General features: G+C 44.2%; 7 protein-coding genes across 11 annotated transcripts; 1 reads left to right on the top strand and 6 right to left on the bottom strand.

Annotated features, from left to right (window-relative positions):
* Positions 1-40,604: 40,604 nt before the first annotated feature.
* CDH17 (cadherin 17) lies at positions 40,605-92,915 on the bottom strand. The gene is made up of 17 exons (XM_072151433.1): positions 92,686-92,915; positions 81,625-81,705; positions 78,618-78,755; positions 76,143-76,281; positions 73,703-73,861; positions 70,550-70,737; positions 65,947-66,078; positions 61,424-61,574; positions 59,527-59,751; positions 58,811-58,887; positions 57,483-57,674; positions 57,155-57,399; positions 55,379-55,509; positions 54,243-54,485; positions 52,842-52,958; positions 43,157-43,273; positions 40,605-42,058 (listed from the first exon to the last, which is right to left on the bottom strand). The coding sequence occupies exons 1-17, from the start codon at positions 92,743-92,745 to the stop codon at positions 41,952-41,954; spliced, it is 2,502 nt and encodes an 833-aa protein (XP_072007534.1). The 5' UTR covers positions 92,746-92,915; the 3' UTR covers positions 40,605-41,951.
* A 5,533-nt stretch (positions 92,916-98,448) lies between these two features.
* GEM (GTP binding protein overexpressed in skeletal muscle) lies at positions 98,449-109,932 on the bottom strand. The gene is made up of 5 exons (XM_072151432.1): positions 109,709-109,932; positions 106,994-107,330; positions 102,245-102,321; positions 101,490-101,694; positions 98,449-100,766 (listed from the first exon to the last, which is right to left on the bottom strand). Exons 2-5 carry the CDS (start codon positions 107,319-107,321, stop codon positions 100,489-100,491), a joined length of 888 nt encoding a protein of 295 aa, XP_072007533.1. The 5' UTR covers positions 107,322-107,330; positions 109,709-109,932; the 3' UTR covers positions 98,449-100,488.
* Positions 109,933-162,888: 52,956 nt separating this feature from the next.
* Positions 162,889-197,713, bottom strand: RAD54B (RAD54 homolog B). 3 transcript variants are annotated; one of them, XM_072151427.1, is made up of 15 exons: positions 197,569-197,713; positions 193,829-193,968; positions 191,377-191,503; positions 177,702-177,908; positions 176,667-176,939; positions 175,002-175,164; positions 174,084-174,309; positions 173,685-173,892; positions 172,542-172,681; positions 171,252-171,542; positions 169,526-169,692; positions 169,183-169,444; positions 165,663-165,729; positions 164,966-165,166; positions 162,889-163,200 (listed from the first exon to the last, which is right to left on the bottom strand). In XM_072151427.1, exons 2-15 carry the CDS (start codon positions 193,955-193,957, stop codon positions 163,013-163,015), a joined length of 2,649 nt encoding a protein of 882 aa, XP_072007528.1. In that variant the 5' UTR covers positions 193,958-193,968; positions 197,569-197,713; the 3' UTR covers positions 162,889-163,012. The 3 variants fall into 3 exon arrangements, with proteins under 3 accessions (XP_072007528.1, XP_072007527.1, XP_072007529.1); XM_072151426.1 differs by having other exon boundaries at positions 197,599-197,712; XM_072151428.1 differs by having other exon boundaries at positions 197,443-197,580.
* On the bottom strand, positions 178,737-186,679 carry FSBP (fibrinogen silencer binding protein). Its single transcript, XM_072151429.1, has 2 exons — positions 185,788-186,679; positions 178,737-182,968 (listed from the first exon to the last, which is right to left on the bottom strand). Exons 1-2 carry the CDS (start codon positions 186,135-186,137, stop codon positions 182,446-182,448), a joined length of 873 nt encoding a protein of 290 aa, XP_072007530.1. The 5' UTR covers positions 186,138-186,679; the 3' UTR covers positions 178,737-182,445.
* LOC140132532 (RING finger protein 151-like) lies at positions 184,313-224,591 on the top strand. Of its 2 annotated transcripts, none has more exons than XM_072151430.1 (7): positions 184,313-184,391; positions 200,099-200,185; positions 201,322-201,529; positions 218,938-219,077; positions 219,499-219,661; positions 220,673-220,793; positions 222,934-224,591. In XM_072151430.1, the coding sequence occupies exons 3-7, from the start codon at positions 201,324-201,326 to the stop codon at positions 223,168-223,170; spliced, it is 867 nt and encodes a 288-aa protein (XP_072007531.1). In that variant the 5' UTR covers positions 184,313-184,391; positions 200,099-200,185; positions 201,322-201,323; the 3' UTR covers positions 223,171-224,591. The 2 variants fall into 2 exon arrangements, with proteins under 2 accessions (XP_072007531.1, XP_072007532.1); XM_072151431.1 differs by lacking the exon at positions 184,313-184,391 and adding an exon at positions 199,202-199,306.
* A 45-nt stretch (positions 224,592-224,636) lies between these two features.
* On the bottom strand, positions 224,637-251,188 carry VIRMA (vir like m6A methyltransferase associated). Of its 2 annotated transcripts, none has more exons than XM_072151424.1 (24): positions 251,054-251,188; positions 248,445-248,560; positions 247,513-247,599; positions 246,234-246,282; positions 244,708-244,882; positions 243,693-243,824; positions 243,055-243,336; positions 241,132-242,287; positions 239,555-240,046; positions 237,037-237,191; positions 236,193-236,275; positions 235,689-235,782; positions 235,040-235,584; positions 234,722-234,957; positions 233,552-233,801; positions 233,246-233,463; positions 229,880-230,009; positions 228,882-229,031; positions 228,633-228,793; positions 227,896-227,992; positions 227,636-227,799; positions 226,913-227,244; positions 226,675-226,815; positions 224,637-225,058 (listed from the first exon to the last, which is right to left on the bottom strand). In XM_072151424.1, the coding sequence occupies exons 1-24, from the start codon at positions 251,114-251,116 to the stop codon at positions 224,901-224,903; spliced, it is 5,466 nt and encodes a 1,821-aa protein (XP_072007525.1). In that variant the 5' UTR covers positions 251,117-251,188; the 3' UTR covers positions 224,637-224,900. The 2 variants fall into 2 exon arrangements, with proteins under 2 accessions (XP_072007525.1, XP_072007526.1); XM_072151425.1 differs by having other exon boundaries at positions 241,132-242,284.
* A 5,559-nt stretch (positions 251,189-256,747) lies between these two features.
* On the bottom strand, positions 256,748-277,416 carry YWHAZ (tyrosine 3-monooxygenase/tryptophan 5-monooxygenase activation protein zeta). Its single transcript, XM_072151422.1, has 6 exons — positions 277,240-277,416; positions 267,927-268,231; positions 262,125-262,248; positions 259,335-259,498; positions 259,159-259,254; positions 256,748-257,908 (listed from the first exon to the last, which is right to left on the bottom strand). The coding sequence occupies exons 2-6, from the start codon at positions 268,218-268,220 to the stop codon at positions 257,846-257,848; spliced, it is 741 nt and encodes a 246-aa protein (XP_072007523.1). The 5' UTR covers positions 268,221-268,231; positions 277,240-277,416; the 3' UTR covers positions 256,748-257,845.
* Between the last annotated feature and the right edge of the window lie 10,942 nt (positions 277,417-288,358).

Raw genomic sequence — 288,358 nt, 5'->3', positions numbered from 1 at the left:
CCGCGCCCCCCCTTCACGCCCCTTCACGCCCCACTGGCGTGAAGGTGGCGGATTGGGGAAAATAATCGCAAAAGCTAGCAATAAGCTAGCATTTGCGATTATTTCAGGGCCTCTGCGCCAGTGGCGGTGCGCAGAGGTCCTGATAAATATGCCCCTATGTCTTTTTTTGGAGCTCCGCTGTCCATCAGATTTATTAAAGTGGCTTTGGCCCTTTAATAAATGTTCTTATGGTTTATTTTCTGCCTGGGATTTTTTTTTATAAAAAGTCCCAAAAAAGTCTCAAAATGCATAAAAAGTCTCAGCACATAGACCAGCAAGGGACTGGAGTAAGTTTGAGACTTTTTATGAGACTTTTGCAAGTCATGAATCAGATTTTGCACGGTGTTGCACAAGCAGTAGTTCTATGTTTACACCAGATTAATGAAAAGGTGTATATAGTCCTGTGAGACTTTCTAGCAGTGAAAAGTCTCAAAAAACCTCAATTTGACTACTTTGAGACTTTTTTTAGGCCAAATAATCCCAGGAAACCAATGATAAATAACATAGAGCCATCTGAAAATTCTTGGGTATTCCAGCTCTGAGGTCTGCCACATAGTGAGTGCTGCTTTGTTCTGCAGCACATTCTGTAAAACTGAAATAAAAGGCAATGTAAAAGGAAATCTACCACCAGGATCAAGGATTGTAAACCAAGCACACTTACATGCTGGTGTTTGCACCCTCTGGCAGTGTCCAGTCTTTGTTAATCTTCCTAAGCTATTGTATTTAAGAAAAAAAAATTGTACACAGGAGCCTGAGGGGCTCCATTACAAACGATGGAGCCCCTTAGGCTCATTTGCATAATTTTCAAAAGCCTGTTTTGTAAAAACCAGGGTATAAGAAGCTAAAAGAAGAACGGATCCTACCAGAGGGGGCACACACCAATATGTCAGTGTGCTTGGTTTACAATCCTTCATCCTGGTGGTAGATGTGCTTTAAGTGGCTTGTAGAGGTACTACGTTTGTATAATGGATGGTAATATGTGTGTGTATGATAGCGATTTGAAATCAGCCTCAGCATAAATTTTAGCAAAGTAAAAATAAGCAAAATATTAGTAAAAAAAAGGGAATAAAATTGCAACACTGTAATCGTCGTGATCTTCATGAAGCATCAGGTGTGACTTATTTCATTGCAATCCAGAGGAGAAATATTTATATTAGTGATAAACAACATTCCTTGCAGAGTCTTACAAGACTGTGGAGTAATGTAGAAGAAATATCATTCCCTGGGCTAAATATAATAAATCAATCTAAATATCTAAGCACATACAAGAGCTCCATCTAAATAAATGAGGTTGCATTGGGGATGGTGGAGGCGACCGCTGCACTGCTCTGCACTGTTTGGCCACTCTTACATAATTTGCCCATGTGTCCTGTTAAAAATCCTGAATGTTCATCAAGTGATTCAGCAGTCCTGCTACTTACTTTTGTACTTTGTGCAGACCATCTATCCTTTCTTGTGTCTCTGAGCTCTGCTGAATAGGTTGAGCTGCAGCAGCAGAGTCATGATTTATCCTGCTCCCTCTCTTTCCAGTCTCTGTCAGTGTGGACAGATTGAGAGGCATCACATGGACATCCTATAGCAGTGAGAAAGACTGCAGCTGCGTGTGTATGCAGAGGGCAGCATGCTGAGAACAGGGAAAGACTGCAGCTTTTAAAGGAAGCACAGACACAGAGAAATGTGTAAAGAAAAAGGTTTATTGAAAAGTGGCCAATACCTTTAAATAGGATGCAGCCCTAAAATAGATTGTTGCCACTTTAATTTGGGGATCATAAGGTGATGGCATATAATAATATTATGCTTTCAATTCACAAGATGGAAATAACTAGAGATGAGCGAACACTAAAATGCTCGGGTACTCGTTATTCGAGACGAACTTTTCCCGATGCTCGAGTGCTCGTCTCGAATAACGAACCCCATTGAAGTCAATGGGAGACTCGAGCATTTTTCAAGGGGACCAAGGCTCTGCACAGGGAAGCTTGGCCAAACACCTGGGAACCTCAGAAAAGGATGGAAACACCACGGAAATGGACAGGAAACAGCAGGGGCAGCATGCATGGATGCCTCTGAGGCTGCCTAATCGCACCATTATGCCAAAATTATGGGCAACAGCATGGCCATGACAGAGTGACAGAATGAAGCTAGATAGCATCTAAAACATCCAATAATTGACCCTGACACTATAGGGGACGGCATGCAGAGGCAGCGGCAGCAGCGGCAGGCTAGAGAGTGTCATGGCGACATACCCTAAATGGACTCAGGCTTCAAACCAATGGGTGGCAGAGAGGAACCAAAGGAGGTGAGCAAGAAGCGCTCAAATAATATCGGTACATGATAAAAGTTTGCCAGTATATTTTGTGGATTACACAGCAGGGTGGCGACAAAGTTAACATGGAAGCCATGAAAACAACCCAAAATTCTGCCTGACACAGCTCGTTTGATAAGGGGACCATGTATGGAGGCAGTGAACTAGTAGTAGATTAAAGGTGCTGCAGTTAAAACTATGTTAGTTGGATCTTGGCATGGAGCTGGCGCTCCGCTGCCAGGCGAGCTTTCGCCAATCCAAGCCCCTGTCTATAGGCTACTCCCCAAACAGCACTTCTAAGAACCTTTTGTATAAGATCAAGTGTAGTAGCGTTCTTATAAGTTTAGGATATGGCGGGTGAGGGGAATGTAAACAGATGCGCAAGAAGCGCTGAAATAATATCCCTAAATGGTAAAAGTTTGCAAGTATATTTTGTGGATTACACAGCAGGGTGGCGACAAAGTTAACAACTTTGATGTGGAATGCCCTGTAATAGCTCTTGGGCGGTGTGCCTTTTATCGCCTAGGCTCAGCAGTTTCAGCACCGCCTGCTGTCGCTTAGCGACGGCACTGCTGCTGTGCCTAGAGCTACCGACTGATGGCGCCATGCCCACGGATGGTAATTCGGAGGAGGAGGAGGTGGAGGAGGGGTGGGAGGAGGTATAGTAGGCCTTTGAGACCTGGACCGAGGTAGGCCCCGCAATTCTCTGCGTCGGCAGTATATGACCAGCCCCAGGGTCAGACTCGGTCCCAGCCTGCACCAAGTTAAGTGTAGTAGCGTTCTTATAAGTTTGGGATATGGCGGGTGAGGGGAATGTAAACAGATGCGCAAGAAGCGCATGATGCGCATGGAGCTGGCGTTCCGCTGCCAGGCGAGCTTTCGCCAATCCAAGCCCCTGTCTCTAGGCTACTCCCCAAACAGCACTTCTAAGAACCTTTTGTATAAGATCAAGTGTAGTAGCGTTCTTATAAGTTTGGAATATGGCGGTGAGGGGAATGTAAACAGATGCGCAAGGAGCGCTGAAATAATATCCCTAAATGGTAAAAGTTTGCCAGTGTATTTTGTGGATAACACAGCAGGGTGGCGACAAAGTTAACAACTTTGATGTGGAATCCATGAAAACAACCCAAATTTCTGCCTGACACACCTCGTTTGATAAAGGGACGATGTATGGAGGCAGCTATATGGACGACTTTTGGAGGTAGCAATGGAGACAACGTGTGGAGGCTGCTATGGAGACAATTTAATTTGGATAGTGCCTGTATGTGGCAGTCCCAAACATTTTTCAAACCAGAGGAGCAGGTAGGTGGCCCTCCAGTAAAATGGGATAGATTGAGTGCCTGTATGTGGCAGTCCCAAAAATGTTTCAAACCAGAGGAGCAGGTAGGTGGCCCTCCAGTAAAATGGAATAGATTGAGTGCCTGTATGTGGCAGTCCCAAAAATTCTTCAAACCAGAGGAGCAGGTAGGTGGCCCTCCAGTAAAATGGAATAGATTGAGTGCCTGTATGTGGCAGTCCCAAAAATTGTTCAAACCAGAGGAGCAGGTAGGTGGCCCTGCAGTAAAATGGAATAGATTGAGTGCCTGTATGTGGCAGTCCCAAAAATTGTTCAAACCAGAGGAGCAGGTAGGTGGCCCTGCAGTAAAATGGAATAGATTGAGTGCCTGTATGTGGCAGTCCCAAAAATGTTTCAAACCAGAGGAGCAGGTAGGTGGCCCTCCAGTAAAATGGAATAGATTGAGTGCCTGTATGTGGCAGTCCCAAAAATTGTTCAAACCAGAGGAGCAGGTAGGTGGCCCTGCAGTAAAATGGAATAGATTGAGTGCCTGTATGTGGCAGTCCCAAAAATGTTTCAAACCAGAGGAGCAGGTAGGTGGCCCTCCAGTAAAATGGAATAGATTGAGTGCCTGTATGTGGCAGTCCCAAAAATTGTTCAAACCAGAGGAGCAGGTAGGTGGCCCTGCAGTAAAATGGAATAGATTGAGTGCCTGTATGTGGCAGTCCCAAAAATGTTTCAAACCAGAGGAGCAGGTAGGTGGCCCTCCAGTAAAATGGAATAGATTGAGTGCCTGTATGTGGCAGTCCCAAAAATTTTTTAAAACAGAGGACCGGGTAGGTGGCCCTCCAGAAAAATGGAATAGATTGAGTGCCTGTATGTGGCACTCACAAAAATTGTTTCAAACAGAGGACCGGGTAGGTGGCCCTCCAGAAAAATTAAATGCATGAAGTACTATAGCAAGAGCCAGTGGGCCCTGTCAAAAAATAGCCATTTTCCTCTGCTTTACTGTACAAAGAGGAGGAGAAGGAGGAAAATGAGGAGGAGGAGGAGGAGTGGATCAATTATTCAGGTTGAGCTTCCTTCACCTGGTGGAGATTGGAAATTCTGAGAAATCCAGCCTTTATTCATTTTAATAAGCGTCAGCCTGTCAGCGCTGTCAGTCGACAGGCGTGTACGCTTATCGGTGATGATGCCACCAGCTGCACTGAAAACCCGCTCGGACAAGACGCTAGCGGCAGGGCAGGCAAGAACCTCCAAGGCGTACAGCGCCAGTTCGTGCCACATGTCCAGCTTTGAAACCCAGTAGTTGTAGGGAGCTGTGTGATCATTTAGGACGATGGTATGGTCAGCTACGTACTCCCTCACCATCTTTCTGTAAAGATCAGCCCTACTCTGCCGAGACTGGGGACAGGTGACAGTGTCTTGCTGGGGTGACATAAAGCTGGCAAAAGCCTTGTAAAGCGTACCCTTGCCAGTGCTGGACAAGCTGCCTGCTCGCCTACTCTCCCTCGCTACTTGTCCCGCAGAACTACGCACTCTGCCGCTAGCGCTGTCAGAAGGGAAATACTGTTTCAGCTTGTGCACCAGGGCCTGCTGGTATTCATGCATTCTCACACTCCTTTCCTCTCCAGGGATGAGAGTGGGAAGATTTTGCTTGTACCGTGGGTCCAGGAGAGTGAACACCCAGTAATCGGTGCTGGAATAAATTCTTTGAACGCGAGGGTCACGGGATAGGCAGCCTAGCATGAAATCTGCCATATGCGCCAGAGTACCAACGCGTAAGAATTCACTCCCCTCACTGGCCTGACTGTCCATTTCCTCCTCCTCCAACTCCTCCAACTCCTCTTCTTCTGCCCATACACGCTGAACAGTGAAGGACTCAACAATGGTCCCCTCTTGTGTCTCGCCAACATTCTCCTCCTCTTCCTCCTCATCCTCCTCCACCTCCACCTCCTCCGATATGCGCTGAGAAACAGACCTCAGGGTGCTTTGGCTATCAACAAGGGAATATTCTTCCCCCGTCTCTTGTGACGAGCGCAAAGCTTCCGACTTCATGCTGACCAGAGAGTTTTTCAACAGGCCAAGCAGCGGGATGGTGAGGCTGATGATGGCGGCATCGCCACTGACCATCTGTGTTGACTCCTCAAAGTTACTCAGCACCTGACAGATATCAGACATCCACGTCCACTCCTCATTGTAGACTTGAGGAAGCTGACTGACCTGACTACCAGTTCTGGTGGAAGTTGACATCTGGCAGTCTACAATCGCTCTGCGCTGCTGGTAAACTCTGGATAACATGGTCAGTGTTGAATTCCACCTCGTGGGCACGTCGCACAACAGTCGGTGAGCGGGCAGTTGGAGGCGGCGCTGCGCTGCCCTGAGAGTGGCAGCATCTGGGCTGGACTTCCTGAAATGCGCACAGATGCGGCGCACCTTCGTGAGCAAATCAGACAGATTGGGGTATGTCTTGAGGAAACGCTGCACTATCAGATTTAACACATGGGCCAGGCATGGCACATGTGTCAGTCTGCCGAGTTGCAGTGCCAGCCACAGATCAGTCTGCGCCGTGATGCCCTGTAATAGCTCTTGGGCGGTGTGCCTTTTGTCGCCTAGGCTCAGCAGTTTGAGCACCGCCTGCTGTCGCTTAGCGACGGCACTGCTGCTGTGCCTAGAGCTACCGACTGATGGCGCCGTGCCCACGGATGGTAGTTCGGAGGAGGAGGTGGAGGAGGGGTGGGAGGAGGAGGAGGCATAGTAGGCCTGAAACACCTGGACCGAGGTAGGCCCCGCAATCCTCGGCGTCGGCAGTATATGAGCAGCCCCAGGGTCAGACTCGGTCCCAGCCTCCACCAAGTTAACCCAATGTGCCGTCAGCGATATATAGTGGCCCTGCCCGGCAGCACTCGTCCACGTGTCCGTGGTCAGGTGGACCTTGTCAGAAACGGCGTTGGTCAGGGCACGGATGATGTTGTCTGACACGTGCTGGTGCAGGGCTGGGACGGCACATCGGGAAAAGTAGTGGCGGCTGGGGACCGAATACCGAGGGGCGGCCGCCGCCATGAGGTTGCGAAAGGCCTCGGTCTCTACTAGCCTATAGGGCAGCATCTCCAGGCTAAGCAATCTGGAGATGTGCACATTAAGGGCTTGGGCGTGCGGGTGGGTTGCACTATATTTGCGTTTCCGCTCCAGCGTCTGGGGTATGGAGAGCTGAACGCTGGTGGATGCTGTGGAGGATCGTGGAGGCGACGATGGGGTTTTTGTGCCAGGGTCCTGGGCAGGGGGCTGACTAGCAGCTGACACAGGGGAAGGAGCAGTGGTGTGCACGGCCGGAGGTGAACGGGCTTGTTGCCACTGAGTGGGGTGCTTAGCATTCATATGCCTGCGCATACTGGTGGTAGTTAAGCTAGTAGTGGTGGAACCCCTGCTGAGCCTGGTTTGGCAAATGTTGCACACCACAGTCCGTCGGTCATCCGGTGTTTCCTTAAAGAACCTCCACACTTCTGAAGATCTAGCCCTCGCCGCAAGAGCCCTCACCACGGGAGCTTCACTAGTTGACAGTGGCGCTGATGCACCAGCTCTGGCCCTGCCTCTCCGTCTGGCCCCACCACTGCCTCTTCCAACCTGTTCAGGTCGAGGACTCTCCTCCGTCTCAGAAGCACTGTGTTCACCCGGCCTCTCAACCCAGCTTGGGTCTGTCACCTCATCATCCTCCGATCCCTCAGTCTGCTCCCCCCTCGGACTTCCTGCCCTGACAACAACTTCCCCACTGTCTGACAACCGTGTCTCCTCATCGTCGGACACCTCTTTACACACTTCCACTACGTCAAGAAGGTCATCATCACCCACAGACTGTGACTGGTGGAAAACCTGGGCATCGGAAAATTGCTCATCAGCAACCGGACAAGTGGTTTGTGACTGTGGGAAGGGTCCAGAAAACAGTTCCTCAGAGTATGCCGGTTCAAATGCCAAATTTTCCTGGGAGGGGGCAGACTGGGGGGGAGGAGGCTGAGGTGCAGGAGCTGGAGGAGTGGGGATTTCGGTGACATGGGTGGACTGCGTGGAAGACTGACTGGTGGTGGACAAATTGCTCGAAGCATTGTCAGCAATCCACGACATCACCTGTTCGCACTGTTCTGGCCTCAACAGTGCTCTACCACGAGTCCCAGTAACTTCAGACATGAACCTAGGGAGTGTAGCTCTGCGGCGTTCCCCTGCTCCCTCATCAGCAGGTGGTGTCTCACCCCGCCCAGGACCACGGCCTCTGACCCCTGCAGTAGTTGGACGCCCACGTCCCCGCCCTCGTCCTCTACCCCTAGCCCTCGGGTTAAACATTTTTAAAATGAGAGTTATAACTTTTTTTTTTTTTTTACTTCTTTTTGTTTTTTTTTGTGTTTTTTTGTGGTTTTTTTTTTTTTTTGTGTTTTTTGTTTTTTTTTGAGTTTTTAAAACCAAACAATCCTATCCTATTGCTATGGCTATTTTCTAGCCAAGTATCAAAGGAAGCACACTACTATGCCAGATGAGATGACACTGAGTTAGTGCCTAATAGAAATCCAACCCCTACTGAATTTTGCCACTTCGGCCTTTGCTATGGATATGTGCGCCACTAAGCGCAGAACACAGCGGTCGCAAGTCTCACTACAAATTGCTCAGAATTGGCAAGTACATGCACTGCAGAAACTACAGCCACCAGCAGATCAACCAGAAATCAAATATATAGAACGCTACTGTAGGCTTCAAGAAGCTGTTTGTATTCTCCTATGGCTATTTTCTAGCCAAGTATCAAAGGAAGCACACTACTATGCCAGATGAGATGACACTGAGTTATTGCCTAATAGAAATCCAACCCCTACTGAATTTTGCCACTTCGGCCTTTGCTATGGATATGTGCGCCACTAAGCGCAGAACACAGCGGTCGCAAGTCTCACTACAAATTGCTCAGAATTGGCAAGTACATGCACTGCAGAAACTACAGCCACCAGCAGATCAACCAGAAATCAAATATATAGAACGCTACTGTAGGCTTCAAGAAGCTGTTTGTATTCTCCTATGGCTATTTTCTAGCCAAGTATCAAAGGAAGCACACTACTATGCCGGATGAGATGACACTGAGTTATTGCCTAATAGAAATCCAACCCCTACTGAATTTTGCCACTTCGGCCTTTGCTATGGATATGTGCGCCACTAAGCGCAGAACACAGCGGTCGCAAGTCTCACTACAAATTGCTCAGAATTGGCAAGTACATGCACTGCAGAAACTACAGCCACCAGCAGATCAACCAGAAATCAAATATATAGAACGCTACTGTAGGCTTCAAGAAGCTGTTTGTATTCTCCTATGGCTATTTTCTAGCCAAGTATCAAAGGAAGCACACTACTATGCCAGATGAGATGACACTGAGTTATTGCCTAATAGAAATCCAACCCCTACTGAATTTTCCCACTTCGGTCTTTGCTATGGATATGTGTGCCACTAAGCGCTAAACACAACGGTAGCAAGTCCCCCTGCTAATTCCTCACAAAATGGTAAAAGATGCAAATTAAAATAAAAAAAGTAGAACGTTATTGTAGCCCTAAGAAGGGCTGTTGGGTTCTTTGAGAATCACTCCTGCCTAACAGTAAGCTAATAGAACACCCTAACGCTTTCCCTGACCAGCAGCAGCTCTCTCCCTAGCGGCATCCAGAGACAGAATGATCCGAGCAGCGCGGCCAGCGGCTAGTCTATCCCAGGGTCACCTGATCTGGCCAGCCAACCACTGCTATCGACGTGTAAGGGTACCACGTCATGCTGGGTGGAGTGCAGAGTCTCCTGGCTTGTGATTGGCTCTGTTTCTGGCCGCCAAAAAGCAAAACGGCGGGAGCTGCCATTTTCTCGAGCGGGCGAAGTATTCGTCCGAGTAACGAGCAGTTTCGAGTACCCTAATGCTCGACCGAGCATCAAGCTCGGACGAGCATGTTCGCTCATCTCTAGAAATAACCCTTGGTAAGTAAATATGTTGTTCAGACCAGTGGAAGAAATATAATATTTCCAACCTAAGCAGTTGCACAGAGGCCAAGTACATTATGGAGTCTACTTTTACCTTAAAAGTAGTTTGCCACTGTCTTGATTGCATTAGAAGGAACAAACAATGGAATTTCATAGTCTGGGGATTGTAAAATGAGCTTTAAAGAGGTATTCCCATGAAGACAAGTTTCTTAAATATACTCAGGATAACAAACTAACACATTCTCTAATTTACTGTTATTAACAAAAATACAGCATTTCACAGATATATTTCCAACCTGTCTCTGTCAGTCCTGCTGTACACAATTTCAGTTGCCCCTGGATCCAACCGTTAATCTTCTGTCTTTAGGGTCGGGAAGACATATTGGGGCTCATTTACTAAGCGGACCACACTTTCGTCGGACATCCCGACGATTTCCGTTTTGGGCCAATGGGTTTTTGGCGCACGGGAGCGGATTTTGGTGCAACCGCCGAGTTTCATGTGACACAAATCAGGGGCGGACCATCGGACGATCCGCGGATTTGGACAAACCGCAGGATTTAACTTAAAAATTGTGCCGCAAGCCAAGAACTTACATGGACCAGGAAGAAGAAGGTGAACTCCGGTGGACCTGATCGGGGAAGTGACACATGCAGGATATCGGGAGCACAATCTTCATGAATTGCGGCAGAGTTCATCCAAGTCGGACAGTGCGGATCGAGGATAGCCCAGGGACCGTGTTTGTAAATGTGCCCCATTGTTCTCCTATCTGAAGCTGCACTGCACTCATAATGTCACACCAGCCCCAACCCTTGCATTCCCAGACAAGCTCACACACACAGAGACTTCCTGCTGGCAAGCAATAGTGTGAGGAGAGTAATGCTACAAGCTAAAGACAGATAAGGTCTTTATCCAGGGGAGGGGGCTGGCAGGCACAACAGATCTAAAAGTGTATGTTGTGGCTGAGAGGTAACAGCTGAGAATGTAATTGTGTGTAATTTTCTATGTGTCAGATACTAGTAAATGTTCAGAAGCTAAATGAAAATGTATATAAACCTTGTACACTGATAATCTAAGCACATTGCCAGCACACAGTATCTCACAGCACAGAGGGATTATGAAGTGACTGCTGAGTGATAGGACCATCACTGAGTGATAGGAGCTAAAAGAGCAATAACACTGAGTAAAATTGTAAAGTAAGAATTATATTTATTATGTAAACATCACTAGGGGATTGAAGTTTGAGAATTTTCGTGGCCAAACCCCTTTAATGGCCAATAACTTTTCAATTAATTGATATACAGTAAATCAACGGTACAAGTAAATTCTAGAAACGTTGTAAAATATCTTCTTTCTCTGCTTACTTTGGCTCTTATCATTCTACCTTCTTCCCTTCTTATCTGGTTTTCATTATGAAATCTGTCAATTCCATCTTGCTAGCAATTCGGACAGAAGATCACGGAGGTGTCAAATGACAAATAGGCAATGTCTGGAGCCCACCAGCGAAATTGATTCTATGAGCCCACCCTAAATATTATGTATACATTGGCCGCTGGAAGGCTACCACTAGAGATGATGGGTCCCCTGACTGTCACATTTTCACAGGGGAGGGGAACGGTGAGTCACAGCAGGTAGGTCTCCAGAAATACAGATAAGTCTGCTTATTTCCAGACAGAGACTGCAGTGGTGGCAGCTTCTTCTGGAAAGAGAAGACTACAAGTCACATAATGGCCAGAAACAATATTATTCATTCTGAACACACATTGGACAACTGACTTCTCCAACATCTGCTGAAAGGTGAGGCTTCCTTCAAGGATGTGCTCTTTGCCAAGCATTTCAAGAGCAAGGATCATAGTATCATAGTTTATTCGGTTGAAAAAAGACACTTGTCCATCAAGTTTAACCAAGGAAGGGAAGGGATTGGATGAGGAAGGGATTTAGGGGAAACAATTCTATATAACATAACCGTCAATGTTATTTAGGTGCAAAAAGGCATCTAGACCCTTCTTGAAGCTCTCTGCTGTCCCTGCTGTGACCAGCGCCTGAGGCAGGCTATTCCACAGATTGATTGTTCTCATATTAAAGAAGCCGGGTAGCATCTAGTGATTAAACCTTGTTTTCTCCAGACGGAGACAGTGCCCCCCCTCTTTTGATTTGATTTCATCTGAAACAACTTACCACCATATTTTTTGTATGGACCATTCATATATTTATATAAATTAATCATGTCCCCTCGTAGTCGTCTCTTTTCCAGACTAAATAAATCTAGTTGTTTTAATCTTTCTTCATAACTGAGACCCTCCATACCCCTTATCATTTTTGTGGCTCTACGTTGAATCCTCTCCAGCTCCAGGGCATCCTTTTTATGGTCCGGTGCCCAGAACTGGACAGCATATTCCAGGTGAGGCCGAACCAATGCCTTGTACAGTGGGAATATCTCAGTTTACATCCAACGGTGTCTGCGGTTTTCCAGACCCAATGGGAAAGCTCTTTGGTCATACATAGACAAGACCCATAAGCCACCATTATAAGGCACAAGTCAATAGAGTGGTCATTTGGCCACCATCAGGCGTTATACTGTATTTCCATACATAGGGGTCCAGTAGTGTAGGGCATTGCAGTCGTGTCACATCCCAAACTTATGCTTCCCAGGATTTCTTCTGGAAATTCTCCTGCCAAAGACCTACACAACACGGAAATAATGGAAGACACTGGTGAATGTAGCATCACACATCCTGACAGTAGAAGATGATGTAAGGGTTTCTATAAAATGGGGGTTTTTTTCCCTTCTAGAAATGGGTTCAAGTCTTCAAAAGGCGCAAACCTGTGAATGTGTTTGTAACCACAGAATGAAGAATAATGACTAGAGACAGAGCCGGGGCATCCCGATGTAATGGCAGAGTGCGGGAATATCCTCTCGACTCAGACGATGAGCAGATAGGATCTGTCTTTTGTATGGTCTGTATAATATATACTTTTCTGCCACTCTTGGGTTCTTTCCAGAATTGAATAAGCGGTTTCCAATGTTGTTCTCTTTTCGGTGCAGGTGATGAGAGCAGAGAGCCATAAGTGGGACATGGTTATAGGCTTAATGTACAGCACTGTGCAGATTACCGTCCATTAGTCACATCACCATGGTCATACACAGGGACACACATTACCGCTCCCGTTCCTATCATTTATTTGTATCCAGACGTCTCTGGGACAACAGGGCCGGTAAGTCGTCATTCATACTGTCATTAACTAATGCAGCATTATCACAAGTGCTCTGCCCGAGTGTGACGCCATCCCATTAGTCCTATAGAAAGACATGCATTACCTACTAAGGAGATGACGTCCATTGGGGGAGACTGGAAGACATAGGTTAGCTCCATTTATTGCATTTTACAATGAAATGTTCACGCAAATAGTTTGCTATTAGTGCTCTACTTAGATTGTATTTTCAGTTCTTGCTGCTCTTTGTGCAACTTGAGTCAAAATTATTGTCAACCATTTGGGATATACAGGCAGCAGGGGTGGGAATAAAATTTTTAACAACAGGTTCTGTTTATTAGTGAGAAGTCTGTCCCATCGCGCGACATAAGAACAAAATGGGGCTCATTTACTAAGGGCTCCGCGGCTGCATTTTTGTTGGGTTTCCCGACTTTTCCCGTTTTGGGACGAATTCCGACGATTTTGGCGCACGCGATCGGATTTCGGCGCAATCGTGCTGGCTTTCACGGGACAGAAAACAGGGGGCGTGGCCGTCAGAAAACCTGACGGATTAGGAATTTAAAAAACGAAGTGTGTCGCAAAATCAAGCACTCACATGCACCGGGGAGAAGATGGTGAACACTGGCGGACCTCAGCGCATCAGTGACACTTGCAGAAAGTTGGACGCACAAGCTTCCTGAATCCCCGGAAGACCGGAATCCTCGTCGGAGAACGCGCCGCTGGATCACAACAGGACCGGGTAAGTAAATGAGCCCCATTATACCAATTCTAATCAACAATACCAATAGTTAAAATTTACTTTACATTAAAACATTATTTAATTCAACCTTTTTGGAACTAAAAATGATTTAATTAACATATTGGGGATCATTTACTAAGGGTCTGAACACCGCATTTTCGACGGGTTTCCCGCCGATTTCCATTTTGCACCAAAATGCCCCGGATTTTGGCGCACGCGATCGGACTTTGCCGCATCGTCGCCGTCGTTGGACAACGCACCGTGGGATCGCAGCAGGACCGGGTAAGTAAATCTGCCCCATTAACTCATATATAGACATATGCACAGTCCCTTTACTAATGCATGAATACAAAAATGTTGTAGAAACGCCATAGATCTAGAAGATCAACACCAGAACTATGTTAAATACATAAATACAGCATCAGAGCCAAGGTCATACCATAAGTATAGCCCAGAAGTAAGTTCTATACATAAATATAGTACTAGAACCAGGCCCAGTACTTACAGTAAATGCAGCACTAAAACCATGTTCCTACATATTAACAGCACCAAAACCAAGTTCAGAAAATAAAAATAGCACCAGAACTGAAATTACAAGAGGAAATATAACACCAGAACCAAGTTCTGATCAGAGAAGAATTTTTCATCTTCTTCGCCATTTCAGCTTCTTCCAGCCACAACTCGTTTTTGCAGATTTAGTAACATAAAAATTTAAATTCTCAACAAATCTTCACAAACTTAATAGGGTTATATTTTTCCCATGGAGATCATTATTATGTAACCAATATAGTAACCAATATAGTAACATTGCCCCCACAGTCGCCGATAAATAGTTCAGACAGAGACAGGGGGGTGTAGTAAAGGTTCTAGTTGTATCTAGAGGGTAAGAAATTAAACTAGGGGATTGGCTCTTGCTTGTTGGAAGATCAAATAATCTGCTGGTGGTCAGTATTGAGATGCCGGAGCGTGATCACCCTGTGTGCATGTCCTTACACAAACCACTGTTGCATCAGCCTTAAAGGGGTTGGACACTTTTCAATAAATATGTTCCATTAGACCTGTCTCTGCATCTATATGTATCTGTGCCTTTGCCTACTTTTAAAGCTTCAGCCTTTCCCTATTCTGACCTTCTCCCCTTTTGATATACACAACTTCCTGTTTCTCACTCCTTCAGTCCGTTCTAATGGCGTCACTCACTGTGCCTCTGTCTCACTGACAGACACAGGAAGAGGGGAGGGGGAGGGAGAAGGACAAGATCTCCAGCTGCAGCCTCCCCTATTCATCAGAGCTCAGGCATGTAAACAAAGATCCATAGAGAATCTACAGAGAACATAAAAGTAAGTAGCAGGTATGCTGAATCACTTGATGAACAATCATGGATTATTTTTAAAGAAGTAAAGGCACATGGGCAACTCATGAGTGATTAACCCCTTTAATGGAAAGCAATATGACTATCCTGGTTCTCTAGGTCCAATCAGTCTGGGGATTTTGGCGCACGCAATCAGATTTTGGCGCAGGTGTGCCGGCTTTCATGCAAAATCGGAGGGTGAGCCGTCGGACAATCCTACGGATTCAGACTGAGCGCGGGATTTAACTTTAAAATTGTGTTGCAAGACAATCCACTTACATACCCCGGGAAGAAGAAGGTGAACTCTGGCGGACCTGAGCGGGGAAGCGACAGATGCAGGATATCAGGCGCATGATCTTAGTGAATCGCGGCAGAGTGCATTCCAGTCTGACATTCCGGATCGGGGGACCGCGCCTGGGACTGGTAAGTAAATGTGTCCCAATATCTTTGAGTGTGTTGGAGAGGCATGTCTAGCAACAATCTCTCACCAGGAGATACTGAGCAGAGCCCAGGCCATTCCTGCTTTGGCCATGGTTGTTAGAGAGATTTTCCTATTTGTTCTGTTGTCAACAAGAGTAAGTCACTGGGATAACTACTGTGACCCCAATAATTACAAAAATGGAGCCACCAGTCGCCTAAATTACCCCATAGAGCAATTATGTGCATACTTAAAACCCATTGGCTGCTATTTTGGTGTAGGAGACACTTGAGCATCCCATATAAATGAATGAAGTCAAGCAATCCATTCCATATAGGTCACCTCAAAGAGTTTGTGGGCCATTGTATGTTTTGTGGGACCCAGCAGTCAGACCCCAAGTGATCAGATACTTCTACTTCTCAGATGTAGGAATTCACATCCATCACTCACGTTCCCTGGTTGTAACTAAGTCCCTTTCAAGGGAATGAGGTTGAGCTGTAATACCAAGTAGCGCCACAATAAAATGTATGGCACTGTGTTTAGTCAGTAGCAAAATAGACTGATAAGTAGAGGTTCTAGGTATTGGGCCCTTACAGATCTTATATTGATGACTTATTCTAAGAATAGGATCAATATCTATGTCCTGGAAAATCCCTTTAAATGTGAAATAAAACTTGATTTTTGTTAAACAAACGCCAGATAATATAAGACAGCACTTACTGAGATGAACTCATAGTGAGTACAAATGCCAAATAAATGTCATGGTAGTAATCCCGGCCTCTTTACAGTCAGTTATATATCACCTCCAGATCCTAGGAATTGCTGACACCGAGTCAGCTCGGAATAATTCACCATGAGCGGGGGAGGAGTTGAATGGTTCCAGTCTCTTTTATAAAAAGAACCTAATTTCTAAACATTTTACCTAAGATGTAGTCAAGAAACTAACCAGGTTCTGCGCTCCCCATCCATCCGGTGTACAACTACGTGCATTGCGCTGTGTAAATGGCCTTGTACGGGATACATCAGAGTCTTATATTCAAGAGAGCTCATTTGTTTCATGAAAACGGGTTGACATGTACATTATCTCCTGTCAGCAGTTTTGGTGGGAATGATCTCAAGGCATTACAGTGCATCTCTGGTATGGAGAGGAAAATATGTTATATACTTGCAGAACGGCATTGGTTCGGCCTCACCTGGAATATGCTGTCCAGTTCTGGGCACCAGTCCATAAAAAGGATGCCCTGGAGCTGGAGAGGGTTCAACGTAGAGCCACAAAAATGATAAGGGGTATGGAGGGTCTCAGTTATTAGGAAAGATTAAAACAACTAGATTTATTTAGTCTGGAAAAGAGACGACTACGAGGGGACATGATTAATTTATGTAAATATATGAATGGTCCATACAAAAAATATAATGGAAAGTTGTTTCAGATTAAATCAAATCAAAAGATGAGGGGGCACTGTGTCTGTCTGGAGAAAACAAGGTTTAATCCCCAGAGGCGACAGGGCTTTTTTACTATGAGAACTGTAAATCTGTGGAATAGCTGAGCTCAGGCGCTGGTCACAGCAGGGACAGCAGAGAGCTTCAAGAAGGGCCTAGATGCTTTTTTTCATCTAAATAACATTGACTTGTTATGTTATATAGAATTTTTCCCTTAAATCCCTTCCTCATCCAATCCTTTCCCTTCCTTGGTTGAACTTGATGGAGGTATGTTTTTTAACCGTACAAACTATGTAACCTACAGAAACATCAGCTGTTACATAGATACTTTTCTACAGCTTTGTTATCCGCTTCTCCTCTCTCGCCTGCACTCAGCGTTATACCCGCTTATACTTACAATATCCCACGTTCCTCCTGAAATCCGTGACTGAAGAAGATCCGTTGTTGGATCAAAACGTTACACACTTAAAATATTGGATTAATTACATATCTCAAATAAAAGATTTTGTTCTACAGTGTATAAACAGAGTGCAGAATTCTCCTACAATTCTCCTCCTATCCAACGCACTAGAGCTACTGTGGGAGTGACGTGTATTTTTCTTCTACAAAGATACTTTATAACATAAAATTTTGCTGCTAGATTGAGCCTGTCATGGACTGTATGACAATTGTGGGGAAGATTAGGGATGGTCCCTGCTAGTGCTGTAGTTTAAAGGAAATCTACCACCAGGATAAAAGACTGTAAACCAAGCCCACTGACATACTGGTGTGTGCCCCCTCTGGTAGGCTCCACTCTGCTATTAGCTCTTCATGCCCTTGTTTTTACAAAAAATGCTTTAAAAATTATGTAAATGAGCCTACGGGGCTCCGCCTCCATAGCTGTTAATTGAGCCTGGAGCCTCTCAGGATCATTTTCATCATTTGTGAAGCCCTTTTTTGTAAATACAAGAGCATAACGAGCTAAAATAAGAGCAGATCCTCACAGAGGGAGCACACACCAACATGGAAATGTGCTTGGTTTATAATCTTTGATCCTGGTGGTAGATTTCCTTTAAGAACCTTTTTATGGGCTTCAAAGGTCCTGCAAAGGCTCTTGAACATGTTAAGAACAGGCATACAAATCTGAGAATTTTTAGGTCTGTAGAGCAGTATCAAAGTGGATTACTAATTTGAGTCGCCATGGCCCCCCTAGAAGCCTTGGACCCCTGATACCTACCATAATATAATCGGCTAGTCTCCATACAGCACAGAAAAAAAAATATATATGAAAACATCAGGATTCTGCTGTTGATAAATTTTCCTTATCTGCTGTAAATGCTTCAAGTTTGGTTCTGGTGTTGTGTTTTTGTATGAAGCCGGTTGTAAAAAGACAGGTGTCCAACAAGTTCAACCAAGTTCAAGGTTCTGGTCCTTTATCTCTGTACTAAGCTTGGCTCCAGTTCTGTTTACATAATTATATAAAATTAATAAATATAATATAAATATAAAGAGATTGGTTCTGGTGCTGTATCCAGGATAAAGATTATGAGGGCAGCATGGTGGCTTAGTGGTTAGCATTACAGCCTTGCAGGTTCATGTCCCAGGGTGAACATCTGCAGAGAGTTTGTATGTTTTCTCCGTGTTTGCGTGGGTTTCCTCCGGGTCCTACGGTTTCCTCCCAAACTCCAAAACATACTGGTAGGTTGATTAGATTGTGAGCCCCTTTGGGGACAGGGACTGATTTGGCAAGCTCTGTGTGCGCTATATAAATAAAGGAATTATTATTATATTATAAATGGGGGTCTGTACACATTTTGATAAAGTACATGATATTCTATAATAAATGTAAGTAAAGCACTGTATATAATGGCTCAGGGGAATATTATAATCCATCTGGAAGCAATTGTTTGGGCTGTTTTAGGGGCGACTCCAGCCCTGTCCGCCTGCGCTGCATTCCCTATAATATAGCTCTGCCTATAGAACCTTTTTAGGAGTCTTCTCCAGGAGCCTTTGTTCACTGTACACCCGGCAGCCTTCATTAATATTGTCCCTTTTCCTAGGACAACCATTGTTTAGCCGTTCCGTATAACAGTAGCAGGTGAATGGAAACTTTAGGTGCTTATACATCTGCTGCGGGAGCTGCGGCTGCTACTTTACTGCAGTCACTTCCAGTAACCAGTGGTGGTTACATATACTATTATACATCACTCAGCGTTTTTGTCACCTTAGTTTATACAGCTTCTTAATCTAATTGCTTTCTGTGGTCTACACTCTCTGACCACTTCTATAAACACACATATATCCCCATGTAATACATACAGCAGCGCACATCTTACAGGTAGTGCTACACAACACAGGGAAGGTTACCCTTATTATAGATTGGGGTTGTCTGGTCACAATAACTTGTTGATCTGTAGCTGTCCTAGAGGTGGTACCGCCAAATATCACAAGAATGAGTATCCATTGCACCTCCAAATGACTAGAACTGGTTTCATATCTACCGTGCAGCTCTGAATCTATGGCCCTAATGGGGTTAGTCCAGTGCAGTATTCAGCTACTTCTGTCATAGTGAGATTTATTCACTCAATGTATTTGGGGTACAATGGACCCCTGTTCTCATGATCCATTTTTGTCCCCTTCTGGGACCCCCACCAGTTGTCTCTCCTGTGACCCCGCCTGGGTTATGAAGAAGGCGCTGTAAGGTAAGTATGTTTTTTTTCTATTGGCTACTAGGGCAGCACTGTGACTACTGGGGAAAGCACTGTGATTACTTAGGCATGGGAGCAGCACTGCCTACTGGGGGCATTACTCTGACTTTCAGGGCATGGGGAAAGCACTGGCTACTGGGTGCATCACTCTGACTATTGGGCCATGGGACAACAATGGCTACTAGGGGCAGTACTCTGACTATTGGGGCATGTGGGCAGCACTGTGACTACTGGGAGCAGCACTGTGATTACTTGGACATGGGAGCAGAACTGGCTACTGGGGCATTACTCTGACTATTGGGGCATGGGGGAAGCACTGGCTACTGGGGACAGCACTGTGACTATTGGGGCAGGGGGGAGGCACTGTGGCTACTGGGGGCAGCACTGTGACTATTGGGGCCTGGGAGCAGCACTGTGACTATTGGGGCAGGGGGGAGGCACTGTGGCTACTGGGGGCAGCACTGTGACTATTGGGGCCTGGGAGCAGCACTGTGACTATTGGGGCATTGGGGAAGCACTGTGACTACTGGGGGCAGCACTCTGACTTTTGGGACGAGGGGAATCACTGGCTACTGGGGGAATCACTGTGACTATTGGAGCATGGGAGCAGCACTGGCTACTGGGGGCTGCACTCTGACTATTGAGACATGGGGCAGCACTGTTACATGTGGGAAGACCGGATGATGTTGCAGAGACTCAATAATGAAGAGGGTAGCGCACGGCTCCCTGCACCACTGTCTTTCTGCATTTCCTAATGTTACGGCAGTGGTTGTGCCTGTGAAATAGTGTTACCCTATAGTGTACACACACCCGACTACTGATCCTTATAAGGTTTGTAAAACATTTAGGCACCCATTATTGATAGGGCTTTAATATAATGATTTTAGAAACCCCCATTTGGTAAAACACCTAATATAAGCAAAGCTCATTGTCACAGGGATAAATACACTATATATACTGTATATACTACGCTCCACTTCTCATAGAATGAGATGCAGTTTTCCGGGCAGGCACCCACTTACCTCTGGTGACATAGGATGAGATGTAATATTTCCATTATTATCACTGTCGCTACCGTATGTTTATACAGTATGGAGCCTTCGCTGAGAGCCAGGAGCAGGGAAACTAAGTGTTTACAAAGATGATGAATGGCAGAAGATAAAAAAAACTGAGATTCACACTTTATAATTCAGGCAAAATCTTCAAAATATCACTCAGTCTTTTTGGCAGGGACTGAGGGAATCATAGGGGAAATTATTGAAGCCACTTTGCCCAAACTTTGTGGCAAAAAATGCCCTCCAAGGCTTTTAGACCATTTCTTTTCACTTTTCTGACTCATCTGACAAAGGGGCGTGGCCTCGTGAAAGGGGCGTGGCCTCGTGAAAGGGGCGTATACATGAGCCATATACATCAAGAGGCTTCTGCGTGGTCCTGTGCATGCGGGGGACAGGAAAGCCTCATGCCACTGGTCCCCACCCTCAGTCACCCTTTCCCGGACCTCCATGCCCCCCTGGCATGATGGTGGGGGATAGGAGAAAATAATTGTTAGTGCTTGCTATAAGCTATAAGCCAGCATTTGCAATTATTTAAGGGCTTCTATGCCAGTGATGTGGTGCAGAAGCCCTGGTAAATACCCCCCAAGTTTCCCTATTCTATGCTCTATGACTATGTACACGGATGTAGCTTCTTACACTCAAATTTGTCAATGGGAAGGTATGAGAAATAGAAGAAAAAGTTATTTGTGTCCCTATACCACCAGTTTATGACACTTTTCCATCGCCACCTATCATATAAATTTGCAGTTAGGTCCCACTGGCTCTGGAGGAAGATGGGCACATCCGCTACCTCTCCATTCTTCGGGGGGGCTGGTCTCACCCATTGTATGTATTCAATTTGAGGAATGGGAGAAAATCTTTACTTTTGTTTGGAAAATTAACAATGCAGTTTTACTATTTGTGCATTTGCATAAATTAAGCTTCACCCTCCATCCTGCCATGTAGCACCTGGGTATTCCAATTTTCCTTGGCATTTTAACCCATTCTGCTCTCTGCTTCTCCACCACTTTAGTCTCAGAATCTCATTTTAAACATTTTCTTTTTCCAAACTAAAAAGAAAGTCCCCAACTCCCCGCACAGCACATTGTCTGCTATTAATATACTGCAAATCCCATTCCAAGATATGACACATATTCTAAATAAATGTTTTCACTCCATCCCTATTCTATGACTGTATATCTACATACAAGAAAAAGCAGCACTCAAGTAAAAAGAGTGGTCCTTCTATTCCATAGTGTGCAGCAGCCACGTTTCTGCTCCAACTGAACCTTTCTCAAGCAATGTGAACAGTGCTATAGGTGGACATTTATACATACAGAACACAGTCACCTGACTACATAGGTCCTTCCCCTCAATTGAATACAATTTAGGGTGATGAAACACGTTCAGTTTTTCAGATGCCGTTTTTGATGCCCAAACCAGGAGCGGAGTAGAAGTAGGAGGAGGAGCAGCACCTTTCAATTATTTGTCACCCATTATGATCCACACCTGCTTTTGGCTTCAAAGACTATGTTATTAAGCACTTTATATATGTATATAACTTTTCATTTTATTTTCACAGGGTGAGTCTATGTAGTCAGGTGTTATGTAGAGGTCTGTAATGAAGCTTTATTGTTAATCCTGGTTCTTATAACAATCCAACATTTTTAAAAATCCAATTGTCCCAGAGACCAAAAAAAAATTTGTCTGGAGCTACAATTATAAAATATACAATTCGGATTTACATACAAATTCAACTTCAGAACAAACCTACAGAACCTATCCCGTATGTAGCCCGGGGACTGCCGTATATGTATTGTATATCAGCAGTGGAAGGACGCTAGTTACCATATCCCATAATAGTAAATCTGCTGTAAACACCCCCACCCCTACTATACTAATACATACATACCAATGTCACATATTTCTCTGATTACATAGACGTATCTAATCACAAGACCAGAAGATGTGACTTTATCTACGTTCTAAGTCCTGCTTCAAAAATAACCGAAATTGATGTCATAGGAAAATACGAAAGTGACTCTGGATCTTCTATATGATATAAAAAATGAAGGTTTTTTTTTTCTTCTGTTTTCTTCTTGCAATTTTCCCTTTTTCCATTAGCATTTCCTGCCAAGAGACACATAACTCTGGCTTTGGGTAATATGACTTAATTGTCACTGACCCTTCGGAATGGAAAATCTGAGTCTCCAGCAGCTGAGAGCCGTCTCTCCCCTGGATCCAGCCCGGCTCAATGATTGCAGAAAATACTCCACAACAATTGGGCTCCGGAAAAATTAAAGCAGAAAGATCCATCCATCCGCCTGGTAGGGAGCAGCGCTGTGCATCGGGGACTTTACATGAGCTGCCGTCACATTTTCCAACCGATGTTTTTTTATGTGTTATTAGCAAATCTATGGCCTGACCTCGAAGTCACAATGACATTTCCCATTTATGCCACAGGGACGAGTAACCGCGGTCACAAGGCAAAATGTTCCTGTTATTAATAAAAGAATAATTTTCCAACTTGAAGCAGTCATATGAAAGTAAATGTGGCTTCACAGCAAGGGGCGTATACAGCGATTCTAACTGGGGCCCATGTGCATGTATCCGGTGCTGATCCCCTTTTGCCGAGATACTTGTCAATGACATCTCATATTTGGCTAGGATGTGTTATTGGATTATGTAGGGGCATAAACTAGCAACTAAAGACACCTAGGCATTGCTCCTAGTGCTGCCATGGGTCCTAAAGCAGCCCTTGGCACTACTGAAAAATAATTCCTCCTGGACCCCTTGAAGGATTATCCCTGCAACTTCCGAACCTACAACTTCATTGCACACGTAGCCAATAAATTGCAACAACACAACCATGATGGAAAGGGGAAGACGTTGTCGTGGTAGTAATGGGGAAGGAGAATGAATATACTACTTAATGGGGTCCTATCACCTGGTGATAAACAAGTTGAGGGATTGTGATTTAGAATGAGGGGCACTTTGAATTTTCTTTCTAGCCCTGATGGTTGCTGAGATATCAGTCCTGGTAACAGATCATCATACTCCTCTCCAGTGTCAGAGAGGAGGTGCTGGAGCTGAGGAGGCATTGTGTGTCATCTCCAACACTGTTCAATTTACAGCATTGACAGTGTCAGAGAAGCTGCTGTGTATGTGTACATTGTGATCTTGCTATGTAAATCAATCACACCGCCTGCTGCTATACTTAATGGTGGACCCTCATTGGGCATTCTGGGCGGCTGCCTGAGGTACGATGAACTTGGGGGGCCCAAAGACATCCAGCCCGCTCACCTAATTAGAGGGATCGTCTGACGGCCGCATGGAAGCCAGTAAAGTAAAATTGGGACCACGCACTCCAATGGGTTTTAACATGCGTTTAATATCTTCAAAGTGATAGATTACAGCAGTAATACTTGTGCGACGTTTCGGCCACAAGGGCCTTTCTCAAACACAAAAGCTGTCTACCAAAGAGTATCTGGGTGCTGGCGCTTAGTATTGTGCTTGCTGCACACAGGAGGCCGCATGGAAGCCAGCGCAGCTGAGCCACAAAAGGGGTCCCAGCGCACACACTTATGAAATACCTGTGCAAGCCGTTTTAGCCCCGAAAAAGGTGCAACCCTTAGTAAATGTGCCCCATTGTGTAAGGAGCACACACACCTGAGATGATTCTCTGATCCCCCCTGCAGTCACTGTAATAGACCTGGGTCCCGCCGTCTGTCAGGACAGGGCAACTGTGAGGCACAGGTCTAGTGTTCCCAGCTGTCTGGGTGCAAGTCTGCAATAAATTTAGTACGGTTAAGATCTCTGGCTTCACTAATTGTCTTTACTAACAGAGTTAATATGGCCACCGCTTGCGTCTCTTCTCCAGGAAAGTCGCCCCCCCCCCTCCCCCCCAGATGCTGATGCTGTCCGGTAATAAAGTCAGAGCAGCAAGCAGACAGCATCAGAATCCAAAGGCAGGGCAACTTATCTTAACTAGAAGCAGAGTTTAGCACTGAAGTCAAGCTCTCCCCACCCTAAAATCCCCCATTCATTTTGATAGATGTTCCTGGATCATCATATCCAGCTCTCCAGAAGTCTGGAACAATGTCAATCTCAGCACAGGGGCTGTTCTGAAGCAGGGAGAGCTTGACTTCCGTGGGAGATCTCTGCCTATAGCTCTATATCTGTATCTTAAGAATCAATGAATTCTACCAAGGTCCAGAATCTTACCCATAATGACTGCTGACTGCATGGTAAGTGTAAGAAATCCTTGCGTTCTTTACTGTTACATCAATCTCATAATTTGTTATGGCTTCTGGATCTCGATATTTAATAATAGTCTATTTTTGTGGAGACCAGAAAATCTTATGGAAAGGAAAACAAAGCAAAAATAATGTTTTATGAAAACAGAATAGTAAATTACATTACGTGGCTCAAGGCAGTGATCCTAGTGGAAGTTGGATTAGAAATTCTGCAATATGCTGTAGTAAAGGGAGGGGAAGAACATGCGGCCACTTTATGTAATGAAAAGTCTTTTAACGGAAAATAAAATATAATAATGGTACAATACACAAAGGACAAACACATCCTGATACAAGCAATGTACACTACCATACCAGAAATACATCAAATTGCTGAGTACAGAAATGTTATACATCAATAGACTACCCCTATCATTTTCCTAAACCAATAATTATTCCGAAAGCTCAGCTAATTTTCAGGATTTCCAGGATTTCTTCCAACATCTCAGTGAAGTTCACTGAGATATCAAATTACAGCTCTCCATAAAAGTCTATGGAGAGGGGATGTGAGGTTCAATAAAAGAGAAGGAAACATACAACGATACAGATTTAAAGGGGTTGGGCACTTTTCATAAATCTCTTTCATTAGACAAGACATGTAATAGCTTCAGCCTTTCCGTGTTCTCCCCATGCTGCACTCTGAATCTGTCCGTCCTAATGGCAGCCTCCATTTTTCTCTCTGTCCCTCTCACTGACAGACACAGGGAGAGGGGAGGTGGAGCAGCAGGATGAGTTATAATCTCCTGCTGTAGGTCCCTCGATTTTTATCTGTGTAGGACCTATGTTTACATGTCTATGCAGAGTGCGCGGAGAGTCTGCACACAGCAATAAAGGAAGCACCAGGGATGATGAATCAATTGGTGAGCATTCAGGGACTATTATTAAAGCAGTGAAAAGCACAAAGGCAATTTGTGTAAAAGAGTGGCCAACCCCTTTAGGCCGCAGCTTAACTGTGTTTTGGATCGCCCATTAAAACCGGTGTGTCACTTGGAATGTATTGATCCTGGTTCCAAATTAGATAAAAATTCATAAAACATGCATATGAAGATACACTCGGTACCCAGGTGAGATTGTCTACTTTAATGTTAAAGTACATAACTTTTATCTATCTTAAGGAGGGAGTAGCCTCATTATTTCCCTTTCACTCCTGCCCCCTCCCTCATCTTTTTCCTGTATTTGCTGACCACAGCAAGCGAAATTCACGGACCATCTTCATTGCTTTCTGCGCATGCACACGGCTGGTTGCTAGGCATATGCGCAGTTAGCAGCACAGACAGTCCGCCCACCTCCACTCTATCTGTGCTGTGCAGAAGGTGCTGACCGCACAAGCATGAGTCTCTGATGACAGGTTCCCTTTCATTTAGTCATATTTCCGCAGCTGTGCAGTGGCAAGATAGTGAGCAGATAACATAGCACGAAAACCACAGGATCAGGTGTTACATCACAGTGCAGTGATCAGGACATGTATAGACATGTACACACATCCCATAACGTCCAAATCAAGTGATGAGCGGACGACCAGATACACCCAACACATCTATCATCTAGAAAACACATTTTAGGTGTATAAAATTTTGACAATCCCTTCTCAGATCCAGATTAACTTTAGCCGCAATACCAGACTCATCCAATGGACAAGAGAGGCGCTATCACTCTGTAATATCATACATCAAACGTAGCACCACGGAGCTGGCCATGCAGCAAATACTATGAAGAATTTATCCTAAGTAGAAGATGCTGCTAAGTGTTTGGCTTTGTGAGATGAGCAGTGATGAGCGCGGATGATGTATCCCGGAGTTCATTGGGTTTGTTGACACAAGACGTTCTCTGATCTCACTTGCCAAAGCAAGACGGCATAAACAGGGCTCGCAGACAAAAAGAAAGTATCTCCCACTGCTCAAAACAACCTTCACTTATTAATCTCTTGTGATAGGTTTTCTTAAAGGGGTTGTCTGAATCTTAGTAAAATGATGCCTTGTGTATTCCTTAGGATAAGTGATTGATTTCTAAAACCATTGATCGGTGGGTATCAAATGGGGTACATGGGGCATTATTGTCACCGTTATTCAATCATCTGCACATTCGTGAGTTTGCCTCTCTTTTGATAAATCTGGCGCACTGAACAAGATGGTGCGACAGACCTCACGGACCCAAGATGTTGGTTGGATTCATAATGTACGTAACCCATGAGTCCTTTAAAGGCTATGGCCCTTTTTTATTATTGCATTTATTCTATTATTTCCTAAAATCATTGATATAATCACTAAAATGTTTCTCAGTTTGTCTCCTGTGGACACTTCCTGTGGCTGGTGTTTTCCCTTGTACAGAGAAATCCGTCAGAGGAGCAGCCGGCGTTTCACCTTGGGGCACATTTACTTACTCGTCCCCTTGACGCCGCCCATCCGGAATGTCCGATGAGGATTCGGGTCTGCCGCGATTCACTAAGATCGTGTGTCCAATTTCCTGCATGTGTCGCTTCCCCGCTGAGGTCCTCCGGAGTTCTCCTTCTTCTTCCTGGTGCATGTAAGTGCTGATCTTGTGACACAATTTGCCTTTTAAATTCTACGGTTTGCCCAAATCACTCGCAGTGTCCGACGTCCACGCCTCCCGATTTGTGTCGCATGCAAGCCGGCGCCGATGCACCACAATCCAAAAACCCAGGGCAATTCAGGGCAAAACGGTAAAAAGATGGGAAACCCGACAAAAATGCGGTGTTTGGACCCTTACTAAATGTGCCCCATTGTGTATCTTATCTTTATGTGGTTACACACTTTGCTGCCGAATTCTTATCAGAGCGACAGCAGTACAGCATTTCGTACTAAATAGATTCAACATTTCTGGATCAATTTTTTGGAAGAATATATAATAGAAAGCCAAAACCCAAAGGAGGAGAAATCCTGGGGGTAGTAAGTAATAAGAGTAATAATAAGTAAAAATAACTAAAAGACAAGGCTGCATAAAGCTTACATAGTACAATGCAGGACCCTGCAGATGTGGGCTAGCACTGGCACCTGGGCCACTTTAGTACAATTCCGGGGCCTTCTTTTGGATTAAAAACATATCCAGCGGGGCGAGTCACTGGGAAATACTTTAAAAATCGTACTAATCTTCCCAAATTGCTGAAATGAATGTGTCATACTCATCGTTGTGCTGGAGTCGCAGTGGCATGAAGGGCACATTCTTCCATGTAAGGTGGGACCGTCCCCCTATTAACACCTTCTGGGTGTCAAGATCTAGGCTATCAGTGATGACACGGGGACTCACAGCCTTGCACAGGCGCCCCCATGATTCGACCAGGTATACTTTTATATACTTTTAAAACTGAATGGAACTAAGAACGTTCATTACAAAACATGATCAGTAGGAACCTGTCATTAAGCCAAAATGGGAAATCCTGATGACAGATTCCCTTTACAGATGTGCAACACCCTCGCCGATGCAATGGCGAGGAGTGCTTGCGAATAAGCCCCACAGCATGTCATCACATAACACAGGGGACATTGCAGTGGTTAATCCTGCCTGGCAAGGCAGAAGTTAATTGTTCTGTGTGATGTAAGAGTCTAGTAACCAATCACATGTATTGCATCCTGTCTCTGTAAGCTGAGAGGTAATTGGAGGAGCAGCCACCACCTGACCAAGGGGAGATGATAAAACCCCTGGCCCAGAATGTTCTGGAGACTTAGGACTTAGGGATGTGAGGAGTTAGTAGCTAGCTGAGCTGTAGCTCAGGGGGAGACTGGAGTCTCTCCAGTACAGGCTCTTAGGAGTCTGTACCCTTAGCACACCAGACCAGAGCAGGAAGAGCCTAGCCCCTGCCTCTGAAGAGTGGAACTAGGAGTTAGTGTAGTGAGGAAAGGGGTATCATCCTACCTTTAAGGGTGATACCTGAAGCCCCTGAGAACAAGCTGAAGCATCCTACTAGGACACAGCTACCGCCCAGCCTGCCATCTGCTTCCAGGCTGGTGCTCTACTCCTGTGGCTCCCTCCAAGTACCTCTCCAGCACTCCACCACTTGGTTCACGACATGTTGCTGAAGTTCCTGCGGTTCCAATAAAGAACTGTAAGTTGTTTTGTTCAACCTCTGCCTCCGTCTGGTCCCTGCTACTACAACTACCATCATCACCGGCACCCTGTCCACCACACAGAGACTTACACTCTAGACACCAAAGGGTTGCCCCAGGGAGATCCGCTATAGCAGCCTCTCCCTCATCATTTCTTGCCAACACCACCCTGCTGGAGACCTGCCAGGCTGTAGGACAGCCCTCCGGTTCCCCGTACCAAGCACCGTGACAATAGCGTGCTTAGGCCGCAACCGCCAGCCACTCAGGTACTGCGGGCCCAGGCTGTCTCCAGGCCCCAAGAAAAGGCTAGGCCCCGGTGGGGGATGTTGCAAGTGGCGTCACGAACAGGATTGATACTTCTGTGCCTTATTACGGCATTAAAGACTTTCCTTTATTAAAGACTGTGCTGCCTAACCCTGCTGCCATTCGGGTTTAGGCCCAAGTGATTGTGTGTTACTGGATTGGACTGTGTTAATGCTGCCACGTGCTGTCGAGCGCCGCTCCAGCACTCAAGAGGTTAATCCCTGCACGAACTGTACCAGCTCTGCTACATCCGGCGCTGCCGCGCCTAAAGATTTTACCTCAGAAACTGTGGCGCAGCAAGTAATTCCAGCCCGCCAAAACCTTCACTGGCGGGAAACCCAGACGACACACCAAGCTCCACCCACGCGCGAAGGGCGCGAACCCCGCCTCCTGTGGCGCAGGAAAAATTAGAGCCCGCCACAGCTCTTGGCGGGAAGGACTTGGACTCCTCCCTCTGGCGCGACGCGGACTTCCTGCCCCGCCTCAACAAAACGCCAGAACTCATGCGGATCTTGGACTGTGAGGTCAGCACCATGTGGGGTCCTCCGCCATTCCCTCCTGTGGAGCGTCCAGAGTTTTATGAAGTATTAGAGACCATGGTGGTGGTCTCTGCGCAGCCGGTCCGGAGGCCCTTTGCTGGGCACCGGTTGCATCGAGGACTGACCCGAGCCTTCGTCACCCGGAGGTATGTCCAGACAGTGACGGAGTACCAACTACATCCCGGGCGGTTCCTCGTGCCTCTCCCGGTTACCATGCCGGTACCGCGGGCCCACGTGGAGGCGCCACGTGGGGAGGCCCCGACTCCTGTCGAGCCAGCGCCTGGGCCTACTGCTGCTGTGCCACCTGCTACGAGGCCTGCTGTCCCTGCTGTTCGGCCTGCTAGCCCTGCTGAGACGGTTCCTGATCCTCCGGCTGCTCCTGCTCCTGTTCCGGCACCTGCCCGACCCACACGGAGATCCGAGCCTGCACCGGAACCACGAGCCCCAGCACCAGCACCTCCGAAGCCCCGAGGTGAGGCCGTCCGCCAGCGACTCCGAGACGCGGTCTCAGAACAGCGATGCCGCGAGAAGGAGGCCCAGCGTTACATGGCCGGCCGGTCTGCAGCTGGAGCCTGGGTGGAAAAGAACCGCACCACCGGCATGGTCCGGTACTTTGACAAACAGCGCGGCTATGGCTTCGCCACCCAAGACTACACCGGACGGGAGGTATTTATTCCCCGCCGGTCGGTTAAGAGGCCTGACTTGCCGGAGAGCCTGCACAACCTAAAGCCGGGGGAGTGTATTGAGTTCTCCCTGCAGGAGGGCCCCCGAGGACCCTGGGCGGCTGGTGTGATCCAGATCCCCGACTCCGATGAGGACCGCTACCCACCGTATGAGGAGCTATATGAGGACGACGAGTGGCCGGAATCCCCGAACACCTCCTCTTCCTCGGCTGCGAGTCCCCAGGCGGTGACCCACGTGAACGCTCCGTCCACGGTAATCGTGAGTACGGGTCCCATTGCCATCCATGGGCCGGGCATGATCCAGGGCGCCACCCCCGCTGTCTCCCCTGCCGGGAGCCTTGCCAGGTCCCGTAGTTCTTCTGTGGGAGAAGACATCCAGGCTACCGAACCTTGTCCGGAGGTTCCGACGAGGCCTACTTCCCCACTTGCCGGTTACCAATGGGGTGATGACCCGGCCCCAGAAGAACCGGAGCTCGAGGGAGCCACGGCGCTGCCGCAGGCCCCTATTTATGTACTGCTGGACCCCTCTGTGGTCCCTGGCTCAGTTGAGCCCCCGGCTGGAACAGCCGACATCCCGGGCGACAGCGCTCCTCCCCCTGAAAGTCAGGAGGATGTTGCTGCACCTGCAGTACCCGCTACTGCCACCGGGTGTCCCCAGCCGGAACCCATTCCCGCTGAGGATGTACAGGATTCCCTGCTGGAGCCGGATCCTGTCTTTGCTGAACTCAGCGATGCCGAGTAACCCCTGATGGGCTGAAAGCCCTCTTCAGGTACTTTGTCCAGTGTACATATTGTATATTTGCTTTTTCCTACCCTATAGAGCCAGAGACTTTCCTGAGACTCTTACCCTTATTTATCTCAGTCAAGAGATTTTCCACTATTATGTGCTATGATAGCACCCCTTCCTCTGCCACAGCAGAGATTCCTACAAAGGACTCTGTCCCTCTACACATAGAGGAGACCCTTTGCAACTTTATTGCACTTTTCCCCACATCAAGGGCTGTGCCCAGAAGATGGACTTTCCTATTGGAGACCTTCTGAGAGACTGTTGCCAATTTTGAGGAAAAGTTGCCATGTAATTTATTACTATTTTGCACTTAATGCCTTCCCTCTTAGGTACGGACATTATGCTTGCACCTTTTTTTATGCCTTTCCTTTGCAGGAAAAGAGACATTTGATCCTGCTACCCTGAGTAGCCTAACTTCCTATGTAACGTTTGCAACGTTTAAGATGTGTACCCATTGAGCTCCTAAGCCAATGTGAGCTTACAATATGCTTGCACCCTGTCTATATGCCAGTAGTTTGCATTAACCCTGTCTTAGGCTTTCCAGGTTGTAGTGTGGCTGTGTCGGACCGTCTTTTTATGTGAAACACTGACTGTTACCTTATCCCCAAACCGAGGTTTGCACATGGGGGTAGTCCGTAAACTGCGGGTCCTTCGGGGACCGGGGGTGTTACAGAGATAACACCTGGATGCCACTCATACTATGGGTAAGGACGTCAGGAGGTACTCGTGTCGCATATGCTAATGCAATGCAGATATACACATTATATAATTGTCGCCAGGGAAGAAGTGTTTACATAACAAATATACAGGCCTTGGTGCAAGGAGTGGATTACAGGACATGACACCACACCTTTCCTACTGTACAGTTCGGTTTAATGGCGTTAGCGACCAACTGTCTTACTTCGCATCTACATATATGTGTCTTAGTCCGACACCAACCCAGGTGCCTGTATCCAGGACCATGGGCGGTTTGTCCCTACACCTTCACATAGCCTGCACTTCCCCGAAGTGCCCGTATCCACCTATGCGCCCCAACCATCTATAGTCGAGCCGAGGGCGGCTCTTTCAATTGCCCCCGGGGTATGCAACACCCTCGCCGATGCAATGGCGAGGAGTGCTTGCGAATAAGCCCCACAGCATGTCATCACATAACACAGGGGACATTGCAGTGGTTAATCCTGCCTGGCAAGGCAGAAGTTAATTGTTCTGTGTGATGTAAGAGTCTAGTAACCAATCACATGTATTGCATCCTGTCTCTGTAAGCTGAGAGGTAATTGGAGGAGCAGCCACCACCTGACCAAGGGGAGATGATAAAACCCCTGGCCCAGAATGTTCTGGAGACTTAGGACTTAGGGATGTGAGGAGTTAGTAGCTAGCTGAGCTGTAGCTCAGGGGGAGACTGGAGTCTCTCCAGTACAGGCTCTTAGGAGTCTGTACCCTTAGCACACCAGACCAGAGCAGGAAGAGCCTAGCCCCTGCCTCTGAAGAGTGGAACTAGGAGTTAGTGTAGTGAGGAAAGGGGTATCATCCTACCTTTAAGGGTGATACCTGAAGCCCCTGAGAACAAGCTGAAGCATCCTACTAGGACACAGCTACCGCCCAGCCTGCCATCTGCTTCCAGGCTGGTGCTCTACTCCTGTGGCTCCCTCCAAGTACCTCTCCAGCACTCCACCACTTGGTTCACGACATGTTGCTGAAGTTCCTGCGGTTCCAATAAAGAACTGTAAGTTGTTTTGTTCAACCTCTGCCTCCGTCTGGTCCCTGCTACTACAACTACCATCATCACCGGCACCCTGTCCACCACACAGAGACTTACACTCTAGACACCAAAGGGTTGCCCCAGGGAGATCCGCTATAGCAGCCTCTCCCTCATCATTTCTTGCCAACACCACCCTGCTGGAGACCTGCCAGGCTGTAGGACAGCCCTCCGGTTCCCCGTACCAAGCACCGTGACAATAGCGTGCTTAGGCCGCAACCACCAGCCACTCAGGTACTGCGGGCCCAGGCTGTCTCCAGGCCCCAAGAAAAGGCTAGGCCCCGGTGGGGGATGTTGCAGATGCAATATCCAATCTCCTCCTTATGTCACAGGGCTCTTTGAGGGATCTTAGAAACCAAGTCCTTTGTAATGAGAAATAAGTCATCTGTAAACTATTCTGTATTGTAAGACATATTTTCTCAGAATACATTGAAGGCGAACCATAACCCATTAATCATAAAGCGAACAAGGCACGATAAAGCTAGAAGTCCATGCGTAATAATTAAACCCACACTCATAAAAATAGTAAAAACTGTTTCACAAAGTGTTCTCGGAGTTATGTCGCTATAACTTACCCCCAGTGTTAGTCCCAGGCTCATAAAAGGGTTCTGCCCCTTCCTATGTAGCTACACATCGTGTACAGAACACATCTGTACCTAATGAACAATGTCAGATTTGTTGTTATTGTGCGCATTTTATTAATGTGAGACATTATAAAACCTTATTGTATTGGGGTCACTGTATATTTTGGCACCTAATGGCAGCACTATACAGGTACTGTATGGAAATACTTTATTGTACTGTTTTTTGATTAGTATATGAACCTTCTTTATATACCATAGGAGACTTTATACAGGCAGTCCCCGGGTACAAGATGGGGTCCGGAGGTTTGTTCTTAAGTTGAATTTGTATGTAAGTCAAAACTGTATATTTTATAGTTGAAGTTCTAGATACATTTTTTTTTTGTCCAAGAACCAATTGGAGTTGCAAAATCTTTGCTGTAATGGGACCAAGGATTATCAATAAAGCTTCATTACAGACACCTTACAGCTGATCAGCGCAGTCTGGGACTAAAGTAGGTCACTGTGGACAGAGGGGTCCGTCTGTAACAAGGGGTTGTCTGTAAGTCAGGTGTCCTTAAGTAGGGGACCGCCTGTACATTGCACTCACAACCGGTTAACATGAAAAAAAAAACAGTCATCTATTTCAGGAAGGTAACATACAACATGTACATGACATATGTAATTTTTTTTTATAATGTCCTGGATGTAACAATAAGAAGAGACCCTGGGGATGTAAGTGTTACCTACTCACTACCCTGAGACACAATGGATTCCTTAATATCTTAAACTATAGCCAAAACCTTTGCATCTTTTTTTGTTATTTCAGAAAGCAATAGAGCAAGTGATGACAGCAACCTTTGTTATATCTTTTATTAAGTAAAACAGATCCTCTTTGCCATTTTTCTGCTTCTTTCTCCTGTGGCGAGCAGTGTATCTGAAGATCTATACACAGCATAGAGATAAGGTGCGCCAGCGTTACTGTCCCCACGCCGGCCCACTCCCAGATGGCCGCCCCCCTCATGTCCCTTCACGCCCCACTCGCGTAAAGGTGGCAGAGAGGGCAAAATAATCACAAGTGCTAGCAATAAGCTATAATTTGCGATTATTACAGGGCCTCTGTGCCACTGGCATGGTGAAGAGGTCCTGATAAATATGCCCCAAGTAGAGAATGCTAAATATAAATCTTTGTACTCCTGCATAGTGTGCCAGATTCATGAAGACCAGAGCACCAGCCGCCATATTTATGTTAGAAGTCCGGCATAAATGTGGTGCACGCCCCAGGGAAAACTATTGCACTCAGTTCAAGCATTTTGGACACCCACAGGGTGCGCCAGATTCATGACAACGGTGCTCTGGTCTTCATGAATCTGGCGCACCCTGTGGGTGTCCAAAATGCTTCAACTGAGTGCAATCGTTTTTCCTGGGGCGTGCACCACATTTATGGCGGCTGGTGCGAATGGACACCAGAACGTCCCCTTTCTCTGCACAGTATTGTGTTGTGGCGTGTACAGTGCTGGTTTGCACGTGTATTTATGTTTAGTTTACGCCAGAATTTTGGCGCAGATTGTTTCATAAATGTGGCCCATTATCTTCTCGTTACAAATGTTGAGGGAACACTGATGAAGATTTCCCACATAATGGCCGTGTGTAAGAAATGTTCTCACAATTGTTACAAAATGTGTTTCCAACTAAAAAAAAATATGAAATTCCTCTCGAGAACATACAGAGGACGACGGAAAATCCACTGAACCCGCAGTGTTTTACATTAATGACCTCATGATGTTGCTTTCTACTGAATTGATGGAGGATTCTATAATTGTGTAGATGGCTGCTAATCACCAGGGATGGCTAATTATAGTCTTGGATGAGGTTTTCTATTATGGTCCCGATCCAGATGTTGTGCGCTGTATCCTGTACATATGGTACAGCAAGTCCTAGCATTGGAATGTGAGGAGGGTTTATTAAACTGTTGTATCCAGTAAATCATAGCGTCATTGTGGCCTGTGGCTGACATAGCAGTATTACACTAATAATGAGCTAGCGAATCAAAATTATTTCCAAAACCCTCCTGGGGGTGAACAATGGTTTCTAACTAGGACATATCTTTAAAGGAAACCTACCATGAGGAATGTACCATCAAAGGTAGATCTGATGGTAGATTCCTCCTGCTGCCTCTGCCCCCAATCTACAATTTAATAATCCCGGAACATAACCTAACTTGTTAAAAACTTTATTTTAGTAATATGTATGTAATATGTATGTAATATGTAAATTAGCTGCTGAGGCTACACTGGGCGTGTACTAGCCTGGCCGGGCACTGGGAGCTAAGGTGACTCCAAACCCCAGTAGCCTCTGCAGGTAATTTATATATTACTCCTGGCATATATTATTCCTACCATATGTTATGTGGGAGGCCCTTGATGGTAGTGGCAGGCAAGGGACACACAGGGTGGAGCAGACTCTTAACAACTCATAGTTCCTTTTATTGGTAGCAAATCAGCAAGCTGGTGATCACTACTTACTTTTGAGGCTAGGAGAGCTGTAGATGGGTTGGCAGTGGCGATAATGAGCACCAGTTCTTACCTGGGAAGATCACTTATGGAGACAGGTCAGCTCTGCTGCACCAGCAGCATGTCAACAATACAGAGACAAATCACAATGTCCTAAGAGTAAGACCCAAAAGTCCAGACAGAAGGCAAATTTATAATCTCCCTGTTCTGGAACGTTACAGGATGTCAGCCAATCACAAGCCTGATAACTCACAGGAAGATACATAAATATTATATAAAGAGTTCACATAATTACTTCCCTAGTGACTTGGTGGTTGTGTGGTAGTGATAAGCAGCTTAACCAGGGGATAAACATAGGGTGAATAAAGGATCCGGATTGTTAATGAGGCCCCTAATAACTACCTTTACCTTGAGTTGGAGCCTAATAGGGTGATCAGTCCCGCTAGTCCAATTGGGGTAACACTATCACCAGTTAATTTAGTAATGGACCAACATCAGGACATTACATTTATGGCGGATATAATCTTGTCTTCTCACTGCTCATGAACCCTTGAGCATTGTGAACTGTGTACAGTATGACTTCACAAAAATGAAGAAAACAGGAACTTTATAAGATTTAAGTATTTCTTAAAGGAAATGGAAAATATTTCAGTAAAGTCCAGTTTAAACATCCCAAGGTTATCCAAAGGGCTGGATCATTTCCAGAACTATTCTGCGTTTTTCCATCTGTAAGAGGGAAGCACGTTTATTTGACAGGATTGTTCTTTTGGGAATAACACTGTGATCATTGTCCATTTCCTGAGCTTTTTGTATAAATGATCATAATGTGGTTGGTTACAGGGGGGGGGGGTCATAAAACACTTTCAGGTTAAATCCCTTCAAGGAATATTCAGTTCTGAACCACTGGTTCCATTGTTATATACTTGATTGTATATAAGTGCAGATCAAATAGTAATTGTTATAGTTCCTGCTCTCACAACAGTTTGTTCTCCAGAACTGTATCGGGTACAAAATGGTGCCCTAATAATCTGTGAAGAACCTTGTTAAGAGATACTTAGAGAAAGAATCATATTTGAGCAACATTATTTATAGAATCCTTCTGCAACTTTGTTAAGAATCTGGATCCTTTGTAGGCCCAGTTCTTTGGTACCATTTGGTTGTCTGACCTTGATTAGTGTTAAGAGAAACCACAATGGGAAGATCATGTGTTGCCAGCCTGGTCATGGTCTGGCTGGTGGGTAGCGAGGTCAAAACCACACAAAACAATGGGAAACAAACAGATAGACACCAGTCAAACCAAAAATACTGGAGCGGACAAACAAATACAAGCTTTCCATGGTCATTGAGTACAGTAGGTGCCAATCCAGTTGAGAAGCAGAGGGGTCACAAATAATGTAGTCATACAGGATTGGTCAAACACAAGTAAAATCGACAACAAAGTGTGTCACCACCTTGGTGCTTGAAGGGTTGCCCCCCATCTTATGTTTTTGGTTGGCTCTACTGGTTGCAGGTTCCTTCTCAGTGGTTTTGATGATGGAATGGGGTTTGTCCCATTCCATATGTCCTAGTGGAGATGGTGAATGTGCTTTTTAATTGTGTTTGACCCTTTGGACTTGCAGGTCTCACGGTGGCCTCATCATCCTCCTTGGGTGAACCATTTATGTATGTACTGACTGGGGCTTATTTACTAATGGTCCCGCGTCCACATTTTCGTCAGGTTTTACGACTTTTCGGGGATCGCACCAGGGATTGTTTCGCACGCGATCGGATTTTGGCACATCGGCACCGGCTTTCATGCGACAGAAATCAGGGGGCGGGCCGTCGGACGATCCGACAGATTCCGACAAACTGCAGGGTTTAACTTTGAATTTGTGCCGCAAGATCAAGCACTTACATGCACCGGGAAGAAGGTGAACTCCGGCGGACCTGAGCGGGGAAGAGACACATGCAGGATCTTAGTGTATCGCGGCAGCTGTGCATTGGAGTCGGGGGAACGCACCTCGGGGATTGCGCAGGGACGGGTAAGTAAATCTGCCCCACTGTCCTTTAGACTTTAGCGTATTCAGTGTTATTCACCAAACGTTATAATTCCGTCTACTTTTTACACCTACTTTTTATATGTATTTAAGAAGTGTCCGCGCCACATTTTTGCCATTGAAATGGGTGTTCCAATGGACAGCCGGACGCCACATTTAAATGCAAAGTCCAACCTAAGTGTGTCACCCCCCAAAAAAAATTCGGGTGCCAGATTAATGAAGAACGTGCGCCAGAAATCCTGAGTCTGGCGCCCCCTGCACACTACACAGGCAGCTGCACATAGCACAGACTGCACTGTTCTTAGTAAATGTGCCCCCATAAGTTTTAAAAAATTGAGCTGAACACAACCATAAGCAACATAAAACTACTACAACGATTAATGAATAATCTATAAAATTCTTCCTTATTTCTGTCTTTTTACAAGGATTTAGTAAAAGGAAACTGAATTTCACAATGTAAGAGAGGTCGCCTCAGTCATCTTCATACTTTCCATAGGCCTCATAACTCCAGCGGTTTGGCAGCGTCTTTCTTGGCCAGCGTCCTCCAAGCAATAATTTCTGCCGCTAAAGAAAACTATCAGAGGTGTTTGAAAAGATAGAGTTTCTTATCCAGCTAATGAGCTGTGGCTCTGGTGGGAACATTTTCCACTACACTGAGATAGTGTTGGTTTACTCTTGTAGCCTTAGATAATGGATTATACTGTATATACAATGTGCTTAAAGGAAATCTACAATCAAAATCCATCACGATAGACCAGAGAAACTTACTCATAGATCCAGGCACTGTGACTGGGGTAATCTTCTTATATTTGTTATCCACGGCCTCCTTCCTTCTAAAATCAACTTTTAAATTTATGCTAATAAGCCAGAAAGGCTCTGTGTTGTGTTACAGAAGCCTAAGCTGTATACTCCAGCCCAAGACCACCCATTTGGCAGTAGGGATCCTTAATGGCAGAATTGGTGATACTATGCTATTTAGCCTCTGTATTGTCAAATGAGGGTCCTGGACTGGGGCAAACTATTTGCCCCACCGATCTGCTCCACTCAGGATCAGTTTGGGATGGAGGTAAGATTTCAACTATACAAGAAACGGCAATGCCATACCTATTAAAGGATGCAAAGAGGTCGGTGGTAAAATGTGTTTTTTTTAAGGTTTTTCATGACTGATTCCAGTAAAGTTGGAATATTTTCTATATTCTGCCCTGTTCGAGAGCGATCAGTGCTGTTAGTACCAGAATCAAGGTGGTCTTAAGGACCTCTGCTGCCAGATGAGTGGTCCTGAGCCGAAGCTCACATCCCCCTACCTGACTATAGGGAACCTGTTGGATGCCAAAAGGGGCAAGAGAAAAAAATTCAACTGCCTAGAAATCAGTAGTGAAGCACAAATTTAAGACCGGAAAAGAGTTAGAATTGGAGGAGAAAGATCCTCCGTTGAGTCCTTGGTTTTAGTTTGTCCCTAAATCAAGGATACTAATATTTTACCTGGTCATATGGACGTATTTCAACTGCCCCACTGATATTTTTCTTACAACATGGCCACTAAAAAAGGCTGTAAAAAATATACAGTCGACTAATGGACCCTGAACTTCTCACAAATTCGGTCCCTGCCTACTTGCCGACCCTGCACTAAACAGCAGGCAACAACTAGCGGCAGTCCCTTTCTTTGGAACGTGCAGAAACAGTATTTGACTAAGCGGGAGACCAGTAAAAAAGACAGGAGCTTTAAAGAGAGTATTAATATTTTTTTATTTTCAGAGCCTTACGGGAGGTACAAATCTTTTGTATCTTTATAAGGAGAAAAGTTTTATGTGTTTTTAAATTTACAAGAGAAAACCTGTTTACTGGACTGGTTTAGTTCTGCCGTTCCACTTCCAAATTGCAGAACATTTCAGATTTTTGGGTGCAACATAAAATTCCTCTTTTGATCAAATCCGTTTTTTACGTTTTTTCGTAACATAAACCGACTGTACTGTTATGTAGAGACCTGGCATGTAATTACTTATGTTTTATGACCATTTTTGAAATAGAATCTTTTGGAAAAGATCATGATTATTCCGTTTTTTTTTTTCCTTTTTTCCTTTTGTGACTTTTTATGTTCTTTTTATTTATTATCTATTTAAATCTTTTACTTTTTTTATTACGATCCTGTCTCTATAGTGCAGTGCAATAACAATAGCAAACAGCAATAAATATCTTCATGCTCCTTGTACTTTGTCTTGGTTAAACAATATCATTCTGTCCTTGCATCTAAGATTTCACAGCGTATTTTTCTATCACTTAGGCCTTAAAAGGATTTTCTAAAACAATGATATACTTTATCTGTTGTGTGTGGCATTGCAGCTTAGAAACATTGGGGTCATCATTATGAAGCCCCTCTTGGATATACCAATAGACTCCGGGGTTCCTGCATGAATTCTATGCCAGCCCTTCCCGTTTCATGTCAGACTATGTCACGCCCACTTGTCCTGAGGGTGGGGTTGAATGGGGAGGGGGCGGGATAAAGTAACAATTCCTTTCCATGTGCCAGGAATTGTGACTTTTTCATGCCTTGTAAGCCACAAAATTGGACTACAAGGCAAGAAAACTGTTCCCAATATCATATTCCACCAGCAGAAAGGTACGGCACTGATTGTGGAAGTAAATACAGGCGGTCCCCTACTTATGGACACCCGACTTACAGACGACCCATAGTTAAAGTCGGACTGCTCTGCACACTGTGATTTTTGGTGAAGCATTAGTATAGTCCCAGACTACAATGATGACCTGTAAGGTGTCTGTAATAAACATTTATTGATAATCCTTGGTCCAATTACAGCAAAAATTGTCACTGGGGCAAAATAAAATTTTGTCTGGATCTTCAATTATAAAGTATACAGTTTCGACTTACATAGAAATTCAACTTAAGAACAAACCTATGGACCCTATCTTGTACGTAACCCGGGGATTTCCTGTAGTCATTTCATTTTTATTATGGATCGTAGACTGTAAGCTCTTGCGACCATTGCCCTCACTCCTGTTGTTCCATATGAATATGTTTCTACTCTCTAATGTCTTATTTTATTTGTATAGGTCCCCATGATTTGTCCCCCATGGTGTTGCTATATAAATTAACCACTTTAAAAGGAATCAGCAGAACTGCAGACAACCTTAGGAAGCGGCACCATGAGAGACGTTTTATCATATTTTTCTCTATTTTTCTTGTTAGTAGCAGTAGGGCTGTGAAAATGGACTTGTATTCCAGGATTGTATCTGGACTTGGTTCACTGCTGGCAGGTGAAGCACACATCTGGTTGGATACTATAGAAGTCACTCGGAGCAGACTAAAAGTACAGTGTAACAGCTCAACACAGAACGCTACCCTGGCAGACCAAGTCCAGCTACAATCCTGGAATATAAATGCATTTTTTTTTTCACAGTCCTGCTGCTACTAATATCAAACACAAAGGTATGATTACACTGATCTCCAGGATGAATACCTTACTCGTATGGTCACACCAGCACACTCCCTATGTGGGCTTGCTATCCCAAGAACTTTCTCCGCTCCATATATAGAGCTACACAATACCCCTTAGTCCCATCCTTAATATTCATCTTCCATCATGAAACAAATTATCACTATTTTTGGACATGACATAAAAGCCATTGTTGTACAAGTGGAAAGTAACAGATGTGGATGGGCCCCTTACAGTGGTTCTGTACAGACCCGATGTGCTACACAAAAAACACTTCAACTGTAAAGTAGGGGAAAGAATACAAAGTTTTTTCCTTATTTTCCAAAAAAAAAAGTTCCATTTATTTTCAACAATTCTCTAACAAGTAAAAATATTCATAGTCACACAACAGTAGCATTCAGCAATGGGGGCAACACTTTGGGGATCAGAATGGAACTTTGGGGCCACAGACTTTATATCTTCAAAAAGTTTCTACTCCGTTTCTCAGGCCCTCAGGGTTGCGGTCTCGGAAGCGTTATTCGCAGGACCAGCTCTTGCCGCCTTCTTCTTATTTTTGTTCATTGATATGAAAACAGCTGCAAGTATTATACCTGGAAAGTAGAAAGAAAGAGAAGGAGTTAAATGCTCTCCTGGACAAGGGGCTTCATACTGTATAAGTAATAAGTGCGCAGCCCTTTTATAACACCGTCCCCATTCTATCCCTATAATGTGTGATCAATTAATATAACAATATACAGGCAGTCCCCAGGTAAGGTACAAGATAGGTTCCTTGGGTTTGTACTTGAATTTGTATGTAAGTCGAAACTGTATATTTTATAATTGTAGTTCCAGACAAAAATTTCTTTTTGCCCCAGTGACAATTGGATTTTCTAAATTTTGTGCTGTCATGGGACCCAGGATTATCAATAAAACTTCCTTACAGACACCTTACAGCTGGACATTGCAGCCTGAGACTATAGTAACATCCAGAGAGGTCACCAGAGGTCACAGTGGGAAGAGGGGTACGTCTTTAACTAAGGATCGTCTGTAAGCCGGGTGTCCTTAAATAGGGGACCGCATGTATAATATTTTGTATCAAATATTATGTAGTTATCTGTTTCTGTGCTTTAATCTCAACTATTTAATCCCTTAGATGTTGCGGTCAGTGCAGACCTTGGCATAGATGTGGTTAAACAAAGGGAGTGGCCTTCACCTGTCACCATACTGACATTTGCAGGGCACCTATAGATCGCCAGGGAACTCAGGGGCTCAACAAATGACCTGTGAGTGTTATGTGTAAGTGACTATTAGGCCCTACATACTGCAGGACCTAATGCATTACAATAAACTGTATGAACAATTTACATCTACTTCATCTAGAATATATATACAGACAGTCCCGGACTTAAGGACACTCAACTTACAGACGACCCCTAGTTACAGACAGACCCCTCTGCCCCTTGTGACCTCTGGTGAAGTCTCTGGATGTTACTTTAGTCCCAGGCTGCAATGATCAGCTGTAAAGTGTCTGTAATGAAGCTTTATTGATAATCCTTGGTCCAATTACAGAAATTTTTTAAATTCCAATAGTCACTGGGGCAAAAAAAATCTTTGTCTGGATCTAAAGAACCAATCCTGTATGTAACCCGGGACTGCCTGTATATGATATGTATATATATATATATTTGATAATATAGACATAGACCAACCTATGACTGCTAGGGTTCCAAATAGAATTCCCAGAGCCATTCCGACCGTTGTCAGCCCCGGAGTCTTTAGTGGTGTTTTCTCACACCTGTTGTCAGAGTCACAAGTGCATAAACGAACTGCAAAAGAAACGCCATCAATATCAAATCTTTATCTACAGAGAATACAATGGGGCAGATCTATCAGTTTTCTGGGGTACATGACTTGAAATAATTGCAATGCCTGACACACAGCCAGGAATTCACATTATTTTCCAAGGAGGCATGGAGGAGCAAGAAGGGGATGGTAACGGATGGTAATGGATGGCGAGCATTGGGTGTTCCTAGCTATAGCCCCCACCCGTTTTTGACGCCTTAATAGACTGGCATTGCAGACGTCCAGAGGATTTATCAGGAGGCCAAAGCACAGCGGGGGAGGGGGTCTTACATAATGGGGCACATTTACTAAGGGTCCGAACGCCGCACTTTCGTCGGGTTTCACAATTATTTCCGTTTTGCGCCAAATTGTCCCGGGTTTTTGGCGCACGCGATCGGATTGTGGCGCATCGGCGCAGGCTTGCATGCGACAGAAATCGGGGGCGTGGCCGTCGGACAACCCGACGGATTCGGACAAAATTAAAAAAGGAAATGTGTCGCAAGATCAAGCACTCACATGCACCAGGTAGAAGAAGGTGAACTCCGGCGGACCTCGGTGCAGAAGCGACACATGTAGAAACTCGGACGCACGATCTTAGTGAATAGCGGCAGACCCGAATCCTCGTCGCACAACGCACCGCAGGATCGCGACAGGACCGGGCACGTAAATCTGCCCCAATGCATTGCCACACGATGCACCCGTGTCTAACCCTGAATCAGACCTTCACTAGGATTTCATAAGACACTTTCAGGTGACCACAACTGACCTCTAACTTCGAGCTTTTTCTTCTCGCACCTAGAATAAAGAATGTTATTTCCCACAATTGTGTGCCTTCTCCTCTGCAGGACCTGGCAGGTCCATGATTTACCTGGACAATCTATCTATTATAATAGAAACATTTTAATACTTCATCTTTCCTGTGGTGGCGCTGTAGGGACATTTGCACCTCCCAGTCCCATCAGAACGCAACTAGTTGGGGTTCCCCAAAATAAAAGGTTGCAAGTAGAGATGAGCGAACACTAAAATGCTCGGGTACTCGTTATTCGAGACGAACTTTTCCCGATGCTCGAGTGCTCGTCTCGAATAACGAACCCCATTGAAGTCAATGGGAGACTCGAGCATTTTTCAAGGGGACCAAGGCTCTGCACAGGGAAGCTTGGCCAAACACCTGGGAACCTCAGAAAAGGATGGAAACACCACGGAAATGGACAGGAAACAGCAGGGGCAGCATGCATGGATGCCTCTGAGGCTGCCTAATCGCACCATTATGCCAAAATTATGGGCAACAGCATGGCCATGACAGAGTGACAGAATGAAGCTAGATAGCATCTAAAACATCCAATAATTGACCCTGACACTATAGGGGACGGCATGCAGAGGCAGCGGCAGCAGGCTAGAGAGTGTCATGGCGACATACCCTAAATGGACTCAGGCTTCAAACCAATGGGTGGCAGAGAGGAACCAAAGGAGGTGAGCAAGAAGCGCTCAAATAATATCGGTACATGATAAAAGTTTGCCAGTATATTTTGTGGATTACACAGCAGGGTGGCGACAAAGTTAACATGGAAGCCATGAAAACAACCCAAAATTCTGCCTGACACAGCTCGTTTGATAAGGGGACCATGTATGGAGGCAGTGAACTAGTAGTAGATTAAAGGTGCTGCAGTTAAAACTATGTTAGTTGGATCTTGGCATGGAGCTGGCGCTCCGCTGCCAGGCGAGCTTTCGCCAATCCAAGCCCCTGTCTATAGGCTACTCCCCAAACAGCACTTCTAAGAACCTTTTGTATAAGATCAAGTGTAGTAGCGTTCTTATAAGTTTAGGATATGGCGGGTGAGGGGAATGTAAACAGATGCGCAAGAAGCGCTGAAATAATATCCCTAAATGGTAAAAGTTTGCAAGTATATTTTGTGGATTACACAGCAGGGTGGCGACAAAGTTAACAACTTTGATGTGGAATGCCCTGTAATAGCTCTTGGGCGGTGTGCCTTTTATCGCCTAGGCTCAGCAGTTTCAGCACCGCCTGCTGTCGCTTAGCGACGGCACTGCTGCTGTGCCTAGAGCTACCGACTGATGGCGCCATGCCCACGGATGGTAATTCGGAGGAGGAGGAGGTGGAGGAGGGGTGGGAGGAGGTATAGTAGGCCTTTGAGACCTGGACCGAGGTAGGCCCCGCAATTCTCTGCGTCGGCAGTATATGACCAGCCCCAGGGTCAGACTCGGTCCCAGCCTGCACCAAGTTAAGTGTAGTAGCGTTCTTATAAGTTTGGGATATGGCGGGTGAGGGGAATGTAAACAGATGCGCAAGAAGCGCATGATGCGCATGGAGCTGGCGTTCCGCTGCCAGGCGAGCTTTCGCCAATCCAAGCCCCTGTCTCTAGGCTACTCCCCAAACAGCACTTCTAAGAACCTTTTGTATAAGATCAAGTGTAGTAGCGTTCTTATAAGTTTAGGATATGCCGGGTGAGGGGAATGTAAACAGATGCGCAAGAAGCGCTGAAATAATATCCCTAAATGGTAAAAGTTTGCCAGTATATTTTGTGGATAACACAGCAGGGTGGCGACAAAGTTAACAACTTTGATGTGGAATCCATGAAAACAACCCAAATTTCTGCCTGACACACCTCGTTTGATAAAGGGACGATGTATGGAGGCAGCTATATGGACGACTTTTGGAGGTAGCAATGGAGACAACGTGTGGAGGCTGCTATGGAGACAATTTAATTTGGATAGTGCCTGTATGTGGCAGTCCCAAACATTTTTCAAACCAGAGGAGCAGGTAGGTGGCCCTCCAGTAAAATGGAATAGATTGAGTGCCTGTATGTGGCAGTCCCAAAAATTCTTCAAACCAGAGGAGCAGGTAGGTGGCCCTCCAGTAAAATGGAATAGATTGAGTGCCTGTATGTGGCAGTCCCAAAAATTGTTCAAACCAGAGGAGCAGGTAGGTGGCCCTCCAGTAAAATGGAATAGATTGAGTGCCTGTATGTGGCAGTCCCAAAAATTCTTCAAACCAGAGGAGCAGGTAGGTGGCCCTCCAGTAAAATGGAATAGATTGAGTGCCTGTATGTGGCAGTCCCAAAAATTCTTCAAACCAGAGGAGCAGGTAGGTGGCCCTCCAGTAAAATGGAATAGATTGAGTGCCTGTATGTGGCAGTCCCAAAAATTGTTCAAACCAGAGGACCGGGTAGGTGGCCCTCCAGAAAAATGGAATAGATTGAGTGCCTGTATGTGGCACTCACAAAAATTGTTTCAAACAGAGGACCGGGTAGGTGGCCCTCCAGAAAAATTAAATGCATGAAGTATAGCAAGAGCCAGTGGGCCCTGTCAAAAAATAGCCATTTTCCTCTGCTTTACTGTACAAAGAGGAGGAGAAGGAGGAAAATGAGGAGGAGGAGGAGGAGTGGATCAATTATTCAGGTTGAGCTTCCTTCACCTGGTGGAGATTGGAAATTCTGAGAAATCCAGCCTTTATTCATTTTAATAAGCGTCAGCCTGTCAGCGCTGTCAGTCGACAGGCGTGTACGCTTATCGGTGATGATGCCACCAGCTGCACTGAAAACCCGCTCGGACAAGACGCTAGCGGCAGGGCAGGCAAGAACCTCCAAGGCGTACAGCGCCAGTTCGTGCCACATGTCCAGCTTTGAAACCCAGTAGTTGTAGGGAGCTGTGTGATCATTTAGGACGATGGTATGGTCAGCTACGTACTCCCTCACCATCTTTCTGTAAAGATCAGCCCTACTCTGCCGAGACTGGGGACAGGTGACAGTGTCTTGCTGGGGTGACATAAAGCTGGCAAAAGCCTTGTAAAGCGTACCCTTGCCAGTGCTGGACAAGCTGCCTGCTCGCCTACTCTCCCTCGCTACTTGTCCCGCAGAACTACGCACTCTGCCGCTAGCGCTGTCAGAAGGGAAATACTGTTTCAGCTTGTGCACCAGGGCCTGCTGGTATTCATGCATTCTCACACTCCTTTCCTCTCCAGGGATGAGAGTGGGAAGATTTTGCTTGTACCGTGGGTCCAGGAGAGTGAACACCCAGTAATCGGTGCTGGAATAAATTCTTTGAACGCGAGGGTCACGGGATAGGCAGCCTAGCATGAAATCTGCCATATGCGCCAGAGTACCAACGCGTAAGAATTCACTCCCCTCACTGGCCTGACTGTCCATTTCCTCCTCCTCCAACTCCTCCAACTCCTCTTCTTCTGCCCATACACGCTGAACAGTGAAGGACTCAACAATGGTCCCCTCTTGTGTCTCGCCAACATTCTCCTCCTCTTCCTCCTCATCCTCCTCCACCTCCACCTCCTCCGATATGCGCTGAGAAACAGACCTCAGGGTGCTTTGGCTATCAACAAGGGAATATTCTTCCCCCGTCTCTTGTGACGAGCGCAAAGCTTCCGACTTCATGCTGACCAGAGAGTTTTTCAACAGGCCAAGCAGCGGGATGGTGAGGCTGATGATGGCGGCATCGCCACTGACCATCTGTGTTGACTCCTCAAAGTTACTCAGCACCTGACAGATATCAGACATCCACGTCCACTCCTCATTGTAGACTTGAGGAAGCTGACTGACCTGACTACCAGTTCTGGTGGAAGTTGACATCTGGCAGTCTACAATCGCTCTGCGCTGCTGGTAAACTCTGGATAACATGGTCAGTGTTGAATTCCACCTCGTGGGCACGTCGCACAACAGTCGGTGAGCGGGCAGTTGGAGGCGGCGCTGCGCTGCCCTGAGAGTGGCAGCATCTGTGCTGGACTTCCTGAAATGCGCACAGATGCGGCGCACCTTCGTGAGCAAATCAGACAGATTGGGGTATGTCTTGAGGAAACGCTGCACTATCAGATTTAACACATGGGCCAGGCATGGCACATGTGTCAGTCTGCCGAGTTGCAGAGCCGCCACCAGGTTACGGCCGTTGTCACACACAACCATTCCCGGCTTGAGGTTCAGCGGTGCCAGCCACAGATCAGTCTGCGCCGTGATGCCCTGTAATAGCTCTTGGGCGGTGTGCCTTTTGTCGCCTAGGCTCAGCAGTTTGAGCACCGCCTGCTGTCGCTTAGCGACGGCACTGCTGCTGTGCCTAGAGCTACCGACTGATGGCGCCGTGCCCACGGATGGTAGTTCGGAGGAGGAGGTGGAGGAGGGGTGGGAGGAGGAGGAGGCATAGTAGGCCTGAAACACCTGGACCGAGGTAGGCCCCGCAATCCTCGGCGTCGGCAGTATATGAGCAGCCCCAGGGTCAGACTCGGTCCCAGCCTCCACCAAGTTAACCCAATGTGCCGTCAGCGATATATAGTGGCCCTGCCCGGCAGCACTCGTCCACGTGTCCGTGGTCAGGTGGACCTTGTCAGAAACGGCGTTGGTCAGGGCACGGATGATGTTGTCTGACACGTGCTGGTGCAGGGCTGGGACGGCACATCGGGAAAAGTAGTGGCGGCTGGGGACCGAATACCGAGGGGCGGCCGCCGCCATGAGGTTGCGAAAGGCCTCGGTCTCTACTAGCCTATAGGGCAGCATCTCCAGGCTAAGCAATCTGGAGATGTGCACATTAAGGGCTTGGGCGTGCGGGTGGGTTGCACTATATTTGCGTTTCCGCTCCAGCGTCTGGGGTATGGAGAGCTGAACGCTGGTGGATGCTGTGGAGGATCGTGGAGGCGACGATGGGGTTTTTGTGCCAGGGTCCTGGGCAGGGGGCTGACTAGCAGCTGACACAGGGGAAGGAGCAGTGGTGTGCACGGCCGGAGGTGAACGGGCTTGTTGCCACTGAGTGGGGTGCTTAGCATTCATATGCCTGCGCATACTGGTGGTAGTTAAGCTAGTAGTGGTGGAACCCCTGCTGAGCCTGGTTTGGCAAATGTTGCACACCACAGTCCGTCGGTCATCCGGTGTTTCCTTAAAGAACCTCCACACTTCTGAAGATCTAGCCCTCGCCGCAAGAGCCCTCACCACGGGAGCTTCACTAGTTGACAGTGGCGCTGATGCACCAGCTCTGGCCCTGCCTCTCCGTCTGGCCCCACCACTGCCTCTTCCAACCTGTTCAGGTCGAGGACTCTCCTCCGTCTCAGAAGCACTGTGTTCACCCGGCCTCTCAACCCAGCTTGGGTCTGTCACCTCATCATCCTCCGATCCCTCAGTCTGCTCCCCCCTCGGACTTCCTGCCCTGACAACAACTTCCCCACTGTCTGACAACCGTGTCTCCTCATCGTCGGACACCTCTTTACACACTTCCACTACGTCAAGAAGGTCATCATCACCCACAGACTGTGACTGGTGGAAAACCTGGGCATCGGAAAATTGCTCAGCAGCAACCGGACAAGTGGTTTGTGACTGTGGGAAGGGTCCAGAAAACAGTTCCTCAGAGTATGCCGGTTCAAATGCCAAATTTTCCTGGGAGGGGGCAGACTGGGGGGGAGGAGGCTGAGGTGCAGGAGCTGGAGGAGTGGGGATTTCGGTGACATGGGTGGACTGCGTGGAAGACTGACTGGTGGTGGACAAATTGCTCGAAGCATTGTCAGCAATCCACGACATCACCTGTTCGCACTGTTCTGGCCTCAACAGTGCTCTACCACGAGTCCCAGTAACTTCAGACATGAACCTAGGGAGTGTAGCTCTGCGGCGTTCCCCTGCTCCCTCATCAGCAGGTGGTGTCTCACCCCGCCCAGGACCACGGCCTCTGACCCCTGCAGTAGTTGGACGCCCACGTCCCCGCCCTCGTCCTCTACCCCTAGCCCTCGGGTTAAACATTTTTAAAATGAGAGTTATAACTTTTTTTTTTTTTTTACTTCTTTTTGTTTTTTTTTGTGTTTTTTTGTGTTTTTTTTTTTTTTTGTGTTTTTTGGTTTTTTTTGAGTTTTTAAAACCAAACAATCCTATCCTATTGCTATGGCTATTTTCTAGCCAAGTATCAAAGGAAGCACACTACTATGCCAGATGAGATGACACTGAGTTAGTGCCTAATAGAAATCCAACCCCTACTGAATTTTGCCACTTCGGCCTTTGCTATGGATATGTGCGCCACTAAGCGCAGAACACAGCGGTCGCAAGTCTCACTACAAATTGCTCAGAATTGGCAAGTACATGCACTGCAGAAACTACAGCCACCAGCAGATCAACCAGAAATCAAATATATAGAACGCTACTGTAGGCTTCAAGAAGCTGTTTGTATTCTCCTATGGCTATTTTCTAGCCAAGTATCAAAGGAAGCACACTACTATGCCAGATGAGATGACACTGAGTTATTGCCTAATAGAAATCCAACCCCTACTGAATTTTGCCACTTCGGCCTTTGCTATGGATATGTGCGCCACTAAGCGCAGAACACAGCGGTCGCAAGTCTCACTACAAATTGCTCAGAATTGGCAAGTACATGCACTGCAGAAACTACAGCCACCAGCAGATCAACCAGAAATCAAATATATAGAACGCTACTGTAGGCTTCAAGAAGCTGTTTGTATTCTCCTATGGCTATTTTCTAGCCAAGTATCAAAGGAAGCACACTACTATGCCAGATGAGATGACACTGAGTTATTGCCTAATAGAAATCCAACCCCTACTGAATTTTGCCACTTCGGCCTTTGCTATGGATATGTGCGCCACTAAGCGCAGAACACAGCGGTCGCAAGTCTCACTACAAATTGCTCAGAATTGGCAAGTACATGCACTGCAGAAACTACAGCCACCAGCAGATCAACCAGAAATCAAATATATAGAACGCTACTGTAGGCTTCAAGAAGCTGTTTGTATTCTCCTATGGCTATTTTCTAGCCAAGTATCAAAGGAAGCACACTACTATGCCAGATGAGATGACACTGAGTTATTGCCTAATAGAAATCCAACCCCTACTGAATTTTCCCACTTCGGCCTTTGCTATGGATATGTGCGCCACTAAGCGCAGAACACAGCGGTCGCAAGTCTCACTACAAATTGCTCAGAATTGGCAAGTACATGCACTGCAGAAACTACAGCCACCAGCAGATCAACCAGAAATCAAATATATAGAACGCTACTGTAGGCTTCAAGAAGCTGTTTGTATTCTCCTATGGCTATTTTCTAGCCAAGTATCAAAGGAAGCACACTACTATGCCAGATGAGATGACACTGAGTTATTGCCTAATAGAAATCCAACCCCTACTGAATTTTCCCACTTCGGCCTTTGCTATGGATATGTGCGCCACTAAGCGCAGAACACAGCGGTCGCAAGTCTCACTACAAATTGCTCAGAATTGGCAAGTACATGCACTGCAGAAACTACAGCCACCAGCAGATCAACCAGAAATCAAATATATAGAACGCTACTGTAGGCTTCAAGAAGCTGTTTGTATTCTCCTATGGCTATTTTCTAGCCAAGTATCAAAGGAAGCACACTACTATGCCAGATGAGATGACACTGAGTTATTGCCTAATAGAAATCCAACCCCTACTGAATTTTGCCACTTCGGCCTTTGCTATGGATATGTGCGCCACTAAGCGCAGAACACAGCGGTCGCAAGTCTCACTACAAATTGCTCAGAATTGGCAAGTACATGCACTGCAGAAACTACAGCCACCAGCAGATCAACCAGAAATCAAATATATAGAACGCTACTGTAGGCTTCAAGAAGCTGTTTGTATTCTCCTATGGCTATTTTCTAGCCAAGTATCAAAGGAAGCACACTACTATGCCAGATGAGATGACACTGAGTTATTGCCTAATAGAAATCCAACCCCTACTGAATTTTCCCACTTCGGTCTTTGCTATGGATATGTGTGCCACTAAGAGCTAAACACAACGGTAGCAAGTCCCCCTGCTAATTCCTCACAAAATGGTAAAAGATGCAAATTAAAATAAAAAAAGTAGAACGTTATTGTAGCCCTAAGAAGGGCTGTTGGGTTCTTTGAGAATCACTCCTGCCTAACAGTAAGCTAATAGAACACCCTAACGCTTTCCCTGACCAGCAGCAGCTCTCTCCCTAGCGGCATCCAGAGACAGAATGATCCGAGCAGCGCGGCCAGCGGCTAGTCTATCCCAGGGTCACCTGATCTGGCCAGCCAACCACTGCTATCGACGTGTAAGGGTACCACGTCATGCTGGGTGGAGTGCAGAGTCTCCTGGCTTGTGATTGGCTCTGTTTCTGGCCGCCAAAAAGCAAAACGGCGGGAGCTGCCATTTTCTCAAGCGGGCGAAGTATTCGTCCGAGTAACGAGCAGTTTCGAGTACCCTAATGCTCGACCGAGCATCAAGCTCGGACGAGCATGTTCGCTCATCTCTAGTTGCAAGTAATATAATCTAGCCAAGGAACTTCCATAATTTGTTATGGCCCAACCTTTGGCATCTGAAACATGGTAGGAATTTGTAAGAAATAAGGTTGACTACCCAAAAAAGTCTGCTGTCCAACACCCACATATTCACAGATTCATTAATATCACTTAACTCTAACAATTTAATGTAGTTTTATGGGCAACAATAGTAAAAATACGGTAATATTAATATAAAAAAGTGATATTTAGAATGGTATTGTGAAAGGCTTGGGAGCCAATCCATTAAACATTATGTAATTTCTTGTTACATTCATCTTACCTGGTACAGAAACAGAAGATTCCAAAGCTGGACGGCCATTATCCCTAATAATTATTGGAACGTTGATAACTCCCTTTGGAAAATCTGCATGTAGCATAGTCAGGCGAGCAGAGGTAGCTGTCAATGTATAAAAGAACATTTAGTCTGGAAAATATATTGCCCCACAATTTATTGAATGCAGTGGTTTTTTATACCTATCATACAATAATAATTGGTGGTTGAAGGTTCTAGGTCAACCCCCTACCCCCTACAAGTTATGATTTTCCTTCTTGAAGGTCTTAAAACTATTTTGCTTATTGACGTGGATTTAAGTTTAAGCATTTGTGTAAACCAATGGGTATTTACTAGTTCCTAGATTAGACTGATAATTAAAGGGGTTTGGCCACTGTACCTCATGTGTTTTGGAATGTGTATAAGTATTTGGTAATTTATCAATATTGATCTATTAAAGGTTCTGCACCAGTGAAGCCTCCTGTCTTTTACTTCATCAGCCGGACGTTACTGTCCATAAAATGGCCACCATCCCCCTGTCTTGACTATAAGATCAAGGTCCTGGCAGGGCGATTGTTCGTGGACAGTCAAAGATCACATGACCCTCCATCTTCGGCCATTTTATGGTCAGGAATCTCTGGCTGATGAGGTAAAAGACAGGAGGCTTCACTTTACATATCAGGAAAGCAGAGCAGAACTATTAATAGATGTAAATATAGGTAAATTACATATTCTCTAGTACAAGCCGACCTAAGTATAAGCCAAGGCCCCTAATTTTTCCACAAAAACCTGGGAAAACCTATTGACTCAAGTATAAGCTGAGGGTGGGAAATGCATTGGTCACAGCCTCCCCAGTATATAGCCTGCCGGACCCTGCCCCATAGTATATAGCCAGCACCTGCCCCCCAGTATATAGCTTGCCACCCCATATCCCCCAATATATAGCCAGCCCCCTGCCCCCAGTATATAGCCAGCCCCCTGCCCCCAGTATATAGCCAGCCCCCAGTATAGAGCCATCCCCCTGCCCCAGTATATAGCCAGCCCCCTGCCCCAGTATATAACCAACAGCGAGGGAAGCTGGAAAGGTGAGTTTTGATATATTTCTTTACTCGAGTATAAGTCGAGTTTGGGTTTTCAGCACATTTTTTGTGCTAAAAAACTAGGCTTATAATCAAGTATATATGGTACCTAATATCCTGCCCCCCACAAGTAAACACAAATTACAAAAGTATGAGGTAAAGTGGCCAAGCTCTTCAATCCTTTATTTTGAATGATATGACCCAATCTGATTATATGACCTATTCTAAAGTGGACATGTGTAGATAAAATAATCCTCTAGTGATGGAGCTGAGGTACCTCAGCCCTTTGTTTGGCTGTAACCTGCTAGTAATAGGGTTTTGTGACACTTACCATTTACATATTGAATGTTCCAGTCCCTCAATGTACTCTCATTACCACCGAGGCGGAATCTCAGGGATGTGCCCCAGCTTGGACGATCCGCATCTACACCACTGAATACAACTGATTCCGGTTTTCTCAATGGATGACAGAAAAAGAAATCACTATAATAGTCCTTGGCCAATTCGGGAAAATTGTCATTGACATCATCCAGGTACAAATGTAAAGATACGTTTGAACTCAATTTGGAATTTTCTGGAAAAAACGTAAATGAAGGAAGTGTTACCATAAAATTATTTGAAAGACTGGATTTGAAAGACTTTTCATATTATAGGGTATAAAGGATAGGTGAGAGTCTCTAATCTATTGGTTCTTGGGACCTTTAACTCAAGGAGCTATATTCAATGAACAGAAGAAACAATAGAACAGGAAGTTTTGGTGAATCCAGTGATCAAGTGATTTCTGGTGGCCCCCCAGTATGGCATAGCCATCGGGTCTCAGCAGACCCACATAATCCATGTCTCTAAACTGGGGCCGCTGGGACATCTATAACTTGAGGTTCTCCAAGAAGAACACATTATGCCTCAAAAATGTCAACAATCAGTTTAAAAAACTTAACAAATAAAAGAATAAGAATTTACCAGCCATTTTAATGCAAATAGTCCTTATAGTCACCGTTTTCACCGTAGACGACACATGTCAAGGCTCATTCATGAAACATTCATTCCCCATGGACAATGACTACGGTGGAAGTGAAGCTTGAGGCAACCCATTAAAGCCTCTTCATGGCCATAGCCTGGCTTTGGCTTCCTGTAGCCGCTCCAATTGCTGCCTAACTTTAGGACTATCCAACAAATTTGGTCTTTGGTCTTCCAGCTAGTACCTCAGAGACCCTACTTTTCTTTATTTTTTGCCCATCACCTTCTGTTGTCTCCATCTTAGCTCTTTGTACTCTAGTGTTCACTTGGCAGGAACGTCTTCTATAAAAAGGTCCTGCAAGATGGAACGAAGGGCTAAATGCCCCCCCACCCATCAAATCCACTACATGCACATCTGACTGTCTTTTCTCTCCAAAATCTTCAGGGGCTGCATGGACTACATACTGTATTTGTGGTCAGTCACATACTGAGGACTTATGTGGTGCTTACTTGACTCTGTAGCAATTACTTCCACTACGTAATGGGATTCCCGTTCCCGGTCAAGCGGGGCATTGGTGAAGATTTCTCCAGTTTCTTCATTGATTCTTAACCAATTAAATTTATTTCCACTCAAAGAAAACCTGAGGGGAAAAAAATGAAAGCGAACAAAAGTCCAAAGTGTGGTGAGTGTGCAACGAGCATCAATGAAGTCGGCAGAGTATAAGTACGGTAAGTAATATAAAATGCTAAGAAAGCTCTACATGCCAATGATTACCCTCCCAACACCAGAATATTTTAGGCATTCAATTTTACAAATTCGTAGCTTCAACATTTTTTACTGGAAGATAGCTGGAAGATAACATGGCTTGTTTTTTGTAGGAGGAGTTGTTTTTTTTCAATGGCCCTATTTTGGGTAACATAAAGTATATTCATTACATTAAATCAGGTCTTTCTTTCTCCATCGTTTTTGTGTTATAAATTTGTTCTATTCACCACGTAGCATAAATAAAGTGGCAAATATATTCTGTGGGTCTGTATGATAACATTGATACCCAGGGATGTAACTTGAAGCTCCAAGGCCCAGCGCAAAATCTGTACCAGGCCCCCCAACTATAAAGTACAGGCAGTCCCCGAGTTACATACAAGATAAGGTCCATGGGTTTGTTCTTAAGTTGAATTTGTATGTAAGTCGAAACTGTATATTTTATAATGGTAGATCCAGACAAAGATTTTTTTTGCCCCAGTGACTATTGGAATTTTAAAAAATTTCTGTAATTGGACCAAGGATTATCAATAAAGCTTCATTACAGACATCTTACAGCTGATCATTGCAGTCTGGGACTATAGTAACATCCAGAGAGCTTCACCAGAGGTCACAGTGGTCAGAGAGGTTCATCTTTAACTAGGGGTCGTCTGTAAGTCGGGTGTCCTTAAGTAGAGGACCCCCTGTATTATTTATTACACTAGTCTCCTAATAAAGAGAAAATACACTTTATGGATAACCTTAGGCACATATGTCCAGATGCAACTCTACCTTCCCTCAAGTTACGTACTTGGCGATACCAAATATATGAAAGCTTTTCCATTCTTTACCACTTTAGCACAGTAGGGAAGCTCAGAAAAGATTAAGGGTGTTGGTGGATGGTGTGAGCCTGAAATTGCTGCAAACACCTAAGTGCATAACTTGTAGCTGTTGGCACCCAATTCAAAATCTGCCCCAAATGTAAGGTATCTTTTATAATTCTGGTAATTTCATATCGGCATAAGACACTGTATGGGACTGTATGGGTCCCATAAGCAGGTCCTACAACACCAGACACTTCCAGTTCGGCCGAGGTACCATAAGTACTGGAAGTATCGGAGCGACAGGTGAACAAGTAGCTGAAACATGTTAAGTACTTGACCCACTGGGGTTTTCAGTATTCCTGGAAAACCTCTTTAAATATAATCAAGTCCCCTTCCTTGGTTAGACAATCTCAGTAGCTGTGTACCCTTATCTATACAGGTTGTCCCGTACTTAAGGACACCTGACTTACAGACAACCCCTACCAACAGACGGACCATAGTGCCCACTGTGACCTCTGGTGAAGTCTCTGGATGTTACATTAGTCCCAGACTGCAATAATCAGCTGTAAGGTGTCTGTAATGAAGCTTTATTGATAATACTTGGTCCCATTACAGCAAAAAATTTTGAAAATCCAATTGTCACTGGGACAAAAAAAAATCTTGTCTGTAGCTAGACAGAAACCTAACACACACATATAGGGCGTTTAGCGCTCTACTCACAGTATTTTATCACCTTCAGGATCGAATGCACTTATATTTTTCAAAAAAGTTCCAGTGGTAATGTTTTCCAGGACCTGCACTTGGTGTATTGGATTATCAAAAACTGGCTTCTCATCCACGTCGATGATTATGACCTTTAAGTGGGTGACAGAGCTGGAATTATAAGAAATCCCTGTGACCAGGGGCTCTGGGTTTCTAGCGGCTATCACCAGGTTATGTTCTTGATATTTTTCATAGTCTAGAGACTGCAGGAGAGAGAAGGAAGTTTAGGGTCAGTTTGAGACTAGAAGATCCGACAGCAGATAGGACTGAATGTACTGCTACTTACAGCAGCCACTCGGACGTATCCACGATTATTCTCTGGATTGGTTTGGATTGTGAACATTTTATCTGGATCCCCTTCCAATATTAGGTATTCAATAGCAGAGCTTCCTGTGTTCGGCTCGTCGTCATCTGTGGCCTGGATTTCCTTTACTAGGGTTTGTGAAGGAGTGTCTTCCCGTAAGGTTACATTTCCATACTAGAAATCAAAAAATTCATGAGTTATGAAGCTCCTGATGTCAAATCTATACCTAGACAGATAGACGATATATTGTTATAGTTTACTATTATACAGTGTGAAAAGTCCCAGGACACCCCTTTATTTTAGAAACAACATCTGGGTGAGGGGGCCTAACTCTTAGGTTATGTCTAGGACATTGCTGCCATTGGAAAGTGGCCATATTGGATCAAGGGCAAGTTTTTTTATTGGGAGGGCGTGTCACGGGTGGTCCCGCGACCTATATCGTGGATCGTGGGCTCACCCGTGCTCCTCTGCGTCCGCCAGCGCGTCACCTGTCCCGGCTCCTGGCTCGCTCCCATCCGCTGTGCATGCGTGTCTCCGACTCCTAGGGCATGTGTCGGCTTCTCCAAATTTAAAGGGCCAGCGGGCCATTAATTGGCGCTCGTCATTTTCTCTAAATTCTATATAAGCCTGCCTCTTCCTGCAAGCCCTGCCAGATCTTTGTGCTTCAAGCCTTAGAAAAAGCTCCCTAGCGATATTCCTGCATTCCTGTGTATTCCTGCGTTCCTGTGTATTCCTGCGTTCCTGTGTATTCCTGCGTTCCTGTGTATTCCTGCGTTCCTGTGTGTTCTTGCTACTGGGTTCTGTGTTGCTGTGTTACCCAAACCCCTCTGTGTTGCTGTGTTACCCAAACCCCTCGGTGTTGCTGTGTTACCCAAGTCCCTCCGTGTTGCTGTGTCCCGTGTGCCTGTGTTCCCGTTCCCATCTACTCGGACCTCCGGTTGCTGACCCAGGATTTGGACTGGACCCTGCATCTCTGCCGCCTGCCCTGAGCCTGAGCCTGCACCTGACCACGAGACTGTCTTCTGCTAAGGTACCTCGACCTCTGCTACCACCGCGGCCTAGTCGCACCTAGGATTGACCTGGTGGTACCCTGCCGCAGCAAGTCCATCCCACTTTGCGGCGGGCTCTGGTGGAAACCAGGTGCCATTTAGACTCCGGTCCTAGGTGTCGGCAAGTACCACCTCCCGCAGTGGTCCAGAGGATCAACTGATCCTGACAGTGTGGTCATGTAACATATAAAAAAAAAACACAATAAAATTTTCAATATCTTTTTGAGGTGCAAAAGTTACCACTCACACAAAAATACTTACATCAAAACTTTCAAAAATAGGAATGTGGTCATTGATATCGATTACATTTATTGCCACCCAGCACATCGTGCTCAGAGCTGTTAAGACAAAAGAAAGATATCATGCAAAAATATCTAAAAAACATTTGACTAAAATATTTCACATTTCCTGCAGCTCTACAGATTATGATGGTCCATTTCCAGTTAAAGCAGTGGTCTACCTTCTCAGGGCAGCCCCCACTATAGCCTGATTGGCTGTAGTGATGACCTACCCATAAAGAAACATCACAAGACAGGAAGAAAACTGAAGGCGCTGCAACGTAAACTAAGTGGCCAGCGCAGGAACAGTTAGATAAGTTTTTAAAAAATATTTTAAAACAAAGCTAAACTTTTCAAACTATTAAATAAAATTCTTTCATTATTTTCCATTCAAAAGCTTTATTGAATATTCAAGACATAAAGACAATATGAAGGTCATAGGATAACAGACTTTCATTATTTTATTTTATTAAGTTCATTGATATTACCGTAATTATTAACAAAACCAGACCAATCACAGTTCACCTTTCATTTTGTGAACTGCTAGTGAAAAAAAAATGTTTCATTCTGATTGGTTAGTATAGGAAGCAAGGCCCAAATTTTTATCTTGACAAAATAAAATTATTTTTGATGTAAAAAAATGAAAACAACACATGGTAAACCACAGTATTTTTTCATCTTTTTCTCACGGATACTTACAAGGGTTTCCTTCATCGGATACGTCTACTTTCAGTCTATATTGATTGTCTCTCTGGATATTTAGGCCGGCGTTAATCAGCTGAATATCTCCGTTGTATAGAGTTATGCGGAAGAGTTTTCCCGGTGATGTGTCGGGCCATTGTTCAACAAGTGTATAACTTAGCACTGAATTTGGTGAATCATGCTGATCCATGTCCATGGCTTTAAGCACACCTATGACGCTTCCTGCAGGACAAAATATACGTGGGACAAACATTGTCACTAAAATATTCAAGATACAACTGAAAAGCTAAAGTCTCAAGATTTCCAACCTAAATAGATCCTAAAATAATCCTATGGATACTATACATCCTCTACGGATTTATCCTGACAGTCTTCGATTATCGCCGCCCTACACCTGGTGGTCCATTAGTGCCGACCCAACACAGTCACGGACTGTAACAGTGACCTTGGAGAGTGAGAGTCTCCAGCCAAGATGATTCCAGAGGAGGAGCAGGTTGTGTTAAGGATCAGTGAGGTGAGGGTGGATATTTTTTTATTTTTACGGTCAATGGCATGAAGCAGAATCCTAGGTGGTCTTGCAAATCACATTGGATCAAAGTACAGGAAGAAAATAAGGTATGGACCGCCCAAGTCTCTAAATGAGATGTAGCACTCTTACTCTTAAGGCAATATTCACATCTACATTGGGGTTTCCATTGTTCTGTGATGTTATTCACCAGAATTGTAAAAAAAAAAACAGACACCCCTGATGAAGAGTCACTATTAATTAGAATGGTTTCCAATGGGGGTATGGTTTTTTTTTAGAAGCCAGCTATGCAAATGTGAACTCTAAGGGAGTCATTTATCTTTTCTCTGTGTTGTGTTGCTAGTTTTTGCTTCTCTTTTTCACCTCTGAGCACCTTCTCATTTATTATTGTGTCTCTAAGCCTGTGTTAAATTTGTCTATTCAGTTAAGTTTTTTTGTGACTTTTTATAACATGTCTCAAAAATGTCACACAAATGTCTCAAGTCAATTCTTTCCGTTTTTCAGCCCAAAATTATGGGTTCAGCCGGAATTTTCGCCTCCAAAAATGTAGCAAATTTTAGATAAATGTGATTTGCAACAAATGCATCTTACTGACGACAAACTAATGCCCGGCACACTACGGTGCACATTTTGAAAAGTCCAAAAAAAGACGCAATTCCCATTGCGACGAAAAATGTAAAAAAAAAAGGAAGATAAATAAAGATAAATGACCGCCAAAGTGTCGATTTGGATATTAGACAACCATTAGGCAATTGCTACCCTGTGTGCATCAGAGGTTGTAGCAAATAATAAAGGGATTGTGAAATAATTATTTTGGTTGTTATACCCTAGGATAAAAATTTAATCTGTGGGGTCAGACTGCCTGGACACCCACCGATCTCAATAACAATGTCCTGTTCTCTCTCATCGATGCTCCATTCAATACTAAGAAGGTGTCAGAATTTGGTAAGCACAGCTCTCCCCGATCTATGGCATTTAAGTTTCACCCATAAAAGTGAATGGAGTGTGTCCTGCCTCTCCATTGATTGGTGAGAATGAGACTCCCGTTTTTGTGACCGGTGGGGGTCTCACAGTCAGAATCAGATTGCTATCCCGTTACCTGTGGATAGCAGATATCATTCAAATTTGGTACAACATTTATGTTTAATTAGGGTCAGGGTGATGGAATATTCTGGCCTGAAAATTCTCAACCACAATGTAAAATGTGTTACAAATTATTATATATTAAAGGGGCTTTTGGGCCCCATAGGCACCAGAGCCTCACTGTGACCACTACTTCTGCATCTCCATTAGATGCGCAATAGTATTTTACCACCAACCAACCCAAGTATAGAATGAATGTGTAACATTATACATCCCCCATCATACCAATAGCTTCATTTTCCTGGACTTCGAATATTGTCAATTCAGCCGGACACACCGGGGGATTATCATTGATGTCCTCAACATTTACTTCAATTTCCAGGGGTTTCGCAACAGCAACACCATTATAATTTTTTGCCAAAGCGTAGAAAATATACTGAAAAATAAATAGTAGGACCAATTTGACATGCTTTGTGCAGCGCTGCGTAATCTGTGTGCGCTATATAAATAAAGAATTATTATTATTAATAGTGGTATATGGTGGAAGATAATATTTATATAAAACATGGGTCAATGATTAACAATATATTCTGATCCACTTTAAGAAAGTAAAATAAGAGGGTTTTCTAGCTGCTTTATATTGATATTGGTTACTTGTCCATTGAGTAGCTCAACAATAGTGCAAATGAACCTCATAGACTGTAAGCTATTAAGTCACCCCCTCATCCTCATAGACTGTAAGCTCTTGTGTCACCCCTCATCCTCATAGACTGTAAGTTCTTGTGTCACCCCCTCATCCTCATAGACTGTAAGTTCTTATGTCACCCCCTCATCCTCATAGATTGTAAGCTCTTGTGTCACCCCCTCATCCTCATAAACCTTAAGCTCTTGTGTCACCTCCTCATCCTCATAGACTGTAAGCTCTTGTGTCACCCCATCTTCCTCATAGACTGTAAGCTCTTGTGTCACCCCTCATCCTCATAGACTGTAAGCTCTTGCGTCACCCCCTCATCCTCATAGACTGTAAGCTCTTGTGTCACCCCTCATCCTAATAGACTGTAAGCTCTTGTGTCACCCCCTCATCCTCATAGACTGTAAGTTCTTATGTCACCCCCTCATCCTCATAGATTGTAAGCTCTTGTGTCGCCCCCTCATCCTCATAAACCTTAAGCTGTTGTGTCACCTCTTCATCCTCATAGACTGTAAGCTCTTGTGTCACCCCATCTTCCTCATAGACTGTAAGCTCTTGTGTCACCCCTCATCCTCATAGACTGTAAGTTCTTGTGTCACCCCCTCATCCTCATAGACTGTAAGCTCTTGTGTCACCCCTCATCCTAATAGACTGTAAGCTCTTGTGTCACCCCTCATCCTCATAGACTGTAAGCTCTTGTGTCACCCCCTCATCCTCATAGACTGTAAGCTCTTGTGTCACTCCTCATCCTAATAGACTGTAAGCTCTTGTGTCATCTGCTCATCCTCATAGACTGTAAGCTCTTGTGTCATCCCTCATCCTCATAGACTGTAAGCTCTTGTGTCATCTGCTCATCCTCATAGACTGTAAGCTCTTGTGTGTCCCCCTCATCCTCATAGACTATATGCTTTTGGGTCACTCCCTCATCCTCATAGACTGTAAGCTCTTGTGTCACCCCCTCATCCTCATAGACTATAAGCTTTTGGGTCACTCCCTCATCCTCATAGACTGTAAGCTCTTGTGTCCCCTCCTCATCCTCATAGACTGTAAGCTCTTTTGTCACCCCCTCATCCTCATAGACTGTAAGCTCTTGTGTCACCCCTCAACCTCATAGACTGTAAGCTCTTGTGTCACCCCTTCATCCTCATAGACTGTAAGCTCTTGTGTCACCCCCTCATCCTCATAGACTGTAAGCTCTTGTGTCACCCCTCATCCTCATAGACTGTAAGCTCTTGTGTCACCCCCTCATCCTCATAGACTGTAAGCTCTTGTGTCACCCCTCATCCTCATAGAATGTAAGCTCTTGTGTCACCCCCTCACCCTCATAGACTGTAAGCTCTTGTGTCACCGTCTCATCCTCATAGACTTTAAGCTCTTGTGTCTCAGTCTCATCCTCATAGACTGTAAGCTTTTGTGTCACCCCCTCATCCTCATAGACTGTAAGCTCTTGTGTCCCCCCTCTCATCCTCATAGACTGTAAGCTCTTATGTCACCTCCTCATCCTCATAGACTGTAAGCTCTTGTGTCACCCCCTCATCCTCATAGATTGTAAGCTCTTGTGTCATCTGCTCATCCTCATAGACTGTAAGCTCTGGTGTCACCCCCTCATCCTCATTAACTATAAGCTCCTGTGTTTCCCCCTCATCCTCATAGACTGTAAGCTCTTGTGTCACCCCCTCATCCTCATAGACTGTAAGCTCTTGTGTCACCTCCTCATCTTCATAGACTGTAAGCTCTTGTGTCACCCCTCATCCTCATAGACTGTAAGCTCTTGTGTCCCCCCCTCATCCTCATAGACTGTAAGATATTGTGTCACTCCCTCATCCTCATAGACTGTAAGCTCTTGTGTCACCCCCTCATCCTCATAGACTATAAGCTTTTGGGTCACTCCCTCATCCTCATAGACTGTAAGCTCTTGTGTCCCCTCCTCATCCTCATAGACTGTAAGCTCTTTTGTCACCCCCTCGTCCTCATAGACTGTAAGCTCTTGTGTCACCCCTCAACCTCATAGACTGTAAGCTCCTGTGTCACCCCTTCATCCTCATAGACTGTAAGCTCTTGTGTCACCCCCTCATCCTCATAGACTGTAAGCTCTTGTGTCACCCCTCATCCTCATAGACTGTAAGCTCTTGTGTCACCCCCTCACCCTCATAGACTGTAAGCTCTTGTGTCACCCCCTCATCCTCATAGACTGTAAGCTCTTGTGTCACCCCTCATCCTCATAGACTGTAAGCTCTTGTGTCACCCCCTCATCCTCATAGACTGTAAGCTCTTGTGTCACCCCTCATCCTCATAGAATGTAAGCTCTTGTGTCACCCCCTCATCCTCATAGACTGTAAGATCTTGTGTCACCCCTCATCCTCATAGACTGTAAGCTCTTGTGTCACCCCCTCATCCTCATAGACTTTAAGCTCTTGTGTCTCAGTCTCATCCTCATAGACTGTAAGCTCTTGTGTCCCCCCTCATCCTCATAGACTGTAAGCTCTTATGTCACCTCCTCATCCTCATAGACTGTAAGCTCTTGTGTCACCCCCTCATCCTCATAGACTGTAAGCTCTTGTGTCACCCCCTCATCCTCATAGACTGTAAGCTCTTGTGTCACCCCCTCATCCTCATATATTGTAAGCTCTTGTGTCACCCCTCATCCTCATAGACTGTAAGCTCTTGTGCCCCCCCCCTCATCCTCATAGATTGTAAGCTCTTGTGTCATCTGCTCATCCTTATAGACTGTAAGCTCTGGTGTCACCCCCTCATCCTCATTAACTATAAGCTCCTGTGTTTCCCCCTCATCCTCATAGACTGTAAGCTCTTGTGTCACCCCCTCATCCTCATAGACTGTAAGCTCTTGTGTCACCCCTCATCCTCATAGATTGTTAGCTCTTGTGTCACCCCCTCATCCTCATAGATTGTAAGCTCTTGTGTCATCTGCTCATCCTCATAGACTGTAAGCTCTGGTGTCACCCCCTCATCCTCATTAACTATAAGCTCCTGTGTTTCCCCCTCATCCTCATAGACTGTAAGCTCTTGTGTCACCCCCTCATCCTCATAGACTGTAAGCTCTTGTGTCACCTCCTCATCTTCATAGACTGTAAGCTCTTGTGTCACCCCTCATCCTCATAGACTGTAAGCTCTTGTGTCACCCCCTCATCCTCATAGACTGTAAGATCTTGTGTCACCCCCTCATCCTCATACTGTAAGATCTTGTGTCACCCCTCATCCTCATAGACTGTAAGCTCTTGTGTCACCCCTCATCCTCATAGACTGTAAGCTCTTCTGTCCCCTCCTCATCCTCATAGACTGTAAGCTCTTGTGTCATCCGCTCATCCTCATAGACTGTAAGCTCTTGTGTCACCTCCTCATCCTCATAGACTGTAAGCTCTTGTGTCACCTCCTCATCCTCATAGACTGTAAGCTCTTGTGTCACCTCCTCATCCTCATAGACTGTAAGCTCTTGTGTCACCCCCTCATCCTCATAGACTGTAAGCTCTTGTGTCATTTCCTCATCCTCATAGACTGTAAACTCTTTTGTCACACGGGGGGCGGGCTGTTGGACGATCCGACGGATTCGGACAACGCACGGGATTTAACAAAGCAATTTGTGTTGCAAGCCATGCACTTACAAGCACCGGGAAGAAGGTGAACTCCGGTGCACCTCAGCGGGGGAGCAACACATGTAGGAACTCAGGTGCATGAGCTACGTGAATCACGCCGGACTTCATCTTCGTCAGACCGTCCGGATCGGGGATCACGACAGGACCGGGTAAGTAAATTTGCCCCAATATGTTATTGGAGCCTCCAATAGAACAGGTGCACAAATAGACAAGCAAGGACGCCCCCTAGTGCGATACATTATAAAAAATACAATGCCGGACCCTCGAGGCTCCACTCCTTATTCGACCAGGGTCTGTATGGAGCGTAGAAACGCAGGTAAGTTTAGCTTCAAGATCGAGATGATTCTTGTGAAGAGGTCGGTGTTCATAGGGACCAACCACTTTCCTTCAAAGATTTTGAAGCAAAATGATTAGTCCCTATGAGTCCCTATGTCCGCCAAAAGATTCATCTCGATCTTGAAGCTGAACTTACCGGCATTACGATACGTTGACATCTAATGAATTACCTGATCCCGTTCCTCCCGGTCCAGTGGTTCTGTGACATTAATATTTCCATTTTGATCAATTATAAATGGAAACCTGGGAAATTTCTCTCTTTGATGCAGTTCATAGATGACGCTCTGATCGTTCCATGTGACCTAATGAACAAGAAAGACAATTACATTCAGTATAATGGTGAACTTACCGACATTTATTCGTTGTCCCTTTCACAACATCTATATAAAGCTTTTACCAACTTTATCCTGAATAAGGTTTTCCAAATAATATATAGGAAAGGCGATCAGGATCGGGGAGGTAGGGCCTGACACCTGACTACACCACCGATCACTGATCATCCGAAGAAGGGCTCCGTTCAGGTGTTGTGTCTTCTTCACTCCTTATTAATCTATGCCCTATATGTTGTACGGTGGTGATTCCTGGTATTGCAGTCTAGCTCTGATCACATGATTGGGACTGACCAGTAAATGGGCTGATATGATGTCATAGGATTGGAAAGTGACGGCTGCTTTGAACAGCTGAGTATTGGATTCCCAATAGGGAAGTCCAATCACGTTCTGACATCAGTTCTAGGCCCAAGACTAGGGCCGGCATCATCACTGGGCATACTTGGGCAAGTGCCATGGGCCAGAGTTCCTGGGGGGGGGGGGCACATAAGGTTGTACATAAGGAATCCATGGCTTTATATAAAATGAAAGTATGAAGGGACTGTTTGCGATGATAGACTAAAGAATTTTGTGATAATGTGAGTTCACTGTAAAGGGACCCACTGAGGCTCTGTCACCCAGGGGCCTTCTGAAACCTAGAGCCGACGCTGCCCAAGACCCAGGGACCCAGAGCAATCTCAGTTTCTCCTAAATATAGCTCAGTAAGTAAAACGTATGAGACTTATTTACTAAGGCTGGCAAGGACGGGACAAGGCATTTTGGTGCCATAGAGACTTTTCGTTATTTCACGTGTTAATATTGTTTAGCAAATGTTCTATGAATGAATGTAGAACGACAATGGCTGGATGTCTCCTCTCCAAGCAAGAAGGGGTTAAAATGCTGTTCTTTTCACAAAGCATTAATAGAATCAGTCTTGGGCCGCCTTGGCTCGTGAAGCGCACAGCGTCTGGTTAGATTTTCCATTGCGTGGATTATTTTACAAACTCTGCTCAGAAATACCATAACATTGCTCTCCCTCCCTGCGTTACCCTTGTGTGTTACACGTGTCCTCAGCTCCTTCTCCAGGATCCCATCACTGCATTATTGAATTATTAGTGTGGAACTTTGCAAGATATGTTTTAGTTTTGGTTTCTGCAGAATAGTTTTATGATATGTGATGTCGAAGTCGTCTCCTGGGGCCTCAACTAATCTGAAGACATCAGAAGTTATCAGAGAACTTAGCAAATGATGAGACTCAATGTGAAATATAGAATCTGTATTATGTCCGCCACCGACCATGTGTCGTGTATATTATAGGTGGTTTGTTGTGAGACATAAAAGCTTCTGTGCTGCCGTGGGTCTACAGCCCATAATTGGGGTCGGTCTGTGAAACCCAGATTGTGCACTGAGAGGACTTCATGGACCAACCAAGGTGCAGAAGATGGCATCATAGTGATGTATGTAATCATGATTAATGATTGATAATGTTTTGTGAGATAGAAGGGACTCCAGGTGTCTGAGATTCCTTAAAGTCCTTTCCCCAGCTCTGTGTGTTCATGGCCTTAGGCCAAGGCCTGTGTTTAGCCGATCCTTTTTTTCACCTGGGACAAACTTCCAGTTCATGGCCATAAGCCTATCTCTAAACGGCCAACTCTAACAGGTTCAGGAGCCCCACCGAAACACGACACACAGAAAACTGGCGTGCTCAAATTGTAGAGTACCCAATTTTTTTTGGGTGCTATGCAGACTTTTCCTGTGGTGGAATTGACATAAGAGCATAGCCTAAGGTCCATTTATGTGGATAGGGTCTTGCTTAGAATACATGATAGCAAAGGGATTTTCAGGCTTTTGAACCCTCTGTGACTAGGAGATCAGATTATCATTTTTGGTTGCATGTTTCTTTAGGAACACATATGTATTGTATACGAATGGGCAAGGGGCACAGAGTTTCTTTTTCCACATTCTTTACATTTTGACACATCATAGTAATATGCCAAATTACTGTATACATTGGTTTACAAGGATCTGCAAAGCTTTAGCTGTTTTGATGGTATGCACCAGTCTCTACCGAGCTGGTCTGCCACCGGTATCAACAAAGCTAGTCTCCACCAATCTCCACCAAGCTGGTCTCTCTCTTCTAGTCTCCACCAAGCTGGTCTCCACCACGTTGGTTTCTCTTTACCAGTCTCCACCAAGCTGGTCTCTCTCTAACAGTCCACACCAAGCAGGTCTCTCTTCACTAGTCTCCACCAAGCTGGTCTCTCTCTACCAGTCTCCACCAAGCTGGTCTCTCTCTACCAGTCTCCACCAAGCTGGTCTCTCTCTACCAGTCTCCACCAAGCTGGTCTCTCTCTACTAGTCTCCACCAAGCTGGTCTCTCTCTACCAGTCTCCATCAAGCTGGTCTCTCTCTACCAGTCTCCACCAAGCTGGTCTCTCTCTACCAGTCTCCACCAAGCTGGTCTCTCTCTACCAGTCTCCACCAAGCTGGTCTCTCTCTACCAGTCTCCACCAAGCTGGTCTCTCTCTACTAGTCTCCACCAAGCTGGTCTCTCTCTACTAGTCTCCACCAAGCTGGTCTCTCTCTACTAGTCTCCAACAAGCTGGTCTCTCTCAACCAGTCTCCACCAAGCTGGTCTCTATCTACCAGTCTCCACCAAGCTGGTCTCTCTCTACTAGTCTCCACCAAGCTGGTCTCTCTCCACTAGTCTCCACCAAGCTGGTCTCTCTTTTCTAGTCTCCACCAAGCTGGTCTCTCTTTTCTAGTCTCCACCAAGCTGGTCTCCACCACGTTGGTTTCTCTTTACCAGTCTCCACCAAGCTGGTCTCTCTCTACCAGTCTCCACCAAGCTGGTCTCTCTCTACCAGTCTCCACCAAGCTGGTCTCTCTCTACCAGTCTCCACCAAGCTGGTCTCTCTCTACCAGTCTCCACCAAGCTGGTCTCTCTCTACTAGTCTCCAACAAGCTGGTCTCTCTCTACTTGTCTCCAACAAGCTGGTCTCTCTCTACCAGTCTCCATCAAGCTGGTCTCTCTCTGCCAGTCTCCACCAAGCTGGTCTCTCTCTACCAGTCTCCACCAAGCTGGTCTCTCTCTACCAGTCTCCACCAAGCTGGTCTCTCTCTACCAGTCTCCACCAAGCTGGTCTCTCTCTACCAGTCTCCACCAAGCTGGTCTCTCTCTACTAGTCTCCACCAAGCGGGTCTCTCTCTACTAGTCTCCAACAAGCTGGTCTCTCTCAACCAGTCTCCACCAAGCTGGTGTCTCTCTACCAGTCTCCACCAAGCTGGTCTCTCTCTACTAGTCTCCACCAAGCTGGTCTCTCTCCACTAGTCTCCACCAAGCTGGTCTCCACCACGTTGGTTTCTCTTTACCAGTCTCCACCAAGCTGGTCTCTCTTTTCTAGTCTCCACCAAGCTGGTCTCTCTCTACTAGTCTCCACCAAGCTGGTCTCTCTCTACTAGTCTCCACCAAGCTGGCCTCTCTCTACCAGTCTCCACCAAGCTGGTCTCTCTCTACCAGTCTCCACCAAGCTGGTATCTCTCTACTAGTCTCCACCAAGCTGGTCTCTCTCCACTAGTCTCCACCAAGCTGGTCTCTCTCTAACAGTCTCCACCAAGCTGGTATCTCTCTAACAGTCTCCACCAAGCTGGTATCTCTCTAACAGTCTCCACCAAGCTGGTCTCTCTCTACTAGTCTCCACCAAGCTAGTCTCTCTCTAACAGTCTCCACCAAGCTGGTCTCTCTCTACTAGTCTCCACCAAGCTGGTCTCTCTCTAACAGTTTCCACCAAGCTGGTCTCTCTCTACTAGTCTCCACCAAGCTGGTCTCTCTCTAACAGTCTCCACCAAGCTGATCTCTCTCTAACAGTCTCCAACAAGCTGATCTCTCTCTAACAGTCTCCACCAAGCTGGTCTCTCTCTAACAGTCTCCACCAAGCTGGTCTCTCTCTAACAGTCTCCACCAAGCTGGCCTCTCTCTACTAGCCTCCACCAAGCTGGTCTCTCTCTCCACCAGTATCCACCAAGCTGGTCTGCAACAGTGTGTACCAAGCTGATCTCTCTCTGCCTGTCTCCACCAAGCTGGTCTCCACCTAGTCCAGAAGACCATGCTTTTTATATTGTGTGATAATTTGAGAAAGTCCAGCTGTTTTCAGATTGGGACAGCTAGATTTTGCCAAGATACATTCAAGGATACATCCCAGAATTCAAGAAGGTCCACTCTTTGCAACTGACATTAGTCCTGGTGTACGACCAGCGACTGTGCGACTGACTCTGTCTTTTGTTCTCACCTATCCCTTGTGTAATATTATCTGTCTATTCTTATCTTGGATCCTCCAAAAGGTTGTAGTCCAATATACCGAGAACAAGTCTGTGACATAAATAATACTACATCACCAATGAGAGTAGCATTGGGATGAGAGATAGAATACATAAAGTTGCCCGTTGTTACTTTGGATGTCAGTACCTTGGTGATGGTATATGGATGAGGACTTGTGGAGTTTTCCAGTATAGTTACTGGTTTTGGTGCTTTCCAAAGATTTTCCAGTATGGTGATATACACCTTAGCGTTATCGATAAACGGTCTCTCTGCAAGGTCTGATACTTCCAAAACAAGTTCATATGGCTTATCCCCAAACTTCAGATTCATGGAACCTTTAATAAAAAAAGCAAGAATGTATTAATTGCTCTAGATGGGTCACTGTATATACTTGTATAATGCTATGTGATGGAAAAATTGGATTATTCCTCAGTATATACACTGTACTATTGACTTATTTTAATTTCAGGACAAACTCATGAATAAAACATGTGATGTTCTCCAATGTTTCTATCATTGCTGGTCAAGGAGACCTCACTACTGCTCCTCTAGGATCATCGATTATCACTCTTGAGGAAATGACTTATCATTGAAATAATCAGGTTTTACATAATAAGACCGACACATCATTATAGGAGCTGGTACTCAAATGCAGCCGGCAGTCATTATCCCTCCATGACCTTAATCTCTTCTCTTTTAGTAAACATTCAATTTATTAAATGTATCCAAGAATGAAATGAGAGGGATATAAACATCCGGCGTGTAAGAGGGTTGGGAATTGGTCCGTAACCCTCCGGCGAGAAAAAGACTAAAAGATTAATTTGTATGGTCTGTTGCTGTAGCTTATCACAGACCCTTTTCCGGTGGAAATACCATCTGGTTACCTATGTTATATTGTGCCATGTACATAGAGATGTTTTGCCACAATGTTATATGTGGCTACAATTCATACCAGGACCCCTCATTACAGCAAAGATGAAAGTGCTCCAGCACACAGAGGTCCAAAAAAAAACCCAATACTTACCTGCGACTCCTTCTCTCCGGCTTCTCTTCCTGTCGGCGCGCATACACTATGCGTAATGATGCCGCGGCCATGGGACAACATCTTGCACGAGCTGAGGTGAGTATAAGGGTTTTTTTTCCCAAGGGGGCTCAATGTAGACATTTCTGTAAAGGGAGGAGCCATTCTGTGTACATTTCTTTATAGGGGGTCTCTCCAGTGGCCATTTCATTTAATGGAGGCTCTGCAGTGGCCATTTCATTAAAGGGGGGGTCCGTGCAGTGCCCATTTCATTAAAAAGATGCCCTTCAGTGGCCATTTAATTAAAGAAGGCTCTACTGTGGTCATTTTATTAAAGGGGGGTTCTATTGTGGACATTTCATTAAAGGGGAGCTCTACAGTGGAGATTTCATTAAAGGGGGCTTTGCTGTGGGCATTTAATTAAAGGAGAGCTCTGCAGTAGACATTTCATTAAAGGGGGGCTTTGTTGTGGACATTTCATTAAAGGGGGCTCTGCTTTGGACATTTTATTAATGGGGGGCATTGCTGTGGATATTTCATTAAAGGGGGGCTTTGCTGTGGACATTTCTGTACAGGGGGGCTCTGCTGTGGAAATTTCTGTGAAGGGGGCATCTGCTGTGGCCAATTCTGTAAAGGGGGCTTTGCTGTGGAGATAAACTAGGGACATTACTCATAGATACAGGCACCATAAATGTGGTAATCTTCTTATATTTGTTATTCATGGGCTCTTTCCTTCTAAAGTCCACTTTTAAAATTATGCTTATAAGACCAGAGCCCCTCCTTGTTATAACTTTCCTTCTCCCTTTGCCTGATGTTATTTCAAACAGTGGGAGGGGGGAAATGTCCCTGCACAGTGTAACAGCCTGTGAAGTGGCAGTACAGAGGGGCTCAACTCTGTAACAACCACAGAGTACTTCTAACTCATTAGCATAATAAAAATTATGCCTACTACGTGCCATTTACATTATTAGTGTCCACTTATCAGGCTGTGCACAGTAATATAATCGCACAAATGCCCTGATCCGTTTGTCTGTACAACTCTTTTGATTTCATGGTCAATTTTCTATTTTGTATGTTTACTTCATAAATTGATTCCGGGAGGACAGACAAGTCAGTGAGCCCTAAACTGAACCCCCCCCCCCCCCCCCAGACTGTCACTTGCCCTCTTAACGGGTCCACCGTAACCAGTAATAACAAGACTTACAAAAAAATAACACAATTTCGCGATTTCAGAGGCCTGGATCACTGCAGAGAAAGCAAATACGGCATAAAATCGGAATACAAAAGGGATAGTCAAAATATGTAAGCCAAGATTGGATAATCAGGGATAATATGGAGATATCCAAGGAATATAACCAGCAGTGAACTAGCGGTGAGCAGGATATATATGCAGTATACATATATATATATACAGTATATACATTGAATTTGTATGTAAGTCGGAACTGTATACTTTATAATTGTACCTCCAGACAAATTTTTTTTGGTCTCTGTGACAATTGGATTTTAAAAATGTTAGGTTGTCATAAGAACCAGGATTAACAATAAAGCTTCATTACAGACACCTGTGATAAAGGTTATAGCTGATTATTGTAGCCTAGGGCTAAAGTACAGTAAATTAACAAATACCAGAGGTTCGTTTGTAACTAGGGGTCGTCTGTAAGTCGGGTGTTCTTAAGTAAGAGACCACCTGTACATGTAGCCAGAGAGCCTCAGGCCCAGATAACTGGAGCACAGCTCTGTCTATCACAGCAAGTTAACTATTGCCGGACCAGAGCAGAGCAACTGGGTGTGGTCTCAAACACAGCGGGTGTGGTCTCAAAAAGCAGGCGTGGTCTCAAGCACAATCTCAAACACACTGAACGACATAAAGCACAATTCATACTAGGAATGTCAAACAAAAGAGTAAATCGGTAGCTGCATTCTTTAGACATAGGAAGACACTGGCATGGAGATGTGGGAGACATCTCAGTTGTTTTGAATACTAAATATATTTTTCTATATTTTACATACAATTGAAAAATACTTAGATTACATCATTTTATGGTGTTGCTATATGACTGCATTGCTATGGAAGATCAAGACACCCTACTTTATTTCAGTTACAAAAAGATTAAGGTTTTCCAATGAGATAAAATAATCAGATTTGCCGCATTAAGACTCACAATCTTTGTCAGTGAAGTTCCGGAGCTTCCTTTTTCAGCCGGGGCCAGCTGTTGGCTGGGTTAATATTAATCTAGAAGAACCTTCTTAGAATCAGTTGTTTGCTGTGTACATACCTTCTAAAGTGGTGGAAATTTCCCCGGTCACATTGTCAATCTTGAAAAACATGACCCCGGTAGGGTCTGGAATCTGTTGCTTAATTTTGTAGACAAGTTGGGCATTGGGGGTGGATGGGTCATCTCTGTCGGTTGCAAAAACTTGGATAAATGGTCTACCTAAGGTGAGAAAAATACATAAAAATGTAATTTTAAAAAACTTTTGTCCTTTTTCTGTTTTTATATTCTGCTTGCAGTTTCATTCCAATAAGTTTTGATAAAGTAGGAGTAGAGAGTACAAAGCAGATATACAGTAACCATGGTTAATCCAATCCCATGACATACAGTATGTAAATATCAATCCATGTAATCCTTGTAAAAAAAAAATTTATTTTTAACGGAACTGGACATGTAAAACTGGCCTACGAGGCATTAAAAAGTTGCAATTCCTGGCACACAAAAACTTTTTCCCCTTCTTTCCACCCTTGTGGCACTTGTATGGTAAAGTGGGGGTGATTGAGCATGACATGATGGGGGAAATTGATCAGAAGTGTCTGAAAGCCGAACTCTTCTAATTGTTCATGACAACCAATCAGCACAGCATTAAATTTCCCAGATCTCTTTATAAAATGAAAGCTACAATAAGGTTGGGCAACCGGAACAGTTTTGCTCTCAGACACCTCTGATAAATCTCCCCCAATGAGTATTAACACTGGCCCCAGTATTATTACATTTCCCTCAATGAGTATCGAAATGTCATGCTGGATGGTCTATTGTGTGATCATACCTTTAATCTTACACGCTTGAAATGGGTAGCACTTTTTACTTGGGTCATGTGACCTATTGGTCATTATATGAGGTTAACATGCCTTAAAGGAAACCTACCATCAGGAATACACTAACTGAGGTATTTCTGATGGAAACATATGTTTTATCCGTAACTAACTAAATAAATAAAACCTTGATTTTTTCTGTATGTAAATAAACCTCAAAGGCTACTGGGGCGTGGAGTAGCCCGGCCGAGCACCGGGGCTTAAGTCTTTACCATGCCTCTGTAGCCTCTAAAGTCTTACCTCACCACATGGCTTACATCATCTTCAGCTATTCATCCCGTTCCCTTATATTTCCGGTACCTTCCAGTTCAGTGAGAAGCCCCGCAGTGACCCGGCCATTGTGCGGCCCCTTACGTCTTAGATCGGGCTGAATAGCCAAAGAGCACTGCAGGGCTGAGATAGGCAAGACTTCAGAGGCTACAAAGGAATGGAGTAGCTATACAGAGGAATGGAGTACTTATAGCTCCAGCTGCTTACCCGGGCTACTCCACGCCCAAGTAGCCTCCGAGGTTCATTTGCATACAGAAAAGATAAAGGTTTTACTTAGTTAGAGAGAAATTATTAGTTTAAGACAATGTAGGGCCTACAAGATACAAAGGAATCTACCATCAGGAATACCTCAGTTTGTGTATTCCTGATGGCAGGTTTCCTTTAACGTCGCCTCAAGAAGGTCACTATCTCAATAAAACTACCAGGAATGTACCACATAAAGTCCACAGAGGAGGACACAGTCTCCTATTACAGTTAACAATGATGAGTAGACAGTACAGCCTCCCTGACCTTATCTTTATCATCTCTTAGATTTTTTTTTTCCGGATGATGGATATTATTTTTATACTATGTTGCCCACCATGGGACATTTCATGGGACCACTACACCTAATGACAGACTTGGTTGAACCATAAACCTAATGAGAGGTTCCCTCAGAAGTATTCATCCTTTGCCCCGTGCTTTTTTATGTATAAAAATCCATAGCTTAGATCGTGCTAAAATCACTAGTAAACAAAAAGTTGCTGGCTCCTTGACAGAAAACTCACCAGGGGAGACACAAGGGGAGTTTTTTCTCTTCCATTGAGTCACTGTGTGACACAGCTCAGCTCCCTCAATCCCCCCATCCTCAGCAATTCTCTTCAGCAAGTCACACACAGCCAGTTTCTCTCTCAACTCTCTCATCCCCCTCCCTCAGAAATTCTCTTCAGCGAGTCACACACAGCCAGCTTCTCTCTCAACTCTCTCATCCCCTTCCCTCAGAAATTCTCCTCAGCGAGTCACAAACAGCCAGCTTCTCTTTAAACTCCCTTATTTATGAGGGAGGCGGGATGAGGGAGCTGCGCTGTGTCACATAGTGACACAACTTATATATACCCCTGTGGGAACCTGTCATTGAGTTTAATGGGAAAACCTAATGGCAGGTTCATATTAGGAGGTTGTGGCTGGTAACACATCATAAGAACCTTATGGAAATAGGCCATTAAAACATGCATGCTAATTATAAATTCTCTAAATTAAAAAACAACAGAAAAAAAGAAATGCTCTATACCAAAAATAATGAGGTTCCATGAACACTGGATGAAAAAACATAACATGAGGCATCACTCCTACAGCAGTACTGGTCTGCCATGACCTACCTGGCCGATATTGTTCTCTGACTTCACCATAATATCTGCTTGTGTTAAATGAAGGCGCATTATTATTGATGTCATCTACTATTACAGTGATATCATATGGACCTTCAATGACGGTTCCCCTACTGTCAACAGTCTTCACCTAAAAATGAAGAAGACAAATGATATCATTCCAGAACTGTAGCCATCAACTAAACGGGAGGTTGGGAAACCAAATATATTCCAAGATTATTTTTCATTGAATACATTTCCTCTACAGCATGAAAAAATATTTGTTTCTTGACATGTACTGAAGCTTAAAGGAAATGAAAATGCATCACGATAACCCAGGGACACTTCCTCATAGATCCAGACACCGGGACTGTGGTAATCTACTAATATTTGTTATCACCCCCCCCCCTTGCTTCCTCAATACTTCCCCCTTCTGTCTGCCCGCTGTATTCTCACATAGTGGAAGGGGGAGTGTAACAGCCGGTAAAGCTAAAGCACAGAAGGGCTCTGGTAACGCACCCCATAGCCCTTCTTGCTCATTAGCATAATTTTAAAAGTTGATTTGAGAAGGGAGGAGGCCATGGATAACACACATGATGATAACACATAAGAAGACTACCACTGTAATCCTGCTGGATTTTCATGGTAGATTTCCTTTAACATCTTCCATCATACAGAAATGGTAATATAACCCTCTAAGACACAAGATGCTCTTACACCTTATTGTAACTGTGGCCTCTCCTATTCACATGTATATGGTGTCTGACTCTCCTCCAAAGATAGTCCAATTTTACCTGACCTTCTTTGGACCTATCATTATGGGGAAGGGTTCTTGAGGAAGAGTTGTTGGCTGTACAAGGGTTTGGTTGACGGTTTTTGAAGGTATGTTTCCCACAACAGTAAGTGAACCTTTGGAATTAACCGGCTTTCTTCATTGACGTTCACTGGTGAACTGTGGTCTGATTTTTATAGTCACTCTTGAACACAAACACAGTCTAACTAGACCAATAAAATACAAAAAATGTGTAGTGTACAAGGACTGAGTAAACATCCACAGTGCAGTGAGAAAAAGTAAGTGAACCTCTATGTTCAATTAGCTCTCTGTCTTATCCCTGTAACCTTGCTCATGGAAGGCCATGGAAGATGAGGTCACACAATATTAAGAGGGAGATGAGGGGCCACAATATGAGGGGGAGATGAGAGAACCCACATTATAAGGGTAAGATGAGGGGCCACATGCAGTAGTGGATTATAATACAGGAGGTTTGATCAGTAGCCCTTGTCCCAAGGCATCTAGGGACCAATGGACACCCGAACCACCAGCCAGAATTTATACTTAGAAGGACTTTTACCCATGAAATTCTCATACACCTGTTCATTCTCTCAATACACAAGCTAAGAGCCATTTCAGGACCTTTGAAGGTTCTCCAAAGGTCCTGAAACCACAGATTAAAGGCAGGCAGAAGGGACACATCCTCCATTCCTCAAGAAGCTCGATTCTAGTACCAGATGTAGGAAGTGAATTCCAGACTTGTAGGGGGAATAAAATTCATACAGCCCAGAGCCCATGGCAGTCTTAATCCTCCCCTGGCCACAATATGAGGGGAGAGATAAGAGAAGCCACAATATGAGGAATATATGAGAAGTCACAATATGAGGGGGAGATTGGAGGCACCACAATATCTAACATATATGAAAACAATATGAGGGACCACAATATAAGGGAGTGATAAAAAAGGGCCACAATATGAGGGAGAGATGAGAGGGCCACAATATCTAACATATATGAAAACAATATGAGGGACCACAATATAAGGGAGTGATAAAAAAGGGCCACAATATGAGGGAGAAATGAAAGGGCCACAATATCTAACATATATGAAAAATAAACGGTAAAATTGTCAATGCGAATCTCGCCAAGCCCCAACTTCCTAGATTTCACAACATCTATCATTTTTTTGGAGAAGTCTAAACATAGTTAAACTAAATTGTATTCCATTATGTATAATAACAATTCTTATTTTATTATAATTATTTACCTGCTATATATCCCACTGTAGCCCTCGCACTGTGATGATCACCACTGGTCTATGTTTAGTAGTCTGCAGTGCCGATGTCTCACCATTAACAACTGACTGTTACAGCCAATTGCTGGCCTCAAATGTGTATAAGAGATCAGTGATTGGCTACAGCTGTGATCAAAATCAAGCATGATAAACCAGGGACACTTCCTCAAAGGCTCATTAGCATAATTTAAACAGTTGATTTTAGAAGGAAGGAGGCCATGAATAACTAATATAAGAAGATTACCATAGTCACGTTGCCTGGATCTATGAGTAAGTGATTTATCATGATATATTTTGATGGTAGATTTCCTTTGAGTGGTAAATATGCCCCAATCCTCCATTTTTGAACACAAACATACGAGGGAGATTTATCTGCACTTCTATGCCAGTTTCTGAGAGTTAGAGTCCATATCCTTATTACCTTGAAGCTGTAGACTGATCTCTTCTCCCAGTCCAGAGCTTCTCTTGTCCCCAGCCATCCATCATTTTGAATGTAAATAGTATGATCTGTGTTACCTTCCAGGATAAAGTTTACGGACCTAGAATCTGTTTGTTCAAACTAAAAGAAAAAAATGTATGTCAGTCTTAATCTTAACAATTTTTCTGATCTTCACTAAATGACTCGAGGAGGTCCTTCTTACTTGGCTTAGTTGCCCCCTACTGCATCACTGTCTACTGTCTAAGTTCACTTGAGACATTATTGAGGGCTGTATCTTCTCATGTTAATTTTTTTTTTTCAATTTGTCACATTGGTGTGGAGTTGGTTTGGAATACCACATGCCACTCCAATTTTTAACTTTGACCAACTGGGCCCAAGGTGTCAAGACTAGTCCACATTCAGTAGTGATCGCCAAAACACAATTTTTCTTTGGGGCCCAGCCTTTCCTAGTTGTGGCCCTTGTGTAACCATAAAGAAAAGGTGCCAAAAGAAAGCACTGTATAGGCAAATTTACTAGGTTTAGGGGAATATCAATGAGGGGGCGTGCATAAATTACCTTCCAACGGAGCCAGGAGGCGCTTGGCTAGCGGAGAGGTGACAGCCTCTGGCTCATTTGCATGAACTTACAAAGTCTTTATTTTGGTGTAGAAGAGGTGCTGGAACATGGCAGGAGGAGAATGCATTTGGTGACCGTCCACCACCCAAATGTAGTGGTAGATGTCCTTTAAATGGAGCGCCTGTGGGCCCTGTTCACATTGGGCTCTAACAGTCCTGGAGATCAGACTGGACACGGGATGTGCTTAGAGTAGAAAATCCTATTTAAGATTGACCTTCTCTAATGGGCAAATCTGATAAAAGTTTGATATAAGAAAGTCAACTTCACAACTAAATGGACCAATAGTAAGAGCAAATAATACAATTCATTTGTAACCGCATGTATCCATGTTGATTTGCCCATTGGGTTAAGTCGTCCTCAACTTTATCCATTCTGAAATTCTTTGAAACCCACATCCAGTATAAAATCTTGTCTCAGCTTGTCCCATTATTCTTATTTGTATATCCCTTAGGATTGGATTTTATGATGTGGTCTCTAGAATAGTAAATGCCCTATGAAGTGATGTCATATTAACTAATATTAACTAAGTGATTTTTGGAACCATTTCAGCACAAGATAGAGGATGGGTGGCAGGTGAGCAAATAATGAAAGTGCTTTACGTATCTATTTCCTAAGATCTCCCCATTTACATTTTTCCCTTCGATGAAGAAAAGGTAAGTCAGCCGCTCCCAACATTTATGAGGCTCATAACCGAAACGGCCAAACACACACGTTACAAAACCTCCAGAGTCATAAACCGAACAGTCATAGTTCACATCTAATTCTATGTAAGTCATAGTCACATAGTAATCATAAGGTGAAAAGTCAGACAGATTGATCTCGCTTCAGGGTATGTTATCAATTACTAAATCCTTGCACCATGAAGGGAACTTCCAGCTTCCTCTATAGTAATCTGATAATCATCTCAAGATGCCATTAACAATGTTTATGGAATTATTACCCTATTGGAAAAGAAATTTAGCAGTAATATGTAAGTAGCCCCAGCATGAGTGGACCTGGTCCAGTCCAGTACCGAATCCTAACACTCACACCACCCACCATCGGTAACACCAGTGATGCCGCCGGCAAAGCAGCAAGCAGCATTTAAATGCCATTGGTGCACTTGCACTGCCATATTCCTATACGTCTTCAGGGAACACCCCTAATACATTAAGTGACAGCGCTTACCAGCACCAATCATGGATGTTTCTGATGGGGGGGGGGGACCAAATTTCAACTTCTTGCTGAAGTCGGGGTTTGGCGACCCAATCATTCAATGTTTCACACGGACTTCAACATTGTTGTTTGGGTCCAATCATCCCTACCCTGCAAGGTGTAGTCCAATGATGTCACCGGGGAGCAGCGATTATAAATTAAGTGACAGCGTCTACCACCACCAATTGCGGATGTTACAAGCTGAAAGCCAAACCCCAACTTCTTGTTCAAATCCGTGTTCAAGACCCAAACTATCAGCGTTTGGCACAGACTTGAACATTGTTCTTTTGGTCCATTCGGCACTACCCAGTAAGTATTGTGGTGACCCCCTATTCATAGGTGTAGCAGGAGAAATGTTCCAACAAATAGGTGTCTACAATTACAACTACAATTGTTCATGTTTTATAGGAATCCCTTGTTCTACTGGTTCTATCTGTTAAAAAATTGGGAACATTTACTAATACTGTCTATAAGCCTTCCAAAAAAAAAGTTTTTTCTTAGCTTATCAGTTTATACCACCTATTAGTTGGCTTATATGGCAATTTTTTGGAAATATAGTGGGGTATCTTAATGTGAGTCTACCACCATCTCCATCAATATAAACCAAATGGTACTATCAAAGAAAGGCACCTTATCTTTCTGTCTCATATTTGCAACTCTGTAGGGTTTGTTTTTAAATTATGGATAGGTCAGCACCAACAAAGTAGGGAAGGAGCCAATTGGCCAGATTGGTGCTACAGGAGCAATAAGCATAGCCCGGGAGCACCAAGTAGTTATCTAGCATAAATGTAGAAACCAAAGAATTGGTTAGGGTAAGTCTTGCTAAGGTACGCTTCAGCATGAGGTGCCCAATGAAATAGTTTGATGGTGCTATATAAATAAAGATTATTATTATTAATATTAATATTATTATTATTCCATTGGTTGTATTATCAAGGGGATAGAATCCCTTTAACTCCCTCCTAGTGCTGACTCCTGAGCAGTTGGATACTCTATGATATCAATTTAGTTTTTCCTAGTTTTAGATTTTTTTGCTGAAGTATATTGTCAAGTTTTCTGCAAAAAAAGTGATTTTTACTGAATAATGAATCTATTAGAAACATCACCTCCAGTATGTACTACTGCCCTTATAAATTGTAATTGCAATAAGAAAATTGTAACAAAATGTAACAAAAATACCAGATATATTTGTAGGCCGGGAGTCCCTTCTGGCACATGGAAAGTCTTGCTGGTAAGAGGGCCCCTGTCGGCAAGCAACGTCTGAAAAAAGTCAATAATACGTGAATACGCATAATATATTAAACAAATTGTTGTTATTGTCATAAAATATAATTTTCTGTGTAAGCAAATTGCATCGAGTTTGTTTAACTGGCACAATGGGGAATGATAGATTCACAAAACTCATTGGACATGTGACTTAGTACTTAGCGACTGTTTTACTCACATCCCTAGTCACAAGGAAATTCACAAAACTGTCGAGGAAGGTGCAATCATTGTCAAAAAGTGCACAATAAATTTGCAAAACAGTCTTGTAAATCTAGTACATTTTCCCCAATGATAGATCATTGCTCGACAATTATGAGTGCAAAACCACTATTCAAGAAGTCGTCTGGTTCACAAGGAGAATATGTTTAAATGACCCAATTTCACAAAGTTCTTGCATTATACAGGCAGTCGCGGAGTTATGTACAAGATAGGTTCCAAAGGTTTGTTCTTAAGTTGAATTTGTATGTAAATCAAAACTGTATATTTTATAATTGTAACTCCAGACAAAAATAGTTTTGCCCCAGTAACAATTGTAGTTTCAAATGTTTTTGCTGTAATTGGACCAAGGATTATCAATAAAGCTTCAATACAGACACCTTACAGCTGATCATTGCAGTCTGGGACTAGAGTAAAGCATTCAGAGAGCTTCACCAGAGATGGGCAGAGGGGTCCGTATTTAACTAGGGGTCGTCTGTAAGTCGGGTGTCCTTAAGTAGGGGACCGCCCGTAATTTGTCAGGAGGAAGTCCCAACCACGAAACAATCAATGTATGAACAACTTCTAATTTTAGATTACAAATACTGACTAATATACGGCTGTGCAGTTCCAAGAACCCGTCTGCTAAAATTATTCTTCAGGCCCAACCTTCATAAGAACCTAGTAGCCCTCAGGTCCAGTTTTGGGTTACAGCCTTGGCCCATCAGATTATCCTCTGGATATCTGGTCGCGACACTAATGCCATGTAAAGCCCGTCTTCTAAATCAATAGATGCCATTGACTAGTATTAGACCTCCACCAGTTGGAGAGCTGCTTTGTAAAGCTCTTTATCTCCTAATTTGGATGATCTGGCAAATCAGTTCGAGGGGTTTTCAGAAAATCCCCAAAAACCCATGGCGGCCATGGAAGAGTAAGGAAAAAATAATATGCCCTTCTCCAACTCTCCATTCCCAGGATCAAGGCTGTTATCAAAGAGCTTTGGTACCTTAACTACTCAGATATATTGACTAATTCAGGACTTGCCAAACGTAATCATAGAGTAAAAAATACCATCTATCACGTCATTTAATCACTTAAAATCACAGGATCATGGCTGTAGACTGTTCACCACTAGGGGTGGTGGCTCACAGGACCTGTTATGTCCAATCAGGACCTCACAGTGGCCTCAGCAAGCCCCAGTGAGCTCAATCTAATGATGCCCCCGGGTCATTTAGGGCTACAGATTGGCCACAACGGGTTCCATGACTGCCAACACTTCCACCCAACTGGAACAGATGGCAAAATTGGCGCTGGATTCAATTTCATGGACCGCTTTATACAGTCTATTACTTTCATTGCATACAATGAATTGCTTAGTTTTCCCTGCAGGGTAATGAAGACATGATTTTAGGTTCGCATACAGATTACAGCAGTGTTATATACTCCATGAGTTTCAAAAAGATGGGAAGACGCGGCACATCCTCATAAAATGTTGAAGCTTTATTGGGGATTCCTTAAAACATCACAGGTAGTAGTGAAATCGCCTACGCGTTTCGAGCACGACCGTGCTCTTAGTCATGGCATATACTTCATTACAACAGTAAAATATTTAAAACCATAAACCACCAATCACTGTGAAGGGGGTGTGTGCACATACGTAGGAGTTGACGTCACCGGAGGTGTGAACTTCCTGCGGTGGTGCCGCACGTGTGAGCTTCCTAGATGTCAGCATAACAAAAATAGGAAGAAATGAAGACTCACGTGACGAGTGACATCACCGGAGGTGTGAACCTCCTGCTGTGGCGTCACACGTATGTGATATCCCTAAATAACAACAAAATAACAAAATAGCAACATTTGTAAATGTACACGTTAATCAAAACCTGGGAGATATCCGTCACTGGTATAAAACGGAGAAAAGATATACTAATGTCACAGAATGTAATATTGTAGTGTCTGCCGCGGAACATATAGGAGTGTATGGAGAGCAGAAAAAAGAAAGGTAAGTAGAAATAATGAATAATAAATGTTCTAATAGAGAAATGAGAGATCTGATCTCAAATTCAAACCTCCGGGAGCCCTGGTGCCCAACTTAAAGATCCAGAAAGCCTCTCGTTTCAAGAGGATTTTATGTCTGTCACCCCCTCTCTTGCCCTTATGTACTTTTTCAAGACCGAAAAAACGAAAAGGTGAGACATCCCCCGTATGACTAATGGCAAAATGCCTGGATGCTCCCGACATGTTACTTTCAATATTTTTGGAACAATCCCGGAGGTGTTCAGCAATTCGTGTTTTCAACTTCCTAGTGGTGCATCCTACATAGGACACATCACATGTTTCGCATCTGATAATATAGACTACAAATTTAGAGTCACAATTAATGAACGTTTTTATGTTGTAAGGTCTATCATCACTATTGAGTGTCAAAGATGTTATCTGTTTAGCATATGAGCATATATTACATCTTGTGGATCCACAACGGTGGAAACCTTTCGTGCTCAGCCAAGTATTACTGTTGTTACTGTTGGCATAATTTTGGAAAAGGCTAGGAGATAATTTGGTGCCTAAGGTGGGGCCTTTCTTGGATACAAAATTGCAACCATTTTTGAGTATGGTATTAAGTCTGTCATCTTGGCATAAAATAGATAAATTGTTTTTTAGAATATTTACAATATGGGGAAAATCCACACTATATTGGGTGGAGAAGGTGACTCTAGGGTTATGGGCCTTACGTGTGGTAGATCTGCTATTACTATTTAAGAGACTCTGTCGATCCTTCGATGAGGCTATATTAAATGCCCTGTTAATGGACCATTGGGGATAGTCCCTAGCTAAAAGTCTCGCGCTCAAGGATTTAGCTTGTTTCAGAAAATCTTTCTCATCTGAACAGGCTCTTTTGAGTCTGATAAACTCCCCTACCGGTATGGCTTTTAGAGTGTGGGCTGGATGATTGCTTTTAGCACTAAGTACCGCATTACCCGCTGTTGTTTTTCTGTACAAAGTTGTCTTAACCCTATGCTCAGAGGCACAGCCTATCAACATGAGGTCTAGAAAGGCCATTTCTTTTACATTCCAGTCAAAGGTAAAACGGAGGTTAACATTGTTGGAGTTTAGATGGGCAGCAAAGCCTGGCACGGACGACACACCTCCCGACCACACTATGAGTATGTCGTCGATGGTACGGGCGATACATCGACGACATACTCATAGTGTGGTCGGGAGGTGTGTCGTCCGTGCCAGGCTTTGCTGCCCATCTAAACTCCAACAATGTTAACCTCCGTTTTACCTTTGACTGGAATGTAAAAGAAATGGCCTTTCTAGACCTCATGTTGATAGGCTGTGCCTCTGAGCATAGGGTTAAGACAACTTTGTACAGAAAAACAACAGCGGGTAATGCGGTACTTAGTGCTAAAAGCAATCATCCAGCCCACACTCTAAAAGCCATACCGGTAGGGGAGTTTATCAGACTCAAAAGAGCCTGTTCAGATGAGAAAGATTTTCTGAAACAAGCTAAATCCTTGAGCGCGAGACTTTTAGCTAGGGACTATCCCCAATGGTCCATTAACAGGGCATTTAATATAGCCTCATCGAAGGATCGACAGAGTCTCTTAAATAGTAATAGCAGATCTACCACACGTAAGGCCCATAACCCTAGAGTCACCTTCTCCACCCAATATAGTGTGGATTTTCCCCATATTGTAAATATTCTAAAAAACAATTTATCTATTTTATGCCAAGATGACAGACTTAATACCATACTCAAAAATGGTTGCAATTTTGTATCCAAGAAAGGCCCCACCTTAGGCACCAAATTATCTCCTAGCCTTTTCCAAAATTATGCCAACAGTAACAACAGTAATACTTGGCTGAGCACGAAAGGTTTCCACCGTTGTGGATCCACAAGATGTAATATATGCTCATATGCTAAACAGATAACATCTTTGACACTCAATAGTGATGATAGACCTTACAACATAAAAACGTTCATTAATTGTGACTCTAAATTTGTAGTCTATATTATCAGATGCGAAACATGTGATGTGTCCTATGTAGGATGCACCACTAGGAAGTTGAAAACACGAATTGCTGAACACCTCCGGGATTGTTCCAAAAATATTGAAAGTAACATGTCGGGAGCATCCAGGCATTTTGCCATTAGTCATACAGGGGATGTCTCACCTTTTCGTTTTTTCGGTCTTGAAAAAGTACATAAGGGCAAGAGAGGGGGTGACAGACATAAAATCCTCTTGAAACGAGAGGCTTTCTGGATCTTTAAGTTGGGCACCAGGGCTCCCGGAGGTTTGAATTTGAGATCAGATCTCTCATTTCTCTATTAGAACATTTATTATTCATTATTTCTACTTACCTTTCTTTTTTCTGCTCTCCATACACTCCTATATGTTCCGCGGCAGACACTACAATATTACATTCTGTGACATTAGTATATCTTTTCTCCGTTTTATACCAGTGACGGATATCTCCCAGGTTTTGATTAACGTGTACATTTACAAATGTTGCTATTTTGTTATTTTGTTGTTATTTAGGGATATCACATACGTGTGACGCCGCAGCAGGAGGTTCACACCTCCGGTGATGTCACTCGTCACGTGAGTCTTCATTTCTTCCTATTTTTGTTATGCTGACATCTAGGAAGCTCACACGTGCGGCACCACCGCAGGAAGTTCACACCTCCGGTGACGTCAACTCCTACGTATGTGCACACACCCCCTTCACAGTGATTGGTGGTTTATGGTTTTAAATATTTTACTGTTGTAATGAAGTATATGCCATGACTAAGAGCACGGTCGTGCTCGAAACGCGTAGGCGATTTCACTACTACCTGTGATGTTTTAAGGAATCCCCAATAAAGCTTCAACATTTTATGAGGATGTGCCGCGTCTTCCCATCTTTTTGAAACTCAAGAATTTCGTTCGCAGTCCAAGCGGCTGAACGCGATGCACTCCCACACGTGCTAGCCATACGTGGTTGAATACAACTTCCCGATGTGAACCGTTCCAAAGAAGCGTGACGAGTGGGTGAGCTGCACACAAACTTTTTTATTATATACTCCATATTGAGGAACTCATAACTGCCATATGAAGTTGTGTGCGGGAGGCCTAATACATATTACCTTAAAAAGAACCTGTCACTAGGAAAGTAGTTTTTAGCTGGTTCCAATAGCCTATGCTATGCTGATTTTAAAATTGGCTTTGTCAGCATTCTGAATATTTACACTACTTTCTAAAACTGTATTTCACATTACCTGGGTCCCTGCCAGCAGCTCGTGTGTGCCTGCATCACATTCTCCTCATGCATTCTTCCTCTCCTCGACCATCCTACCTGCTCAATGCACATGGTAGGAAGTGGGAGCTGGATGAGTGTTTAGAAGAGAACACTGACACAGGGACTGCTGGAAGGAAACCAGGTAATGTGAAATAAAGTTTTATAAAATACTGAAATGATTCAGAATGCTGACAAAGGCATTTTTAAAATCAGCATAGCATGGGCTACTGGAACCTGTCACCAGCTAAAAATGACAATCAATATATTGTAATTTTAAAAAGATTTTTAAAAAAAACACAATAATATGATTAATTTGCTATGGATGATTGAGGAAAGAATGAATATAATAAGCCAGAAGAATATTTTCAAAAATGCTTCAATATTAATGTTTTTCCTGCAAAAGTAATAATCAATTATTGCCAGATGATATGCTGCAACGATACAAAAAAACGGTATTGGCTGATTTGTTGATGTAGACCCATTGCAACTTTTAAAAGCAAATTTGTATTTAAAGGACTGAGAAAATGAATGTAACGGCTCGTAATTACTGGTGGATTGTGGGTATCGTCAGACACACATCGTGCTGGTGCCCCACCCAAACTGGCACCCTACACAGATGAGTCATACCTCAGTGTTATCTCCAACAAGGCATGGCAGACGTTTTCGGTGCTACGGGTGGGTTGGGCTTTTGCCGTTTCTGGCTGTTTTCTTTCAGGCGTTGTTGAAATTTATGAAGTTAAAACCAGGTGTGAATCATAAAGTAAGATAAAGGACAGGTGCTACTACTAATTCTTTTTGAGTTCACACCTGTTATGGCTTCAAAAACTTCAACTTGAGGGGGTGCAGAGGGTGTGGTTGCAACCGGGCCCATGAGGCCTAGAGGGCCCATATGGTGTATCTTTCCTACATGAGAAGACTAGTACTATAAATAATACATTATAGTTGGGGGCCTGGGGTCCAGTAACTTCAAGTTACGCCGCTGCCTACAGAGAAATATAAAGCAAGTGCTTCATGGAGAGTTGAGGCCTACATGCTGACTAGAAGCCTTTTGTTGCCCTGAATCACCTAGACCTCTTCCTGGAGCCATTTCCAATATCCAAAACTCCCCTTCACCATAGTAACATAACAGAGAATTATTGTTGAGCAAATATCTCCCGTGTTCCTCCTCCAATGTGAGCGCCACTTGGGTTTATTATCCATGATATAAAATGTTTTTATTGCCCTGTCAGGTTTGCAGCAGCTCAGCGATGGCTATGACCAATTTATTGCAGCCTCCCCTTCCTTAGACAGATCTGTAGAGGTGTACGGTTCAAAGTCTAAGGCCCGGTATCAAGGCAACACATCTTCCCTCCTCTCTCATAGTAGTGTCAGGCTGTAAAAGTTTTAATGCTCTGTTTACCCATCGCTCGCCGTGAATTTTTTACAGATAAAACAACAAGGTTCTCCCGGTTGTAAATTAATATTCTAGTTTCAACAAGTACGCTCTAGGTATATGGGGGGATGTAATTCCTTATAAGACAAATCCCAGATGCTGCAGAACCTCTTCGTAATGAAGAGGGAGGAGCTCTAGTCAGTCATTTATTGTCCACAAATCTTAAACGCTTCTCAATGAGTTACTGCAGAAGCTAAAGAACATAAATAATCTGTAGTAATAATATTTTTTTGGGGGGGGGGGGGGGGGTTGCAGAATAGGTCCTGAAAGAGTAAAAAAGAAGAGTAAAGAAGCAACGTTAAAGGTAAGTTTGGCGTTCGAGTTCGGGACACCCCCTATCCAATCATAGCCATGCTAGGGTCATAGAGTTGTGCCAATCTATATCCAATATGTCCGAACGCTGAGCCTGACCTCCAGGTATGTTCATCTCTATTAGCAACGACTAAGGGGTAAGGGGAAGGAGTGGTTGGTTTTGGATACTATTGTATATGGATACTATGGATACTATTGTTTTGGATACTATTATTGCACCGTTTTCTTACTAAGTGTTTACATTTCCAGCAGCGCCACCAAAGGAGAAAAAAAGCATTACACAGTGTCCATTCATATCACTGATAGCTTGTGCAATGCCGGTCCTCCAGACTGAGTGATGTTTTCCTTAAACCACTCAAAGCTCTACCCCGAGGATTCAAAACCCAGGACCCTTTAAGGCCTCCGGTACATGAGCATGTGCTGAAATGTGGCACGAACAAAGGAATGTTTGCTGCTTGTATCTCATAGATCTAGGCAACATCCATGGCCTCCTTCCTTCTAAAATAAACTGTAAAAATTATGCTAATGAGCCTGCTTCCCCTCTCTACTCTCATAGCAATCCCCCTCCCTCTACCTGATGTAATATCACTGCAGCTGGAAATTCCAGCACACAGTGGGAGGGGGAAATGCTCATTGCACAGTGTAACAGTCTGTGAAGCTGCAGCACATAGGGGCTCTGAGAACCACCCCAGTAGCCTTTCATACTCATTAGCATAATTTCAAAAGCTGATTTTATAAGGAAGAAGCTGTGGATAACAATAAAAAGAAGACAGCGTCTGGATCTAAGAGCTTATCCTTGGTTTATCATACTAGATTTCAGTGGTAGATTTCTTTTAATGTTTTAATGTTTTTTACTTCAAAAGTATTAACCAATTATTGCCAGACAATGTGCCACAACAACAAAAAAAAGTACCTAACGGATGATTTGTTTCTGTGTTGTCACCATTGATGTAGTCAATGTTCATTGAATGAAAATAGTTGAGCAATAGAAAACCACCATCAATAAATGACTCAACTATCGTCCGCACCTTTTGCGGCCTCGTTCACATGGCCATGCTGGGGGCAGTAATCTAGTCACATGATTTGCGACCAGATCATCGCCCCCACAGACCTCTATGGTTCCTGCTCAATGTGCACAAGGTGCATCACCGCATTGTGACCAAGTCAGGCGCTCATCAACTTTGTTCTCACTCCAGTTCGGGGGAGCACACGGTAGTGGAAATGAGGCCTTAGTCTACGAAAACTGACAGTGACAATCAATATGGCTTCCTTTCAGCGAAGTTGTTTTTTTTCTTCATTTTATATAATACAATGGTCACACATTATACATATATGCAACATAAAATTATTTTTAAAAATGTATGATATTTTAAGTAATCAGTCCCTCCATTTAACCATTTTCTCTTCTAAGTCTTAAGGTGTAAGTTGTCCAGAAGCCCCAGAATCTAAGAAACTAAATGTCCCTTCTCCCAAAACAGCAAAAAACATATAAGATTGTCCCTGTCATCGATCTTCCATTGGGGTCAAGAATATTGTTAGATTGATTATAATTTTGCTTCCGACTTATCAAATTTCACCTCACCAACAACTCTGAACATTGGAAAAGACCAATAATGATCTAAAGTTTTTATGCTACAACATGTTGTCCACATACTCCCCTCCTGCAATTATGGGATGTCTCAAAGAGGTTTCATGAGTGGCGTAGCTATAGAGGTAACATTCAGACTGTAGGGACCTGTAGACCAACACCATAAAAACCGAGGCTCTTGGCCCGGGGATTTGCCATGCCCCCAAAATAAACCGATATTGAACGACAAGGACCATTAAATTGTTGTGACTTCTCGCCGCTTGGTCCAGGCAGAAGGAGAGAGGACCCCTCCACGTGCCCCCAATGCTTTTAAAACCATGGGCGGGCTCTGCAAGCCGGTACCCCACCTCCTTTAGTTACCGCCCAAAAAAGAGAGGCCTCCTTCTGCATCCTTTGAAAATTAAATAAAATCCCCCCTACAGTCCCCCACCCCTTCTCTATTTGATTTGGGGCTAGTGATCCCCTAAACCCTGCCCTATCTGTCATATTTTTGCATTTTTGAGCTTTAACATAATCTATGGTACACACAAGCCACTGATCCCAGATCCAAATCCCCAGAGGGGACTATACAGACGGTCCCCTACTTAAGAACACCCGACTTACAGACAACCCCTAGTTACAAACAGACCTCTGGATGTTGGTAATTTACTGTACTTTATCCCACGGCTACAATAATCAGCTGTAACAGTTATCACAGGTGTCTGTAATGAAGCTTTATTGTTATTCCTGTTTCTTATGACAATCCCACATTTTTTAAATCCAATTGTCACAGAGACCAAAAAAATATTGGCTGTGGTTACAACGATAAAATATACAGTTCCGACTTACAAATAAATTCAACTTAAGAGCAAACCTACAGAACCTATAATGTGTGTAATTTAGAAATCTTCAGCAATTTATTTTAATCGAAAAAGTATTAAAGTCCCCATTTGTCTTTCCACATTTTACAAATAGACACAGATGTCACATCTGAAAATCTAAAAAAAATACATACATCTGCAGTGAAGACCAAAAAATCGAATTGTCATTTTGCTTCCCAAAAAAGTAATAAAAATTATCAAAAACTCATATATACTAAAATATATAGCATCAATAGTAAAATACACAATGTTCCATAGCAAATATAACTAATTACGAGTGTCAGAACATGGTGGTACCAGATTTTTTTTTTCTTTTTAATTTTTTACAAAAAAATCCTAAAACGTAATAAATTTGGTATTGCCGTAACCACATTGACCATTGGATTAAAGATAATGGGGCTCCTTTACTAAGGGTCCGTCGGACGCATTTTCGTCGGGTTTTCCGGCGATTTCCATTTTGCGCCAAATTGCCCCGTAGTTGGATTTTGGCGTATCGGCGCCGGCTTGCACGCTACAGAAATCAGGGGGGGAGGGCCGTTGGACAACCCAACGGATTCGGACAAACCACGGAATTTAAAAAGGATTTGTGTCAAAATAACAAGCACTCACATGCACCAGGAAGAAGAAGGTGAACTCCGGTGGACCTCAGCGCGGAAGCGGCGGATGCAGGAACATGGCCGCATGATCTTAGTGAATCGTGGCAGACCCGAATCCTCGTCGGACAATGCACCGCGGGATCACAACAGGAGCGGGTACGTAAATGTGCCCCAATGTGTTACTCAACCCATAAAAAAATTAGACACTGGTGAATTATACAGTTTGGGGCTTGTGTGGGTGGGGAAGGGAGCCCAAAAGTCATACTAGGTATAGATACAATTATTATACTGCCTTCCCCATATTTTTTTCCTAATTGTGATTAATAAATTGTATGTTCTTCCTATTATGGCATTGCTCTACCTAACACTTCTTAGTAGTTTAGTTATAGTAGTTTACATGTTGTTTTGCTGGAACCAAAAAAGTTTCCTCGACTGACATAAATTTTCCAAAACAATTCTAAAACTTTAGTCCTGTATATAAAATTAGGATGGTATAATAAGGATTTTGGACTGGATGATAAAAGCTCATAGTAGGTCATGTACAGGATCAGAGGAAGCCATGTGAGATAGTCCTTCTTTCAGATACAACCATGATCATAAAAGACACATAAGGCTCAAAGTCTATTCTTCACTAAAAAGGAATAAAATGACAGCAGGTGCTGTAGCAACAAACACACATATAATACTTTTAAAAAAGTTATATATTACCTGGATACAGCATAGCAGAATGAGAAAGTCTTTGAGCGTCCACATCTTAAACCACCTCATGGAAGAGGTCCTGGAGAAAGAGGCATAGGTTAAGGGTAATCCACAGACGTGTGCCTTTGGACGTTGACTCAGAAGAAGAAAGCCATCTATTGGTGAATCAAAGCCAAGGTTCAAAAGCTGAGCCCTGAGAGAGGCCGGGCGAGGAGATAGGTAGGGACAACGTTAAGGAAATGACAGTATATGAATCCGGAGATCTGATAGTGTCCCAGCCCATTATGTTAGTTATCCATTAATTCATGGATGGGTGTGATCAACATACTGGAGCTCTTAGCTGAGCAGCTCTATGTGGACGTCTAGTCCGGAAATCTTTTTTTTTTCTCAGGCTTTACAATTGCACAATTTTATTTTAAATAGTGGCCAAAGACTTGTACATGCCCCCCCTATGGTCTCAGTGCCTGGAGGTATTTTATTTTTCTATTTTCCAGTGATAACACATTATGGCAACGTCATGTTATAACTATAATCTATTACGATTGGATGAATATTTCATTAAATATTCCTTTCTCTGTGTTCAAGGAGGACCCAATCTTAGCATCCCATTTCTGCTGCAAAAGCCTCCGCAACCACCGCGGGACCTTGACAAAACACGTTACAAAAATATCCAACTTTTTGGAATCTTTCATGGATCCAACATAGTGTTATTACATTAGAAAGCTTGGCTAGTTGGCCTGGTAAAGAGAGTACTTATTTTATCTTCCATGGGACCGGGGGGAGGGGGGGTTCTATCTCTATTACTTTGTTACTCAGAGAGGCAATAGATACCCCTTTTCTCCTCAAGTTGGCATGAAGGGACCAAGACTACAACATAGAAGTACAAGCACCAGAAACATTAACATGACACAGTCCGAATTTACACACTCAGGGGCAGAAAAACAGAACCAGTTATACCCATAGGCACTCTGGCCAGAGTATGGACTTTTGATGTAAAGTATTATGACGAGATAAGACATTGCACAACTAAAGTATCGGTGAGTCATGGGATGTCATGGGATGTCATCTCTTGGGAGATAGCAATAAATGTAAGAATAGTGCTGAGATAACAAGTGTGTCCAAATGTGGGTCAAAAACCAGATAGATGCAGAAAATAAAGATTACCAGGGGGTTTCCATTATGCTGTTACATTATTTTCTATACCTCAGTGAGTATGGACCCAAATGGCTTTTACTTGGGGGTAATCTCTCGAGGATATTGTCAAAGAAGTTGCCTGTTTTTCACCCATTAACAACTGTATGAAGATCTGGGCTTACTTGCAGGGAAACCACCAAATCTATTGTCTCTGTAATAGTCTCCATTCAGTCACAACTAACCAAAATGGGTTAAAATATGGCACCAAAGTGGCAGGTAAAGGCATGGTCAGTGGAAGACAGAGTTCAATCATTCTCTTGTAAAGGAAATGTGGTTTCACTGTGCCCCTGAATGGATTTGACATAGGGCTACTTCTAATGATGTTGTCTAAGTGGTCCTCTGATTTTCACCCTCTAACCCCTATATGGAGATCTGGGCTTTGGTATAGGGAAGCCACCAGACCTCTAGTCTTTGGAATAGTTTCTATTCAGAGGCATCTAACCCACATGTGATGAAAGATGCCATTGCCTGGCACCAAAGTAGAAGGCAAAGGATTGGTCAGTGGACAATCCAAGGTCAGGACAGACAGAGTTTATTTTGTTCATTTTGCTGTAAAGTGTATTAGTGAATGTTTAGGACTAATAAGGACTCTGTGTTAGGGGTCTTTTGGTTTCCACCCATTGATGAAAAGTCCGGACTTAGATGCCAGGAAATCATCATATTGAAACTTCTTAGAATAATCTCCATTCAGTCACAGCTGGCACTGGTTGGTCAAGGTGTGTAGGTGTGACAACTAAGGGACCGGAAAAGGTGTGGTCAACGGACAAGCCGAGGTCGGGTCAGGCAAAGTTTGTACATTCTGGTGTAAAGGTAAAGGGTCAAGGCAGGATGAAATAAGTTTATAGTCAAGTAAAACAAGCTGATGTCGAAATACCAGAAACACAACTTCCAGGATCTGACAAACTAGGAACTTTTTTGCTCAGTCACTTTCCTGTGGGACAAGGTACTTTATATAGCAATCAGGTGCAAGAGATTGGCGGGGTGCAGCCTGCAGGGTTCATAGTATCGCAAAGACCCAAGGCGTCCTCCTCACATGGTCTGGAGCCTTGTACCTACTGTAAGGGACAAGCAGAGGGATGATGCTGGGGATATCTAAATGGGGACAGGGTTTGTAGAAGAGGTACAAGGAATCAATAAAGAGGTGATTAATAAAATCTAGCTTTATCTCTATGGGCAGGTAGGTAGCTATCAGTAAGTACCTTTCCCATATTGAAATAAATGGAGAATAACGTCTGCAAAAACATTAAGTTAATAAAATTACAGATCCATTGGATTTAAGGGAGAGAAAATTCATTGAAGTCTCCATTGAACAAAAAACCCATCAATATTATGACGGGAGAAAAGGACAATGAAGTGATTGTTACATAGTTAGCTGATCAATGAAGCTCGCCAATGGTTTACTAAAGGGATAAGGGGAGGGGGCTGCTGGTTATAACAGAATCTATCTCAGAGCATTGAACCTACAGTATATTACATTTACATTTCATACCATTCTTTAGGTCATTAGGTAGTAACACTATACAGGCAGTCCCCGGGTTACGTACAGGATAGAATCCGGAGGTTTGTTCTTAAGTTGAATTGTTGTAAGTCGAAACTGTATATTTTATAATTGTCGATCCAGACCAAAAAAATTTTGGCCCCAGTTACAATTGGAGTTTAAACATTTTTTGCTGTAATGGGACCAAGGATTATTAACAAGGGTGAGACACCTGATCATTGCAGTCTAGGACTATAGTAAAGCATTCAGAAAGCTTCACCAGAGGTCAGAGGGGTCTGTCTGTAACTATGGGTTGTCTGTAAGTCAGGTGTCCGCCTGTACACTTTTATCTTGGCTTTACTTTATATGGCAGTAGTAGGAGTAAGAAAAGTACCGTCTATATTCTTCTAATGCGAAATCCTTGAGCTAGACCTAAATAATAAAATACAGAGGGACTAGCGACTAGGGTTATGTCTGCTCAATATCAGGGAGCTGTAATACAGCTGCATATTAGTGTCTGTGCACAGAAAAGCTGCATGTGTTACCTTTAAAAAAAAAATTAGCAGTGGAAGGAAAATAAAGTACATTTTCCAAATGTTATCCTGATGCTGCTGAAGTTTTTTGGACAGAAATTGACCTGCAGCACAGATTCTGTTGCAGAAAAAAAGCTGGAATTTCTCCTGGAATAATTACAATAGAATCTGGAATGTAATGTGATCAATAGATTTTGTTGCAGAAATTACACCCTACAAATGTGTCCCATGAATAGTCATCCTTACAGTCCAGCGTTGTACAGATCTACATTAAGGGGACTAGAGAAACCTGTACAGGCAGTCCCCGGGTTACATACAAGATAGGGTCTGTAGGTTTGTTCTTAAGTTTAATTTGTATGTAAGTCATAAGTCAGAACTGTATATTTTATCATTGTATTGGGCTGTCATATGACCAGGACTAATAATAAATCTTCACTACAGACGCCTGTGATAACTGTTACAGCTGATCATTGTAGCCTAGGACTAAAGTACAATAAATTACCAATATCCAGTGGTCCGTTTGTAACTAGGGGTCATATGTAAGTCGAGTGTTCTTAAGTAAGGGACCGCCTGTATATGTTTCCAGTATTGTAGCCATTTTTTTTGATACTCTTCCAGCACCTCTCAACTTTTTGACAAACCTGACCCTTTGTGATTGCCATGATGGACCTGCTCCTATGTAATACCTGGGGGGAAAAACACTCACCTGATTGAAAAGAAGCTTCAACAAGTCACCAGTAAAGGCTGATGTCTCCTGTAGTCAGGCGAGTTCAGTGACAAATACGTGACCCTGACAGTTCCTCATTCACATTCGCCTGACCTCCCCGCTGGATAATACATCTAAGCAGTTTTGCAAACTTTTGTGGTCTTAAACTTTAGAAACAGAACAGAAAGCTGTGGCCGGAGCGTCTGTCATATGCTGTGGAGATTATTAAAGATTACAACCATATTGGTCACCAATTCTTTGCATTTATCTGCAAACATTATGGGTCACATTTACTTACCCGTCCTGTGGAGTTCACGAAAGTGCATTGTCCGACGATCATGCTCTCTGCCGCCATTCACTGAGATCGTGCACCCGATATCCTGCATGTGTCACTTCCCCGCTCAGGTCCACCGGGGTTCACCTTATTTCCGGTGCATGTAAGTGCATTGTCTTGCAACACAATTTGAATCTTAAATCCCGCGCTCAGTCCGAATCAGTCAGCACGTCCCTCAATTTCTGTCGCATGAAACCTAGCGCAGCTGCGCCAAAAGAACATTGCATGCGAGATAATCCCCAGTTAAATACCTGTCAAAGCTGCGCAAATCACGAAAACCATGAACAATCTGACGAAAGTGACCCTAAGTAAATGTGCCCCCATGTTTTTGAAAAGTTTTTGAACTTTGTGTATCGTGTGTTGATACGTTTTACAGAAATACAGCTAAAAAGGGTTCTACTGGACCACATATAGTTACAGAACCTGCTGAATATTCTCAGTAGAGGATAAATACTTGGCAGTTTAAGCACAGATCCAACCAAAAAAGCTGATAAAAAGCCCCAAATTCTCCATATCTAAGTATTAAAAAATAACTTTTAATAGTCCATAAAAAGTTGAGTAAATAGTGAAGTTTACACACAATAATAAAAGCAAAGTAGATTCGCCCGTCGTGTAGTGTATAAATTCATTATTTACTCAACTTTTTATGGATTACTAATAAAAGTTATTTTTAAATACTTGGATATGAAGAATTTGGGGCTTTTTATCAGCTTTTTTTGGTTAGAACCTGCTAAATGTTACCGACTGACAATCAGAGTATCATAAAGGGGGCAATGCTAAAAACTGTTACCCTCACGTAGGTGTGACTGCCCACCTGTAAGAGGATTGAAACATGATTCAGATTGTCGTGATCCCCTTTTGCCTTAAAGGAAATCTACCTTAAAATCCATCATGATAAACCAGGGACACTTACTCATAGATTCAGGCACCTTCTATTTGTTATCCATGGCCTCCTTCCTTCTACAATCAACTTTTAAATTATGCTAATGAGTCAGAGGGCTCTGGGGGCATTACGAGAGCCTCTCCCGGCTATAGATTCACAGGCTGTTTCAATATCTAACTCTCCCCACCTCCTTCCTCAGCACTTTCCCCCTCCCTCTGCCTGCAGTAATCTTGCACCAGCAGAGAAAGTTTCAGCACTCAGTGGAAGGGGGTGGGGGGAGGCTCTGGGCAGTGTAACAGTCTGTGAAGCTACAACACAGAAGGGCCCTTCAGGCATAATTTAGCATAGTTTTAAAAGGAGGCCATGGATAACAAATATAAGAAGATTACCACAGTCACGTTGCCTGGATCTATGAGTAATGTCCCTGGTTTATCATGATGGATTTTGATCGTAAATGTATATGTATCCTTTTTGATTGTTGGCAATGATTTTTATGTTGCCCAATGTGATGTCACTCTTACGTACAAACAAATTTACATAGTTTTTGACTTTTATGATAAGGAAAGATTATTAAAAAACCTCTTAAACATGATGAAAACCATCTTTTATTTCTTCATTTTCTATCATAAAGTACATTGTAAAAAAAAAATCATTTTCTTAAAAAAAACATGAACAAAAAGAGTCATAAGAAAAAAAAAAACCCTACAAAATAAATACATACTTTCTGTACAAGCCAATGTGAAGATTGCAGTAGGAGTTATGATGGAGGATATAATGGGAACGAAGACGAAGCGACTTCTTACAATGAACCTTTCTGGCCACATAAGGTAAGAGATGTCAATGAAAAGGCAAACATGGGATGGATTTCACAGAATTGAATAGGTTTTATGTAGTGCCGGTGCTGACGAGGTGATTACTTTACGCCATTGCTGCAATTATACGACTGATGAAAGAGGCGCCGCAGGGGGACGCCTATGACGAGTAATGAATAATCACATAGCAACCCTGCAGACTGTAACGATATTTTTGTAACAATGCTCAGAATTTACAGTAAGTTGCTAAGTGACAGAACCTTTATCGAGACGGTTACCTGTAGAGATACTTAATAATCTAAAAATATTCCAATGCGATCTGTCCAAAAATAAAAACGCTATAATATATTCTTTGGTTGGAGGTCCTGTCGTGGCGTAAGGCACTTTGTACAAAAATATGCACAATTATCCCCCCAAAAAATGTTTTCTACAGTGTTACTTCTCTTTTTCATCTGACCATCCATTTTGCATAGGGGAACTATACATAGTCCATCACTCCGAAACAAATGGCTTCTTTAGATGAAATTGATGATTCTGTACTTTTATTATGTTGGCTTTATACATCCTGGATCATTCCTTCTACTGTAGATTGTGCAGAGGCCTACGAAGATATCAGATGATTCTCCAGATTCTGATAGACTAATGGGTTCATATGATTCAGCAGGGGACACTTCTATTTAGAGGTGACTATGTAGCTTGGATATATTGATAATATGTCTTATGTTGCACAATGAACTCCAAAAGTTTTTCCTAGTTGTCTAATTTCCTTCTTACGTGTCCTCCAAAGTAGACCAATAGAGCTAACGTTACTATAGTCATCTATTATTTGGAGACTGGAGCATGTACCCGTAATGGGGCAGCTGCAATACCAGACATGGGCTGTGTCTGACGAAAAAAAAGTCCCTTTCTTCTAGTCTTATACAACCCACCAAAATTTTGTGTGACCCCCTCCCATATGAGCACTATATTCGTAGTCAGTTGTCATGTAGCTATTTATGAGAAGTAACGAAGAATAACTTGATAAATTAATCATAAATCATATTAAATATGGGACATATTAGGATATTTTATCCCTGGCAGGGAAATAATGGGCAATTGGTTACCAAAAATATGCAAAAAATTGCAAAACCAAGTTTCGAATTTCCTACTGAACTCTCAGGCATTACGACTTGATCTTTTAAAACTGATAAAAAGTTGTGTATTAGGCCTCGAACATCATAAATAGAAGTCAATGTATATGTATTGCCTGGTACATAGTATCAAGCTGGTATCGTATAATGCACACTTAAACCTTTTCTGTACCCACAATGCATCAGTCATCTTGAAATATCTACTAACAATGAGTCTATTGTTGAAAGCATGAGCTACAATCTCATACCTCCGCATCATAATAACAATACTACGCCTTCTTATATTGCTGGCACGCATACAACGTAGGATAAAGGATTTGTAAATGTTATCGTAGATGAGTAGACATGGCTCTCCCACTGTTGTAAAGCACAATTATTATGATGCCTGGTGGCTGTCAGGGCATGCTGGTGGTTGTAGTTTTATGAAAGCTCGAGATCCAAAGGGTGGTGACTACTGTCTACGACCATTCATACTGAGCTAAAAAGACAATATAAAGCCAAAACCGACCAAGTAGTATAGACAAGAATAAACCAGGCACATGGGGCCTTATTGCATATAAATATGAGGAATTAAAAAACAAAGTCCGTCTCGTAAAAAAATTCAAAAATATCATCACGGCTATGGAAAACACAATAAAATTGTGGAGACATTCAATCTAATATAGATTGCTAATGGTTCCCAAAATAGCCAAGTGACGTCCATCAAGAGAACATAGTCTGTGAGTAGTAAGAGTCCGCGGGGTCTATAGTACGGAAAGGTCGTGGCAAGATTTGGACTTGAGCTTGAAGGCCATGTTTTTGTTTTTCTTGGCTACGATCTTCCCCCAGAATCTTCTGGCTTTCTTCGGGATGCTTTCCCTTCTTTTCTGAAAGGCCAACCTCTTTTCGTTCTTCTCCTTACTGTCCCTCCTTAGACGTACCTGTCTCACAATCCCTTCAAACAATTCCTTAACGTTGTGCTGAACAGCCGCCGAGGTCTCAATGAATTTGCAGTCGAAGACCACAGCGCAGGCCCTTCCCTCTGAAATAAGAGAACATGAGACGTCAGTCATCGTCAGAAATATCCGACTGGGGTAAGGAACTGACCTAATTGATAAGGGTCTTTAATTAACCACTTAAAAAAAAATAATAATTTATAGATGATCTAATGGTGAACGGAAGAAGTATGAAATAATATACAGACCGGATACAATCCATCAACACATAAATATATAAACTTTTTCCATGATGGACAATGGAATTTGGGTCACGTTAAGAATCTATTTCTGAAGGTCTTCAAAACCTGATGGTGGTGGCACTTTGACCGACTACCCACCAATTCTTGATTCCCTTGTCCCTATTGTCACACCCTAAACCAGTGGTGGCGAACCTATGGCACTGGTGCCAGAAATGGCACTCGAAGGCCTCTCTGTGGGCACATGGGCTGTCTCCCATGCACAGAGTTTGCCAGACATGGCATCTTCCTGCAGTCTTAGGCAGTCCAAGTAGTGCCCTGCTATTTTAAAGTGACCCATCCTGTGCTGATTGGTCCTGTCCGAAGAGTGAAAAGGTGTGGACAGGGTCGGATTGGAGCTCCAAAATTCTGGTAGCAATAAGTTTGTTACTGCCTAAATTGCCGTGTTGGCACTTTGGGAAAAGCTAGTGTTTTTTGGGTCTCATTTTGGGCACTCAATCTCTAAAAGGTTCGCCATCACTGCCCTAAACCATCAGGACCACGTAATGTAAGCAGCAGTTGTTACCATACCTGATATGGAGACCTCCCGGCATCGAACCAGGTCACTCTTGTTTCCCACAAGTATAATAGGAATATCTTCATTCTGGCGTGCCCGGCGCAGCTGTATACGAAGCTCTGAGGCCTTTTCAAAGCTGGCTCTATCTGTGATCGAGTAAACGATTAGGTAAGCATCTCCAACTTGCATGCAGTGATCCTGGATCCAGTTGTCCTGACTCTACAAACAAGGCAAAGGTCAGAGGGTTAGTGGTGATCTTATTTTAGGTTTCTCCATTGATGACTATAGTGCTAAGAGGACTATATCTATAAAGGATAGAGTTTCTTTAGATTCAGATATGATTACTTAGCAGGAGGATACAGATGTCTGGGTGAGGCTTATATAAGGAATTGCTTATAGCAACCAACAGAGGCTCTAATATACCCAGCCACCAACTTGTGTAAAGTAGTGGAAGGACAATTTATAGTCCCCTTAAGGGTCTTGAAACCAGGTTCAAGGTCCAGAGTCCCGGAGTTTTGGTAAATTTACCATATAGTTCACCAATCAGCAAACACTATTATTGGCTGCGCCCTCAAAAGGTCTGGACTTTCTGTATAAACCCTACCAGTATATGTTTTACTATTGAATAGTAAAGGAGTAATGATCTGAGTAGACCTTTATTCTGCCTTTTAGCTGTCGATGTGAATCCCCCTTTAGTAACCATCTGCCCTAATATGCAATAGGGAAAGGGGTTATCTTTGGAAAAATGATATATTTGACAAGCTGATACCTTATTCTCCCACATGTCGATCAGGATCAGCGTTGCACTTTCTCCATCCACCATCAATGTTCTCTCATATGTGTTCTCTTTAAGACAAAAATGAACAGAAATATCCTCATGTTACTAATAATGAAAGTTTTCTCACATTTCTCATGATTCAGAAGTCGTTGTCTCTAATGCGATTGTAAAATCACCAACCATTGCATAACATTAATAAAGTAAGATATTACTGTCTTCCTATGTGGTTGAGGGGATTTACCTTAGGCACCAGATCCCTAATCTATGGTAGTACAATAAAGCCTCCAAAAAGACCACTAGTTTTTGAAGATGACCAAGAACCTTTGAGCTACTGTAATGGGTTTACGATCATCTTTACATTCCAGAGGAACCTTTGTGGGACTATCCTCCAACCCAATACTAGATTCTACCAATACAGCAGAAGATAGCCAACCTCAAGGCTGGTGAGATTTATTTCCTAGGGGATGATGGAGATTAGGCTCCCATAATAATTTTATCTGGGGAACCCATGAACCCCAGTCTGATACTAAGTACACTGCAGCTCTTCTTCAAGAAGATCATCCTATCCAGAAGGGTGTCCTTCATAGACTTCTTGCCCAACAGAAGGTGAATATACCATGGACTACTGCTTAATCCTTGAAGAAATTGGGCAATGGATGGTCCCATTCCATTTGTTATTGGGTGGTAAGAGTCTCAGGCAGGAATACCATGTTACTACCAGAAGTGATGATGCTGAGGGCCTACCCTCCACCCATAAAGGACCTCTATGTAGAATTCAATATTAACAAAATATAGACATCCAGAATATATGCAAATTATCATATAATAAACAGTGTCAGCTGATGGCTCCAGTCACCTCCAAATTGTCTTCTGTTGGACCTTAAAGGGGCCCATAACTATGTGTCCTTATCTTGAACTGTGTAGGGACAGTGAAACCCTGGTTACAGCATTTGAAGGACTCTCCAAAGGAACCTCATTGGTATCAACCAAGGCTAATGGCAAGTTGTTCCCAGATACAAAGAGAGGGATATAAGACCACCAGGACCTTCTAGTCACAATATTATGGGCCATGAGGTGGACACATTGGGGCTCATTTACAAAGGGTCCGTCGGACGCATTTTCGTCGGGTTTCCCAACGATTTTCCCAGGATTTTGGCGCATCGGCGCCGGCTTGCACGCGACAGAAATCGGGGGCAGGCCGTCGGACAACCCAACGGTTCGGACAGCGTGCGGGATTTAACATTTAGAATTGTCTCGCAAGACAAGCACTTACAGGCACCGGGAAGAAGCAGGGGAACTCCGGCGGACCATGCCGCAGAAGCGACGGATGCAGGAACTCGGGCGCACGAGCTACGTGAATCACGGCAGACCCGATTCCTCATCGGACAAGCACCGTGGGATCGCGACAGGACCGGGTAAGTAAATGTGCCCCAATGTTCTTTACTAAGGGGCTCCCAATTTACATAGTCATAATCTGGGTCTAGCTGGCAGTTGTAGTGTCCGTCACAAACACTAGAGAGATATCATTGGCTTTAAGTAATTCCGTAAAACCACCAGATCTTTGGATGTGACTTGTGACGTTTTTCCAAGGCCACCTATATTTTTTTAATGCTTCTATATCACCCCGGCTGGAAAATCTCCCATGAGATGGAAAACATATTTTCCACATCTTCTAGAAATTAATCCAGCACATGGAATAAAATATCCTGATGAAGATTTGCAAATGTCTCCTACTGTGGAGGGTGATAAACTCCAGATTTGTTCAGTAATGGAAAATACTTGCTCACAGAGCGCAACGTACTGTTAACCCCATCAGTGCCAGCTTTATGTTGTGGATATTCCCCCCGAGCAAGGAACTAAGGATCGTTAGGGAAAGAAGGGTCAATCCAGGGAAAACAGACACTTTCTTCTACCTATTTTAGGATATATATGGATTCTCCCTTTGTTTTGTTTTTTTAAATTCCTGTTTCATGCCCTCCCCCCATAGACCCTAAACTTTTGCCCTTTATGCCCCTTTTAATGTAAACAGGTGACGTCTGGGCCTGGATGGAAAACGATTGTCTTTGCAGACATAAATTGTTATGTGTATGGCAAAGTGGAAAGATTCCTCTAAACACATTTCTAGAGGACATAAGTGAGACAGATCTCTTTCCATCCACACTGGGAAGGAGGAGGGGGGAGGCCATGACTTGCTTCGTCATACAGAACCACATTGCTGTAGATAATTGGCAATTTTTTTAGTTGGAGAAAATTATGGGGGAGATTTGTCAGAAGTTTCTGAGAGCAAAACTGTCTCTCATGATAACCAATAAGAGCTCAGCTTTCATATTATAAACTAATACGGGAAAATGAAAGCTGAGTTCTGATTGGTTCTCATAAGCAACTAGACAATGGGGCAGATTTACTTACCCGGTCCTGTCGCGATCCAGCGGCGCGTTCTCCGTCGAGGATTCGGGTCTTCCAGCGATTCACTAAGGTCGTGCGCTCGATGTCCACCAGGTGTCGCTGCTGCGCCGAGGTCCGCCAGAGTTCGCCGGAGTTCACCATCCTATCCTGGGTGCAGGTAAATGCGTGTCAAGCGACACATTTTTTTTTTAAATACTGCGGTTTTTCTGAATCCGTCGGGTTTTCCGACGGCCACGCCCCCCGATTTCCGTTGCATGCATGCCGGCGCCGATGCACCACAATCCGATCGCGTGCGCCAAAAACCCGGGGCAATTCAGTGGAAAACGCTAATTTTCGGGAAACCCGACGAAAAAGAGCGATTCGGGCCCTTAGTAAATGACCCCCAATGAGTTATGTTCTCAGACACTTCTGTTACATCTCCCCTAAAGTGTCTAAAAGATGATGGTAGCTCACAGCAGCTCACCACAACCCAAATCCGACCTGAAACATGAGATTCTACTTCTTGCTCTTTGAAACCAATCACAGCACAGCTTTCATTTCTCGGGAGCAGAATGCAGAATAAAAGCTGCGCTGTGACTGGTTGCTGTGGGCAACAAAGACAGCCCTTATTTTTGGTGTCATAAATCTCTCCTAAATTTTTTGGAAAGTAATAGGGGGGGGTCCCAAAGAGTCTCAACATGTCTGGAGGACTGAGCAGCTCCAGGTGTAATACTTCATTCTCCCTGTGGTGGCGCTATGGGAGTTGAACACTCATCCATTGCACCAGGACACGTTTTGGTCATCTTATCATAAGGGGGAAGCTTACAGAAATAAAGCAAACACACTCTATTTAGGCTACAATACACAATAGGACCATCAAAAGTATATACCTCAATTATAAAAGGACATCTATCTTATGTCTCTAAAGGTGTGAAAACTCTCCCCTGGCATTGAGGGAAGGAAAGATCGGGCATGTTGAATTTCAACATGCCTGTTCGTATGCTCTCACAGAAGATATCATGGTGTTTTACAGCATACAACTCCGCTCGTCCTGTTAAGTACTTATGCACACTCAGCCAAGCGTCAGAGAGTGCACATGTATGGGGATGGTCAGTAGGAATAGCTGCAATGTAGCTGAATAACCTCTGCTATTTAATGGTACAATATCAATTATTATAAATAGAGTCTTTGCATTATGTCAATAGTATCTGAAAAACTAATTTTGTCATATTTTACTAGACTGTCTAATTGACATTGGATGGTTCTGTAGCTCCCAGAACCACAACCCTGATCCGACCTGAAAGATGAGATTCTTCTCTTTAATATGACACCATGTATCTAGGTAGATAAGGGGGCGTCTGAAGTGACACACCACCTGCAGCCTCTGAACTTGACTCATCTCAGCCAAAATATGACTCTTTTCTGCTCATTGGCACATGACTATAGCGGGGATTTTTTTTATAAATAAATGGATGAGATTTCACATAAAAAAGGGAATTCTAGAAAGGAGTATAGCTTGCCTGAGGTGGCTGGTAGTTTAATGTGGTAAAGTCTGGTGACAGGATCCCTTTAAGATCTCCTCCCTGGAGATAAGACAGGCAGTCGTCTTATGGGATCACATAAAATACCTTCATGTTGAATGCAGTGACATCACTGCCCCAAATGTTTCTTTCCAATGATATACAGGCGGTTCCCTACTTAAGGACACCTGCCTTACAGATGACCCCTAGTTACAGACGGACCCTTCTGCCCACTGTGACCTCTGGTGACCTCTCTGGATGTTACTATAGTCACAGGCTGCAATGATCAGCTGTAAGGTGTCTGTAATGAAGCTTTATTGATAATCCTTGGTCCCATTACAGCAAAAAAATTTTGAACTACAATTGTTACTGGGGCCAAAAAAATTTTTTTATCTGGAATTACAAAATAAAATAAAATATACAGTTTCGACTTACATACAAATTCTTCTTAAGAACAAACCGATGGAACCTATCTTGTACGTAACCCGGGGACTGCCTGTAACTCTATGTCATACAATGGGGCAGATTTATCAAGCTGTCTCAGAGTCAGAATATTCTTAGTGGCCCATGGCAACCAATCACAGCTCAGCTTTCATTTTACCAGTGCTCATGAATATTTTAAAGGGGAGCATTCTGACTTTTAGGATAAATCTGCATCAATATATTATCAACAACCAAATACCTAAACGGGCAACGTAGTGTCCAATGCCTATATAAAAAGTTTTTCCTGTATTGAGTTTTTTTAAAATACAGCATACATGAGATAGGGTATAGCAGACCCACGCGTTTCGACTCTACAATATATTAGTAAACAAGCAATATCATAAAAACTTACCCCCCAGCACGTCACTATCCAAAGTATCGGGCACACCGGCGAATATACTGGCCAGGGTAGACTTGCCAACACCGTGCTCTCCGATGAGGACCACGCGGTAATAAGTATTGCCAGATTCCGAGGAGATGACGGAGTCTGATGAGTCGGAGGACCAGCTGCGTCTGTAGTACTCATCCGGCCTCACTGCATGGTTTATGGTGTAGTTTCGGTTTAGGTGGACATTTGGATTTTTTTGGGCATGCAGGTTCCTTCCGTCGGCCGGGATGCTCCAGCGTTGCTGGTTCTGCACAGCTGTGCTGCTGCGCCGCATGGTCACGTTGAGTGTCATTGCGTCCTCCTATGGAAAGATATGAGAATAACAATTTGAATTGTGTCATTTTTTTTTACATTTTTTTACACCACAACCTAAATATACCGTATGTATGTGAAAGTTGAGTCCTCGGGTGTTGATATCTTTTATCGGCTAACGAAAAAGGATGATGTTAGTTGCTGCAAGCTTTCCAGACTACTTAGGTCTCTTCATCAGGAGTGCCTGGAAGTCTCTAGATAGCCGATGAAAGGTATCAACAACTGAGGACTCTCAACTTTCATCTATTTAAATGACATCTACCACCAGGATGAAGGATTGTAAACCAAGCACACTGACATAATGGTGTGTGCCCCCTCTGGCAGGATCTGGTCTTCTTTTAGCTTCTTATGCCCTTGTTTTTTTTTTTTTTTTAGAAATAAAGGTTTTAAAAATTATGCAAATGAGCCTGAGGGGCTCCAGGTTTCATTGACACCTATTGAATTGGAGCCCCTCATTTGCATAATTTTTAAAACCTTATTTTAGGTTTTAAATCTAAAAGTAGAGCAGATCCTGCCATAAGGTGGACACACCAGTATGTCAGTGTGCTTGGTTTACAATCCTTCATCCTGGTGGTAGATGTCCTTTAGTCACTGGCTAACATGGCACAAGGACTCATTTAGCTTTTTAAAAATATGAATATAATTGACAGGGATCATAAGCAACAGAATTTTTCAGAATGGTCTGCAGCTCTCTACTTACTGCAAGTCCCTCAGCCCCTTGTACCAGACTTGCAGTCATTGAGTGCAATTGCACAATATGTCCACTAGAGGCGCATGGAAAAAGTTCATAAATTCAAAGTTTGTTAATACAACAAATCATCGCAGCCATACAGGTTAGTCGTGATTGTCTAAACATGCCCTGAGATGTGCACCTATTGGATGTGCATCTCCTCGTTCTACTACCATGTTTAGTCAGATCACCAGCCCTGATATATATTACTGATTGAGAGGTAGGTTATACATATCAGTTTATTCTCTATATGTAACGGATACATACAATCTCAATACTCCAATATTTAAGGAGCCCTTAAAAGTTCATTATTACAAATTATTACAATACTCTTCAGAGGTAGCAGTGCTGATTTTGTTATTTAAAGGGCATCTACCACCAGGATGAAGGATTGTAAACAAGGCACACCTACATACTGGTGTGTGTCCCTTCTGGCAGGATCTGCTCTTCTTTTAGCTTCTCATGCCCTTGTTTAAAAAAAAAATATTTCTAAATTATGTAAATGAGCCTGAGGGGCTCCAGGGTCAGTTAACAGCTTTGGAGCGTGGAGCCCCTCAAGCTCATTTGCATAATGTAGAAATCTTCATTTAAAACAAGTGAATAAAAAGCTAAAAGAAGAGCGGATCCTGCCAGCATGTCAGGCGCTTGGTTTACAATCCTTCATCCTGGTAGTAGATTCCCTTTAATCGTTTTGGGCTGCGTTATTGGTGCATGTTACTATTTATGAGTCAATATGATGTCGTTTAGGTTTACGCACATGTTAAACAACGCAATAGTTTTGCAAAACGACAAACTCAGCTCAGCTATTTCTATAGTTTACACCGTGCAATAGTAATCTGATAAAGCAGAGGTGAGCAAGTATCCAAGAGTATTCAAGAGTAAGTTGTAACTTTTACAATATTACACACAGTGAATGTTTACATTCTGCAACTTTTGCAATTTTCTCCAAACCAGAGGAAATTATTCCAAAATTATACAAAGTATCATAAATGAAGCGGAGCTGATGTAGTCATTCGGTTCAAGATACAATAAAACCTGCTATCTTAGGTATCTGCAGACAGAAGGTAAATCTGTAAAACGCTACGGAATATGATGGTGCTATGTAAATAACGATTAGAATTATTATTATTATTATTATTATTATTAATCTGCAATGTCAAATTCAGCTCTGCTACATCTCTTGCTAAATTGCATTAAAAAATTAACACAAATTGTTAATATTTGAAATTATTCTGCCCTTTTGTTGTTTTATAGAATTCTTCAGGCAGTCCCCAGGTTACGTACAATATAGGTTCTTAAGTTGAATTTGTATGTAAGTCGGAACTGTATATTTTATCATTGTAACCCAAGCCAAATTTTTTTGGTCCCTGTGACAATTAGTGATTTTAAAAATGTTGGATTGTCATAAGAACCAGGATTAACAATAAAGCTTCATTACAGACACCTGTGATAACTGTTATAGCTGATTATTATAGCCTAAGGCTAAAGTACAGTAATTACCAATATCCAGAGCTCCGTTTGTAACTAGGGGTCATCTGTAAATTGGGTGTTCTTAAGTAGGAGACCGCCTGTAGATACATTTGTATCCCGTATAGATAATGTAAACTATTGGCTTCTTCACATTATAGAAAACTTACCGGTAAAAGTTTGATCTGCAGCAAAGTCTTAGCAGAGTCCGAGCAGTGGGATTGGGTGTCAGGGGCTGCAGCAGATGGGTGAAGTCCTCTCCGTGAGGCTGCTGTGTGTTTCTCTAAGTCTTTCTCAGCTCTTGTGGTTTATATTAAGCTCTACTGTACAGAGACGGGTCTTTTCCGTGATGTCAGCTTCAGCCTCTGCGAGGACCAGCCCACCGCACAGACACAGCGGCCGTGGAGCGATGCTGAGGGGGCCGTCAGGATTTAATCCCAGTCATTCCTGCTTATCACTTTACATTTCATGTGGGGTTTTTTTTGTTTTTTAAGCAGGTTTCCAGAAATCTAATCCGGAGGGATTATTTTTCCAGATTGCAATCACAAGATTGGAAAAGATGGAGTCATTAGCCTCATAGGACGGAATACAAGGCGAAGTCATCAGGAATATCAGCAGGTGTCAGACCTCATGACATAAAGAATTACTACAGTGGATCATTTTCCGAAGCCTCTACTTCAAGTTCAATAAACACCTCAACACCCGATATGCATTGGAGCTTCAGTGCCTGCTGTTAAAAGGGTCGTCCACTTTTATCAAATATTTGATATTGTTTGTGTAATGATACAATTTTCCAATTTACTTTCTGTATCAATTCCTCATGGTTCTCACAGATGCACAGCTCGTTATATCCCTGGTCATGTGATGTCACACAGATGCACAGCTCATGATATCCTTCGTCATGTGACAAGGGATATAACGAGCAGTGCACTTGTATGACAACAGATGACCAGGGATATAATGAGCCATGCACCTTTGTGACAACAGATGACCAGGGAAGTAGCGAGCCATGCACCTGTGGGACATCACATGACCAGGGATATAATGAGATGTGCAACTGTGGGACATCACATGACCAGGGATATAATGAGATGTGCACTGGTGTGACATCACATGACCAGGGATATAATGAGCCATGCACCTGTGTGACATCACATGACCAGGGATATAATGAGCCATGCACCTGTGTGACATCACATGACCAGGGATATAATGAGCCATGCACCTGTGTGACATCACATGACCAGGGATATAACGAGCCGTGCACCTGTGTGGCATCACATGACCAGGGATATTATGAGCCGTGCATCTGTGTGACATCACATGACCAGGGATATTATGAGCCGTGCACCTGTGTGACATCACATGACCAGGGATATAACGAGCCGTGCACCTGTGTGGCATCACATGACCAGGGATATTATGAGCCGTGCATCTGTGTGACATCACATGACCAGGGATATTATGAGCCGTGCACCTGTGTGACATCACATGACCAGGGATATTATGAGCCGTGCACCTGTGTGACATCACATGACCAGGGATATAATGAGCCGTGCACCTGTGTGACATCAAATGAACAGGAACATAACGAGCCGTGCACCTGTGTGACATCACCACAACCAGGCTTGGCGCTAGCTGTCAGACTAGGTAGGTGGTGGTGAACTCACCCTGCGACGTCCCTGCGGGCTAAGGCCCTGCCTAAAGCAGATAAACCGCCCTGATAAGGGCAAACCCACTATCAGGAACCTAACTGACGGTCCCTGGGCGACCCTACAACATGACAGGGGAAACTTACTTTGTCTGGCAGCTGCTGGATGGTGGAGCGGACAGGTAACTGGAATACTGAGATAGACCAGTGTTCACACTGGTGCACAGAATACTAACACAGGTCTGAGACAGGAACAAACAACATATATACAGAACTTCAGGCACGTATAAACAGGTCAGGTCAAGATACAGGTACAGGATTCAGGCGGGATATACACAGGACAGGTCAAGATCAAACGGGTTATATACAGGTCAGGTCCAGATACCGACAGACAAGTGGAGAAAGGTCAAGACCAAGATGGCTGCAAAGGTACAGAACCGGATACAAAACACAGAATACCAAATAAGATAGCAAGAGCACTAGATACACAGGTAAGACTTGAAATAACAAGCCAGGTATGATGGGAAAGGGCAGGTATATAAGGCAGTTCCCAGACACACCTCCTCAGTCCTTACACTCAGTCCTTCTTTGTTTTTGAGTTTCTGTTTTTTTACTTCCCATCTTTAAGAGCCATATCTTTTATTTTTTTCCAGTTACAGAGATGTTTGTTATATGTGGAACAAATTGTACTTTTCATAGTATTCCATGCTGTGTACTGGAAAGCTGGAAACAAATTCCAAACATGATGATTTTGACATAGAAACACTATTGCGCCCTTTTCTCACGGGCTTTCACTATGTGCTCCAAATGACACATCCCCTTTATTCTTTGGATCAATACAGAGATGCAAATTTTTTAGTTTTGTCACATTCTAATACCAAAGTAAAAAAACGTTAAAAAAAATAAATAAAATAACTCCCTGTATTGCTATGAATAAATAAATATTCAAGGGTTAAAAATTTAAGGGTTAAAAAGCAACAATGCGGACATTTAGATGCAATTTTCCATCAAGGTACTTACAGCATGGGTTAACCGTTTTGCTACCGTTTTTGGACATTTTAGGATGCATTTTTGTACATGTGTTCTAAGCAAAGAGGATAGGCTTGAAATCTTTTTAATTTAAAAAAATGTTTACTATTATTTCTTTCCACCTAGGGTCTGATCATGTCGGGAAAAAGGTGTGGCTATAGGCAAAAAGAATCTGAGCTCGCCATCTTTCATCCCTCTTACACCACTGTTACAGTGTGAGTCCTGATTACTCTGCCCACACACAGTGATTGACAGTCAATCACTGTGTGTGAATGGAGTAATCAGAACTCTCACTGTCAAATCACTGTGTGTGGGAGGGGTAATCAGGACTCTCACTGTCAATCACTTGTGTGTGGGAGGGGTAATCAGAACTCTCACTGTCAATCACTGTGTGCAGGTGGAGTAATCAGGACTATCACTTTCAGGCACTGTAGGTGGGCGGGGTAATCAGGACTCTCACTGTCAATCACTGTGTGTGGGAGGGGTAATCAGGACTCTCACTGTAAATCACTTGTGTGGGTGGGGTAATCAGGACTCTCACTGTCAATCACTTGTGTGGGAGCGGTAATCAGGACTCTCACTGTCAATCACTTGTGTGGGAGGGGTAATCAGGACTCTCACTGCCAATCACTGTGTGTGGTTGGGGTAATCAGGAATCTCACTGCCAATCACTGTGTGTGGGAGGGGTAATCAGGACTCTCACTGTCAATCACTTGTGTGGGAGGGGTAATCAGGACTCTCACTGTCAATCACTGTGTGTGGGAGGGGTAATCAGGACTCTCACTGTCAATCACTTGTGTGGGTGGGGTAATCAGGACTCTCACTGTCAATCACTTGTGTGGGAGGGGTAATCAGGACTCTCACTGTCAATCACTTGTGTGGGAGGGGTAATCAGGACTCTCACTGACAATCACTGTGTGTGGGAGGAGTAATCAGGACTCTCACTGTCAATCACTGTGTGAGGGAGGGGTAATCCAGACTCTCACTGCCAATCACTGTGTGTGGGAGGGGTAATCAGGACTCTCACTGATAATCACTGTGTGAGGGAGGGGTAATCCAGACTCTCACTGCCAATCACTGTGTGTGGGAGGGGTAATTAGGACTCTCACTGCCAATCACTGTCTGTGGGAGGAGTAATCACGACTTTTTCTGTAAATCACTGTGTGTGGGAGGGGTAGTCAGGACTATCACTGTCAATCACTGTGTGTGGGAGGGGTAATCAGGACTCTCACTTCCAATCACTGTGTGTGGGAGGAGTTATCAGGACTCTCTCTGTCAATCACTGTGTGTGGGAGGGGTAGTCAGGACTCTCACTGCTAATCACTGTGTGTGGGAGGGGTAATCAGGACTCTCACTGCCAATCACTGTGTGTGGGAGAGGTAATCATGACTCTGCCTGCCAATCACTGTGTGTGGAAGGGGTAATCATGACCCTCACTGTCAATCACTGTGTGTGGGAGGGGTAATCAGGACTCTCACTGCCAATCACTGTGTGGGAGGGGTAATCAGGACTCTCACTGCCAATCACTGTGTGTGGGAGGGGTAGTCAGGACTCTCACTGCCAATCACTGTGTGTGGAAGGGGTAATCATGACCCTCACTGCCAATCACTGTGTGTGGAAGGGGTAATCATGACCCTCACTGTCAATCACTGTGTGTGGAAGGGGTAGACAGGACTCTCACTGCCAATCACTGTGTGTGGGAGGAGTAATCCGGACTCTCACTGTCAATCACTGTGTGTGGAAGGGGTAATCATGACCCTCACTGTCAATCACTGTGTGGGAGCGGAGTAAGGAGGACGCTTTATATTAGTTACATTATGAAATATATAGGTTCCGTTACTAAAACATACAAATCAGGAGAACTGACAAGTCCTCATTAAAGGGAATAGCCATTTGCACTTCACTTTGAAAACTTTACTGATGTTATTCTTCTTATAAGGATTTCCAGTCTGTCAAATCTTACTATAACTCAGAGGGGGGTAACACGATGTCTGTACACGCTTCAGGTCTCAGGATGAATGACCTAAACAAGATCTTTGACCATAGTCCCTGAGCCATTAATAGACAAGTCTGAGTCATTTTTGTCACCCTGAGGACTGGACATGTAGTTTTAAAGCTGTTTCATCCTCAGACTGCTGGCAGCAAAAACTGCTTGTTCCATAACAATTATACTGTGAAAAAAACTGCAAATACTCATTAAAAGAGGAACGTAAGGTGCACTCTGTGCCGCTCCTAAGTGTGACGGTACAAAGCAGCCCTCTCTAAAATGTGGCCACAATGCTTAACTCCTAAGACTGTGGAAATAGCTGGCGGATAATTGTTCCAGATGTGGGATTATCCCCCATTATTGGTAAAACCTAGTTAGTCAGTGACTACTGTGCTAGGCGGATGTGGCATTTAGTAACTCACAGAAGATGATCTGCTCTATTAGGTCACTCGGATGTTTTCACCTCAATGCAGCACATCTCCACACTGTGCCTCTAAAAATACCTTAGTCACTTACAGTATAATGTCACCTAGATAAGAAAACTGTGCTCCTAAATTACACACCCTTCACACTACAACAGACTACAACTGAGTGTTCTGACCAGGTCTCTGCTGTTATTGTATCAAAGGCCACTAAATGGCAATCCAGCAACAGCAAGCAATTAAATTCCCAAATTATTACTACTGCTAGCATCATGCCTAGTATGTGTGTGGGACATTATGAGGAAAAAGATAGAGGTAAGATGAAATGCATTTGGATGCCCAGATGGGCAACAAATTATCATATAAAGATTTTGATAGGGCAGTATGGTCACTCAGTGGGTAGCACTTCTGCCTTGCAGCGCTGGGGCCCTGGGTTCTAGTCCCACCCAGGTCAACATCTGCAAAGAGTTTGTATGTTCTCTCCGTGTTTGTGTGGGTTTCCTCCGTTTCCTCCCACACTCCAAAACATACTGGTAGGTTGATTAGATTGTGAGCCCCACGTGGACAGGGACCAATTTGTCATGCTTTGTGCACTGCTGTGGAATCTGTAGGTGCTATATAAATAAAGAATTATTATTATTATTATTATTATTTGACGCATAAAGGTGTAAAACACTTGAGGGTAGGTGCATTAAAATACACCTAACCTTCCTCATTTCGTTAAAGGCAGAGGGGCTAAGGGGTGGGCACTTAAGTAGAAGTGTCATTGTAGATATTGGGGCAGATTTACTTACCCGGCCCATTCGCGATCCAGCGGCGCGTTCTCTGTGGAGGATTCGGGTCTTCCGGCGATTCACTAAGGCAGTTCCTCCGAAGTCCACCAGGTGTCGCTGCTGCTCTGAAGTTCATCGGAATGCACTGAAGTACACCAAGCTGGGCAGGGTGCAGGTAAGCGCTTGTCAAGTGATACTTTTTTTTTTTAATGCGTCAGTTTCTCCGAATTCGTCGGGTTTTCGTTCGGCCAGGCCCCCCCATTTCCGTCGCGTGCACGCCGCCGCCGATGCGCCACAATCTGATCGCATGCGCCAAAAACCTGGGGCAATTCAGGGAAAATCCGTGCAAAGTGGTAAAATTCAGGTAAAAACACGAATCGGCCCTTAGTAAATGACCCCCATTGTGTATATCCGCCTCCCCAAGCACCAGACTTTTAACGTCACGTAATGTACTAAGAACTTTTTTTTTACGCCTCTCATTTTATCAAACTTCTGGATCAACACAATATAATGTATGTAATGTATAGGTTGGACTTGTTGGACTGATGTCTTTTTCTAACCTCTTTTACTATGATACTATAAAACTGTCATTTTTGCATTGTATGTATAGGTCTGTTAATTTTTTTGCATTATCAAAACCCAATTCCAGACAACCCCTTTTAGAGCCATATATCTCTTGTATATGTGCTGAAATTTAAATAAATGCCAGGCTAGGAGCTGCCATAGATTTCAGGTGCTTCCTAGATAATTTTTTGCATCAGTGATAGTAAACATGTTGGCCCACATAGGACTCCCCTCCATCCACCTTTTTTAAAGTCTGGAAGAAATAGAGTAGGTTTATTTCGTGCCTGTCCCTTTACATAGGACATCTGGCAGTCATTACCTAATTAGTTAATGCAGCACGGTGGCTCAGTAATTAGAATTACAGCCTTGCAGTGCTGGGGAACTGGGTTCAAGTCCCAGGGTCGACATCTGCAAAGAGATTGTATGTTCCTTAAGTGTTTGCATGGGTTTCCTCCAGTTTGCTCCCACACCCCAAAACATACTGGTAAGTTGATTACATTGTGAGCCCCATTGGGGACAGGGACTGATTTGGCAGGCTCTATATAAATAAAGCTATTATTATTAATTAGTTCATGATGATCTATTAATGTGTCCTTGCTCTAGAGTTGAGATCTGCACCAAGTACCTTGAGAAACATCTCCAGGTAAGAACATTTTAACTGCCAATTGATACCGTTCCCATAACGTGAAGTTTTGGACCAGATTCCAGAATTACAGTTGTTCGTGGTGCACAATTTGCGAATTTGGGCGGATAGAAAGCTAGCGTCCCGTTATGTGAATTTGTGATATGCGCATTTTTAATGGCTTTTTGTGAGTATGATGAATTGGAATAAATTTTAACCTTATTGGAACGTACCACACCATCTGCCTGCATATTTTCTTCCAGTTACAATACAATTAAAAGAGGAGAATGAGAATGCGATGGTGCTAGTCTGAATGGTGACATACTTTCAGCAGGAGAAACTGAAGATTGATGCAGTTCATCGATGTTTTAAGATAAAATAAGAGGGAGAAGAAGAATCCTGGAGCTCCGGTTATAGTGAAAATATTTTTCTCTATTTTTGTGGAGATTCCAGAATTGTATGCTATCCTCATTAATGATGGTTGTTGTCAGCATCCAGAGGATTATCCTGTATGATCAGCTTCTTTGAAGAAGACTAAAAATAATGATGCCCTATCCTAAAGATCATATTGGTCCAACAACCAGCACCCGCAGAGCTGTTCTCACCACCTGGTATACAGAATGGAACAGGAAGCAGATGGCGCCATTCTCTATAGTGGTTGAACTTCAGCTTTGCACCTATTCAAATAAATAGGAGCTGATCTGCAGTAACCAGGTCTGACCACTACACAGAGAACGGGGCTGTCTGCTTCCTGTTGTTTGCTGTGTTTACCAGCTGATCTGTGAGGGTGCATGAATGTTGGACTCCCACGACCTTGATAATAAGCGCCTATTCTAAGGACACGCCTTATTTTGTTGATGGGATCTTCGTAAGATACTTACATAGATCAAAATGTCATAAGTAATAAACAAGACATTGCTGAAATGAAGCTTTACCTTTAAAACTGAAGACCTGTTAATCACTCATTCTATTTCAGGAAAGAAAATAGAAGAGGAATTTAAGGACTGGCAAAAAGCATAATTCACAGGTCATACATAAGATGGACTTGGCATCTGAAATCCCGCGGGTTAATCAGGCGTAAAGCTTTCCCTTTACTCAGAAAAGAATTGTTGCATCACTGCCAGTTTCATTTCATCAATCTTAATGAGATGAAATCAGACACCACCTGTCTACGGATAAGAAGAGCAAGAATCTGAGAGCGATGGAAGCTGAGCTGAAGAATGAGACAAAACGTGCGGCAAGAGATTTTACCTTATATAGGACAAAATCTATTCTGCAATTTGTCAAATTGGATCCAAAAACCTGATCAAGACTCATGGACTCAAGTGCTTGACCAAATCATGGTGTCGTAATGGTCCCTTGCTGGTACCTACTAACTCCTAATATGACAGGAATGTTCTTCTATGGAGGTCACAGAGGTTTTTCGGGTATGGACTCCCAATATATAGAAAAAAACTGGTGCCATGGTCCACCAGACTCTAGATCCATGACCAGAACCTATTTCTGTAGGTTATGATGAGAAAATCTGGATGCCAACAAGGTAACTTTTGACTGGGGTAAGGGGAAGTCTATTGCACCCAGACATGAACCTCCCGAAGACATGGGATGTCTCAAAATCTAAAGGTTACAGTTGAGAAGACATATAACAGTCTTCCTCATGCATTCAGAACTCTTTCAAGATCTTGACCTTTCCCAGTACAAGTATACTGAATGGTATAAGGGGAAGTCTATTGCCCTAAAACAGTGGCCCAGATTTACTGTTAGTAAAGCAAACTGCACTAAATCAGAGCACATGAGAATCATGAGGTCTAAGGAACTGCCCAAAGAGCTCAAAGACAGAATTCTTGCAAGAGACAGAACTGGCCAAGGTTACAAAAGAATTTCAGCATCACTCAAGGTTGCAAAGAGCAGAGTGGCCTCCATAATCCTTAAATGGAAGAAGTTTGGGACGATCACAACTGTTCCTCAACTTGTCCGTCCAGCCAAACTAAGCAATTTGTGGGAGAAGAGCCTTGGTAAAGGTTGGTAAAGAGGTAAAGAAGAACCACAAGATCACTGTGCTCCAGAGATGCAGTACGGAGATGGGGGTCACCTACACCAGTCAGGGTTTTATGGCAGAGTCTGCCGACGGAAGCTGAAAGCTGCATACAGTTTGCAAAAAAAAACACATGAAGTACTCCCAGACTAAGAGAAATGTGATTCTCTGGTCTGATGAAAAGATTGGACTTTTTGGTTTTAATTGTATTGTGGCGAAGCACGGGGAAAAAAACCTCAGAGAGTCCACAGTACTTGAGCATTAGGAATTGCCCATTTATCCTATATTTAGTGGCATGTTCATTAAGGGTTCTCCTTCTTGGTCCTGCTGCTACGGAAACCCTCCAATTAGATATAATTATACCCGTTACCGAGTCTTCGATCCAGCACTGTAATGTCTTAGCTCTTAGAGCAGTTATACATTGGGTTAAGGCACAAGATTGTGTCACTACAGATAATGTAGACACATAGGATGATGAGTCATCTTAAAGTATAATACTGTAATATCACTAACATCATAACATTCTAGATCTCTGCTTGCTGTCATTCTATAGTATACATCTACCGTATTTTCCGGGCTATTAGGCGCACCGGACTATAAGGCGCATTAGTAATAAACGCCTTGTATATGGAATAATTCCATATATAAGGCGCACCGGACTATAAGGTGCAGGGTCCGGGGGCGTGGCGGAGGTCCGGGGGCGTGGCAGTCAAGCGGAGTGGAGACAGACCCAGCAAGAGGTGAGCGGTCTCCGGGGAAGGGGGTCCGTTCAGGTGGAGGAGGGCAGCGGACCCTACTTACATAGGTCCCCGCTACCGGAGACAGCAGATCTCCAGCGGGAACTGCAGACCTGCTCACCTGCTGCAGGTCTGCAGTTCCCGCTGGAGATCTGCTGTCTCCGGTCTCTGGTAGCAGGGACCTATGTAAGTAGGGTCCGCTGCCCTCCTCCATACATAAGGCGCACCGGACTATAAGGCGCACTTTGGATTTCTAAGGAAATCCTAGGTTTTTATGTGCGCATTATAGTCCGGAAAATACGGTATATTTGGTACTAGTGGACAGAAATCTGACCGTGGTCACACAGGTGCACGGCTCATTAGTATCAATGAGAGTAATCAGATCTGTGTGACCATGGTCAGATTTCTGTCCACTAGTACCAAACATAGATGTATACTATAGAATGACAGCAAGCAGAGATCTTTTTATAATAAAAATAATGGCATTACTTTGCTGTAATGTGAATACCCTTTTAAGTCAGTGGCCACCACGCGGTCATGTACATTCCTGACACAAGTTCTGCAAAGTTCTGACATTTGTGATCCTGGTGGGGAAAAACAAGTTGGGCATCGTCCATCCATTATACTGAGCAACTTGGAAAGTCATCAAAAAAACATCAAAGTTTGTTCAAGAGGCCAACAGATCCAGGCATGGAAATAAGGCGGAGAGCCACGTTCCAAACACTGAGATAGAGAACCCAGAACCTCCACAATATATAATGAGCAATATACTACCGTAATAATGCAATACAAAGAAGTTACTGACTGACCTGTAAATCTGGTCTAGAATGGAAATCGTTACTTATATGCAAATGAACACTCACCCTGTCAAATTGACCCTCATAAATTTGTAACATAAGTGTATGGCTGGGATCACGTAAATTTTTTTGCATCCACCTGACTACAAAAAAACGTATCTACGCCGTATTCATTAATGTCTATGGACATGGCGGATGCCGGAACAGTGTACGTTTGTTGTTCTGTGCGTCCATATCCTTTTTTTTGTCCTTTTTCAAAACGGATGAAAAATGTATACTTTTTTTTAACATTGGTGTCTATGGATGATGTATGCAGAACGCATTATGCTTATGCGTCATCCGTTTTTATGCCCAAACATGGAACTTAAAATTCTCCATCTTGGTAAGGACACATGGGATTGGTTTCACAAGTTGTAGCAAGCGGAAGTGGAAAAAAAAAGTATACGTTTTTAAAGTGTATAAGCGAATGTAAACGGATGTGATGTATATATGACTTATACGTCATATAAACGTTGACGGAAGACAAAAAACGCATCAGTTTTTGTCAATTTGTAAACTTATGTTTCAGCATGCACCAGATGGATCCAAAAGACATGATGTGAACCCAGCCTAAAACTTATTGTTACCAGAGGCAGAACATCTTCCCCTTAATTGAATTGTCAGCACCTGTTAAAGGAAATCTACCATCATAATCCATCCTGATAAACCAGGGACATTACTCATAGATCCAGGTACCGGGACTGTGCTAATATTCTTATATTTGTTATCCATGGCCTCATAATAACAATTGGGGTAAAGCAGTAAACCCTGCCAGCTTATCTATTTTTTTCAGAAATGATGACATTATAAGTTGATAATAGTAAACTGAGACCCCCACAGATCACGAAAATAATCGGTCAATTGGACCCCTCGCTGTTCCTTAGACTAATGGAGCAGTCGGACGTGCATAACCGTTCTGCTCCATTAATCTCTATGGAGCTGACGGAAATTGCTGTGTGCCAAGTTCACCGATCTCCATCAGCTTCATAGAGATTAATGGAGCAGAACGGTCATGTGCGACCGACTGCTCCATTAGTCTGAGGACTAACCGTGGGAGAAGCGGAGATCAACGCTGGAGCCAGGGGAGGTAACTGGTGCCGGCCACCGGAGGTACATGGAGAGGCACAGGTGCTCCCACGATCCGAGACAGAGATTGCGGGAGCACCCGTGACAGCAGGAACAGATGTATGAGGATTTATGGGTGAAGGTCTTTCTCTGTATAAAATTATGTGGGCGGTTTGGGTGGCCATGGGCCCTCTAGAAAGCTACCACCCAGACTGCCCCTCTTATAATCCACTACTAATGGTCACGGCAGCTAGGTTTTACTCAGGAACATACAACAGACTGTTGACTACAGATACAGATTCCAGAGATGAAAAAGATGAAAATGATTATGATTACAGTTCACATAACATCATGTACATACATCAGACCACTGATTTCTGCAGTTTGATAAAAGTTAAGGCTTTAGGTTTGCTCATTATATGCAGTCATATACTGGGTACCCACATGAATTTATTTCGGTAATCTCAGCCAAGAACCTACTACCCAGAATTACCCTGGCACCAGCCCTACACAAGCAGTAACAGAGAGGCAAGGATAATCCTTATGACAAAAATACACTATTAGGATATATTTATTTTAAGTCATATGTTCAAGGGAGACTGTAGAGCCTGGATGATGAGAACTGCAGCAGGAAGGGGGGGAAAGGATTATGGTTTTTCATCTCCCATCTGCTGCTGCTCTAGGGCACTGCTTGTTTTCAGCAGTGACGTATGGCAAGGTGGGCAAAGCACGCTACATTATCAGCCTTCCCAATAGTCACGAGCTCATCCTACAATCCATTGACTTCTATCAGACCTCTGGGACGGCTGACTGGCATTCCCCATTTTGCTTAAAGGGGTTGGCCACAAGCAAGAAAGTTTATCAGTGTAAATACAATCCCCTAATCTTACACACCCAAACTTCTGCACGTAAGCAGGGGTGTAACTTGAGGGGGTGCAGAGAGTGCGGTCGCAACTGGGCCCAAGAGGCTTAGGGGGCCCATTAGGTGTCACTTTCCCATATGAGAATACCAGTACTAAAATCCATACATTATAGTCGGGGGCCTGGCACTTTCTGGAATTCTCGGCTTCTGTAGACTTCCAGCAGGTTAGCGGCCGTGCATTCTAATTTTATGCAGTAGTCCCCCTTCCCCATAGGTTTTCCCCTCATGAAAGTGTCAAAAATCCAGGCCGCAGACAATGGGCTGTGTGATTGCTGCTCTGCTGACATGGGTGATGGGAGCTCCACTCCCCCTGCCACAGTAGTGAATTATAATATAGGCGGTTGGGCCGGCAGCCAAAGGCCCAAGCCTTCTAGGGGACCCAAGGCCACCTATAACCACCCACTCAATTTTATATTGAAAAGGACCTTGACCAATGAAGTCCTCATACATTAGTTCATGCTCTCAATACACATTTACACAAGAACCATTTCAAGCTCTTTGAAGGTCCTCCAAAGGTCCTGAAACCCCAAACTGAAATCAGGCAGAAGGGAAGCGTCCTCCATTCCCTAAGAAGCTGATTCTAGTATCAGATGTAGGAAGTAATTCCAGACTTGTAGGGGCCATAATATTCATACAGGCCAGGGGCCATGGCAGTCTTATCTGCCCCTGCCTGGCCATGTCCATTAAAAGTGCCTGGTCGACCCACAAATCAAGGCAGGAATAGGATTGCTCTATATTTTGTAGCATGGCCGCACATCACGTTCATGGTGTCACCACACCTTAACTCTAATAGAAGTCAGCAGAGTATGTTGAGCAATTTGTATAGCTAGTTCACGGCCACTTATATGGTCACAAGAATCAAAGAGCCTTCGAATGGTTGGTGGTCTTTGCCAGTCTCACTATACTCAACTGCATTGACAATGTACAGGCGGTCCCCTACTTAAGGACACCCGACTTACAGACAACCCATAGTTACAGACAGACCCCTCTGACCTCTGGTGAAGCTCTCTGAATGCTTTACTATAGTCCCAGGCTGCAATGATCAGCTGTAAGGTGTCTATAATGAAGCTTTATTGATAATCCTTGGTCCCATTACAGCAAAAAATGTTTAAACTCCAATTGTCACTGGGGCCAAATTTTTTTTTGTCTGGATCTACAATTATAAAATATACAGTTTCGACTTACATACAAATTCAACTTAAGAACAAACCTCTGGACCCTATCTTGTACGTAACCCGGGGACTGCCTGTATTAGGATTTTGGCAGCTGATTTTGGCATAACTGATTTCATCATGGCATATGCACCTGAGGATTGAGCCAGTGATTGGCTGTAGCAATCATGCATATCTATGAGACATCCACCACAGCAAGGAAAATAGATATTAGCCGGACCACTGGAGTGTCATCACTAAAACATCAGGTTGACTGCTATACACTATAACTGGCCAGTAGAATATCATGAAGTTCTTCTAATGCCAGCAATAGGCTAAAGTCCTTAAACAGACTGGCAGTGATGGCACATTTGTTACTTTAATGAAGGATAAAAGAGAGAGAAGTATAGTTTTCTATTATTTTTTTTACAGCTTTTGCTGCAGCTGGGAAGTAATTTTTTCCATTCTATACAAGAGTATGCAAAGAGCTCCCTCTAGTGACAGCCAGAAGCAGACAGAAATGTATCATTATTTTCATGTAGAAAAATGATGATTGTAGCATGTTGTAGGGAAATGAACTGTGGTTTCAAAATAAATCTTTTATTTCTGTCCATTATGTGGTTCATGAGAAATTCGCATTTTAAGTGGTGTGCTATAGGGACAATTGGTGCACCCAGGTGTGTCCTAAGCACCATAAGACCTTCTATTCCTGACTGGAAGAGTTCCCTCTCCATAAGATAAGCAGGATATTTGTCTTGTGAGAAGCATGGGGCAACACTGTGAGGAGAGGGAGAAATAGCAGTGCTGCGAGTGGGCGAGGACACCAACTGCCTCATTACAATAAAACATTGACTGACAATATCTTAGATGTGGCAGATATGACAGAAGTAATAAAAGTGTGTTAGAAATCATAGAATCATAGTGCATCACTCCTCTACAGCATGCTGCTAGCAGATTATTATGCTTGATGGAGGTGGAAGACTCCCTTTAATAGTAATAATAATTCCTTTATTTATATAGTGCACACAGATTACACAGCGCTGCACAGATCTTGCCAAATCAGTCTCTGTCCCCAATGGGGCTCACAATCTAATCAACCTACCTGAATGTTTTGGAGTGTGGGAGGAAACCAGAGGACCCAGAGGAAACCCACCGAAAGATGGAGAGAACATACAAACTCTTTGCAGATGTTGACCTGGATGGGACTTGAACCCAGGTTTAGAATAAAATAGGATTCTCACTTTAAAAATATACCTGGTCAACCCAGTTACAACCCCCTATGATTCTGACAGTAATGTACATGTTCTATCCATCTCATCTTTTTATGCTCTTCAGCTATTTATATGTCCTTTTGGAGCCAAATTCTGACTACTACTCCTGCAGCCTCCCCGATTTTACAGTAAATCACAGCTCCTTCTAATTACACTCCCTACATAGAATATTCTTAGCAGAATTGCAAACCACTGCACATTCCTGATAAAGTCCCTATTTCCCTTCTTAGGGCACAATGACACTTTTTCCATCTCAGTCGTGTTGGAGATGACATGGTGTTTTTTTGTTTTTTGTCTGTTGATGAACTTTCTCCAATTACAAGCAGTAGTCTATATGGGAGCGGAGCAAATAATTATACATGTGGGAATCACACGGAGCGGTTACACAGCGCAGCGTTAAGACCCCGACATCAGTCACAGACGAAAGACAGCCTCTCCACAGGACTCCCTGGAGTTGCTCATGTGCTGATATCTGTCTCACTGTTTTGCCTCAAGTTCCATAGACAAGCAACTTTTCAAACACGCTACAACTACTCTGATTTAAAGGGAAACTTTTTAGAACACAAAATCCCCCTGTGGTCCTTATGGACTGGTGACTTAGTGTTCCAAAAAGCCCTATCATAACTTTCTCAGGCTTCAGTGTGCACATGCTGGATATCGTGTCGAATGCGCGGTAAAGTCATGTTGTAGTTCCCCAGTTTCAGGGAACAACTTTGCCGATGCCCATATTACAAGAGATGAGTCTAATGAGACTCAAAAGAGACCAACATGTAAGAGATTCCCTCACAAGGTGTCAGTGGCAAAATGGGAGAGGCTTTACAGGGGTGTGGCTAATCTAACAGAGCCTTGCTAATTATATCCAGAACCCTCTGACGATTTTTGAGCCACCCTAAATACATTGGCGCTCATTTACTATGGGTCCGAATCGCTCATTTTCATCAGGTTTCCAGAATATTTTCGATTTGCGCCGAATTGCCCAGGATTTTGGCGCACGCGATCAGATTGTGGCACATCAGTGCCGGCTTTCACGCGACAGAAATCAGGGGACGTGGCTATCGGAAAACCCGATGGATTCGGAAAAAACCGCTGAATTTTTTTTAAAAAATGTGTCACAAGAATAGCACTCACATGCACGGGACGAAGAAGGTGAACTCCGGCACAGCACGGAGCAGCGACACCTAGTGGATATCGGGCGCACGACCTTAGTGAATCCCGGCAAGCTCTGAATCAACGTCGGACAACGCACCGCGGGATCGCGAATGGACCGGGTAAGTAAATGTGCCCTATTGTCTTTGCTCTTCTTCAGATGCCTTGAAACATGTCTTAAATGTTTAAACATCCTTTCCTTTCCGTCCATTGCACCTATAATGATGGTCTATGTGCGACTGTAAAGTATGGGGAGTCATAGCCAAAAATTTGGGGCACCAAATTGGCAGAACTACAATTCCCAGAATGCCCTCCCTTTTTTAATAGGGAATTCCGAGAATGGTAGTTTTACAACAAAAGCACAAATTACTAATCATAAAATAATCTAATACTTTGATGAAAATGGGGTAAAAACTGTAGTTTGTGGCTTATAATGTACGACAGCTATAGCGTTGCACTTATACAGAGGAGCAGAGTGATGTTATTACTCCATATGATCCGTGAAATACCAGGTCTCCGTGGATTTTCCATAAGCTCTAATCCTTATCTACACACGCATTTCGTTTATGAGCTGATTGTAATCTACTCCCAAATATTTACAATGGTCTACCGCGTTTTACCAGCGGAATTAACTTTTTCCGAACTTCTTATAACTTGTGGGTGGCGAGTTTTCAGCATTGGCGTAAAAATCTCTTCGTATGTTTAAACACAAAAGTTATTGTATATAGAGGGAGTGTCACGCATATGCGAAGATATTACTGAATGTGATGTAAAGGGATTGGACAGGGGTAGAAAATCATGGCTGCTTTCTTCCGAAAAAGCCGCCGCATACCTGTCCATGGTTTGCGTCTGGCATCATAATACACAGAGTGATGTCACAGAACAGGGACAATACACACAGTGATGTCACAGAACAGGGACAATACACACAGTGATGTCACAGTGCAGGGATAATACACACAGTGATGTCACAGAACAGGGACAATACACACAGTGATGTCACAGTACAGGGATAATACACACAGTGATGTCACAGTACAGGGATAATACACACAGTGATGTCACAGTACAGGGATAATACACACAGTGATGCCACAGTACAGGGATAATAAACAGTGATGTCACAGTACAGAGATAATACACACAGTGATGTCACAGTACAGGGATAATACACACAGTGATGTCACAGTACAGGGATAATACACACAGTGATGTCACAGTACAGGGACAATACACACAGTGAGGTCACACAGTACAGGGATAATACACACAGTGATGTCACAGTACAGGGATAATACACACAGTGATGTCACAGTACAGGTGTAATACACACAGTGATGTCACAGTACAGAGATAATACACACAGTGATGTCACAGTACAGAGATAATACACACAGTGATGTCACAGTACAGAGATTATACACACAGTGATGTCACAGTACAGAGATAAAACACACAGTGATGTCACAGTAGAGGGGATAATACACACAGTGATGTCACAGTACAGGGATAATACACAGTGATGTCACAGTACAGAGATAATACACCCAGTGATGTCACAGTACAGGGGATAATACACACAGTGATGTCACAGTACAGGGATAATACACAGTGATGTCACAGTACAGGGATAATACACACATCGATGTCACAGTACAGAGATAATACACACAGTGATGTCACAGTACAGGGATAATACACACAGTGATGTCACAGTAGAGGGGATAATACACACAGTGATGTCACAGTACAGGGATAATACACAGTGATGTCACAGTACAGAGATAATACACCCAGTGATGTCACAGTACAGGGGATAATACACACAGTGATGTCACAGTACAGGGATAATACACACAGTGATGTCACAGTGCAGAGATAATACACACAGTGATGTCACAGTACAGGGATAATACAAACAGTGATGTCACAGTACAGAGATAATACACCCAGTGATGTCACAGTACAGGGGATAATACACACAGTGATGTCACAGTACAGGGATAATACGCACAGTGATGTCACATTACAGGGGATAATACACACAGTGATGTCACAGTACAGGGATAATACACACATCGATGTCACAGTACAGAGATAATACACACAGTGATGTCACAGTACAGGGATAATACACACAGTGATGTCACAGTACATGGATAATACACACAGTGATGTCACAATACAGGGGATAATACACACAGTGATGTCACAGTACAGAGATAATACACACAGTGATGTCACAGTACAGGGATAATACACACATCGATGTCACAGTACAGAGATAATACACACAGTGATGTCACAGTACAGGGATAATACACACAGTGATGTCACAGTACAGGGATAATACACACAGTGATGTCACAGTACAGAGATAATACACACATTGATGTCACAGTACAGAGATAATACACACAGTGATGTCACAGTACAGGGATAATACACACAGTGATGTCACAATACAGAGATAATACACACAGTGATATCACAGTACAGAGATAATACACACAGTGATGTCACAGTAAAATCTACCCAGCAATGGAATTATAATATCAATACGCCTGGTGTTACTCCACAGGGATATTGTTTATCGTGATATCAAAGCACAGGAAAAATGCAGAAAAATGAATTACGGTATAATAATAATTCTGCAGTGATGGGTTAACACAGGAATGCGCACAGCTTTAAAGTAAAACTTGGTAGCACAATTTTGCCTATGATTGGAAATGGGCCCATAATGGTTGCTATGGTTACTACCCCGGAAGTTACACTATTGCCTCAACATCTACTCTGGGCTCTGCTGGGGATTCCCTTCAACAGGTTAGAGGGCAGCACTTGAGTCCTGCATTTGCCCAATTTTATCAGGTTCTCTATTAAAACAAAAAATACCACTTTTGTAATACTTTTTGCATAATCCAATATTCCATACAAGATATGTCAGGACCAACATTAGTTCATTCAGTGATTGAGAAGACTTCTACTCAAGGTTTGGACCATTTGTGGTTGAAAAGCCTTCTAACCAAAGTTTGGTCCATTTGAGGTTGAGAAGAAATTTACCAAAGGTTTGGGCCATCTGAGGTTGCAAAAACTTTTCTTCAAGATTTGGACCATCTGATGTTGAGAAGACTTCTACTCAAGGTTTGGAAATCTCATGTTGAAAAGACTTTGCTTGAAGGTTTGGGCCATGTGAGATTGAGAAGACATCTATCCAAGGTTTGGACCAGTTGAAGTTGAGAAGACTTCCACTCAAAGTTTGGAACATCTGAGGCTGAGAAGATTATTTTTTACTAAAGGTCATGGCCATCAGATAATGGTAAAAAATTGCCCTCTATTACATCAGTGATGAGAGTTCTCCACACTCTGCTGTATGATACATATAGAAACTCAGGCGCGAACAATAAAAATATGTATACATCATGATGTGTGTGGTCTCCTGGTGTAAATATCTTCTATAATTAGGTATCTGTTACATTTCACTATCCAAAACAATCCTTCTGGAGCTAAAAATACAACGCCAACTTGACTGCTGTAATATCCTACAATGGAAGAACCTCATAGTGTAGTATCCAGAGACCAGTGGAGACATCAGAGGGCTGTCCATAACATTGCTGGCCAGTTTCTCATCCAGGAATGAGGTGTTCAAGTCTGTGACATTCCTACCGTATATACTTGTGTATAAGCCGAGTTTTTCAGCACAAAAAATGTGCTGAAAAATGTCCCCTCCCACTTAACCCACTTAAACAATAAAAATAACCCACTTATATACTCACCCTCCGATGTCGGCGCTTCTCGTCTTCTTTCTTCTCCACGGCTCTTCGTCTTTATTCTGTCATGGACGCGGCAGGAAGAAAACATGGCCGCGTCCATGACAGAAGAAAGAAGAGCCGCGGGGAAGAAAGAAGACGGGATGCGCCGACATCGGGGAGCCGCACCGACATCGGAGGGTGAGTATATAAGTTGTTTTTTTTTTTTAAAGTGCTTGGGAATGGGGCAGGCTGTATACTATTGGGGCTGGCTGTATATTACATGGGGGCTGGCAGGCTGTATGCTACTAGGGGCTGGCTGTATACTACTGGGGGCTGGCAGGCTATACACTACAGGGGGCTGGCTATATACTACAGTGGGCTGGCTGGCTATATACTGGGGAGGCTGTGACCAATGCATTTCCCACCCTCGGCTTATACTCGAGTCAATAGTTTTTCCCAGTTTTGGTGGTAAAATTAGGGGTCTCGGCTTATACTCGGGTCGGCTCAGTACATTCCTGGTCTTAGGCATGTGCTACCAGTCTACAGGAGGCGGGGAGCAACAGCCCAGTCCCCGCAACTAACCCCATGAAATGCCTCCACCACACTCCTCTTCCTCCAATTGTATGGAATACACATTCTTACAAATCTCCGTCCTTGAGTTCCTCTCTTGGCCCGTGTAGCAGCTTATGTGCACAGATGTACTAGGGGGTTTCTCTTGCTTTCTTTGAGACTCCTTGCCAGAAGCTCCGTTTTTTTTTTTCATTAAAATGATTAGCGGTTACGTAAGACAACAGTGAATGAATTAGATTATCTATGCAGCTCGAAACACACAGCAATAAAGTAATGTGAATATTATGTCAATAGGTTCATTAAGCTCGGTATATCTACGCCACACATCCAATTACTCATGTTTTATTAATAGATATTAGCAATGTGGTGGAGAATATCTGGTTGGATGGATATCGGCAAATTTGGCTGCACCCAGTCACAGTGTAACCGTATCACCGGCCGCCCATGCAAACCTGTAAATATAGCATCAATTAATAAGTACAGGACCCCTGTTCAAGTGATCAGACCCCCACCGGGGCCTGACATTTTGGGTTGAATTCCCCTTGTACTGGAGAGGCTGGCTTGAGCACGGCCTAGTGCGAGAATGGGTCACGGTCGATTGGTACAGGTGGAACAGGCCTCATCCATCCCAGGTGTCCAACAGGTAATTTGCAAGTCCTACAGCAGGCCTGTGGTGTACTCCTGACCAATTAGGGAATGGTGAATGCTGTTTTTTTAAGGGGCTGTCATGTACACCTCTTCCTCTTTGATCTTTGGCACCAAAGCAGTCCCACACTCCCTCCCTACAAGTTGCAGTTTTATGTTGTACTGTTAACATTTTCTGTGTTTTATAGTCCTGAAGTCACAGATGGCGGAAAGAAATGGAGAGAAGATGGATGTGCTGCTCGTCTGGCCGACTTGTCATCTGGGAGTACAGATGGGCATAGTGCAGTCTGAGCCATTTTTCTTGTGGAGATTTACCTAAAAATGTGTATGATGTTGAGATTTCCGGGTTTTATAAAGAAGTGAGAAATGGAGAAATAATGGAATGTTGCTTTGCTCGTCTTGCCGACTTGTCATCTGGGAGTCCGGATGGGCATAGTGCAGTCTGAGCCGTTTTTCTTGTGGAGATCTACCTAAAAATGTGTATGATGTTGAGATTTCCGCGTTTTATAAGAAAGTGAGAAATGGAGAAATAATGGTGTCATCTGGGAGTCCAGATGTGCATTTGAGACATGTTTTTCACTGTGGAGATATACTCTGGAAAGTGTATGATGAGATTTCCGGGTTTCATAACAAAGTCACAGCTGGCGGTGAGAAATGGAGAAACAATGGAATGCTGCTTTGCTCGTCTGGTCGACTTGTCATCTGGGAGTCCGGATGGCCATAGTGCAGTTGAGACGTTTTTCTTCGCTGTGGAGATTTACATTAAATTGTGTATGATGCTGAGATTTTCGAGTTTTATAACGATTTATATTTATATCAAGATATGTGATAGTAAAGCTGTGACCGGTTTCCACCACCCAACATGAGCCTCAGTGTCAATTATTTCATTACAGCTATTGGCTAAATGGTGTTTTATGGGGTTATTCAAGAAAGTGCCCCGGGAGTATAAGGGGAAGGTGGTTATGCATTTCACCAGTCTAGAAGCTCTGCAGGCCAAGTGCTAAGATGGGTGCTGTTCCTCAGCACTCACAGAAAGACCTGGAACTTTCCAGAATAATGGGGTTTTATAAACTTCCCTTGGGAAGCGGAGAGTTCAGAGCTCATCCAACCAGGACCCTTGTACATTACATAATAAACATGACATCCTATTGGTCACATTTATAACATTCTCTGCCCAGGCAGATTGTGATGCAGCTTCAATGACGTATATAGCCAGTCGGTGGCAACGCTGCTAATGAATGACTATACCCATCATTGAGGATAAAGAGCATGTTCTAAAACTTCTATGGTACTACACAGAGTAGGATTAGCTGGTCATACTTCTCCTATATTTTAAGGACGTTGGAAGCAGTTACATTTTGTAATGTAACCCGTCCGGCGGGCCATTACACCAGCAAGTCAGATTCCCACTGTCAGTCAGAATGTTTTTCCCTATCCTGTGCATAACCTTGTACAACCCCTTTAAATGCTATCCACTTCTACACTACAAGGATTTTTGTATGCCAAAATTCCTGTGGGAAAATTTTAGTGTGAACTCTTCCATTGACTTTAACAATCCATTCATTACAATGGAAACCCCCTGTGGTGCACATACAGGGTTTTTCCATTCTACAATTAATTAATCATTCCTGTCTGGATTTCTGGTTTTTCACCTTTTTTATGACAATTAATGGAGTGAACTCCACAAGAATTTCCACAGAAGTCAGTGGGAGACTAACGGAGGTGGCTCTTGTAAACTTGTGGCCATTACAAAAACCTGTTTAAAAAAAAATCTCAGTCTGAACACATACTTAGTGTATAGCAAACTACTAACCAGGCTGCTGTGTCCCTATAGGCCCAAAGCACTAAACAGGGATGGGGCACGGATGGAAACTGCTCATCCCTCACTTCTCTTTGAATCAAACATGTACATGTCAAGCTAACATTGTATGGTTATAGCTGGATCAGGACAAAAATGATGCAACCTTTATTAGATTTTTTTAATAAAAATTTTTCCTCCTGATATATCCGGCAGATGCGCTGATGTATGATAATCCGCTGTGTAAAAAATTCTTTGGATTCTGGTTTGGAATTCAATGTTTTGCAAAATTTCTGTTGTTTTCAAAATATCTACGTAATTTTAGCTTTAAGGGCAATTCTTACCTATGTTCACATGGGCAAAATGCTTGGAGAAAAAAATAAATCAGTGCAGTATTTTGGCAGTGGAACCCCCGGCCAGAGATTGTCACTTCTATTTTTTTTTTTGCCAATGATGAATAAATTGTAGAATGGAAAAACCCTGTGTCTTGTCTGCGCACCGCAGGGGTTTCCATTGTAATGAATGGATCTGTAATAAGAACTTTGATGTGGATTCTGCTATGGAAAAATGCCATATATAAGACTGTGTGAGCAAATCCTCGGGCAAGACGAGCAGAGGGTCGTGTGCTGACAACACAAGAAGGGAAGAACGATTTGTACATCTATGTACAGTAGGGAGAATCCGCTGCATTTAAATGGAACTTGTCAGCAGAAAATTAAAGGGGTTATCACATTTTTTTAATTGTTTTTTTGTAATGTTTGTGTAAGTGTGTGTGTGTGGGGGGGGGGGGGGGGGCAGGATATTAGGTAATTTACCAATATACACTCACCGGCCACTTTATTAGGTACACCTGTCCAACTGCTCGTTAACACTTAATTTCTAATCAGCCAATCACATGGCGGCAACTCAGTGCATTTAGGCATGTAGACATGGTCAAGACAATCTCCTGCAGTTCACACCGAGCATCAGTATGGGGAAGAAAGGTGATTTGAGGCCTTTGAACGTGGCATGGTTGTTGGTGCCAGAAGGGCTGGTCTGAGTATTTCAGAAACTGCTGATCTACTGGGATTTCCACGCACAACCATCTCTAGGGTTTACAGAGAATGGTCCGAAAAAGAAAAAACATCCAGTGAGCGGCAGTTCTGTGGGCGGAAATGCCTTGTTGATGCCAGAGGTCAGAGGAGAATGGGCAGACTGGTTCGAGCTGATAGAAAGGCAACAGTGACTCAAATCGCCACCCGTTACAACCAAGGTAGGCAGAAGAGCATCTCTGAACGCACAGTACGTCGAACTTTGAGGCAGATGGGCTACAGCAGCAGAAGACCACACCGGGTGCCTCTCCTTTCAGCTAAGAACAGGAAACTGAGGCTACAATTTGCACAAGCTCATCGAAATTGGACAGTAGAAGATTGGAAAAACGTTGCCTGGTCTGATGAGTCTCGATTTCTGCTGCGACATTCGGATGGTAGGGTCAGAATTTGGCGTCAACAACATGAAAGCATGGATACATCCCGCCTTGTATCAACGGTTCAGGCTGGTGGTGGTGGTGTCATGGGGTGGGGAATATTTTCTTGGCACTCTTTGGGCCCCTTGGTACCAATTGAGCATCGTTGCAACGCCACAGCCTACCTGAGTATTGTTGCTGACCATGTCCATCCCTTTATGAGCACAATGTACCCTGTAACATCTGATGGCTACTTTTAGCAGGATAATGCGCCACGTCATAAAGCTGGAATCATCTCAGACTGGTTTCTTGAACATGACAATGAGGTCACTGTACTCAAATGGCCTCCACAGTCACCAGATCTCAATCCAATAGAGCATCTTTGGGATGTGGTGGAACGGGAGATTCGCATCATGGATGTGCAGCCGACAAATCTGCGGCAACTGTGTGATGCCATCATGTCAATATGGACCACAATCTCTGAGGAGCTTCCAGCACCTTGTTGAATCTATGCCACGAAGAATTGAGGCAGTTCTGAAGGCAAAAGGGGGTCCAACCCGTTACTAGCATGGTGTACCTAATAAAGTGGCCGGTGAGTGTACATCTAGTAATAGTTCTGCGCCGCTTTCTTGATATGTAAAGTGAGACCTCCTGTCTTTTACCTCATCAGTCAGAGATTCCTGACCATAAAATGGCTGCAGATGGAGGGTCATGTGATCTCTATCTGTCCATAAGCAATTGCCCTGCCAGGACCTCATGATAATATTCATGAATATAAGATTAAGGTCCGGGTCAGAGATCACATGACCCTCCATCTGCGGCCATTTTATGGTCAGGAATGTCTGGCTGATGAGGTAACAGACAGGAGGCCTCACTTTACATATTAAGAAAGCAGAGCAGAACTTGTAATAGATGTATATTGGGGAATTACCTCATATCCTGGCCCCCAGAGCTAAACTAAAAACATGAAGTAAAATGGCCAACCCCTTTAAATTAAGATGAGAGAAGCTAATTTGCTGCTTCTTAGATTCAGTAAGAATCTGCCATTTTTTTTACACTGAAGCAAATCTGAATCTTTTCTGCTTCTCTTCAGACTAATCTATTAAAATGTTGGCTACTTACTGCCGTCATTCATCCTAGAGCATCCATCAAAGGACATCTACCATCAGATCTACCGGTGGTAGTTTGTCACCAATGTCATATGCTCGTTACCTTAGGGGTTAACTGGCACCAGTTTTCTTATATTCTTGAATGTCCCTTACACTGAAAAATCAACTTTATAAAAATATGCTAATGAGCCAGAGGGGCTCATCCCTACGTCAGCTGAGTTTCTCCTGGCTCCATCTGTTAAACTATGCACGCCCCTTCATAAAAAATGTGTCCTTTGAACCTCCCGCAAGAAGCAGGAAGCCAGTGACGTCACCCGACTGATGCGCATGTACAGTAGCTCTTGCGCAGCTGAAGAGCGCAAGGTTTGCAGTCAGTCGGGTGACGTCACTGGCTTCCTGCGGGAGGTTCAAAGGACAATTTTTTTTATGAAGGGGTGTGCATAATTTATTAGCAGATGGAGCCAGGAGGCGCTCAGTATACTTAGGCCTGAGTGCTTCTTGCTCATTAGCATATTTTTATAGAGTCAAATTTTTCGGTGTAACAAACATTCGAGAATATAAGAAAACCGGTGCCAGTTAACCCATACAGTAATGAGCATATGACTTTGGTGACAGTCTACCGCGGTAAATCTGGTGGTAGTTGTCCTTTAACGATGTTGGACTAGCAAGTGGAAAATGAAAAAATATGTTAAAAATCTGTGTTTTAGAAGACTAGAGGGAGTTATATACCAATTTCCAGGACAATTGGTGCAATGTAGGTCTGAATGGAATAGATTCCAAAAAATTTGGCAAAGCTTCAGAGAATCAAATCTTGGATTATTCTCTCATCTATAACCACTACCAGCGCTCTCAAGCAGATTAACCTCCCAGATCAGGTTACCCATAGAGGGGAAGGGTGTAAGAGCTTTATTCCGGCGATGAGCTCTCCACTACTACCATGAGTTATGCATCTAATTTGCATATGACCTCAAAGCAACATAATCAAGAATATCTAATTGATAAGGTACTGATAGTTTATATAAGTGGTTCAGTGCTGCTGACAGGTTCCCTTTAAATGCTGTGAAGACATGGGCAGTGATGTTGCAAGGAACATCTGTTCCAAATTGTTGGGTTGTAAAAAGGCAGTAAAATATTTATCAAAAGAGGAGGGTAATTCAGGTGAGGAGATGGGGTAGGATGTGAGGGTTTACAGGATTCAACGGCCTCATAGTTTGTCCTTATGATTTATTGCCTTGCAGGAAAAATAGTGTTCCACCCAACGCCATGTTTTCTACTAAATGTGACAGAAACCTCAAAGATGGCTACTCACGGCTGCAGATAAAAATCAAATTCCCTCCTTTTTCTTTAACTGTCTTTATCTCCAGTTTTGTAGCACCCATAACCACAAGCCTGGTGAGTTCTGAAAGTTGAGATTTTTATCTTGAGTACTAAGTAACTATGAATTGACACTCTTCTTCCAAACCAATGTTAGACTGGAGTGACCTGGGCCCACTACTTAAATATTACCTGATATCCATTTACAAATTCCAAAAACATATCTGACCCATAGTTTGCTCCCTAGCCTGTGCCTGTTATGGTCCTGGGGGCCCTGTCATTAACCTGCTGATGGGCCTTTAGCTTCTTAGCTCTGTGAGCCAGGAATACATGCCCATAGAGAGGACAGCCTCTATCAAAGCGTTGCCACAAGTAGCCAGTAGACACAGTGATGCCCCTAGTAGCCAGCAAAATCAGTGATGCCCCCCAGTAGCCTGTAGTCACAGTGCCTGCCCCCAGTAGCCAGTATTCACAGAGCCTGCCCCCAGTAGCTAGCAATCACAGTTATGCCCCCAGTAGCCAACAGTCACACTGATGCCCCAGTAGCCAGCAGTCACAGGGATGCCCCAGTAGCCAGCAGTCACAGGGATGCCCCAGTAGCCAGCAGTCACAGGGATGCCCCAGTAGCCAGCAGTCACAGGGATGCCCCCAGTAGCCAGGAGTCACAGCACCTGTCCCAGTAGCCAGCAGTCACAGTGTTTCCCCCAGTAGCCAGCAGTTACAGTGGGTCCCCCTGTAGCTAGCAGTCACAGTGTTGTCCCCAGTAGCCATCAGTCACAGTGATACCCCCAGTTGACCCCTTTTGTTTATTATACTACCCAGTCAATTATGTTTACTAGTGTGTTTGGTTCCCCTTTAACCCTAAAGTTTCTTCCCTACTATGTCTATAGCATCAGTTTATACAGAAATAATTCGGATTGTCTCTCTAAATACACGGCGCAGCGAGCTGGAACAAACAGTACAGGCTTTTCCTCATAAAAATTAAAATGGAATGAATATGAAACTTCAGATTAATGACAGAAATCATTTCCTCTTCGCTGACTGACGCTCTATTCATATCTTTAGGAAATAAAGCTTCGGGGAGTCTCATTAGAGCGTGCGGTTCCTGACAGACACTGTCCGGTTATTACGTGGGATAATCTGGCTCTATGGTGACGTCACGTCGCCATTCTCTCCAGAATTTGACTGCGCTTTTTAATTCCTTTTAGCCCCACTAACCTATTTTGGTCGAGACTAATGAATAAATAACATTCAGCCGGCATCGCTCTGGTTTTAACTCAGATTCATTGATATTTCATTTCCTTAAAAGTGTCTAAATGTGTATTGATCCGGTCTACCTGACAGAATGGAGACTACAAAAGACCTCAATATAGGAATGTCTAGAAAATATTACCTCACTCTTACTACTGAGGTAATTTTGTCCAATTTGTCCACTCACTAAACTACTACTAAAGGGAGAATAGCTTTGTATGAATGGAAACCAACTACAGTCAGAATAGACTCATCGGGGGGAGATTTATCCTCAAGTTTCTGAGGTAAAACTGTTCTAAACCAATCAGAACTCAGCTTTTAATTTATAAACAGCTGTTGGAAAGTGAAAGCTGAGCTCTGATTGGTTGGCATGGGCAACTAGAACAGTTCTGTTTATACAAAATCCTCTCTAGTATTCTATCAATGTAAATCAATGCGGGTTTAGCCGCAACAGAATTTGTTCCACCATTGTGTCTGTGGCCCCTAAAAAGGTTGAAAAATTGTCATTTGTATGTGTAAGTTAATATTGCGGTCACACAGTTAGTTCTGTAGGTCGTGGTATATGGGCCGATAATCGGCTTAAAGGGAACCTTTCACCAGGTTTTACCCCAATAAACTAGCAGCCCCCTCAGGTCCGGTATGAAACGTCCTTTCTAGAATTCCCTCTTTTAACCCCTTAACGCTCTGCGCCGTAGCTCTACGGCGCAGAGGTATAAGGGATGTATGAAGAGGGCTCACGGGCTGAGTCCTCTTCATACAAAGGTGGGGGTTTTTGCAAAATGCATAAAACCCCCACCGCTAATAACCGCGGTCGGTGCTTTTTTTCGATCGCCACGCCCCCGAACGTCATCGGGGGGCGGCGATCGGTTGCCATGGTAGCCTCGTGTCTTCTTTTGACACGAGGCTATCTGGCAGCTGCAGATTCGTTACAATGAGCCAGTGGCTCATTGTAATGAATGTGCTGCAAAAATGCCATATATTGCAATACAGAAGTATTGCAGTATATGGTAGCAGCGATCTGACCATCTAGGGTTAATGTACCCTAGATGGTCTAAAAGATAGTGAAAAAAAAAATAAAAAAAAAAGTTTAAAAAATAAAAAAAATTAATAAAATATTAAAAGTTCAAATCACCCCCCTTTCCCTAGAACGGATATAAAACATAATAAACAGTAAAAATCACAAACATATTAGGTATCGCCGCGTCCCAAAATGCCCGATCTATCAAAATATAAAAACGGTTACGGCCGGCGGTGACCTCCGAGGCGGGAAATGGCGCCCAAATGTCCGAAATGCGACTTTTACACCTTTTTACATAACATAAAAAATGAAATAAAAAATGATCAAAATATCGCACAGACCTCAAAATGGAAGCAATGAAAACGTCGCCTCATTTCGCAAAAAATGACACCTCACACATCTCCGTGCGCCAAAGTATGAAAAAGTTATTAGCGTCAGAAGATGGCAAAAAAAATTTTTTCTTTTTTGTACACATTCGTTTAATTTTTGAAAATGTATTAAAACACAATAAAACCTATATAAATTTGGTATCACCGCGATCGCACCGAACCAAAGAATAAAGTAGGCATGTTATTTGGAGTGAAGAGTGAAAGTCGTAAAAACTGAGCCCACAAGAACGTGACGCACGTGACGTTTTTTTTCAATTTTTCCACATTTGGAATTTTTTTTCAGCTACGCAGTACACGGCATGTTAAAATAAATAACATCACGGGAAAGTAAAATTTGTTACGCACAAAATAAGCCCTCACACAGCTCTGTACACGGAAAAATGAAAAAGTTATGGATTTTTGAAGTTGGAGAGCGAGAAATCGGCCGAAAAACCCTGCGTCCTTAAGGGGTTAAATAAAATCTCACCCTTTTAGCTATACAAACAAAATGTCTTGCACAATACTCCTTTCCTCCAAATGAAAATTATCAGAGAAGAGTCATATTTGAGAGATGAGTCAATTTTAAATGAAATCTACCATCAAATAATAAACTAGGGACACTTACTCATAGATCCAGGCACATTGACTGTGGTAATCTTTTTATATATGTTATACATGGCTTCCTTTATAATTCAACTTCAAATTATGCTAATGTGCCAAGGGGGTCCTGGAGGTGTTACTAGAGCCCCTCCGTGCTGCAGATTAATAGGCTGCTACACTGTATAGGGGAACTTCCCCCCTCCTGTGTGCTTAAGCTTCCTCTGCTGCAGTGAGATTACATCAGGGAAAGGGATGAGGGAAGTGCTGAGGGTGCAGGAGAGGGGGGAGACAACAGCCTGTGAATCTGCAGCATGGAGGGGCTCTAGTAACAACCCCAAGGAGCCCTTCAGGCTCATAAGCATAATTTTAAAAGTTGATTTTAGCAGGAAGGAGGCCACGGATAACAAATATAAGAAGATTACCACAGTCACGGTGTCTGGATCTATGAGTATTGTCCCTGGTTTATCAGGATGGATTTTGTACATTTCTTTTGAAGGTTGCATGGGAAAATGTTGCTTCAGTTCTATGGGTTCTTCGGTGTCATTTTTAAACACCTGGTTCTAAATACAACAGAACTGAAGATAGGGCTGTCTGAAGTGACGCTCCACCTGCATCCTCTAAAAGTGACTCATCTCAGGCAAAACATCACTCTTCTCAGTTCATTTTCATACGACGTCGAAAGATATTTTTATTTTATAGATAAACAGATGAGATTTCACATAAAAGAGGGAATTTTAGAAAGCTGGTGGCATCATGCGGCAGCAAAGGGAGATCCTATTGGTCAATAACGGACACCCATAGGTACTTTGTGCAGGAATTTGCCAAATACATATGTCATGATATTAATAATCTTCAATACACTTAATAAATTAACAAGATTGACAAGGAAGGGAAACTAAACGTGAAATCCTAATTTTCACAATATCTATACCTTTTGTCAGACCCATCCTTTCTGACATCAGAATGTTACCCGGCTATGGCATCACTGTGTGCACTGCAGCAGATGACTCACAGCAGTGTACAGCCTATTCCAGTAACAATTAAAGGTCCATTAGGTCTGAGTGCGCATTGTGCTGCCCTGTCACTGCTTACTTTACACACCGATGTCTAAACAGAACAACGCTGAAGTTTACAAAGGTTTATTAAGTTCCATCTCCTGTAACAAGACGGTATTCTCACTTTTGTCCAATAGAATAAAGGAAATGTACCATCAGAATCTGGGACACTTACTCATAGATCCAGGCACCGGGACTGGTAATCTTCTTATATTTGGTATCCATGGCCTCCTTCCTTCTAAAAATCAACTTTAAAATTATTCTAATGAGCAAGAAGAGCTCTAGGGAGGCATTACCACCGCCCTTCCATGCTGTAGCTTCACAGGCTATTACACTGTGCAGGAAGAGTTTTTAGGGTAAACTGTGTTAGTCTCGAAAAAAAAAAAAGCTAAACAGCTTCTTAGGCTAACATTTTGTTTAAAAGTAAAAATCCAGGCCACCAATATTTCCCCCCCCCCCCCCAAAAAAAAAAGGCACAAAAATCTCTTTGCTAGTCCAAAAAAATCTAAATTGTTAATAGAGCAAGTGCAATAAAAAACTGGTTTTATTAACTAGTCCTAAACCAGTTAATAAATAGTTTTTGAAAATAACAGGAGAATGTCCCTCATTTCTCTCCAAGACTTTTCCTCAAGCTGCCTAATTTCTCTGGAATGCGCTACCTGAGACTACAGGATTTATTCCCACATATCTTATTAGGTAGGTATTTTATGTTATCTAATCACACAGTGTGCAGAGAGGTCCCTCTGTAACTAGGGGTCATCTGTAAGTTGGATTTCCTTAAGTTGGGGACCATCTGTATATACCTAGATGAGGCACATTAGACTCACATCTGCAGATCCCTCACCGGTGCCTGCTCTCGCGATGCAGGAAGTGTAGGCAACTTCCGTGTGCATGTGCTGTACCTTCTGCGCTTGCGCAGCGAAGTCGGGCTGTAATACGTCGGCTTCACTTACTAGATCGAGATGGCGCAGAGGGGATTAGGAGAGAAGGTGAGTATAAAGTTTTAGTTTTTTTTTCCTGAATGCTTTAAAATCATAGTCATCAATTTGGGACACTAAACCTTCAGTCCCATAATGACATGTGGGTGGTTTTAATGTCCCAAATCTCTCTGACAGGTTCCCTTTAACTCTTTTCTGTTCACCTACTGCATTGCAAATATTATACCATTTCTATTTTAGCTTTTTTAGTATTATTTTACTATTATTCTAGCTATAAAATCAGACTTTTTGTTGTCGTCCACACTGTCCACATTTAAACTACAATCAGACATAAATGAACTTTATTCTGTTAAACATTTTGTTGTTTGTTTGTAGTTTACTTGATATTCAGTTTTTTTTTTTGCTATTCACTAGTTTGTGAATGAAATTATTTGGGGAATATTTTTGGCACCTCTTTTTTTTTCCCATGATGTAAATAATGTCCTTGTACAAAAGTGGTCAAGGAACAATTTATATTTCAGGACATGGAGGATTTCTCAGTGACATGGAATGCAGACGTTATTTTCATATCCGTGTATTTATAATAAGTTATGTGCTCTCCCAGAACTAACTATAAATCTAGAAGCCAATACCATGCGCTATTCAAGGGGGTCTCTATTAGGCCGCCGCCCCCCATTAATTCACGTACTTCATCACATTTTTTCAGATTTACATTGGCATTTTGCAGCTAGAAGCAGATGCAAAGAATAGAAGAAGTCTTAACCCTTTCTGTGATATTCCTTCCCGAGTTTAGAAGGGCATTTACCAGCAGGATGAAGGACTGTATGCAAATGAGCCTGAGGGGCTCAATGCTCCTATGGAGCCTGGAGCTCCTCATCCTGGTGGTAGATGCCCTTTAAGATCAAGTCTTAGTTCTGGCTTTAAAATACAGACAAAATCTGCAGACTTTCAGCCAATCGTTGGACAAGGATTTTAACTTTTTCGTTATTTGATTAAAAGACAATCAATTTTGATTCACGTTGGCAACAGGAAACTTGGATCATTGATTAAAGATTAATGAACTAAAAGAATGATGTGCTCCATGCCCCAAAGTGCAGGGATCCAGCAGTCGGACAGTCCGGATTGGGGATCGCAACAGGACCGGGAAAGTAAATGTGCCCCATTATGCCTTCTCTGCCAATTTTGTGGAGGATAAGGCACAAGGAGCTCCCCCTCCCTGCCTTTGTCCTCCCTATTTTGGAAAACTGGCGGTGCTAGTTAAGACCTTGTATACAGGTCAGAACTTTGCAGCCTTTGTGCCCGTATGTACTAACAGGACCACCAGCAGAGGGACTGCTCATCAAAATGCCAGTGTTAATGAATGTTTGTGTTTCCATAGACATTAGGAGTAATTTATTAAGACCAGTCTTAAAATATCCCCTCTGGCATCCCGGATCTATTGAGAGGCTCCGGCCATTTAGACCAGGTCTGATCCGGCAGAGATTTCTGCTATAGTCTGAGCCCGGTTTTCCGGAAAAGACCATAGTAAATACAGTGGGCAGGGCACTCACGCCCCCTTCCAAAATGCCATGATGGGCGAGAAACTCTCCAAAATGGCAGAGAAGGGAGGATCTTCATGCCTTCATGCCAATCTCCCGCATTGTCTGATCCTGCAGTGGAGTTTGCACGTTGCATATGACAAGCGGCTGCTGCGCCTGAATAAAGTGCAGCCTCGCCTGTGACTTAGTCCCGGACATGTGGCTCTCCTGTTCAATACTGGGAATCAGCAATCTAGTTTTCGCCAGATACCTACCTATGGAAAAGCATTCATTGGTATTTCTAATAGCAGGATAATGGGGGGAGCTGGATTTTCTTCTAAAATAAAAATTAGATGGGGATTTTATGTGACTGCTTGAGTTTCTCTATATGTATATATAGAGGGTTCTTGATTAGGAAAAAAAGGTCCACATTCTAGAAAAACGCCACCATTGTCCATGTCTGGTATTGCAGCTTATCCCCAGGTGTCATCTAATTGACAAATCCTATTCCACGGATTATTCCTGGAGCTAGTGGCAGGTTACAATAGTCCTATTAGTCCTATTAACTAACTAACATCTTCCTTTTAGCTAAAAAATGCTTCCCTTACATCCACATGAATCACCTTTATGTTATATTCCCTGGCATCAGAGATGGCTTGTCCTGCTCATCCCATCTACACCTCCCCATGCCCCATGTTTTTTATCAGCAGGTCATGTGACCAGGATGACATCATCACAGGTCATCTAGCCTCCTAACATTGGCAAACTGTACACCATGCATATATCTGATCACATGACATAACAGCAGCCACCATGGACTTCTACTCCTCCCCGTCCTCCATGGAGGCATCCTGTGATTTCATGTAATCAGATACATACATGGGGTAGAACAGAGCTCACGCTCAATGTTCCATACAGCAGAATATCATAGCACTGATCTTTGTAACATTGCAGCCATGAGGACAATACTTTTTTTTAATGAAGTCTTAATTTTGGGTGGGTTTGTTTGCATGACAGGTTCCTTTTAACATACAACATCTTGACTTATCTTTGTGCAAAGAGTTTTAAAGTGATAATTTTGGAACCTATATGGGAAATGTATACTTTCTATTGTACGGAATGACAAAGATTTTCATATTATAAAATGATGGATCTCACCTGTTTGCCCCTAAGATCAGTAACTCGATGGCTCTGCCCAGGTTATTGGATATAATTGCTTAGTCATTGCTTAGTTGTATTTTCCTGGAAGCCACAAACCACATGCTGGCTCCGATCCCTGGTATTCCAGATCTTTTATACTTATTCATTCCTCAAGATGATGTTTATTTTCTAAATCTTGTACTACATACACATCCATTATTCATCTTTGGAGGAGATTTGAAGATGGAAGCCTGCACAGGAATCAACATCATTAACCTAGAACAGTGATGGCGAACCTTCTAGGCACTGAGTGCCAAAACTACAAGCAAAAGCCAGATATTTTCACAAAGTGCCAAATGCCAATTTAAAGTAATTCACAAGTTTCAATCGTATTGGCGCCTGATGACACCAATACAAGAGAAAGAAGGAGAAATTTGGATTGTTATTGTAGATTCCCTCTAAAGTCCTCTTAACAGGATGAATCATGGGTCCGGACAAGAGGCTACAATGATAATCAAGCTCTGTCCACACCTCCTTGATTCAGGTCTGGAGTCCTGAATGCTGACCATTGTGCTGGGCAATGGCCTGGGTGCCCAAAGAGAGGGCTCCGAGTGCCACCTCTGGCACCCGTGCCATAGGTTCGCCACCACTGTCCTAGAACAAGTTCTCTACACTCTGGTAACATGAAGCTAGTGGGCCATGATGCAAAAGACAACATAAACACCAACTACAATGTATAGTACTGGTCATGGTCATATAAGGAAGAGATTAATGGGCTCCCCTAGGCTCAGCCTTGTCTGCAGGGGGGGGAAACAACCCAACATTTTACTATTCTTTTACCTTTTATTAGATCCCTGGAATAATTTTAAATTTTTGTTTTATAATCGCTTAATGGCACATGAATGAAACAGAACAGATTCAGTCAAGGAGCATTAGTTGAGGTAAATCAGAGATAACAGCGTACATCATTATACAATCATTCGCCATTCGTGAAAAATTCTGCACAGAAGCAACGACCTTAACCCTTCCCAACTTATACCTCCAACAATAACCATCCTGGACAAGTAGAGTCACGAGAGAAATACAGTTAAAGTAAAAGTAGTAACAAGGGTCAGGCAACACGGTACTCAGCCGTCTTACACCTGCAGATTAACCCCTTAAGGACGCAGGGTTTTTCCGCTCATTTCTCGCTCTCCAACTTCAAAAATCCATAACTTTTTCATTTTTCCGTGTACAGACCTGTGTGAGGGCTTATTTTGTGCGTTACAAATTTTACTTTCCCGTAATGTTATTTATTTTAACATGCCGAGTACTGCGAAGCTGAAAAAAAATTCCAAATGTGGAAAAAATTGAAAAAAACCCTGTCACGTTCTTGTGGGCCGTTTTTTCGACTTTGACTGTGCACTCAAAATAACACCTCAGCTTTATTCTTTGGTTCGGTGCGATCGCGGGGATACCAAATTTATATAGGTTTTATTGTGTTTTAATACATTTTCAAAAATTAAACGAATGTGTACAAAAAAGAAAAAAAAATTTTTGCCATCTTCTGACGCTAATAACTTTTTCATACTTTGGCGCACGGAGATGTGTGAGGGGTCATTTTTTGCGAAATGAGGCGACGTTTTCATTGCTACCATTTTGAGGTCTGTGCGACATTTTGATCATTTTTTATGTGATGTAAAAAGGTGTAAAAGTCGCATTTCGGACATTTGGGCGCCATTTCCTGCCTCGGAGGTCACCGCCGCCCGTAACCGTTTTTATATTTTGATAGATCAGGCATTTTGGGACGCGGCGATACCCAATATGTTTGTGATTTTTACTGTTTATTATGTTTTATATCAGTTCTAGGGAAAGGGGGGTGATTTGAATTTTTAATATTTTATAAATTTTTTTTATTTTTTAAACTTTTTTTTTTCTTTTTTTTCCCCACTATTTCTTAGACCATCTAGGGTACGTTAACCCCAGATAGTCAGATCGCTCCTACCATATACTGCAATACTTCTGTATTGCAATATATGGCATTTTTGCAGCACATTCATTACAATGAGCCACTGGCTCATTGTAACGAATCTCCAGAAGCCATGTAGCCTCGTGTCAAAAGAAGACCCGAGGCTACCATGGCAACCAATTGCCGCCCCCTGATGTAGTTCGGGGGCGCGGCGATCATAAAAAAGATGGCGGCGCCCGCGCAAGCACCGACCGCGGTTATTAGCGGGGGGGTTTTCTGCAAAATGCAAAAAACCCCACCTTTGTATGAAGAGGACTCAGCCCGTGAGCCCTCTTCATACACTCCTCATACCTCTGCGCCGTAGAGCTACGGCGCAGAGCGTTAAAGGGTTAAGAAATCCCTGCATTATACCAAAATATGATGCAAGTGCAACACACCCCACCGGGGCCTAGCGTTGGTGAAGCCGGAGACATGGGTACCCGAGTGGCTGGCTGAGCGCGGTCTAGCGCCTGCTGGTGGTCTCGGTGCTTGGTGCTAGGGGATGAAGGCCTTGTCACAGCCTGAGAGATGGAGGGAGAGGCTGAAAGTGTAAGTTTCTCCTGGGGCAAACCCTGAGGTAGTTATGGGTTCCCTGGTGATGGAGTATGGGACGCCCGTGGTGGTAACAGCCTGGCACAGGGATCACTCAGAGGCAAAGTTGGTAAAACATTCAACTTACAATTCTTTATTAGAACTTGGCAACAGCCACAACAGCAGCAACTTCAGCTGAGTAGAGATGGCTGGTTGGATCTTGGTCCTCAGGGGTGCTTTCAGCCTGGCAAGGTGGCTTCAGGCTGGAGGAAATAGATGGCTGCTTCAGCAGCAAGATAGGGTAGACTACTAAGTGTGGAGGTCTGCTTGGGCCTGGTGTTCTCTCACAGGCCAAGTGTGTCAGGGTAGCATGCCGCAGAAACCTGTGGTCCATGTCTCTCTGCCAGCAATGTAACGGTTAAAAGAGTCCTGGCAATTGAGTCTGGCCGGAAAAAAAAAGAGGAAGTCCTTGCATCATATTTTGGTATAATGCAAGGACTCCCCTTCTGTACAGGGTGTGCAGTGGGATCGGGCTGTCATACGGTTCAACGTCCACAGGCTGCACACACAGGCTGTAGTCTATGATTTCTAGCAGCTATTTTTGCTGTACCTTACCAGTTTTCTGTCCTCTCAGAGCTGGTGTGTAGAGACCTAGCTGCTGTAACTCTCTATAGAGCTTCTATATAATCTAACACCTCAGTAAGCTCCAAAGGGTGGAAAGATGGAAATCAGCAAGGGAGTAAAAAGTGGATTAGTAGGACTAAAATACAGAAGTTACTATTTATCACGTAATTCAGAACCAAGAGTCCACTGGGCAGTGTCTAATAGCAGAATGCCCGAGGTAAATTTTCTCCATCCTTTGCCTTTGAGTGACATCTTTAAGATCCATGCTATGCAGGGCTGGCGCCAGCACTAGGCATAGCCAGGCAAGTGCCAGGGCCCAGGGCTGCTGGGGGGCCCACCTAAGACTGTTCATAAGGAATTCATAAGGAGTGAGGGGGGCTTAATATAAATGAGCAATAAATGGACTGTTTTAGTTTCTGAAATTTTGATGCCGCCACATGGGCCCAGGGGCCTACTGAAAAGTGGAGCCGACCCTAATGTTATGGCTCTAAGAAGAAATTTGCATCCCAAAGGCTAGACTTAAAGGGTTGAACCTATGTGATAATATGGTGTCAGCCCACCTACGTTGTGCGGTTTAGAATAAAGTTGAAGCTAGGTCACTAGAAGAATCCCATTCACATTGCTGGGTGTTGCGTGTGGAGCAGGCCGCTCTTATCTCGGATCTCTATGTAAAGCCATTCCGGCCGGTGACACTGAGCTGCAGGTATTTCTTCCTTGATATAACATTTATTGCTCTCTCCTTAGCAACGCTGTCTGTTTGTTAAACACTTAAGGACTCCTCCAGATCTCGCATAATACTGACTCAGCCTCTGAGTGCGCTTCTCGCCGTGTCCCTCGGACAGGGACGGATGATGTTTTGCCGATTACTTGGGTTACGGCTTCTTTAAAATTAAACAGAACAGCAAGTGGGAGTGAAGAGGCGAGAAGATTGGAGCAGATAGGTCATTGACACGGGGATGGATGGCTTTGGGTTAACTATGCCGGCTGCAAATCAGGTTCCTGGAAGTATTGTAAACCGTTCAAGGCTAATATGCGGCCAAAGTAAATGTAAGATAAATATGCCGCCAACCTGTTTCGATAAAGTGCAGAGAAGGAATGATCACAGCCGTAAATTCAGTCGGTTACTGGTAGGAGTAACGTAAGGTTACGCTCTCGCTGCTTATGACTTTAGTGATCTGGTAAATAATTTACATAAAGTCAGCGCAGATGTCATCATCATCGGTAGTAAGATACACAAGTATAAACCTGCTAAGGTAGGACGTCTCCGTAACTGGACGATGGGCTCTTATAACAGTGATGGCAGACCTATGGCACAGGTGGCACTCAGAGCTATCTCTGTGGGTGCCCAGGCCGTAACCCCAGTATGGAGTTTGCCGGAGAGGTTGCGTGACTCAGGCATCTTCCTGCAGTCCTGGGTAGCACTGGATATGTGGTGTTCAGTACTGTTTCAAAGCAACACTTCCTGGGACAGCAGGAGGAGCAAGGATGTGAGGACGGTGCTGGATTATCCTTGGAGCTTCTGCCCAACGAATCTTCCTGGTCAAGGGGACCCTGGAGGGAAGCTACAATGACAACATGAATTTTTCCTCCTTCTTGGTATTGGTGTCCTCAGGACACTAATAAGTGTAGTGCCCATGTTAGGGGTGGCCCCAAAGCCCTGCTGAGTGCGCCAGGCACCGCCGAGATGTCACCACATGTTACTGCTCTCCAGAAGGGATGATAAGATGTGGTGCACCTCAATGGGAAATAAGTCCAGAGACTTGAGGTCTACAGTGAACAGTTACCTTCCTTACTGAAGAAATTCAGGTACATAACAATACAAGCAAATCATAGGACTGACCTCTCCAATCTCCTCCCTAGCAGATGAAGGGTTAATGCTGAGGAAAGGCCTGTGCTAGCTTTCCCTCTCTTACTGAGAAGACTGGTACCCTGGTCGCATGATAGGAGCCCAGGGTCTTTGATCTTCAGCTTCAGTTTTTTTTAGGTAGATTGTCAATCAAGGCTGCATTCACATTACCGTTAGCACGGTAGCACGAGGAGGAGGGGGAGGGGGAGAGCGCTGCTCACCCCCGCCCCACTCCATAGGGATACATGGCGCACGGTGCCGTATGCCGTGAAAAAAATAGGACATGTGCTGCACCGTACCGCTCCCGTAGGGCGCCGTGTGCCCATTGCCGTCAATGGGGGACATATGTCCCCCATGTGACAGTGTGAATGAGGCCTTAGTGTTTTGCAGATAGGGAACAGCTCGGACGAAAAGACTAAGGACGGGGACTGTTCTCCTTACATACCTTCTATATCAGGCCAAACAATGATAAGGCATTCTCCCGTAGCCTTACATTGAAGCCCCATAATATTCTATGGCAAAAAGATGGCAAAAAGATTCTAAAGTGGTAAACAACTTTCCAGACAGCACCTGTCACTCTAAAGGTCAAGCTGTCTGGTTTTCTGCTAAACAAATCTGTTCTTCTCCTGGAAAATATTTTTTTCTATAGAAGAAAATGACTAGCTTCTTTTTAGTTGGAGATACACAGTCAGAAATGTTTCTAAGGGTCCATACAGATACAGTACTAACAGAATATATATAAGAAAACACTACAGTTAATGCAAGTAAACCCTAGACCTAGATGTAAAATGAAGGGCTAACTTTCTATAGGGGAAATAGTTGAACGTTCAATTTCCAAAGTTCAATGCTCCTCTGATCCAGAGCACTACAAGCTGTAGCAGGGCAGGGAGCAATACGTCCCTTATTACAATAAGTGGGTTTTTGGCTATAGTGTGGGCACTTGGTCTATGAAAGGTTCACCATCACTGTCCTATAACAATGACGATCCAATGTGGACTAGTGCAGGGCCGGGAGCATCTGCCCATTTGTATTATAGGTAAAGACACACCTGGAGGAGCTGCATTTTCTGGGACAGGGCAGGATTTCCTGCAGTTAGACACCTTAGATAACGCCTTGGGAAAACCCACCCTTCTGAAAGAGATTTCATTATGGAGACCAAATCACACTGAGAAGAAGGTTCCAGTAGTTGGACCCAACATCCATCCGTCCTTGACCATTCTCAGTATGAACAACAAAGTATCAGGGCAGAATTCTAAGGCTCCTTTCATACGGTTGTGTACTGTGTCAGGCAGGGACAAACCTAGACCAAACCTGGTCATGTGAAGTGAACTTACTGTACCCTTAAGCTATCAGGTTGGTACCGTAGCATGGTGAAAAAGTCACCAACACCGAGCTCCAAACCTCCTCCTTTTCTCCATCATGAATACTGCACCAGCTTCATAGTGTGGGGGTCTGTGAGCGACCATCTGTCTGCCAGCCTTATAGTAACACGCACATTGCCAAGCGCTGGATGAAGAGTGTTGTCTCTGTCAGTCTGATGGATGAGCCTGGGTCTGGAGAATCCCAACAAAATGTTACTGGTCTGACTCTGTTCTGCCATATTTACAGGCTGGAAGAGGAAGGATAACACTTTGCGGCTGTCAGGACCAGCTAAAGGAAATCAGAAAGCTTCAGACCGAGACATATTGCACCATTTTATGCTCCCCTTCTCAGTAATGAAACACATTGGGGCTCATTTACTAAGGACCCCGCGGACCCGCACTTTCGTCGGACATCCCGGCGCTTTCCATTTTGCTCCGCGGGGACAGGGATTTAAAAGGGGATTTTGGCCCATGCAATCAGATTTTGGCGCAATTGCGCCAGCGTATGTGCAAGAGGATTCGGACAAACCGCAGAATTTAACTTCAAAATTGTGTTGCAAGCCAAGCACTTACATGCACCAGGAGGAAGATGGTGAACTCCAGCGGACCTGAGCGGGGAAGCGACACATGCAGGAAATTGGGAGCACGATCTAAGCGAGTCTCGGCACAGTGCATTCCGGACGGACAACTCCGAGGGACCGAGTAAGTAAATGTGCCCCATTGTCTTATTCTTTCAATACTGACACCCCTGAGCTTGTTGTTATGGCAGTAAAAACCCAGTGTTCCTGGACCTTCTTCGATGGATTTATCCAGATTGGAAGGGTGTGGGAGGAAGTCCTGACCTTAACAATTTCGGGATGAATTTGAACAGATATTGTATGGCAGGTCCGCTTACCCACCACCAAGTCAACCCTGACGTTAACGTCTATATAGATCTACAAAACAGAGTCAGACACTAATGAACCTTCGAGTAAAGGGGTATTCCGGGGATATAAACGTCTGATATGGAAACCCATAATATTATAAATAAATGAATATAATAAAACTCAATGTCATTAGTCACAAAATGGAGCTTAAATAGCTTGATTTTATTATTCACAATATGTTATGGGCTTTCTAATGTAGGTAGAGTTATGACCAAGATGGCCGCCACTGGAAACTACAAGTTCCATGATCCCTCAGTTCTTAGTAACAGCTCCTCCCTCTTATGCTCTGCTCCCAGTGATGATGTAACAGACTGTGCTGCTCCGTTACTATAGTAATAATGTGTAACTGCCATCACTGCACATTGTATCACTGACATGACGTCTCACCATCTCGCCCTACTGGATCCCCTGCAACCAACCGACTACAGCCAAACATAGTGATGATCACACGACCTGCCCAGGCAGGTGCAGGACATGCGATGTTTCCTTCTGTTCTGTGTCTGCTCTGCGTGGAGGAAATCGACGGACCGATTAAAGGGCCAGCAGCATTTTAATTTTTCATTACAGTCTATGTCTGCTGCATTTTTCTGCTAAGGGGAGCAAAATTATAAATTACAACTAATCACATATTAGCTTATATTTTATCTTTGTACATTAATTATGCTTATTCCTGGAATACCAGACATTACCGGACACAGACTCTTAGCGATATGAAATAGGCAATGACTGAAGAATGAGGGGGGGTACCGACCAGGGAGCAGTACCGACCAGAACTGATGTGAATAAAGCACATGGAGCAAGACTTACTATTAGCTGCAGCAGCTTCTTTTATCTCGAATTTCAACCAGTTCCTGCTCACTCTCCTCATAAAATCTATATAATCCGATTCCCTTGTGAAGCAATATTATCTAATTATAATAATATTAATAATACTTCATATAGTGCCTACAGATTATGCAGCGCTGAACAAAGCATGACAAATCGGTTCTCTGGGTTATTATACCAAACAGCCCCCTCAGGGTTATTTTATAAGCCCCCCCCCCCCTCACACCCTATGGCAGTGGTGGCTAACCTATGGCACGGGTGCCAGAGGTGGCACTCAGAGCCCTTTCTGTGGGCACTCAGGCCATCACCAGAGATGACTCCAGGTATCTTCCTGCAGTCCCAGACAGCCCAGGACTTGCTGAGCACAGAGGTATTTTAAAGTGACAGCTCTACCTGGGACTACTGGAGGAGTGGGGGGGGGGGGCAGATCTGGATTATCATTGTAGCTCCTGCTCCGGCCATGACAATTCTTCCTGTATATGGGACCCTGGAGGGAAGCTACAACGATCATCCAAATTTCTTCTATTTTCTGCTTTATTGGTGTCCTCAGGTGCTGGTATCAATGAAAGCTGTGACAGAGAAGGGAGTATAAATCTCAAATTACATTTATGTGTTGGCACTTTGCGATAAATAAGTGGGTCATTGTTGTAGTTTGGGCACTCGGTCTCTAGAAGGTTTGCCATCACTGCCCTATGGGTTCATTAGATGCAGCCCCCCTCTCCCCCATGGATTCCTTTTGTACAGCCTTATGTGGGCCCCCCAGCAGCTCTGGGCCCCAGCACTTGCCCATTGCTGGTGACGGTCCTGGTCCAAATGCTGCCAGATCCATATAGATTAAACAATTAACCCCTAATTTGTGGGATAACTCCTTTTTTTTTTTTTTTGAATCAGATATTTTTATTGAACATTTTTTAGTAAATACAAAAAAACACCACCCCCAACAAGTGCAACTTGGAGGGGAGTATGTACATATTTTTACAATAGGCTCTGGCCTTGTACAATAATACAAACTCAAATTGTGCTTTTTGAATCGTTACAAAATATTAACATTTGTATCCACTATTTCTTACAGAATCTGTATTTTTAATCATTTATGCTTATTATTAGTAACATACTCCCTTCCTCCCTTCCCAACTCCCTCCACCCACCCCTGCGAGCCAGCTCTTCAAGACCCATCCGGTCTCATATATTAATTCACCTGTTAAAGAAGACCTAAACCTATCTCTACTTATTTTACCAGTGATAATTGATACTCTAAGCTTGTTCTTAGCCTTATTAAGGAGCTTGATGGTAAACCCGGTGTATCTAGCCACTTACCCCAAATCTTTTCGAATTTAGAGACCCCATTCCTCTTCACATATGTGCTGTATTCCAATAGTATTACTGCATTTAATCGGTCTATAAACTCTTTCTTATCCGGTGGCCTAGGCCTAATCCAATGAGCAGCTATGACTTTTCTAGCTTGGTATAGGGATCTTTGTATTGCAATATTATTAGGTTCTGTCAGGTTGTCTATCTTCAAAACTCCCAATAGACATGCTAGTGGACTTTCTTCAATAGTTACAGAAAAGACTTTCCTCGTCAATTCTAATATAGATTTCCAAAAGGACTCCAATTCCCTACATCCCCACATCATGTGGAGTATATCTGCTTCTTCAGTTCCACATCTCGGGCATTCTGAATTAGGCCTAACTCCTATCCGAAATAGTAGTTGAGGTGACCTATATGTTCGATGTAAAAGAAATAAATGAGACATCCTACGCGCTTCACTGGGCGAAAGGGTTGGCACCAATTCCAAAGCCTCAGTCCACTGTTCCTCTTCAATTGGGCCCACCTCTCTATTCCAGTGTTCTCGACATTTTAATGGAATATCTTTAATAGAGTCATTTAATAGCACTGTATAGGAATACGAGATCAGGCCCTTAGTAGAACCTGACCTCAATATTCTATTCAATGCCCCACTTGAGCCCACCTCTATTTGTTCTGTCCTGGACTGTACCTCAAAAGCATGTCTAATTTGCAAATACTGATAGAACCACGCATGTGGCAGTTGGAATTCAGCTTGAATATCCTCAAATGTTTTAAAGTTTCCTTCTGAATAGACATGTTTCAGCGTCTTAACCCCTTTCGCTTCCCATGGGGAAAAACCCTCCAATCTAAATATTTCCGGCAAAGCTGGGTTTCGCCATAGTGGGGTGTCCGTAGTATATTTAGGGATACCTATTATATTTTTAGCTTTAGTCCACACTTTGGACATTAGTGACATTGTCGGTTTACTGCCTATTTCCCCTCCGCCAAATCCGCTTTCCAGAGCATGCAGTGGTACCGTGTGCTTCGTCCACAAACTAATCAGGCGACATGTAGAATGCGCTAATTCCCCTTCTATCTCCATTCCCCATCCTTTGAAATGTTGTAGTTGTGCCGCTATAAAATACAGCCACGGGTTCGGTATTGCTAGGCCTCCATCCATTTTACCCCTCTGTAGAGTATCTAGACTAATTCTAGCTTGTTTGCCCTTCCAGATTAATCTCCTGAACAGCCCCCTGATTCTATGAAAAAATCTCTGTGGGATCCAGATCGGTGCATTATGTATAATATACAGTAATTGAGGCATGAGCACCATTTTAATGAGGTTGCCTCTTCCTATTGGGGACAATGGAAGCTTACACCATGTTTTAATCTTCTCTGCAAATTTAGATAGTAATGGTTCCAAGTTGTCTTTAAGATAGTCTTTTGGGTCCGGGCTTACTACCACCCCAAGATACTTAAATTTATTCTCTATCTGCAGTGGCACTCCTACTGGGACATTAATGTTGTGGTTACTTGACAGCGGCATTAGCACCGATTTATCCCAATTTATTGTGAATCCGGAATATAAACCGAACTCCTGTATAGATGACATCATCTTGGGGAAGGAATCATTCGTGTTTGCCATATACAGCAACATATCGTCCGCATATAACGATACCCTTTCTTCTCCCCCTTTCCCTGGGAAGCCACTAATTCCAGTGGATTTCCTAATAATGGCAGCTAGGGGTTCTATAGCTATAGCAAATAGATAAGGAGAGAGAGGACACCCCTGTCTCGTACCTCTTTCCAATGCGAATTCGTCTGAAACACATCCATTTACCTTAATCCGTGCCTTTGGTCCCGAGTATAGTAGCTTAATCCACCTTATAAATTTATGTCCGAATCCCATTCTAGCCAACGTAGCCCACAGAAAATTCCACTCGACGCTGTCAAAGGCTTTGGCAGCGTCGAGTGAAAGAATGGAGCATTTTTCTCTTTCCGCCACCTCTGACTGAAGATTTAAATATAATCTCCGAATGTTCAATGCGGTGGATCTATCAGGCATAAACCCTGATTGGTCGACATGAATTAGGGAAGTGACAATACCCGACAGGCGATTAGCCATCACCTTGGCCAGGATCTTCACATCCACCGTGAGAAGTGATATTGGCCTGTAGGAATCTGGTTGTTTAAGGTCCTTGCCGGGCTTAGGAAGTAAAATTATCATTGCTTCACTCATAGACGTTGGAAGAGAACCTGTTTCGTCTGAACTCTCAAAAACCTGTAACAACCGGGGTAGCAACACCTCTCCATGTTTTTTAAAGAACTCTCCTGGAAGGCCATCCATACCAGGCGCTTTATCATTTGGAAAGGCCTTCAATGCCTCTTCAAGTTCCTCCAACAACAATGGAGCATCTAACTGATCTTTTTGCTCCTGAGTAAGTGCGGGCAGGTCTATATCTTCTAAATATTTTATTATGTCTTCTTCTCTATTTGCTGACTTGCTGGTATAGAAATTTTTATAAAAATCATAGAAGACCCGCAAGATATCTTTATCGGAGTTCACCAAAATATTTTCTGGAGAGTAAATTTCTTTAACATGCGTTAACCCATCTTGTGCTTTAATAATATTGGCCAGTAGATGGCCCACTGCTTCTCCCTGAACAAAGTATTTCTGTTGCATAAATAATCTCTTACTTTCTGCCACCTGTTCTGTGTGTTCTTTTAACACTTTCTGGGCTTCCTTCCAACTCGCTTCCTTGGCTGGTGAAGGGAGATTAATAAAATCTTGTTCTGTTTCTAATACTCTTTGTTGCATTTGTATAGTTAGTGCTCTGGACCTAGATTTATGTGAATTAATTCTTGCTTTATATATTCCTCTAATGTACATTTTGAGAGAGTCCCACAAAGTACCCACAGTGACCTCTGCTGCGTTTAGTCTAAGAAATTCTTCAATTTCAATTTGAAACTCGTTACCTTTATCCACTAATTGCAGCCAGAAGGGATTTAGTTTCCAGTATCCCACTGGTCTTATTATACATGTGGGAATGGCAACTTCCACCAAGACTGGAGAGTGATCGGATATGCTACGAGGTAAGTATTTCACTTTGCTGACATACGTATGCATGGGTGGGGAAATTATTGCCATGTCTATTCTGGATAATGTCTCATGAGAGCTGGAGTAACAAGTATATTGCCTTGTTTCTGGGTTTTTACTTCTCCATACGTCATACCATCCTACTTCCTCTAACAATTTGGCCAACATTGTCGGTTCATCTCCCCCCCCCTGTCTTACCGCATGAAACCTATCTATACTGGGACGCAACACCATATTAAAATCTCCACCGATTAGTACTGGCAGTTGTGGTAAATTATTAATGAAAAACATTATTTTCCTCATAATTTCACAATTAAATGGAGGTGGGATATAGACCGCCGCTAAAATCTGGGGGGTTTTGTATATTGAGCATTGCAGACATACGAATCTTCCATCCGCATCTATAAGAGAAGAGTGAAGTTCAAATGGTATCGTTTTCGGTATCAAGACACTAACCCCTCTAGCATGTGTTGAGAATGTGGAATGAAACCCGTGTGCTACCCACCCCTTTTGCAGGACGTGTACTGATTCCTTAGTCAAGTGAGTCTCATTTAGACATAAAATTACCGGTTTATATTGCTGTATGGTAGAAAATACTGCCAGCCTTTTATTAGCATCCCCTAGTCCCCTAGTATTCCAAAATAAGATGTTGTATTTGTTAGCCATACCCCATAATCCTATACATCATAGTATTCTTAGGTCCCCTTAGCAAAATTCCCCAGAAGAGCTGGCTCGCCCCTCCCACTTCCCTTCCCCAACAAACATATCCCTTGACCAACCACATAAAGGACATTCTCCCCAAGACGGGAGACGGGAGCTATGCTATTACTCCTGTACCTTATGTGAGCATATAGGAAACTTCCAATTTAACATAAAACTACTTCTCTTTCTTACAGTAAAATCAACTATTCTGGATTACAGAGCTCCTGCCCCTATTTGCCGCCAATTACTCCAACACCTAAGGGCAGGAGGTATGACATTTGTTCCAGCTGAAATACAGTCTATTTTAACAATTAAAACTTGTGAGTTAACCCAACATTTATAAACAGCATTGGTTAGTATATGTATCTCACGGCTCCTCTCTGGCGCCTTCTCGCAGCCTCCTTTCATTCTCGTCTAGCCAGGCCATCGCATCTTCTGATTTCTCGAAGAAGTGTGTGCTTCCAAGGGCCACCACCCTCAGTTTTGCGGGGTATAGCATTGAGTATGGAATGTCCAGTCCCCTTAATCTGCGTTTTATGTCCATGAATCTTGCTCTTCTCTTTTGCACCTCCATGGAGAAGTCTGGATATAGGGCAACGGACGCACCGTCCATAGTCAGGTCTTGATGATCTCTCGCCTTTCTGAGGATCTGGTCCCGATCTCTATAGTGGAGTAGTTTAATTAACATTGGTCGTGGCCGTGCTCCTGGCGGGAGCGGCCTCGATGGAACTCTGTGCGCTCGTTCTATAGCGAAGAGTGGAGTGAGAGTATCTTGTCCCATTTTCTCTTTTAGCCACTTCTCCATGAACCCCACTGGGTCTTGCCCCTCCACTTTTTCTGGCATTCCCACCACTCTTATATTGTTCCTGCGCAACCTGTTTTCCAGGTCGTCGGACTTAGATATAAGAAGAGACACATTGTGATTAAGCCTCTTCAATTCCTTATGTACAGGGGTCATCTGTTCTTCCACTTCACATATTCTGTCTTCCACTGCATGGACTCGATCATTTGTTTTCTTCATATCGTGACGAATCAGGTTTATATCTTCTGTTAAGCCCCCAATGTGAGTGTTCATAGTTAGCATAGCCGTACCGCAGTGGGCCACTGCCTTAAAGACATCCTTGAGTGTAGGCTCTTCGGGTACTTGTAGGGATGCTGCCATTTCTGACACTGTATTTGGTTGTAGGGGGGTTTTATTTGCTTTCTTTTGACGCTGGGGCATAGAGTGTGTAACTTGATCTTGCGTCTCTTCCTCCGACTCTTCTGCTGAAGTAAGCATCTCTACTATTTTCCTTTGTGTCTTGTTTTTAGACGTAGTGGCCCCTTCCCAGGCAAATTTTTCCAGTCTTGCAGCCACTTCTTGAAACCTTGTCGCAAACTTTTCTCCACCTTGTTTAGCCGGGGTATTTACATTACCCTCTTTTCCTTCCTTCTTGCGGGCACCAGAGCGTGTCATAATGATAACCCCTCTCTGGGAATTAGTAGATTACTTAGCTCCGGCCGATGAACTATGGACCGATTTATTGTCCAACTCCTTAGTACAAGCCAATTGGATGTTAAGCTTTATAATCAAAGTCCACTACTTGTTTGCCTTTATGGCATCCACCGTACCAGACAATTAATTGTTAAGCCTAATGAGCGGGTCCACTTCTCATAGAACCTTATATCTTCCTCACTTCCAGTAGTTTGCGAAGCTTTGTAGACAGGGTCCACTACTTATGGGCCCTTATAGGCTGTGCAGATCTATTAAATGTTAAGCTTAATGAACAACGTCCACTGTATATGAGTCCTTATAGACTCCGCACCATTAACATGCAGAATGTTAAGCCATATAGTCAGAGTCCACTGCTTGAGAACTTTTATGTATTCTGCTATGCAGATATGCTATTTGTTAAACTTCACGAGCAAATTCCTTTGCGTATGAGCCTTTATAGTCTCAGTGTTGCTGACATGCAAGGTGTTAAGCTTTATAAACAGAGTCTCCTGCTTGAGTGCCTTTATGGAATCTGCTATGCTGACATGTTAATAGTTAAGCTTAATGAACAAAGTCCACTGTATATGAGCCCTTATGGACTTCGCACTGCTGGCATGCAAGATGTTAAGCTTCATAAACAGAGTCCACTGCTTGAGAGGGTTTGCAATTTCTACTATGCAGATATGTTACTTGTTAAGCTTAATAAGCAGAGTCCATTTCATAAGAGTTCTTATAACTCCTCACTGCTGGCATGTATATGGTTAAGCTTTATAATCAGGGTCAATGTACTGAATCCTTAGCTTATAGCTATTGCTGTACTGAAGGTGAGCCTATTTGTGCTGTAGCCTGTTACTCACTTTTTCCCCCCTATGGCTGGACGCTGCAGGGTGCGTTGTTCTGGCACAGGTGACGGCGCCACGAGGTGTTGATCTTGAGGCAGCTTCGCCCCAACTTCTCACCGGCTGTTCGTCTGTGACTAGAGCCGCGGACACAGCGCTTCCTCTTTTCACTACTGCGCCACTGTGCAGGCCTCCGGGCAAGATGGCGGGCGCCACGAGGTTTTCTGCGGCAGACTGTTCCTCCCCAACTCCGGGATATCCCCTCTCCCGCTCGGTCCGTTGGCACTTGTCTTGAGCACCGGAATCCCTGTAGCGCTCCCACCGCTGCTGCAGGTAATTATTCAGCCGCTTCTCTCCCGCGGCTCCTGGCTGGAGACCGTCACTGTGCACCTCCGTCTATGGCGGCCGGTGCTTGTTTCGGCACTCCCCCAACCACTTTAGATATTTCGGGCTATACTCCCGATTAATTTGGCTGTAATAAGTCCAGCTGGACCAGGATACTTCAGGATGGGCAGCAGGAGCTCCGCGCCGTGCTTCCTCTCACATCGGTGGTCAGGCCACGCCCCCGGGATAACTCCTTTTAACTATTTTAAATTTCACATGAGAAGCTTGTAAGCAAGAGATGTCCGCGTTGGGGGCAGTCCCATTTTTAATGGCTTATACTTATTAGCTAAATCCCTTATGCTTTATCTACTTTACATGCCGCCTGATATCATCTCAGGGAGCTGAAGTTTGTTTTTAGTAGGACACATTAAGCCATTTCAGTACAATGAAGCAGCCATTCATAAATGATCCCTAATCCAGACTCCTCCATACAAAGCACCTTCAAGAGGATCCGTCACAGCAAAGATCTTATAATGGGCAGGTGGTCAAATAAATTAAACTTTTAATTTACTGCTATTACTCTCTCCCTTTCTCATACACATGCATACCTGGCTGGCATGAGCATGCATGTTACGTATATGCGAACATCAGGCGTTTGGAATAGGTTACTTCTTGACCCTCTTGAGGGCAGATCATCTCCTGTGAGGACAACAGATCAGGCATAATGGAGTGAAGCGTTCACAGCTCAATGTCCATTCTAGGGGAAATACTGGAAGGGTTAGAAAAAAGACTAAATACTGGACTATGTGACGTCACATGGTATAATAAGTGACAGCCAGCGAGGGGTTACTAAGGATAGAAGTTGTCACACTAACCTTATCTGCTTCTATGAAGAGGTGAGCAGGTGCCTGGATGGAGGAGCCGCTGTGGATATTGTGTCCCTTATAGACGCCTGATGGGTAACATACGGTCTAGTGGTTCTGCAGAAATCATTTGCAATTGGATTGAGAACTGGCTGAAGGATCCAGAGAGTTGTGGTCAATGATTCCTACTCAGAATGGTCACCAGTTATGAGTGCTGGACCCCTGCCTCAGGAATAGCCTGCCTCAGGCGCTGGTCACAGCAGGGACAGCAGAAAGCTTCAAGAAGGGTCTAGATGCCTTTTTACACCTAAATAACATTGATGGTTATGTTATATAGAATTGTTTCCCCTAAATCCCTTCCTCATCCAATCCCTTCCCTTCCTTGGTTGAACTTGATGGACAAGTGTCTTTTTCAACTGTATCAACTATTAAACCCCCCTCTAATATCTGGTAGAAGCTGCGCTCTAGTTGAAATTGTGATTCCATAATGTATAAGAGGACATCATACACTCACCGGCCACTTTATTAGGTACACCATGCTAGTAACGGGTTGGACCCCCTTTTGCCTTCAGAACTGCCTCAATTCTTCGTGGCATAGATACAACAAGGTGCTGGAAGCATTCCTCAGAGATTTTGGTCCATATTGACATGATGGCATCACACAGTTGCCGCAGATTTGTCGGCTGCACATCCATGATGCGAATCTCCCGTTCCACCACATCCCAAAGATGCTCTATTGGATTGAGATCTGGTGACTGTGGAGGCCATGAGTCCAGTGACCTCATTGTCATGTTCAAGAAACCAGTCTGAGATGATTCCAGCTTTATGACATGGCGCATTATCCTGCTGAAAGTAGCCATCAGATGTTACAGGGTACATTGTGCTCATAAAGGGATGGACATGGTCAGCAACAATACTCAGGTAGGCTGTGGCGTTGCAACGATGCTCAATTGGTACCAAGGGGCCCAAAGAGTGCCAAGAAAATATTCCCCACACCATGACACCACCACCACCAGCCTGAACCGTTGATACAAGGCAGGATGGATCCATGCTTTCATGTTGTTGACGCCAAATTCTGACCCTACCATCCGAATGTCGCAGCAGAAATCGAGACTCATCAGACCAGGCAACGTTTTTCCAATCTTCTACTATCTAATTTCGATGAGCTTGTGCAAATTGTAGCCTCAGTTTCCTGTTCTTAGCTGAAAGGAGTGGCACCCGGTGTGGTCTTCTGCTGCTGTAGCCCATCTGCCTCAAAGTTGGACGTACTGTGCGTTCAGAGATGCTCTTCTGCCTACCTTGGTTGTAACGGGTGGCGATTTGAGTCACTGTTGCCTTTCTATCAGCTCGAACCAGTCTGCACATTCTCCTCTGACCTCTGGCATCAACAAGGCATTTCCGCCCACAGAACTGCCACTCACTGGATGTTTTTTCTTTTTCGGACCATTCTCTGTAAACCCTAGAGATGGTTGTGCGTGAAAATCCCAGTAGATCAGCAGTTTCTGAAATACTCAGACCAGCCCTTCTGGCACCAACAACCATGCCACGTTCAAAGGCCTCAAATCACCTTTCTTCCCCATACTGATGCTCGGTTTGAACTGCAGGATATTGTCTTGACCATGGCTACATGCCTAAATGCACTGAGTTGCCGCCATGTGATTGGCTGATTAGAAATTAAGTGTTAACGAGCAGTTGGACAGGTGTACCTAATAAAGTGGCCGGTGAGTGTATATTATGGAATAAAATAATCACAATTCCATCTGGAGCGCTGCCTCTGGCGCTTTGTATTGGATATTTTGCACCCACATTATCCAGTAGTTGTGCTGCTCCAAACCTCTACTGCATTGCAACCCTAAAACCTCATCCTGCTAAACTTCTCTCTGCTTTATTTTGTATATTTTGTCAGATTTTGGATAGCAAAAATCTCCGAAATCTTTAACTTAACATTGTATTTATTTAAAAAAACTCTATCATCTATATACACTCATATATAACCAATATGTAATATAGAAGATGACCCCAACCCCCCTTCTCATGGGGGCACATACTTATCACCCATCAGCTGTTTGTCGTGTTCTGGAAAACAAAAGACACATAATCTTTGCCCGGGAGAAGTAAAGGGTCATCCGGATCCTGCTGCGCGGAGAAGTGTTTCCACTGCATGAGCTCAGACATGGAAATGTTCTTCTCCTGCTTCCTGCCCGGGTGACGGCTCTTAGAGGCCAAATGATTCTCCACGGCATCACCTGAGGCGAAGAACAGCAAGCATAAAGGATGAGAGAATATCCTGCGGGCGAGCGAGTCACTGCCGAAAATCTGCCTGTGTAGCTTATATGGAGCTGTGTACCTGCAATTAGGCAGGACCTGATTGACACATTGTTTCTATTCACTGACAGCCGGCAGAGGAGATAATAACGATTTGCAAGTACCATATTTTTCAGACTCTAAGCCGCACTTTTTAGGAAGAAAAAGTTTCGCTAAGAAGTGCCTGCGTCAGGAGTATGCAGCACTGCCAGACCCCCCTGACCACTGTCCAGGAGATGGGGGAAGCGCTGACGAATCCTTTCACACAACCTCCACTCTGCTCGCCCTCTCCCAGCGTCCCGAACAGTGTTTATGTTTCTGTGTGTATAGCAGTGCAGAGTGTGTTCCTGTGTGTGTATAGCAGTGCAGAGTGTGTTCCTGTGTGTGTATAGCAGTGATCAGTGTGTTCCTGTGTGTGTATAGCAGTGATCAGTGTGTTCCTGTGTGTGTATAGCAGTGATCAGTGTGTTCCTGTGTGTGTATAGCAGTGATCAGTGTGTTCCTGTGTGTGTATAGCAGTGATCAGTGTGTTCCTGTGTGTGTATAGCAGTGATGAGTGTGTTCCTGTGTGTGTATAGCAGTGATGAGTGTGTTCCTGTGTGTGTATAGCAGTGATGAGTGTGTTCCTGTGTGTGTATAGCAGTGATGAGTGTGTTCCTGTGTGTGTATAGCAGTGATGAGTGTGTTCCTGTGTGTGTATAGCAGTGATGAGTGTGTTCCTGTGTGTGTATAGCAGTGATGAGTGTGTTCCTGTGTGTGTATAGCAGTGATGAGTGTGTTCCTGTGTGTGTATAGCAGTGATGAGTGTGTTCCTGTGTGTGTATAGCAGTGATGAGTGTGTTCCTGTGTGTGTATAGCAGTGATGAGTGTGTTCCTGTGTGTGTATAGCAGTGATGAGTGTGTTCCTGTGTGTGTATAGCAGTGATGAGTGTGTTCCTGTGTGTGTATAGCAGTGATGAGTGTGTTCCTGTGTGTATAGCAGTGATCAGTGTGTTCCTGTGTGTGTATAGCAGTGATCAGTGTGTTCCTGTGTGTGTATAGCAGTGATCAGTGTGTTCCTGTGTGTGTGTATAGCAGTGAGAGTGTGTTCCTGTGTGTGTGTATAGCAGTGTGGGTGTGTTCCTGTGTGTGTGTATAGCAGTGTGGGTGTGTTCCTGTGTGTGTGTATAGCAGTGATGAGTGTGTTCCTGTGTATAGCAGTGATGAGTGTGTTCCTGTGTGTGTATAGCAGTGATGAGTGTGTTTATGTGTGTGTATAGCAGTGATGAGTGTGTTCCTGTGTGTGTATAGCAGTGATGAGTGTGTTCCTGTGTGTGTATAGCAGTGATGAGTGTGTTCCTGTGTGTGTATAGCAGTGATCAGTGTGTTCCTGTGTGTGTATAGCAGTGTTGAGTGTGTTCCTGTGTGTGTATAGCAGTGATCAGTGTGTTCCTGTGTGTGTATAGCAGTGTCAGTGTGTTCTTGTGTGTATATCAGTGATGAGTGTGTTCTTGTGTGTGTATACCAGTGATGAGTGTGTTCCTGTGTGTGTATACCAGTGATGAGTGTGTTCTTGTGTGTGTATAGCAGTGATGAGTGTGTTCCTGTGTGTGTATAGCAGTGATGAGTGTGTTCCTGTGTGTATAGCAGTGTTGAGTGTGTTACTCCCTCTCTCTACTGATTTGTGACCCGCTTACCCACCTACAGCTATAGCGCTGCTGGGATTACCTGGCAAGCGTCTTGTTTGTGTACAGTCACACTCCAGCAGATCGTGGGTTACACAGTCTGAGTCCTCGTGCAAAGTGAAAAGATCCCGCAGTTCATCCACAGAAAAGCGAATGTGTTCAGATTTCTTGGCCAAATCAACAACCGCCCCAGAGAGACCTTGTTTACTTATCTGCCTCTGGTAGATCTTCTCCTCCAAGGTACCTGCAGGAAAATGGAACATTTTCTGTATGAAGACTCCATTCCTTAAAGGAAGGGGGTTCACTGTTCACAAATAAAATAGATTTCTTGTATAATGAATAGTTACAATTCCCATAACAAATTCTTACAATTGATTGATAGACAGGAACATGAAGGCAGGATCAGACTACACTGCAGGCTTGTAGTCTGTTGCCGGGGAGATCCATAGCTCTGCATGGAAGCTGCATGCACAATTCTAATTTTGCTATCAAACCTGTTTGCCAAGTTACTTATATTGTCCTGCACATCACCTGGGATTATGTAGGGTGCTAGATAAGCAAATCTTACTGAACTTCTAACTCTTAGCCTGACCTGATTGAGCAGAGATAACTGCAATAAACCAGCGTAATCTTCAGACTTACCCCAGGAATGCATGGGACAAGGGATCCTTTAATTCTTTTTACTAACATGTACAATACAGACCTGTTATTATGACCCAATGTGTTGCTATATTATATACCTGTGGTCAGGAGTCGGTATATATGTACAGTGCGCAGCTGGCCATCTCTCCAAACACGCGCCATTGCCTGCAAAAAAATATAATAATTTTAACTTTAATTCATCAAATTTGTAACTTTACATAGAGCCTTACACTAATACTCTTTATTCACATCGCTTATATATCAGAGAGAACATGGACAGGCAAAATCTGATCTCCTATAAAACAATAGAGGAGATGGCCCTGCTCACAGGAGCTTACAATCTATGGGGAAGATGACATAAGAATTGTGGATTATTACAAAGGTCCAGGATCTATTATCTGCAGGCTGGTGCAGATGTAGTTGCATGAGCTGTCGGCCCTTTGTCCAGGAGTTTGTATTTGACAAAGGGATCAGATTCTGAGCACTAAAGATAGGAAAGGGGGAAGAAAATGAAAAAAAAGAGATCTGTCTGAAACTTCAAAGGCGATCTACCATCAAAATCCATAATAATAATAATAATAATAATTCTTCCTTTATATAGTGCACACAGATTCCGCAGCGCTGCACAGAACTTGACAGATCGGTCCTTGTCCCCAATTGGGCTCACAATCTAATCAAACTCCATCATGATAAAGCAGGGACCCTTACTCATAGATCCATTTTCCAGGACTATGGTAACCTCCTTCCATCTAAAATTAACTTTAGCTTCCCTCTAGACAACTTTAGCTAATGGGCTATAAGGGCTCTATGGGTGTTACCAGAGACTCACCAGCTGTAGCTTCACAGGCTGTTACACTGTCGCTCCTCCACCTGCTCCCTTAGCACTTACCCCTTCCCTCTGGCTGCTGTAAACTCACACAGTGGAAGGGGGGAGATGTTCCAGCCTGTGAAGCTACAGTGTTACCAGGGATGATCTGTTTCATTAGACTAATTTTAAGAGTTGATTTTAGAATGAATAAGATAAGAAGATAGTAAGTGTCCCTGGTTCATCATGATGGACTGTGATGGTATTACAAATTATCCCATTATCTAGAATAGCACTCGGGTACAATGCAGGTCGTACAAAGTTTTGCACATAGATTTAGGATTGGATGTACTGGAGAAGAAGAGAGAGTGATGAATGGAATACTGACAATTAGCGATTTAATAGAAGAGTAATTATCAACAATAAGAGCGTTTGCTGTTTTTGATTTGAAATTGATATTAGAATGTAAGAGTAAAGGAAAGATATAACTAAGACAGTACAAGAGGTCCCGGTACCATAGACTGTAATGGAAATATGAGGTTTAGTTTGGTTAGTAAATGATGGAAGCAAAAGCTGTAACCTGATGTTACAGACAATAGGAGGAGCACAGTCACATGAAGAAGGATTTCTCCTCAGGATAGAGAAGGCAGCGAAACCCAAATCTGCAGGTTTATCTACTAGGGTCTGTGTAGAGAGCAATGTCCTGAATATAACAGACGAAACAGCGTCTGTAAAAGGCGCTTTTCTGACTATAAAACAGTGAATACAGTAATAATAATAATAATAATAACTGTCCAAAGCAACTTTTACAACATTGTTAAAACTAATGTGGCCGGACATAGGGCAAGTAATACAAGTGCTGGAGGACTGAGCCCAGTGCTGCAAATCAGCATGACAGGACAACAGCGACATCTAGTGGCAGAAGTTCATATGACACAGTAATTCTCGCACAGGAAACTTTGGGGCACATTTACTTACCCGTCCCGTCGCGATCCCCGCGGTGTGTTGTCCGACGAGGATTCGGAGCTGCCGCGATTCACTAAGGTCGTGCATCCTATTTCCTGCATGTGTCGCTTCCCCGCTAAGGTCCGCCAGAGTTCACCTTCTTCTTCCCGGTGCATGTGAGTGCTGATCTTGCGTCACAATTTGCTTTTTAAATTCCGCGGTTTGTCTGAATCAGTCGGGTTGTCCGACGTCCACGCCCCCTGATTTGTGTCGCGTGAAAGCCGGCGCCGATGCGACACAATCCGATCATGTGCACCAAAAACCCGGGGAAATTCAGTGCAAAAAGGAAATAACCGCGAAACCCAACGAAAATGCGGCGTTCGGACCCTTAGTAGATGTGCCCCTTTATGTTGTCTTTAAGTTGTATGTTCCTGCAGTTTTTTTCCTAAAGAAATGGTCAAGACTTTTCCATCTGGGATCCACCTCTGGCTTTAGCTCAAAGAAAAGGAAACTGCAGTGTTTACTAAAAAAATTACTATAAAAAAAACCCCGCTTTTTTTTACCCCTGTCACAAGGGTGTAAAATATGAACCATACTAGGGCTGTATTTTCAGGACTAATAACTGCCTTGGAAACTTCCCATGATCGCCAAATATGATGCAGGGGGTCCCTGCCGCTCTGTAATGACAATGTGATACCAGAGGGAGGAAATGAGTCTGAGCATGATATATAACTATGATGCCCACAGTCCATGTCCCGGCATAGACCTATAAACGGTGGGGCTTAAAGGGGCTGTCCACTTTCAGCAAATAATTGCCATTATCATACACTTTTCCAATACTTCTTCTGTACAACTTCCTTTCGTTTTTCTAGATCTCTGCTTGCTGCTGTACAACAGGAAGCTTCCTTGTTTAGTTCCTGTGGATAAGAACCAGTCCCTGGTCATGTGATGTCACACAGGTGCACGGCTTATCCCTGGTCTTGTAATGTCACACAGGTGCACGGCTTATCCCTGGTCATGTGATGTCACACAGGTGCACGGCTTATCCCGGGTCATGTGATGTCACACAGGTGCACGGCTTATCCCGGGTCATTTGATGTCACACAGGTGCATGGCTTATCCCTGGTCATGTGATGTCACACAGGTGCATGGCTAATTATTATCAGAGAGAGTAATCAGTGCTGTTTGATATAAAGAACCATATACCTGTGTGACATCACATGGCCAAGGACTAGTTTCTATCCACTGGAAGTTTCCTATATAATGACAGCAAGCAGAGATCTAGAAAACTATAGGGCATTGATAGAGCACGTATATTTGAAAAACTGTAAAACTTTCCATTACACAAACAATATCAATTATTTGCCGATAGTGGACAGCCCCTTTAAGGCCTCCTTTGCAGATTTATTACTGGACTAAACACTGCCCTGTTTCATGGGAATCAGTCATATATCAAGCTTTTGAGCCATTGCCTCCCCATGGGATCACATTATCATTACTGGGCATAGATCTAGAAATTGTGAAGCGCTGGAAAATTGTAGAACTTTTCATTACACAAACAATATCAATTATTTGCTGAAAGTGGACGACCCCTTTAAGCTGGGTGGAAGCAGAGAACAGGAAATATCACCAGTCTATGGCCAAAAGAAGATATCTGGCTTGGATGGTGGCCATCTAGGCTGCAGACACACCATGGAGTGAGTAGTACCAGGCAGAACCAGGATGATATTACTGGACCCACCAGGACCTGTATTCCCTATACTTGTGCTCTATACTATATTGATAGTCAAAGATTCCTATAGGAGAAATAAAAATATAAAAGCACTGAAAAATCTGAAGTGTTTGCAAGAAATCAGAATTGTACCGACCTGTATGTCATTAGCCGGGTTCCAGTCTATGTCGTAGAGAATTAGGTGACAGGCCCCGATCAGGTTGAGGCCCACGCCGCCAGCTTTGGAGCTGAGTAGGAAGATGAAGTCCTCCGAATACTTGCTGTTAAATCCGTCCACAATTTGCTGCCTGTGAGTGACCGGCGTTTGTCCGTCCAGGCGGGTGCACCTATATCCCTGCTGCTGGCACAGGTCCTGCAGTATATTTAAGGTCTGCGTATAATTAGAGACCAGAACCACCCTGTAAGCAAGAAGGAACGACATTCAATGGACTTCATTATAGATGGAAAGATCCTCGCAGGAGCAGGGACAGGGCGCTCACCTCTCCGAGGGACTGTGCTCTCTGATAGTGGATAATAGTTTGGATAAAACTTGTAGTTTCCCAGATTCTGCCTCAGAAACTGTATTACGGCTATAGTCACAGGGAAAGAGCTCAGCTAAAGATTTGTAGAAGCTCTGCTCCTCGCCGCCCACGCTGGTGCCTTTTTCCTGTGAAAAGTATGGAGATTAGAAGAATTTCCAAGAAGGTGAATTGCAACCTAAAGCTATGAAGAAAAGCTTTAGGCTTAGTTCACACCACAAGGATAATAATAATAATAATCTTTATATAGCGCCATCATATTCCGTAGAGCTGTACAAATCATAGGGGACACATACAAATAAAATACCACATTACAGATGGGAACAATAGGAGCGAGGGCTGAAATGGATTGCATTCCGAGCACAAATCTGCAATCAACAAGTGTAAAAACTTTGCAGAAACCAGCCCAGTGTTTGTGTATGAGGGATAATAACAATGGGGCAGATTTACTTACACGGTCCTGTCACGATCCCGCGGTGCGTTGTCCGACGAGGATTCGGGTCCAGCGTGATTCATGAAGATCGTGCGCCCGAGTTCCTGCATGTGTCGCTGTTGTGCCGAGGTCCGCCAGAGTTCACCAGCTTCTTCCTGGTGCATGTGAGTGCTTGATCTTGCGACACAATCGCGTTTTTAAATTCCGCGGTTTGTCCGAATCAGATCGCATGCACCAAAATCCCAGGGCAATACGGTGCAAAACGGAAATCGTCGGGAAACCCGACGAAAGTGCGTCCAACGGACCCTTAGTAAATGAGCCCCACTGTGTCTAGTAATCTTCATTTTCCATCAGCTTTTTGCCCGTACTCCTCTCTGTGCTGCCGGGGAGATGCTTAGCTGCTGTGACTCGCTGCTCCCATCTCCATAGACTTCTATATAATCAGACTTGATAGCAAGTCAGAATTCAGAGGATAAGGAGTCACGTTGCTCTGATAAGATATATTACACAACTGGTTCGGTTAGTGGCCATGTAAATACAACACCAACACCTATATAATATAATATCTGTTCCTACTGCTTTATAAGTGTCCCCGGTTTACGTTTATTCCTACAACGAAGGACAATGAGTATGTCGGTATGTGTGTGTGAATATACCTATTAAATCTACGGAGGAGTAAATAACTAATGCATAAAACCACTATAGAATTTTATTATGTACAATAACAATACCATGGAAATAAAATTGACATACTAATAGAGGAGTAACATACAGACAAGAAATTCCACATTGCCCGGGTGTAAACAAGATAGAAATAATTATTAATAATCCCTGCAAGGAGTAAAAGTGCTATGTGAATAGGACCCAAATCAGTCCGAGAACAATATAAAGCACTGTCATAAAATCACACTATAAGGTAAAGACAAGGAAATGGTTTACCCCTGTACACAACAGGAGTACCTACAAACAGAGGCTGCTGGGGAACACATGTAAAATGTATACCAACCACCGACCAAAAACCCCGACACATGTTTTGCCACTGAAACATATATTAAATTTAAACCAGTATATACACTACTTATCTACACCGACCTGGATGGTCTTATACAGCAGATACATGTGGTTGCAGAGCTTACATATAGCACATATATACACACAGAATAAACTATATATATATATATATATATATATACACACAATACATCACAGTATATATTATGTATACCCCAGTATATACCATTGATCCACACTGACCTGGATAGTCTTATACAGCAGACACGGGTGGTTGCAGAGCTTCTTCAGAGCCCCAATACACACGAGATGAGGACTGCCGTCTCCGGATCCTTGTAAACAACATCTAACGAAGCGAGAGCTCAGAAGCCTTTTGTACAGATCGAGCTGGAACATGGTCGGCTTACAGAAAACAATGCTTTCGATTTTTGGTGGGAGAAATTTATTGATAACCTCTTGGGTTCTTCGGAGAACAAATAGACCAGTCAGATGTCCGAGTTCTGAGGCTCGTTCATCTCCTAATTGTTTTTCCTCCTAGAAACAACATTAAGAAAATCATAAAATGCTGATTAAATTACCACCAGGATGAAGGATTGTAAATGAAGCACACTGACATGCTGTGTGTGTCCCCTCTGGCAGCATCTGCTCTTCTTCTACCTTATTATTTCCTATAGCCTCAGGCTCACTTGCAAATTTTTTAGCCTTTTTTTGTGAGAAGCTAAAAGATCTGATCGTGCCAGAGGGGGCTCACACCTGTATGTCAGTGTGCTTGGTTTACAATCCTTCATCCTGGTGGTAGATTTCCTTTAAAGAGTTTATACAAACTTGGTAAATTATCCCCTATACACAGAACAAGCCGATCAGATACAACTTCAGCATCTCCCCCATTCATCATAACAATGGGGAGCACTAGCAATCTGGATAACAGGGGCCTCATTCTCACTAGTCCATCCCACCGTCCATGTAATACTATGGGAGTGATGGAATTTGCCATGGCTCAGCTCTCAGTTATCTCCGGTGCTCACTTGGGAGTCCTGTTCTCATGATGAGCTGGGGTCCCAGCAGTCGGACCCTCAATTATCCTCTTGCTATCCTCTAATCTATGTATAGGGGATAACTGGCAAAGTGGGAACTACCAATTTAAGGCGTAAAAGGCCACTTATAACACTTATCCCTCACCCACAAGATAGGGGACCAGTGTCTGATTACAAGTGGTCCGAGCACTGAGACCCTCAGTAATAAGAAGAAATGGGCCAGCAAAGTCCCTTATCTCCCCATAGTGATACAGCACTACAGTAGCCCATGGCTGACCCGCTTCCCATTCTCTTCTATATGGTTGTGGGAGGTCCCATTGAACACTGATGACCCCACGTTCTAGTGATCACTCAGGGTCCCAGCAGTAAGACCCCCAGTGAGGAGGAGCTAGCTGAGATTAGTAATACTGCTATTTATGCCATTTCTTGTGTCACATTCTTTCTATTTTTCTAGATTGTGAATTAGATGAAAGAAGATACAACTTCCGGATATACTGACTTTATTTGCAGACGGCTCCCGGGATCGGATTATCGGCTCCTCATATATTTTTCTGTAAGTGGAGAGAGAACCGAGAATTCCTGGATTAACAAAGTCGATCAAGGCAAAATACTCCTGGAGATCGTTCTGAACGGGAGTGCCTAGAAAAAAAAAAGTACAGGTCATAGGTCATTGTAAGGCTATTTGTATTCCTATTGGAATGATTGTCCGGGTAAATTGATCCAGGTACATTATAACGTTATATGCATTTCACATTAACATATCAGACATCACCGAGAGGGGACCCATAATCAATGGTCATCTTGTAATACTCTATGTGGCCTGTAGTGGGCACTGTAGGTAAAATGAAAAGTCAGGAGCAAATTCCTAATGTTAAAGGGAACCAAAAATACAGCTAGCTGCAGTTTCCTATAGGACCCTAGTAACTGACCCCCTTCTTTTAGCTAAAAGATCCCCACAAAATCAGTGTTATAAACTTGCCTGTTATCTAGGGATCTATATAGCAAGTCATGGAGCATGGTCATGTGACCACAGTGACATCATCACAGGTCCTTTAGTCTCTTAACATTAACAAACTGTACCCCATGCACATATCTGACCACATAAAAAAAAAATCACAGCAGCCTGCATGGACTTCTACTCTTCTCCATGCAGGCTGCTGTGATTTTGTGTGATATATGCTTGGTGCACAGTTGCTAATGTTAGGAGGCTAAAGGACCTGTTAAGATGACACCCTGGTCACATGACATTACTGCTACATGCAGAGAAAGCAAGGGGAGGAGCTGCTGGATACAGCCCGAGGAGGCCACGACTACCGTTATAGAAATGCTTGGATACCAGGTAAAATTATAAAGTTGAATATATGGGAATCTGAGAGGAGTGGACTCATTGTCATTGTTTTCCTAGAACCTGGAGTCCTGTTCCTCCCTTCAGGCCTTGCACAAGGTAAAATCAATGAATCTGCTGTGACTGGAGGGTTCCTTTAAAATCAGCAGGGTCTAGCAGCTGATGGCTCTTATAGTAAAGGGGTTATCCTAATAACACGCCCTTTCGGTAGATAATAGGGTTTGCTTTGCATTAGAAAAAGAAAGGTCCAATGTAGCCAGAGGATCCAAAGTATCCAAAAGGAAACAGAGAACTTACCAGACAGGATGATTCTTCTGCTGCACGACAATCCACTGAGCGCCGAGGTGGTTTTTATGGAGCTGTTCTTTAAGCGATGTCCCTCGTCACAGATGATGAGATCAAAACTGAGGCTCTGCAATGGTTCTAGGGAACGTAATAACATCTCGTAGCTGATGATCAGCACTGAATACAACGGAGAAGCTATGAACTCCTCCACCTTGTGATCCTAAGGAGAGATACAGGGCGTTATGTTGCTGTTCTCTAATCCTCCATGGTACGTGGACAACCTTCACTAATGGTTAGAGGACCACGTAAACATCGCCAAGGCTTACGTTTCATCTGTTGGGTCCTGTGTATACCAGGTACAGGTGTATTGATGATTTTTGTTGGACACTACATGACAGGGGTCATTCTTACCTGATCAACTGCAAAGACCCTCATCCTCTCGGTTCCCAGCCACTTCTGAAATTCCTTCCTCCAGTTCTTGACCAGGCTCCCGGGGGTGACGATCAGCGACCTCTTCATGACAGGCCTCCCTCCATACGGCCCTTGGCGTAGAAGCGTCCAGATTAGGGAAATGCATTGAAGTGTTTTTCCTAAGCCCATCTCATCGGCGAGGATGGCGCCAAACTGTCCACTGACCCTGTGAGAAATAATGTGAGGATTAAAGGGGTTGCCAAATTGAAAAGTAGACAGAGGGGAGGTTACACAGCACGGCTACTCCACGCCCCAGTAGCCTCTTTGATACTCCCAAAGGCATTTATTCGGTGCAAAGCTAAACGAGCTGCCGAAGTTGTGCGCATGTGCAGTAGCTCCGGCTTCGGAGCAGTGACCTTGCAGGCACAGCAGCCACGTGGATGAGGGTGCGCAGCTCCTCGTAGCTGTGTGTGTCGAAGATATGCCGGTAGGAGGATCAAAGAGGCTACTGGGGCGTGGAGTAGCCGCACCGTGTAGCCTCAGCTGCGGCTACTACACGCCCCAGTAGCCTTAAAACGGTCTACCTTAATAGCTAGATTCGTGGTGGTAGGTTACTTTAAGTCATTAAAGGTGTCTCCTGTATAAGGAGATCTATGAGTAAGTGCTCCTGGTTTCTCAGGCTTCATTTTGAAACTGCAAACAGGAAACCTGAATCAGGATGTGAACTGGCCCTTAGTCCGCTTTGCAGTAATCTACACATCAGGACTTATTGGATCACAATATCCTCAGAGAAGCAGCACAAAAGGAGTTGCTATAAAAGTTCAGTATTCAGCATTAGTTAGTTGTGAGTCCATTGTAGCCCACGACCAGCAGTGTGAGCCAGTGAGCTGACAATCCACAATAAGCTGAAAATCTCACCTCATGCCCATTACACATTCATAGAGAAAAAGGATTCCCTCTTTCTGATGAGGTCGGAGATGGACGGCCAGATATGGATCCACCACCACATCTACAACAGGATGGTCGGATTTATTGAACATTTGCTGGTGATATTTGGATGGTCTTGGCATGACTATGGAGTCTATGAAAACAAAAATATAAATCCACTTAGATGAAAACTTCCTCCATATCCATCAAATTATCCCTTCTCTTCTCGCCAGAATCCCACAGGGTCTATCAGCCTCCTTCTTCTCTTCCAGTTTTCTAAAACTTAACATGCACAAAACGGAACTCATAATCTTTTCTCCATCTAACACTTCCCTCCCGCCTGTCACAATTCATGGCTCCACACTCTCCTCAGTCCCTAACATTCGCTGCCTTGGAGTCGTCTTTGACTCGCCTTATCCTTTAAGCCTCACATCGGGGCCCTTACTACAACCTGCCGCCTCCATCTCAAGAACATGTCTCGCTTCTCACCCTTCCTCAATCCAGAGTGTACAAAATTTACTAGTCCCTGCCCTCATCATCTCCCGCTTGGACTACTGCAACATTCTTCTCTATGGTCTCTCAGCTACCACCCCTAAAATCCATCCTAAACCCTGCTGCCCGGCTCATCCATCAGTCGCCTTGCTTCTCTCTCTCCACTGGTTCCCCATTGCACAGCGAATTCATTTTAAAATACTAACCATGACCTACAAAGCCGTCCGCTCCTCACAGGACCTCCAGCTTCACTCTATTATCATCCGCACTTCTCACACACACATCCAGCACTTCTCCCGTGCATCTTCCATATTTTGGAACTCTCTACTAAAATGTGTCACACTGTCCCCCACCTTCCAAACCTCCAAACGTAACCTGAAAAGCCTCCTGTTCAGGATCACCCCACAATACACAATAACTGCACCGCTCTGCTCCCGCACCTCGTGTCTCCATCTTCCCTCCCATAGAGATTGTGAGCCCTCACAGGCAGGGTCCTGCTCCCACTTGTTCCAGATCTCTGTAGTTTTTGTATTTGCATTTGTACACGTCATTATGTAAAGTATGTGAACCCCATATTGATTGTACAGAACCATGGAAGTAACGGTGCTCTTTACATAAATACTAATAACATGGCAAAACATACAATAGTTGGACTTGACACACTTCAAAATGTGAATCCATCAGAGAACAAACATACTCAATTCTTGAATTTCGGATAATTGTATGTATGTATATGTATGATAATTTAAATTTCGGATATATTCCTAATGTATGACCTCGCCCTAAAAGATCCTATAAAGTCCCTAAACTCATCACAAGAATGAGATTCCTCTGTCCCCCACTGGAGATGTTCTGACCCCTTGTTTGAGTTTGTTCGTGCGACCCTGACATATTGCGGCAAAATAGGCAGTCCAGCAAACTGACTCCGCTAGCGACTAGCCATGGCACCCGGCCATTTCTTTGGGTTGAGGGGCTAAACGCAAACGTTGGGTCTGCTCTTCTCTAGTCCTGACCCCGTGAAAAGAGCTACTTTTGCACATACTCAATGCTCTTGCATTTAAAGGGAACCTGTCACCAGATTTAACCCCATTAAACTACTCCCCCCCCCCCCTCAGGTTGCACATTTGTTATGCACAGATAGAGAACAATCAGAAATCTTTATACTTGGTGCGTTGGGGTCGTGTCGGGGTTTGCAGTTCTGAAAGTCTCTTGGTACGCCGCTCTCATTGCTTCCATCTTTCACCGGGTTGGTAAATGGTTTTGATGGCGCATAATCTGAAGATGTCTTGGTAGAAACCATCACTGCCGAGTGAAAACATCTGCCACTGGTGTAATCCTCTGCAGAGATTGTACCCATCACCTCGATCTCCTTGCCACCGATCATCAAAGTGTGTCCCTCTTCCAAACCTTCCAGGTCCTTCAACTTGTATCCTGACCCTGGAAGACATAACCTTATATTCTTATAGGGATATGACACAGCTAGAGATTTGATTCGCTGAAAGCTTCACCCAATTTTTGCTAAATCTGGATATGGGTCTGAATTTATTTGGTCCACACAGACAAGATAAGTTCTAGATCCAAGGGGAGGGGGCATAGCAGAGCTGTGTGTTTTATTGATTAGGCAAGGTAGCAGTGCTGAGTGTGTCGTCATCTCTGATCAGTCTCATCTTTCCTTTTCTAGGTGTCAGATACTAGCAGAATATTCAGACACTAAAAGTGTAGATAAACCTGTACCCTGATCATCTAAGCACATTGTCAGCCCACAGCATCTCATAGCACAGAGGGATCATGAAGTGTCCGCTTAGAGAGTCTCAACCCACACCCTGGAATCTTACACTAACCATCACCGAGTGATAGGAGCTAAACAGCAATAAAACTGAGTAACATTATAAAGTAAGGGGGTTAAAAATGATCATTATTGAGTAACCTTCACTAGGGGAATCAAAATTTGAGAACTTTTTTTCATGGACAAAGCCCTTTAAGTGTCCTAGAAATTGGTAAATAACCACCTCTAAACATTTTTTAATTTAAAAAAAAAAAAAAAAGTCCTTTACATTTATTATCTACAATTTTTTTCCATTAAGATGTGAATTATTATAATGTCATAGAATGTTTTATTGTAAAAAACCTTTTCTCTTTTTCTCTTGTAAGAATAAAAGAAAAAACCTAAATCAATAGTGAAACTAGCATTTATGTCACCTTTTCCAATATCTTTGCCTTCCATGTCCTTTAATATCACCGATCTTCCTCTGGCGACGAGCACCGCGTCTCCTTCCCATTTCTTGTGCTTCTTCTTTGACGCTTTGCCCCACACCACACTGAAATACTTGGCTGGGCAGCTCGCCTCTTCCTCCTCGCCTCTGTGATCTGTAGTCGGCTTTGCCACTTGAAGAGGGGATATAAAACCTAAAAAATAAATGAATAAAAAATATGCCTAAAGTTGATAGGTTGAATGTTTTTCAGGAACCACTCTGCGACTAAAGGGTCCTTAGGACCGGTCATCAATGTTAGATTTTGGGGGTCTGATCTATTCGAAGGGTCCTTTATGTGCCAGCAATTATTGTAATGCCTGGCTGTACACTGAGTAGGGACAGAAGTGTGCCTGAAGGGGACCGATCAAACATCTGATCATTGAGGAGTGACGAGACCCTCACAAATCCCACATTTCTGGCCTATTCATGGTCATCACTATGTAATAGATGCAATGTGATGCATAATACGGATGTAATATGGATTTGTGTTGTACAGATTTAGGTCAATATTCATGATAAAAGGGTTTTTACGGTAGATTTCCTTTACAAGCAACAAAGCTCTCTGCGGCCTAAAAATAGCAACTCCCCCCCCCCCCCTTTTGCACACGGCAACAAAAATGTGGGAAACGCCCCGGCCCGCTGGACCTGCTGTGCATTTCTATTCAAGTGTAGCGACATTATCACAAAACGCTCAGAACCGCACAGTAATTCTCACCTGTCACGTGACCGCTGCGCCAAGGATAAAGACTGGCGCACAAGGCACCGATATTAGCACATCAGCCCCAATGAGTCCGATGGAGTGCAGCAGTTTTCAAAATTATATAAAATTCCCTCCACTATACTTCTACTGTACAATGTAACGTGACCGACCCACATCACCCCAGCCGAAAGAGAAAAAAATGAAAATAACTGAAAAACACAATTAACGGGAAAAAAAATTGCAAATATTTTTAATTTTTTTTCTCAAAAGAAAGAAGTCTCACAGACCGGAATTTTCACATTGTTTGTCAACTAGCAACAACTAGCAGAGAAAAAAAAATCACTTTAAATTGTTAACAGAACTGTATAAATCCGATATAATAATGATAAAAGAATTTTAGGTTTTATTCTTGGAATGACATAAATAATTCACAAAAAAAAAAAAAAAAATCTGAAGCAGTGACATCAGATATCAATGAAATGCAATAATTGATGATGGATCAGCTCTCAGCCCAGGGCCGGGGGATGACGGGACTCACTGCATTTACTCTCACAAACTTCTCACAAACTTTGATAACTATTCTTTACAGGGATTTGACCATTTAAACATTTTTGCAAATTGAAATAATTTACAGCATTGTCCGAGCTGCTGTGACTCCCCCTTGTATCTCCATAGACTCGTGTCATCAGACAACTCAATGTGCTTCTGTGCATGTTCCTAGTAAGAGACGAGACTCTAAAAGGGACTCATTCTGAAATGTGATGCTGTCAAGAAGGAGGAAAGGGGGTGATGAAAGGAGCCAAATAAGTGAAAATAAAAGCACTTTACAATGACAAAATGCACTTGAATTCACATTTACTTCCTATTTAGGAAAAGTTTGTTGAAAAGTTATTAACCGTAAGGAAAATACAATATCCTAAAAACAGAGCCTGTATTTAAAGGAACGGTCCAGTCAAAGCTTATTCATTGAACAATACAGGGTGTGGGGCCTGTATTTCTAAAATCTAGCTAAAACCTGGAGTCCGGCTCCTCCCTTCAGGCCCTGCACAAGGTATAAGTCACTGAATCTGCTGTGACCGGAGTGTTCCTTTAAGAGGCTGTTTTAGAAGTCCTTCATTGAACTGAGCAACTTGGTTTTGAGGAAGGGATTCCAAGCATCAAAGTGATATAGGATACAGGTCCCTGCTTCCCTCGTGGAACAGCCTCATGATCTCTTTTCAATTTCACATTAGATTTTTAAAGGTTTAAAGGGGTTGGTGTGAGGGAGAGGAAGAATTCAAGATTTCGAGATACACGCACACCCAGGCTGCAGCTGCCCCCTCCTGTGGGACTCTCTAAACGCTGCTGGCAGGGAGCCAGGTAATGTGAAATAAACTTTAAATATATAAACTGCTGAAATGATTCAGAATGTTGATAGAGACATTTTTATAATTTCTGCACAGCATAGGCTATAGGAACCTGTCACCAGCTAAAAATCACATTCCTGGTGACAGGTTCCCTTTAAAGGAAATCTACCGTCAAAATCCATCATGATAAACCAGGGACACTTACTCGTAGATTCAGGCTCAGTTAATATTGAAATCATCTTAAGGGTTCATTCACTTGGCTGCCTGCGGGGACGTACATGCGGCCACATATACGTCCCCATCGACGGCAATGGCGGTGGTACGGTGCCACACATGCGACTGGTGTGCAGCCGTGTGCCGCTGTTTCCTATGGAGGGAGGAGGGGCCTCCTCCTCTCCAGCACACAGCGCTATGCCCCCAAGGCGGGCATACCGTGTGTGAATGTACCCTAAAGGATATCTACCAACAGGATGAGGGTTTGTAACCCAAGCACACTGACCATACTGGTGTGTGCCCCCACTGGCAGGATCAGCTCTTCTTTTAGCTTCTTATGACCTTGTTCTTACAAAAAAAATATATATTATAACATAAAATATAATTAATTTTTAATATAATATAATTTTAAAAACCTTTATTTCTTAAAAACAAGGGCATAAGGAGCTAAAAAGAAGAGCAGATGCTGCCAGATGTGGCACACACCAGTGTGCTTGGTTTACAAACCTTCATCCTGGTGGTAGATGTTATCCATGACCTCCTTCATACTAAAATAAATTTCTATAATTATGCTTATAAGCCAGAAGGGCTTTTTTTTTTGGGGGGGGGGGGGAAGTACTAAAGCCACTTTGTGCTGTAATTTCACAGGCTGTTTTTCACTGTACAGGAAGTGCTTGTGTACAGTGAAACAGCCTGTGACGCTACAGCACTGAGGGGCTCTGGTTTTGCAGAGCCCTTCTGGTTCATTAGCATAATGCTAACAAGGAAGGCCTGGATCTATGAGTAAGTGTCCCTGGTTTATCATGATAGATTTTGATGGTAGGCTTTCCAAACAAAAGGCAAATAGTGTCCACCTTCATCACTGAGTAAAACAGTGTAACCAATGCTCAACTCTCCTTTCAACATCACATAAGTAAACTCCAAATTAATAAGAAGAGAAGACTAAACAGTACTTTCAAGTTGGAGGTCACATACACTGCTCCCCCCAGTTCCGAAATGAAAGACTCTCAGTGCTTCAGGGCAATTATTCCCAATCCTGATATATGCTGCCAGCGCTAATCCCTTTTCCAGATCTTACTGTGAGATGGGAAAGAAAGTCATAGATCCTACAAATGAGAGACAAGCCAGTTGTGCAGATCACCAAGGTTTAAGAAGTAGGTATTTATTGTCAAAATACTCACAAACATTTGAAAATGTGCATAGAAGATTTAAAAGTTTCCACAAAAAATAAACATTTAAAATTCATTCCGCGATAATAATACTCAGAATATCGGGGAATGAATTCAAATATTTTTTCAGTTTTTTTGTATGTTTTTTACAGTGTAAAACACCATTTTTATGTATTTCGAGGAATTTGTTGGTTTTTAACAAGAGGATATATGAGCTTGTCACCACACATGGCTATTTAAACGCCTATTGTTACGTCGAGCACCGTGCCCGGAAGAGGCGAAACCTGAGGTCGGGGGGAGGTGCTTTGGCGTCCTGTGGAAACTTTTAAACCTTATATGCATATTTTAAAACTATGTTTGTGAGTATTTTGACAATAAATACCTAAACCTGATCTGCACGACTGGCTTGTCTCTCATTTATAGGATCTATGACTTTCTTTCCCATCTAAAAGGAAGATCTTCCAAAGGGATTAGCGCTGGCAGCATATATCAGGATTGGGAGTAATGTTTGTGACCGCCAACTTAAAAGTACTGTTTGTTGTTTTTTACTTTTTTATTAATTTGGAGTTTACTTATGTGGTGTTGAAAGGAGAGTTGAGCATTGGTTACACTTTTTCTTTTAGCATCTGTGAGAGATCGCGCTCTCTTTACCAATTCTTACAAATACCTTTCTCGTCACTAAACATTTTTTCTGTGTCATTTTTTGGCCACCTTCATCAGCCTTGGTTGCACTTCCTGTTCCGATTCACAGGAAATGCTGCTCAGCCAATCCCTGATGGAAGCAAGTTATTGCTGGGATCAGCAAAGGGCTCAGCAGTCATGTTCTGTGTGTGAAACGGATCCAGTACAGTAGCAAAGGGGAGTGTCACATCTCCAATCTACAGAATGAGCGTCTGACAGCTTGGACCCCCCCATCGACCATAGGAATGGGACCCCCATGATCGGTGGATGTACCAGCTGTTGTACCCCCACCAATATGGGAGTTATCTCCTATCCCATGGATTAGTGATACCTCCCCAAGTTGAGACAACCCCTTCTGATAACCCATTGTGAGCAAGTTATTTTTTTTAAATGTTCCAAACCGGTCACCCCTTTAACGAAATGCTATTACAAATCTCTAATATATATATATTCATTGTGATCAGTCATTTTTTTCCTTTAATTGTCCACCAAAGTCTGATGCTGAGATTTACGGTCCAGTAGCAGAAGAATCATCACAGTCCACTACATCACTGCAATAACCATACGCATAAGCGGCGGCGCCTACAAGTTACTATACTCAGGCATGTCTCGCCGCAATCTTAACGCCTTGAACTTTTCCACTTTAATTTTAGCTTTGAGCAATTCCTCTTCTAGATGCTGCCTCCTCTTCAAGCACTCCCTCTTCTCCTTGATATAGAGTCCATATTGTTTCTGGTTGTGTAAAATGATCTGATGCTCTTTTTTCACCAGCTGCAACGTCTCTGGGTTGCAAGGCCAGGTTGTCCTCAAGCTCGGGCAGCTCTGACTGAAGCATTCCTCTATCCTGGGAAGCGGCGGTGACATGGATAAATTCATATCTACGGAGGAGAGGGACGGAGAGAGAGATCTCTCCAAATTGTGATCGAACTCCAGATCGTCGGCTTCTTCCGAAGGAGCCTCGGGACGCGGAGGAACGAGCAAAGACGGAGGGGGTTTCACGTCGTCATCGTCATGCTCCAGCTCCACCGTGACGGCCGATATGTGCTCCGGTAACGGTGGTGGCAGGAGGTTGGAGATCGATTCTGGCCTCGTATTTTTCACTTCACTGGAATGAAAATGAAAGAAAATGTATTCGAGTTAGACCCCCCCCACCAATAACCTTTAAAGATGACTTTTCACCACCTAACACATGTAAAGATTAGCAGGATATTCTGTAGGGGTGGCTACACAGATTCTGGAGCTCCTTAAATTATCTGTCCACGACTGTCGAGATATCAGTCCCAGTATCTGATTATTATAATCCTATTCACTGTCAGAGAGGAGGAGCTAGAGCTAAGAAGGGGGGTGTGTGTTGTGCTATACGTCTGAGAAGGTTATAACACACGCCCCCTCCTCTGCTCCAGCACCTCCTCTCTGACAGTGAAAATGAATAGATTGGCCAGATACACCCGTCTCTGCTCAAGTATTATGCTAATCTTCTCCGTGTCTTAGAAGATCATAACACACGCCTTCTCCTCCTCTCTGGCAGTGGAGAGGATTATAATGGTAACGATATCTCGGTAACCATGGGGGCTAGAAAGAAAATTTAAAGCGCCACGGAATCGGTGAAGCAACCCTAACCAGAATGTTAATCATTACATGAGTGAAGTAGTGAAATATCCGCTTTTAATCTTTGACTCTTAAGTGCATGAAACCTTCTCACAATTATTAAGTATACTCTGTACCAGGGATCTCCCATCAGTCAACACATGAGTATATGGGGGTACAGGGATGTGAAACCTCTTCTTTTGAGGTGACCATCCTGCTGCAGGTGCCAGTAATGGTCTCCTCAGAGAAAATGGCCATTATAGCTAATATATGAAAAGTAGTCACAGAAACTCTAGTTTGGATAAAGGGGCCTCCTTCTGTATTATTTTTAATTAAAATGAAATTGGTGGGGGACCGTCACCCCCCACTGATCCTCTGATAAACAGAGTCTAGAACAGGTCTCTGTATAGTGGCCAGACCAGGTTACTACAGAACTCCTCCCATTTCATTTTAATAGGAGCTAAACTGCCGTGACGCAACTCAGCCACTACACAGTGAAGGGCGCTGTCCACCGCCTTGTCCATTCAATGCGAACATGCGGTCTGTTGGGTGCCAGGGTCTGGGCCCCCCCCCTACCGATCTGATACTTGGGACAGGCGTTTAATGTAGCAGATGTGTCCGTGTGACATTAGCGGAATTCCGGCTTTATTTCAGTCTCTTCAGTACCTGGCAGTGAAAAGGTTCATTGACTACACAGCAGGGACACAATACTACACCCACCGCAAAAAAGGGAACTACTCTGCTGGAACCCTCTATAGATGTGTGCATACAATATACATGGAATAAAATCCATGTAATCCTGGAGCAGGGGCGGCCTCGAGAATCTCCTCGTCCTCCCCCCATCCCCCTGACAGCTCCTAAGAATAGCAGCAGCAGCAGTGCACAGCAGCGTAGGGAATGGCAGGATCCTCCGGCTTTATAACCTAGGACTGGAATTTCAGGTTTGGACTGGATTGTGGGATCTGTCGTGTGCAGCTTTTCCCCTCAACGTCTCCGCTATTAACTATTTCTTCTCTAGATGTGAACGGTTTAAGGGAACCCTTCACCAGATTTCACCCCGCCAAACTAGCAGCCCCCCTCAGGTAGAGTATGAAATATCCTTTCTAGAATCCTCTTTTTTATGTGAAATCTTGCCCGTCCTCCTCCAAAGTCGTGTGAAAATGAGCAGAGAAGAGTCATATTTTGCCAGAGATGAGTCACCTTCAGAGGCTGCGGTGGGAGAGTCAGTCCGGACATCTCTATATTTATTTCCATAGTACCTAGACGTGCTGGTGTCATATTAAAGATACGAATCTCATCTTTTAGATCACATCTACAGAACAAGAGATACAGGCAGTTAAAAAAAAAAAGCCTTAATTGGATTTTAACTGCCTGTATCTCCGCTTCTGTAGATCACAGAACCACAAGCCTGATCCGATCTGAAAGATGAGATTCTTATCTTTATAATGACACCACCATGTCTAAGTGCTATAGAATTGAAGAAAGAGGCCTCCGAAGTGAGCCTCCCCCTGCAGCCACTAAACCAGATTCATCTCAGGTAAAATATGACTCGTCTCTGCTTTTTCACATGACTTTGGAGGAGATATTTGTTATAGACAGGGGTGAGAATTCTAAAACGGACATTTCATCCCCTACCAGAGACGGCTGATAGTCTAATGGGGTAAAATCTTGTGGCAAGGTCGCTTTAAGAAACCTATACTGCAATACCATACACTACCTATGGGCAGAGGTGGCGCTGTTCCTTCAAAAAAGCTGCCACATTTCTCTAATCTTTTCCAACACTTTGACACAGTCCATAGCCACCGATGAATGCACAAATTTTTCTAGAATTGACTAGAACTGTTGCTCTAGCCTAAAGGTGTGTTCACACTGTGCAGTAAATAGTTTATCTGAAAAAACGATCCAGCTCTGACTGTATGGGGGGGAGATTTATCAGAAGTGTCTGAGAGCAGAACTGTTCTAGTTGCTCATGGCTGCCAATCAGCGCTCAGCTTTCATTTTCTCACAACTGCTTATTAAATCAAGTCTGATCTCCGATTGGTTAATGCGAGCAACCAGGACAGTTTTGCTATTGGACACATCCGTCCCATGAAAAACCGCACATGAAAACTGAACGCAGCGTTAACGCCACCAATCTGTGTCAACCGGTCCCCTGGAAACGGTAACTGTGCGTTTACCCTTATCAACCAATCACGGCACAGCTTTCATCTCTCACGAGCGAGAGAGATCCAACACAAAACGCCGCTCTGTGGTTGGCTGCTAAGAGGTGACAAGGACCGTTGCGGGATTCGAAAACAGCGCTCACGCAAACCCCGTGCATCCGGGCGGGTCACTTACTTGGTTGAGGAGCCGTTGACCACGTTGCCGAACTGCGGGATGATGTCGAGGAGCCTCTTGGTGGCCTCGGTGAGGGTGGGCTCCCCGGGGCCGCTCTTGCCCTGCAGCAGCTCCTGCTTGCCGTGCTCCTTGAGCCTCTTGTAGAGGGTGCGCAGGCCCTGTGGGGTGCGCGGCGGCCGCCCCGGGCTCATGCCGTTGTACTTCTCGGCGATGATCTCCCAGCAGTTGTTCTTCTCGATGATGACTGAGTGCTTGTTGGTGTGCTCCTCCAGTACGCCAATGTACGGTCGCACCAGGTCCAGCAGGTCCAGCTTCTCAAACACGGTGAAGTTACACGATCTCGCCTTCATGGCTCTAGGCCTCACACACACTCACACTCACAGCAGAAAGAATCAGGCTTAACTAGGCTACTCCCGCTCAGGCCTACGCCTACAGGGGAGGGTTTATTAAAATTCCTCCGGCTTAAGCTGACACGGGTCCAGGAAGTCTGCTGCTTAAGACAGGCCTGACCTACATGCGGCAGAGGGGGGTAGCACTGGGCCGGGGTCACAGGAGCACAAAGCAGCCACCTGCCGCCCTTCACTATCCCCCCTGCGGGGGCCCCTTTCAAGCCGCTTCATTTGCATAATGCTGGTTCTGACGTCAACCATTGGCTGAGCCGCTTAGGTCCCGCCCAAGGCTCAGGCTCCGCTGTAAGCTTGGCCTCACTGAGGGAAGGACAGGGCTTAACCCCTGGAGTGCCAGCTCACCGCAGACACATAGGAAGACACAGCGAACACACAGCGATCAGCTCACGTTTAACCCCTTATCACAGACACTAGTTTTCAGCTCAATGAGCAGAGTTGATTTTTCAACTCTGCCCTGTGTCACCATAATTGGTTCTAACTTCGGAACGCTTTAACATATCCTGGTGATTTTGAGAATGTTTTCTCGTGATACATTGTACTTCATGTTAGTTACAAAATGTAAGTGATAAGTTTTGCGTTTTGGTCTGAAAAAAAAAGTGACAATTTTGCAAAAGTTCGTAAAAATTCTTCATTTCCCAAGTTTGAAATGTTCTGCTTTCCAGACAGGAAGTAAAACTACCCAAAAAGCTTGATAATTAACATTTACGGAATGTCTGCTTTATGTTGGGATGATATTTTATGCTTCCGGTCATTTTTCTAGTATGTTATGAGGCGCAGAACTTTAGGTGCCATTTTTATCATTTTCATGAAAATCCCCAAAACTCACATTTTGAGGGAAAACTCGGCTTCCAAGTGACTTTGAAAGCCCCAAATAATAGTAAAACCCCATAAATTACCCCACTATAGAAACTTCACCCCTCAACGTATGTAAAACAACTGCTATTAACCCTTTAAGTGTTTCACATGGGTTAAAACAATATGGACCTGCGATTTAGAAACTTAAATTAAATGATGAAATGCTCTGCAACATTTGATGCCCAATTTCTCCCGAGAAAGGCAACTGATCACAACAGGTTCCCCTTAACCCTTGACTCTCCATTACATATACACAACATAAACCATCAAGAAGTGGATCCCGATTCTTCTCCAATTAGGCGTCTTCCGGATGTATGTTGCAAAGGCAATAGAGCGATACGGTTTCCTCGATTTGAGAGGCTGAAACGGGTTTAGAGAGGAGTGGAGCCGTGGTTTCAGTTCGGGTTCTGCAGCACGACCCAGACATATTGGCGTCCGGGCCAGCAAATTGGCGCCCCTAGGGCATAGCCAGGTCTGTGATTGCTGGATTGACTGTTTGTCCGGGTCGGGCACCTGAACAGAAACTACAGGTACGATCATCTCTAAACAAGTTCCCTTTAACTTTAGATTCACAGGTTCTTGGTTATCGTAAGTTAAAGGGAACAGGTCAGGTCATTTCAGTCCCCAAAACCAAGACAAATACAGCTCTTACTATACAAAATCCAGACATAACTTTTCATAAAATGTCACAGTTCTGTATCTCCCACCCTCCGAAAAAACGATTTTAAATAAATATTATCTACACCCGTCTTTTGATGACCCTTCCTCACATTCACAAGATCTCGCAGTACGATGACTCCTTCAGTCCATTTTGAACCCAAAACTTATTCCCAGATCTTCTCTGATGAGGCGTCATGTATTGTGAGAGCTAAAGGACTGTAATCTTGGTTTTGGGGGCTGGAATGGCAAAACGGGTTTCCTTTAAAAGAGAACCTGTCAGGTCGGTTAGGGAAACTAAACCAACTACAGATCCTTATGGACCCATGGTTTAGGGTCCCGAATCAACCTGTATGTGGGGAATTGTAAAAAAATAAATGCGAGTCCGATGAGGCAAATTGGACTCACATGGCCAGATCTTATGATGCGGGAAGTGATGCTGGGACAGTATCTGTGCATGTGCTGTACCTACCGCGCTTACGCTGGGAAGCCGGGAAGTAATATGTCAGCTTCACAATGCAGAACACACAGGTGCGGAGGGAGTGAGGCGGAGGCAAGTATGAAGGTTGTTTTGGGACAATAAACCACTGGTCCATAAGGAGCTGTCTGTGGGTGGTTTAGTGTCCCAAATCGTCCTGACAGGTTTCCTCTAACTGTCGCCGACCAAGAACGTGTTAAAGTTATAGTTATGTCGTTTCAGCTTTTGGAACAGAGATGACTTGTAGCTCTCACAATACTAAGCATTCGTATTCTTCATAGGAGAAGATCCGGGATCTGCGTTGTGTACGGTGCACGGTGCACACATGTTATGGATCACAAGAGCACAAGGTCTACTTCACAGGTGGCGTCAAAGGGTTCGCATCAGGAGATGGGAATAGATAATGTGCTGGGACCAGTGCACAGAGGAGATCTGGTAACGCCCCGACCCCCAGGTGCTCCCGAATCATTATCATGTTTATTATAACAATTTTTGACAGATCTGAACAAAAGATATTCCAAGATTATGTATAGTAAAGAGCAACATGACGTGATCTCCACTAAGAGGGCCGAAATGGCACAACAGCGCAGCATCTTATTTTAAAGATAGGTCATCAATATCAATCTGCTCCACTGAGGGTAATCACAGCCTCACAAGCACAGCGCATACACAGTACATACATACATACTAAAGTCACCATGTGGCCAACAGACACAATATAATAACCTGGGATCTAAGTGTTGGGGGCCCTCTTGTGCCGAACCCCCACAGATGAGTGACCACAGAACGTCACTTCAGTTTACAAAGGGGCATCTTTTTTCCCCTGGCCCAAGGACCGTCGCAAAACAATGCATTGTGACTGCAGAAAATATTGCTTCATCTCTCAATCTGCAAAGTGAAGCATTTTACCATTCCTCTATTATCTTATGCCCTCCTGAAGGTAAAAGGACCAGAAAGTATTGGATTACACAGCAGCCACATAGCAGGAGCTGCTTCTCCCTAGACCAGTGATGGCGAACCTATGGCACTGGTGCCAGAGGTGGCACTCAGAGCCCTTTCTGTGGGCACTCAGGCCATCACCAGAGATGACTCCACGTATCTTCCTGCAGTCCCAGACAGCCCAGGACTTGCTGTGCACAGAGCTATTTTAAAGTGACAACGCTACCTGGGACTATTTTCTGCTTTATTGGTGTCCTCAGGTGCTGGTATCAATGAAAACTGTGACAGAGAAGGGAGTATAAATCACAAATAGAATTTCTGTGTTGGCACTTTGTGATAAATAAGCGGGTCTTTGTTGTAGTTTGGGCACTCAGTCTCTAAAAGGTTCGCCATCACTGCCCTAGACCAAAGTCCAGAGACTCCTTTCTTTATCTGCACCATGAGCAAACAATGCAAGAGAGTTATTTGTTCCCTTTTCTCCTGCAGGAGCAGTAACACATATCACACAGTTCTTACAAGATGAGTAGAAGATTTATACTTTGGAGAGGTAAAGGTTCAGAGGTCAGATTCTACACCCCTGGTTTTTTTTACCCATAACGCCTTGACTTGTCCACACAGGACGGATATGCTGCCGATTTTACAGTCCAGATTAGCTGGCAGGCAGTTAATACTGTGGGATCAACAAAGTGGACTTAGTGGGGAAGGAGGGGGGGGAATTGACCATTGGCGATATTGCATGGCGCGCTCTAGTGCATTATGTGCAGAGATAGGATTTTTTGTTTGTTTAATTTTTTTTTATGCACCCATTCCCAAAATTCTTGGGATCTGTCCATTTCTTGTTCACTCCAGGGACTAGACTTCCTGTATGATGAAACTGTATGTTGAGTAACACACTGACTATCCCATTGGGGGTGCAAACGCTTATCAGCTACTGCAGATGGTTAGACTGGCGCCTGTCACACAGTGATAATGTAGAAGTTGCAGAGTATTTTGAGTAATCTGTTTTGGCATAATATCAGATAAATGACAATCACATGGGCAACCAGAGCAAGACAATTTAACGCTGTATTGAGACATCATGGGATTGATAGCAGAGATGGAGATATCCAACAATGAAGATGGCTGCACTGCAGGGATACAAGAGTGTCCCTTTGCACATCCATTGTGTACAACATGTGGGAAAGACAGAGGAGGAAAGTTTTTGTTGTCTTTAAATGTGGTGCCTGTCAAGTGAAATAGCTAAATCTACTATGTGTCTCTGTGTATATTGTTTAACCCAAAAAAATATATATTTTAAAATAATTTCCCTGTGAAAGGATCAGTGTATTTTTCATGTTTTGGAACCACTTCCACAATAGGTTCACAAATACTGATGCTAAACATTGACCAAAATGCTGTTAGATGTATGTGGAAGCGGCCTATTTTGGGAGAGAACATTGGGAGAGATTTATTAATCTGTCTAGGACAAAATTCTGTAGTAATTTGCACTAAAAAAAAAAAAAAAAAAAAAAAAAACTGTCAGCACCACATTTATAGAGAGTCTTAGACGGTTTTCTAGCTCTCCTATGACTTGCCTGCCAGAAGGGCGTTGCCTATGAAAAAGGGGGCGTGGTCTCACAGTTAAAAAAAAATACTGCTGACCCGACAGAATTTTGTCCTAAAGAATTCTGCCTTAAAGTAGGCCAACTAATAGGAGGCGCAAAATACAACTAGAAAGTCTAAAACTACCCCAGATATATCAATGAGCACCAAACACTTATATGAATCTAGTGCAGTATAAGACAGTCTACTCGGCACTGTCTAACCTTAGGACACTTTTCATAAATCGGCCCCAATCTGTTTGAAATGGGACCCCACTCTATGATGCACATATGCCCCAACACAGCATACAGACTGGGGCTGTTCTTCATGAGACAATCCCTTTAAAAGGGAACCTGTCACCATGGACCTTATTTTCACTAAAGCCTGAAGCCCATTACACATGTGTCTTTCTGCTTTCTCTAAGCCTTTGCATTACAATATAATTGTGCGTTATAACTCACCTTGCACCCTGACAGAATGCTCTGTGTAGTCCCAGGGGTTGGGCAGAAATACATTTTTGCAATGCAGCTGTAATGGGCTCCTGTTACCTGTCTTTAGTGAAAATGAGGTCCCAGGTGACAGGTTCCCTTTAAATAATAATCCTGACTTTTATATATGAAGGGTGAAATTAATCACAGCATTCACATTGGGACTGTACAATTCAGTTCTTACCGGTGAGGGGTCTATACTTGGAAGGGGCTGCAGGCTTCTGGGGTGTGACTGCAGGTTGTCCAGTAGACTTTAGATCATCTTCACATTTTCTTGTGAAGGTTTCAAGAGACATATTGTCATTTTTTGGCTTTTAAGAAAAAAAAAAAATTATTGTAAGGATAGAAAGAGGGAAAACCACAAATAAATTAAGAAATATAATTGCAGCCTGGGATTAAAAAAAAGACTGGTATATAAGAGATCAAGTCAGCAGCATGGACCCGCTGCAGCCTCAGGCCCTTACACTCGGCTGTGTAGAGAAGAGATTCGGAGTCCTCCCCTACTTCATAGCCAAGTGTGAAAATGGCAAAATATAGGGCATGTCCTATATTTTGCGGCACGCAGCTAGGTCCACACCCAGCTAGGTCCACACCCAGCTAGGTCAGGGTGCAGTGAAATACAGCGAGCTCACCGCAACTTGACAGGGCGCAATAGATTGCTATGGGAGCTGTGAAGCAGCTGCAAATTGTCCGGCCATATCACAGACCCCCGTACGGTCGTATGCCTGGGGCTCTATACTGGCCTCAGCAGGAGGGGATGTGCAGTGTCGAGCCTCTGTATACCATACACAGACCAGCGGTGCCTCCCGTCCCCCGAGGTAAAAATATCTTTTTCCACTAAAAATAAAATATTGATTTATCCCAGAATTCAATTCCATCCACATAAATTGTGACAATTACATTTACAATGTCCGCAATATCTATCAAATTTATACCATTTTTAGGCCATTCTTTTAGTCCAAAAAGGGGGCGTGGCTTAAAAATTCTGTTTGTGTACCAGAAATATTAGACCAACTAATAGCTGGTCTGAAGTGCGGCTCCACAGTCTTCAAGTCCTCCAGATGCATCATCCAGCATGAATTATCTGACGCAGAATAAGACTGTGGAGTCTCTCCCTGCACTGGTCGACTCACCGACACTTTGTTAAGTCTCCCCCACTGTGCGGGTCCAAACTCCCACAGCATAGTCATCTTCACAGGGAAGGATAGACTCCTACCATCAAACTGCAGAAAGTGTATTCTAATTAGGTATTCGGAAGGGACTCCTAGAATCATAGATGACTATGAAACTGGGAGTCCAGGTCCCCATACAGTGTGTAGTTCAGGCAATATAGCCAACATACTGCCTAAGGGTGATTCACACGACCGTCAGGGCAACATATGTCTGCTCCCCATAGACTGCTAAGGCGCCCAGGCTCGGTACAGTTCTGAACAGTGACTGCAAAAGAGACAAAGCATGTTCTATCTTCAGCCATGAGGCATTATGGAGAGGGGAAGGTCACCCACCTGTACAGCTAGGCGGGCATAAATCCATGTGAATGTAGCCTTAAAGGAAACCTACCATTTAGAATGGTAGGGGTAAGCTGGTGCCGGTACTTACTTTCGTTAGTGTTATAAACCGCGGTATTGCGGTTTTAACACTTTTTAAACTTTAGAGCAGAAGAGGCTTCGGCGCTGCGTGCGCACGATTGTGCGCGCGCCTACATAGGAAATATCGGAGAAGTTTCGCGCGCACGGTCGCGCGCAGCGCCGAAGCCCCTTCTGCTCTACAGTTTAAAAAGTGTTAAAACCGCAATACCACGGTTTACCACGTGTACTAACTCCTCCGGCGCCGCCAATGTCCCGCGCCGCGGTCCATTTGATCCATGTCCGTTTGTTTACAGGTGCACAGAAGCCGTACACAGGGAGCTTCCAGACGGCTCCTCCCTTCCGTCCCTATCTCTCAGTGTAGTAAGCGCTGGGAGATGGTGTCGGATGGGAGCTTCTGGCCGGCAGGAAGCTCCCTGTGCGCCCCTGTAAACAAACCTTCGCACAGATCAGATGGACCCCGGCGCAGGGTCCAAGTAAATTTATACAGGCGGTCCCCTACTTAAGGACACCCGACTTACAGACAACCCAGTTACAGACAGCCCCTCTGACCTCTGGTGAAGCTCTCTGAATGCTTTACTATAGTCCCAGGCTGCAACGATCAGCTGTAAGGTGTCTGTAATGAAGCTTTATTGATAATTCTTGGTCCCATTACAGCAAAAAATGTTTAAACTCCAATTGTCACTGGGGCCAAAAATTTTTTTGTCTGGATCTACAATTATAAAATATACAGTTTCGACTTACATACAAATTCAACTTAAGAACAAACCTCCGGACCCTATCTTGTACGTAACCCGGGGACTGCCTGTACCTGGATAACCCCTTTAAACTGGTTGTGCCAAGGCTTAGACCTCGAACACAGCTGCAGTTCCAGGCAAAACTACACCAGGCCCCAACAAACGTTTGCAGGCTTTTAAGGTGGCACAATCCCAAAATAATTGTAATTTCTCGCAGTGTGCGGGAAATTGTAATTATTCCAGTGCTTCTACAAGGTATTTTGCCAACGGATTTGAAAGACAGATGAATAATAAGATCTAGTGTAGTCATTACCTTTAATGTTGTAGTCACATTTGCAGCCGCTGCACTGGAAGAGGCGTTGACTTTTATAGGAGGAATAAAACGAGGCCTTTTAGCTGCATTTCCGGCGAGTCGTTGGCTTGGAGCTGCTGATCTCCTCATAGTGAGATTATCTGTAATACATAAGGGCGTCTTCTTATACTACAACGTACATCCACATTGCGCGCCATTTTTGGGCAAACAGAATTTTGAAGACCTGATTATTTTCTTTTCTGTGTACATCCACATCAGCTGTAAGTCATCACTGCAGCGTCACCTCTAATGATCGCCAATGTGGCCGCAACGTGATACGCATGACATAACTGGATAGCTGGATTTTTTGGCAACAGGTAACATTAGCAGCATAGACCTTAACCCCTTAAGGATGGAGCATTTTTTCAGGAATTTTTCACTCCCCACCTTCAAAAATTCATAACTTTTTTTTTTTCCCCGTGTTCAGAGCTGTGCAAGGGCTTATTTTCTGTGTAACAAATTTTACTTCTCAGGGACGTTATTTATTATTTCTTGCTACCATTTTACAGACTGTGCGACCTTTTGATCTCTTTTTATTACATTTTATGTGACGTAAAATGGTGTAAATGTAGCATTTCGGACATTTGGGCGTTATTTTCCTTCATGCGGTTCACGCCGGAAATAACTATTTTGATAGGGCATTTTGAAACGCGTTGATACCCAACAGGTTTGTGATTTATACTATTTATTGCGTTTTATATCAGTTCTAGGGAAAGGGGGGGTGATTTGAATTTTTTTGTGTTTTTTATATATTACTATTTTTTTAACTATTTTTATTACTATTTTTTAGACCCTCAATGGTACTTTAATCCTAGATGGTCTGATCGTCCCTACCATACACTACAATACGACTATATTGCAGTATATGGCCTTTTTACACACTATTCATTACAATGAGCCACTTGTTCGTTGTAAGATGGCGGCGCCCACAAGTGCAGCTAGTGACAGGTCCATTCACAGCTCTATTAACCCCTTAAGGACGGAGGGTTTTCCGGCTCATTTCTCGCTCTCCAACTTCAAAAATCCATAACTTTTTCATTTTTACGTGTACAGACCTGTGTGAGGGCTTATTTTGTGCGTAACAAATTTTACTTTCCCGTAATGTTATTTATTTTAACATGCCGTGTACTGCGAAGCTGAAAAAAAATTCCAAATGTGGAAAAATTGAAAAAAAACCGCACGTGCGTCACGTTCTTGTGGGCTCAGTTTTTACGACTTTCACTCTTCGCTCCAAATAACACGCCTACTTTATTCTTTGGTTCGGTGCGATCGCGGTGATACCAAATTTATATAGGTTTTATTGTGTTTTAATACATTTTCAAAAATTAAACGAATGTGTACAAAAAAGAAAAAAAAATTTTTGCCATCTTCTGACGCTAATAACTTTTTCATACTTTGGCGCACGGAAATGTTTGAGGGGTCATTTTTTGCGAAATGAGGCGACGTTTTCATTGCTACCATTTTGAGGTCTGTGCGACATTTTGATCATTTTTTATTTCATTTTTTATGTTATGTAAAAAGGTGTAAAAGTCGCATTTCGGACATTTGGGCGCCATTTCCCGCCTCGGAGGTCTCCGCCGGCCGTAACCGTTTTTATATTTTGATAGATCGGGCATTTTGGGACGCGGCGATACCTAATATGTCTGTGATTTTTACTGTTTGTTATGTTTTATATCCGTTCTAGGGAAAGGGGGGTGATTTGAACTTTTAATATTTTATTAATTTTTTTTATTTTTTAAACTTTTTTTTTTCTTTTTTTTTTCACTATTTTTTAGACCATCTAGGGTACAATAACCCTAGATGATCAGATCGCTCCTACCATATACTGCAATACTACAGTATTGCAATATATGGCGTTTTTGCAGGTCTTACATTACAATGAGCCACTGGCTCATTGTAACGAACCTGCATAAACCATGTAGCCTCGTGTCAAGAGAAGACCCGAGGCTACCATGGTAACCGATCGCCGCCCCCCGATGACGTTCGGGGGCGTGGCGATCGAAAAAAAGATGGCGGCGCCCGCGCGCCGCCGTCTTTTAAACGCCGCCCGCGACTTTGCGGGCGGCGTTTAGAGGGTTAATAGCCGCGATCGGTGCAAGCACCGACCGCGGTTATTAGCGGTGGGGGTTTTGTGCAAAATGCAAAAACCCCCACCTCTGTATGAAGAGGACTCAGCCCGTGAGCCCTCTTCATACTTCCCTTATACCTCTGCGCCGTAGAGCTACGGCGCAGAGCGTTAAGGGGTTAACTGACACCCTTCTTTTGTTTACAACTTTATGCTATACATTCCCTGGCATCAGAGTGGCCATGCCCTGCTGAGACAGACCCTCTCACCTACTCCTCCCCATGCCCCTTCACAGCATTTCATGTGACCATGGTGATGTCATCACAGGTCCTCTAGCCTCCTTATGTTGGCAAACTGTACATCATGCATACATCTGATCACATGAAATCTCATCTTGCATGGAGGCTGCTGCAATTTAATGTGATCAGATACATACACGAGGTAGATGTTGCCGATGTAAGAGGACCTTAGATGATGTCATCCTGGTGACTTAACTTTAACCCCTTGCCAACCTTGGATGGAAATGTACGTCCACGTGCTTGGCTGTATAAGACAACTGGGGTAGCTGTTTGTTCTCGGCCCTTATATTGCTACAGCATATGCCCCAGTCACAATCTCCCCTCCCCCCAAGCTGGTTTTGAAAAATAGCATAAAAGTCCCCTAAATGCCCCATAAATGGTCAAACTCCTATATTTAAAAACAACATATCACCACGTCCGTAAGAACCCGTACAATAGAATAAAATCATTACCAAACCCCTACAATGTTCACTCATTTAACAAAAACGGCGATGCAAAAATAAGTGATTTTTCTCTCCAAATGATATTTCAGCAAAATTTTTCAAGCACATATAAATGGGATATCACTATGATCGTACTAACCCATAGAACATAAATATCAATTTATCTATTCCATTTGTTGTATTAAAAAAAAAATGCTTTGTTAACACAATGTTTACTCTAGCGTTAATGGTTTTATTTTGTAAACGCAAATGTCAACACCAATTTAATTAGGCAAACCTCTAAGCTGCTGCAGTGTGTTTCGAAATGCATGCGTTGAAATGCGACGCCACATGGAAGCGCCCTAAAAATTATATTTCAATGGGTCTGTTATTTAAAGGGATTGTTCCAAGTCAGAAAGTTAGCTCCTATGCACAGGGTGGTGTAGAGCAAGTGGGACGGATTCCCCAAAACTAATTTAGTACTAGGTTGAGCGCCCCCCAATATCACTCATTCACTTTCCATGAGACTGCTGAAGTCCTGTGTGTAGAGGATAATTTACAACCCCTTTAAGACATCTGGTCTGAGGTGTAGAATTTTTAGGTGGTCTGAGACCCTGTATATGTTAGGGAGGGGAGATATATATATATATATATATATATATATATTTTTTTTTTTTTTTTTATTATTATTATTTTATTTTTTTTTGGGGGGGGGGGGGTCATATTTGTTTCAGGGTCTTTAACCTGGGTTTTCTATTACTTGATAAGGATCTGTATATCAGCAGTCACCCAGCTTTCCCAGACTCTGATAGGAACTAGACACAAGACATGCCTATGCGACATCTATCATAGCTGGAGATACGGACATCTATAGACAGAAGCAATGTCGGTCTAATTGTGCGCCAGGACACGTACAGTGTAGAAGAATGTATACACCGTACTCACACCCGGGACCGTGAAGCCGCTATCACCGGTCAAACCTCCCTCTCTCCCAGCATGCACCACGGCCCGCCAATTCACTTCAATCACTACACGAGAGACACTGCTCCTTCTTCGGCAAATAAAGTTTATTGAAAAAAAAAATCCGAGCATCTTGTTACCAGAACAGTGTGGTGTCATGTGTGGTGTCATGTTGTGTATAAAGTTTATTGAAAAGGGAAAAAAAGTTTAAAACGTGTAAGCGCCCCTAGTTACCACAGCAACGAGTTGCTAGTGTTATATAAAGTTTATTTTTTAAAAAAAAACAACAACAATGAACCTATTTCTGTAATAATTGCAATAAAATTTACATTTTGGGACATTTGAGTACAGCTTGCATTTTGTGACTGATTTACAAACCAACATGGTTTGATATCCACCATGTGCAAAACAAGCCATTACTGTCTGCAAAAGCACAATAAAAGAAAATCCAAGCCCTCATGGTCAACATATTCATATATCTAATATACTTTAGGGTGCGGCCACATGAGGCGTTTGTGTTGGGTTTAGAAACGCAATGCAAACGCCCGGTGGCGGGACTCGTGCGAGCAGTAACCAGCATCCAGTGTTTTGCATTGTTTTAGGCCGGAGACACACGTGGCCTTTTTGTCGCGTTGCTGCTGCAATTTCGAACGCATTGAAAACGCATGCATTTTTCAAATGTTTGCTTGCGTTAGCGTTTTTTAAAAACGCAATGGCTGATCTGTGAGGCCGCGGTCACACTCTTTTGGGCTAATGCTCACGTCCCGGCTATCTTTAAGAAAACTTTCATCGGGGGATATGTAAATTTTTTTACGCGGCTACTGGGGCGTGGAGTAGCCAGACAAGAGGCTACACGTCGCGGCTACTCCACGCCCCAGTAGCCTCTTTTCTCCGCCTACCGTTGCATCTTCGGCGTGAGGTTCTCCGTAGCTGCGCGCCCTTGTCCGAATATCCGAATACTCTTGTCCGAATACCATGCGCAGATGCCGGGTAGTCAGACGAGGGCGAGCAGCTACGAAGAGCCGCACGCCGTAGATGCAATGGTAGGTGGAGAAAAGAGGCTACTGTGGCGTGGAGTAGCCGCGACGTGTAGCCTCTTGTCCGGCTACTCCACGCCCCACTAGCCGCTTAAAAAAATTTACATATCCCCCGATGAAAGTTTTCTTAAAGATAGCCGGGACGTGAGGATTAGCCCAAAAAAGGGTTATCCTCACGTCCCATTCATCCACCTACCACCCGATCTACCTTTATAGGTAGAATCGTGGTGGTAGGTGTCCTTTAACCAAAAAAAACAATTGAAAAAGCCAATATACAAATATGATGCTTTTTTAAAGGATGCAAAAACACTATTGAAAAAAACACAACAAAAACGGCACGAGTGTCACTGGCCTTAATGTGCTGCTAACCGATCACATACTTTTCCATAGAAATGCATATGTGATCGGGCTGCGCCCCAGGCATTTGCATTGTGTTTATAAAAGCAATACAAACTCAACTTGTGGCCGCACCCTCTTGCTTACAGTATTTTTCAGACTATAAGGTGCACCGGATTATAGGGGGCTCCATCAATAAATGCCTGCCAAAACGTCTAGGTTCATATATAAGGCGCACCGGATTATAAAGCGCACCTGATTATAAGGATGAATGACCAGCAGGTGGCAGACCTGTGCACAGTTCAAGGCAGCTGTTGTCTGTAAGTACGGTTCATATATAAGGCGCACTGGACTATAAGGCGCACCTTTGATTTCTGAGGGGGGAAAAAATACGGTATTTCCACCACAAAACAGCAACACACCAGTCTACAGGTTGTGGGTTGTTTTGCAGCTTTATTGAAGTGAATGGAGCCTACATAAACTGGAGATCGACATGGTGCTATGTTTTGAAGATTTTTGAATGTTCAACAATGCCTTTAAAGAGTGTTTTACACCGAAAACATAAAGGCCCTCTAAGGTCTGATATATTCCAACAACATCTATTGTGTAAGGGGGCTTCATGACTCAATTTTATCACAAGAGCTTTGTTTCTACATAAAGATAAAAGCTTCTGTAGTGACACATCACCTGCATTCACTAAACTTCACTTATCTCTTTTAAAATTGTGGTAAGAAGAGTCATATTTGCCTGACTTTTCGGGAAATTTTTTATAACTGAGCCTGTGAGATTTCATATAAAAGAGGGAATTGTAGAGAAGACATGTCATCCCCTATCTGAGAGGGCTGGTAGTTTAGTAGGGTAAAACCTGGTGACAGTTCTGTAGTCTTTTTTGTAGTTGGATAATTAGTTTTGTTTTGGTGGGTTTTTTTTCTACGACGCCAGTGATATAACTACTGCTACATCTCTCCTATTCATGTATGACGCTACAGAATTTTACTATCCAGGGATTTGTTCTCCAAGTGAACAGTGGCGTATTGTATGCTGAGCCCAAGTCCGGTCACCAGAGAGCGGTCTCTTAGGATACACATGTGATCTTCTTTCTTTGTCTGTAGAATACGGAAAGAGAAGGACATTCCAGCGAGGCACCTCTGTCCCGTGTTACCAGGACTCAGTCCTCAGCCAGACATCACTCTCACAGGGTAAGTGTTTACCATTACTATCTCTTATCCCTAGAAAAACTTTGAGAAGAAAAATATTCAAGAATAAGACAAGTGACAACTGTGACATGGATGTACAGGCGGTCCCCTACTTAAGGATACATGACTTACAGACAACCCCAAGTTAAAGACGGACCCCTCTGCCCCTTGTGACCTCTGGTGAAGCTCTCTGGATGTTACTATAGTCCCAGACTGCAATGATCAGCTGTAAAGTGTCTGTAATGAAGCTTTATTGATAATCCTTGGTCCAATTACAGCCAAAAAATTTGAAACTCCAATTGTCACTGGGGTAAAAAATAATTTTGTGTGAATCTACAATTATAAAATATACAGTTTCGACTTACATGCAAATTCAAACCTATGGAACCTATCCTGTACATAACCTGGGGACTGCCTGTACATTTACCTATTAAGAGAAAGTATGATTGGACATATTTCCTTTAAGGGGTTTACACACAGATAACTTCAAATTCATAAGTTGTTTTAATTTTTTAGCACAGTATCATGTTGGAAGTAAGTTTTTTAATGGATGTTTGTTATTTGTACCCCAGAAGTCAATTTCTAATGTGTACGAGCAGCCTACCTACTGGCCGATTAGTGTTTGTGTTTTTCCTTAATCTTCTTAAATTATAGTAAATTAAAAATAGTTCAGAGTTTGTATGTTCTCTCTGTGTTTGCGTGGGTTTCCTTCAGGTCCTCCGGTTTCCTCCCACACTCCAAAACATACTGGTAGGTTGATTAGATTGTGAGCCCCTTGGAGACAGGGACTGATCTGGCAATCTCTGTGCAGCGCTGCGTAATCTGTGTGCAATATATAAATAAAGGAATTATTATTATAATTATTAGACTAGTATATGCTCTACCTCTTAATGGATTGGTGGCATGGTCAGCTAAAATAATGGCCACGGCCACTGATCCATTAAAAACAATAGCATTCTGTACAGCCATGTGTTGTTCTCATGGCTGTTGTGAGCCGCTTGCCTCATACTTCGCCTTCCTGTAAATCAAAAATAGTTTTGTGAGCAGATCAAGTCCTTACATGATATTCTGGAATAAGTGAGATGCACTATGTACACTATGTTTTGCAGAACTTTTAATACATCTCATCTCTTTCAAAGTCATGGGTTATGAAATTGAGCGTTTCCTTGGCTACGTGAATGATGGTCTTCTCTGCTGTATATGTCGGGATGTTTTGGAGCACCCACTACAAGCCCCCTGTGAGCACGCCTTCTGTACCACATGTATCCATGGATGGCTGGTTCACCACAACAACTGTCCTGAGGACAGGCTGGTCCTCGCTGTCACCGATCTCAGAGCGCTGCACAGGTAATAATCGTTCTGTCATTTGTAGTGTTATAATGGAGACCGTATGTGGATTGGAAAAATAAAAAGTTGCTTGCTCCAACAGAAAGGATTAGAGGAATTTGTGGCTGTTGTAGCTTTGAGGCCTCAGGTAAAAGCGATTGGAGCACCTATTTGGTTTTGAAGGGACGGGAGCCTCCAGTTACCACACAGGTAGTGCAGGGAATTATCTAAGTATATGTGCAACATCCCCCACCGGGGTCTAGCCTTTTTCAGTGCCTTGCCGAAGGCAGGGCCCTGAATACCCGGAGTGGCTGGCCAGTGCAGCCTAGTGCACGGCGGTGGTTGCGGTGCTTGGTATCAGGAATGGAGGTGTCATGGCGGCATGCCACAAACACCTCTGCTTCCTTACATCTCTGAAGCAAAAGGACTGCAAGACCTCTCTAGAAGACCTCAGGGAGGACACTCTCTGGAACTTTCCAGCCACAAGGGGTTTTATGAGCTCATTTATCCAACCAGTTTGCTCCTGACATTACAATGATACTTAAAGGGGTTGTCCGAGTTAAAAAAATAAATAAAATATATGTAGCCGGGAGCAGGCTGCCTAAAATAATAAAGATGTACTTACCTCCGGTTACCTCCGGTGCCCTGGACTCAGCTTCCGGCCGGCCGTGGCCGGGTACGCCTATACGTCCCTATACACAGCATTGTGTATGGGGGCCGGAAGGTTGTCGGGTCCGGCCGGAACTGAGTCCAGCGCTGCTCCGGCGGCCATGTTTGTTTACATGGCGCCCGGACCGGAGCGACAGCAGCGCTGGATACGGGAGGGCACCGGGAGGTAAGTACAGCTTTATTGTTTTAGTCAGCCCGCTCCCGGCCACATATAGTTTTTTTTTAAAACTCGGACAACCCCTTTAAACTCTGATTGGACTACAATACTTCACAGGGAGAGACTTACAGCTGCATTACAGTGTGTTTATCACGGAGAGGGATTTTAGTTTCGCAACACCCCTTGCATCAGCAGGGGTGTTGCATATAAATGATCACATGTCTAAGTCGCCTTTGGAGACTAAAATTATTCAATACAAAAAATTCTTGTGAAAACCCATTTTTTTGGGCGGCTTGGTGGCTTTGTGGTTAGCACTACAGTCTTGCAGCGCTGGGGACCTGGGTTCAAGTCCCAGGATCAACATCTGCAAATAGTTTGCATATTCTCTCTGTGTTTGCGTGGGTTTCCTCTGGGTCCTCCGGTTTTCTCCCACACTCCAAAATCATCTGTGTGTGCTATATAAATGAAGGAATTGTCATTTTTAAAAACTGTGGGGAGAATTTATTAAGACTGGTGTCTTAAAATTACCTAATTACAAATCCAATGTTTTCACACAAAGTTTAGTCTCACATTCCTTTATTCTCATGTCTGTGTTTATGAGTGCGGCTAAGAATTTCATTTGTGGTCAGAATTCCAGACTATGTTACCTAGCTGCTCTTTACCATGGTGCCTATACATCAGGCGTGATTGTAAATTCTGACGCTTTAATGGCTTCTGGTGTCACACTTAGGGGATTTTCTTCCATAAAGAGAACCCGTCATGCAAAATAACCCCCCTAAACTAAATATATTTTCATAAACTGCCATTAGAGAGCCTGCCTCTATCCCTTCATTGTCCCTCTACATGCCTGTAAACCTAAGCAATGAGGTCCTAAAGCTGTATGCAAATGACCTGTGAAATGTCCAATGAAGCATTAGCATATTCAAGCTGTCCGGCTTATTCATGAGTGGGAGGCACAGCCACACCCCCAGTGCATGACTGACAGCCTGTATGATGATGTGAGGCTGTATAATGATGTGCTTCCTGGTGCTGATGCCCCCTGCAGCCTGTGTGTGTGTATAGGAGAGATACAACAGCTCCAGGCAGCCATGTTACAGCAGAACATGGCAGATTCATGTGTAGCTGATGTCTGTGTCTCTCACCTGTATATTAGGAGGATGCAGCATGTCAGCAGATGCAGCACACACACTAGCCATGCTTTACTATACCTTACACACAGACATGAGCAGGGGGAGGAGAGGGGAGGGGTAACAGGGGTGACATCACTGCCTCTGACCATGTGACCAGCCTCATTTACATGATAAAGAATAGATGATTTTACAATGAATAATGTATGAAATAACTAGATAAAGGCTGGGATGGGATCCTTGTGAGCTGCTCCAACAGGTAGAGGTGACAGGACAAGTGACACAGACCTGATGACAGGTGTCCTTTAAGTATTTTTAAACATATCTAAGGCCATCTGCACACATTGCGGATTGTCATATAGAAAATCCTCATGAAAATTTGCAACAAGCACGGTTGTAATGTTTTTCATGCGGATTTCATGCAAATTTGTCTATTTAGTATTGTGTTTTCTGTGCGTTTTCTGTGAGTTGTTTTTACCTGTTTTATTTCACCTCATGTGACATTTCAAGCAAAAAATGTTGTACATTGACGGGCTGATTTGATGCAGATTTACATTTGATTGATTTAGTTTTTCATTTGATTAATTTGATTCTAGGTAAGCTATTAGACAATTTACCAGACCACCATTATAGCTCCTGCAGAAATTCTTATCCAGTGATCTTCCATAATACTATTAAAGGTGCTGTTTCACAATCTAATTCCCCCAGAAAATAATAATTTACATTATTTAATATTATAATATTATATATTATAGTTATAATAACTTTTTAGCAGTCACTTTACCAGGCCGCTCTTGCAACATCCCCCACCGGGGCCTAGCCTTTTCATGGGGGCCTGGAGACAGCCGGGGCCCAGAATGCTGGAGTGTCTGGCGGTTGCGGCCTAGGGCGCGCTGATGTCACAGTGTTTGGTATAGGGATCGGAGGGCTGTCCTACAGCCTGGCAGGTCTCCAGCAGGTGGTGTGTGCAAGAAATATGCAGGGAGAGGCTGATGTAAAGGTATCTCCCTGGGGCAACCCCTGACTGTCTGTAGGATGAGTCCCTGGATAATGGATGGGGAAGCCCGTGCGGGTAACAGCCGTATCCAGGGATCAGACGGAGGCAAATGTGCAAAATAACTCAGGGTTCTTTATTGAACAACAGGTAGCAGGCAAGTGGCCTAAACGGTCTCACAGCAGATTCAGATTACTGGAGTGGTCATGGAGAGGGTCCTCAGGAATAGTGCACCTAGCCTGGTAGTAGATGCAGGCTGGGATGGAGCTGTGTCCAAGTTGTGGAAGCTGCAGCTCTGAATCTCCTGACTCTGGTTCTGGGATTAGGATAAGTGTCAGTATTGATGGTGGACTGACACTGTCTCTCTTCACTCTGTCCAGGGCCGGCACCAGCAACCGGCAAACCCGGGCAACTGCCGGGGCCCCCAGCTGCTGGGAGGGCCCACACGTGGCCAAACCCCCGTCCCAAGCAGCCTGGCCGTTCCGGGTGCTGGCGCCGTAAAGCGGCACTCCGAGTGCTGCATGGCCGCCGCTGTGTGCCTCTGCATGGCCGCAGTCACAGGTTCCACTAGCGCTGCGACCCTTGACCCGATCACAAATGGCATATGCAATCGGGCCGAGGGACGCCCCCTGTGCACTAGCGTTGCGTTATGAACGCGACACTAGCAGTACGTGTGACCGCGGCCTGAAGCGCTGTGCGGCTGCCAGAAGGAGAAGGAAGACTGAGCGGGGGAAGCTCCGGACATGAGCAGAAGACTGAGGTAAGTATTATTCTTTTATTTTTAATAGTCACATTTACTAGTGTAGGGACTGTTAGTAATGAATGGGACATGAGGAGGGGGCAGTATATAATCCATGTGGGGAAGGGGGCTTCATATAATGTGAAATCTGATGAGGGGGATGTATTTAATGTATTGGGGGTTAGGAGGGGGGTGCATATAATGTATTGGGGTGAGGAAGGTGCTGCATATAATGTATTGGGGGTGAGGAAGGGGCTGCATATAATGTATTGGGGGTTAGGAGGGGGCTGCATATAATATATTGGGGGTGAGGAGGGGGCTGCATATAATGTATTGGGGGTGAGGAAGGGGCTGCATATAATGTATTGGGGGTGAGGAGGGGGCTGCATATAATATATTGGGGGTGAGGAGGGGGCTGCATATAATATATTGGGGGTGAGGAGGAGGCTGCATATAATGTATTGGGGGTGAGGAGGGGGCTGCAAATAATGTATTGGGGGTTAGGAGGGGGCTGCATATAATGTATTGGGGGTGAGGAGGGGGCTGCATATAATGTATTGGGGGTGAGGAGGGGGCTGCATATAATGTATTGGGGATCAGGAGGGGGCTGCATATAATGTATTGGGGGTGAGGAAGGGGCTGCATATAATGTATTGGGGGTTAGGAGGGGGCTGCATATAATGTATTGGGGGTCAGGAGGGGGCTGCATATAATGTATTGGGGGTTAGGAGGGGGCTGCATATAATATATTGGGGGTGAGGAGGAGGCTGCATATAATGTATTGGGGGTGAGGAAGGGGCTGCATATAATGTATTGGGGGTTAGGAGGGGCTGCATATAATGTATTGGGGGTGAGGAGGGGGCTGCATATAATGTATTGGGGGTTAGGAGGGGGCTGCATATAATGTATTGGGGGTCAGGAGGGGGCTGCATATAATGTATTGGGGGTTAGGAGGGGGCTGCATATAATGTATTGGGGGTGAGGAGGGGGCTGCATATAATGTATTGGGGGTTAGGATGGGGCTGCATATAATGTATTGGGGGTCAGGAGGGGACTGCATATAATGTATTGGGGGTTAGGAGGGGGCTGCATATAATGTATTGGGGGTCAGGAGGGGGCTGCATATAATGTATTGGGGTTGAGAAGGGGCTGCATATAATGTATTGGGGGTCAGGAGGGGACTGCATATAATGTATTGGGGGTGAGGATGGGGCTGCATATAATGTATTGGGGTGAGGAGGGGGCTGCATATAATGTATTGGGGTCAGGAGGGGGCTGCATATAATGTATTGGGGGTGAGGAGGGGGCTGCATATAATGTATTGGGGGTCAGGAGGGGACTGCATATAATGTATTGGGGGTGAGGATGGGGCTGCATATAATGTATTGGGGTCAGGAGGGGGCTGCATATAATGTATTGGGGGTTAGGAGGGGGCTGCATATAATGTATTGGGGGTGAGGAAGGGGCTGCATATAATGTATTGGGGGTGAGGAGGGGGCTGCATATAATGTATTGGGGGTTAGGATGGGGCTGCATATAATGTATTGGGGGTTAGGAGGGGGCTGCATATAATGTATTGGGGGTCAGGAGGGGACTGCATATAATGTATTGGGGGTGAGGAGGGGGCTGCATATAATGTATTGGGGTCAGGAGGGGGCTGCATATAATGTATTGGGGGTTAGGAGGGGGCTGCATATAATGTATTGGGGGTGAGGAGGGGGCTGCATATAATGTATTGGGGGTTAGGAGGGGGCTGCATATAATGTATTGGGGGTGAGGAAGGGGCTGCATATAATGTATTGGGGGTGAGGAGGGGGCTGCATATAATGTATTGGGGGTGAGGAGGGGGCTGCATATAATGTATTGGGGGTGAGGAGGGGGCTGCATATAATGTATTGGGGGTTAGGAGGGGCTGCATATAATGTATTGTGGTGAGGAGGGGGCTGCATATAATGTATTGGGGGTGAGGAGGGGGCTGCATATAATGTATTGTGGTGAGGAGGGGGCTGCATATAATGTATTGGGGGTGAGGATGGGACTGCATATAATGTATTGTGGTGAGGAGGGGACTGCATATAATATATTGGGGGTTAGGAGGGGGCTGCATATAATGTATTGTGGTGAGGAGGAGGCTGCATATAATGTATTGAGGGTCAGGAGGGGGCTTCATATAATGTATTGGGGGTGAGGAGGGGGCTGCATATAATATATTGGGGGTGAGGAGGAGGCTGCATATAATGTATTGGGGGTGAGGAAGGGGCTGCATATAATGTTTTGGGGGTTAGGAGGGGGCTGCATATAATGTATTGGGGGTCAGGAGGGGGCTGCATATAATGTATTGGGGGTCAGGAGGGGGCTGCATATAATGTATTGGGGGTTAGGAGGGGGGTGCATATAATGTATTGGGGGTGAGGAGGGGGCTGCATATAATGTATTGGGGGTGAGGAGGGGGCTGCATATAATGTATTGGGGGTGAGGAGGGGGCTGCATATAATGTATTGGGGGTGAGGAAGGGGCTGCATATAATGTATTGGGGGTGAGGAGGGGGCTGCATATAATGTATTGGGGGTTAGGATGGGGCTGCATATAATGTATTGGGGGTTAGGAGGGGGCTGCATATAATGTATTGGGGGTTAGGAGGGGGCTGCATATAATGTATTGGGGGTCAGGAGGGGGCTGCATATAATGTATTGGGGGTTAGGAGGGGCTGCATATAATGTATTGGGGGTCAGGAGGGGGCTGCATATAATGTATTGGGGGTCAGGAGGGGGCTGCATATAATGTATTAGGGGTGAGGAGGGGGCTGCATATAATGTATTGGGGGTCAGGAGGGGACTGCATATAATGTATTGGGGGTGAGAATGGGGCTGCATATAATGTATTGGGGGTCAGGAGGGGGCTGCATATAATGTATTGGGGGTTAGGATGGGGCTGCATATAATGTATTGGGGGTCAGGAGGGGACTGCATATAATGTATTGGGGGTTAGGAGGGGGCTGCATATAATGTATTGGGGGTGAGGAGGGTGCTGCATATAATGTATTGGGGGTTAGGAGGGACTGCATATAATGTATTGGGGGTGAGGATGGGGCTGCATATAATATATTGGGGGTGAGGAGGAGGCTGCATAGAATGTATTGGGGGTGAGGAGGGTGCTGCATATAATGTATTGGGGGTAAGAAGGGACTGCATATAATGTATTGGGGGTGAGGATGGGGCTGCATATAATATATTGGGGGTGAGGAGGAGGCTGCATATAATGTATTGGGGGTGAGGAGGGTGCTGCATATAATGTATTGGGGGTGAGGAGGGGGCTGCATATAATGTATTGGGGGTGAGGAGGGGGCTGCATATAATGTATTGGGGGTTAGGAGGGGGCTGCATATAATGTATTGGGGGTCAGGAGGGGACTGCATATAATGTTTTGGGGGTTAGGAGGGGGCTGCATATAATGTATTGGGGGTGAGGAGGGGGCTGCATATAATGTATTGGGGGTGAGGAGGGGGCTGCATATAATGTATTGGGGGTGAGGAGGGGGCTGCATATAATATATTGGGGGTTAGGAGGGGCTGCATATAATGTATTGGGGGTTAGGAGGGGGCTGCATATAATGTATTGGGGGTGAGGAGGGGGCTGCATATAATGTATTGGGGGTGAGGAGGGGGCTGCATATAATGTATTGGGGGTGAGGAGGGGGCTGCATATAATGTATTGGGGGTGAGGAGGGGGCTGCATATAATGTATTGGGGGTGAGGAGGGGGCTGCATATAATGTATTGGGGGTGAGGATGGGGCTGCATATAATGTATTGGGGGTCAGGAGGGGGCTGCATATAATGTATTGGGGGTTAGGAGGGGCTGCATATAATGTATTGGGGGTCAGGAGGGGGCTGCATATAATGTATTGGGGGTTAGGAGGGGCTGCATATAATGTATTAGGGGTGAGGAGGGGGCTGCATATAATGTATTGGGGGTCAGGAGGGGGCTGCATATAATGTATTGGGGGTTAGGATGGGGCTGCATATAATGTATTGGGGGTCAGGAGGGGACTGCATATAATGTATTGGGGGTTAGGAGGGGGCTGCATATAATGTATTGGGGGTTAGGAGGGGGCTGCATATAATGTATTGGGGGTTAGGAGGGGGCTGCATATAATGTATTGGGGGTGAGGAGGGGGCTGCATATAATGTATTGGGGGTGAGGAGGGGGCTGCATATAATGTATTGGGGGTGAGGAGGGTGCTGCATATAATGTATTGGGGGTGAGGAGGGGGCTGCATATAATGTATTGGGGGTGAGGAGGGGGCTGCATATAATGTATTGGGGGTGAGGAGGGGGCTGCATATAATGTATTGGGGGTTAGGAGGGGGCTGCATATAATGTATTGGGGGTTAGGAGGGGGCTGCATATAATGTATTGGGGGTTAGGAGGGGGCTGCATATAATGTATTGGGGGTGAGGAGGGGGCTGCATATAATGTATTGGGGGTGAGGAGGGGGCTGCATATAATGTATTGGGGGTGAGGAGGGTGCTGCATATAATGTGTTGGGGGTTAGGAGGGACTGCATATAATGTATTGGGGGTGAGGATGGGGCTGCATATAATATATTGGGGGTGAGGAGGAGGCTGCATATAATGTATTGGGGGTGAGGAAGGGGCTGCATATAATGTTTTGGGGGTTAGGAGGGGGCTGCATATAATGTATTGGGGGTGAGGAGGGGGCTGCATATAATGTATTGGGGGTGAGGAGGGGGCTGCATATAATGTATTGGGGGTGAGGAGGGGGCTGCATATAATGTATTGGGGGTGAGGATGGGGCTGCATATAATGTATTGGGGGTCAGGAGGGGGCTGCATATAATGTATTGGGGGTTAGGAGGGGCTGCATATAATGTATTGGGGGTCAGGAGGGGGCTGCATATAATGTATTGGGGGTTAGGAGGGGCTGCATATAATGTATTAGGGGTGAGGAGGGGGCTGCATATAATGTATTGGGGGTCAGGAGGGGGCTGCATATAATGTATTGGGGGTTAGGATGGGGCTGCATATAATGTATTGGGGGTCAGGAGGGGACTGCATATAATGTATTGGGGGTTAGGAGGGGGCTGCATATAATGTATTGGGGGTGAGGAGGGGGCTGCATATAATGTATTGGGGGTGAGGAGGGGGCTGCATATAATGTATTGGGGGTGAGGAGGGGGCTGCATATAATGTATTGGGGGTGAGGAGGGGGCTGCATATAATGTATTGGGGGTCAGGAGGGACTGCATATAATGTATTGGGGGTGAGGATGGGGCTGCATATAATGTATTGGGGGTGAGGAGGGGGCTGCATATAATGTATTGGGGGTCAGGAGGGGGCTGCATATAATGTATTGGGGGTGAGGAGGGGGCTGCATATAATGTATTGGGGGTGAGGAGGGGGCTGCATATAATGTATTGGGGGTCAGGAGGGACTGCATATAATGTATTGGGGGTGAGGAGGGGGCTGCATATAATGTATTGGGGGTCAGGAGGGGGCTGCATATAATGTATTGGGGGTTAGGATGGGGCTGCATATAATGTATTGGGGGTCAGGAGGGGACTGCATATAATGTATTGGGGGTTAGGAGGGGGCTGCATATAATGTATTGGGGGTTAGGAGGGGCTGCATATAATGTATTGGGGGTGAGGAGGGGGCTGCATATAATATATTGGGGGTTAGGAGGGGCTGCATATAATATATTGGGGGTGAGGAGGGGGCTGCATATAATGTATTGGGGGTGAGGAGGGGGCTGCATATAATGTATTGGGGGTGAGGAGGGGGCTGCATATAATGTATTGGGGGTCAGGAGGGGACTGCATATAATGTATTGGGGGTTAGGAGGGGGCTGCATATAATGTATTGGGGGTTAGGAGGGGCTGCATATAATGTATTGGGGGTGAGGAGGGGGCTGCATATAATGTATTGGGGGTTAGGATGGGGCTGCATATAATGTATTGGGGGTCAGGAGGGGACTGCATATAATGTATTGGGGGTTAGGAGGGGGCTGCATATAATGTATTGGGGGTTAGGAGGGGCTGCATATAATGTATTGGGGGTGAGGAGGGGGCTGCATATAATATATTGGGGGTGAGGAGGAGGCTGCATATAATGTATTGGGGGTGAGGAGGGGGCTGCATATAATGTATTGGGGGTGAGGAGGGGGCTGCATATAATGTATTGGGGGTCAGGAGGGGGCTGCATACAATGTGTTGGGGGTGAGGAGGGGGCTGCATATAATGTATTGGGGGTGAGGAGGGGGCTGCATATAATGTATTGGGGGTCAGGAGGGGGCTGCATATAATGTATTGTGGTGAGGAGGGGGCTGCATATAATGTATTGGGGGTGAGGAGGGGGCTGCATATAATGTATTGGGGGTGAGGATGGGGCTGCATATAATGTATTGGGGGTGAGGATGGGGCTGCATATAATGTATTGGGGGTGAGGATGGGGCTGCATATAATGTATTGGGGTCAGGAGGAGGCTGCATATAATGTATTGGGGGTGAGGAGGGGGCTGCATATAATGTATTGGGGGTCAGGAGGGGGCTGCATATAATGTATTGTGGTGAGGAGGGGGCTGCATATAATGTATTGGGGGTGAGGAGGGGGCTGCATATAATGTATTGGGGGTGAGGAGGGGGCTGCATATAATGTATTGGGGGTTAGGAGGGGGCTGCATATAATGCATTGGGGGTGAGGAGGGGGCTGCATATAATGTATTGGGGGTGAGGAGGGGGCTGCATATAATGTATTGGGGGTGAGGAAGGGGCTGCATATAATGTATTGGGGGTGAGGAGGGGGCTGCATATAATGTATTGGGGGTGAGGAGGGGGCTGCATATAATGTATTGTGGTGAGGAGGGGGCTGCATATAATGTATTGGGGGTGAGGAGGGGGCTGCATATAATGTATTGGGGGTGAGGAGGGGGCTGCATATAACGTATTGTGGTGAGGAGGGGGCTGCATATAATGTATTGGGGGTCAGGAGGGGGCTGCATATAATGTATTGTGGTGAGGAGGGGGCTGCATATAATGTATTGTGGTGAGGAGGGGGCTGCATATAATGTATTGGGGGTGAGGATGGGGCTGCATATAATGTATTGTGGTGAGGAGGGGGCTGCATATAATGTATTGGGGGTGAGGAGGGGGCTGCATATAATGTATTGGGGGTCAGGAGGGGCTGCATATAATGTATTGTGGTGAGGAGGGGGCTGCATATAATGTATTGGGGGTGAGGAGGGGGCTGCATATAATGTATTGGGGGTCAGGAGGGGCTGCATATAATGTATTGTGGTGAGGAGGGGGCTGCATATAATGTATTGTGGTGAGGAGGGGGCTGCATATAATGTATTGGGGGTGAGGAGGGGGCTGCATATAATGTATTGTGGTGAGGAGGGGGCTGCATATAATGTATTGGGGGTCAGGAGGGGGCTGCATATAATGTATTGTGGTGAGGAGGGGGCTGCATATAATGTATTGTGGTGAGGAGGGGGCTGCATATAATGTATTGGGGGTCAGGAGGGGGCTGCATATAATGTATTGTGGTGAGGAGGGGGCTGCATATAATGTATTGTGGTGAGGAGGGGGCTGCATATAATGTATTGGGGGTGAGGAGGGGGCTGCATATAATATATTGTGGTGAGGAGGGGGCTGCATATAATGTATTGGGGGTGAGGAGGGGGCTGCATATAATGTATTGTGGTGAGGAGGGGGCTGGGCTGTATATAATGAAGTCATGCCGTTACGCGAGTTGACTGCAAAGAGGCCCACTGAGGCTCTGTCACCCAAGGGCCCACTGGAACCTGGAGCCTGCCCTGACTCTGTCCATGTGCTAAGAGCTCTGATGGTAAAGAACAGAGAGAGAACCATAACTGATTTAATGAGCCATTTGTTGTTTCACCATAAAGAATAGTCAGTACTTGGCTTAATCTTTAAAACAACCATGCTCCTCCCTGCCCGGGGGTTTTATTCTCCTGGTCAGGTGGTAGCACCTCTCCAATCACACTCCATGGCAGAAACATAATTGGTCAATAACTTACACCCATTTAACCATTGCCTGTTTAGGCAGAGGCTACAGCTGCTATTACATAATGTCCAGGTTCTAGAACAGGGGCCCACAAACTTTTTACATAGGGGGCCGTTCACTGTCCCTCTCAGACCATTGGAGGGCCGGACTAAAGTTTAAAAATAAATAGCAGTACATGTGACCGCATTCGTAATACACTGGGCCCCCCTCAATTATTTAATATACTGCACCCCCTTGTAAACTATTCTATATACAGGCGGTCCCCTACTTAAGAAGACTCGACTTACATACAACCCCTAGTTACAAACGGACCACTGGATATTGGTAATTTATTGTACTTTAGCCTTAGGCTACAATAATCAGCTATAACAGTTATCACAGGCGTCTGTAATGAAGATTTAATGTTAATCCTGATTCTTATGACAACCCAACATTTTTAAAAATCCAATTGTCACAGAGACCAAAAAAAGTTCTGGCTGGGATTACAATGATAAAATATACAGTTCCGACTTACATACAAATTCAACTTAAGGACAAACCTACAGACCCTATCTTGTATGTAACCCGGGGACTGCCTGTATTGGCCCAATTAATTAATTAATTGGGTCAATTAATTTTGAAATAAACGGGGACCCATCTCCATTAATTATTGAATAATGCTGCCCCCCCATTAATTACTAGACTGCCCCTCATAATTATTTCATATGCTGCCCCTCCACCATTATTTATTTTCTGGTGCCCCTCCACCATTATTTATTTTCTGATGCCCCTCCACCATTATTTATTTTCTGATGCCCCTCCATTAGTAATTATTTTCTGATGCCCCTCCACCATTATTTATTTTCTGATGCCCCTTCATTAGTAATTATTTTCTGATGCCCCTCCACCATTATTTATTTTCTGATGCCCCTCCACCATTATTTATTTTCTGATGCCCCTCCACCATTATTTATTTTCTGATGCCCCTCCACCATTATTTATTTTCTGATGCCCCTCCATTATTAATTATTTTCTGACGTCCCTCCATAATTATTTTCTGATGCTCCTCCACCATTAATTATTTTCTGATGCTCCTCCACCATTAACTATTTTCTGATGCTCCTCCACCATTAACTATTTTCTGATGCTCCTCCACCATTAATTATTTTCTGATGCTCCTCCACCATTAATTATTTTCTGATGCTCCTCCACCATTAATTATTTTCTGATGCTCCTCCACCATGAATTATTTTCTGATGCTCCTCCACCATTAATTATTTTGTAAAATGCCCCCGGCCGCCACAATCTATTTGCTGCTGGTAAAAAAAAAAAATCCTATACTCACCTCTGGCAGCGGCTCCCGCGTCTTCATTCTTCAGGCTGCTGCCGGACAGGAAGTGGCGCGCGTCCGTGTTATGACATCATCACGCGGCCGCGCCTCCAGGTTCAAGGAGCGATGTGCGGCGGGGTTGTCTTCCGGGCAGATCGCTCCACCTGCAGTAATAGTGCTCGAGCATCGGCCGCATCGAGCACTATAACAGTGACGGGCAGGAGCTTCCTGTCCTGCCGGGGGCCTCAGCAGGAGCCGCTGGCGCCCCAAGCCCTGGATGCAGCCTGGGCCGTATAAAAACGGCCATAGTTTGGGGACCACTGTTCTAGAACCTTCCTAGAGGGTTCGCGACTGCCCCTGGAGACCCGGAGAGGGAGTTCTTCCCAACTACCAGCCTGCCTATGTATTGGCAGGGGTGTTGCACTATTAGAGCACATGTAGGGATTGTCACCCAGTCTGGAAAGGTAAACCACTTAGGTTGATCAGTGATTTATAATACTATTAAAGCCGTCTCATGGGGAAACCCCTGCTCTCACCCCCTTAAATCATCATTTCTGTTAAAATGTTCTTAATAGACTATTTACCAGGCCACCATTATAGCTCCGGTTCAGTGATTCATAATACTATTAGATGAGTAGTCTTATGATGAAAACCCCTGCCCTATAAAATCATAATTACCGTATATTCCGGCCTATAAGACGACTTTTGAAGACTGAAAAATCTTCTTTCTGGTCTGGGGTCGTCTTATACGCCGGTAATTGACCGCCCGCCGTGTATTCACGGCGGCGGTTGGGTCGCGCTGCATGGAGAGGGCTCACGGACTGCTATTGCAGCAAAGACTTACCGGTAACACCCGCGATCGGTGCTAGCACCGATCGCAGGGGTTTTCACAGCGATGGCTGCAGGCAAAGCTGCCAGCAGCCTCAAAAAGATAGCGGCGCCATCTTACCTGGGATCGACGGTCCCCGTGACGTCAACGGGGGCGGCGATCCATCTCCATGGTAGCCTCGGGTCTTCCGAAGACCCGAGGCTATTTCGTTTTAACCCCTTCATTACAATGTGCTGTGCTGAATGAGGAGGAAAATCCCCATATACTGCCATACTGTAGTATGGCAGTATATGATAGGATCGATCAGACAACCTAGGGTTAAAGTACCCTAGGGAGTCTGAAAAATAGTATAAATAAAAATAAAAAAAAGTAAAAAAAAATAAAAAATTATAATAAAAAAACCTAAAATTTCAAATCACCCCCCTTTCCCTAGAACTGACATAAATATAAATAAACAGTAAAAAATCATAAACACATTAGGTATCGACGCGTCCGAAAATGCCCGATCTATCAAAATATGATAACGGAAAATAGCGCCCAAAGTCGAAAATGGCACTTTTTTGCCATTTTGAAAAATATAAAAAAATCTATACAAAGTGATCAAAAGGTCGTACAGTCCTAAAAGTGATATCATTGAAAATATTATCAAATTTTGCAAAAAATGACACCACCCACAGCTCCGTACACCAAAGTATAAAAAAGTTATTAGCGCCAGAAGTTGGCAAAATCAAAAAAATAATTTTTGTACAGGAGGTTTTCATTTTTGTAAATGTATGAAAACATAATAAAACCTATAGAAATTTGGTATCCCCTTAATCGTACCGACCCAAAGACCCTAAAGTAGACATGTCATTTGGGGCGCTCAGTGAAAGACGTAATATCCAAGCCCACAAGAAAATGGCGCAAATGCGTTTTTTCACCATTTTCATTGCATTTGGAATTTTTTTCCCGCTTCTGAGTACATGGCATGGAATATTGAATAAAATAAAAATTTAAGGTACAGTATGGTAACATTTACAGTAAAATGGACGATGGTAATGTTGTTGTTGTATGCCTTATGTTTATGAGAGACAGTTTTCCTGCTATATACCTGCATGTCATAAGAATTTAAATTATAAAAAGGACCATGTTAAATTCAAATCTGTTTTTTTTTTTAATTTTTACCGGTGTTTTGTATGCGTTGGAAAAGGGGTAGTCTTAGGCCTCTTGCACACTAGCGTTGCGTTTCACGTCAGGGTGCAATGCGTGAAAAACTGACGTTTTGGCTGCGTTTTTGTTCCATTTTTCCTTGGAGTAATTTGCGTTTTTGCGTTTTTCACGCGCGTGTTGTTAGCGTTGTTTTTGCGTTTTCGGCGCATTTTTGACGCGCGTTTCAATGGGAGACTCGAGCATTTTTCAAAGGGACCATGATTTGGGATTAAAATGTGTTATTTAATTGAAAAATAATGTCTTCTGATAATTTGCAAACATCTGCGATCTATTCTTCACTGTTCCCCGTGTATATTATCTCCCGACAATTTAGCAGATGTGAAGAACAGTGAAGAATAGAATAAAAACAGTGAACACAGTGAACACAGTGACCACAGGATCATTTAAGATAAAAACACAGTGCAGAACACAGTGCAGAATAGATTACAGATGTTCGGCACATCTGCTTACTTGTCGGGAGATACGCGCGGAGCGGTGCGAACAAAATAGCATGTGAAGAACAATATATATGTGTGCAGAAGACATTGCAGATGTATGGAAACATCTGCAATGTGTTCTTCACACATATATATTGTTCTTCACATGCTATTTTGTTCGCACCGTTCCGCGCGTATCTCCCGACAAGTAAGCAGATGTGCCGAACATCTGTAATCTATTCTGCACTGTGTTCTGCACTGTGTTTTTATCTTAAATGATCCTGTGGTCACTGTGTTCACTGTGTTCACTGTTTTTATTCTATTCTTCACTGTTCTTCACTGTGTTTTTTTAATTAAATGATCGTTCGCGAGCAGGGGAAATAATGTTATTCTGGTCACCTAGCAACCCTTACGTTTAAAACGCATTGCACTCGCATTGCACTTGCAATGATTGCGAGTGCAATGCGTTCTTGATGCATCTCCATAGACTTGAATGGGGCGTGAAAAACGCGCGTGACTCGCAAAAATAGAGCATGCTGCGATTTTGACGCGCGTGCAAACGAACGCAAGCACGCGCGTTCAAAACCACGCAAATGGAGAAAGACCCATTGAATACAATGGGACAGAGTGCAATGCGAGTTCTGCGCGTCAAATGCACGCGCAGAACTCGCGCGTGAAAAACGCCAGTGTAGAAGGGGCCTTAGGCCTCTTCCACACTAGCGTTGCGTTTCACGTCAGGGTGCAATGCGTGAAAAACTGACGTTTTTGCCTGCGTTTTTGTTCAATTTTTCCTTGGAGTAATTAGCGTTTTTGCGTTTTTTTTTCGTTTTCGGCGCATTTTTCACGCGCGAGTCAATGGGAGAATCGAGCATTTTTCAAAGGGACCATGGTTTGGGATTAAAATGGGTTATTTAATTAAAAAATAATGTCTTCTGATAAGTTGCAAACATCTGCGATCTATTCTTCACTGTTCCCCGCGTATATTATCTCCCGACAATTTAGCAGATGTGAAGAACAGTGAAGAATAGAATAAAAACATTGAACACAGTGAAGACAGGATCATTTAAGAGAAAAACACAGTGCAGAACACAGTGCAGAATAGATTACAGATGTTCGGCACATCTGCTTACTTGTCGGGAGATACGCGCGGAACGGCGCGAACAAAATAGCATGTGAAGAACAATATATATGTGTGTGAAGAACACATTGCAGATGTTTAAATACATCTGCAATGTGTTCTTCACACATATATATTGTTCTTCACATGCTATTTTGGCCGCAGCGTTCCGTGCGCATCTCCCGACAAGTAAGCAGATGTGCCGAACATCTGTAATCTATTCTTCACTGTGTTCTGCACTGTGTTTTTATCTTAAATGATCCTGTGGTCACTGTGTTCACTGTGTACAATGATTTTATTCTATTCTTCACTGTTCTTCATTGTGTTTTTTTAATTAAATGCTCGATCGCGAGCAGGGGAAATAATGTTATTCTGGTCACCTAGCAACCCTTACGTTTAAAACGCATTGCACTCGCATTGCACTTGCAATGATTGCGAGTGCAATGCGTTCTTGATGCATCTCCATAGACTTGAATGGGGCGTGAAAATTGCGCGTGACTCGCAAAAATAGAGCATGCTGCGATTTTGACGCGCGTGCAAACGAACGCAAGCACGCGCGTCAAAAACAACGCTAATGGAGAAAGAGCCATTGAATACAATGGGACAGAGTGCAATGCGAGTTCTGAGCGTCAAATGCACGCGCAGAACTCGCGCGTGAAAAATGCCAGTGTAGAAGGGGCTTAATACGGCGAATATATCTTAAACTCTATATTTTAACAGGAAAGTAGGGGGGTCATCTTATACGCCGGAATATACGGTACTGTAAATAGCTAGTTTTTTTTTTTCCCCCAAGAATATTCATGTACAATTTACTTCTCTAGATACATGCGGAACGACCTAAGCCGGCTCCAAATCCAGTGTAAGAACTACAGAAGTGGCTGCGAGATGGTCTGTTCTCTGGAATCTGTAGATAAACATGAGAGAGAGTGTGAATACGGCCATATGTCCTGTATACACGCTGGTGAGTCTGTACTAAATTCATTAGGGCACCGTCGAATGATTATGCCCTGTGCCGTGATTCACTAAGATTGTGCGCCCGATATCCTGCATGTGTTGCTTCCCCGCTCAGGTCAGAGTTCACCATCTTCTTCCTGGTGCATGTAAGTGCATTGTCTTGCGACACAATTTGAATCTTAAATCCTGCACTCAGTCCGAATCAGTCGGATCGTCCGATGGCACGCCCCCGAACTCTGATGCATGGAAGCAGCGCAGCCACGCCACAATCCCAGCGCCAACCTGTTAAATACCTGTCTTAGCTGCGCAAATCCCAAAAACTGTGAACAGTCCGACGAAAGTACGATCCGCGACCATTAGTAAATAAGCCCCATTGTCTGAATTCATTCTAGTTCTAAGTGACGTTCTATGATCTTCTCTTGTGTTAGGCTGCCCCGTCCAGTTTGAGAGAAGACATCTGGATAGTCACCTGGCGGTGTGTGAGCATCGCAGTCGGGAATGTCCCAACGGCTGTGGATACGCCATCCTAAGTGCGGAGGACTTACACCATAATTGTATCGCTGAACTCAGGACCGAGCTGGAACTTCTAAGGTAATACAGGCGGTCCCCTACTTAAGGACACCCGACTTACAGACAACCCATAGTTACAGACGGACCCTTCTGCCCACTGTGACCTCTGGTGAAGCTCTCTGGATGTTACTATAGTCCCAGGCTGCAATGATCAGCTGTAAGGTGTCTGTAATGAAGCTTTATTGATAATTCTTGGTCCAATTACACCAAAAATTTTGAAACTCCAATTGTCACTGGGGCAAAAGAAAAAAAATTGTCTAGAACTTCCATTATAAAATATACAGTTTCGACTTACATACAAATTCAACTTAAGAACAAACCTCCAGACCCTATCTTGTATGTAACCCGGGGACTGCCTGTACCCGTCATACACACAAGTACCCTGACCAGAGCTATTATTAACAATTATGAATTGTTAGTAACTTGGTTGTATGCGACCCAGATTGTATTCCTAGCGTAACAATATTTGAGTAGATCGGAAGTCCATTGTATGTCAATGAGAAGTAACACTTCTCTATTGTAATGTACATTTTCCAGCAGTTTCCCCTCTGTAATTTTCTATTTGGTCCGCTAAGTGTAGACTTAGCTGCTAACACTCACTTATCCCCCTCCCCTCTCCATGGTGGCACTGAAGAGTCAGTTGTCTTGATCCTTGTGTGGCACCGAATATACAGGCGGTCCCCTACTTAAGGACACCCAACTTACAGACAACCCATAGTTACAGACAGACCCCCCTGACCTCTGGTGAAGCTCTCTGGATGTTACTATAGGCCCAGGCTGCAATGTCCAGCTGTAAGGCGTCTGTAATGAAGCTTCATTGATAATTCTTGGCCCAATTACAGCAAAAAATGTTTAAACTCCAAATTTTTTTCGTCTGGATCTACAATTATAAAATATACAGTTTCGACTTGCATACAAATTCAACTTAAGAACAAACCTCCGGACCCTATCTTGTATGTAACCCGGGGACTGCCTGTAATCTGTATGGGAGGCGTATACTATGCCCTTACTGTACTTACATGTCTTCTTCAGGTCGGAGATGATATGCAGAGTCGAAGAAACAAAGCAAGAGATGGAATCTAGACTTGACTCACAGAGACGACACATGGTGCAGAAAGAGTCTCTCTTACAGGCCGAGATAGAAGAACTGAAGGTATTTTTGGGTCTACTTCCACTTTGGAGTATTTCAATTTGTTTCTATTAATGACATATCCTTACAATTAGATGAATGAGGGGCCGTGAGCCCTGACACCCACATGTATCCGCAGACTGCTCCATCCTGAGTTAATAAAAGCAGCACGGTGGCTTAGTGGTTAGCATTACAGCCTTGCAGCGCTGGGGACCTGGGTTCAAATCCCGGGGTCAACATCTGCAAAAGTTTGTATGTTCTCCCTGTGTTTTTGTGGGTTACCTCTGGGTCCTTCGGTTTCCTCCCACACTCCAAAACATACTGGTAGGTTGATTAGATTTTGAGCCCCATGGGGACAGGGACTGATTTGGAAAACTCTGTGCAGCGCTGCGTAATCTGTGTGCGCTATATAAAGGCATTATTATTATTATAGAAGCTCTGCGGGGTAATGGCAGGATATAAGGCCTGCATCTGCTGTGACCCCACTACACGAGTGGAGATGTCGTCTTTCATCCGCAGTGTTATTCATTTGAACCAGGAGTTGTCTTTTTTAATATTTACAGGTGAGGCTGAAAAACCAGGTGAGATGTTTTCAAAGTAATGTTAAACATTCAGTTTTTTTTTTTTGCGGAGACTAAGGCAAAATGGAAGAATACCGTAGATACATTGGACAAAACGGAACTGAAGCTGAGCAACAACGGCAATTTAAATGAGGCTTTTTGACGGCCAACACACAGCCGGGAAGGGGAGGGGTGAGCACATCGCTTCTCACCCCTCCCCTCTCCATGAAAAGCCAAGCACCCGCCGCCATATTCTGCTAAAATAAGGGACAAGTCCCATATTTCACATAGCGGCCGCCCGGCTCAGTCACAGGTGGTGAGACCCTGTGACCGGATGCTATAGACCTCTATGGTGACCATGATGTGGCCACAAATTTTGCAGCTAGATCACAACGCTCACATCGGTCGTACGCAAAAGAGGTCTTAAAAGTGTTTGGCATTTTATGCTGCAAATTTTGATATATGTTTGTAGACTCACTGGGTGGTGTATAGGGTGATGCTGGAAATGGGAGGGGTGAAACCATTTTTGGGGTACATACTTCTTTAAATGTACAGGCGGACCCCTACTTAAGGACACCCGACTCCTAGTTACAGACGGACCCCTCTGCCCACTGTGACCTCTGATGAAGCTCTCTGGATGTTACTATAGTCCCAGACTGCAATGATCAGCTGTAAGGTGAAGCTTTATTGATAATCCTTGGTCCAATTATAGGAAAAAAAATAAAAAATTGAAACTCCAATTATCACTGGGGCAAAAAAAAGATTTTGTCTGGATCTACAATTATAAAATATATAGTTTCAACTTGCATACAAATTCAACTTAAGAACAAACCTATTAGACCTATCTTGTATTACTTTACTTTTTTACTTTAGGTCCCTCAAAGGTCAGAATAGACTTCAGGGGACTTTACTTTTCTCTCTACGTCTGTAAGTGGAGTTACTGTGCAGTAGTACTATGCAGTTACTGTGTGGCTGTGCTGTGATCGCTCTGTTTAAGCGCTGTGTATGAGAGAAGGCAGAACAAGGTAAGTCCTGTTTCTGTCTTCTCCTGACCTTTGGCTGCCCAGTAGTAAATATACTGTGGCACGATGTTCAGGAACTAAATCTGCCTGTTGTAAATATTAAAGTGGTCGGGAATCCGTTAAATACTAACATAGGAAGTTATGACCAGTCCACAGGAAATAGGATAACGAGGTGATTTTGAGGGCCTAACTGCTGGGACCGCCACCAATCTCAAAAATCGTATCCTGTTCTCACTATTGGATGGAGCGAAGCTATCGGCATACATCTGCCGTTCGATTCAATACTCAAATGCCGAGCACAGCGTTCAGGTATCACTGGCACTCACAGTATATGGGAGTTCCAGAGATACCCAAGCGCTGTGCTCTGCAATTTCTAAAGCTCTCATACTATTGAATGTAGTGACAGAACACATACTCGACCTGCTGCTCCACCTATCCATTAGAACGGGACTCCATTCACTGGGGAACTAAGCAGGCCGGACCCTCACCCTCTCCTGCGAATAGGTGACATAAGGATTTTAGCAATTTAGGAAGTTAACAGTTTTTCTTATACACTGGTTTTGATTCCATTTATTCCGTCAGAGTCAGATGTCACGGCTCCTATCAGATGTGCGGACGTTAATTGCTTCAGAGAGACAACATCGCCAGGACCTGGAGCAGGCGAACCTGGAGCAGAGAGAACTGATAGAACTGCTGAAAGGCGCCAAGCGAGACTGCAGGACAAAGACCAGCGATGGCGGCCATAGAGCCCCCAGCAGCCTTCCTGTAACCCGCCTGGAGAGCCTCAAGAGGAGAACCAGAGAGGTCACCATAATCTAAGGGGTTCCCACTCATTGTGCAGCATCTACGGAGGTTTTCCTCTACAGCCTATGTTCTATAATAGAAGACCCTGAATAAGAAAGTGAATGTGTATATTTTTAACCCTCAGTAAGTTACATCCACACAGGTAGGTTACACTGTCGATTATCCATTGCCATCGTGGATGGAACATCTCGTTACAGGTACACACATAGATTGTTGAGTAATTAGTAATGCTAGTTTGGCCCAATAAGCTAATGAGGCCCTTTATGGTCAGGTGGGATGTACTGGATTGGCGCAAACCACCCACCATTATACTTCTATACATGTTACATTGTATTTCACGGATAGAAAGAATTAGTAAAGGCCTCACCACCAGAAGAGACACATCCACATTACAAAACGGTATCATAAACAATCCTAACCAAAGAGAATCTATCATCAGTTTGGTGCTAGCTATAGGCCCTGGTGAGCTGTGTAATCACAGCTTTGTGCGAGTTATAAGTAGCAGCAGGACTGTGAAAAGTCACAGGTTTTGCAGCTCCTGTAAGTGCTCTGGGCGGGACTTTCAGCCTGAAGAGCTTTTTGCTCTTTGTAATGAGCTGTTCCGCAGCCCCTCCCCTGCTGTAAGTATCCAACCAAATTCCTGATACAGCTCCCGCTCATAGCAGAGGGACGGGGCTATGGAGCGGCACAGTGCCGTGAGCGGAAAGCTCTTCAAGCTGATAAAATTCAGCTTTGGGCGGCAGGTCTAATTTCACTTTTTACAGTCCTATCACCACTAGCATAAACAAAAGGTGAAACAGATCTTCGGGGACAATATCCAACACCGTCTGCAGCTATGAATGGTCAAAACTAGTGACAGATTCCCTTTCATTCCATGGTGAACAACAAATCATGTAAACACCCTAAGGATATACACCATTTCCCAACAGCATAGATCAGTGAAGGCGAACCTTTTAGAGACCGAGTGCCCAAACTACAACCAAAATCCAGTTATTTACCGTGAAGTGCCAACGTGCCATTTTAAGCAGTAACTTATTGCTACCTGTTCTTCCACTTCTTTAATTATATCGGCCGCCTGAGGCCACCAATACAGTTGAAAGAAGGTGAGCAAATTCAGACTCTCATTGTAGCTTCCTTCCCGGGTCTCTCTGTACTCTCTGGAAGAATGTTAGGTCCAGCAGGATGAGCTCCAAAGATAATGCACTTCTGTCAACACCTTCTCACTTTTCCTGCCGTTCCAAACAGTCAATGAAGTGTCGCTGTAAAATAGTGCTGAGAGAAACATCTTATAAGTTGCCTGTGACTGTGGGAAAATTTAATGGATTTGGTCCTGTTTGGTGAACTGTGTCCTAGGCTGATGGCCTGAGTGCCCACAGAAAGGGCTCTGAGTGCCACCTCTGGCACCAGTGCCATAGGTTCGCCATCACTGGCATAGATCATACAAAGTTACGTGGACTCCCTTACTCAAATAGAGCAACGTATTATATTTTAGCATTTTATTACAAAAGAAAATGAACCAAAAGAAATAAGACAACACAGAAAAATGACTAAACTGTACATAAAAAATAAAATGCTTTGTACTTTGACATGGAACATGTGTATCAAAATACATTTACTATCAGGCCCAATACTGGATGGTGCGGCCATGTCCACACCGTGTTGTCCATTGGTGCTCAGTGCTGTATCTCTTTTTCCAAAATTATCTCCAAATATTCACATATATAACATGTCCGGCAGCGCCCCTTCTATCTGGTGAAGGAACGTACGTGACGTCCTCTGCTGCCATTTCCTCCAAGGAATTTTCCACGTGAAGCGTTTCCACCTCCTGCAGCATTTGTCCAGGATGGTCCGAGACCACCACCACGACCCCTGGCCACTCGCTCACGAGGGTTTGGACGGTAACCTGATGAGAAAATATGAAGCCAGAGTGTAAGGTCATGTGTGGGGGGGGGGGGGGCGAACACTCAAAATGACAACTTAAAGGGGTATTCCCGTCATAATATGTGCCTTTAATTTATATGCTACAGACATGCACTTCTTCAATTGCTTGTATTTAAATAAATAATAAACCACATGTGCATAACTCAACGCATGTAACGTTCACAATAGAAACAGGAAAAATCTGCCAAGTATAAACATTTTGCCCAACTCTACAGCTGGCTGGCACCAATGCATTTCCTACTCTAAGATTATACTCGAGTCATTAGGTTTTCCCTGTATTTTGTGGTAAAATTAGGGACCTCGGCTTATGCTCAAGTATATACGGTAATCATTTTTATTACTACTACCCTACAAATACAGTATGGGTACAGCCCAGTACTACTACTCCTATCCTGTATATATGGGTACAGCCCAGTACTACTACTCCTATCCTGTATATATGGGCACAGTACTGCTACTCCTATCCTGTATATATGGGCACAGTACTACTACTCCTATCCTGTATATATGGGCACAGTACTACTACTCCTATCCTGTATATATGGGTACAGCCCAGTACTACTACTCCTATCCTGTATATATGGGTACAGCCCAGTACTACTACTCCTATCCTGCATATATGGGCACAGCACAGTACTACTACTTCTATCCTGTATATATGGGCACAGCACAGTACTACTACTCCTATCCTGTATATATGGGCACAGCACAGTACTACTACTCCCATCCTGTATATATGGGCACAGCACAGTACTACTACTCCTATCCTGTATATATGGGCACAGCACAGTACTACTACTCCTATCCTGTATATATGGGCACAGCACAGTACTACTACTCATATCCTGTATATATGGACACAGCACAGTACTGCTACTCCTATCCTGTATATATGGGCACAGCACAGTACTACTACTCCTATCCTGTATATATGGGTACAGCACCATACTACTACTCCTATCCTGTATATATGGGTACAGCACCATACTACTACTCCTATCCTGTATATATAGGCACTGTACAGTACTACTACTCCTATCCTGTATATATGGGCACAGCACAGTACTACTACTCCTATCCTGTATATATGGGCACAGCACAGTACTACTACTCCTATCCTGTATATATGGGCACAGCACAGTACTACTACTCCTATCCTGTATATATGGGCACAGCACAGTACTACTACTCCTATCCTGTATATATGGGCACAGCACAGTACTACTACTCCTATCCTGTATATATGGGCACAGTACTACTACTCCTATCCTGTATATATGGGCACAGCACAGTACTACTACTCCTATCCTGTATATATGGGCACAGCACTACTACTCCTATCCTGTATATATGGGCATAGCACAGTACTACTACTCCTATCCTGTATATATGGGCACAGCACAGTACTACTACTCCTATCCTGTATATATGGGTACAGCACCATACTACTACTCCTACCCTCTATATATGGGCAACATACAGTACTATACAGTTTATTATATCAAATATATACATTTTCATGGAAATTTGGAGATCCACAAGGTGTCATAAAAAAATACAACATTAAAAAGTACTGACCTGCAGAGCTCTGCCTGAGAGAAGGCAGGGGTCCTCTATCGAAGTTGCTTTGGGCTCCTCTGCTTTCTACATATGTCGCTCGTGGGGCGGCCTGAGCCGTCCAGTTTAAGACACGAACGCCTTCGCGACGACTGTAGTTAACTAAAAATAAAAAAAAAAAAAAATACTCCAAATTTAGGCTACAATACTTTACTGTGCATTGACAAGTTCATTGAAGAGACAAATAGCTGCAACCCACCTTTAGGAGCAGGAGGGGTGAAGAATCTGCTTTGGCTGTGAAAGGCCCCTCTGCCACCGCGGTTCCCAGGAAATCCCCCCCGAGAGGAAACCTTCTGGGTGACTTTGGGAGGTCTCTTGGGTTGAGGAATCCCAACCTGAGGTACAACCTCCTTCCGCTCAGCAGCCACAAAGTCATCCACATGCATGGAAGGAGGGCGGCTCGTGTTCTGCTTCCTCTGCCTAAACAGATCATGTGGGCGCATGCCTTGCCCGAACCCTCCTCTGCCCCTCCCCCGGGGCAGGGGCACAAAGTGGGCTCTTTTGGCTGGTTCAATGTATTCAGATTTACCACTATTAAAAAGAAGTAGAAGACGCAGTTTAAACAACTAATTACAAATCTTTCCACAGACAAAATATAGGAAGTCAATATCAGATTAATGGTGGTCCAACACCTAGGACCCCCTCCCCACACATCAAATATCCTCAATAACAGCTATACAGACTGGAAAGAGAAGCAGACAGCTCCGTTCTCTGTATAGTGGCTGAACTAAGTCACTACAGCGCAGTTTCCAATCAAATGAATTGAAAACCGATCTGCATTAACCTAGTCTGACCACTACACAGAGAACGGCGCTGTCTTATCCTATTACATTCGCTGTTTATCATCTCCTTAGAACATCTAATCTGTGGGGGTGATCTAATCTGGAACCCCCTACAAGCAGGAGCTGAAAGTAAAACGCACCTGGTAATAAAGGTCTCGTGCTTGTGTTTTCCGAGTTTAAACCCTTTGGAAGCTTTTGTCCGGCCTGGTGATGATGGCTCCAACAAGAAGGATTTTTCCAGTTCTGCTTTCAAGTCAAAATCGCTGCAGCATTTACCAGAAAGGTCAATTAGATCCACTTTCACCTGCAATGAAAACCCATAGGCCTCATATTATGCCTCCTGTGTGCAGCCACAACATTCAGGTGTGTTCATGTCATAGTAGAATGGAGGCGTTCATACCAAGTCTAGATCAACATCTGCTTCTTCAGGCTGGAAGGGTGAAAAGGAGAAAGACTTCAGCTGCTCGTCCATCACATCTGCTAGAATGTACACCGTCCTACAGAAGAAGAGAGAAAAAGATCACAAATCAAGTCGGTTAATGACCATCACCAGATTTTACTCCATTAAACTACTAGACACCATCAGGGTATGAAACGTCCCAAGTAGAATTCCCTACATTTAACTAGAAGAAATCTCTTAAAAAGTCACATGAAAATGAGCAGAGAAGAGTCATATTTTTCCTGAGATGAGTCAAGTTTAGAGGCGGCCCTATCTTTGGCTCTATAGTACATGGTAACATCATTTTGTTATCATATTAAAAGATAAGAATTTCATCTTTCAGATTACATCTCCTGTTGTGTAACTACAGAACTACACGTGTCCTCCACCGGCAGCTGCTGTGTGATGCTGGGAGAATCAGTCTCCTTTCCCTCTGGCAACATTTAATCTAGCACCCTGCTCCTTCATTGAAGGATGACTCTACACAGTTATAATCACCATGTACTACATTTTCTGCAGTTTCTATTGGCTGCTCTACAGTGAACAGAGTATCCAGCCAGTGGGAAGGGCAACTGAGCATGTGCGTCCACCAGGAATCAGCTCAATAGCTGGACATGGCTATTCAAGTTTTTTTTTTTTTCTTTTTCCACTATATGTGGATAGTGGAATTCTTTGGGATAAGGAATTCTTTGTGTTACCTGTTGTTGAATAGGTTCTGCAGGGAGTCTCCAGCTGGCAGCACTGGCTCCACATCCTGGTCACTTGCTGGCGCCGACTCTTTCGCTGTATCAATGATCTGCCGGAACCCTGCAACGTTGTCCTGTAAAGACTCCAGACTGTCGTCGTCCTTGGATTGCTCCTAGAAACACAGATATAGGTGCGATCAGCACAGACGTTAAGAAAGGACCATGTGATAGATGTAAAAAAGGAAAGAATCCATAACTTACCAGAACGATTTTCTCCAGGTCCAGCAGGAGGTTCTGCGAGGGGTCGTCTTTGTTGAGTAGCAGCTGCTTCATTTCACCAGCACCAAAACCGAGAGTCTTGGAGTGGTGAGCGCCGTCCACTTCCATCATCCCTCCATCTTCTCCGCACGTCTACAGAATGACAGCCAGAGGGTTAAACCAGTGTCTAATCCACAAGAAAGGGGATAATGGAGGGGTCTGACCTCCAAAGGGGGGGGGGGGGGGGTCTGGGTCGCCCTAATGAATGGGGCACAGATCCTATCAGGCTGTTAGAAACCCAATTCTTGTGATTAAAGGGTAAGGGAGTGGATATAAGTAACACTAATCCTGTACGGAATAAAATGCTAAATTGCAAATTTGGGACAACCCCCTTACAGGATCTTTCGGTCAGTGACAGATCCCTAACATTACACTTGAAGGGATCTACCATTAAAATCCACCATGATAAACCAGGGACATTACTCATAGACCCAGGCACCGGGACTGTGATAATCTTCTTATATTTATTATCCATGGCCTCCTTACTTCTAAAATCAACTTGTTTTATTACTATACTAATAAGCAAGAAATGTTCTGGGGGCATCACCAGAGCCTCTTTGTGTTTGTAGCTTCCCAGGCTGTTACACAGTTCAGAAGCTACAGCTCGGAGGGGCTCTAGTAACACCCCCATTGCCCTTCAGGCTTATTTTTATCTTTAGGCTAATTTTTAAAGTTGATTTAGCGGAAGGAAGTCATCAATAAATTTAGGAAGATGACCAGAGTCACGGTGCCTGGTTGATGGTAGATTTTCTTAAAGTCATTTCCCCTCTTCATAATTTGCTTAATTTTCACGTAGGCATTAAAAGTCTAGAGTTTACTACACCAAGAAAATATATAGTTCCAAAGAAAATATGTAGCAATTCAGTAACCAAATAAGTCTCTACACAAAACTAATTACTAAATAAAACTACAACGCTGAAGGGGATATGAAGTTCACTTGCCATTGGATCAGAATTCAGTATCTGCCGCATAAAATCCAAGAACGATGAGGCCAATTCCCCGGTGTCTTTTCCAAACCCACAAACTATTCGCTTCAGGAGGAGGAAAAGAGCGTTGTGTTTCCTGAGGGAGCTGAAGAAAAAAAGAAAAATAATGAAAATCCAGATTTTGGTTTGCTCTTGGAATTGTGCCGCAGTTTTTGAACTAACCCCTAGGTGTCAGCAGCAGCCACAGATTGGAAGCTTATACACAATCACTTGCCAACGTTAAAAAGGCTTATGAAAAAAAAAAAAAAAAAAAAGTTGGCCGGGAGGGGGCTTCTTAATAAAATAAAGATGTACTTGCCTTCTGGCGCCCTGCAGGTATCCCGCACTGCTGTCGCTCTGGTCTGCGCGACACAAACAAACATGGCAGCCGGAGCAGTGCTGGATTCAGCTTCCGGCCGAACCCAACAACCATCTGTCCCGCATATTCAATGCTGTGAATAGGGACGGGTAGGCGTGGCAGCCAGAAGCTGAATCCAGCACTGCTCCGGCGGCCATGCTTGTTTAAGTGTCGCGCAGACCAGAGCGACAGCAGTGCGGGATACCTGCAGGGCGCCAGAAGGTAAATACATCTTTATTTTATTAAGAAGCCCCCTCCCGGCCAACTTTTGTTTTTTAATAAGTCACGGGCAACCCCTTTAAAGGACATCTACCACCAGGATGAAGGATTGTAAACCAAGCACACTGACATATTGAGCAGTAGGATCCGCTCTTCTTTTATCATCTCAGAAGAATTAAAAACAAAATGTAGGTTCACGTAAAGCCGGCCTCCTGCACGGATCTCAGTTTCTGCTCCTGAGCCTGTGCGACCCTCATAATCATAATTCCTTTATTTATGATGCTGCAGCGCTGCACAGAGCTTGCCAAATCAAGGCCCCAAGGCGCTCAAGGTTTTTATTATAATTAAAAAATTTTTTTTTTTTTAAAGGAAAAAAGAAAAAACAAGGGCATAAGAAGCTTAAAGAAGAGCAGATCCTGCCAGAGGGGGCACACACCAATAAGTCAGTGTGCTTGGTTTACAATCCTTCATCCTGGTGGTAGATGTCCTATTAAGGTAGAGTAGATCCGATGACAGGTTCCTCTAATGTATAGAGGCAAAGCCCTCTTTAGGGCTAACTCCTTTAGTGGCCCAAAACTTTTATAAAATTCCTCTAATATGCAAATTTCCTCCATGCGCCGAGCCCGGCTTCGTGGACAAGTGTGTGCAGCTCCTCATAGCTGCATGCTGACGATGCATTGGTAGGCGGAATGCAAGAGGCTACCTGGGCGTGGAGTAACCGCAGTGTACCCTCAGCTTCACGTCCTATATTAGGGAAAATTAAAATTTATAAAAGTTTTGTGCCACTAAAGAATTAGCACTAAAAAGGGCTTTACTACTATACATTAGAGGAACCTGCCACCGGATCTAACTTAATAGGTAATCTACCTAATAGGTAGATCCATGGTGGTAGGTTTCCTTTAAATTCTGACTCGCATATCAGTGTTTACCTGAGCATACCCACTTAAGACATCACAGGAAGTCCTGGTGCTGTTGGGTCATGAGACACATGACTCCCAGCAGCGAACAGTAAGCAGGGCAAGTATAATATAGGTGACCCTATTAGGGTGTTATACTAACCCCGTTAAAGTTTGCTATAAGTCCCCCTTTTACGAATCTGTTCCCATAGGACTCACTATTTGGGTGCTATAAACAGAAATCGTGTGCACCGTCACGAACTTGAAAATCAGTGCAGAGGATGGGACTCAGAGACTCAAGGAGTCCCTGCTTCCCCGCTGTGATCATGACTGAAGCAGCCATTTGTCAGGGAAGAAGTTGTTGTGTGCTTCTATCCCAAGAAAAATGGTTAGGCATGAAGAAACTATTGTATGCAGTTTGAGGCCTTTGCACTTTTTCTGTATCGCCAACACTCACAGTTGTGGTTTCAGAAAAACATAAAAACAAGCCTTACAGAGAGATCAAGCGTCCGATGAATGGAAATATTGATCGAGGCTGAAAAGCCTCCTAGATCACAAGAAATCGTGCATGGGAACAGGCAAGTTCTGGTGTGTAAGAAACAAGTAAGATCAAAGCCAAAACGCTAAGGCTGCATTTACACCTGGTGTTCCAATTCATTTTGAAAATATTTTTCAAAAACAGTTTACAAACTTTTCACTAGAAAATTATGTGTTCCATAAATTCTGAAATGGACAAATACTGAGGTTTCGGTAAAATGCATTAGAAAAGCTATTGATATTGTGCAAGTTATACAAATTTCCAATATACTTTCTGTATCGATTGCTTGTGGTTTTCTGGATCTCTGCTTGCTGTCATTCTATAGGAAGCTTCATTGTTTACTTCCTGTGGACAAACACGGATCCCAGATCATGTGATGTCAAACAGGTACACGGCTCGTTTACAGAAAGTAATCAGAGCTGAGTGATGTAATGAGCCTTGCAGCTGCGTGACATCACAAGGCCAGGGGTATAACGGCTCGTCCATCTGTGTGACATCACATGACCAGGTATATTATGGCTGGTGCACCTATGCGACATCACATGACCAGGGATATAACGAGCCATGCACCTATGCGACATCACATGACCGGGGATATAACGAGCCGTGCACCTATGTGACATCACATGACCCGGGATATAACGAGCCGTGCACCTGTGTGACATCACATGACCCGGGATATAACGAGCCATGCACCTGTGTGACATCACATGACCATGGATATAATGGCTCGTGCACCTGTGCGACATCACATGACCCGGGATATAACGAGCCGTGCACCTATGTGACATCACATGACCATGGATATAATGGCTCGTGCACCTGTGCGACATCACAAGACCAGGGGTATAACAGCTCTTGTATCTGTGTGACATCACATGACCGAGGATATATACTGGCTTGTGCACCTGTGACATCACATGACTAGGGATTTAACGAGCCATACACCTGGGTGACATCACATGACCGAGGATATATAATGGCTTGTGCACCTGTGTGACATCACATGACTAGGGACCTGTTTGTATCCACAGGAAGCAAACATAGAAGCTTCTAATAAAATAACAGCAAGCAGAAGTCTAGGGTATAGGGAGGAATGGATAAAGTATTGAAAAACTGTAAAATTACACAAAAAATATTAATTAAGGAAAGTGGACAACCCATTTAAAATGTGCAATCTGTATGGGTGCTGCATTTCGGATATACTGGACCCTGTATAGTCACAAATGGGTATTAAAAGTTGCAGTGTTTTTATAAGTCCACCCTAACCCCCTACACAAACTCTTAAACATTCCCACGAGCTAAAACGTTCCTATGGGTTTCCAACTTACCTCTTCAAATGGAAGAAGCCAAAGTCATGCTCCGAGAGGAACATCATAGTCCTGATACAGGTAAGAAGTGTAGAATAGCTGCTGTCATTGTTGGCTAAGGTCTCCATTAAGCAATCGCATATGGAAGGAAGATGATCTTTACTGGGCACGGAGTTGGAGAGCTGATCCACTTCTGACGCCGGAGCTTCCCCGGAGCTGGGTAAGATGAGGGCAATGTCCTAAAAAACAAAAAAAAAACAATTTAATATAAAAATCAATGCTCCTGTCTGAAGCCATTACATGGTGAGAGGAGAGAGATGAGAGTACCTGGTCACAGAGGTACTGCACGATGGACGCCACATACTCGGCGCACTGCTGCTGGATGACATTGTCTCCTGCAGACTTCATAAGCGTCAGGAGCTCTTGGAAAACTTCAGCATATCGCTCGTCGCCTTTCCCTCCATTTATAAGGTGTAGAATTGCTACTTTGCAGGCTCTGTGGGCAGCTAGAGAGTCGAGAAGAGCGAGAAGCCGAGCCGTCTGACCTGTGACTTGCTTCTCCTGGTCTTCTGCGGGACTGAAACAACAACAACAAGATATCACAAATCTGAACAAAGTTCTGTTTCAAACTAAAGAACTGAGCCGGGTCATGAACTTTTAAGACCTGAAGTCTCCTGCTACTGCAAAAATCATGAAATTTAGAGGTTTAGACTGCTGGGACCCCTGTGATCCGGAGAATGGGGTCCGGTTTCTACTAATGGGTGTTGTGAAAGGACGAGAATGTGCCATGAGGCTCCACTCATTGCCTAAAAATTGGATGGAGATTGCTTAACTGTGCTGATCTATCTCCACCACTCCCATACAGTGAATGGGTCTGGCCGCTTCACCGATTAGTAAGAATGGAACCTCTATTCTTCGAATCGTCGGGGAACCAGCAGTTGGACCCTTACCGATCACCTCCTAATCCCACATCCTGTGTAGGGGGTAACCCGAATACTTTCTCATCCTATTTCCTCACACCAAGATGGGTTTTAAGTGTCCCAAGTGCTCCACATTAAAGGGGTTGTCCGTAGATGAAAAAACATGGCTGCTTTCTTCCAAAAACAGATCCTCTCCCGACTATGGAGAGGGATGATATTGCACCTATGTTCCATGCATTTTTACAGAGCTGAGCGGCAATACCAGCACAAAAACTGATCAGGCTGTTTTTTTGGATAGAAAGCGTCCATTTTCTCAACTCCATTTATGAAGTGCACAACCAATGTTACATTCATTTCCTGCGGTACATAAGTCACTCAGAAGTGAATGGAACAATGTAGGAGTTTGAATCATACGGAAAGACTGGGGGCAGGGATAACGGCAGGCACTGAGTCATGTTTTTTTGGATTGGACCCACCCAACAATCAGAATAGTTAGTATAACTTTTGAATGCCAAAAGTAAGCCTTTCACAACCAGGGGTTAATATAATGAATCAATTTATAAGATGTGTGACCTACCTCTGCAGGTCTTCCACAATTAGATCCAGGACTGTGCGCATGATTAAGAGAGCGGTGGGGGAGGCCAGGTCACACAACTGTACGGTGACCCGTCTGATCATTTGCTGCAGAGGTTGGCATGAGCTCCCAGAGAAGGATCTGACCACGTCCTGCAGGAGCTTGGCATGTACATGTAGATGCATGCTCCACAGCTTCCGGGTGTTCAAAGCCACCGCAATGTCCTGCGGTTCAATAGCCTGAAAGAAAAATCACAAAATGTGATTCTAATGAATGACATAGGTGCAATAAAGAGATCAGATAATCCCATCTGACACTCACCTGAGTGGTCTGCATTGGCAGTGGGAAAGGAAGGAGCTCGGACAGAATGACCAGCCCAGAAAAGAAACCTTCAGGTGCCTTTAAGATAGAGGAAAGCACTTCTTTAAGCATTAATGACCAAGTATTGTTTGCCAGAGTCTCCTCTGAGATCGTCAATGCCCGATTAACTCCTTGGGTAAATGTCAGTAAGATGTCTATGATATCACTCTGGATTTTCTGCTCCTCTCCGTCCAGCCTTCCCGTTAGCGGAATAGAGCATAACAGCATGTGTAAGGTGACCAGAGTGGACGGCACCCGCATATCCTTAAACTCAAAGGAGCCCCCTCTTAAGAGCTCTGTGAGCATCGTCTTAAGCAACGATAGAGTGCAGCGAGCTGAAGAGATGGTTATTGCTTTGTACAGGGTTGTCCCGAGGTTTACGTGAAGCCTCCACGGCTGGATGAGAATGCTGTTCATCTTCTGTAAGATTCGGATGAAGGTATCGAGACCCTCGGCGGAGAAGAGTTGAATGACAGCCAGATTCCACTTCAAGTCCTTCTGCTGCCCTGTAATGGGGAAAATATTCATGAACATAAATCTCATACTGACACTGGCTTTCTACACACACAATGATTTTTTTTTTTTACTAGCATAACAAAAATATATCTACCTTCCACAGGAGCAGGAGGACAAGCCACGTGGCAGAGTACCCTGAGAGCTGTCAGCAGTCCCACACCTTCCGGAGCCATCAGGTTGTCCAGGTTCTAAAGTGACAACACAAATTACACATCTCAACTAAAATTGACTTTGCATTTATTTGGACAACGCTCACCGATTTTTTTTTAAATAGTAATCGGATTCCACTTCCTTACATTGCTGCATGATCCAAATCTGATGCCCAGTGTAGGTGCCTTAGGTTGTGGACACTACACAGAAAGCTGTGATACTTGTTACTCCCATAGCATTGAATAAAGTAGCAGGAAGTATAGTCTGTGGGGGGTCTCATTTTAGCAATCAGCGAGGGTCCCAGAACTTGGGCCCCTGACTGATCAGAAAATTATCCCCTATTCACCTGGATTCACTTGGGGGATCCCCTCGTAGTAAAATTATTATTGAGACGTTCTGTACTACTTTTGCACAAAATCCAAGCTGCTAATACAATCGCGTCACTTACTTGTTTGATATAGTCAATAAGACCCGGGATGCAACTGATCTCAAATCGAAAACTTTTCAATGGTTCCAGCCACTTTGCAAGCTCTAAAAACGAAGCACATTAAATTGATTTACATAATATCAATTAAAGGGGTTGTCTTGGCATGAAGATAAATTTATATCAGGTCTGGGGGTTATAAAAACAATAAAAATCTTATACTTACGTGGCGCCACCTGTCCCTGCCATGTCCCTGTTTGTTTACAGAGGCCAACACTTCCTTCCCGACTACTTCCCCTGATACACATTGAAAGTGATGCAGCGTCTCCCCTGTCTACGTGTTGTCCTTTTGTGGTTCCTTAGATGTTCCCTTTAATGGGCTTCAGTTTAATGGTTGCAGTTCTCAGCACTGTTTTTGAGGGATCTACTTTTTTATGCCAGGCGATGGCTTCTCTGTGTACAATATTGTCACTTATGTATTACCCCAGGTACAGTGATTGCGGATTTATCGTCAATCATGTTGCATTTTCATCTGATGTGTGTAATATTTGTCTGTCATATCTTCTATAAAACGAAATAATCTGAAAGTGATACTGTATTAGGTGCACGGCAGTGACTGTTTACAGAGGTCGGAGCTTCTGAATAAACATGGGCAAGGCAGGGATGGGAAGCCTCCGGACAACGGAGGCGAGTAGAAGATTATTATTGTTTTTATAACCCCCTAACATTATATTATAGCCCAGACAACCCTTTAAAGTGATAATTGAGTGAAATAGGAATTAAAAAAGGAAAAAGCATCAGAAACATTATTCTATATGATTATAGAGAACATTATGTATGGCAATAACCAGGATGTATCAGCTCTTACCTTGTAGCTTGGCGTTATTCTCATCCCCCTTGCACAGCTTCACTAATGGAGCAGAGTGAGTTTCCAGCATCTGGACATCACTTGAGGTTTGTACTACCAGCAGCACAAGGAGACAGGCGTAGTTATAAGCCACGGATTTCTTGGATTTGGTATCCCTGAAAGAAGTAGTCACAAATGTTCAGTCGGTGGCCGCTGATCAATAGAAATGTAGGCAATTAAGAGACAACAGATCTTAGTACAGGCAGTCCCCGGGTTACATACAGGATAGTTTCTGTAGGCTTGTTCTTAAGTTGAATTTGTATGCAAGTCGGAACTGTATATTTTATAATTGTAATCCCGGACAAATTTTTTTTTGGTCTCTGTGACAATTAGATTTTAAAAATGTTGGATTGTCATAAGAACCAGGAGTAACAATAAATCTTCATTACAGACGCCTGTGATAACTGTTATAGCTGATTATTGTAGCCTGGGACTATAGTACAATAAATTACCAACATCCAGAGGTCCGTTTGTAACTAGGGGTCGTATGTAAGTCGGGTGTTCTTAAGTCTAATCGCCCTGCAATATTACAACTAATGTGACACAGTGAGTGCTGTGGTGGCGCTTGTGTTGAAATGTTAGCCCTGTTATTTAAATCAGATGAGACTTTGCAGGACGACAAAGGGATTTTCACACACAAAGGCATCATGATGGTCAAAAAGATACTATATAGCCCTCACCCTATACTGCAGAGGATTAAAAGCTACAGACGCAATGGAAATTTGTCCTTTGAAGCAAACCCGCCAGTAGCAATCCCCGTCAGGGTGCGGTCACACGTAGCACAACGCTAGAGCAATGGGGGCATGCCTTAGCCCAAATGCATTTTTTTTTTTTTAAATCAGAACTTTTTTTTAATTAAGGCAGAGGGAAAACAGAGCCTTACATTTTTTTAACATTTTGAGTTAAAGACACATAAAATAATAAAGAAAAAGACCCCAGCAGGAGCAGCCCAAATGCATTTGCTGTGAGACGCACGTGATCGGTAAGTAATCGCATGCGTTTCACTGGAAATGCTAATCAGATCTGACCAAGGCACAGCTCCCTGCGCCAGCACAGTGCTTGGAAACGCAGCGTGTGACCGTACCCGCAGGTAAGGTACGAAATGTCCTTTCAAGATTTACCATGTTATGTAAAAGCTCAACCATTATTTTCCTATAAAAAGAAAAATTTCTCCAAAGTCATGTGAAAGTGAGCAGGGAAGAGTCAGGGAGGGCATGGGAGTATCACTTTATACACTTATATCTTGGCTTCTACAGTAGCTAGGACCAAAGCTGTGTTATCACATTAAAGAGGAGAATTTTATGTAGTAATTCTGTGGGGTACAGAACCAGAGATACGGTAGGTATATTCACAGTGGGGATTGCAAGATGCGATTATAAAGGAACACTCCGGTCACAGCCGATACATTGAATTTTACCTTGTACAGAGAGCCTGAAGGGAGGAGCAGGACTCCAGGTTCTAGGAATACAATGAGTCCTGATCCTCCCTTCAGGTCCAGCAACAGGCTTTATTCAATGAATTAGCTTTGACTGGGGTGTTTCTTCAAAGAGGAGGAGATTCTTTAGTTTGATATGATACCACATGCCCAGTACTATAGAACTATATAGAACAATACATGGGCACATGAAAGGACACCACCACTCCAGCCTCTCAGGATGACTCATCTCAGGCTGAAAAGCTGGTTGGAGAGTCACTTTAGACAACTATATTTTGGGTTCTATGTTAGCTGGATCCATGTTCTGGTATTGCATCAAGTTTGTGGTTCTGGGATCTACAGAACCAGAGATGCAGGCAGTAAAGAAAAAGCCGAGATTTGTATCTTTATCTGCAGCTCAGTTTCCCAACTATAAATTTATCTGCCCGTATCTCTAGTTCTGTATTTCACAGAGCCACATTCCTGATGCAGTGTATTCATGGTTCTAACTTGTATTGAGCCCAAGATATTGGCATCTAAGATGACACAACTCTGAGCCTCTCAGCCTGACTCACCTGAGGCAAAGGGAGACAGTTTTCTGCTAATTTTCTGATGACTTTGGAGGAGTTTTTGAATATGGCAAATGGGTGGGAATTCACATAAGAGGGAATTCTAAAAAGAACATTTCATGCCCTACCTGAGAGGGCTGCTAGTTTAGTAGGGTAAAATGTTGTGACAGGTTCCTTTTAAGGACATCAATGTAAACCTGGGGAACAAAAGCACCATTCATTAACTCGTCAAACTGCAAGATTATTGAAAGGGAAGATTTACCCAAATTTGACAAAGTAGAAATATTAATGGTCTATCCTTGATTGATAGGTCCCTTGCATATGTGCAAAACTAAGAGGCCTCTTTGCTCCAATAAGAAGATAGAGAGGCCAAGATGATCTCTCTTTTACCTTATTATTGATATAAATGTGTTCCTATGTCTGAGTGGATATACAGAGTAGAGATATAAATATATTATACCACGTGACAAGCAAAATTTTAAAGTAAGTAAATTACCCAAGCGCTTCCTTAGAGCAGATCTCCATTAAGGTAATGAGGCACTGCAGGTTCTTGTCCAGGCTGAAGACGTGAGCCACCGCAGACCTGCCAATGGGGTTGAAGGAGATAAGGTAGAGGTTGTGCAGTATTCCCAGCAGGTTGGCGTGGTCAGCCTCCTCCGTGGCACTACAATGCTGGAAGTGATGAAAAAGCTCAGAGATGTACTGCAGAGCCTGGGTGGCGTGCAAAAGCCACAAGGCACACGAGTCTTCACTGTTCCCATCTGACTGCAGATTGTCGTCTTGATCTTGGTCAGACACCTGACAAAAAGCCCTGGCGATCAGATTTGTGGCTTCATTCTCGAATAAAAGAAACAGGAGTCCTTTCTGAGACTGTGCCAGGAACTGTAGCGTCTCCCGGATAGAGTTCACAATGCCGGGATGGGAGCTAGTCCCTGGTAAAGACAGAAGTACCGTAGCCGACTCCAGGAACTGGTGATGGTGGAGGTACCTGGAAGAAGGAGAGAGATGGTAAAATTTACATCACAAGAAATTATCTGGTTCTGGGGCTGTTCCTTTGTTCTTATGAATCAAAATTTAGGAGGACAATTTAAAGCAGGAGCGCAAAACCCGCAGCCCACAAAGCCGAGCATTGCAGCCCACACCCTGCTGTCTGGAAGACTAATGAGCACTTCCATCAGTGCAGGAGGCCGGGAGCTCCGGGTCTTCTCATGCTGCTTTGCATTGTGTCCTGATGCTGGTTGTATGCAATGGCATCAGGACCCAAAGCAGAGTGGTACCCGGAGCAAGAGAGGAACTGGGAGCAGAGAGGACTTGTCACATGCTTTGTATTCACAGCTCCTGCTTCCTCTCTTGCTCTCCTCTGGATCCCGACACCAATACATACAACCAATGTAGGGAACCTGAGCAGAGCAATGTATGGAGGATAAAAAAAGGTCCTGTATGGCAAGAGTTGGGAGAAGAGGGGATGTATTTATTTTGCACTCTGCCCAGGGGTCTCCAGTATTTGTGGTATGTGTAATTTCTGGCACATCTAGGGTTCTGGTCAATATGAAGGCCCTGTTGAGTAGTATACAATGCGGCCCTTGAATCAAAAAAGGTTGTGCAACCCCAATTTAAATTTTTTGTCATTATAAAGACTTATTCTATACAAGTAGTATAGAGGGGGGGGGGGGGTTCTAGCAATCAGATATTTATCTAGCAAGAGTGCAAAATTTCTAGAGAGCTAGAAGTCTCAACCCACCAACAATAAAATGATTGATAGATATCAGCAGCTTTCCAAGGAGTTCAAGGAAGAAAGTAGATGCCTTATTCCCCCAGTGTACATGGCAAGGTTTTGGCTCTCAGGGACAGGAGCTTGAGAAAGGTGGCCACCGGGGAATAAAGCATCTTAACCTGTTGGAGTGCCGCTGGTTTTTTGGTCTAGGTGCTGAGCTGGTACCGGGGTAAACCCAATTAATTACTACTAATTTACTACTCTCTCCTTTTTTTCCTATATATTTATACACATTACTATACTGTGTTAGTCTGTGTTAGTTGTGCAATATGTACCCCTTGCAAGCACTGATCCCTTACCTAAACAGAATAGGAAATGGGTCATCTCGCTCTGGGGGTCCAGTGATCCTGGCAGATGTTGGGAAAGACTTGACAGGAGGCTGAATCATAGAGTGAGGTGCAGTCTCCAAAAGATGAAAAATCTCACTGATAAGACCAAGCAGTTTCTCCAAGTCTCCTTCACTTATATTAGAGGACTCTAAGAAATGATCCATATCCATAGGAACCTCTTCACTCTCATAGTCTCTGTTTGACCTCTCCACCACTGCCGGTGTTTCCTGATCGGGGTCTCTGTTGTCAGCAGAGGGTGGTGGAGGGGTGCTCTCCGCTAACTGGTCTGTTATTCTCTTTACATCAGAAAGAATTTCGTAAAAATGACATTTCTGGAGGATGGCAGAACAAGCGGTGAAGACTCTGACCGTCTGGTCCATCAGGATCAGCTCCAGGAGTCTCTGGTAACCGCTCTTTCCTTGTGAATCTATAGGGTTTTTCAGGAAGGCGTCCATTCCCTCAGTTGTGCTGATGATGCCGTCCAGCGATTTGAAGGCGTTCAGCTTGAGGGATGAGGACACATGCTCTGCAAACAAGAGCTCATACAACTTTCCAATGACGTCGGCCTTCAGCAGAGCCTCGATACCCCGACTCCCACATTCTGCCAGGGATGACACCAGCTTAGTTCCCGCTTTCAACTGCCGAACATTCAATGCAATGGGTTGCTGAAGCGCAAGCTGTAAGTCCAATGACTGCATGGCCCAGTCTACTAATTGACTCAGATGGTCCCGACTTGGCTGCTTAAGCTCAAGAAAACTTAACCCTTTCACTATTAGGCTAGGAACTTCTTCCAATGCAGTCACCCACTTTGCACCTCTGTCATCTTGATAGAGATCGAGCAGTTCCAGCAGCTTTACCGACAGCTCGCTGGCTCCAGACGTGTCCTTATCCAGGTCCTGATCCCGCAGTTTGCTCATTTCATTCTCAAAAGCAGTTCTGTACGGACAGCTGAAGTAAAGAAGGGGACCTAAGTCACGGTCATAGGGATCATAAGTCATGGTGGGCACGGAAGCCAAATCCTCTGGTGTGTAGTCAATATCAAAGCTTGGATATTTAAAAGCCTCCCGTTCAAAGTCAGCGATTCCATCTTCATCACTTGAGATTTGTTCGTAACCATCATCACCTGCTGTCCAAAAATAAAGTTTTGATTAAAAAGTAAAACTCAATTTCTGATTCTTTCATTTTCAAAATTGACAAACTCCTCTGTAACTGCACTAGGAAATCTAACTGGAGTATAGAGCCATGGCTGACTCACAAAGTGACAAGTATCCTCAATTTAGTACTTCGAGGCAACTTGCTAGGGTCATGCTGCTAATCTTTACTAATGTAAGGAAGTGTGGTTCCACTGAAATCAAGTACACTTGGATTATTGGCTACCACTAATTTGGGGGTCACACTGCAACCACATTCGCCAGCATTGGTTATGTAGTAGCGCACAACTCCAAGACTTTAAAAGGTCTCATAAACCCTTTAAATACAAGACCCCTAAGGTAGGTGGTACCTAGCAACATGGTGTTATATTAAAGACAAGAATCTCATCTTTCAGGTTTATGGTTCTGTGAGGTACAGAATTCGAAATACAGGCAGTTTATGTGAGCTACAGATAAAGATCCAAGTTCTCACCTTAACAGGCGCTATAGAACTGTGAAGTAATCCTCCACCAGCAGCCTCTAAACTTGACTCATCTCAGACAAATAGGACATGATTTTGGAGGAGATTTTTTTGTTGGTAAATGGGCAAGATCTCAAATAAAAAGAAGGAATTGTGGAAGTGATATTTCATGCTCCACCAGAGGGGGAATGGAAGTTTTATGGAGTAAAATCTGGCGACAGGTTCCCTGTAACGTATGGCTGCCGCAGGAAAGCCATGTAGTAAGAAAAAGCCCAAAGTCACCTTCGATTTCTTCCTCATCGCCCTCTTCATCGTCATCTTCATCAGCAATGCTTTCCCCTGTCTGTACATCGTCGTCCTCATCGTCATCTTCATCATCGTCAGGATTAAGGTCATCGTCGTCTTCATCCTCCTCTTCATCATCTTCGTCGCCGTCATCCTGAGGATCGTCATCCCCCTCATCTTCATCAGAGTAACCGCCATCAGGGTGAATAGATACTCGCTCAGGAGATATGGGCTCGAAGTAACCTTCCTGTTGTTCCCGATCATCATCCTTTTCTCCTCCTGATGTAAGAAGGACACCGGAAATGCAATTATCAATGATAAATATTCTAAAAGGATTAATTCCTATTCCAAAAGGATTCCAAAGGATTAATTTTTGCAAAATTAGGATGACATGCAAAGCAAACACCAAGCAGAAGAGTTAGGTTTGATTCGTAGCTGCAGAGCAGGAAGATGCTCTACATGTTAGATAACCCATGCATTTCAAGAAAGGACCAGATTACTTGCACAGCAGTCAGGGTAAGTAGCGCCCTATCATTTGCTAGAAAATTTCTAGTAATTTTGCGAGCCTTTTCATGCAGGAGAGGGCAAAGATCAATGTGAAAGCCGCTATTGCCATTGAAATATCAGATGTCTACCTGCAGCTGGCATTGGCTCATCATCATCGTCATCATCATCATCAGGAGGCGGAGGGCCCGGTGGAGTTCTAGGCCCTCTTGGCTGCGGTCTTGGTGGACTACCATTGTACTGGTCTTCTTTGTCTTCTTCAACTGAGAAGGGAGAAAGACAAATGCAACCTAAAGCAGCCCAATATGTAGCCACAAGCACGCAACTAAGAAAAGGAGGCAAGAATCATCAAACAGGCCAATGCCATAATTGCAGAACTCCAACCAAGAGGCTTATTTTATGCAAGAAATATAGGGGGCAGGGGAGGGGGTCGTCTGTGGGAACATGTTGCAGGGCACTAATAAAATACACAGTTGTTGAAGTCGATGGGTCAATCTGTATTTTGATGGAGTATCGGCAGTTCTGACCACTCAAAACTGCTGGAAAGGTTAAAGGGGTTAGCTCAAGTTTTCAAGTTATCCTCTATTTTGAGGACAAGTGATAACAAGGTCATCAGTGAGGGTCCGACAGCAGAACGAGCATGGCAGTGCTGGAGATATCATAGAACTGTGCTCAGCACTGTGCTTGTCTGTGCGCCACATCCGTTAGGGAGAACAGGAGTGCAGTTTGCTGGGGGTCCAATTTTAGGGGACCTAGCAGTCAGACCCCCACTGTTCAGCTCATTATCCCTGCTCCTGTTTGAGAGGGAATAACTTGAAAACTTGAGACAACCACTTACCGATGGGCTCTGTATGAAGTGTCCCGGGCTCTATGTCTTATCAGGAGACAATGATAAGAACTGGGAAGAGAATTCAGCGCAGTGAGCCTGGGACACAAAACAACTGCTATACCCACCACTAAATATAGAGTTTTCAGCAGTTTGTAGGAGTTGAAACAACTGACAGACTCCTTCAAAAAGATAATAGAACAGAGCATTTTACATAAGGCTTTACCAATCCGGTACTTATCCCAAGAACGAGCTGTTCCTGGTCAGTGGTGAAGAAGTGATATCAGATAGGTTAGTAATAGCAGGCTGTTCACACTTACCATGCTTGGGATTCCTTTTCAGCCCCATCTGCTGGTGCTGTGGAGGTGGCGGAGGCGGAGGAGGGGGTGGAGGAGAGTCTCGTTCATGGTTGAGAATAACTCTGTCCACTGATCCGTACACAGCAAGGGTTAGGCAATTGTACCAGCCCTTGAGTACCAGCCCATCTGTGTTAACCTGACTCAAAAACAGACGCCATTAAATATAAAGAAAACAGCGATATTCACAATTATAGCCATCATAAAATGTGTATAAGTATAGATTATAGGGTCATGAAATGGATTCAAAAGCAATACTATATAGCAGTGACGGCGAACCTATGGCACGGGTGCCAGAGGTGGCACTCTGAGCCCTCTTTTTGGGCTCCCAAACCATCAACATAGCACTCGACATAGAACTCAAAAAATCATCCTGCAGTCCCAGGCGAGTCAAGAAATGCTGCTCTCAGTGCTATTCTTGATTGCTTGGGATTGCAGGTAGAGGTAGAACATCTGGAAAGGGTCAGATTATCTGTAGAGCTCCTCTAGACCCCACGTTTCTTCCTGTACAGGTGGACCATAGCGAGATGCTACAACATTAATCCAAATTTGCCCTTCTTCTTGAAAGTGTTTGAAAGTCTGATATGATTGAAAGTTGTGGTAGAACAGGCAGCAATAAATTACTACTTGAATTGCTGTGCTGGCACTTTGAAATAAATAAGTGTTTTTTTTGTTGTAGTTTGGGCACCCAATGTCTAAAAGGTTCCCCATCACTGCTATATAGCTTACAGGTGTAAAGGGCTTACTCCCAGAGTAAGGATATCACCAATACTGCATGAGGTTGCACCTCTGAATGCCTGGACCCACGCCAATCACCAGAATGGGGGTCCAAATCTTACTAACCAATAAGCGTCAAGTTGAGCTGGTATCTCCAGCAGTCTCAGTCATAGTCTATGAGGATGCAGGAGATACCCCGGAGCGGTGCATGTTCCAATACTCACATAGTCAATGGAGTCATAGCGAGAGCAATGAGATAACAATACTTGGTACAAACCCTATAAAATTCACTTCCTGTTGATTTCCATAGCAGGTCCACCTTCCACTTTTTCAATCATAAATATTTCAAGATGTTAAAGCTAAAAATATAGGACTTATATGTGTCCTATTCTGTATCTAATTCCGTTGTGTGAACTCACCCTAAGACCCCTAAAGCCAGCTGATATTATACTTCACTTTCACCAGAGTTCTATGTGATTTGGATTATTGTTGCTCCTGTTTCTGCAATATTCATTCGATGTATGCGTCCCATGGTGATTACAGTACTTATAACGAATGTCAATATTTTGTTTTAATAAAATCTTTATTGAACCTACAACCAGCTGATATGAGAGGGTCCTGCTAGTCATCGATTGGTTATTCATTGCAGAATATGCAGGATACGTAATAAATCTATATGCCTATAGTCACATCCCATTGTGGTCAAAATGAATAAGTTCTAAGTGTAATTAAATTGTTATATTGTATTGTTCTCCAATTAATGATTTTTTTACCTTTGCATTGGGTCGGAAGACGATCGCACTATTCTCATCATATTCCAAGCTGGAAACAGAGAAGAAAAGAAGAAATTTTGAGACAAAACATTTACGACAGTTTTTTCAGTGTGTTTTAGCGTGGTTTTTTGTTCTTCATTAAAAGTAATCTATCATCAAAATCCATCATGATAAACCAGGGACATTACACATAGATCCAGGCACCGTGACTGTGGTAATCTTCTTATATTTATTATTCATGGCCTCCTTCCTTCTAAAATCAACTTTTAAAATTATTCTATGAGCCAGAAGGGTTCTGGGGATTAACAGGTGACGTGGGTTACCAGAGCCCAAATGTGTCACGGCTTCACAGGCTGTTACACTGTGCTATTGCTCAGTGTGACTGCCTTTGAAGCTACAGCACAAATGGGCTCTGGTAACACACCCAGAGTGGCTCAATAGCATCATTTTAAAAGTTCATTTTAGAAAGTAACATACATAAGAAGATTACCACATTCACAGTGCCATGATCTATAGGAAGTGTCCCTGGTTTATCATGATGGATTTCATGTTGAAAGCTAGCTGTTGCTGTGAAGTTATATGGACGTCTGCATTAAACTCAGCTCCACTTACTGCTGGTTACATTTGCTTTAGATAGTTATACATTATCAAGTATGAAGGCAGCAATCTGCAGAGCAAGATCTGCACAGACAATGACCAGATGTGCGTCGCATGTCAGCTTTTTGCCGGCATACATTTTAGTTTTTGGTGCAGACATCTCCAAGAGGTGAGCAAAATTTAGGGGTTTAAAAACATTTTTAGTCAGATTCTGCACTAGTGCAAGATGGATCAGGACTGACTTACATCATATGCACAGTTTTCATAGATCTGCCCTAATGAGCCAAAAAAAAAAATATTAAAGAGCATGTGGATCTATTCATCCTTAAGTGCCAGAACTTCCTAATATAAACCCATTAGAGAGGTTTTTCCTATCTAGACATATCCACAGGTCATAAAAAGATGCAGCATCTATTTCCGGACCCCCTTTACTACAGCCGGGCTTAACAGAGAGCTGCCACTCTCCATTCAACTCTATGGGAGCGACAGGGGTATTCACAACAGGACACTTTTCCCTCCTGAATAGGAGGCCTGTAATAGATGTGATGTACATCAAGCGTTCAGGACACGTACAGCAAGACAGCATCGTATATATGTGACACAAATACTTCCTTGTGCAAAACTTAAACTCAATAAAATACATTAACACCTTCAAAACAAAGCAGAATTTGTATAGACATACCTCCCCAGTCTGTCAAAAACCGTAGCGCTTGGCTTATTGACATTGTTGAAGAACAGGTCCAGGTGAAATGTATGTGGCGAGGTCTCGCTGCAAGAAAATATATACATATTAATCCAGCAGCACGGGGACAGTACATATGGATATTAGATCAGCTGTGAATGATAGGCAGACAAGGTAAGGCTACAGACATGTGACAGTGTGTTAGCCGGATATCACGGATTGAACACTGTGCCTTGTATCAAAGTGACACATGAAGCAATAAGTCCCTTATGTTCTCAGTACATGATGATGCAAGGAGTCCCTGCATCCCATATCAATATGATGGCTGGAGTCCATACCTTAGTACAGTGTTTGGTCCTTAATGTATATGTCTCTAGTCCAAAGAAGGGGCTTAATAATTATAGCTAGTTTATGCTTGTATTAATCTAATATATTTAATGGGCTTTTCCCTATCCCGTGGCTAGGGCCTAACTTGCTGATCAGTGCTGAGGACCCCTCACCGCTCCTCAGACTAATGGAGTAGATAGCCGCACATGGAGAGCTCCATAGAGATTAATGGAGCAGAATGGTCATGGGTGGCTGTCTGCTCCATTAGTCTCATGGAGTCGACGAGGGGTCGTTTTCGCGATTTGCAGGGGTCTCAGCACTGAGGGCCCCACTGATCAGCATGTTAGGTCTTGGTGGGAAAACCCCTTTTAACAGCTGAGAATCTGTCAAAATTCTATTCAACTTCTATTCAATCCTCTGTGGCCCATCGGACATACTGGCCCATCGGACATACTGGCCCATCGGACATACTGGCCCATCGGACATACTGGCCCATCGGATCATCATCGACGAGTCCATAAAGAGCCCTAACTTCTCATTACGTAGTTAATGCCCTATATTAATAATGTCCCTCATAAATAATATTGAGTTCACGTATTGCTCACCCATAGGCGCGGCTGTCAGGTAGGTTGTTGTGTGCTCTGACCCCAGGCGGGATGACCCGTACTTCATTGACGTACACAACACAAGGAAATCGGACCACGTCTACATTGCTGCCTTGCTGTAAAGACATAATAGAATAGCGTGAATAGAGAGATTACAATGAACATTTTATACATTGTAAGAAGCTACGACAAATGAAATTATAAAGCGAAGGTAGTGATGGTTATTAGCATCTACATAGATTGTCATCCCTCACAGTGAGTACTGGTACCTGCATCCTAAATCTTAATAAAATATGGTCTCTGAATTTCTCCTTCTTGGAAATACAGGAAAACATACAGGTTTATACAGACGCTGTTCCTATACAAACCTCTGGACACGAAGGAAGAGTCAGCAGTCATATCCCAGCACCGACCGTGGGTGCAAGCAATGAGTGTTTGCTGCACGCACCCTGTATGGAGAGGGCTCAGACTGTGACCTCTCTCCATACACTCGTACCCAATGTGCGCCATAATAGTACAGAGCACCGTAGACAGATGAGTATAGGGTATAGGTTATTTTTACACCCCCTGGACCCATATAAGAGAAAACATTGATAGACATTTGTTTTTAGGGCAGCGATTGTGTGGTTAAGTTGAGGGACATGAGAAGCTTTGATAGCTCCCACCTGAAAAGTGACAGTATATAAAATCTTATTAAAGATATCTGACACTTTGAATATACACCACCACTGACCCTTATAAAGAATACTGGGACAAGGGTCTTACTTTCTCATTATACCCCTCTGTCACCCTTAGGGGTGCTAGGGGAGGAGAGAGTTTTTAAAAATACAGCAAGTAGTAGGTTGCCATTGAGGCCTAGTAACTAACTGTCACCTTTTTTTCAGATAAAAATAGTTTCCCTCAAATCCCTATATAATCATCTTTGTAATTTTTACCTGGTATCCAGGGATATCTGTAGCAAATCAGGGGGCTTGGCCTCCACAGGTTGTATCCAGCAATAATGTCATGGTGACATCTCGGGTCTTCAAGCCTCCTAACTATACACCATGCATATATCGGATCACATGAAGTCACAGCAACCTCCTTGGACTTCTACTCCTTTCTAACGAGGCATGCTGTGATTTCATGTGATCATATATATGCATGGGGTAAACTTTGCTAATGTAAGGAGGCTAAAGGACCAGAGATGTCATATGACTCGACTGCTGAATGCGGAGAAGGGATGGAGAGGAGCTGCTGGATTCAGAATGAGGAGGCAACACCCCATCGCCCCTAGATAGCAGCAAGGTTATAATAGTTGTTTATATCTGAGGGAAAACAATGTTTAGCTAAAAGAAGGGAGTCAGTTAATAGGGCTCTATGGAAACCTGCCACTAGCTGTAGTGGTTACAGGTTCCCTTTAATATTTACATTTGTCTGTTTTTAAATTAATAACAATCTAGTGTTATTTTACATTAAATAAAATGTATATTTTTATATAAATTGGGACACATAGAAATAGGAAAGGTAACAAATGGTTGCTCTAACAATCAACTATCGGAGAGCAAATAGAAGATTACACATAATAATAGTTCTTTAGAAAACTCAGATTACTCAGCGCTGCAAAGAGTTTGCCAGATCAGTCCCTGTCCCCAATGAGGCTCACCATCTCATCCTACCAGTATGTTTTTGGAGTGTGGGAGGAAACTGGAGTACCCGGAGGAAACCAACGCAAACACAGAGAGAACATACAAACTCTTTGGAGATTACTATATATTTTTATGGTTTGGAACAAATCATCTGGGTTTCAATGGTTTTCTTTGGATAATTTACGAGCATGTTCCCAGAACGAATTAGGGTCCTAAATCCAAGGTACAATGTTTTAACCCCTTCCCGACGTTTGATGTATCTATACAATTCTTCATAGAAGAATTGCACATTGTAATAGACAATCTGGAAAATCCACATATAATGTCATACTGTAGTATGGCACTATACGGTAGGGTGAGACAACAATAGTTTAAAATACATTTTAAATAATTTTTTTTTTTAATTAATATCACCCCCTTTTCCTACAACTGATGTAAAAATAAATAGTCAATGACAGTGCTCTGCCATCTGTGACGCCCCCATAGAGATTTTTAACAGGAGACTCCCAGGGACCCCGGACCAGTGGGGTCTTATCAATCCCGCAGTTCTCCCCTATCCAGGACTTTCTGATACATTGTAACAAGCTGCAAAATTGTGAAAACAGCACATGCTGTAGAGATTTCCATTCGTTGACAGCAAGCAGACATGGTGAGACTGTAAGTAATAAATGCAGACTTTCCCTTTAATGTGATATTCACAGACACTACCACAGAGAGGCCACATATACACTGGATGCTGGGACTTGTAGTCCCTCTGTCCTGCCCCTGCGTCACGTGACACAAATACCGCAAAGGAACCGCACACAGGAGACCGTCGGGCCTGCAGGTGAACGCCTCCCTGAGCCGGGCTCTAGGCCTCAGCCCGCCTGCGCCTTGCCCCCCTCATACACAGCGACCACTACGACCCTCCCCCACGAGCCCCCCGCCACGGACACTAATCCGGCAAACGGGCGACACGACGCCCCCCGCAGCTCCACTCACCTCCGTGTTCTGGTGCTTGAAAGTATCTAAAAACAAGAGCTCCATTGCGGACTCACCCGCCATGTTTGGTGTGGGCGGGGAAGTGAGGAGGCGGGACTTCCGCTCGCAAACCAGAGCGTCCAAGTGAGCGACGCTCTACCAGCCAATGACGTTCTAGAGCGGCCAGTAGCTCCGCCCCTCATGAAAGTGTCGCTGCTCAGTAAAGAGACCATGCGGTTGGTGGGTTAGATAAGAATTCTGCAGCCCATAGCGCAGTGCAGGTATATGGTTTATATACACGAATTAAGGACACTGTCAGTATTACAGCTATGAGCCCGAAGATTATAATAGGAGTTAGTACGGTGGCCAAAAGTGTTGTTGATGGTATAAAGCAGCAGTACATTTCCTTTTCCACTGTTAACGGAAATCTGCCATAAAAATCCATCATTATAAACCAGAGACACTTACTCATAGATCCAGGCATTGTGATTGTCACCCATGGCCTTCTTCAATCCATAGACTATCATATACAGCAAGAATACATTTATAGGTTCAGGGCCGGATTAAGGGTGGTGGGGGCCCTTCCAACAATGTTTTTGGAAGTATATAGAAAGCCAGCCTCTGTAGTATATAGCCTCCAGCCCCCTGTAGAGTATAGCATGCCAGCCCCCTGTGGTATATAGCCTGCCAGCCCCCTGTAGAATACAGCCTGCCAGCCCCTTGTAGTATATAGCCACCAGCCCCCTGTAGTATATAGCTGCCAGCCCCCTGTAGAATAAAGCCTGCCAGCCCCCTGTAGAATAAAGCCTGCCAGACCCCTGTAGTATATAGCCTGCCAGACCCCTGTAGAATAAACCCTGCCAGCCCCCAGTAGTATACAGCCGCCAGCCCCTTGTAGTATATAGCCTGCCAGCCCCCTGAAGTGTATAGCCTGCCAGCCCCCTGTAGTAAACAGCCACCAGCCCCCTGTAGTATACAGCCACGAGTCCCCTGTAGTATACAGCCCGCGGCCCCCTGTAGAATAAAGCCTGCCAGCCCCAGTAGTATACAGCCGCCAGCCCCTTGTAGTATAAAGCCGCCAGCCCCCTGTAGAATATAGCCTGCCAGCCCCCTGTAGTAAACAGCCGCCAGCCCCCTGTAGTATACAGCCACCAGTAGTATACAGCCATCAGCCTCCTGTAGTATACAGCCACCAGCTCCCAGCAGAATACAGCCACCAGCCCCCTGTAGTATACAGCCCCCAGTAGTATACAGCCACCAGCCCTCAGTAGAAAATAGCCACAAAATAATAAACTTTATACTTACCTCACCTTCCCTTCCCTTCCATTGATCCCACGATGCTGCAGGCTCTTCCTGGTTCTTCAGGCCACTGAAGACACAGCTGCCACGCTGGGGGAGATCGCTGATGAACTGTTTTTGCGGCAGCATGTAGTGATCGGACGCCGACAGCGTGTCGTCATCACTCGCCGCTGGCGTCCCATCAGAACCTGCTGCTGCCGAAGCAGTGCATCGGCGATATCCCCCACCGATGGCAGCTGTGTCTTACTGACACAGCTGACATCCTAGACCCCTATGTGTGATGCAGGCGGCCACGGGCTGCTGCGCATCGCACACAGAGACAGTCAGAAACTGGTGGGGGCCCTAACATGGGGACGACTAACATGTTTATGAATCCAGGGACACAACTCTGGTTCTGTCATGTGGCATCATTTGTGTATAGTAACAGAGGGGAATACATTTCTGTGTAAACCCATGTCTGTTACATCTGCCCCCCATGTTTCCCCCTTTTCTCACACAGCCCCCCTCATGTGCTCCACCCTTTTTATTCAGTTACACCGAACATGTTCTCCTCCTGTTCATTCAGTGAGCCCCCCTTATGCTCTATTTCCCCCTCATACACTCCTCTTCATTCAGTGAGCCCCCCTTATGTTCTCTTTCCTCCTTATACCCTCCTCTTCATTCAGTGAACCCCTTTTATATTCTCTTTCCCCCTCCTACCCTCCTCTTCATCCAGTGTGGCCCCCTTATGTTCTCTTTCCCCCTCATACCCTCCTCTGCAGGGAGCCCCCCTTATGTTCTTTCCCCGATACTCCTCTTCATTTAGTGACCCCCGCTTTATGTTCTCTTTTCCTCATACCCTCCTCCTCAGTGAGCCCCCTTATGTTCTTTCCCCAATACCCCTCTCTTCATTCAGTGACCCCCACTTATGTTCTCTTTCCCCCTCATACCCTCTTCATTCAGTGAGCCCCCCTTATGTTCTTTCCCCATCATATCCTCCTTTTCATTCAGTGAGCCCCTTATGTTCTCTTTCCCCCTCATACCCCCCTTCTCTTCAGTGAGTCCCCCCCCCCCCCCTTATGTTCTTTCCCCCTCACACCCTCCTCTTCATTCATTGAGCCCCCCTATTTTCTCATCCTCCTTTCAGTCCCCCCACCACTTTTCTTCCACAGCCTGTACACTGCACTTCCCTGTGGGTCTTATTATCAAGATGTCATAACAGGTCCCACAGGGAAATGCAGAGCATCCACTGCAGAGGAACTTTTCCATGTGGCGTTTTTTTAGCACATCCAAAACGTAAATGGGAGGGAAATTTGGCCAAAACTCCTATGAATTTCCACCAAATCCGCTCCCACTTGCGTTGCGGATTAGTTTAAAAAATGCCACGTGGGAATGCGCCCTTTAGGTTTTATCACGTTCTTGCTGTGAATCACTGCAAAAACACATCAGTGAAAAAAAACTGATGTTTCTAGTTGTTTTAACAACATCTAGAATCTAGATTTACTTAGTCTGGAAAAGAGACGACTACGAGGGGACATGATTAATTTATATAAATATATTAATGGTCCATGCAAAGAATATGGTGGAAAGTTGTTCCAGGTTAAATCAAATCAAAAGATGAGGGGGCACTGTCTCTGCCTAGAGAAAACAAGGTTTAATCACCAGAGGAGACAGGGCTTTTTTTAATGAGAACTGTCAATCTATGGAATAGCCGAGCTCAGGCGCTGGTCACAGCAGGGACAGCAGAGAGCTTCAGGAACAGTCTAGATGACTTTTTACGACTAAATAACATTGATGGTTATGTTATATAGAATTGTGTCCCGTAAATCCCTTCCTCATCCAATCCCTTCCCTTCCCCGGTTGAACTTGATGGACAAGTGTCTTTTTTTCAACCATATAAACTATGTAACTATGTGTCATCAGTGGTTTTTTTTTTTTGCACACTCTTAATTTTCTATTTCCTTCCATTACCTGCTTCAGTGAAAAACAACGGACAGGTTTAAACATTTTTTTTTCCAGGGATCAATGAAAATAAAACCATTATGAAAACACCCACTCAGTGAGGCACCCATGAAAAATGCCAGTGTGAAGGATTACTTATTGGGATGTGGACTGGTTATTGCAGGGTAGAATCACTAATCTATTAATAAAAGATATATCATTGCTGCTCTCTTACATTTTGTAGAATATACAGTAATGGGAAGGATTATTACCCAGCAGTTAGAGATGGTACAATCCATAGATGCCATTGTGATGGTTTCCTGATGCATCATAGCAATATGGCAGTAATGATGGGGATCAGATGAGTGCAGGAGGCTACGCTGGAACTTTTGAAGGATCCACTGTGTAAAGCTAATGTATGTTCTGTCCATATCCTTAGTGACCTCTACATAATGGATTGTGATAGTAGTAATTCATACTACGTTCACTCTGGAAAGATATCAGGAGCATCTGAGTAACCTCAGGTTGTATCTACATGGTTCTTTGCCTTCCTGTTCTCATGCAGCGATTATCCACAGGCTTATCCTAATATCCATGACATCTGCTTGTAAGTCCAGGCTAACCTGGAGGTGTGGAGGTTAAAATCCTCCCCAAGGTCACCCGCCCATCTGATAGCTTCATGTTCAACATAGACCTAAGTGAAAGGTGTCGGTATGGAACGGTATTAACTACTCAATATTGTCCAGTTTCATCAGAATAGTTGTCCGTTTTACCATTTCAGTATAAAAAAAAAAAAAGTAACCAGAGATACCTGGGATAGGGGGGGGGTGGGGTGGTATCTGTGACCTGGGATAATCCAAAGCACCCCAAAAAAACCTGATACAAGCTCCAGTCCGGACCTGAAACGCGTCGCTACGTTTATAATCCAATAAAATATTCACATCTGATGTTGGACCTCCGAGTGAGTCTAAGCTCTGCTCCGTTCTACTTTTCGGGCTGTATACAATAATAAAACAAAGTAAGACACATGTAGTACAGGAAGAGGGGAGAAAGTCAACGCACACCTCTGCTAGTGACTCAGCTCCCCTTGAGGCGTTCACATTGCGACTTGAGATGCAATCCTACAGCCGAGGAGAGAATTACCCAATTCCATTGCTGTTAAGGCCGTGTTAACAAAATGCAATTGTTAACATATTGGGGGAGATTTATCATTAGTGTCAGAGCAGAACTGTTCTATTTGCCAATGGAAACCAATCAGAGTTTAGCTTTCATTTTCCCACAGCTGTTTATAAAATGAAAGCTGTGTTCTGATTGGTTTCCATGGGCAACTAGAACAGTTTTACCTCAGACACTTCTGATAAATCTCCCCCAATTGCGTTTTGTAAACACAAATGTTAACAGCAACACAATCTCCTCTCCTCAGCTGTTGTATTGCACTTCATGTGCGAATGCAGCCTTAGGCTGGACCTGATCCCGTCCTTTTAGCTTAGGATACCCTACTAAGGTTAGGCCTGCTCTACACATGCATATTCACATTGTGATATATGCTCCATGAGCAAACAGTCCGATTGTGGAGCAGCAGAGCGAGTATAATGGATCAAGTCCAATGGTGGGTGCACGCCTCTACCGGTTTGTAAGGTCAGATATCCAAAAAAGTGCAATGAGGCAGCACTCCTCTAAGTATAAAGGTGATCTTTATTCACCCATGGCAAAATAAGGTGCAACGTTTCAGCTCATCCATAGAGCCATTATCAAGCATCTATGGATGAGCTGAAACATTGCACCTTATTTTGCCATGGGTGAATAAAGATCACCTTTATACTTACCGGAGTGCTGCCTCATTGCATTTTTTTTTAATATCTGCTCCATGAGCATATATTCACACATATGGCACCAATCCGCGCCGTACACGGGGAAAAGATCGAGCACGTTCTATCTTTCCCAGTGTGTGCCTCCATGTCTGCGCTGTTTTCTATGGAGAAGGATCACCACCACCTCCTCTCCAGCGCACAGCGGTATGCCCACCGGGCTGCGGCTGGGAGGGCATACAGATGTATGAATGTACACCAAGGCTGTATTCACATGACCGTTGGAGGGACACATGTACGACCGCAAAACGGCAATAGGCACATGGAGCGATACGGTGCTGCACACGTGCGGCACCATACCATTCCGTAAACAGGGAAAAGATAGGACGGGATGGATGGGGATGCCTGGAACTAACTAATTTCTGTCTGTCTTTTCCTAAAGTCCAGAGCCTCTTCTCAGCACCCTTCTCTGCGTTTGTCCAGCATTAGGCTACAGTGGGTTCATGCTGTGAACACGTGATCATAGCTGGAGCCGCTGTATACCAGGCCGGCGCTGACAGGAGGCTTTGCACTGCACCAGGTGGGGAAACAGAGGCAATAATACTTCTGACATACCAGAGGATCATAGATCTAACCTGAGAACAAGCCAAGACCCAAATAAAATCACTATATATAACCACATCTTAAGTAGTTGAAAAGTCCATTCATAAAACTTTTATTCCACTTACATCAACTTATTACACATGTTCTTTAACAATTATGCTTGGATTGTTCATGAAAATTTTTTTTTTTTTCCATAAGACATTAAACAAAGCTAGCCATCATCTCGAGTTATTCCCCCTGGTAACTATTTTTTTTTGTATTGTAATTTTTTTTTTTTTTCTTTACAGCCACATGCATGTTAGGCAAGTATCAAAAACAAAAATAAAACTAAAAGTTAAATATATGTTTTTTTTTTATTCTTCTGCTGTGCTTGATATATAGTGAAATTATGGAATACCAAGCCTGTACGTCCTTTAACGTGTCAAGTACTTCTCTCTTCTGTGTGTGTGGTTTTTTTTTTTTTGATCTTCGGTCGTTGTTGAAACTATTTTAAATACAAATAAAATGGAAAATAGCGACAAACCCCCCCCCCCAAAAAAAACAAAACAAAAAAGTTATAGCTAAACGGAAGGTGAATGGAATGTGAACCGTCTTTTTTTCGCTCAGGATTTTGATCGGCTATCGCAGGGACCATATGCTAATAATGTTAGGCACGGAAAGTGAAGTCTGATTGCGGACTAATGCGCTGCCCTCTAGCAATGTGCTAAAGAAATTTCAAGTCGAACCAAACACCCTCTTTCACTTGCCGTAACACGGACCGATAAACAAGCAGTTCACGATGCTTGAATATAGGGGGGGCGGGGGAAATTCGTGGGCCCTAGGGTAGCCCGCAATGTACCTGAAAAGTACGTGGCCAAAACATTTAAAACATGTATAAAAAAAAAAAAAAAAAATGTTGTATTCCTCATATTGGTCACCTTGTGAGGCGGGGAAAGAAAATTAAAAAAAAAAAAAAAAAAAAAAGCCCCAAAATGTTAACTGGCCCTACTCCCTATTAAACACAAAACCACATGGGAAATATAGAAATCCAAATAGAAGTAACATAAATTTTTTTTTATAATTGTAAACAAAAAAAAAAATAAACCTATTTGTGGGACAGTAAGGATGACAATGGTCTATTGTGTCAATTTTTTTCTTTTTTTTTTCCGTATTTAGAATGAGGCAGACGAAAAAGGAAGGCTGATTAATTCTCTCCGCCGCATTCCCCTTGTTCAGCTTCATCCCCTTGAGTGTCTGATGTCCACAACTGAAAGGAGAGGAGAGAGGATTCAGGTTATTATCCGAAAAGGCGTAACATTTATGGTAGTAAAAGACTAAACATGGGCCCCAATCCCACTGGAAAACCCCCTTAAAGAGGTCACCTGTCCTGATCGTCTAATTTAGCAAATGCTAGTATATTCCATAATTAGGCAACGTGTCAGTGGTGTTATCTATATAAGGAGATAAGCTGTGACATCATCTATTGTCAGTAGTGATGTAATGATGGGTCAGTGTTATCTATATAGAGGTCATTGTACAGGGTGGGGGAGGGGATAAGCTGTGACATCATCTATTGTCAGTAGTGATGTAATGATGGGTCAGTGTTATCTATATAGAGGTCATTGTACAGGGTGGGGGAGGGGATAAGCTGTGACATCTATTGTCAGTAGTGATGTAATGATGGGTCAGTGTTATCTATATAGAGGTCATTGTACAGGGAGGGGGAGGAGATAAGCTGTGACATCATCTATTGTCAGTAGTGATGTAATGATGGGTCAGTGTTATCTATATAGAGGTCATTGTACAGGGAGGAGGAGGAGATAAGCTGTGACATCATCTATTGTCAGTAGTGATGTAATGATGGGTCAGTGTTATCTATATAGAGGTAATTGTACAGGGTGGGGGAGGGGATAAGCTGTGACATCATCTATTGTCAGTGGTGATGTAATGATGGGTCAGTGTTATCTATATAGAGGTCATTGTACAGGGAGGGGGAGGAGATAAGCTGTGACATCATCTATTGTCAGTAGTGATGTAATGATGGGTCAGTGTTATCTATATACAGGGAATTGTACAGGGAGCTGTGACATCATCTATTGTGAGTAGTAATGATGTCACAGTTTATCTCCTTCTCCCTGCACCATGACCTCTAATTAAATAACTGACCCATCATTACATCATTCCCATTGCCAAGACAAACCCTTCAAGTATATTGTGCCTATATTATGGTGATATTTTAAGAGACAGTCTAAGTTAGCTTCCATTTCTCCATATATAACTTGTAGTAGAGCAGAGCCTGGGGCTGAGCTATTAATATACACGGCTGTGCATGACTCTCTCTCCATTGTCCCTGAGCTGTGAAGAATAGGGAACGTGTGGGCCGTCATGTGGTTGCCCCTTCCTCATTACAGGCCGCTTTCCCCCTGTCCTACACTAAAGAGATCAGTACTGGAGGTGCCTAAAGACAGAGATAAGGGGAGGAGGGGATCCGACAAAAGATTCCTATAAAACACTTACTGTCAAGTTGTCTCGGAGTAATTGCATTATTAATGTGCTATCTTTATATGATTCTTCACTCAGGGTGTCGAGCTCAGCAATAGCTTCATCGAAAGCCTGAAATGAGAGAAGAGACGTCAGCGCTCCGACGTGATAACCACAACAACGCGGCAGGAGGATCCTCCGAATTCGCTTACCGTTTTCGCCAGAGAACAAGCTTTTTCTGGGGAGTTTAGGATCTCATAGAAGAACACGGAGAAGTTCAGGGCCAGTCCGAGTCTGATGGGATGCGTTGGTTGCATCTCCATTTTGCTGATGTCGAAGGCATCCTGATACGCCTGCTGGGACTGCTCCACGATCGCTGGAAGAGAAGAGCGGCCGGTTACACCCTGGACACCGCGCTACAAACCATCACATTGACGAATCACATTTCTTATGTTCCAGAAAAGGGCTAACTGTGTATTAAAATAGGGAGAAAATACAAAGTCCCAATCCTATCCGACACTTACAAACCAATCTGACCCAAAGTGATGAAGACATTGTGCGCAATCACTGGACTCAGCAGTCACATCTGTGTAGACCTTGAGGCCAGTGAATATTTCAGCAATTCACAATTTATGTGTTGTAATAACTTCCAAGCCAATGGGATCAGTAGCGCCAGTCACCAATAAGCGGTTACAAACAAGACGCCTTTGAGAGACTTAAAAAGGGACACCAGATTTTATCCCATTTAAGGTAGGGAATGAAATGGCCTTTCTAGAATTCATGTTTGTTTTAAATTATTTACCTATAGATATAAAAAAATCTCCTCAGTAATGTGAAAATGAGCAAAGACATATTTGCCAGAGATGAGTCAAGTTTAAGGGCTGTAAGACACTTCAGACACCCATCTACTTTTCTATAGCACAAAGAAACATGGTGCAATCCGATAGCTGAGATTCCTATCTTTAATATTACATCGGGCTTTTGGTTCTGTGAGCTACAGAACATACTCCTCCTCCAACCTCTACAAGGGACTCATCTCAGGTGAAATATGACGACTCTCTGCTCATTTTCACATGACTTTTATTTTAAAGCAAGGTTTAATAAAAGTTGGAAATTTATTGTAGTTTAAAGAGGTAAAATCTGAGAGGTTCGCCCTACCCTTGGGAGCTGACTCTGGTGGGGGTGGGGATATTCTGTTTGTCATTGCATTTTGCTAGTTTAATGATCCATGCTTTGGAAGATATTTCTTGTTGTACTTCAGATTTGTGGGACAATGTAGGCCATGCTTGGCCGATTTTACACATATTGCCCTATGAAGTCTACATGACTTCTACAGGAATGTAATGCAAAGATATTGTTTGTAATTGTTTATGCTATAAAATCATTAAAAGAAGTTTGATTAAAAAAAAAAAAAAAAATCTGAGAGGTTCCCTTTAAATCCTTAAAGAAAATCTACCATCAAAATCCATCATGATAAACCAGGGAGACTTACTCATAGATCCAGGCACCGGGACTGTTTAAGTCTCCCTGGTTTATCATGATGGATTTTGATAGTAGATTTCCTTTAAAGGCCGAAATCTTGCAATGGGGGGGTGAGGGGTTGCGTGTTATTTAATTTAAGCCATCAGTTGGGGGTCCCAGAGGCTCTATGGATAAATAGCGATGGTATGACTTATCACTGGATCACCCCCTGTGGTTATTGTGACTGTCGCCAGAAGCCCAAACGTTGTTTGGTGAAGCTAAGCGTGTATTATATATATACATATATACACACACATATATATATATATACATATACAGACAATACATTAGACAGCCTCAAAGAGGAAGACGGCAGGAAAACTTACTTCCTGTGAGTAATTGTGCAAAGAGGATACAACATATATACGCACAGGGGACTTCCTGACACCAAGACCTAGAAAGCGTGGGCAACACTTAAAAGGAACAGGACCCTATGACCCGTACATCACCGCTGTATCAGATTAGAACCATTCACAAGTAGGAAGGAGTGTGTATTAATCAGGGTTGTACCATCATAGCTTTATTTTAGATGGTGCAAAAGCTTCAATAGGTCTGATCCAGATGTCACCATCTAGACTCCGTCCAGACCTGACAAAGGGAGCACGGCAAGGAGAATGCAGCACAGAATTGTGCTTTTTAAATGTTTTTAAAAATACTTTTGTCTTTTGTAATTAAATAAAATTGTTATTTGTATTGTAAAAATATCATAGACATCCGTCTTTTTCTTTAATCTAATAGCAAGGAGAATGATCAATCATGTCATACAAGGAAATCATAAGCCCTCAAGCATGGAAGACCCTTATACAGAGAGGCTCCCTATTCTCCATTAGGCATAACAGGGTGAGCTTGTATGAGGTCCACACAACTGCACAGGTCATGAAGTGGAGTCAGACCTTTTCAAGCAAATCTGTCACCAGGAATGTCATTTTTAGCTGGTGACAGGTTCCAATAGCCTTTGCTGACCTTAAAAATACCTTTGTCAGCTTGTAGCGCGAGGTAACGTGAAATAATGTTTTACAAAATGTTTACAAATATTGAAATGATTCAGAATGACAAAGGTATTTAATAAAATCAGCATGGCATAGGCTACTGGAACCCGTCACCAGCAAAAAAAAAAAAAAAAAAAAAAAAAAAAAAAAAAAAGACATTCCTGGTGACAGGTTCACTTTAAATCTGATACACAGAAGTAGGTTCTAGAGCAGAGCAGACGGAAAACTTTGTACAATCTGCCCAGCTCCTCCTGCTCTATAACATGCTGCCTGCAGATAGGACACTATGTACAATCTGCTCAGCTCCTCCTGCTCTATAACATGCTGCCTGCAGATAGGACACTATGTACAATCTGCTCCTTCTGCTCTATAACATGCTGCCTGCAGGGGTGTGTGGTAAAGCTATCCTTTTAAGTTAGTATCCCCCCTTTATACAACGTGGTGACCCATACACCTCCACACACTTTAAAGAAAAAGAAAAGGAGCCATTACTTTTTTTGTCGTCTCCGCTAGCTACTTCGGCCAGGTAACGGAAATAGTCTCCCTTCATTTTCAGGTAGAAAACTTTGCTTTCCGCTTGTGATGCGTTGGGAACCAGGTACTTGTCCAGGAGATTCTGCAAGACACAAGTAAAAGCAAATGATAAGTCTATAAAGACGGCACACAGAGGACCCCTACATCCCCCCCCCCCAGTACCGGGAAGGAGAATCCACAGAGGTCATACATTGAGAACATTCAAGTCTTTCATCTCCACCAGATGTGTTAGTGATGACGAGCATGGTGTGTGAAGGGTTAATGTATACTTTAAATGTCTGAACTACATAGACAAGGTTAATGCAGAACTTACTCTTTTCTGTCTTTTATAACATGAAGCGATCTCTTAGGAGCTTCCACATGTCTACCACTAGGGGGAGCACGCCATAATTTAGTGCCAGGGCTTCATATCCAGCCGTCATGTAGCAGCATAACCTGATGGCCCTAGCGGAGTCCGAGGAGCAGTACAAGGTTTTGTGATGGGTTATTCCCATTACATCAACAGGATATTCCATCACTACAATCCCCAGGGGTCTGAATTGTGAATGGGGTTTCGCAGCAGCTCCATAATTATGTGCACCTTATGTTGGGCTGCTTAAAGGGGCTTCCCATGAAAGACATTTATTGTGTATAAAAAGGACCAGCAGGGTCTATACCTCCATCATTAAAAAATCCCTTTAAGGCCCCATGCACACGACAGAGGTGGAGGCCGCACCATTGATGGCCAGATGCGCGAGGACTAAAACTTAGTCCATAACCAGATTTTACAAGCTACCAGCCCCCCCTCAGGTAAGGTATGAAATGTCCTTCTACACGGCCTTCATACACTGAAACCTCACCTGGTTTCCTATTACAAACAAACAAAAAAAAAAACATGTGATAGAGTCATATTTTACTTGAGATGAGTCAAGTTTAGAGGCTGCAAGGGGAACGTCACTTAGGATGCCTCCTGCACCACATTTCTTGGCGCTACAGAACTGAAGTCTGTATCTAAATACCCAATTTAAACCCGACAAGTCTTGGGGGAGATATTTTTTTTTAAATAGGTTAACGGTTGAGATTTCACATAAAAGAGGGAATTCGTCCCCTACCTGAGGGGACTGCTATTTTAATGGGGTAAAATCTGGTGACAGGTTCCATTCAAGACTAAGATTAGCCGGTTTGCATAAGGTAAATTTTAGGCAAAACACAAAACCATCAAAGGAACGTCACATGCAACTTGCAAAATACAGCTTTTTTTTTTGGGGGGGGGGGGGGGGGGAGGGGGGATTGGGAATCCCAAAGACAATCTTTACATATGATGTGATAAAGTAACATTTACATCAGTGTGACTGTAGCTCTGCGGTACCTTCAATCTCAGTATTGGACATCCATTGGTGGGAATTATGTAACAGCCCTTTAAGACCACTCCTGACCACCTACATTACCAGTCATCTTATTATGCACGCTCATTTAATACAAATTCAGTGCCTGGTCTGGGGTCCTGATGCAACGAGTCGCTGAGTTATAACATAATAAAGGCACAATCAGTTCCATAGAGAGAGATGACCTCACCCATACACTAAGTTTCCTTTCTTTGCTTCCCTTTTCGTCTTCCTATCCTAGTCAGTGGGGCCGAGACCACATCGTGCCTACAGCTCTGCTATACCGTGATTGAGGGCAATCATACGGATCTTGGTGCATTCGGCACGGATCCAATACGCTATTCCATGTTACTGCACCACTTCCGTGGTCTTGCTTAATATTTTATCTCCTAATACAAATACCAAAATTAGCCATAGGTTGAGGTGTCTTGGATTGGTGTTTTAATTCCAAGTTCCGATGGGAACCTTTGTGTGCCATCGCTCACAGGCCTTCGTTGGATGTATGTGATGTTAGAGTACATGTCTGGCTGATGACAGGAGCGCAGTGTGGACAGACTCCAAAAAGGCAGGAGTTACGGGAAACCCCATTCCTGCCGTCTAATACTAGAAATAACCCAACCCAAAAGGAACCCTATGGGAGAAGTCGATCAAAGGCTTTTGTTGGATGTATGGGACAAGAGAGTATATGTCTGGCTGATTACAGGAGCGCAGTGTGGACAGGCTCCAAACAAATGAAATAAATTAAAAAAAAAATAGCAGTTAATGGCCAGGGTTTTCCATCATATCTGGCCAATACTAGAGAGGAATCCAGTCCTGGGAATGACTTTCCCTAGAAAGCAGTTATGTGAGAACAAAGGAAGGCGGATTCTATTCTCAATAGATGTCAGGCAGCTGCTTACCTACCTCTCCCTATCCACAACACTACCCAGCATGCCTGTGAATGGGGGAGAGGAAGTGGGAGGGGGTGAAAAGCTGCTGCAAAGCCCGGCGGCCCCTTTAAGTATTTATAGGTGGGCAGAGTATGTGAAGGAACAGCTGACTGTGGAAACTCTAGAACATGGGGCTGAACACTGCTCCTGTGTTGCTAGGAGGGATATTTGTCAGGAAGTTATGGTTTCTTTAGGAGTTGGCCGTATTGTGGTAACGGGAATACTCACATGTCACCCGACACACCCAGTGACACATACCCCGCCGCCAGGACAGACTTTGTACTCTCTGAGGAGTGCACTGCCTCAACCCTGCAATTTCAGAGCAACCCAAAGCCTTTTATTACCAGGTCCTGAACACGGAAATGAGAACATTGGAAATAAAGTCATGTCACTCCCCTCCCGGTAAGGTCACCTTATCCTAAAGTGCCAACATCAGCCGCCCCTCCTATGCGTATGGGGGCGCAATCACCTCCTAATGGTAGAGATATAGCAGACATTCTTCCAGCCTGCTCGATCCATTTAGAGTTCCCATAGAAGATTAACATCCACCAGATATTCCAAGAACGGTCCATAAAGGAAATCTACCAGCAAAATCCATCATGATAAACCAGGGACATTACTCATAGATCCAGGCACCGTGATCATCTTCTTATATTTGTTATCCATGGCCCATTTTCTTCTAAAATCAACTTTTAAAATTATGCTAATAACCAGAAAGCCTCTAACGGCCATTAACGTGTCCCTACACAGGAGCATTTCCACCTCCCACTATGCAAGATTACATCAGGCAGTAGGAGGGGGAAGTGTTGAGGTTGCGATGGCCACAGTGTAACAGTCTGTGAAGCTACAGCATGGATAGGCTCTGGTTACACCCCCCCCCCCATACCCCTTCGAGCTCATTGGCATAATTTTAAAAAGTTGATCTTAGAAAGAAGAAGGAGCCCGTGTATAATAAATACAGGCAGTCTCCAGGTTGCGTACAAGAAAGGTTCTGGAGGCTTGTTCTTAAGTTGAACTTGTATGCAAGTTGGAACTGCAGATTTTATATTTGTAACCCCAGACAAATTTTTTTTTGGGTCTCTGTGACAATTGGATTTTAAAAATGTTGGATTTTCATAAGAACCAGGATTAACACTAAAGCTTCATTACAGACGCCTGTGAGAACTGTTACAGCTGATTATTGTAGTCTAAGGATAAAGTACAGTAAATTACTAATATCCAGTGGTCCGTTTGTAACTAGGGGTCTCTAAGTCAGGTTTTCTTAAGTAGGGGACCGCCTGTATACGAATATTACCGCTGCCTGGATCTATGAGTAAGGGCACGTTCACACGTTGCGTTTTCATTGCGTTTGAAACGCATATACAACAGCTGATGTGAGGTAATTTGCCTAATTACATTACCGTTTACGTTTGTAAACGCAATGTTAACGCATGCGTTAACATCGCGTTTACGATGCGTTTTGTAAACGGAAATGTTAACAGTGATGTAATTAGGCAAATCACCTCTCCCCAGCTGTTGTATATGCGTTTCAAACGCAATGAAAACGCAGGTCAAAACACAACGTGTGAACGCGCCCTAAGTGTCACTGGTTTATCATGATGGATTTTGTTGGTAGATTTTACTTTTAAAAGGTTAAGTACATGACTGTCCGAGTCATGATCAGCTCTAGCAGTCACGCGCCGTGTGATGAATAACATGTCTGCCCAAGTCAGAGAAATAGTGACACTCCTGTCTAAAGACTAGCAGTGGTATTGAAGCTTAATATAATTAGTTGAACCTCGTATATGATGCACAGCACATGGACAGGTGTGGCACAGTTTCTGAAACTCATTAACCACGCACTGCCCACAAGGGTTGCTGCTGACAAATCAGCCAAATTTAGCCATATGGGTGATGCAGTATATAGGCCAAATACATCAGATCCTTGTCACGGCATCAAACGGTCACACACCCGACCAGTGGCAGCTCATGCACCTAAACCTGGACGTGAAGCTGCCACCAGCAGATCCCTGTCTATGCTGCCAGCCTGAAGGGGAAGTTACACCTGGGTCTAGATGGAATGAGGAAACGCTCGCCAGTCCACGGAGATTGCAGATTCTACTATTAACTGGGCGTTTTAAAATTAAAGGGCATGTCGATTTTTAAAAACTTGTAGGGCACGAAATGCATTTCAATACCATTATAGCTCCACAGCTTCTGTTCTCTGAACCATGTGCAACCAATCAGCAGTTTTGGGGTGACATAGCATGACACTGCTGATTGGCTGTAGCAGTCATGTGACACGCCATCCATTAGAGAGGCCAGGAGCCAGTTAGCTTTTATTAGGTAAGGGGGCAATAACCCATTACATTTGTGCAGGGGTATCTTATGCAGATTATACTTGGTGACAGGCATATGTGTGTAAAGAAGCCATTATGCACACTATATCAGCAGAACGACACACGTTAATGCTGCCATGGAACATAGTGAATCACCAGACCCCCCCCCCCCCTTCTCGCATGAGCACGCAGCCTTGAAAGCGTAGGACGCTCGCTCTCTGGTGGATCTGGTGCTGCATCTTTCCCACAAGAGGAACCAGGAAGAATAACACAGGAAACCCTTCCTGTAAAGCCTTATGCGGAGCAGGAAAAGTGCACATCTGTGTCCCATCATCCAAAGATCATCCCTCCCATAATAGGAAAAACAAACCAAGGAAATCCCTAAAAGTAAAATGAGGGCGTGTACACGGCTCGCAGATATTCCCCAGTGTGTGTGAGGACCATACAGAATGTATCAAGAAGATATTTTTGCTGCAGCACAGCATGTACGAGGAAAGGATTGTGGATATGAAAATGAATGAAATGTAAAGCCCAAAGCGTGGACAGTATTTTCTCTGGAGCTATACTCTTGTGTGTGTAGTAGCAGCAGGACACTCTCATAAATTGTGAACCTGTTAAAACTGCAGCCCGGAGGGGCCCTGGTAACAACCACGTCCCCCAAAGCACTTCTGGCTCTGGGCGTTATTAGAGCCCCTTTGTGCTGCAGATTCACAGGCTGTTACACTGTGCAGCAGCACCGACCCCTCCCACTGTGTGCTCACTGCTGCCAAGTTAAAAGGAAGTGCAGACGTGCTCTGGCTTCACAGGCTGATACACTGAAGCACAAAGAACTTCTGTATCACATCAAAAGCCCTCCGGGCTCATAAGCATAATTTTGAAAGCTGATTTTAGAAGGAAGGAGGTCATGGATAACAAATTAAGAATATTGCTACAGTCACGGTGTTCGGATATAGGAGTAAGTGTTCCTCATTTATCATTAAGGATTTTGATGGTAGTCTTGCCTTAAGATCTCGGAGCTCATGATTTATGGAACTAGTCATCGCTATGTAAAAACATATCAGCATATGGCAAGTCTCCAAAACATCTTAAATTAGGGAGCCATACATAAATGTAAAGGAAAAGGCAGAGAATTGGGGGGGGGCCACTTACCAGAACATCATTACAGATCTCTCTCAGCTCCGTCTCGATCTTCTCCCGGTATTCCCGAGCCATCTGCTGCTTTCTGTCGCTGCCTTCTGTCTTCTGCTCGATACTGGAGATGACCCTCCAGGACGACCGGCGGGCACCTACTACATTTTTGTAGGCGACAGACAGAAGATTCCTCTCCTCATTAGACAGTTCACATCCTTGTTCCGTCACTCTCTTCATGCAGGCGGCCATGTCATCGTACCTCTCTGCCTGCTCAGCCAATTTGGCCTTCTGTACCAGCTCGCTTTTATCCATGGCTTAAGATTCTAGGAAGAAGCAGAGGAGACGCAGTTAATACTTTCTGCACAATTAGAAACACAGCTTTTTCATGCGACTTATGTGCATGTACTACAGCAGGGTCCTAGGAGCTCTGCGGGTTGTGTTGGGAACCTGCATTGTTAATACCAAGTCCTTAATAATGGACACCCCATGTAGGAAAGTCACATTTTAACAATTACTCCAAACTATATGATGTAGAGTAATGTTACTCTACTACTACTACTACACTCACATGATATCTCAGCAATGCTGAGTCTTAAGAATCCAAGACTTTGTGCCATTGGGGGGTCTCACCACTCTTCTGAACGGAGTGAGCCATCTACTGTTCCCGAGGAGCCTAGGCTCTTAGATTTGGCATTAAATACGCAATTAGGTAATTCAGTCAACTGGGCGGGCTTAGGCGGTACCGCCCACCTCACAGTAGAGGCCATATTGGATATCTCAGACACCAAAGCGAAACATTGAAAATTCCAATATTGGTGGAGCAGTACCGATTAAACTATGCAATGTGTTTCATGATGGTGGGTACCGGTCGGCTTTAAATCCCCTTCCCAAAATGGAGAATCAGAAGGGTCGAAATTAAAAGTTCTCCTTACAGAGACTTTGCCAATTAAGGCCGGCGTGTTGAGACTTATAGCCATGGACACTCCACTGGGGGATTCTGGGAATATATGCAAATAAGTTTTCCAGGATGGGATAAAGAAGCCCACGCCTTTTAGCTGCCTTGTAAGGCCGCCCCCTTGACAATAAGCATGACCTACAAGAGGCCTTATGATATGATGCAGGATTAAAACCAAACCAGTATATCTGTTCCATCTGGAAAAGATAGACTTGTTTTGTTTCGATCCTGCATCATGTCATTAGGCTTCCTGAAGGTCATGCTTGACAGACTCGGCTCCATGTTTCAGTAGGCCCCTGGGCGACAGCCTCAGTGGGCCCCTTTGCAGTGAAACTCTGTGGCAGCATTCAAAATTCAGAAACTAAAACAGTCTCCTGTTCCCTACAATATTCCCTAGTTTTTCATCCATAACAGTCCCCTCCTGGTTATTTTATATAAGCCCCCCTCACACCCTATGGATTTATTAGATAAGGCCCTGATCCTGGGCAATCAAGACACTACCTTTTCTCTTGTGGGGCCATTCAGGTTTCCAAGCACGTTTCAGTAAGGATTCAAACACAAGAGTGTGGTCAGTCCATAAATCACACAGCGACCAATGCCGGGGAGGGGAATCCCTACCTCTCATATCACTATGATACTCCGAGTCCTCACCACAATCCTGCACTACAACTATAGTTCCAGCCCATCGTGGATGGCCTTTGAATCAGGATTTAAGGGCCGACCACGATCGTCTGCAACTACCCCAGTTTTTGGCATTCCATGCTAAAATAACTTTGGGACCACCTTTTCATCTAGCTTTGCTGCCCCCTCCATGCTACGATACAGTCAGCATCACATGTCATCCACCCGACTGGCAGCACCCACTTTATCCAATCTCCTGGGGGAATAAAATGAGCAACTGCAAACCACACAACATCAGGAAAGACGGTCCGGGAATTATTATTCCATGAACAAAAATACCTCCCAAAAATTGACACATCAAGAGATGCAAACATTAAAGTGGCTTCTGGCATTGGTCCAGCCCAGACCTAAAGAGCGTAGCATCCGCGGTAATGGATGCCCAACCGAGAATTTATAAAGCGACACACTTCCAGCTTGGAGTTGCTTTCCATGGTAGGAGAGCGACATCCGGATAACCAAATTACACCGACTATTAAACACACACCAAGTAATTACATGGCACGTTCAGTCACAGGGATAGAAAAATACCATCCTTAACCCATAAGCGGCAACAGCACTGCACAAAAGCGTTAAAAAAAACACCGCTACTATTACAAACCAGGATATTATCTCTGACAGTTATAATATACGATACAAGGGGTCCATGCCTCCACTTTCGAGCTTTGACCGTAGTCTTTTCCCATGTCCATGTCTAGCACCAGGAGGATGTGACATTCCCAGCCGTGGTCTTACCAGCAGGCCTAAAGCTTTCACATAGCACAACTGCAGGACCTCTAGGAAGGGAACATGTGTTCTCCAGGATGCACCTTGCCCCCGAGTGACGGGTCAGCACATACGCTATGCATTACACATCCCCATATGTCACACACTACTGATCAGGCCTCACACAGAGTCTGCTGCCTGGAGGAGAACAGGGACCGTAATCATCATCCTAAATCCTTTACTCCATGGCGACGAGTCTGTAAACGTTCATTCCTGGCAGATGTGAGCATGCAGGTTTATGGGAAGACCCTAGGTCTTGGCAGAGGTCAAGGTTCACTTGCGGCAAAGGGGATCGGGGATAACAGTCTAATCACTTAGGGTCCAGCTGATTACAAGTACAAGGGAGTCTCATGAACCCCAGATTGGATACACATCTAGATCCAATAGAATGGACATAGCCAAGTGACATCAGGGCACTGCACACAAGAGCTCACAGTCTATGAGGACGACTCAGGTAACCTCCAACTTCCAGATATTAACAAGCGCTAGAGATTTCCCTAAATACATAAAATGTCTAAGGCTAACCTTAAAGAAGATCTCAATTTCCCTACATAATAATTCAGCATCTTTTCTTACAATTCTGATGTAATTCCTCCTGAAGAAGGAATTGACAAACGGGAGTCCCCATTCCCTTCGACAAAGGGGTGCGTCCCTTCGGGGCCAGCACCATGGTTACCCAGACTCTCCCCCACCAGATTTAAACCTATTCCAAAATTTCTAGTAGGAGCAACATAGGATCCATAAGAGACAAAGAGAGAAATACACCCAGAATAGGTATAACGTAGGAAATACAAGTATTTGCTATAGGACAGTGATGGCGAACCTTTTAGGGACAGAGTGCCCAAAATGCAAACCCGACCGCACTTATTTATTGCAAAGTGCCAACACAGCAATTCTAGCATTACATTATTAAAATCTTCTTGCTCCATGCTATACAGCTATATACAGATTTCAACGGTCCGGAGGACACCAATATCGTTGACAGAAGGTTGGAAAATTCAGATTGCTATTGGAACTTCCCTTGACAACCAACTGAACAGGAAGAATTGTGGGGCCAAGAGCAGGAGCTTCAGTGGCTCCAATGATAATCTGACCCTGTCCACACTTTCTCTTCCTGCAGTCTCAGATAGACCCAGGGTGGTTCACGTCCAGGGCTACCTGTGCCTGCAGGAGGATCCATCAAGTCCTGTTTGGTGAATTCTAAGCTGGGGCAACAGCCTGAGTGCCCACTGAGAGGGCTCAGAGTGCCACCTCTGGCACCCGTGCCATAGGTTCGCCAACACTGCTATAGGAGGTCATTCTGAACCTTCACCATGAAGCAGAGTAGACATCTGCTGTAAAGACTAATGCTGGTACATCGCCGCTGACAGCCATTACTCAAGACCTCGTATAAGGAAAGGGGATGACATCTCATAGTGTACATCATAATTAGAGGGGATATGCTGCAAGATCTAAGCTCAGATCAACCCACTGCTGACCAGTGCAAGCAATGCAGAGGATCATCTCCATATAATCCTGTATTTTCACATTACATATTCTGCAGCCATCAGGATTCCCAATCCCCACCCTTCACTACCGGCAATGTAAGGGTTAATCACGACATGTCGCAGCCTACATGTCATTATCACGCATGTTACCCCCTCCGTCATGATGAACGGAGCCGCCAGAATACAGACCTGGGTTTACAATCCTCAATGTATCCTCAGATCCCCTCCCCTATTCCTAATCCAGGGGCATATAACATCTATATCCTGCTGGGCAGAGGTCAGAGGCTAGCCAATCCACTGAATCACCAGCCCCGTGCGGGTGCCATGCTATCCAGCTGCCGCAAGGTGTTATACAAGTAGGAACAGGAAAAGAGGAGGAAAAAAAGAAATGACATTCACCACGCCCCATGGGAGACACCGGGCCCCAGTGATCTGGTGGTATGCTGGAATTTAACTATACAATGCCTAGAGGGATCCCAAATACGGGGAGTAGCTGAATGCAATCCAGAGGAAGCGAGGTCTCTCCCGGTCACTGAGGCACCCATGAGGTGGGGGCAGGGTAGCAGCAGTCTGATAAGGATCAGCAGGACCCCACCCCGATCGGCCTGTGTTACCTGTTTGTACTGTGTCTGGGTGCACACCATTACACAGCAGACCTAGACGCCCTATGATTTTATAGCACCCAACTAATCGTAGAAGCATCAAAAGGTTTATCCCAAGATCATGCTCCACCCGCCATTGCATCATTGCTACCGTAATCCGCGGTGATTAGCGATCTCGCCACGTGCGTCTGTGGAACTACAAAGCCCAGATAGACACTTGGAGACACCATCCACCGGGTTATACAAGGTGCTGGTGTCTACAGTAACGTGCGCTCAGCCATCTGGATACACTTACATTTACATCCTCTCGTGGGAAAGAAAGACATGCATGGCCACCACCAGGAAGGTAACAGTCACAATCCATACTCTCCCCGTCCTTGTCAGACTATGCAAGGGTCACAATCCTTAACCCCCTATCCCCTTGTAAGGGACCAGATTATAGTGGTCCCGATCCATACTTTCCCCAGCCTTCTCCAGTAAAGGATTACACTATAGTGCCCACTATCTATACGGCCCTATACGTCTCCAGTAAAGGATTACACTATAGTGCCCACTATCTATACGGCCCTATACGTCTCCAGTAAAGGATTACACTATAGTGCCCACTATCTATACGGCCCTATACGTCTCCAGTAAAGGATTACACTATAGTGCCCACTATCTATACGGCCCTATACGTCTCCAGTAAAGGATTACACTATAGTGCCCACTATCTATACGGCCCTATACGTCTCCAGTAAAGGATTACACTATAGTGCCCACTATCTATACGGCCCTATACGTCTCCAGTAAAGGATTACACTATAGTGCCCACTATCTATACGGCCCTATACGTCTCCAGTAAAGGATTACACTATAGTGCCCACTATCTATACGGCCCTATACGTCTCCAGTAAAGGATTACACTATAGTGCCCACTATCTATACGGCCCTATACGTCTCCAGTAAAGGATTACACTATAGTGCCCACTATCTATACGGCCCTATACGTCTCCAGTAAAGGATTACACTATAGTGCCCACTATCTATACGGCCCTATACGTCTCCAGTAAAGGATTACACTATAGTGCCCACTATCTATACGGCCCTATACGTCTCCAGTAAAGGATTACACTATAGTGCCCACTATCTATACGGCCCTATACGTCTCCAGTAAAGGATTACACTATAGTGCCCACTATCTATACGGCCCTATACGTCTCCAGTAAAGGATTACACTATAGTGCCCACTATCTATACGGCCCTATACGTCTCCAGTAAAGGATTACACTATAGTGCCCACTATCTATACGGCCCTATACGTCTCCAGTAAAGGATTACACTATAGTGCCCACTATCTATACGGCCCTATACGTCTCCAGTAAAGGATTACACTATAGTGCCCACTATCTATACGGCCCTATACGTCTCCAGTAAAGGATTACACTATAGTGCCCACTATCTATACGGCCCTATACGTCTCCAGTAAAGGATTACACTATAGTGCCCACTATCTATACGGCCCTATACGTCTCCAGTAAAGGATTACACTATAGTGCCCACTATCTATACGGCCCTATACGTCTCCAGTAAAGGATTACACTATAGTGCCCACTATCTATACGGCCCTATACGTCTCCAGTAAAGGATTACACTATAGTGCCCACTATCTATACGGCCCTATACGTCTCCAGTAAAGGATTACACTATAGTGCCCACTATCTATACGGCCCTATACGTCTCCAGTAAAGGATTACACTATAGTGCCCACTATCTATACGGCCCTATACGTCTCCAGTAAAGGATTACACTATAGTGCCCACTATCTATACGGCCCTATACGTCTCCAGTAAAGGATTACACTATAGTGCCCACTATCTATACGGCCCTATACGTCTCCAGTAAAGGATTACACTATAGTGCCCACTATCTATACGGCCCTATACGTCTCCAGTAAAGGATTACACTATAGTGCCCACTATCTATACGGCCCTATACGTCTCCAGTAAAGGATTACACTATAGTGCCCACTATCTATACGGCCCTATACGTCTCCAGTAAAGGATTACACTATAGTGCCCACTATCTATACGGCCCTATACGTCTCCAGTAAAGGATTACACTATAGTGCCCACTATCTATACGGCCCTATACGTCTCCAGTAAAGGATTACACTATAGTGCCCACTATCTATACGGCCCTATACGTCTCCAGTAAAGGATTACACTATAGTGCCCACTATCTATACGGCCCTATACGTCTCCAGTAAAGGATTACACTATAGTGCCCACTATCTATACGGCCCTATACGTCTCCAGTAAAGGATTACACTATAGTGCCCACTATCTATACGGCCCTATACGTCTCCAGTAAAGGATTACACTATAGTGCCCACTATCTATACGGCCCTATACGTCTCCAGTAAAGGATTACACTATAGTGCCCACTATCTATACGGCCCTATACGTCTCCAGTAAAGGATTACACTATAGTGCCCACTATCTATACGGCCCTATACGTCTCCAGTAAAGGATTACACTATAGTGCCCACTATCTATACGGCCCTATACGTCTCCAGTAAAGGATTACACTATAGTGCCCACTATCTATACGGCCCTATACGTCTCCAGTAAAGGATTACACTATAGTGCCCACTATCTATACGGCCCTATACGTCCCTAGTAAAGGATTACACTATAGTGCCCACTATCTATACGGCCCTATATGTCTCCAGTAAAGGATTACACTATAGTGCCCACTATCTATACGGCCCTATATGTCTCCAGTAAAGGATTACACTATAGTGCCCACTATCTATAGGGCCTTATATGTCTCCAGTAAAGGATTACACTATAGTGCTCACCATCGTTATGGCCTTATATGTCTCCAGTAAAGGATTACACTATAGTGCTCACCATCTTTATGGCCTTATATGTCTCCAGTAAAGGATTACACTATAGTGCTCACCATCTTTATGGCCCTATATGTCTCCAGTAAAGGATTACACTATAGCGCACATAATCCATGCTGCACTATACTTCAGTAAAGGGTTACACTATAGCTGTTACAATCCATACTATAATATACATCACCAGTAAAGTGCTGCACTATAGCACCCATAATCCATACGGTGCTATATATGTCTCCAGTACAGGACTACACTATAGCGTCCACAATCCTCTATACTTCACCAGTAAAGGATTACATTTTAGTGGCTACAATCTATACTGCCCTATAAGTCTCTAGTAAGGGATAACACTAAAGCAGTCACAATCCATACCATCATACACTTCACTAGTAAAGGATTACACTACAGTGACCACCCTCCCCCCTTATCCTCAGGTGAGGGATCCCCCTACTGTAGTCACAACCCAACCACCCACCATATCCTTCTCTGGTAAGGGATCACACTAGGGAGCGGTCACAATCCTTACCCCGACATCCTTTTTCGGGTAAGGGATCATAGCAGGCACAATCCATACTCACCCCCCCCCCCCATCCTTTCCTGATAAGGGATCAGACTATGTAGCGGTCACAATCCATATTCTCCCCATCCACCAGTAAAGGATGACACTATAGCATCCACAATCCATACCCCCACCCCCTCTGGTAAGGGATCACACTATAGCAGGTACAATCAATAATGTCCTCCTCCCCCCCAACCCTTCCCTGATAAGGAGTCACACTAGGTAGTGGTCACAACCCCCCCTGCCCCCCACCCCCTTATCTCACTCCGGTGGCTTCAAATGAATAAGAAACCTGCAAGGCATTACCCACACCAACACCTCCCTTTCCACCCCAAGTATCTGGAATGTGTGGGGGAGGTGCGACGCAGGTCTGGGAAAGCCTATTCTCCTCCGGTCACTAAGGGCATGGTCCACATTTAGCGAATGATCTAAAACATTATAAAATAACGTAATCTGAGTCAAGCACGCGGCAAGACGCCCCCCCAACGAGCACGAGACGCTGCATAGGTCTATTACACGTCTACTGAGGTCACCGTGACCTTAATCCCTGCAAGTCGATGGGGCCCGGTGCCCTCATTATAGCATCTAACCACCATGCAGGATGCCAGGAGCCCCTGGATGCGCTGCATCGCACAGGATTCCTTTGTGAGGAGGGGGAGGGAGGGGATGTTCCGAAAACCTTTCCTAGGAAGATGGCCACTGTCACCTTGTCTGTTCTACCACTGACCCAGCAGAGAGGATGATGGCACAGGAGACACCTCCCTTCCTCCCCCGGGGACATGGCGGCGGCGGAGGAGGCGGGGGAGGGGGCGGCCTCACCTGTGCTGCAATGTCTGCAACAAAAAACTGCATCAATGCAACATGAAAGGGGGGGGAGGTGCATGCAACAACCATGCAACCTATAGATCTAGACACGTGATACTAATGAATGGAGGAGGACCACCTATAGCCCCCTATATAGCCCCAGATCACACAATACCCTCACAAAGTCATCCAAAAAAATAAAATAAAATCACACAATACCCTCCAGGGAGGGCAAAAATATGTATACAAAGAGAAAATTCTGCAACCAAATCTATGACTGGGGAGAGGGGATCAGACCCAGGCTCCACATAGGGGGGGGGAAGGGTCCTATAGGATGTATAGAAAAGGGCTAACAATGGCTTCTAATGAGAAGGACTACAAGTCCCAGCAGACCCCTGGCAGGCAGAGCGAGGCATGCCGGGAGAGGAGAGCCCAGCCCTATGTGATGTACAATGAGAGGGAGCCCTGCGCGGCCTCAGCCCCCTCCCTGCGCTGTGAACAATGCTTCCTCTCCGCCATTACCCGGGCCTCCCCCCGCCCCGGCTCTTCCCCTCGCCCAGTCCCGCACATCCTGCACCGCGCGGACCACACTACCTGTGTCAGAGAGGGGGAGCTGCTGCAGCGGGCGGTGGTCGGGTCGCCGGGCTGAGGTGAATGCGCGTCTCTCAGGCTGCTGCTGCCGCTGCTGGGAGAGTCCGGTCTCTTCCGAGCGCTCAAAGCTCTAACCGATCCACGGGGTTTCCTCCAATCGCTGAGCAGGGGCTGGGGGGGAGTGACGTCAAGCGCTGCTATGGCAACGCTCTGACTGGGTGGCATAATCACCGCCCGCTCCCTCCCTGTAGGCCGCGGTGGCGCGCAGCGGCGGAGGGTGGGGTGCTCGTGCCCGCCGCCCTGCAGTGGACAGAGGGGACACATAGCATTCATTGTCTAATAGACCACCCTGGACCTCCACATGTCTCTTCATAAAGACAGAGGCCGAGTCATACAGTGTGAATGTCAAATAAAAATATGAATAAAAGAGAAAAATAAGAAAGTTACCGGTGTACATTACTAATGTGCCGTCACGGAGGTGTGATGACGTCATCATGGTGACGTCACACCCCAGCACGTGGCCCATATAGCATTATGGCAAGTGCCACTGGTAGGTCAGAACCAGGATTCGGACCCCCCCCCCTGCGCTGATGTAACATGTACTGATACTGATAAGAGACGATACGCCGAATCGTGAATCACAAAATGTGCTCACTACAGAGTCCAGGAAGGATGGGGAGCAGGGACTCCTTGCTTCGCATATCACTATAGTGTGGGAATCTCATCATGGACACTGTGGGGGGGTTTGGATTCAGGGACACCATGGCTGTGTGAATAGGCCCTAAGGGTGATGCCAGACGTGGCGTATTGAATGTGTTTTGGGCCCGTTTTTAAGCAGTCCGTCCAAAAACGCATCCGTTTTTGACAGATTTTACCAATTATCTTAACTAAAACTGGTCAAAAACTGATGCGTTTTTTCAAAAACACATGCGTTTTTCAAAAACGCATTCGTTTTTGGACAGACAGCTTAAAAACAGACCAAAAACGGGATCAAAACGCCACGTGTGGCATCACCCTAAGGGCGCGTTCACACGTTCTGCTATCGTCGCGTTCATAACGCGACGCTAGCGCACAGTGGGCGGGGTTCGGGCCGATCGCATATGCGTTTCCCAGGAAACGCATGCGATTAATAACCCGATCGCATGCGTTTCTCTGGAAACGCATATGCGATCGCCCCAAACTCCGCCCCCTGTGCGCTAGCGTCGCGTTATGAACGCGGTGCTAGCGGAACGTGTAAACGCGTCCTGAAGGTTCGCAGCGACGTCGAGCTATGTTCACATGGGGCCAGATTTATCGGTGTATCTACGGGTGAAATAGGATTGCGGTTAGGAATTGTGTCTATTCCCCTCTTAGGGTGATGTCAGACGTGGCGCTTTGTCTGCGCTTGCAAACGCAGACAAAGCCGCGCCCACTGGGGCGGCCGGTGGCCCGATCGCATCAGCGTTTCTATGGAAACGCCTGCGATCGGGAACGAGCGGCCAGTGTTTTGCGTTTATTTAATGCAAAACACCGGCGGTACGTTCCCGATCTCAGGCGTTTCCATAGAAACGCCGATGCGATCGGGCCGCGGGCCGCCCCGGTGGGCGCGGCTTTGTCTGCGTTTGCGTTTGCAAGCGCAGACAAAGCGCCACGTCTGACATCACCCTTAGGCCGCGGTCAGACGTACCGCTAGGCGTCCGTCATAACGCGACGCTAGCGCACAGGGGGAGGTCCTTGGCCCGAACGCACATGCGTTTCCAGGAAAACGCATGCGATTGTTAAGCCGATCGCATGCGTTTCTCTAGAAACGCATGTGCGTTCGTGCCGAGGACCTCCCCCTGTGCGCTAGCGTCGCATTATGAACGGACGTCTAGCGGTACGTGTGACCGTGGCCTTACACTACCTCCAGGCCATTGGGAGTGGGCTGGTGCAGGGTGTTCCTGGCCCAAACCGTGCACTAGCTATAGCCTCCAGCTAAACAGGCAATAGCGCAAATCTACACAACGTACAACTCCCCCACCAGCACAGCCGCCTGCCGGATTTATCACACGGTCTGCCCCGTGGTGTTTTTTGTAATAGAGCGTCCTCCTCTCAGAAGTGGAGGCAAATGCTGATTTTTTCAGAAGAAGAAAAAAAATTTTGGGGAAAAATTCCTCCCTGTGTTTCCAAAGCGCGATTGAATGCAACCTAAAGATAACCTTGGATCCATGGGTGGCTTGATCACATTTTAAGGTAGACGACCATCGCAAAATCCAATCCAAAACACGCCACGTCATGTGATGTGAGCCAAAATCAGGAAAAGAAAAGGCTCGCAAGACCGCGTGGTAGAGACTTCACAAAGATGTGTGTCTTTTCTCTCAGGGCGCGTTCACACGTTCCGCTAGCGCCGCGTTCATAACGGGACGCTAGAGCACAGGAGGAGGAGTTTGGGGCGATCGCATATGCGTTTCCAGAGAAACGCATGCGATCGGGTTATTAATCGTATGCGTTTCCCGAAAAACGCATATGCGATCGGCCCGAGCCCCGCCCACTGTGCGCTAGCGTCACGTTATGAACGCGACAACAGCGGAACGTGTGAACGTGCCCTCAGGCTTGTGTTTACATTGCGTTTTGAAGCTCAGGGTGCGGTCACACGTCGCGTTTACCGCATGCGTTTAAAAACGCATTGCAACAGCTCAAGGGAGATTTGCCTAATTAATCAGCTGTTAACACTTGCGATTACAAAACGCAAATGTTAACGCTTGCGGTAACGCATGCGTTGACATTGCGTTAACAAACAAATGCATGTGTCATGTGTTAACAATGCGTTTACGGTTGCGTTTTGTAAACACGTGTTAACATAATTAGGCAAATCACTCTTCAGCTATTGCAATGCGTTTTTAAATGCATGCGGTAAACGTGACGTGTGACCGCACCCTCAGGGCGCGTTCACACGTTGCGTTTTGACCTGCGTTTTCATTGCGTTTGAAACAGCTGAGGAGGGGTGATTTGCCTAATTACAAAACTGTTAACATGTCCGTTTACAAAACGCATCGTAAACGCGATGTTAATGCATGCGTTTTGTTAACACATGCGTTAACATTGCGTTTACAAACGTAAACGGTAATGTAATTAGGCAAATCACCTCTCATCAGCTGTTGTATATGCGTTTCAAACGCAATGAAAACGCGACCAAAACGCAATGTGTGAACGCACCCTCAGGAGAGGAGATTTGCCAATTACATTGCAGTTAACATTGGCGTTTACAAAACGCAGTGTTATCACATTCATTATTGGCTTTCCGTAAGTTTTTTGCCATATTTTTTTTCCCCTTGCTTGTGTGCCAAATTTATGAAGTGTCAGCACCATAATATTGCCCCTTTTCCGACACTCACGCCTTTTTCCTGTTGGTCACTCAATTTTGGGGCAGTTTAGTAATCCTGACACTTTTCTTGCGCAAAAGCCGGTCTATGAAGTTCTGTTTCACCTTCATCAATGTATAGTTAGTTTACACCCTTTTCAGTCCTGCGCCGAAATCTAAAATGCCAGTTTAACTTACTGCACGCTTCGTGCTCCAAAGAAACAGACCCTGCTCCCCAATTAATTAAAGGAAACCTACCATCTCGGATCAATCTATTAAGGTAGATTCGGTGGTAGGTTCAGCTAATGAATAATATGGGAGCCCTTTTTAGGGCTAATCCTTGATTTGTCTGTAACTTTTTAAATCTTTTATCACCTAATATACAAATATCTGAAAGAGGCTACTGAGGCGTGGAGTACCCGGAGCTGAAGCTACATGGCGGTGCTACTCCACGCCCTAGTAGCCTCTTTGGATCCTCCTAATATGAGATCTTCAACGCGCAGCTACCAGTTGTCCGTGCATACTGCGCATGCTTAATAGCTCCGACTTCGGAGCCGAGTACGCGCAGCCCCCGGTTCTGCATGGTTAGTTCATGCAGAGCGTGGACGAATGTGCACAGCTGCCAGGAGATGAGCCCTAAAGATCTCGTATTAGGAGGTTTCAAAGAGGCTACTAGGGCGTGGAGTAGCACCGCCATGTAGCTACAGCTCCGGCTACTCCACGCCCCAGTAGCCTCTTTCAGATATTTGTCTATTAGGTGATAAAAGATTTAGGCCGCGGTCACACGTACCGCTAGGCGTCCGTCATAACGCGACGCTAGAGCACAGGGGGAGGTCCTCGGCCTGCACGCACATGCGTTTCCAGGGAAACACATGCGATTGTTAAGCCGATAACGGACGCCTAGCGGTACGTGTGACCGCAGCCTTATAAAGTTATAGGCCACTCAAGGGTTAGCCCTAAAAAGGGCTCCCGTGTCATTCATTAGTTGAACCTGCCACCGGATCTACCACAAATTTGTGGCCGCACATACGTCCCCATAGACGGCAATGGCGGCCTGGCGGCTGTACGGTGCACACATGTGTGGCACCGATCCGCGCCATACACCACAAAGAGGCGGGCATACCGGGTGTGAATGTACCCTTAATAGGTAGATCCAAGATAGTAGGTTTCCTTTAATGCTCCCAAATCTGTTAACGTTACATTAACATTGTGTCAACAGGAGGAAACGTTAAGACAATGTTAACATATGTGCTAACATTGCACTTTGCAAACACAAATTAATTAACAGCGATGTAATTAGGCAAATCTCCCTTCAGCTGTTGTATTGCGTTTCAAAACGCAATGTAAACGCCACGTGTGAATGCAGCCTTAGGGTACACATAGGTGTACTTGATGCAGTAAATTCCAATGATTACAACGGAAAACCGTTGCAGATAAAAATGTAAGGACTTCACCGACATCTTAAAGGACATCTACCACCAGGATGTAGGATTGTAAACCTAGCACATTGACATACTGGTGTGTGCCCCCTCTGGCACTTCTGCTCTTCTTAGAGCCCCTGGGGCTCATTTGCATAATTGTAAAGCCTTTTTTTTCTTAAAAACAAGAGCATAAGAAGCATAAAGAAGAGCTGATTCTGCCAGAAGGGGACACACAGCAGTATGTCAGTGTGCTTGGTTTACAATCCTTCAACCTGGTGGTAGATTTCCTTTAAAGGTTGTGTTAAATGTGATTGTTATCCCCTATCCTCAGGATAGGAACCCCAAATCTCATGATTGTGGAGTCCCAGCAGTAGGACTTTCACCAATCAAACCCCTATGTGAATTTAATAGGAGATCAAAATCTACACCTTAAATCATGCATTACAAATCCTATTCTTAGCATTCCCTTTTATGATCCATACCTCATTTTGGTTTCAAAATCAGCATATAGAAACACCATGAAACCAAATTTTCAAAAATTAAATGTGGTTTTACCGTAGTGTGGTGTTTCTGTGCTATAATACAGGATAAATAGATGATGTAAGTGATCACAGGGATCTCACCGCTAGGATCCCCACTGATCGCAACAAAGGGAAACCCTATTCATTGTTACAATGAAGTGTCAGTCCCAGAGATATCCATCTGGAGGACATTGCTCCCTCTCGGTCATTTGCATTACCTTTGTATAGGACAGTAGTAGGTATGCGTGACCACCATTCTGTGTAAACAGGAGACAAGGGACTCGAATTCTTGTGATCAGTGGGGGTCCTAGTGGTAAGACCCTAGTGATAAGACACTTATCTCCTATCCTGTGGATACATTTAAATACAATGTGATGTTCTCTAATCATTTTAATGAGATACAACTGCAAATAAACCTTTGGAAAAAAAACAAAAACCAAAAACAGAAAGGAGGTGTTAAAAAAGGCAACTACAGTTTATATACCAAATAGGGGGATAAACTAAATCATACGCCATGGGAAAAGAATATGGAGTAATTTCATGCAATACACAAAGTAGGGCAGCGCCAGGTCTTGTCTAATTTTGCATTGGAGGAACTACCACTCTCAGGGTAAGGCTACATGCACACGATGTATGGCTGCTGTACCGTAGAACGGCGGGCATACATCGGCGCCAAGGAGAGGAGGAGGGGGAGAGCGCTGCTCACCCCCGCCCCTCTCCATAGGAATACACAGCGGACGGGGCCGTATTCCATAGAAGGATAGGACATGTCTTTCTACAGGCTATGGAACGTTATGGTGCCGCACATGTGCAGCAGCGTACCACTCCCGTACAGCGCTCCATTGAAGTGTATGGGGGACGTATATACGTCGGCCATATATACGCCCCCCATACCTTCCTGTGAATGTTGCCTAATTCTGATGCAAAGATGTATCACATATTAGATCACTATGACGTCAGGATTTGCACTAAATTCTAAAGTTATGATGCTTTTAGTTTTTCCTGGGCTCATGTTCCAGTGGACCAGAATTTTAGTGAAATTTGTGTCAAAAAATGTCCTTCGTACTATGGTTTGCAGGTTCCTTTACTACTAATAACAGATCCGTAGTTGATCAATGGGGGTATGACACCTGGCTCCACCTTTCCCTGCTGATTTGCTGAGGGGGTAGGGGGCCCCATTCAGAAGTCTGCTATGGGGCCCTGCCTCTCCTTGTTACACCATGGGGCAGATTTACTTACCCGGTCCATTCGCGATCCAGCGGCGCGTTCTCTGCTCTGGATTCGGGTCCGGCCGGGATTTAATAAGGTAGTTTTTCCGCCGTCCACCAGGTGGCGCTGCTGCGTTGAAAAGCATCTGAACGCGCTGGAGTTCACCAGCTCGGGCTGAGTAAAGGTAAGTGCGTCCCGAGCGACACATTTTCCGTTCTTAAATGCGGCGGTTTTTCCGAATACGTCGGGTTTTCGTTCGGCCACGCCCCCCAATTTCCGTCGCGCGCATGCCGGCGCCGATGCGCCACAATCCGATCGCGTGCGCCAAAATCCCGGGACAATTCAGGTACAATTGGCGCAAATCGGAAATATTCGGGTAACACATCAGGAAAACGCGAATCATTAGTAAATGACCCCCCTTGAGTCTGCCTCCGGCACCTAGCTTGAGTGTAGGTCGACAATATATATAACATGAACAACCCCTTTAAGGGCTCATTCACACGCCCATCCATGGGGATGTATATGCGCCTGCAAATTTACGGCCGCATATACATCCCCATAGACGGCAATGGAGGCCGTGCGGTGCCACACATGTGCAGCCGTGCATCGCTGTTTTCTATGGAGGGGTCACCTCCTCTCCAGCGATCGGGGGTATGCCGCCGGCAGCTTTGCAGGCAGCAGTCGAAGGGTTAACACCCACGAATGGTTCTAGCATTGATTGAGGGTGTTAGGCCTCTTCCACAGGCCTCTCTTCCAAGCGTTGCGTTTCACGTCAGGGTGCAATGCGTGAAAAACTGACGTTTTTGCCTGCGTTTTTGTTCCATTTTTCCTTGGAGTAATTAGCGTTTTTGCGTTTTTCACGCGCGTGTTGTTAGCGGTTTTTTGCGTTTTCGGCACATTTTTCACGCGCGATTCAATGGGAGACTCGAGCATTTTTCAAAGGGACCATGGTTTGGGATTAAAATGTGTTATTTAATTGAAAAATAATGTCTTCTGATAAGTTGCAAACATCTGCGATCTATTCTTCACTGTTCCGCGCGTATATTATCTCCCGACAAGTTAGCAGATGTGAAGAACAGTGAAGAATAGAATAAAACCAGTGAACACAGTGAAAACAGTGACCACAGGATCATTTAAGATAAAAACACAGTGCAGAACACAGTGCAGAATAGATTACAGATGTTCGGCACATCTGCTTACTTGTCGGGAGATACGCGCGGAACGGCGCGAACAAAATAGCATGTGAAGAACAATATATATGTGTGTGAAGAACACATTGCAGATGTTTAAATACATCTGCAATGTGTTCTTCACACATATATATTGTTCTTCACATGCTATTTTGGGCGCAACGTTCCGCGCGTATCTCCCGACAAGTAAGCAGATGTGCCGAACATCTGTAATCTATTCTGCACTGTGTTCTGCACTGTGTTTTTATCTTAAATGATCCTGTGTTCACTGTGTTCACTGTGTACAATGATTTTATTCTATTCTTCACTGTTCTTCATTGTGTTTTTTTAAATAAATGCTCGATCGCGAGCAGGGGAAATAATGTTATTCTGGTCACCTAGCAACCCTTACGTTTAAAACGCATTGCACTCGCATTGCACTTGCAATGATTGCGAGTGCAATGCGTTCTTGATGCATCTCCATAGACTTGAGTGGGGCGTGAAAAACGCGCGTGACACGCAAAAATAGAGCATGCTGCGATTTTGACGCGCGTGAAAACGAGCGCAAGCACGCGCGTTAAAAACAACGCTAATGGAAAAAGACCCATTGAATACAATGGGACAGAGTGCAATGCGAGTTCTGCGCGTCAAATGCACGCGCAGAACTCGCGCGTGAAAAACGCCAGTGTAGAAGGGGCTTTAGCGTTGGGTGTTTGCTGCAATATTCAGGAAAGTGGAAAGTGAGCCCTCTCTAAACAACCGCAGACAACATGTGACATAGTCATATAAGGGTTTAATGCCACAATCCTAGTGTAACATTAAAGTTGGGATTCTTCTCTGTAAAATGACATGAGAACTATGCTTCTAGGTGCCGCTTTCATTTATAGTGGTTTGTAACTAGGACCCATTTTGGTCAAAACATGGTAATTTTTTGAAAAAATTTGATTCGATCCGAATCGAATCATGACAAATCACACTAAAAAACATATTTCCTGGCTGCAGAGAGCCTGTAGGGTGTTGTAGAACGTTGTGCCATGCTTAAATATGCATAGGGAGCGTGGTTTGGTCCTCAAACAATGCTGTGTTTTAGTATGACACGCACATGACAGCCGCGGCTCATGTGCACTTACATAGGCCAACTTCCCCAAATAAGCGAAGCGGGAATGCAGCCTGACAAGGTAATGTCTGTGCCACCTCCAAAGGACTGAGCTGAGTGAGGGCCATGAGCGATCACTGCCAGGAATCCCCCGGTCAGACCTGATAGAGGATGGACAAAGGTGCACAAAGACAGTGGCCAACAGTGTTTTCAGTATTTCTCTATAGTACGCCAGTTGTTCCTTCCTCTCGGAAGCTGGAAAAAAAGTCACCCATTTTTGACCGGTAGCGAGGGTCCAAGAGGGTGGAGAGCCAAAAGTCAACCCTATGCCGGATGTTGACTATTCGACTGTCACTAGTTAGGTAAAGCAGCATGCTGCGGGCCATCTGCGCAAGTGACTCTGAGGGACTCCCGGTCTCCATATCCACAGTATACTGACATGGTGCTTCTGGGTCATCTGCCCCATCTTCTACCTCCTGCCAGATGCTCCTGCTCCTCCTCTCCGGTCACCTGAGTGGAAAAACCACTGATTTCACCAGACTCTGCTTGTGCTTCATTGTCCTCCTCCTCCTCCAGTTCAGCCCCCACCGGACTCATGTGGCCATGAGATGTAGTCTCCACTTCTCCAGTGCCCTGATCAGACAGATTTTGCAGCATGCCAGTGGCTGACATCAAAGTTACACTGGGGAGTACTCTGGTCTGCTTGCAACATCAAAAAATCATTAATGGCTTTTCTCTGTTCATAGAGATGGGCTAACATATGGAGGCTAGAATACCAACGGGTGGAAACATCGCATATCAGACTATGTTGGGGTAGGCCGTTCTGATGCTGCAACTTGAGGAGGACGTGCATGGCTTTGTAAGAATGGCTGAAGTGCGTGCACACTTTCCTGGCAATTTTTAGAATGTCTTGCAGATGGGTGGAAGACTTGAGAAACTTGTTGACTACCAGATTGAACACGTGCGCCATGCAGGGCGCATGGGCCACCCCTCCTCGGTGCAGCACGGACACCATGTTCCTCCCATTTTCTGTCACCATAGATCCGGTTTTCAGTTGTCACGGAGAAAGCCACACATTGATTTCTTGTTGCATGACGTGGAGCAGTTCCTCCCCTATGTGACTTTGTTCGCCCAGGCAAACCAGGTGTAGAACTGGGTGACACCGCTGTGCCCTGCACATGTGGTATGATGGAGCAGCACTTGTGGAGGCTGAGGTGGTGAGGGAAAAGGAGGAGGAGCCGGACACTGGCGCAGGAGCAGCAGTTTGACAACGTGGAGGAGAAAGCGCCGTCTCTTGTTGAAGTTGTGGCTGGGCGGGAAGCACATTCACCCAGTGGGCCGTAAAGGACATACACCGGCCCTGACCATAATTACAGCTCCACACGTCCGCGCTGCCGTGCACCTTGGAAGAAACTGATAAGCTCAAGGACTGGCCCACCTTCTGTTCTACATATTTGTGAAGGGCTGGCACTGCCTTTTTGGAAAAAAAATTGCGGCTTGGAACTTTCCACCTCGGTTCGGTACAAGCCATAAGTTCTCTGAAGGATGCAGAGTCCATGACTTGGAAATGGAGAGACTGCAGTACCAACAACTTAGACAAGAGCACGGTCAGCTTCTGTACCTCAGGATGGCTGGACGCATACAGTTGTCTCTTTGTCATCGCCTCGCTCAATGACTGCTGGCGCCATGCGTAGCGAAGAGCAGGAGAATCTGGACCGGGAGATGATGTCAAAGACAAACAGCTCCCTTCGGCAGAGGTGCTGGATGCGCAACTAGGTACCGCTGCTGTTGAGGACAGGTGAGGGCCGCTGACCTGCTCCTGGGCCATACCAACTAATTGTTGTATCTGTCGAACCCATGGACTCTTGACCGGAGTTGTCAGATGTTATATTTGAGGAATTGGGTGACCTAGTCAACCAATCAACAACTTTTGGATTGTTGATCAACACACTGCCGCTAGATGACAACGGCAGTACAGGCCTCACAGAGTCACCACTGCTGCGACGTCCCCTTACTGTGCTGCGACCTCTGCCTGCTCCACCTGCCACCTTTCTGTCTGACATAGTGGTTAATCAACTTCATGGATTTGACACATTTCTTGCTCTCAACTCCAGCAACACAAAAAGTATGGGAATTTGCGCTATACAGATACCCCACAACAGACACCCTGTAATTGAAGCGAAAATTACTCTATAAACTACGTGAACTTGAGACATTTTTCTTGCTCTCAACTTTAGCAACACAAAATTATGGGAATTTGCATTATACAGATGCCCAAAAACGCACACCCTGGGAGAGGAGCAGAAATCACTACAACAGCTGTGCGGATATGTCACAGATTTCTTCCTAGTCGCTTCAGTAACAAAACAGAACTATTTGGGGTATAC

Source organism: Engystomops pustulosus, chromosome 5 (genome assembly GCF_040894005.1).
Source record: "Engystomops pustulosus chromosome 5, aEngPut4.maternal, whole genome shotgun sequence".
NCBI classification, from domain to species: Eukaryota; Metazoa; Chordata; class Amphibia; order Anura; family Leptodactylidae; genus Engystomops; species Engystomops pustulosus.
This window is presented reverse-complemented; position numbering and strand designations above follow the sequence as displayed.

What these genes read in the sequence shown, in the direction of transcription:
- CDH17 (XM_072151433.1), bottom strand. Translation starts at nt 92,745, where the DNA reads ATGAGGTGGTTTAAGATGTGGACGCTCAAAGACTTTCTCATTCTGCTA. An exon ending in CCGGCCTACAAATATATCTG is followed by an intron (nt 78,756 to 81,624) that starts GTATTTTTGTTA and finishes TTTTTCTTTTAG; the next exon opens with TTTGAACAAACAGATTCTAG. An exon ending in CCTGAAGGTGATAAAATACT is followed by an intron (nt 55,510 to 57,154) that starts GTGAGTAGAGCG and finishes TTTTCCCCTCAG; the next exon opens with GTTTTCTTTGAGTGGAAATA.
- GEM (XM_072151432.1), bottom strand. Translation starts at nt 107,321, where the DNA reads ATGACACTCAACGTGACCATGCGGCGCAGCAGCACAGCTGTGCAGAAC. An exon ending in GGATAGTGACGTGCTGGGGG is followed by an intron (nt 102,322 to 106,993) that starts GTAAGTTTTTAT and finishes TTTGTCTTAAAG; the next exon opens with AGAACACATATGAGAGAACA. An exon ending in CCGGGAGGTCTCCATATCAG is followed by an intron (nt 100,767 to 101,489) that starts GTATGGTAACAA and finishes CTCTTATTTCAG; the next exon opens with AGGGAAGGGCCTGCGCTGTG.
- FSBP (XM_072151429.1), bottom strand. Translation starts at nt 186,137, where the DNA reads ATGAAGGCGAGATCGTGTAACTTCACCGTGTTTGAGAAGCTGGACCTG. An exon ending in GTCAACGGCTCCTCAACCAA is followed by an intron (nt 182,969 to 185,787) that starts GTAAGTGACCCG and finishes TTTTCATTCCAG; the next exon opens with TGAAGTGAAAAATACGAGGC.
- RAD54B (XM_072151427.1), bottom strand. Translation starts at nt 193,957, where the DNA reads ATGAGGAGATCAGCAGCTCCAAGCCAACGACTCGCCGGAAATGCAGCT. An exon ending in TGCTGTATAAGACTATCCAG is followed by an intron (nt 169,693 to 171,251) that starts GTCAGTGTGGAT and finishes TACTTTTCACAG; the next exon opens with GAAAAAGGCACCAGCGTGGG. An exon ending in ATACCGACTCCTGACCACAG is followed by an intron (nt 165,167 to 165,662) that starts GTATATAATATA and finishes ATTTTCCTGCAG; the next exon opens with GTACCTTGGAGGAGAAGATC.
- LOC140132532 (XM_072151430.1), top strand. Translation starts at nt 201,324, where the DNA reads ATGGGTTATGAAATTGAGCGTTTCCTTGGCTACGTGAATGATGGTCTT. An exon ending in TATGTCCTGTATACACGCTG is followed by an intron (nt 219,078 to 219,498) that starts GTGAGTCTGTAC and finishes CTCTTGTGTTAG; the next exon opens with GCTGCCCCGTCCAGTTTGAG. An exon ending in CCGAGATAGAAGAACTGAAG is followed by an intron (nt 220,794 to 222,933) that starts GTATTTTTGGGT and finishes TTATTCCGTCAG; the next exon opens with AGTCAGATGTCACGGCTCCT.
- VIRMA (XM_072151424.1), bottom strand. Translation starts at nt 251,116, where the DNA reads ATGGCGGGTGAGTCCGCAATGGAGCTCTTGTTTTTAGATACTTTCAAG. An exon ending in CCATTTCCTATTCTGTTTAG is followed by an intron (nt 240,047 to 241,131) that starts GTAAGGGATCAG and finishes TCCTTCTTCCAG; the next exon opens with GTACCTCCACCATCACCAGT. An exon ending in GGCTTCTTCCATTTGAAGAG is followed by an intron (nt 230,010 to 233,245) that starts GTAAGTTGGAAA and finishes TTTTTTCTTCAG; the next exon opens with CTCCCTCAGGAAACACAACG.
- YWHAZ (XM_072151422.1), bottom strand. Translation starts at nt 268,220, where the DNA reads ATGGATAAAAGCGAGCTGGTACAGAAGGCCAAATTGGCTGAGCAGGCA. An exon ending in AGATCTGTAATGATGTTCTG is followed by an intron (nt 262,249 to 267,926) that starts GTAAGTGGCCCC and finishes TGTGTCTTGCAG; the next exon opens with AATCTCCTGGACAAGTACCT. An exon ending in TACTCCGAGACAACTTGACA is followed by an intron (nt 257,909 to 259,158) that starts GTAAGTGTTTTA and finishes CTCTCCTTTCAG; the next exon opens with TTGTGGACATCAGACACTCA.